We start from the raw sequence: 253,640 nt of genomic DNA, 5'->3' as shown, positions 1-253,640 counted from the left end.
AAGTGGGCGTATTTTTACTTTAGACCAAGTGGGCATTGTACAGGGGAGTGTATGACGCTGACCAATCAGAGTCATGCACTCCTCTCCATTCATTTACTCAGCGCATAGGGATCCTGCTAGATCCTTATGTGCTGTCTTATACTAACACATTAACAATACTGAAGTGTTTAGACAGTGAATAGATATTCCACGGGATGTCTATTCACAATCCCTGCACTTCGTTACTCTGTCTGTGGTAGTTACAGCAGAGGACGCGTAGTCTCGCGAGATTACGCGGTAGATGACAGGTTACAACGAGATCACGCTTCCTCTGCTGTAACTACCATAGAAACAGTAACGAAGTGCAGAGATTGTGAATAGATATCCTGTGGATTGTACCTATATACAATTAAAAGCTACTACATCTAAACCAAAAATTTGCTTTTTATTAGATTCTCAAGGTCATAAAACTTTACATCCTCAAAAGATTGTGGATCAGTTTGCATCCTATTATGACTCTCTTTATAATCTTCAGTAGGATCAGGGCACGTATATGCCGACAGTAGCTGACATTTCTGCGTTTTCAGACAGTCTCCCTCCCCCATTTGTTCATTGATCAGGTTGCCTCCCTTTCGCTCCCCATTTCTGTGGAGGAGGTTACTCGTGCCATTGTGTCCCTCAAGGCCTTTAAATTACCTGGTCCGGATTGGTTCTCTAATGGGAACTATAAAAAATATGCCTTGACTTTGACTCCTCACTTGGCGTCTGTGTTCAATTTGGCAATGGTTAAGGGTTCTTTCCCTTCGGAAATGTTGGAAGCGCTCATAATTACTCTGCCTAAATCCGGCAAGGAGCCGACTACCCCTGCAAATTTTCGGCCGATCTCCCTGCTGAATACAGACGTCAAGATATATATAGTATAATATATATGCATAATATATGCTAATTGCTATGTACATAGCAACCCCCACATCACTTAGCCCTTGTTGTTTTTATTAATGTACGTTTCCCCACTTCACTAGTCAAAGTTGCGGTCCTATCCACACTTTCCACATCCAATCCTCGCCAATACAAAAAGCGCCTTGTTAAAATAAAATATTATTTAATTACTGGTCATCATACATATGTCATAAAAATACACATAAAATAAAAAACAAAAAACAAAAAATTACAAAAAACAATGAAGAATAATAAATATCACAAACAAATGACAAATATAGAATAATATATGACAAATATGGGACAACAACGGTAATGTAACATTTCATTATCATTTTACTCAATTTTGACATAAGTACTGACCAGCAACAGAGAATGCCTGCGATTCGTCTTCGTTCAGGCGGAGTCGACATGGAAATATGTTCTGGGCTGGCTTCTGTCTCCCACTGCATACGTCAAATCGAGTCCTGGAACGCAAAAAGTCCAATTAATTAATTATACAAATACGTAAATTGATACGAATTAATTATACAAATACGTAAATTGATACGAAGTTTCATCACATAGAAGCTTTACCAATAAATTCAAAGCAGAATTTAGAATAAATCACACCAAACAATACTAAGTCACGGTTACCTGACACTCAATTCCGGTGTTTGCGTTCCAAAGGTAGTCATGACCATGACACGCAATCACCACCAAAAAATCAGCTGTCCCAGTAACAAAGTATAAATCTAACAGCGCGCTCATTTTGAAACCCACCACAGCCAAGTTTAAGGACGCGGCAGTCGTCCGAAACGCGTAGGCCTAGAGGATACCACCCTCCACTTCTTACACACCCAGGACCCCATACAACTGGACTTTCCTTTTTAATTCAATACAATTAAACTTGGAAAACATTTCCATTTTAACGCTACTAAGCGCTGGATCCTACCTCCCTTCCTTTCTCTTGTCAAGATATATACTAAGATTTTGTCTGCCCGTCTGTTTGCGATTTTGCCTGACTTGATTCATCCTGACCAGGTGGGTTTTGTTCCTCATAGACAGGCTCCCGATGGTACGAGAAGATTTCTAAATCTTATCAGAGCTGCAGAACTCGCTCGAGCCCCTTCTCTGCTTCTAGCCTTGGCGTTTGACCGTATTCATTGGGGTTTTTGGAAGCAACATTGACTAAAGTTGGCTTTACAGTGCCCATTAAATCTTCCGTAATGGCCTTATATTGATCTCCTTTAGCTAGGGTGTTTACATCTGGGTGTCTTTCGTGACCCTTTCGTATTACTAATGGGACCAGGCAGGGGTGTCCCCTGTCTCCTCTCATCTTTGCACTTATGATGGAACCTCTTTAAATGCCTTCAGTCGGGTCTCCTATTATAAAATTAACAGGTCAAAGTCCCTACTTCTTAATGTTGGCTTAGATCCCATTACCAAGTCCCCTATAGCAGCTTCCTTCCCTTTCCAATGGAGTGACTCTAGTATCCCATATTTGGGAATATCCCTGGCTAGTCCTAGCACCGCTATGTTTGCGCATAACTATACTCTTCTATTGTCTTCAAACCCCAAGATTTTTTCTGGTTTTCGTAAACCCTTTATTTCCTGGGCTGGACATATAGCAGTACTTAAAATGATGATCCTTCCGCGCATCTTATATTTGTTTAGGACTTTACCAATTCCAGTCCCGGTGTCATTTCTTAAAAAGTTGCAAACTATATTGAATAAATACATATGGAACGGTTTGCGGGCTAGAATAAATTTTTCTACGTTATCTAAACCAACTGATATGGGTGGCATAGGTGCTCCTGATGTTAAAAAATATTATTATGCTGCTGTGCTGGACCAACTTAAATTTTGGTGGCCCTCAACTACGCAGAAGCGTTGGGTTTCTATAGAAGCAGTGCTTCTAAGGGCTCCTTTAATTTCCCTTTTACACCCCCAAATGGCTTCTCCTATATATTCGTTGCCACAGGTAGCTGGCATACAAGCAGCAGTTCGTGCGTGGTCTTACCTCAATTCTGTTTGGTCATCTGATTCTTCAGGGGTGGTGCCGATCTCGTTCCTTCCATTACGGTATTTATACACATTTATCCCACAGTTAGATCTAGCTGGGTGGGAAACTTTGGGTGTTAGAAAAATTGTGGATTTGTATGTGGATGGGCCACTGGCTACATTTGAGGTGCTTCAGAATAAATTCAGCCTTCCAGCTGTAGATTCCTACAAGTTCCTTAGGATCAGACATGCTTTACGGCCTATAGATATCACTTCTCTTACTTTTCCTAAGGTTGCCTTTGTTTGTTTTTACGCTGTCACATAGGAGTTCTGGGGGAATATCCAGATTTTATAACTCCTTTTTTTAACCTGCCTCATTAGACAAATCTTCACATATGCTTATCTGGGAGAGAGACTTTGCAGTTCAATTATCTTTGCCTGATTGGAAGCATGCTCTTTCTTGGGGGAGGAGGGTATCACACGGTATTAATCATTGGGAGATGGCACAGAAACTGTTCCTTCGTTGGTATTTCACTCCAGTTAAATTTGCTCAAATGGATAAAACTGATCCGGAATCCTGTTGGAGGCAATGCGGGCTTAAGGGCACTTACCTTCATATGTGGTGGTCTTGTCCGGTGATTAAACCCTTATGGGATTCGATTTTTACGTTCATTCATACGGTCACTACCCACGTGATTCCTCTGGAGCCATCCTTGGCATTGTGTTTCTTGGGCATGAACCATCTCCCAAGAGACCTGGTAGTGGTTGTTAGCCATATTATTCTTGCCACGAGATTAATAATTGCCTGACATTGGAAATTGCCTATTACCCACTCAAAACGGGAGGTGATTAATGCAGTGACTCACTCTTGTAAGATGGAACAGTTGTACTGTGTCAGATTCCCTGGAGGTCGTTCACATACAGCTCTTTGGTTAATGTGGACCCTTTATCAGGCTATTACTTCCACATAGCCTCTTTTGATACCTTAGTTGTTAGTGTGTCATATGTTTAGTTTACTGGCTTTCTGAAAGACTCTAATTGTCCTTTACTTTCACCAATTGCTGTTTGGTCACAGATATTGATATTGACTGTTGAATTATATCTGCATTTATGTACTCATGTATTTTTGTACTTTTTCCTCCCCCTTCCTTTCCCTTCCTTTTATTCCTTGTTGATTGCTTATACTGATGTAATTGAACGTATAATCCTTATTCTATGTTTTTGAAAAATGAATAAAAATTCAAATTGAAAAAAAAACAAAAAAAAAAAAACATTACAGGTGATAAACATGACAAGTCCATACCAGCAATAAAAAGTGATATATATATTAAAATAAAGACACTTAATGGTAATCTGTCAGCAGTTTCCATGCTTCAAAGCTGTTGACAGAAATATAGGGGAGGTCACTGTAAATATACATTTTGCCTTGGTCACGCAAGCTGCATGAACAAGATTCCCCCGGCATAGCGGTCACAAGTGCCACTCTCTGCTCTGAGTGACCAATCAGAAGACTGCTATAGCCATCACTCAGAGAAGATGGGTGGGGCTGGCAGCGTGCAGTAAGGAGAAGCCTGGCGCAATCACACATCAAGTACACGTCTCATCTGGGGGAATTAAACATAGATTTCTCGGTTTTGCAATTTGCATGACTGAGACAAAAGGTACAATATGTTTACAATGCCCTCTTCCTCCCCTCTATTGCTCTGTTAGAAGTTTTGAGGCCTCAAAACTGCTGACCGTTATCCTTTAAGGAAGTTATACAGCCCTGTATTACATAGAAAGTGTCTAACTGGACCTAGCCGCACAGCATATATAAAAGTTCTAATAGCTCTTGAAAAAAAAAGTTACTGTGAAAGGTCTCATCAGGGTATTGGGTCTGGACAGCGCGTCTTAGCTGGCGATATAATCGATTAAAGTCATTGGTTAAATTAAGTTGTTGTTTTTTTAAATCAAATTACTCCATTGGCTTTCCACAGAGGATTACAAGAGGGCGTGCAAATATTCCGGGAGTGACAGCTTACCCATCAGCGGTGTAAATGGTCCAAAACCAGTAGAAAAGCACACTGATTTAGCTGCAGTCTTGCAGTTTAACGAGGGTCTGGATTGATACAGCTGTTTTTGTTGCCGTTACCTGCCCATGTTTATGGAGAGCTTTAGGGCCTTTTCACACTTGTGTTGAAGACACAGTTAAGGGTCTTAGTCACAGACCCGGCCGAAAATACTGCAGTATGTACCAGTTAGGAAAGTTTTAAATTTATGACTACTTTATTTAATGAAGACTAAAAATGTGTATGCAAGCTTATCTGTAAAAGCCTTGACAGACAAAATGTCTAATATGTTTTATTGTTAAGATAACTGATATTATATATGAGGAGGGGGAGCTGAATTCCTAAAAAGGGAGATTAGAATTTCCCGACAGAGATTAAACTTCCAATTAGTTTTGTTTTTAGGTGTGACATATGATATATGAAGCAAAATGTATCAGAACTAGTCCGGACTTTTTTTCCGCATAATATCTATAAAAACTCTGTCATTCAGTAGAGCTTCAGACATTTTGCCATACTGTCTTCTTATCGATAAAAATAAAACATTTTTCCATTTATTCAGATGACTCCTCAATACTATTTTGATAAGAATAGAAAGTTCTCCTAACATTCTGGTTCTTCGAGCCAGAATCCAACATCTCTGGATCCTTGTCTTCTCAAGGACTGTACACCGTGCACGGGGTGAGTTATTCAATAAACTCACTAAATCTAAAGACCTCCGGCTGAATTGCCGTCAGACAGAGAGATGAGGTGGAGTGACAGATTCTAAAGAACGTAGAAAGTAGAATTGAGGATTCGAGTTTTCATCTGAATAAAGGTAATATCATTTTGTTTATATTTTTTTTTATTATTTTTTGATATTTAGATGTTATAAGGTTATGTTATAAAAACCCAAGGTGGATCTTAGGTACTAAAACAAGATCTTAGTTACATTAAGCATAGGTCTTAATATAAAAACCTGAGAATAACGGTTCTCGAGGTTTAAAGCCAATAGCCTGTGTGAGAAGGCTACATGTAATAAATAACTCTGTGCAGCAGGTAAAAGATAAAGTACTTGGAGATTTGGAGGATCTCCTATAGATTAAGGATTATAGAGTATTAAGATTATTTGTTTAAAAAAGTTGAATAAGGAATTGTGTATGGCCAGGTGTTAACGCTGTTAACTGGGCGTACTTTAAATTATAAAGTAAGTGATTACAGTGTTGAAAGGGCTGGCAGCCATAAGATAGTCATTGCATGTGATGAATAGAATGGTTTGTGGAAAGTTGAAAGAAATTATTGTTATAGATTAAACATATATGAGAAGTATACTTATAGAGTAAAATAATAGGATAATAAGTATTGAAAACCGGTTGAATCTGTTTATTTGTATGTTTTGTCTTCAATGTTGCAAAAGTGAAAGTTGAGACAGTCTTTCACAAATCCTCATCGTGGTCACTTTGGTGAGCGACACTACTGTCTTAAGACTGTGTTTTGGTAGGCGGCTCTAGGCATCTAGAGTGCAGCGAGCACTACAGTCCAGGGAGAATAACGTTTTGGTAAGCGGCCTTATTTACAAGGTGCAGCGAGCACTGTTATTCGCAAACTACTAGTAGTTTATCCCAAACTATAACTATAATCCACATGAGACTCCTTGACTGTGAAGAATGAATGTATGAGGGTTAAATAAATAAAACCCTGTGTGTATAAGGGAGTCCAATTAGGAATGGTCCTAGGTAAAATTGTTACCAGGACAAATTCGTAGGAAAAATACGGTTAAAACACCCAGGAACATTAAGTATATGACTGATCAACGTAATACTTGTGAATGTTGTTGTAAGCATTGTGTGTGACTTTGGTGCCTTGTGGTCACATATACTCAGATAGTATACACTCAACAATATATCATAGACTTTAGATATACCACGAAGAGATAACCCACAATTTATCTACTATTATGATTAGTATTGTGATAATGGTAATTATCAGAGAAAGGAATGATAGGGAAAAATTAAGAAATTAAACTTTTTGCTGCTGTATCAATGTGGAGAATGAAGATGTGTCTTGTGGGAGAACAGAGCTGTGCTGATTCTGTTGTGTGAGTTACCAGACAGGGAGTCACAAGAATTCCATCTGTTCAACTAACCATTGTATATAATAAATTAACCTTTATCTTTACCGCATTATATTATATAGACATGTGCCAGTGGTATTGTACACTTAGTTTCTCTATCTCCTGGTGCACATACATCATATTGGCTATATAAACTGCTGTAATTAATGATTTGATGTCCAATCTCCATTGCAAGATTTTGGTTTATATTATAGATTGCAGAATATTTGTAAAATTGTTATGCTAACTGTTTGTTTGCTGTTTGAATGAATGGAAGTATATGGTATAGTCTCTCTGTGGTTTACAGATTTACACCAGCGAGTCCACACAGAAGACACCGTTCTTCATTGTCTACGGCCAACACCCACGAATTCCTCTCCCAGTGCCTGATACATCTGAGGTACCAGCTGCTTACATGGCTTTTAGGGACTTTCTGCAGATCTGGCAGCAGACTCGATCCTTCATCCTGCTGGCGGTCGACCGCATGAAACGGAAGGCTGACACAAGGAGAAGAGAACCTCCTCAGTTTCTTCCTGGCACGAAGGTCTGGCTGTCCTCCAGGAATATTCGACTGAGGGTGCCATCGTACAAATTTGCTCCCAGGTTCCTCGGACCCTTCGAGATCCTGCAGCAGGTCAACCCTGTCGCCTACAAGCTTCGCCTGCCTCCTATCCTCAGGATCCCCAACTCCTTCCATGCCTCTCTCCTGAAACCAGTGGTTCTGAACCTCTTTACCAAGACTCCTAGACCTGCGGTTGCCTCCAGCGGCCCTTCAGACACCTTCGAAGTTAAGGAGATCTTGGACACCAAGAGAGTGAGAGGAAAGACTTTTTATTTGGTGGATTGGAGGGGGTTTGGTCCTAAAGAGAGGCCCTGGGAGCCAGAGGAGAATCTCAATGCCCCTACTCTTCAGGAAAAAGTTTCTCTCTCGCTCTAGTCCCAAGAAGACGGGACGTAAGAGGGGGGATACTGTCATGTCCATGGCAGCGGGCTGTCAGCTCCAACCTCCTCCTGACAGCCGCGTCCACTCACCTCAGCCGGATCCCGTAGGGTGCGCGCGCACGCTCGTGCCCACTCTTAAAGGGGCAGCGCGCGCACCGGACTTCTGATGACTTGAACGCGTGAGTACCCTGGACTATAAGAGGGATCCAGCCCCCTGCTTCTATGCCTGAGCGTTGTTGATGTTTCCTAAGTTTGTCTATGTGATGGCCTCCTAGTGTGTTCCTGTTTCCTGTACCTGTTAATGTACCTGTACCTGTTCCTCGCATTCCATACCATCCTGGTCGAGCACTGTGCTGTGCCAAAGTCATGTCGTGCTGTTCCCACGTCTGACCTGCTTCACCTCGCCTGACGTCTACCTGCTGCCTAGTCCCAGCCGAGCCTGCCTTTCTGATGTCCGAGCTGCCACAGGTACCTATACGAACTATAGACATTGTCCTGCGCCCTGTTGGCCAGCTGCCATACCGCCAAGGCGGTACGGCCCAGTGGGTCCACAAACCCTTTGTGACAGTGAGACTGCAAACATATGAAATAGATTTTTGCACTGTGGTTAGAGACCAATGCACAGATAGAAACACAGCTCACAAACTAACATATTCAGATAAGTTCATTTGTACTATCTATGTAACTACCCTAGGGACAAGGAGATGTTCTTCATGGTCTTCATTATTATTATTATTATTATTATTAAGAAACCTACCTCTCCCTGTACAAGTTCCACCAGCTGTAACCAGTTATTTTTGAAAGAGGATAAGGGACTATAAGCTATAGGAGCTGATGTTTCAGGTACTGAACCTATAGGGCATTTCTTTATTGAAGTTAAAAAGGATGCAACTGAAAGTCCTTTAGCCCCGAAGATAGACCTACCCTCTATAGTCTATTTGGCCAACTTCCCTTATGAAGATAAATTGGCATTAGAAACAGGTTACAGTGATAAAAATGAATGGTTAGCCTGGATAGGATACCCTGCAATCCAAAATAAAAGAACAAACTGTATCGCTTGCACAAAAGCTAGGCCACATCTGGGTACTATACCTTTCAGGCTATCATATAAGGAGAACCTAGAAGATTGTAATGCGTGTTATCTTTATATAAAGGCATCATATAATCCAGACGATTGATTATGTAAGACACTCTCTTTATTGTACCCACCTGTGGGGAGAGATGAAAACCCTCCCTTAGAGGTTGCTTACCCAAGCAACTACACCTGCTTTCTGAGGAATGGGCAAGGTCCCTGGAGGTTCCTTTGACCATAGAATATACATAGATGGAATAGGAGTACCCAAAGGGATGCCAAATGAGTTGAAGGCCCGAAATCAGATTGCATCAGGCTTCGAGTCTATACTTTTCTGGTGGTCTATGATAAATAAGAATGTCGACTGGATTAATTATATTTATTACAATCAACAAATATTTGTTAATTATACCAGAGATGCAATAAAGGTCATTGCAAATCAGTTGGGACCTACATCTTTAATGACATGGCAAAATAGAATGGCCCTGGATATGTTACTAGCAGAAAAAGGGGGTGTTTGGAATTTTCTGTTATACTTTTATTCCCAATAATACAGCTCCTGATGGTAGTATTACCAAGGCATTGGAAGGACTCAATTCCCTGCGGAAAACTCTGGAATAAATGACATCGTCACTAATTGGCTTGAAGGATGGTTTGGAAAATAGAGTAACCACATATCCAGTCTATTGCATTCCTTGCATAAGGGGACTAATTGAGAGACTCATTGACACTCCAATAAACTAAAACAATGTACCAAGAGATTCAAAATGAGGACATATACGATGACTTGGAAACACCCCATGACGACTATCAAGATTCTAATTTATGACAAGACTTTTTGATGTAATCTTCAGAAAAAGCGTGGTGAACAGCAGCACACGTCTCCCAATTTTCAATCAATAAGTTCCTTTATTGGTCAAACATCCAGTAAAAAAATGGCAACGTTTCGACCCGTGACAAGTGGAGGGTCTTTCTCAAGCCTAACAATGTGTCTAACAGTGTGAGTTTAAATAAGGAAGTATACAACATCACATGGTGCAGGTGATCCAATCAAGACATCAGCATGTCAGAGAGACTCACACAGGTGTACAATTACATGCATAGCAGTGTTCTCATATAAAAGTGTTCAGAGTGCATCATATTAAACATTCCACTAAATGACAATCAGTTATACATATCATTAGAGAAAACAGGAGGAGACAAAAGGCATAAAGCAAAAAAATACAAAGAGTGGATGAGCTCCCCACACTGCAGCAGCAGCAGTTGTCAGCGTTCAGCTGGTGATACTGCACATGCCTGTGTAGTCTTTACTTCTGGATTAGTCACATCGTACAGAGATAGGGAAGGAGTTGACAGACAGAAATGATCACTCCATATCATGCAAGTCTCCTACTCACCCCAGGGACTGATCGTGCTGCAGAGTACATAGAATCACAAATGTTCTCTGCTCGTAACACATAAATCTACATGACGCCGTTGCTAGGCAACCTAAACCACCTGATCACACTTATCCAATGAGAGTTGGGAGGAGGTGTTAGGCTTCACATAGGGCCATTTCTTCTAAGTAGTGCGTGGGATTCACTTTCCTACTGATTTGCAGCAGAATGCCGGGTATATTGTATAGATATTTAGTCTCAATGATACTAAATCCCTTCCTCTAAGAGGACATCTCACTGATTTAAGGGAGCGCTCATCATAATGTTCGATTTAACTGATCGAACTTTAACCTAGCGCAGCATCATAAAAATAATTCATATCCCTGAATTTTCCCAAATCCCACAGATTAGCCAACCCCTCCGTACACAAAAATATTTGTAATACATAATCTTCATATTTTTATTTTTTCCCAAACATTTTTTACACATTTTTTTTGGGGGGCATAAGGGGGTAATGATCTCTGTCCATCCATTTCTAGAAGTGATATTCGACTCTATATCCTGACTCCTCCCATAATCCAAGTCGCCGATGCATGATGAGCAAACCCTCTCAATATATATATCATCTCCAACATCTCAAAATATAAAAAAATTGTGAATCACCAAGTGTATATGAATTCTATGTAATAAAACCATAGTTAAAAACATCTAGACAATATAACAATGAGGATTTAAAGACCTGGTACAACCTTGTATTCAAGATTTAATCCCCTTGGATGCAAAGTATCTAATTCATATATCCATCTAAGTTCCTTCTTTTTAAGCATTCTCTGCCTGTCACCCCCTCTCCTTAATACTGGTACAGAGTCAATGACCCTAAATCTCAGTTGATTAAGCTGATGTTTTTTTTCTATAAAGTGTTTCGCTACTAGCAGCTCCATCATTTTCTTTCTAATCGTGCTCTTGTGTTTATTAATCCTTAATTTGATAGGCATTGTGGTCTCCCCTATATATAGAGAGGAACAGGGACATGTTATCATATAGACAACATAGTCAGAGTTGCAGGTGTAGCGTTGTCTAACCTGAAATTCTTTACCAGTGTATGGATGACGAAAATGATCACCCTTCAAGATGTTATTACAGTTACAGCAGTTCAAGCAAGGAAAATTGCCTTTTTTAGGGGGGCAATGGACAGTCTGTGTATCGTTCTTTCGACTTCCTATATCTGAGTTTACTACTAGATCTTTTACATTCTTAGCCCTTCGGTACGACATAATGGGAGGAGCGTTCAATGCAGCAATCCCACTGTGCCCCTTGGATGTAATTGGCCAGTTCCTACGTAGAACATGTGAAATGCGACCACTTAAGACGTCCAAAAGTGGAAATAAAAAGGTATCCTTTCTTGTCTGACCTTACATTTAGCTTGTACTGTTTCAGTAAGGAGTCTATCCTTATGTTTTTGTGTAGGATGTTTGGGGTACCCCCTCTGTCTGAATTTCCCACACATTTCCGTCAATCTGATCTGTTTCTGTGTGTCGTCAGATACTATACGGTAAAACCCTCAGGAGTTGGCTCCATGGGAGAGAGTCAACCATGTGTCTTGGATGATTGCTATTAAATAAAAGCAAATTGTTACGGTCCGTTGGTTTAATAAACAAATCGGGTTGTTAATCTACCATCTTTCAATTGTACCAGCGTGTCCAGGAACTGCAGCTCACTCCTTGAATAAACCATGGTGAACTGAAGAGCCGGGACACAACTGTTGAGCTCAAGAAGAAAATTATCCAAGGAGTCATTGTCACCATCCCAGATGACAAAGATATCATCAATATATCTCCACCAGCAACGGATGCGACCCATAGAAGTAGAGGTGTAGACATATTCGTCCTCGAAGGAGGACATGAAGATGTTAGCATACGTGGGGGCCACATTGGACCCCATCGCTGTCCCCCTACATTGTTGGTACAACCGGTCACCGAAGAGGAAATAGTTCCTTCTCAGTACCAGCTCCAACAGTGCGAGGACGAATCGTTCACACCCTGGGTCGCACCCGGTGCTGGCGAGACAACCCTGTATAGCCTTTAAGCTTCTGTCATGTTCGATGCTAGTGTATAATTCCACTATGTCAAACGAGACTAGGAGCGGAGTACCACTAGAATCAACATCTTTTAACCTCTTCAAGAAGTCTGCAGTGTCTTTAATATACGAGGGAGCTTTCACTGCAAATTCTCTCAGTCAATTTGGATTATCCACTCTTAGAAATTCTCCCAACTTCCGATCTATAATATTTTGTTCCACCGCTTTCTCAACAATGTCATTGATCTCCTTTAAGAGATCAAATTTTGGATCTTTGACTAATAAACCATAGACCTCAGTATCTGCCAACTGTGTATATATCTCTGCCTCATAACTAGTAGTATCCATAATCACTGTGGCCCCGCCTTTGTCTGCTTGTTTTATTGTGATTAATTTATTGCTCATCAGTTCCTTCAGGGCTTTTCTCTCTCTTTTAGAAAGGTTTGGATTAATTCTAGTGTTCTCCCTGGTTTGTTCCCTCAAAGACTTAATCTCATTCAATACAATTTTAGAAAATGTGTCTATAACAGGACTGGATGGAGGGATATATGTACTAACCGGTCTAAGACCCAACTTGTTACCTTGAAAAGTACAAACAGACTCAACATCATTTTTTAACACATTTGGCCCATTAGAATACAGCACTTTTAAATTCAGACGTCTAAAGAAATTCCTCAGATCTAGATCTAACTGAAACCAGTCAATGTCAATATCAGGACAAAATTACAATCCCTTTGTAAAGGATCTGCCAGGCACAGCTTCGGGGTTAACTCCCATAATTAATCAGTCAGCACCTGAATCTACATCCCTGAGACTGACTCCAGCTTCCACCACTCAGGCTGGCAGGCTTAGGAGTGGGAGAGCCTATCGCAACCTGGCCAGACTCAGCTAGCTCCCGCCCTCTGTCTATTTAAGCCTGCCCTTCCTGTCCCTCGGTGCTTGTGATTCTTTTCGTGTGGTTTCCCGGCCCAGCTACAGCTCCTTCTATTTTGATCCTGCTCCATACAGACCCTGGCTTACTGACTACTCTTCTGCTCTTCGTTTGGTACCTCTCACACTCCTGGCTTGACTCGGCTCGTTCACCACTCTGGTTGCTCACGGTGTTGCCGTGGGCAACTGCCCCTTTCCCTTGCTTGTATTCCCTTGTATGTTTGTCGTGCACTTACTGAGCGCAGGGACCGCCGCCCAGTTGTACCCCGTCGCCTAGGGCGGGTTGTTGCAAGTAGGCAGGGACAGAGTGGCGGGTAGACTAGGGCTCACTTGTCCGTTTCCCTACCCCCCGTCATTACACCCTTCTGTAAAACCCGTACATGATCATCAGTAAGGGCTACAGAGGATATATTTACCACTAGGTTTTCGCCCGTGGGGGATTTCTCCTCATTGGAGGTCTCGACTTCATGTGGAGATGTCCTCTTGCGTTCCCGTTGATGGTTACGTCCACCTCTCCTGGCACATCTGTGTTTCCATGGGGTCCTTTGCCTAAAAAAGGTTTGTGAACAGAATCGTCCGTGGAATCGGAATCTCCGGTCGTATAGAGTAAATTACCAGATTTTGGTTTCCTCGGTTTCTTTCGGCGTTGAGCTGCAAAGGAATTCACATTATTACTCTGCCAATTATATACTTTGCCATTACAGTAATCTTCTAGGTCTCTATGCCATTTGTCCCTTTTCGTCCTTTCAATCTTCATTTTAACCCTTTCAAGAGTACCAGACAGTTTCTCCTTAAGAGAATTTACAGACTGCTCAGTAGAAGAATCAATCATTGAGGTTTCAATCTCCTTTAATTTTCTCTCCAACGATATAGTCTCTGACTGTAGATATTCAATGTTCAGGAGAATTAAATCGAATGCATACTTATTGGATATATGCTCAAATTTAGTACAAAAATATTCATTGTTTGGGAATAAATTCGGGCGTAGATGTGATCTTAGCCCGCTTGGTATCCGCTGTGCCTTGTAGTACTCCAATAGAGTGGATAAATGCAAATCCAATGAGATTTTTCGCTTTGACTCACTCTCATACTGCCTTTTCAAGGCTTCAATTGACGGAGTACTTAAAAAAGCAGAATCATAGGTTGCACATTGTACGATCCTTAAAGCATCTTCATTGCTATAAGCAAAGGTGTTTGACATACCTTGTAGTACTGGTACAGTATCAACACGGGGAATCAGACCCAAAGTATTGGGAGGATCCGGATTCAGAGTCCAAGTGTTCGCTTCCGTGGTTTAGAAATAATCCAAAAAATGCAGTATTTGAAGCAGCACAAATCCCGTTATCAGGAGCGGTGTCACGCGGTAAAATCAGACAAACCCAGTCTGACCTAGTGGTAAATATATCCTCTGTAGCCCTTACTGATGATCATGTACGGGTTTTACAGAAGGGATTGTCATTTTGTCCTGATATTGACATTGACTGGTTTCAGTTAGATCTGTATCTGAGGAATTTCTTTAGACGTCTGAATTTAAAAGTGCTGTATTCTAATGGGCCAAATGTGTTAAAAAATGATGTTGAGTCTGTTTGTACTTTTCAAGCTAACAAGTTGGGTCTTAGACCAGTTAGTACATATATCCCTCCATCCAGTCCTGTTATAGACACATTTTCTAAAATTGTATTGAATGAGATTAAGTCTTTGAGGGAACAAACCAGGGAGAATACTAGAATTAATCCAAACCTTTCTAAAAGAGAGAGAAAAGCCCTGAAGGAACTGATGAGCAATAAATGAATCACAATAAAACAAGCAGACAAAGGCGGGGCCACAGTGATTATGGATACTACTAGTTATGAGGCAGAGATATATACACAGTTGGCAGATACTGAGGTCTATGGTTTATTAGTCAAAGATCCTAAATTTGATCTCTTAAAGGAGATCAATGACATTGTTGAGAAAGCGGTGGAACAAAATATTATAGATCGGAAGTTGGGAGAATTTCTAAGAGTGGATAATCCAATTACACCACAACTATACACACTCCCTAAAATCCACAAGAATTTATTTACCCCCCCAGGGAGACCAATTGTATCGGGGAAGGGTTCAGTTTTCAATAATGTTGCGATTTTTTTAGACAAAGTCCTGAGAGAATTTGCAGTGAAAGCTCCCTCGTATATTAAAGATACTGCGGACTTCTTGAAGAGGTTAAAAGATGTTGATTCTAGTGGTACTCCGCTCCTAGTCTCATTTGACGTAGGTGGCATTATACACTAGCATCGAACATGACAGAAGCTTAAAGGCTATACAGGGTTGTCTCGCCAGCACCGGGTGCGACCCAGGGTGTGAACGATTCATCGTCGCATTGTTGGAGCTGGTACTGAGAAGGAACTATTTCCTCTTCGGTGACCGGTTGTACCAACAACGTAGGGGGACAGCGATGGGGTCCAATGTGGCCCCCACGTATGCTAACATCTTCATGTCCTCCTTCGAGGACGAATATGTCTACACCTCTACTTCTATGGGTCGCATCCGTTGCTGGTTGAGATATATTGATGATATCTTTGTCATCTGGGATGGTGACAATGACTCCTTGGATAATTTTCTTCTTGAGCACAACAGTTGTGTCCCGGCTCTGCAGTTCACCATGGTTTATTCAAGGAGTGAGCTGCAGTTCCTGGACACGCTGGTACAATTGAAAGATGGTAGATTAACAACTGATTTGTTTATTAAACCAACGGACCGTAACAATTTTCTTTTATTTAATAGCAATCATCCAAGACACATGGTTGACTCTCTCCCATGGAGCCAACTCCTGAGGGTTGACCGTATAGTATCTGACGACACACAGAAACAGATCAGATTGACGGAAATGTGTGGGAAATTCAGACAGAGGGGGTACCCCAAACATCCTATACAAAAACATAAGGATAGACTCCTTACTGAAACAGTACAAGCTAAATGTAAGGTCAGACAAGAAAGGATACCTTTTATTTCCACTTTTGGACATCTTAAGTGGTCGCATTTCACATGTTCTACGTAGGAACTGGCCAATTATATCCAAGGGGCACAGTGGGATTGCTGCATTGAACACTCCTCCCATTATGTCGTACCGAAGGGCTAAGAATGTAAAAGATCTAGTAGTAAACTCAGATATAGGAAGTCGAAAGAAGGATACACAGACTGTCCTTTGCCCCCCTAAAAAATGCAATTTTCCTTGCTTGAACTGCTGTAACTGTAATAACATCTTGAAGGGTGATCATTTTTGTCATCCATACACTGGTAAAGAATTTCAGGTTAGACAACGCTACACCTGCAACTCTGACTATGTTGTCTATATGATAACTTGTCCCTGTTCCTCTCTATATATAGGGGAGACCACAATGCCTATCAAATTAAGGATTAATAAACACAAGAGCACGATTAGAAAGACATCCTCTTCAAGAAAAGAGACAATTAAAAAAAATTACTTTTTACCATGAATAGAATAGTCTGCAGTTTATGTATTTATTATTACAATAAGTTCATGCATACATCTTTGCCAGCTGCAGTCTGTATACATTGGGGCTATAGATACAGTCGTGAGAAAAACAAAGTACACCCTCTTTGAATTCTATGGTTTTACGTATCAGGACATAATGAAAAAACATCTGGTCCTTAGAACGTCTTAGGGCCTGTTCACATCAACGTCGGGTTTCCGTTGATGGGTTCCACTAGACCTTTCCGTCAAGGGAACCCATAGACGGAAAGGAAAATGGAAACCATAGCCTCTGTTTGCATTACCATTGATTTCAATGGTAATGCTTCAGTTGCAAATGATTTCAGTTTGTTTCTGTTCCGTAAGATTTCCGTTTTTTTTTGCGGAAACAAAAGCACAGTCGACTACGCTATTGTATCAGTCAAAAAAATGGAAAACGTATGAAATGGAAACAAACGGAAACTAACTGCCACAAAAGCATTACCATTGAAATCAATGGTAATGCAAACAGAAGCTATGTTTTCCATTGATGGGCTCCTCCGACGGAAAGGTGTAGCGGAACCCATCAACTGAACCCTAGATGTAAACAGGCCTTACAATTGGGTAAATTCAACCTCAGATAAACAATAACACATGACAAATTACACATTTATTATTTATTTAACCCCTTAATGACCAGGCCTGAAAATGCCTTCATGATAATGGGTATGTTCACACGCTTAGCAAAAAACGTCTGAAAATATGGAGCTGTTTTCGAGGGAAAACAGCTTCTAATTTTCAGACGTTTTTTAAGCCAGTCACGATTTTCCCTGAGTTTTTCGCTGCGTCTTTACGGACGTTTTTGGAGCTGTTTTCTATAGAGTCAATGAAAAACAGCTCCAAAAACATCCCAAGAAGTGTCTTGGAACTTCTTTTGACGAGCCGTCATTTTACGCGCTGTATTTTGACAGCGACGCATAAAATAAAGGCTCGTGGGTACAGAACATCGTAATTCCCATTGAAAGCAATGGGCAGATGTTTGTAGGTGTATTAGGGGCGTTTTTTCAGGCGTAATTCGAGGCGTACAATGCCAGAATTACGTCTGAAAACACTGCGTGTGAACATACCCTTAATGTTTTCACCTCTGCCTTTGAGCAGCCATAATTTTTTTTATTTTTTCATTCATGTGGCTATAGAAGAGTTTTTTTTCTGCGCAGCTTGGGGGTATAAAAAATTTACTATGTGATTTATATCATTTATTTTTGTGCCGTTAATTTAAGAAAAAACAATTTTTAGCATTGGTTTATTTTTGTATTTTTTTTTTCATCCCGTTCTTGTTTCACGCTAAATAACCTGTTAAATGAATTCTTCAGGTTATCACGTTCGTGTAGATACCTAATATGTCCCGGTTTTTGTTTCTATATAATGTATGGGCAATAAAATATATTTTATGCAATATAATGACTTTTCTTTGGACTTTTTTTTCATTGATTTATTTTTGTTACTTTTTTCTAAATCCCTTGAAGGGATAACTTTATTTACAATTTAATTTTTTATACTTATAATGTATTAGCATACCCTTGTATGCTAATACATTATACTGTGTCACCATGACACAGGCTGCTGTTAGGGCAGCCCGCAAAAGACAACGGGCAGTCGTTAAGGGGTTGACAAAAACTAGGCCAAAATGGAAAAGCCATGAGTGAAAAACTAAGTACACCCTTACTGCTTCCATAGGAATTAGGTGGGCAAGTAGCAGTCAGATGTTAATGAAATGCCCTTGATTAATTGGTCATCAGCAAGTATGACCACCTCTATAAGGGTAAAGCCCACTTGTAGTGGCCCTGAAACAGTCACGACATGGCCAACAACCGCGCCGGCACCAAGTTTGGCACGGCTGTCAAATACCCTGTTAATGGCAGTACGTTATTGCAGGTAAAACGGCCCTTTACCTGTAAAATGGTGCGGCCATAAGGGGTGTATTAATTAATGGTCGCATGATTTTGCAGATAAAGGGACGTTTTACTGGGCATTAACGCATGGCCATTAACAGGGTATTTGGCAGCCACGCCGAACATGGTGACGGCGCGTTTGTTGGCCACGACGTGACCGTGTCAGGGCCGCTCCATGTGGCCTTACCTCAAAAGCAGAAGTTTTGGCAGTTTGCTGGTCTGGAGCATTCAGGCATGTGTTCATACAAAAGACATCAGCATTGATTTTAGAGAAGCAATTGTTGCTGCCCATCAACCTGGGAAGGGTTATAAGGCCATTACCAAACAATTTGAAGTCCATCATTCTACTGTGAAAAAGATTAAAGTTGTCCATTTTATATATTTTACTTATTTGTAGACTATGAAATCATACAGTATTCTAAGATACATATATTAGAAATTCTGCACATATACCTTTCTTATAGTGCATAAGGCCCCTGTCACAGTAGAATGGTGTAGCCCACAGATCAGTCCTATGTAATGCATCCACAGGCTAACTGAATATGACTAAACATGGGGTCAGTCCTGTGACCCACCACACCCACACGCAATGTGTAGAGGCAACATGGGCTATGTAAATAGGACTAATAGTGATAAATTGATAAACAGTTGATTCACTGTGCCTGTATTCACAGTCTCTAGAGGATTTATAAAATAACCGCCTGTCTCTAGGTGATGTTAATAAAGTTACATTTAAAAAAACACACAGAGGAGACCGGGAGAGTGTAAGAGCTGCTCCTCACAGACAATAACAGATATGATGATGAGGTGTTGCTAGAGGTAGAAATACTTTATAACTTCTACTCCTCAATAAACTACTATTTACCTGTTAGATACCTGGACAGTGTTACCTGAATGCCAGTGGTCAAATGATGTGGGTCACATGACTGTCCATTCAGTTATTCTATCTGTGCTTTTTTATGGACAAATCTGTAGGCTATTCCATTTTTTTATTTTTAGACAGACAACTGCAGTGACAATACACCGCGTTCCAAATTATTATGCAAATGTTATTTTTCGCTGATTTTCTTAAATAGTCGATGCAAATGACAGTTAGTATAATCTTCAAGCCATCAACCATTGGAGTATAATGCAAATTTTATTGAACAAATCTACTAATGATAACAGATTTTTTTTTAGACGTAAAAAACTCAAAATGCACTGTTTCAAATTATTAGGCACAACACAGATCAAAACATTTTAAAGGTTGCAAAGAGAACTAAAATGGTAATTTGTTGAATTTGCAGTATCAGGAGGTCATATTTACAGAAATCAAAAGCTCTTTCAATCAAAAAAAACTTAACAGGCCAAGTTACATGTTAACATAGGACCACTTCTTTGATATCACCTTCAAAATTCTTGCATCCATTGAATTTGTGAGTATTTGGACAGTTTCTGCTTGAATATCTTTGCAGGATGTCAGAATAACCTCCCAGAGCTTCTGTTTTGATGTGAACTGCCTCCCACCCTCATAGATATTTTGCTTGAGGATGCTCCAAAGGTTCTCAGTAGGGTTGAGGTCAGGGGAACATGGGGGCCACACCATGAGTTTCTCTCCTTTTATGCCCATAGCAGCCAATGACTCAGAGGTATTCTTTGCAGCATGAGATGGTGCATTGTCATGCATGAAAATAATTTTGCTATGGAAGGTACCATGGAAGAAAGTGGTCAGTCATACACTCTACGTGCACTACCGTTCAAAAGTTTGGGGTCACCCAGACAATTTTGTGTTTTCCATGAAAACTCACACTTATATTTATCAAATGAGTTGCAAAATGACTAGAAAATATAGTCAAGACATTGACAAGGTTAGAAATAATGATTTTTATTTGAAATAATAATTTTCTCCTTCAAACTTTACTTTAGTCAAAGAATGCTCCATTTGCAGCAATTACAGCATTGCAGACCTTTGGCATTCTAGCTGTTAATTTCCTGAGGTAATCGGGAGAAATTTCACCCCATGCTTCCAGAAAGCCCTCCCACAAGTTGGATTGGCTTGATGGGCACTTCTTGCGTACCATACCGGCAAGCTACTCCCACAACAGCTCTATGGGGTTGAGATCTGGTGACTGCGCTAGCCACTCCATTACAGATAGAATACCAGCTGCCTGCTTCCCTAAATAGTTCTTGCATAATTTGGAGGTGTGCTTTGGGTCATTGTCCTGTTGTTGGATGAAATTGGCTCCAATCAAGCGCTGTCCACAGGGTATGGCATGGCGTTGCAAAATGGAGTGATAGCCTTCCTTATTCAAAATCCCTTTTACCTTGTACAAATCTCCCACTTTACCAGCACCAAAGCAACCCCAGACTATCACATTACCTCCACCATGCTTGACAGATGGCGTCAGGCACTCTTCCAGCATCTTTTCAGTTGTTCTGCGTCTCACAAATGTTCTTCTGTGTGATCCAAACACCTCAAACTTCGATTCGTCTGTCCATAACACTTTTTTCCAATCTTCCTATGTCCAATGTCTGTGTTCTTTTGGCCATATTAATCTTTTCCTTTCATTAGCCAGTCTCAGATATGGCTTTTTCTTTGCCACTATGCCCTGAAGGCCAGCATCCCGGCGTCGCCTCTTCACTGTAGACGTTGACACTGGCGTTTTGCAGGTACTATTTAATGAAGCTGCCAGTTGAGGACTTGTGAGGCGTCTATTTCTCAAACTAGAGACTTATAATGTAATGTACTTGTCTTGTTGCTCAGTTGTGCATTGGGGCCTCCCACTTCTCTTTCTACTCTGGTTAGAGCCTGTGTGTGCTGTCCTCTGAATGGAGTAGTACACACCATTGCAGGAAATCTTCAGTTTCTTGGCAATTTCTCGCATGGAATAGCCTTCATTTCTAAGAACAAGAATAGACTGTCGAGTTTCACATGAAAGCTCTCTTTTTCTAGCCATTTTGAGAGTTTAATCGAACCCACAAATGTAATGCTCCAGATTCTCAACTAGCTCAAAGGAAGGTCAGTTTTAAAGCTCCTCTAAACAGCAAAACCGTTTACAGCCGTACTAACATAATTGCACAAGGGTTTTCAAGTGTTTTCTAATCATCCATTAGCCTTCTAACACAGTTAGCAAACACAATGTACCATTAGAACACTGGAGTGATGGTTGCTGGAAATGGGCCTCTATACACCTATGTAGATATTGCATTAAAAACCAGACGTTTGCAGCTAGAATAGTCATTTAGCACATTAACAATGTATAGAGTGTATTTCTGATTAATTTAATGTTATCTTCATTGAAAAAAACTGTGCTCTTCTTTCAAAAATAAGGAAATTTCTAAGTGACCCTAAACTTTTGAACGGTAGTGTACTTTGCAGAAGTCATTTTCACACCGTCAGGGACCCCAAAGGGGCCTACCAGCACTCTCCCCATGATTCCAGCCCAAAACATGACTCTGCCACCTCCTTGCTGACGTCGCAGCCTTGTTGGGACATGGTGGCCATTCACCAACCATCCACTACTCCATCCATCTGAACCATCCAGGGCTGCACGGCACTCATCAGTAAACAACACGGTTTGAAAATTAGTCTTCATGTACTTCTGAGCACACTGCAACCATTTCTGCTTGTGAGCATTGTTTAGGGGTGGCCGAATAATAGCTTTATGCACACTTGCAAACCTCTGGAGGATCCTACACATTGAGACACCAGCGGCTTCAAATACCTGTTTGCTGCTTTGCAATGGCATTTTAGCAGCTGCTCTCCTAATCCTATTAATTTGTCTGGCAGAAACCTTCCTCATGCCTTTATCTGAACGAACCCGTCTGTGCTCTGAATCAGGCACAAATCTTTTCACAGTACAATGATCACGCTTACGTTTTCTTGAAATATCCAATGTTTTCATACCTTGTCCAAGGTATTGCACTATTTCACGCTTTTCTGCAGCAGAAAGATCCTTTTTCTTTCCCATATTGCTTGAAACCTGTGGCTGCTTAATAATGTGGAATGTCCTTCTTAGGTAGTTTTCCTTTGATTGGGCACACCTGGCAAACTAATTATCACAGGTGTCTGAGATTGATTACAATGATTCAAAGAGCCCTAAGACACAATACCATCCATGAGTTTAATTGAAAAACTAATAATTTAATTTTTATGACACTTAATTCCAATGTGCATAATAATTTGGAACACGGTGTAAGAAGGGTATGTGAGCTGACACCCTGCTGTAATGGCCGGGACTGGAGCTAGTCTCCATCCGGCCGACTAACCCCTCAGATGTTGCGCTCAATAGAGATTGCAGCATCTGATGGGTTTTTAGCCACCCGCACCACAGCAACACAATCGCTGGGGTGCAGATGTTTGGTGGTAGGGATAGCAATGGTCTCAATGTCCGCCTCCGGCAGGTCCTCATAGGCTTGCTGTCAGTGTATGAGTGACAGCACTAATACAGAATTAGAGTAGAATAGTGATTAGAATAGCGATCAATGTTACAGGTCTTAGACTCCACTAGCAGGACTTAAAAAAAATTAATACGGCATACAGGTAGCAGTAGTTTCTAAAATGGGGTCACTTTTTTTAGGATACATCAGGGGTTTTGCAAATGCAACATGGCGTCCACAAACCATTCCAGCAAAATCTACCTTACAAAAGTCAAATACCACTCCTTTTCTTCTGAACCCTCCTATATGTCCAAACAGCGGTTATAAACACATATGGGGTATTACCATACACAGGAGACATTGCTTTACAAATGTTGGGGTGATTTTTCTTTATTCCTTGTGAAAATTAATAATGCGTTAAGGAATCACTGGTTGAGCAATTCCCAGGGTGGACGTCTATGGAATTGCTATGTGAGGGATTCCCCAAAGGCTGCTGGAGACTGTCAGGAATGAGCGCATAAGTAAATCCGCAACCCCAAATCCGTCACAGCTCTGATCAACAGAGTCTAAGGCTACTCTATGGTTTTTGCCACAGCCCACCGAAAGGCAGGTTGGATTTTGCAGCATAGAACCCAGGTTGCTTTAACAGAGTTCAGGGTTGGATAAGAGGTGCAATGCAGGCAATACAGGTAACAAGACAGCTCGAGGGTAAACAGAAAGTCGAAATCACAAAGCTAGGTGTCACGGTGCGGGGTGTGGACCTACTGGGCCATACCGCGTAGCGGATAGGTAGCTGGCCAACCAGGTACAATACAATGTATATAGTCCAGAAAGGGTACCTGTGGCAAAGTAGCGGTGATTTAGGTTTAAGATTAGGCTCCGGCAGCAGACAGACACCCGGTGGGTGTAACACAGCAGATGCAGAGGAAGACACAGCTCGATTTCAACTCTAAATGGCACGGTAGCACAGGATACAGGGTACAGGCAGCAGGAACGGATAACACTGGGAACTGGAAAACACTAGGAGACAATTTGCAAGACAAACTTTATGTATACAACAACGCTCAGGCAATGTTCAAGAGGGCAGAGTCCAGCAGCATTCTGGATTGATTGCAGATTACCTGCAATTGTGCGCGCACTGGCCCTTTAAGGCTGTGCACGCACGGGTGCGCGCCCTGTGGGAGACAGTCTCTGAAGCAGGAAGTGAGTGCCGGCGTGTCCCAGGAGTGAGATGCCACCGAGAACTCACATGCCTATGGCCGCGACTGTCAGAGGGTAAGTCAGAACTACGGGCTGCGGCCATAGACGTTACAGTATCCCCCCTCTTACGCCCCATCATCTTGGGGCCAGAGCGGGAGAGAAACTTCTTCATGAGGATAGGAGCATCGATGTTCTCCTCTGGTTCCCAAGACCTCTCTTCTGGACCAAATCCCCTCCAATCCACCAGATAAAACGTCCCTCCTCCAATTTTCTTGGTGGCAGGATCTCCCTTACTTCGAAAGTCCCTAAGAAGCCGCCAGGAGCCACTGCGGAACTAGGAGACCTGGAGTAGCGGTTCAGAACCACGGGCATCAGCAGGGAGACATGGAAGGAGTTAGGGATCTTGAGGGTAGGAAGCAGCCGAAGTTTGTAAGACACAGGGTTAATTTGTAGCAGTATCTCGAAGGGTCCGAGGAACCTGAGAGAAAATTTGCAAGACGGCACCCTCAGCTGGATATTCCTGGAAGACAGCCAGACCTTCGTACCTGGAAGAAACTGGGGAGGCTCTTGTCTTCTAGTGTCTGCCTTTCTCTTCATGCGGTCCACCGCCAGCAGAATAGAAGATCGGGTCTGTTGCCATATCTGCAGAAAATCCCTGAAGGTAGAGTCGGCTGCAGGCACCTGGGACATAGTAGAGACAGGAAGAGGTATTCGAGGATGTTGGCCGTAGACGATGAAGAACGGACTGGAGGTGGTGGATTCACTGGTATGTTTATTATAGGAGAACTCAGCCCACGGTAGCAGCTGCACTCAGTCATCATGCCGCCTGGAGACAAAGTGCCGCAGATAGTTCTCCATAATCTGGTTAACTCTCTCGACTTGACCATTGGACTGGGGATGGTAGGCCGAGGAAAAGTCCAACTTTACCCCGAGGAGTCCACAGAGTGCTCTCCAGAACTTCGAGGTGAACTGGACCCCTCGATCCGAGACAATATGCAGAGGCAAGCCGTGCAGACGGAAGATGTGTTGAACGAAGAGATCGGCCAGTCGAGCAGCAGAAGGCAGGCCAGTCAGGGGAACAAAATGAGCCATTTTGGAAAATCTATCCACCACCACCCAGATCACACTGCATCCAGCAGAGAGAGGCAGATCTGTGATGAAGTCCATTGCAATATGTTGCCAGGGGGCATCGGGCACAGGCAGTGGTTGGAGAAGACCAGCTGGTCTGGAGTGGGCAACTTTATTTGCTGTGGATATCGTACAGGAGGAGACAAAGTCCATGAGGTCTTTGGGCAGCGTGGGCCACCAGAACTGATGGGTAATAAGGTCTCGGGTCTTACGGGCACCTGCGTGACCTGCCAGCTTGGAACTGTGACCCCCAGTGAAGGATTCTTCCTCTGTCTGCCAGATGTACAAAAGTCCTTCCTGGAGGAATGTCTCTAACAGAGGATTGACAGAGAAGATGCAGGAAGGATCAATAATATTCTGTGGGGACTCCACAGTGTTCTCTATTTCAAACGACCTAGACAAGGCATTGGTCCTCACATTCTTGTCGGTAGTGGAGTTCAAACCGGAACCGAGCAAAGAACAATGACCACCTGGCTTGAGGAGGATTCAGGCGCTGAGCTGTCTGCAGATAGGTCAAGTTCTTGTGGTCCGTGTAGACCAGGATTGGATGAGCTGCGCCTTCTAGTAGGTGTAAAAGGCAAGAAGGTTCCAGCATCAATATCTTGAACAAAATGCGACAGTCTCTGCATTGCTATGACTAAGGGCCACTTGGGCCTGAAACCGGTCAGCTTCTGTTCTATGAATAAAAGCTGCATTTTGTTCAAGATATTGATGCTGGAACCTTCTTGCCTTTTCTGCAACAATTTGGTGCAGTCCTGCACCCTCCGCGCATCTACTTGGTTGGTGAGCTGGATAAAAATTAACTGGTCCTAGTAGGTGTCTCCACTCCTGCAGGGCCAGCTTGATGGCCAGTAACTCCCGATCCCCAATCGAGTAGTTGCGCTCTGCAGGAGAAAACAGCTTAGAATAATAGTCAAAACCAGCCGGGAACAGAAAGTTCAAATCAGTAAGCAAAAGGTAATCCAGAGACAAGCCAGGGTCCAGTTCTAAAAAGTCTAAATAGTCAAACGAACAGGGCATAGTCAGAAGCTTGATCAAACACATGCAGCAAGGAAATTCACAAGCAAAGAAAACAGAACCAACCCAACAATAAGCACTCCACCCTTCAATCAGATAGGAAGAAAGACAGAGAAGTGGGATAGGCTCAACAACTAAAACCAGAACCGCCTAGAAGCTAGACTAGTAGTCATGGTAATCTTAAACGGACGGGCATTTCCTAACATGTTGATCTAAAATGACATAATATTGGGAGAAAATAAAATTTTTAATTTTCACGACTTCATTCGAATTTATTCAGCAAAAAACGTTTGGGTCAAAATTCTCACTATAACCCTAGATGATTCCTCAGGGGGTGTAGTTTGCCAAATGGAGTCACTTTTGGGGTGTTTCCACTGTACTAGTACTATAGGGGCTCAGCAAATGTGCATTGGCGCTCAGAAACCATTCCAAAAGCCAAATGGCGCTCCTTCCCTTCTGAGACCTACCGTGTGTCCAAACAGCAGTTAATGACTGCATATGGAGTATTGCCGTACTCGGGACAAATTGCTTTAGACATGTTAGGGTGCTTTTTCACCTTTAGTTCTTGTGGAAATTTTTATAAAAAGTAGTTAAACCTACATTTTATTGGAAAAAATTTTGATTTTCTATTCCACGACATACTTCCAATAATTTCTGCAAAAACACTGTGTGATCAAAATGCTCACTATACCCATAGATAATTTTCTTGAGGTTTTTAGTTTCCCAAATGAGGTCACTTGTGGGGGGTTTCCACCATTTTAGCCCCTCAGGGGTTTTGCAAATTCGACATGGCCTCCACAAACCATTCCAGCTAAATTTGAGCTACAAAAGTCAACTGGCGATCCTTCCATTCTGAGCCCTGCCATGTGTCCGAACAACCATTTATGACCACATATGGTGTATTGCTGTACTAGGGAGAAATAGTTTTACAAATGTTGGGGGGCTTTTTCTCCTTTAGTCCTTGTGGAAATGAAAAAATGCTGTTTTATTGGAAAAAAAAAATATTTTTCATTTTCACAGCCCAATTCTAATAAAATCTATGAAACACCTGTGGGGTCAAAATGCTTACTACACACCTAGATAAATTCCTTGTGGGGTGTAGTTACCAAAATTGGGTATTTTTTGTGGTGCGTACTTTTTTTGGGTACCACAAGACCTCTTCAAACCTGACGTGGTGACTAAAATATAATCTAATAAAAATAAGGCCCCAAAATCCACTAGATGCTCCCTTGCTTCTGAAGCCTGTGCTTCAGTCTATTAGCAACCTAGGGCCACATGTGGTATATTTCTAAAAACTACAGAATCTGGGTAATACATTTTTAGCTGTATTTTTCTGGTAAAACCTTCTGTGTTACAGAAAAAAATTGAATAAAAATGAATTTCTGCCCAAAAAAATTAATTTGTAAATTTCACCTCAACATTGCTTTAATTGCTATAAAACACATAAAGGGTTAAGAAACTTTCTAAATGCTGTTTTGAATACTTTGAGGGGTGCAGTTTTTAAATTGGGGTGGTTTATAGGGGTTTTTAAAGTATGGGCCCCTCAAAGCCACTTCAGAACTGAACTGGTCCCTGAAAAAATAGTCTTTTGACATTTTTTTGAAAATGTGAGGAACTTCTGCTAAAGTTATAAGCCTTGTAACGTCCTAGAAAAATAAAAGGATGTTCAAAAAATGATGCGAATCTAAAGTAGACTTATGGAAAATGTTAATTAGCAACTATTTTGTGTGGTATAACCATCTGTCTTACAAGCAGATGCATTTAAATTTATAAAAATGCTAATTTTTGCAATTTTTTTGCTGCACTTTGGTGTTTTTCACAATTAAATACTGAATGCATCGACCAAATTTTACCACTAACATAAAGTCCAATGTGTCACAAGAAAACATTCTCAGCATCGCTTGTATAGGTAAAAACATTCCAAAGTTATTACCACATAAAGTGACACATGTTGGATTTGAAAAAATGAGGCTCTGTCAGGAAGGAGAAAACTGGCTGCAGTGGTAAGGGGTTAATCACACGTGGAAAACATTCAGAAGAGATTACAATTTTCCCATGGAGTGGACATCCCAGAAAATTCACCCCAAGTTCAGACCGTGCAATGCTCAGAGAAATTGAAAAAAACTCAAGAGCTACATCTTGGACTCTACAGGCTTCAGGTAGCATGTTAACTGTTCAAATTCATGACAGTACAATTAGAAAAAGACTGAACAAGTATGGCTTGTTTGGAAGGGTGTCACAGCTGTAGGGTATGTGGACCCACTGGGCCACTCCGCCGTAGCAGAGTAGCAGCTGATAAAACGAAATGTCAGTGACAATCACTAGGGAGAAAGTACCTGGGTTGCTGGCTTGAGATGGATAATCAGAAGTAGGCTGGTGCCGAACTATAAGAAGCTGGCTTGTGCCGTACTATCTGAACTTACTTCGGATAATCGACTTGAACACAGAAGTCGTCTCTGACAATGGATTTGAACACAGAAGTAGTCTCGGATAATGGACACAGATACTGGATATGGGATACAGAATACAGCTAAGGAACCATTTGAATGACAAACACTGGGAAAACGCAACATTGATCAGGCAAAGTGGAAGTGGGCATGGTTCCTTTTAGTCCCGGGTATTCTGGGATTGGCTTGGGATGAACCCTCCTACAGGCAACAGCAGGAGGAGAGAACAACGTGTGCCGGCATCTCAGTGGGAGGAGATGCTTGCCAGGTTCCAGAGGCATGCGGCTGCGGGTAGCTGGTATATGCCAGTAGTCAGCGACCGCGGGCATAACAAAGGATTTTAAGGAGAAAGCATCTTCTTTCTAAAAAGAACATGGTAGCACGGCTTAAGTTTGCAAAGTTGCATCTGAATAAACCATAAAACTTCTTAAACATTGTCCTTTGGACAGATGAGACGAAAGTAAAGATGTTTGACTCTATAGAAAACAGCTCCAAAAACGGACGTAAAAAAACACTGCGAAAAATGCGAGTTGCTAAAAAAAAGTCTGAAAATCAGGAGTTGTTTTCCCTTGAAAACAGCTCCGTATTTTCATATGTTTTTGGTTAACCCCTTCAGGACCCAGCCTGTTTTGGCCTTCAGGACACAGCCGATTTTTCAAATCTGACATGTGTTACTTTATGTAATAACTCCGGAATGCTTTTATCTATCGAAGTGATTCTGAGATTGTTTTCTCTTGACATGTTGTACTTTCTTAGTGAAAAAATTTGGTCGATAAATTAAGTATTTATTTTTGAAAAATACCAAAATTTAGAGAAAATTTGCAAAAATTAGCATTTTTCTAAATTTAAACGTATCTGCTTGGAAAACAGATAGTAATACCACAAAAAGGAGTTACTAATTAACATTTCCCATATGTCTACTTTGTTTGCATCGTTTTTTGAACGTACTTTTATTTTTCTAGGACGTTACAAGGCTTAGAACTTTAGCAGCAATTTCTCATATTTTAAAGAAAATTTCAAAAGGCCATTTTTTCAGGGACCAGTTTAGTTCTGAAGTGGCTTTGAGGGCCTTATATATTAGAAAATCCCCAGAAGCCACCCCATTTTGAAAACTGCACCCCTCAAGGTATTCGAATCAGCATTCACAAAGTATTTTAACCCTTTAGGCGTTTCACAGGAATTAAAGCAGAGGTGGTTTCTATTGACACCATTTAAAGTACCATAAAATGTACTGCGAAACTGAAATTTCTTTTACAGCTTTCGCCGTGCGGTAAAAATAAAAAATTTACTTTATTCTGCGGCTCAATACAATTACGGTGATACCAAATTTATATAGTTTTTTTTTATATTATAGTTTTTTTTTATATTTTACTACTTTTACAAAGAAAAATCTAATTGGTAAAATAAAAATTGTTTTGTTTCACCACATTCTGAGAGCCGTAACTTTTTTATTTTTTGGCTGATTGAGCGGTGGGAGGTCTTATTTTTTGCGGGACAAGCTGTAGTTTTTATTGGTACCATTTTTTGGTACATAAAAAGTGATCAAAAAGTTGTATTACATTTTGACAAAAAAAACAGCAATTTTGGCGGGTTAAATTATTTACGTTTATTACGGTGTTCACCGTGCGAGTTAAATAATGGTATATTGTAATAGCTCAGCCTTTTATGGACGTAGCGATACCAATTTTGTTTATTTTTTTACATTACTTTAGAAGAAAAATGGGAAAAGGTTTTTTCTTTTTAAAGAGGCTCTGTCACAAGATTCTCAAATCCCTATCTCCTATTGCATGAGATCGGCGCTGCAATGTAGTTAACAGTAACGTTTTTTTTTTAAAAAAAAACATTCATTTTTGGCCAAGTTATGAGCTATTTTATATATATGCAAATGAGCTTTGAAATGGACAACTGGGCGTGGTTTTTTTCGTAGGTCCAACTAGGCGTGTATTGGGTTTTTAACTGGGCGTGTTTACTTGTTTTACTAACTGGGCGTTGTGAATAGAAGTGTATGATGCTGACGAATCAGTGACCATCATGCACTCCTCTCCATTCATTTACACAGCAGCATCACGTTCTTATTAGAACGATGTGCAGCCTCATACACAAGTGTCCTGATAATGAATACACATTACACAATCTTTTCTGTGAGATTTCCAGCAAGGGAAACGAAATCTCGCGAGATTACGCGTGGCTTACTTGAATCTCACAGAAAAGATTCAGAAGTGTCAGGATTCTGAATACACATGACGTCCAGGCTGGAGGTCATGTGTATTCATTATCAGGACACTTGTGTATGTGGCTGCACATCGTTCTAGTAAGAACACTATGTGCGGTGTAAATGAATGGAGAATCGCTGGTACAATATACTGCAATACTAATGTATTGCAGTATATTGTTATTTTTACAGGCTTCTGTCCGTTAGTCCCGGGTGTCAGCTGTAATACACAGCTGACACCCGCAGCGTATGGAGCGGGCTCAGCACATGAGCCCGCTCCATACATCAACCCCTGCACCATAATGTGCAATTAAGTCATAGTGCGCAAAGGGGTTAATGCACAGCGGATGGTTCAAAGTGAATATTGTAATTTTCCACTGATATGCCATTTTAGTGCATAATATGGTGTGCCCAGTTTGTGCCACTGAAGACAAATACCTCATAAAACGTTAAGCGGGTTCTCCCGGGTATGGCGATGCCATATATTTGGGCGCAAACTGCTGTTTGGGTACGCTGCAGGGGTCAGAAGGGAGTGAGAGCCATTTTGCTTTTGAAGCGCAGAATTTGCTTGGTAGTAGTTGTTTGGGGTTTTACTGGTGTTTCAGTTTATAATGTGGGGGCATATGTAAGCTGTGCGGAGTACATCAGGGCATAATAAGAGGGTATAATAATGCAGTAAATAATAATTCATAGATATGTGGCCGGTGTCGCACTGATAAATGGCGCCCGATCTTATCCGCTACCATTTTGGGGTACTTTTTTAAAAACATTTTTATTACCTTTTTTTTTTACTTGTCCCACTAGGGGACATTTAGACTTGCAGCTTTGATCGCTGCTAGAGTACATTACACTACATACGTAGTGTAATGTATTCTAACTGTCATTGTGACATGACAGCCACACTGACAGGAAGCCTAGGAGGACCGGCCGGAGGCTGCTCCTCCGAGGCTTCCGTACATGGCAACCCTGAGGCCATTGTCTAGCCTCCGATTGCCACAACAAGCATCGGCAGCCCCCACAATCACTTTGTGGGGGCTGCCGATGTGATTCAAACCCCTTAAATGCGGCCTTTATGGGGTTAATTGCCTAAATCAGCGGCGATGGTCCACTGACCGGCAAGACTGGAGTGTCAGCTGTCGGGGACAGCTGACCTCCCGGTTACCGGACACTGTCCGTTAAGACAGTGTGCGCCAGGAACCGCTCCGCAACTGTACGTCCGGGTGCGGGAAGCAAACCCTCTCCAGGACGTACAGTTGCGGCGCAGCGCAGGAAGAGGTTAAGCGTGTGAACATACTCTAAAGGGTAACTAAACGTTCAGAAAACTTCTGACATGTCTTAGTGACATGTCAGAAGTTTTGATTGGTGGGGGTCCAAGCACTGAGACACCCACCAATCGCTAAAATGAAGCTGCGGAAATGCTCGTGTGAGCGCTAAGTCGCTTAGTTTCTGTTTGGCTCATAGACTTTTTATTGAGCTCGTACACCGCTACATTGATTTCTGGAAAAAGCCGAATGGAAACGAAGCGGCTCAGCACTCACACGAGCACTTCTGTTGCTTCGTTTTATCGATTGGTGGAGGTCTCAATGCTCGGACCCCCACCAATCAAAACTTCTGACATGTCAGAAGTTTGTTGAACATTTAGTTACCTTTTAAGAGAGCTGTACCTAAACGCTTGCCAACAAACCTCAATGAACTGAAGCAACGTTGTAAAGAAGAGTGGGACAAAATTCCTCCAGAACGATGTAAGAGACTGATAAAGTCATACAGAAAACCATTACTTGAAGTGATTGCTGATAAAGGTGGTTCTACAAGCTATTGATGCATGGGGTGTACTTAGTTTTTCATGCATTGCTTTTCCATTTTGGCCTAGTTTTTGTTAAATAAATAACGTCATGATTTATTTTGTCAAGTGTTGTTGTTCATCTGAGGTTTTATTTACCAAATTGTAAGAACTTCTAAGGACCAGATGTTGTTTTTTTTTTTATAATTCAAAGACGGTGTACTTTGTTTTTCTCATAACTGTTTATACAGGTCTTTTTCAATGAATTAGAATATCATCAAAAAGTTCATTTATTTCAGTAATTCAATTCAAAAAGTGAAACTCATATTTTTTTTTCCGTTATCAAAACATTTTTTATTAGAAAATAAACAAGGCAGATAAAACATTACACAAAATTGCAAAAGTTGGCACATAGTGCAATACAAGAAAGTCAAATTGTAAGAAATATTACAAAAACATATGAGTAATAGTAGGAGGTAGCCTCCCAAACATCAAAGTAAGAGGAACTAAATAATAAAATCTAATGTTAAGTAACAATACCATAACTACAGCAAAAGTAGTGCAATATTTAGGGAAACCAGTCCCAAAGACGATTAGTAATGACACGTTTAAAGAGGCTCTGTCACCAGATTTTGCAACCCCTATCTGCTATTGCAGCAGATAGGCGCTGCAATGTAGATTACAGTAACGTTTTTATTTTTAAAAAACGAGCATTTTTGGCCAAGTTATGACCATTTTTGTAGTTATGCAAATGAGGCTTGCAAAAGTCCAAGTGGGTGTGTTTAAAAGTAAAAGTCCAAGTGGGCGTGTATTAGGTGCGTACATCGGGGTGTTTTTAATACTTTTACTAGCTGGGCGCTCTGAAGAGAAGTATCATCCACTTCTCTTCAGAACGCCCAGCTTCTGACAGTGCAGATCTGTGACGTCACTCACAGGTCCTGCATCGTGTCGGCCACATCGGCACCAGAGGCTACAGTTGATTCTGCAGCAGCATCAGCGTTTGCAGGTAAGTCGATGGATGATACTTCTCTTCAGAGCGCCCAGCTAGTAAAAGTATTAAAAACGCCCCGATGTACGCACCTAATACACGCCCACTTGGACATTTACTTTTAAACACACCCACTTGGACTTTTGCAAGCCTCATTTGCATAACTACAAAAATGGTCATAACTTGGCCAAAAATGCTCGTTTTTTTAAAATAAAAACGTTACTGTAATCTACATTGCAGCGCCTATCTGCTGCAATAGCAGATAGGGGTTGCAAAATCTGGTGACAGAGACTCTTTAAGTGCAAATTCTAACACAAAGTTACATATACACAAGACAACGAAGGGAAACACAGGCGGACAAAAGCACACAGAATTTGGCGAAATGAGTGTTCAATAGAGGCCATCCAACCAAAGAGGCATATCAGGACCCCCCCGGAAATTCAGACCATACTGACCAAGTTCGAACAAAAACCTCGGACTTACCACGATCAGCAGACATTAACTCCTCCATCCTCATAATCCCATTCAGTTCCGTCACCCATTCCTTTAAAGGAAGGCACTTTACTAGACTTCCAATGACGTGGAATGACAGTTCTAGCTGCAGTCAGAAAATGTCTATGACCATGGAAAGCAATCCAACCGAAGGCGAGGCAGGAACGTCAGTATCAAAAAGCTTGTTGCCAAGATTTAAAAAAAATTCCCAGAAGGGGCGGAGCTTGGGGCAATCCCACCAAATGTGCAACATGGTTCCAGGAGCCTCCCCACACCTCCAACAAGCTGCAGACACATCAGGAAATATCCTATGCAAAAGGGAAGGACAACGGTACCATCTGGTAAGTATTTTTATCCTGAGCAAAACAGGAAGTTGGTAAAAAAGTTTGGGAGGATTCCTCCAGCTCACCTTATCGCATATATAGACTTGCACACGGATCCTCGTGTTGGCACACGCATGAAATCAGGAAAAAGAAAGAGATGGATCCAGCGCTGTGTCCTTGAATTTTGTTTTAAAATCGGAAACTATTTCCAAGTTTTAATGAAAAATAAATATAAAAACAGGTAGCATTATAAGTAGATATTCTCAGATAAATCGTAGGATTTGTGGCAGTGTGAGCGGTGCCTACGCGTTTCTGACGCATGCAGCGTCCTTAGTCATGGCCATTTTTATATTTATCGCTGTTTTTATATTTATTTTTCATTAAAACTTGGAAATAGTTTCCGATTTTAAAACAAAATTCAAGGACACAGCGCTGGATCCATCTCTTTCTTTTTCAGGAAGTTGGTAACTTATGGGCCAGGAAGAAAGAAGTTCCCCAATCTTCCTCAGAATGTCGAACCCCCATTTCCTCATCCCAAGCTGTGGTGAATGTTAATTGGGAGGAGGAGTAATCAGGGTGGGGGATCCCATGTAAATAGGTCAGCACATGAGAAGGAGCAGAAGTCAAAGACAGATAATGTTCCAGAGGAGTCTTACCCTGCAGCAACATAAGACAATCACCCATGGAAGAGAGATAGGAACGCAGCTGAAAATAGGACCACCATATTGACCGTGTCCCCGGGCAGGCCTCAGAAACAGTAGCAAGCGACCAAATTGTACCCTCAGGTGTAAGGGTCTGCGCCAAGTATCCACCTTCCTGTCTCCCCCAACAGAGGAATGTGTCCACACCCACCGCCGGAGGGAAGGAAGGATTATCAAACAGAGGAGTCAAAGGACCCGGACGGTGAGCAATATCCAGGGTACCAATGATCCACTCCCATACCACAAGAAACTGACGTGTGAGGAAAGGCAGGGAGGACGTTGGTCGCTGGAAACCAGACAATCAAGGTAAAGAGGACAATGCAAGAGAGCCGCACGGTTGCAATCCACCAACCTCATGAGAATCGCAGCATGATGGTAGCGCTTAAAGTCCGGCAAGCCCGCACCTCCCTCCACCTTGGACCTACTGAGAGCAGAAAATCTAAGCCGAGGCCGAGAAGAGCCCCATACAAATTTGGTTATGGCCCTATGCAAGGTCTTAAAGAAGGATGCAGGAACCACAATGGGGACAGTTTGAAATATGTACAAAAATTTAGGTAAAATCTCCATTTTGAACGAGTTGATACATCCGAACCACGATATGCGCCGACCCCCAAATGCAAGGTACGCTGTAAGAGAGGTGTGTAGTTCAGGACAAACAGGCCAGACAAATGTGTGGGGATATGTATGCCTAAATATTTTAAAGATGCAGTTTGCCACTTAAACGGGAAAACCCGAGCAAGATGGGCAGCTAGAGGGGCGTCCAGAGATACATTCAGCGCCTCCGATTTAGAATAATTGACCTTGAAGTTACTCAAGTGACCAAATCGCTCAAACTCCCCCGTCAAAGATGGCAAAGAAATTATTGGAGTCGTGAGGTACACTAGAAGATCATCAGTGTACAGTGCTAACTTGTGATGTTGAGCCCCGACGCAAACGCCCTGAATATTGGGGTTATTCCGCAGTGCCACGGCCAGATGTTCCATGACTAACACATATAACACATATAACACATCGGTATCTTGCGTGACTGACAATAAGATGCTAAAAGCAGTGTCTTGTTAGTATTATCCCGGGCTTCTCTACCACGCACAAACACTACCTGATCAACCGTGACCAAGCCCGGTAATAGTGGAGAAAGTCTGGCTGCTATTAATTTTGCAAAGATTTTAACATCTACATTAATCAATGGGCCGAAAATTCGCACACGTCGTGGGGTCCTTACCCGGTTTCGGTAGGAGAGTAATATGAGCCTCAAGAGACTGAGGCGCAAAGGGACAAGCGGAAGACACAGAGTTAAAGACTTTCGTCAAAAAGGGAGCAAGTTGATCCTTGAACGTCTTATAAAATCTATTGTTGAACCCATCAGGTCCTGGACTTTTGCCCAAAGGAGAATCTCCAATCGCCTGTAAGACTTCGGATTCCAAAAATTCTTCCTCAAGTCCCAAGGCCTCCAAAGACGGCAAGGCCGTGTCTTGCACATACTGGTCAATTTTCTCTCGTAACGCATCAGCCTGCATGTCCTGAAAATGACCTTTGAGATTATACAAAGTGGAGTAATATTGCCTAAAACATTCAATGATACCGACTGGGTCATGAATCTCGCCGCCAGTGGGAGACGCAATTTTAGGAATATACGATGCTTGCGTACAGGGATGTAAAATCCGGGCTAAAGTCTGACCATGGGGGCGTGGCTAGCAGTCAAGATGGTCGGACGCGTTTGAGCTGCTCTCCAGGGGACCGTTGCACATCCTGCCATTATCCTGAGCTGACAGCATGCTTTTGTGATCGGGAGTGACCGGTCTTGGACCATAATACCCTTGACTCTCTCCTTGCCGACTTTGAAACTCCTAGCTAGTTTAAGCACCGGACGATTGCCGAGTGCAGTGCGGGCCACGTGTCGCTGCGGCCTAGCTGTTTCAATTGTGCTGCGGCCGCCAACGGGGATATCCTGCAGCACCTAGCTCTTATCCTTACCCGTGTACACAAGCGGTGGCTGTCCTGGACCGGAACGTCTCGGTGGGAGTTGTCGCTGCTACAGGTACGGCATACTTACCTTACATGGGTCTCGCTCCTGGCTTAGACCACGTGGCGCATTGATGTACATCAGGACTCTGGGACCGGCGGTGTGGTGCAGATGTGTGAGGAACGTGCATCGGACCCTGAGGAGTGCTGCAATCTCACCCTGATATAGCCATCCTCGGTCCTATCTGCTTGGCGGTGTCCCTCCGTTGGTGCAGGGAAAGGTCTACAGAAGAAGGCAGAGCTGCCGCCATTATCATCTTGAGTCTCTATACTACGAAGAACTGTACACTGAGCTTACCCTGCTTGTCTCCTCCTCAGCTACATACTTCTCCTGCACTTTGGTGTTTCACCCTGATATTCTCACAGACCGACTTGGCTATTCATTACAGTGACTTGCCAGTTGCTTGCTTCCTCATCTAAACTACATGCACAGATCTAAACTTCAACCCACTATGGAGAAGCTGAAAGAATATGCTCATACAGATACCGACGACACTGTGTCCACTCCTCGTGCTACACATTCCGCGCAGGGCAGAGTGCGAGATGGTGATTCTCACTCACGAGATAATACTGAATCTGAGGCTGGGTTCACACAACCACATTAACGTCCGTAATGGACGGACGTATTTTGGCCGGAAGTCCCGGACCGAACTCAGTGCAGGGAGCCGGGCTCCTAGCATCATAGTTATGTACGACGCTAGGAGTCCCTGCCTCGCTGCAGGACAACTGTCTCGTACTGTAATCATGTTTTCAGTACGGGACAGTAGTTCCACGGAGACGCAGGGACTCCTAGCATCGTACATAACTATGATGCTAGGAGCCCGGCTCCCTGCACTGAGTTCGGTGCGGGACTTCCGGCCGAAATACGTCCGTCCATTACGGACGTTAATGTGGTCGTGTGAACCCAGCCTGACATGGATCCCAAACCTACCCTAGACCAAGTCTCTACTCAATTGTTGGCAGCCATAAACACCTGTAAGACCTCCTTGACAGGTAAAATTGACGAAATTAAGATCGACGTCACCTTACTACGTCAAGACATGCAAAATTTGCGTGGTCGTATTGGAGAAATGGAGGAAAGAATTTCCTGGACGGAAGATAAGATTCACTGATATCTACATTCTCCTCCACCTCTCGTAAAATGGAAGCTAATCAATCCAAAATGGACAATCTAGAAAACTGGATGTGTCGCAATAATTTGCTCATTATTGGACTTCCTGAGAAAACTGAAGGTCAGACCCCGGAGTCCTTTGTTGAAACGTGGCTTAAAACTACATTGGGGGACACTTCTTTTTCATCTTGCTTTATTGTGGAGCAGAGAGTCCCAGCCAAACCTCCTCCTCCAGGTGCTAATCCTCGACCATTTTTGGCTAGACTGCTGAATTATAGAGACCGGGATACCGCTCTCCGTCTTGCCCGTCTGAAGGGACCGCTAAAGCACAATAACTCTGTCATATCCATATTTCCTGACTTTTCCGCTGATTTGCAGAAACAATGTGCCACCTTTATTGAAGTAAAGAAGAAGTTTCGGGATCGTGGCATTCCTTATTCGATGTCTTATCCAGCTCGTCTTCGAATTGTGGCTGACGGCAAGGTGGTTTTCCTGCATAATCCGGGAGAGGCGACTGAATGGCTCCAGATGCATCCATTTCAACCTTGATTTGGACGCTGGGTGATGTTTTGCCTTTATGTGGGTAACACTGGGATATATCTCATTACCCATTCTATATTGGTTTAGTCTTCATTGATTTAGGGGTGAGACTATAGGGGAAGTGTTTATGTACGTATAGGTGTGAGTTTCCTACCTCAACTTATTTGTGACATGTCAGTTACTTTCCTATACAAAACCCGACATACTAGCTATGTAGATATTGAACCGGTGCTTAACCCTTCTGTGCTATGGTCTAATGGGTTGCCTTCACTAAGTATGCTTTGTCACATGTCTGACAATAATTTGGTCGGACATTCTCCATTTATATTATACTCAGCCCTGATGTTACATCTTCTTGGGGTTATTTTGTTTTTGTTCTTAAGTAATACCCTGATATGGTATCAAGTTCTTATGTTTTTAGCCTATGTCGCAAGTCCTTTCAATACCTATTGTAGTCCTTTTCATGCCTTCTATATATGCACTTACTGTATTTGTCGCTCTTCATGGCTCTAACTTTAAAATGTATATCGTGGAATGTACGTGGTTTGGGTACCCCTCATAAACGTGCATCAGTGTTTTCTCATTTGAGGCGATCCAGCCCCCATATCATTAGTTTACAAGAGACCCACCTTACTTCTGATAAGTCAGACTATTTACGGAAACCCTGGATTCAATGGTCCTGCCATTCATACCATACCTCTTATTCCAGGGGGGTGTCTATTCTTATACATAGATCTATACGATGGAACCCTATTCAAACCCATAGGGACCCTGAAGGACGATTTGTCTTTGTGTATGCGGAGATAGATACCAAGCCTTATGTACTTTTATGTCTTTATAATACCCCACAGGCTAATCTGTATGTAGTTCAGGCGGCTATTACCTTTGCACATCAATTTCCGACCTCCTAAATAGTGTGTATGGGTGATTTTAATCAGGTTATGCATTCATCTCTAGATAGATTTGGAGCTTCTTCATCCCTGCCCACCTCTAATCCTACTCCCTTATGTCGGCTGATGGATAGTGTGGGGTGGATCGACCTCTGGAGAACTCACCACCAGGGAGAGGTGGAATACACTTGTCACTCGACGGAGCGACACACATTATCTAGGATAGATTATTGTTTTGGGTCCCCTAATGTATCTATTTATGTCTCCTTGGTAACACATGATCGCAGGGGCATGTCTGATCATAGCCCAATATTGCACGAATTGACCTTCCCTGCTAGGTGTGTGTTGGCCAACTGGAAATTCCATCCCTTTTGGTTAAAATTAATCGGTTCGTCTGATCGCATACCGGATCAGATTGATCAATTTCTACAAGTCAATGACTCGTCACTATCGCATACCTTGCGCTGGGACTCGTTCAAGGCATACCTCCGAGGTTGTTTGAGGTCGACCATATCTTATGTTAAGAGAACATCTGCTCGGATGGAGGGAGAGTTGGAAGAACAGGTCTTAGCGGCAGAGACACAGTATGTTGCTGATCCCACTGATACTCATAAAACGGCCTGGTTAAGCCTGACTCAACTATACAAAAGACAGCTTCATGTTAAATCTAAACACAAAATTATTTTTCACTCGACAATATTATTTCGAAATGGGGAATCAATCCAGTCAGTTACTGGCCCATCTTATTAAACAGGCTAATGGTACCAACTCATTGTTGGGAATTCGGGACTCTGATGGGTCCGTTATTACAGAAGCTGGGCGCATTACATCTCGATTTAAGGAGTACTATACTGGGTTATACAGTTCCTCTAATTCTCACTCTGTGGCTGATAGCTTAGATTATTTACAGGACCTCACATTTCCAACTCTGTCACCTGAACAACTCTCCATGTTAGATGCCCCATTTAGGCTTGAGGAAGTGCAGGACGCCATCCATGATATGGCTCTCAATAAGTCCCCTGGCCCGGATGGCCTCCCGATCGAAATCTATAACAGATACATGGTTTACATAACCCCACTTCTTTTAGATACCCATAATCAGGCTTCCCAATTGCACGCTCTCCCCTCCACATTTTATGATGCTACCATTATAGTCCTGCTAAAGCCCGGTAAGGATCCTCTTGATTGTAGAACATATCGACCTATATCACTAGTCAACGTAGATTATAAAATATTGACAAAATTATTATCCAAACGATTGAATGGGGTTATCCTTTCCATTATACACTCAGATCAAACAGGCTTTATGGCAGGGAAATCTACTAGTATCAATATTAGAAAAGGTCAGGCCATTACGCAATTGGGCAGGGCGAATGATATGCAGTGGGCGATTGCTTCTTTAGACACCATGAAGGCTTTCGACTCTGTAGAGTGGCCGTTTTTGTGGGCCTGTCTGGAACGCTTTGGCTTCGGTCCTCAGTTTCGTCAATGGATCAGGTTAATATATAAATCCCCTAAACCCAATGTGGTGGTTAATAATGTCCCTTCTCTCCCTTTTTCTCTTTTTAGAGGTACTCGACAAGGCTGTCCCTTATCACCCGCCCTATTTGCTATTGCCATAGAAGCACTGGCAATCAGGCTTCGAGCCTCCCCGGACCTTACTGGTATACGCTGGAAGGGTAGAACATCTGTGGTAGGCCTATACGCAGATGAAATGGTCTTTTTTTTAGACAACCCAAACTCCTCGTTTCATGTGGCTGCAAGGTTACTTAATATCTTTTCGCAGTATTCCGGATTAAAAGTTAACTGGCAGAAGTCGGCCATTTTGTATACAGCTAGGCATCCGACTACTGATCCGTTAATGTTGCCATATGGTCTTGAAACCGTCTCTAGCTTTAAATATCTTGGCATTACTATAGTTCTGGATCATGGCCAGACTCGTGATACGTCCTTAGCTCCATTGTTAACAAAGTCATGGTCCAAGCTACCATTATCTGTGGCGGGTCGTATTAATTTGATTAAAATGGTGGTTCAGCCTCAATGTACCTATATTTTACAACATATGCCTGTTGTAGTTCCCATGTCGTTCTTTAGATCCCTTAATTCCTTATATGGGGCTCTTCTAGGTCTAAACTCAATTTAGCCACATTGCAACGGCCGAAACTTGAAGGGGGGATGGCCTTATCAGATTTTCATTTGTACTACCTGGCAGGTCAACTTCGTAATATCCGGGACTGGATACAGGATACACCTCTCTCTGACACAGATTATTACTTAGCCTCCCTGGTTGCAGGACGTAGTCTGCTTAGTTTCCTAGAATACCCTAAGTTTACTGCCCGTACTGACTTACTTCCTATGCATGTCCTGGCACTAGCGGTTTGGCGCACATCCAAAAAATTACTTGCATACACTGATACGGTTCCAGAGCTTCCTCTGTGGCATAACTCTACATTACCATGCATTCAATCGTTGACTGATGCACAGATGTGGCAAGATCTGGTTGTTACCCGACTGGGAGATATGTATGACAGTGGTTTGATTCTTACCTTCCTACAGGTTAAGGAGACACATCAGACTCCGGAATTACAATGGTTTAAATATCTGAAATTACGTCATGCTATACAGACTCAGTTCCCACCTCACTCATATCTGCATACCCTCTTATTGGCATACTAAAGTCTCAAGGCCCTAAGGTTTTGGCTAAAATCAATTCTGCTCCACTTCCGGTTTTGACTAAGTGGCAGTTGCAGATACCAGACCTTTCTTCTGAAGATCTGGTTAACATTTTAAGCTCACACTTGACAGTATCCCCGGCTATAAATAATAAGCTTATTCAGTTATACATTATACATCAAGCTTACCTCACCCCGGTGAGACTACACCGTATGGGCAGATTGCCCACATCAGCCTGCCATAGATGTTGTCAGCCAGGGGCGGATTTTTGGCATCTCATTTGGGAATGTTCATTCATTTCGATATTTTGGACAAAGGTATATGATCTTATTATTCCATTATTACCTAATCCTTTGTTGTTCTCCCCGAAAATAGCCTTGTTGGGACTCATAGATGAGGAACACTGGACATACCACACTGGTATTTTTATAAAGGAATCTTTACTTCTGGCTAGGAAAACTATAGCCATGCACTGGATGGCAGATACAGCTCCATCGATAGCCTCATGGAAATCGCTGGTCGATACGGTTCTTACTTATGAACAGCTGGTATATTTCCACAGAGGATTCTAGACAAATTTCAGGGAGTATGGGGTCAGTGGTTGGCTACCATGGCTGTTCCTGATGTTGGCCCTCTTCCCACTGTAATGTAATTCAGCTTCCTTGTTCCCTTGATAAGGTATGATGTACTAGTATTTGTAACTTTGTAATGCGACATAGGCAACTTTTTTGTTTTGTTTACTTGTTTCATTTTAACATCTGTGAAATAATTGGGAGTATTCCTGCACTTTATTGTATGATTGGCAACTGGATGCTCTGTCTTTGTTATACATTTGACTGTATATTACTGCTGATTTCCCACATTATTTATACACTGTCATTGTTGATACTGTCATGCATTATCCAATTGCCGTGATACTGTGTATGTAATATTTTTAATAAACGAATTTAAAAAAAAAAAAGTCCGACCACATTTATCCGCAAATTCGTAGGAGTGTTTGCGCATCCGATCCCGAAATCTAGCATGCGACTGGTCTAGCAAAGAACGCAGAGATTCTCGTGTCGTAGTGAGTTCAGAAAAAACCTGTGAGGAGGAAGGAGCACGCTTATGACTGGACTCTAACTCTTGTATCCGCTCCAAGAGCCGCGCAATAGCTACCCCTTTTTCCCTTTTCAAACGAGCCCCGTTCTGAATCAGGACACCCCTAACCACGCACTTCAATGCCTCCCACTGTAGAGGTAGTGGAGTAGAGTCATGGGCGTGCACCGCGAAAAAAGAGCTAAGCGTATCTTTAAGGGCAGACATACACACCGTATCACGTAAGAGATTATCATTAAGCTTCCAAGACTGGAACGTGGGCGCGGAGTCAGGGAAGGTAAGAGACAAAAAGACCGGGGAATGGTCCGACCAAAACATGGGGCCCACCTCAGAAGTAGGGCGCCAAGTAAGTAAGTGATGGCTAACGAGAAAGGCATCTAAACGACTGTACATATTGTGCAATGGAGAGAAATAAGTATATTCTCGTACCTGAGGATGGAGAACCCTCAACACGTCAATCAATTGCATAGAGTGCATCGTAGTCTTCAAGGCTGCCAATTGTGTCTTAGGAACAGCAGACCTGCCCGAGGAGGTATCAAGTCTGGAGTGAAAAGTTAAATTAAAGTCCCCTCCCACAAGTAAAACACCTTCCGAAAACTCCTCTAATTTCCTGAGAATTACACGACACACCCGAGCCGGGTCCTGATTAGGAAGATAAAAAAGTTAGCCAATGTGTAAATGTTATTCTTAATACACAGCTTAAGAAAGACAAACCGACCACCTGGGTCGATCAGATCATCAATGGTCTTATGAGCAAGGACCGTCCGGGTTGGCACTGTGAAACCAAACCGGATAATACCGTTAGTAAACTGAGGGGTATGGCCCACCTGAAAATGAGTTTCCTGTAGAAATAGGATCTGCACCCGCTCTTTGTGCATGTGATATAGAACCTGTGAGCGTTTTTCAGGGACGTGAAACCTTTATTTTATATAGATTCATTACACACAGAGTCATCTATTTCAAGCATTTTTTTCTTTAAATGTTGATGATTATGGCTAACAGTTAATTAAAACCCAAAATTTAGTCACTCATAAAATTAAAATATTAAAAATAAGATGATTTTTTAAAACCAAAATGTAGGCCTACTGAAAAGTATTGATTAGACAAGATGTCTCACAGGACAAATGCATAAAAGGTGGGAAAAACACTCAACCACCCATATGAAAAATTAGAGATAAAGACTCTAACAATATATGATAAACCGGAGAAAAAGAGTCCATATATATCAAGGTATGAAACAACTAAATATCTTTATTGAAAAACAGGAATAAAATACATTAAATAACATAGTCAGAGAATCCAAAAAATAGTCCTTACATGGATCACAAATGTATACATTGAGTCTATATGTATATATATATTAGAAAACACTTGATGGTATACACAGTTACTATGACTCAATGTAACTTCCACATGGGGTGCATTAACATAAGGATGGTATCAAAATATGAATAGTATAAAAAAGGTCAATGTGCCTAACTCTGAAGAAGTCTATGGTGGCTCAGAAGTAAGTAAATGATTGCCTAAAAAAAATGGCAAAAAAAGCCAGAGGTAGATCCAGAGTATGCACTTACCCATGTATAGGAGGTGAAGTGTGACCCAGCAGTGTAGGATAGCGCCCCGACGCGCGTTTCGCCCGTAGCTTTCTCAAGGGGTATATATATGGACTCTTTTTCTACTGAAAAGTATGTACAGTATATGCACTCAATACTTGGTCGGGGCTCCTTTTGCATGAATGACTGCATCAATGCAGCACGGCATGGACGCAACCAGCCTGTGGCACTGCTGAGGTGTTCTGGAAGCCCAGGTTGCTTTGATAGTGCCCTTCAGCTCGTCTGCATTGTTGGGTCTGGCAACTCTCTCTTCCTCCTGACAATTCCCCATAGATTCTCTATGGGGTTTAGGCAGTAGCGAATTAAGTGTACCATGGGCCCTGGGCTGTTGATACAACTTGGGCCCCCTCCTTCCCCCTCACATGCAATTCAACCCCCCCCCCCCCCCACCCGCTGACACTGTTTCCATCAGTGCCACTGACCTGACGTATAAAGGTTTTAGCACTAGATACTGCTGCTCTGCATTCAGGATATAAAGCAGCTGTATCTCAAAAAGTAAAAATAATTTTTAATAAGTATTTAGAAGGGTTGCACAAAACGCCATACATTATTTTATTATTTTTTTTAAACTTTTTGAAAGGTTTACATAGCCTTTAACACATCAAATAAAAACAAATTGTAACACCTCTTTTTAAAGGGTAAGTAAATGTTCAACAAACTTCTGACATGTCATAGTGACATATCAGAACTTTTGATGAGTGGTGCTCCGGGTGCTGAGACCCCCACTGATCGCTAAAACTAAGCGGCAGAAGTGCTCATATGAGCGCTGAGCCACTTTGTTTTTGTTCGGCTTTTTCCGGAAAGCCAAAGTAGCGGTGTACGGGCTTGTTGACTTTCTATGAGCCCGTACACAAACTGCTTGGCTTTCCGGAAACAGAAACCAAGCGGCTCAGCGCTCACACGAGTGCTTCTGCCACTTAATTTTAGTGATCGGTGGGAGTCTGCGAGCGACGCTGCTTCCGTAACTTTCATTCAGTTTTATGGGACTTACGGACACAGTGTAGCTCAGCAAGCAACGCTGTTTTTGTAACTCCCGACCATGTATTCAGGATGTGGCCAGGAGGCAGCGAGAGCAAAAACAGGTGGATATGTCATACATTTCCCTTATGGGAAAACTGAGGGCTGTATGGGGGGATTATATTGCAAGGGGAGGTGAGGTTGTCTCACTGACTGCTGGGTGCTCTATAGGGAGGTCTGAGTGTCTGATTCTGACATCTCTGTGGTGGGGGGGGTAGCCCCCCATAGAGCCCGCCGCTGACACCCCCCTATAGAGCCTCCAGCAGTTAGTTGCTCAGACCCCTATAGAGCCACCAGCAGTCAGACAATTTGACTTCCCCTTGCAATATATTAGTAACTAGTGAGTGCTCTATGGGAAGGGGGGATTATACTGGATGGGGGATTCTAACCATCTAAGTGACTCCAGAGGACTCTATGAAGGGGGGAATAATCCCCCCTATCCCCCATAGAGCACTCAGTATTTCAGTATTTATTATACAGCAGGGGGAGTTGAGCATGTAACTGACTGCTGAGTGTCTGTGGGGGGAAATTATTATCCCCCCACAGAGTCCTCTGCAGTGAGTTAGATAGAAATCTCCCCCTCTCTGCTGTATAACAAATACTGAAATACTAGAGGGCTCTATGGGGAATGGGGGGGGGGGGGGGAATTATTCCCACCTTTATAGAGTTCTCTGCAGTGAGTCAAATGGAAATCTCCCCCCCCCCCTTTGCTGTATAATTAAGCCCCCTTTGCGTCTGTCGATTGTTGCTTGGGGCAGGAGGCAAACAGCAGACTAACCTTCTTCCTCACCGCCCTTCTCCTTTGTTCCTCACTGGCGGTACGTGCAGTGTCAAAGAGGGGCGTGTTCTACCACCTAGCAGACGCACGTCTGCTAGTCCTATCCAGCCCCTGCTATTACTATCCCTCCTCCTCCTCCTCCCCATCAGCACTGCGCTCTATTCTATTCCATTCCAGTCTGCCCCTCCCTCCCTCTCAGCAGCGGCCATTAGCGGCTCCAGAACGCCGAGAGATCCTAGAGTCTCTTAAGTGATTTTTTAAATTACGTGCGGTTCAGGCAGCCATGGGCCCCCTGGGAGCCCTGGGCGGCTGCCCGAACCGCCCATATGATAATCCGCCACTGGGTTTAGGTCAGGCGAGTTTGCTGGCCAATTAAGCACAGTGATACTGTGGTTATTAAACCAGGTATTGGTACTTTTGGCAGTGTGGGCTGGTGCCAAGTCCTGCTGGAAAATGAAATCAGCATCTCCATAAAGCTTATATCATGTCCGTGGCTGCGGGCCGTCAGGTTCACTCTCCCCATGACGGCCGCAGCCATGGGTCGGCGAGCGCTGGCCCCAGTCTCCTCCTCAGGAGACGCCAGAGCTCACTTCCACTCACCTCGGCCGGATCTCGTAGGGTGCGCACGCACTCTCGTGCCTGCTCTTAAAGGGGCAGCGCGCACACCGGACTTGCTACTGTCCAAGCTGCCACAGGTACCCTATACGAACTATAGACTTTTACCTGCGCCCTGTTGGCCAGCTGCCATACTTCCATGGCGGTACAGCCCAGTGGGTCCACGAACCCAACGTGACAGTACGCTCAGGCCATGGACCCCGCTGGTCGATTCAAGACCATGACGACATCACAGGAGATGCGGGCGGATATGCTAGACCTCCAGTGTCGCCAGGACCAACTCCTCCAGGCATTGAACATTCTCGCACGTCAGCAGGAGGCACAAGATGCCGTTCCTCCTACTACACCTCCTGGCAGTATTGACTCGCATTTTTCTTTGCCACTTCCTGACCGCTATGATGGAGACGCAGGTACTTGTGAACCAGTGCAAGATCCACTTCAGACTGTATACTAGGACATTTTCGTCTGATGGCGCAAGGGTCGCTTTCATCATCTCTCTCCTCACTAGCAAGGCCCTTGCATGGGCCAACCCTATCGGGGAGAGACAAGGACCAGAGATCCGTGACTTCCAGGGCTTCTTCCGGACTTTTCGCATGGTGTTTGAGGAGCCTGGACGGGTCTCACCTGCAGCGGCTTCCTTGATTAACCTACGCCAAGGAGACACCTCACCTCCATGAGCGAGTACGCCATCCACTTCCGCACCCTGGCGGGAGAACTGTTATGGAACAATGAGGCCCTGGTAGCTGCATTCTGGCATGGACTCTCTCCTAAAATCAAGGACGAACTTGCAGCTCGAGATCTGCCGTCTACCCTGGATGACCTCATCCTTCTGCCCGCCCGGATTGATATGCGGATCGAAGAACGCCTCCAAGAGGTTCGTCGGGAGGGAGGCCTTCCTAGTCTGGCCCCTACTTTGCAACAACCCCTGCTGTCCTCAGATGTCGATCCTCCTAAGGAGTCTGTGAGGATGGACCAATGTAAGCTATATACCCAGGAGAGACAACGCAAAAGCCCCAAAGCCTAGGGTTGGTAGGAGAGACAACCTTGGGCAAAGAAGGACTCCTGTCTAAATTGTCCATACCCGTGACCATAGTGTCCGGTGAGAAAACGCATCAGGTCTCTGCGTATCTGGACTCTGGATCCGCTGCTAATTTAATTTGAAGAGACCTGGTGGACCTTCTTCAATTACCCACTACCCCTCTGGGAAGACCGTTGATGGTTGCATCAGTAAATGAACTACCTCTGCCAGACCCAGTTATAGCTGTGACCAAGAAGCTGAGGCTCCAAGTAGGGGCTCTCCACTCCGAACTCCTCTCATTCTTTGGGTATGTGCACACACACTAATTACGTCCGTAATTGACGGACGTATTTCGGCTGCAAGTCCCGGACCGAACACAGTGCAAGGAGCCGGGCTCCTAGCATCATAGTTATGTACGACGCTAGGAGTCTCTGCCTCGCTGCAGGACAACTGTCCCGTACTGTAAACATGATTACACTACGGGACAGTTGTCCTGCAGCAAGGTAGGGACTCCTAGCGTCGTACATAAGTATGATGCTAGGAGCCCGGCTCCTTGCACTGTGTTCGGTCCGGGACTTGCGGCCGAAATACGTCCGTCAATTACGGACGTAATTAGTGTGTGTGCACATACCCTTTGTCTTATCCAAGGCCAATAACCCCGTGCTGGGCCTGCCTTAGCTCCGACTGCATGCCCCAGTCTGGGACTGGAACTCTGGAGATGTTCTCTAGTGGGGCCCCGAGTGTCACAGTCGATGCCTGGTGCGTATTCGTTCGGCTCAGCCTCCTCTGCCTCGGTCATTGGCAGGATTGCCTGGTCATTATGCTGTATTTTCTGACTTCAGCAAAAAAGAGGCGGAGACACTGCCCCCCACCGGGCGTATGACTGTCCTATCGAGCTGATTTATGGTGCATCCCTTCCCCGTGGTAGAATATATCCTCTCTCCTTGCCAGAGACTCTGTCCATGTCCGTCTATGTTAAAGAGAACTAGAAGAGGGGCTTCATATGCAAGTCTCCTCCCCGGCAGCAGCCGGGTTCTTCTTCGTCAAAAAGAAGGATGGCTCCCTGCGTCCTTGTATTGACTACCGGGGTCTCAACCAAATCACGGTGAAAAATAAGTATCCGTTGCCACTGATGTCTGAATTGTTAGATCGTATAAGTGGTGCCAAGATTTTTTCCAAACTTGACCTGCGTGGGGCTTACAACCTAATCCGGATTCGCCAGGGTTATGAATGGAAGACTGCATTTAACACCTGTGATTGACACTATGAATAACTAGTAATGCCCTTTGGCCTGTGTAATGCTCCTGCGGTCTTACAGGAGTTCGTTAATGACATTTTCCATGACCTCCTGTCACGATGCGGGGTGTGGACCCACTGGGCCATACCGCGTGGCGGGATGGCAGCTGGCCAAACCAGTAAGTACACAGTTCAATAGTTCAGCGAGAGTACCTGAGGCAATCGTAGGCAGTTGCGAGGCAGACACGTCCAGGACCAGGCGGCGGGAAATAGTCAGGTGAGGCGTAGCAGGTCAGCGTAGGCTGTAGTAAAGCACGGCAAGTAGCACAGTACGGCAATAGCACTAGGTAGCAGGGATACGGGATACAGGAGCAAGGGAGGCTGGAAGAGCAAGGGGGCATAGCCCTTTTTAATAGCCCAGGGCATCCTGGGCCAGATTGCAGAGTTACTGAAAAAACGTGCGCACTGGCCCTTTAAGGCCGTGCGCACGCCCGCCGGAGACACAGAATCCGGAAGTGACTGCCGGCGCCTGACTGGGGGACGACGCTGCAGTGAGGTAAGCTGTCCATTGCCACGGCCGTCGAGGTTAAAGACCGAACGACGGACCGTGGCCATAGACGTTACAGCATCCCCCCTCTTACGCCCCCTCTTCTTGGGACCAGAGCGGGAGAGAAACTTCCTCACGAGGACAGGAGCATCGATGTTCTCCTCTGGCTCCCAAGACCTCTCTTCTGGCCCGAACCCCCTCCAGTCCACTAAATAAAATGTACTTCCTCCCACATTCTTGGTAGCCAGAATCTCCTTTACTTCGAAAGTCCCTGATGAGCCACCAGGGGCCATTGCAGAACTAAGAGTCCTGGAGTAGCAGTTCAGGACCACGGGTTTCATCAGGGAGACGTGAAAGGAGTTAGGAATCCTGAGGGTAGGGGGGAGCCGCAGCTTGTAGGATACCGGGTTGATCTGAAGCAGGATTTTGAATGGGCCAAGGAACCTAGGAGCAAATTTGCACGACGGCACCTTCAGCCGGATATTCCTAGAAGACAGCCAGACTTTAGTCCCTGGGAGGAACTGCGGAGGCACCCGTCTTCTTGTATCTGCCTTTCTCTTCATGTGGTCCACCGCCAACAGGATAGAAGATCGGGTCTGTTGCCATATCTGTAGAAAGTCCCTGAAGGTAGAATCGGCTGCAGGCACCTGGGACATTGTAGAAACAGGAAGAAGTATACGAGGGTGTTGGCCGTAGACGATGAAGAATGGACTGGAGGTGGTCGACTCACTGGTGTGGTTGTTATAGGAGAACTCTGCCCACGGGAGCAACTGCACCCAATCATCATGGCGCCTGGAAACAAAGTGACGTAGATAGTTCTCCATAATCTGGTTAACTCTCTCGACTTGCCCATTGGACTGGGGATGATAGGCCGAAGAGAAGTACAATTTCACACCGAGGAGACCGCAGAGTGCGCTCCAAAACTTCGAGGTGAACTGGACACCTCGGTCCGAGACAATATGCAGGGGCAAGCCGTGCAGACGGAACATGTGCTGTATGAAGAAGTCAGCCAATCGCGTAGTAGACGGCAGAGCGGTCAATGGAATGAAGTGAGCCATCTTGGAAAATCGATCCACCACCACCCAGATCACACTGCAACTCGCAGAAGAAAGATCCGTGACAAAGTCCAAAGCGACATGTTGCCACGGGGCAACGGGCACAGGCAGTGGTTGAAGCAGACCAGCAGGTCTGGAGTGAGCAACTTTATTTGCTGCACATACTGTGCAAGAGGAGACAAAGTCCATGACATGTTTGGGTAGCGTGGGCCACCAGAACTGACGGGTGATTAGATCTTGGGTCTTACGAGCACCCGCGTAACCTGCCAGCTTAGAGCTGTGACCCCAGCGAAGAATTCTTCCTCGGTCAGCCAGACGCACAAAAGTCCTACCCGGAGGAATGTCTCTAACTTGCAGGGGATTCACCGAGAAGATGCAGGACTGGTCAATAATGTTCTGTGGAGATTCCATGGCGTCTTCGGTTTCAAAAGATCTAGACAAGGCATTGGCCCTCATATTCTTGTCGGCGGGTCGGTAGTGGAGTTCGAACCGGAACCGAGCAAAGAACAACGACCACCTGGCTTGATGAGGATTCAACCGCTGAGCCGTCTGTAGGTAGGTCAAATTCTTGTGATCCGTGAAGATCAGGATAGGATGAACCGCGCCTTCCAGTAGATGTCTCCACTCCTGCAGAGCCAGCTTGATGGCCAGTAACTCCCGGTCCCCAATCGAGTAGTTGCGCTCTGCGGAAGAAAACAGCTTAGAATAGTAGCCACATACCACAGCCTTACCTTTCGGTCTTTTCTGGAACAACAGTGCACCAGCACCCACCGAGAAAGCGTCCACCTCTAACGAAAACTGTAGGGATACATCCGGATGGTGCAGAATGGAGGCTGATGTGAAGGCTTTCTTTAAGGATTCAAATGCGGGTTCAGCCTCCGGGGTCCACATCTTGGCATTCATACCCTTCTTAGTGAGGGTGGAGATAGGAGCAGTCAAAGATGAGAAGTTGGGGATGAAGAGTCGGTAGAAGTTGGCGAATCCTAGGAAGCGTTGTATGGCCCTTAAGCCTTGGGGGCGTGGCCACTCCAGGACAGCCTTTACCTTCTGGGGGTCCATTTTGAGGCCCTGATCTGAGATAATATAGCCCAGGAAGGATAGAGACTTCTTCTCAAAAACACACTTCTCCAACTTGGCATAAAGACGATTCTCAGACGGAGCAACACCTGGCGGACATGACTTTGATGAGTAACTGGATCTGGGGAAAAAAATCAGAATGTCATCGAGATACACCACAACAAAAACATAAAGGAGATCATGAAAAAGGTCATTGACAAATTCTTGAAATACTGCGGGGGCGTTACACAGGCCGAAGGGCATAACTAAGTATTCGTAATGCCCATCACGAGTATTAAAGGCAGTCTTCCATTCGTCACCTCGACGAATCCGAATCAGATTATAGACCCCCCGCGGATCCAATTTAGAAAAAAAATTCGCCCCCCGTATGCAAACAGTTCAGAAATCAAAGGCAGATGGTACCTGTTCTTCACCGTGATCTGGTTTAGGCCTCGGTAGTCAATGCAGGGTCATAACGATCCATCTTTCTTTTTAACAAAGAAAAACCCCGCTCCGGCCGGGGATGAAGATTTACGAATGAAACCCTTCTCCAGATTCTCCTTAATGTAGGCCGACATGGACTGGGACACTGGCAGGGAGAGAGGGTACACTCTACCACGAGAAGATACCTGAACCAGGTCGATCGGGCAGTCATATGCCCGGTGTGGCGGCAAGGTCTCGGCCTCCTTTTTATTGAAGACATCGCTGAACATGGAGAAACAGGGAGGCAAACCTGTCAAAGACTGAAGAGGAGCAGGCTGTGGCGACTGGATATGACTCAGACAGCGGTCAAGACACTTCGGGCCCCACTGGAGAACCTCTGCAGAGTTGCAATCCAGGACGGGGGCGTGCAGACGAAGCCAAGGCAAACCCAGCAGCACGGGGTTAACGGCCTTGGACAGAACAAACAGGGAGATGTGTTCAGCATGAAGGGCTCCCACTTGGAGTCTCAACGGCTTAGTTACAGACACAACTGGGTCTGGCAGTGGCAGTCCATCCACCGAGGCAACGATCAGCGGTCTTTCAAGCGGGATAGTAGGCAAATGTAGGAGATCCACAAGATCCTGGCAGACGAAGTTGGCTGCACAGCCGGAGTCCAGATATGCGGAGACCTGATGGGGCCTCTCGCCAGCTATGATGGTTACAGGGATGAATAGTTTGGAAGAGAGTTCTTGCTTCAATGTGTTGACTCCCAGGGTTGTCTCTCCAACCAAACCTAGGCGCTGGGGTTTTTTGGCTTGTGAGGGCACAGACGCACGACGTGGCCAGCGAGGCCGCAGTATAAGCAAAGTCCAGAGGTGCGCCTGCGCTGTTTCTCCTGGACCAATAATTTCAGTCAGTCTACTTGCATCGGGACCTCGGGCAAAGAAATAGGAGCAGGCAAGAGTGGTTGCTGAAAGTTGGGCGCCAGTCTAGGGCGCCGGAGCTCCTGACGAACCTCGTGAGATATCTCCCTCAGCCTTATGTCAACCCGAGTGGCAAGCAGAATCAAGTCGTCCAAGGCAGAAGGCAGGTCTCGAGCAGCCAGTTCATCCTTGATCTCGGGCGACAGGCCATGCCAATAGGATGCCACGAAGGCCTCATTGTTCCAGGATAGCTCTCCTGCCAGAGTCCGGAACTGTATCGTATACTCGCCCATGGAGGTGTCCTCTTGGCGAAGATTGAAAATGGCAGGGGCGGCTGATGAGACTCGCCCAGGCTCCTCAAAAACGGTACGGAATATTCGTGCGAACTCCTGGAAGTCTCGGGTCCCTGACATTCCCAGATAGGATTATCCCATGCCAGGGCCTTGCCAGTCAGGAGGGAGATGATAAATGTGATCTTGGCTCCATCTGACGGAAATGCTCGAGAGTGCAGAGTAAAATGAATGTGGCATTGGTTCAGAAACCCCCGACAAGCACTGGCGTCTCCATCGAACCGAGAGGGCAATGGCAGCGAGAACCGAGGATCCGTACAGGAACTGCCAGGAGGAGTAACAGGAGGGTCGGTTTGAGGAACTTGCATAGAAGCAGGAATAGAAGCAACTAGCGTCCCTAGCTGCTGCGCCATAGAGTCCACGGTCACGAGGAGCTGATCCTGCCTAGCTCGGAGATCCAGCAGATCCGCCTGCATGGCTTGGGAGGGTGTCAAGCCCTTGAATTGGCCAGCGGGGTCCATGGCCAGAGCGTACTGTCACGATGCAGGGTGTGGACCCACTGGGCCGTACCACGTGGCGGGATGGCAGCTGGCCAAACCGGTAAGTACACAGTTCAATAGTTCAGCGAGAGTACCTGAGGCAATCGTAGGCAGTTGCGAGGCAGACACGTCCAGGACCAGGCGGCGGGAAATCGTCAGGTGAGGCGTAGCAGGTCAGCGTAGGCTGTAGCACAGCACGGCAAGTAGCACAGTACGGCAATAACACTGGGTAGCACGGACACAGGATACGGGATACAGGAGCAAGGTACACTGGGAGGCTGGAAGACACTGGGAGACCATAAGCAAGACAAACAATGGGAACTAACAACGCTCTGGCAAAGAGCAAGGGGGCAGAGCCCTTTTTATAGCCCAGGGCATCCTGGGCCAGATTGCAGTTACTGCAAAAATGCGCGCACTGGCCCTTTAAGGCCGTGCGCGCCCCTACCGGAGACACACAGAATCCAGAAGTGAGTGCCGGCACCTGACTGGGGGATGACACTGCAGTGAGGTAAGCTGTCCATGGCCACGGCCGTCGAGGTTAACGACCGAACGACGGACCGTGGCCATAGACGTTACACCTCCTCTATGTTTGTGTTGTGGTCTATCTTGATGACATCTTGATTTTTTCTCCAGATCCTATGACGCATCAGAGACATGTCCGTCAAGTTTTGCTGCGCTTAAGGGAGAATCGTCTGTACGCCAAGTTGGAGAAGTGCGTGCTTGAAAAAGATACTCTACCCTTCCTGGGCTACATTGTTTCGAAAAGAGGTCTCAAGATGGATCATGAAAAGGTAAAGTCTGTCCTGGAATGGCCACGTCCTCAAGGCTTGAGGGACATACAGCGCTTTCTGAGATTCGCCAATTTTTATAGACAGCTTATTCCAAACTTCTCCTCACTGACATCTCCTATCTCTAACCTCACTAAGAAGGGCATGAATGCCAAGGTGTGGACTCCTGAGGCAGAGTCCGCATTCAATAGCCTGAAGAGCGCCTTCACGTCAGCCTCTATCCTCCATCATCTAGATGTTTCCCAACAGTTCTCGTTGGAGGTGGACGCCTCATCCGTCGGTGCTGGTGCACTCCTGTTCCCTAGAGGTTCCAAGGGCAAGTCAATGGTATGTGGATATTTCTCTAAGCTCTTCTCTTCCGCAGAACGCAACTACTCGATTGGGGATTGGGAGTTACTAGCCATCAAATTGGCGCTGGAAGAGTGGAGACATCTACTAGAGGGCGCAGCTCATCCCATCCTGATTTTACGGACCACAAGAACCTCACCTATCTTCAGACAGCCCAACAGCTGAACCCTCGTCAGGCCAGGTGGTCACTGTTCTTTACCAGGTTCCAGTTTGAGCTCCATTATCGCCCGGTCGACAAGAATGTGAGGGCCAATGCCTTGTCCAGGTCTTTCGAGACATAAGACACCATGGAGATTCCACAGAACATTATTGATCCGTCTTGCATTGTCTCTGTCAATCCCCTGCAAGTTGGGGACATTCCTTCAGGGAGGACTTTTGTGCACCTGGCTGACAGAGGGAGAATGCTCCGCTGGGAACACTCCTCTAGACTGGCAGGTCACGTGGGTACTCATAAGACCCGGCATCTGATTGCCAGTCATTTCCGGTGGCCCACGCTGCCCAAGGACATTATGGACTCTGTTTCCTCCTGCTCAGTGTGTGCAGCTAACAAGGTTGCTCACTCAGGACCTGCTGGCCTGCTCCAGCCATTGCCTGTGCCCGATACTCCCTGGCAGCATATAGCTATGAACTTTATTACTGACTTGCCTCTCTCTGCTGGGAAAGTACAATCTGGGTGGTGGTGGATCGATTTTCGAAGAAGGCCCACTTCGTTCCTCTGACCTGTCTTCTTTCTGCTCCTCAACTGGCCAAGCTTTTCATCCAACACATCTTCCGCCTGCACGGTTTGCTGCAGCATATTGTGTCTGATCGGGGGGGGGGGGTTCAGTTCACCCCTAAGTTCTGGAGAGCCCTCTGCGGACTCCTAGGTGTAAAGATTTCCTCGCCCTACCATCCTCAGTCCAATGGTCAGGTCGAGAGGATCAATCAGATCTTGGAGAACTACTTACGCCACTTCACCTCCAAGCAGCATGATGACTGGGTGCAGTTGCTCCAGTTGGCTGAATTCTCCTACAATAATCACACCAGTGAGTCCACACAGAAGACACTGTCCTTTATTGTCTATGGCCAACACCCACAAATTCCTCTCCCGGTGCCTGATACGTCCAAGGTACCAGCTGCTGACACTGCTTTTAGGGACTTTCTGCAGATCTGGCAGCAGACTCGATCCTCTATCCTTCTGGCAGTCAACCGCATGAAACGGAAGGCGGACACAAGGAGAAGAGAACCTCCTCAGTTTCCTCCTGGCACGAAGGTCTGGCTGTCGTCCAGGAATATTCGTTTGAGGGTGCCATCATACAAATTTGCTCCCAGGATCCTCTGACCCTTCGAGATCCTGCAGCAGATCAACCCTGTGCCTACAAGCTTCGGCTGCCTCCTACCCTCAAGTTCCCCAACTCCTTCCATGTCTCTCCCCTGAAACCGGTTGTTCTGAACCGCTTTACCAAGACTTCTAGCCCTGCAGTTACCTCCAGCGGCCCTTCAGACACCTTGGAGTTTAAGGAGATCTTGGACACCAAGAAAGTGAGAGGAAAGACTTTTTATTTGATGGATTGGAGGGGGTTTAGTCCTGTAGAGAGGTCCTGGGAGCCAGAGGAGAACCTCAATGCTCCTACCCTTCTGAAGAAATTCCTCTCTCACTCTGGCCCCAAGAAGAGGGGGCGTAAGAGGGGGATACTGAAGCGTCCATGGCTACGTGCCGTCCGGTTTACTTACCTCCCGATGCCCGTAGCCATGGATTTGTGAGCGCTGGTCCCCATCTCCTTCCTAGAAGACGCCAGCGCTCACTACCGCTCCAGTCCGTAGTGTCCTGTATGGCCAGCGCGCGCACATGAAAACAATCATCATCATCAACTCACATGATTTCCTGTCCTCTGCCCTTCTCATCCTTGCATGAGCGTTGTTTGTCATATCCTAGTTTGTCTAAGCAAATGGTCTCCTAGTGTTTTCCAGTTCCAGTGTTCCCTGTTCCTGTATCTTGTATCCTGTATCCCATGCTATCTTGGTCGTGCGCCGTGCTGTAGTTGTGCTGTGCTGTATCTATGCCTGTCCTGCTGCTCCACGCCTGACGTCTACACGCTGCCTAGTCCCAGCCGAGCCAGCCTTGCTACTGTCCGAACTGCCACAGGTACCTTATATGAACTCTGGACTGTGACCTGTGCCGTGTTGGCCAGCTGCCATACCGCCAAGGCGGTACAGCCCAGTGGGTCCACGAACCCAACGTGACAGACACCATGAGTCTACAATCTTCAACTTTTGCCCAATATTCTACTTTTATGAGAGACAAAATTTTGGGTTTTCATTAACTGTAAGCCATAATCTTCAACATTAAAAGAAATAAATGCTGGAAATATATCACTCTATAGATTACACTGTGTGTAATGAATCTATATAATATATGAGTTTCACTTTTTGAATTTAATTACTGAAATAAACTTTTTGATGATATTCTAATTCATTGAGAAGGACCTGTATTATACATATATACAGGGCCGCCATTAGAAATTTCTGGGCCCCATACAGCCAAAGACTCTGGAGCACCCTCACTATTGGGGCAGGCACAAAGTAAAGGGGTGGGAGGTAAGGCAGCAGTGAAAAGCAAACTAGTAGGGTCTCTTAGGAGGGGCAGGGCAGAGACAGCTGGTGGGTATCAGGGGGCAAGGTGGAGAGACTAAGTGCTAGGGCTCAGTGGGGGAAGGAGGAGAGGATTTCTGGGAGAACAGGAAGTGGCATTGGTGGCGGCACCGGACATGAGGGCACCCATGCCGCCCGTCGGAACGGGTCCCCCCATGGCCGGCGGCGTACTATAGCAGAGCAGGGAGGTATCTCCCTGCTCTGCAATCTACTAGCTCCACTGTAGCTTCCTGAAGGAGCGAAATCCCTGTGTGGCCGGCGGTTCCGCTCCTGGCGCTCTCCTCTTGATGTCTCTGTCCGTATATGGACAGTGATATCAGGGGCAACTCCTGAAAGGGAATTCCCGTCCATAGCGTTGCCGACTCTGTGATCGGGGATTCCACTCCAGGAGAAGCCCTTGACGTTACTGTCCATAAATGGATACAGACGACAGGGGCTTCTCCTGGAGTGGAATCCCCGGTCACAGTATCGGCAATGCTGTGGTCGGGGATTCTGCTTCAGGAGTTGCCCCTGATGTCACTGTCCATATATGGACAGAGACATCTATCGGAGTGATCCAGGAGCGGAATCCCCGGCCACAGGGGATTCCGCTCCTTCAGGGAGCTATAGTGCCACTATCTACAGGAACGGGGGTGCTAAGGGGGCTGTGTGGCGCTACCTACAAGGGGGCTGTGTGGCACTACCTGCAACGGGGCTGTGTGGCACTACCTACCAGGGGGCTGTGTGGCACTACCTACCAGGGGGCTGTGTGGCACTACGTACAGGGGGAATCTGTGGGTGACGGGCTGATGGTCATTTTACTGTGAGTGGCGGGCTGATGGTCATTTTACTGTGTGTGCTGGGCTGATGGTCATTTTACTGTGTGTGCTGGGCTGATGGTCATTTTACTGTGTGTGCTGGGCTGATGGTCATTTTACTGTGTGTGCTGGGCTGATGGTTATTTTACTGTGGGTGGGGGGCTGATGGTCATTTTACTGTGAGTGGCGGGCAGATGGTCATTTTACTGTGTGTGCTGGGCTGATGGTCATTTTACTGTGAGGGGGTGGTTGATGCTCATTTTACGGTCAGTGGGGGGCTGATGGTCATTTTACTGTGAGTGGGGGGGCTGATGGTCATTTTACTGTGAGTGGGGAGCTGATTCTTATTTTACCGTGAGTGGGGGGCTGATGGTCATTTTACTGTGAGTGGTGGGCTGAAGATGATTTTACTTAGTGGGGGGCCGATGATTATTTTACTGTGAGTTGGTGGCTGATGGTCCTTTTATTGTAAGTGACTATCTACAGGAACGGGGGTGCTATCTACAAGGGGGCTGTGTGGCACTACCTGCAAGGGGGCTGTGTGGCACTACCTGCAAGGGGGCTGTGTGGCACTACCTGCAAGGGGGCTGTGTGGCACTACCTGCAAGGGGGCTGTGTGGCACTACCTGCAAGGGGGCTGTGTGGCACTACCTGCAAGGGGGCTGTGTGGCACTACCTGCAAGGGGGCTGTGTGGCACTACCTGCAAGGGGGCTGTGTGGCACTACCTGCAAGGGGGCTGTGTGGCACTACCTGCAAGGGGGCTGTGTGGCACTACCTGCAAGGGGGCTGTGTGGCACTACCTGCAAGGGGGCTGTGTGGCACTACCTGCAAGGGGGCTGTGTGGCACTACCTGCAAGGGGGCTGTGTGGCACTACCTGCAAGGGGGCTGTGTGGCACTACCTGCAAGGGGGCTGTGTGGTACTACCTGCAAGGGGGCTGTGTGGTACTACCTGCAAGGGGGCTGTGTGGTACTACCTGCAAGGGGGCTGTGTGGTACTACCTGCCAGGGGGCTGTGTGGTACTACCTGCCAGGGGGCTGTGTGGTACTACCTGCCAGGGGGCTGTGTGGTACTATCTGCCAGGGGGCTGTGTGGCACTACCTACCAGGGGGCTGTGTGGCACTACCTACCAGGGGGCTGTGTGGCACTACCTACCAGGGGGCCGTGTGGCACTACCTACCAGGGGGCTGTGTGGCACTACCTACCAGGGGGCTGTGTGGCACTACCTACCAGGGGGCTGTGTGGCACTACCTACCAGGGGGCTGTGTGGAACTACCTACAAGGGGGCTGTGTGGAACTACCTACAAGGGGGCTGTGTGGCACTATCTACAGGGGGAATCTGTGGGTGACTGGCTGATAGTCATTTTACTGTGAGTGGGTGGCTGATGGTCATTTTACTGTGAGTGGCGGGCTGATGGTCATTTTACTGTGAGGGGGCGGCTGATGGTCATTTTACTATGGGTGCGGGGGGCTGATGGTCATTTTACCATGAGTGGGGGCTGATTCTTATTTTACCGTGAGTGGGGGGCTGATGGTCATTTTACTGTGAGTTGGAGGCTGATGGTCATTTTACTGTGAGTGGGGGGCTGAAGATGATTTTACTTAGTGGGGGGCCGATGATTATTTTACTGTGAGTTGGTGGCTGATGGTCCTTTTACTGTGAGTGGCGGGCTGAAGATGATTTTACTTAGTGGGGGGCCGATGATTATTTTACTGTGAGTTGGTGGCTGATGGTCCTTTTACTGTGAGTGGCGGGCTGATGGTCATTTTACTGTGAGTGGGGGGCTGATGGTCATTTTACTGTGAGTGGGGGGCTAATGGTCATTTTACTGTGAGTTGGAGGCTGATGGTCATTTTACGGTGAGTGGGGGGCTGAAGATGATTTTACTTAGTGGGGGCCGATGATTATTTTACTGAGAGTGGTGGGATGATGGTCTTCAAGTGGCTTCCACCTCTGACCTCCAATTGAAATTAAAAGGGGGCAGTAAATACCTACGTTGCGCGTTTGGAGCTTTTTTCCTGCGTCTTTTGCATTTGCTTCAACAGCTTAAAAACAACGCAAATAAATTAAAAAAAAAAGGTCAAACAACGCGTCAGTTCCTGAAGGAATTTTGAGGCAGATTTGCCTTGCAAAAAACGCTGTGTGAACATACCCTACGAGTGTAGTGCTTGTTTTTAGCCATTTTCTGTCTTTCTCTAAACAATTTTTGGTAGGGGTGCCCTGAGGAAATTTTATTTTTCCAGTAGTGCCTCGAGTCCGAAACTGTTGGGAAACTCTGTACTAGCCTACAGGATCACCCTGGCCGGCGAAAGGATCCCGTCGTGGAGCAACTCAGTTCATTGTGGGAACGGGGCCTAGGGGAGTACAAATTTTTGTTTGTTTGGGGGCACTGTCTACAAGGGGGAGGTGGGGGGCTGTATGGCACGATCTACAAGGGGGAGGTGGGGGCTGTATGGCACTGTCTACAGGGAGGAGGTGGGGGCTGCATGGCACTGTCTACAGGGAGGAGGTTGGGGCTGCATGGCACGATCTACAAGGGGGAGGTGGGGGGATAAATGGCACTGTCTACAAGGGGGAGGTGGGGGATGTATGGCACTGTCTACAAGGGGGAGGTGGGGGGATGTATGGTACTGTCTACAAGGGGGTGGTGGGGGCTCTATGGCACTATCTAAAGGAAGGTTGTATGGCACAATCTACAGAGGGGCACTATCTACAGGGGCGCTGTGTGTGGCAGCAAGGGGAGGGGGGCATTATACTGTGTGGGGGCCACTAAGTGGACATTATACTGTGTAGGGGTACTACATGGGGCAATATACTGTGTGTGGCAGCCAGGGGAGGGGGCATTATACTGTGTGGAGGCCACTAAGCAGACATTATACTGTAATATAACCGAAGAACACAGCATGGATCTAAAACAGCCCAAAAGAGGTACACTGCGGCTGTTAGCAAGCAAAAAATTAATGTGATATGAGCTAGATCCTGGGGCGTGTACCCACACAAGCATCCAAAGCATGAATATATAACCTAAAAAAGAAGATGCCAGAAGACTAGAAGTATAAGAAATTGAAAAAATACTTTATTGAGAACAACATGTAGACGTACCGAGATAAAAAACGAATCCATAAACCAACAGGTTAAAAGGACATACAAGCCATGCAGCTCATGAAGTAATGTATAAATATAAATACATGAAAAAATGCCTGGTTGTAGACACTATCACTGTAACAAGTTAAATCCTGCCCAACACAGTTTGAATCAACATAGAATGAAGAAATACCAAATGAAATAATTGAATTAACAGGTATATGTGAAGATGGCAGAAAATACACATTGCTAATGAATGAAACAGTATAAGAACAAATTGCGATAGTTGAACGTACCCATAATAAGTCCAGGACTAGATGCACAGCAGTATGTCCACCCCAACGTGCGTTTCGGCGCTAATGCCTTCGTCTGGGGCATTATACTGTGTAGGGCATAATAGTGTGTGAGCACAATTAGAGGACAAAATACTGTGTCCTTGGAGGGGTTATAACATATTATACTGTATGGGGGGGGAACTAAAGGGGCATTATACTTTTTTTATATGATGGGGTGGGACTCCGAAAGATAATTTTGCACGGGGCGCCATCTATCCTAAGGCCGGCCCTGACTATTAGCAACAGCTCGTTCTTAGGCTGGATTCCCAAGTAGCGTAAACGCTGCGGAATTTCTGCAACGGAATTCTTTGCAGAAATTCTGCAATATTTACAGTAGCAGCAAAGTCAATGAGATTTAGAAAATCTCAAGCCCACGCTGCGGAAAAAACATGCAGCATAAACGTTAATAAATTGACCTGCGGTGCGGAATTAAATTCCGCAGCATGTCAATTTATGCTGCGTTTTCATTGCTTTTCCCCATTAAATTCAACGGGAATGCAAAACCTGCAACAGAAAGCCAAGTGCGACTTTTGCAGCGTATTCGCAGTGTTTACATCGCAAAAACGGAAAAAAAAAACAAAAACATACTTACCCAGAAGTCTGTGTTTCTTCATCCAGTCCGGCCTCCTGGGATGACGTATCCCAGGTGACAGCTGCAGCCAATCACAGGGTGTAGCGGCGGTCACATGGGATGATAGGTCATCCCAGGAAGCCGGCCTGGATGACATCAGATGGCCGATCTTCTGGGATGACGTTACATCTCATGTGACCACCGTTGCAGCCAATCACAGGCTGCAGCATCAGTCAGGTAAGCCAGACCAGACTGCACAGGAGGGAAGCGTCACCATAACGGCCTACATAAGTATGAGCAGTTTTTACTGCTGCTTTCCGAATCGGAAATTCCATCTGAAAAAACACACCACAATGTTTTGGCCGAAACCTACTGCGGGTTGATTTTTACGCAGCGTATCCGTGTCTTGGGAACCCGGCCTTATAGCAGGAGCTGACAGCACTTCCAATGGATATCAGCATTAATCACCCGTGCGACGTCAGTCCAACAGGACCTTTCTCGCTTGAGAAACGTCCGGTTAGACTGAAACGTTGCACGGGTGCTTAAAGCTGATATCCATTGGAAGTGCTGTCTCCTTGTCTATTCTAGCTGGTATTGAGGACCGTGGACCAGGTCCTGTTGAGACATGCACCCATCTGTGGTCCAGTGCTGTGGTATTTCTTTTTTTCGGTTATAGCAGGAGCTGTTATTTAACCCCTTCCCGACATTTGCCGTATGGGTACGCCGTGGAAAGCCATGACTTCACGCAATTGTTCAGAAGCCGGTGCCATCATTGCCGGATCCCAGCGATATCTTACAGCTGACATCCGGCTGTAATGGCAGGGACCGATATTAGCTTCGATCCCCACCATTAACCCCTTAAGTGCAGCACTCAAACGCGATCGCTGCACTTAAGGTGTTTGCAGCTCATCAGAACCCCAGCAAAGGGGTTGCAGTGGCTGCAATGGCAACCGGAGGCCTAATACTGGCCTCCCGGTCTGCCTAGCACGGAAGCCGGTCAAGATCCGCCCGGCGGCGGAGCCTGATCGGCTTACGTAGCCGCCGGGTCAGGAGCTGATCCGGCGTCATCAGCGGTGGAAGTCAGCTGTATGTTACAGCTGACATCCACCTGTAAAAGCAGAAACCGGAGCTAGCTCCGACCTCTGCCATTAACCCCTTCGATGCAGCAATCGAAAGCGATCGCTGCATCTTAGCGGTTGCTAGCAGATCGCCAGCCCTGACAGGCAATCGGGACTGGCGACTGCTGCTATGGCAACAGGAGACACAATGGCCTCCTGCTCTGCCATTACAGAAGCTGATTAGGCCCAGTCAGGAGGTGAAGCCTTATCGGCTTTCTGTCAGTGAATAACTGACAGATCTAATACATTGTACTACGTAGGTACAATGCCCCTAGTGGGACTTGAAAAAAAGTGTAAAAAAATATATAAAAAAAAAAAAGTGAAAAAAATAAGTTTGGAAACAATAAAAGTTTCAAGTAATAAAATAAAAACAGTCACACTTTCTCTTATCAAGTCCTTTATTGAAAAAATAATAAACCATACGTATTTGCTATCGCCGCGACTGTAACAACCTGAGGTATCAAAATATTATATTATTTATTGCACGCGGTGAACCCCGTTAAAAAACAACAAAAATCTATACCAGAGTTTCTGATTTTTGGTCACTTTGCCCTACAAATATAGGAATAAAAAAAGTGATCTAAAATTTGCACGTAATTGGTCAGATCCGTCAGACGTTCTTTTGGGTTCTCTTGATCTGTTTACATATTTTATCCGCTCTCTGATGCAGGTTGTAGATATAAGTTCACTGAGATGCGTAATGGTTCTGATGCCGATCGCCGTGGTGCCCATTATACTGAATGTACTGTCAGTATTGACATGTATTCCTGATATCCATGTATCTTGTCTATCATATTACCTTCCCTTCTGCTGGACCAGAGGACGGCTGTGCATTGTGTTTTGGAACGTTATATGCATAATACCTTTTTTTTTTTCTTACTTTATATTGCTATATATTTATGATGTTTGCGTATATTTTATGTTTTGCTGTATAAAAATTCAGATGAAAATAAAAATAAAAGAATTTAAAAAAAAAGTCGCATGTATCCAAAAATGGTACCTATAAAAACTATAGCTCGTATCGAAAAAAACAAGCCCTCATACAGCTCCGTCAACAACAAAAAATTAAAAAGTTATGGTTCTCACAACTAGGCGACAGAAAAAATACATTATTTTTATAAAAGTAATTTTATTGTGCAAAAAGTTGTAAAACATAAAAAAGTTCTATAAATTCGGTATCGCCGGAATTGTACTGACCCGCAGAATAAAGTTAAAGAGGCTCTGTCACCAGATTTTGCAACCCCTATCTGCTATTGCAGCAGATAGGCGCTGCAATGTAGATTACAGTAACGTTTTTATTTTTAAAAAACTAGCATTTTTGGCCAAGTTATGACCATTTTTGTATTTATGCAAATGAGGCTTGCAAAAGTCCAAGTGGGCGTGTTTAAAGTAAAAGTCCAAGTGGGCGTGTATTATGTGCGTACATCGGGGCGTTTTTACTACTTTTACTAGCTGGGCGTTCTGACGAGAAGTATCAGCCACTTCTCTTCAGAACGCCCAGCTTCTGGCAGTGCACAGACACACAGCGTGTTCTCGAGAGATCACGCTGTGACGTCACTCACAGGTCCTGCATCGTTTTTGCAAGCCTCATTTGCATAAATACAAAAATGGTCATAACTTGGCCAAAATGTTTTTTACAAATAAAAACGTTACTGTAATCTACATTGCAGCGCCGATCTGCTGCAATAGCAGATAGGGGTTGCAAAATCTGGTGACAGAGCCTCTTTAACATTTAATTTATAACGCATGGTGAACGCTGTATAAAAAAAACAAACTAAAAAAAACTATGCCAGAATTGCATTTTTTTGTTTACCTGGCCTCCCAAAAAATAGGATAAAAGGTGATCAAAAAGTCGCATGTACCCCAAAATGGTACCAATAATAACTACAGCTCGTCCCGCAACAAAAAGCCCTCATACCACTAAGTCTATGAAAAAATAAAATTAGTTATGGCTCCAATAAGTCAGGAAATAAAAAATATGCAGTTGTGCCGGCCCGAGGGGAACATTTCTTCTGTTTCAAGAGGCGATTTATCAAGAACCTAAAATTAGGGAACCAGGAAGGGGAGGGCCCAAAGATATCTGCTAGAAGCGAGGGCGCCCGTATTATACCAGGACAACACTTTCCAAGCAGAATTCCAGAAACTGCAAAAGGTGCGGAGTGTGGACCAAAAGGGGCATAAGAAAGGACGCCATATATCAGTGCGACACCAGCCTGTGAAGAAAGGATTGCTTCACAGCGTAACACACATCTATGGATCATTTTATTGTTTTTTTACCCCATTATACCACCTGACTATGCCCGATGTACTCTGCCCAGCTTACATATGCCCCACATTATAAATGGAAACACCAGCAATACTCAAACAAATCTACTACCAAGCAAAATCCGCTCTCCAAAAACCAAATGGCGCTCCCTCCACTCTGAACCCTACAGTGTGCCCAAACAGCAGTTTACTTCCACATATATGGCATCGTCATACTCGGGAGAACCCTTTTAACAATTTTTGGGGTGTGTCTCCAGTGGCATAAGCTGGGCATGACATATTTGCCACTGAAATGGCATATCTTAGGGAAAAATATAAATTTTTAATTTGCACCATCTGCAGCGCATTCATTTATGAAAAAGACCTGTGGGGTGAAAATGCTCACTATACCCCTTAATAAATGCCTTGAGGGGTGTAGTTTTCAAATTGAGTCACTTCTCAGGGGTTTCTTTTTATTATTTCATATCTGAGCCTCTGCAATTGTGAACCAATACTTTGTAAATCACCAAATTAGGCCTCAATTTCGCATGGTACGCTTTCACTCCTGAGCCTGGTCGAATGTCCAAAACCGGGGAACACCGCATAGTAATTAGAGAGCTGTCTTGTTATGGTAGAACAAGCTGGGCACCATATATTGGCATATCTATGGAAAAAAAAATCCCATTTTCACTCTGCAACATCGAGTGCACACTAATTTCTACAAAACACCTGCAGGTTTAACATGCTTACTACACCACTAGGTAAATGCACTGAGAGGTGTAGTTTCCAAAATGGGGTCACTTCTGGGGGGTTTCCACTGTTTTGGTCCCACAGGCACCGAGAAACCAATCCAGCAAAATCTGCACTCCAAATGGCGCTCCTTCCCTTCTGAGCCCTGCCGTGTGCCCAAACAGCAGTTTATGATGTATTGCCGTACTCGGGAGAAATTGCTTTACAAATGTTGGGTTCTTTTTTTTCCTTTATTTGTTACAAAATTTTTCATTTTCTCGCTAAAGAAACGTCTTATTGAAGAAAAAGGATTGTTTTTATTTTCACTGCCCAATTCTAGTAAATTCTATGTAACATCTATGGGGTCAAAATACTTACTACACCCCTAGATGAATTCCTCAAGGGGTGTAGTTTCCTAAATGGAGTCACTTTTATGGCGTTTTCATTGTTTTGTCACCTCAGAGGCTCTGCAAATGCGACATGGCCTCCGCAAATCATTCCTGCTAAATGTCCAAACAGCCGTTTATTACCACATGTGCGGTATTGTTTTACTCGGGAGAAATTGCTTTACAACTTTTGCAGTGCTTTTTCTCCTTCTGTCCTTGTGGAAATGAGAAAAAAATTAGCTAAACCTAGATTTTCTTTGAATAAATGTAGATTTTTATTTTCAGGGCCTACTTCCAATAATTTCTGCAAAAAACCTGTCGGGTCAAAACGCTCAATATACCCCTAGATAATTTTCTCAATGGGTGTAGTTTCCAAAATGGGGTCACTTGTGGGGGGTTTCCACTGTTTTGTCCCCTCAGGGGCTTTGCAAATGTGACATGGCCTCCGCAAACCATTCCTGCTAAATGTGAACTCCAAAAGCCAAATGGTGTTCCATACCTTCTAAGCTCCGCCGTGTGTCCAAACAGCCGTTTATTACCACATGTGAGGTATTGCTTTACTCGGGAGAAATTGCTTTACAAATTTGGTGGTGCTTTTTCTCCTTTATAGTCCTTATGGAAATGAGAAAAAAAAAATAAATAAAAAAATCGCTAGACCTACATTTTCTTTGAAAAAAAATGTAGATTTTAATTTTCACGGCCTACTTCAAATAACTTAAACCTGTGCGGTCAAAATGCTCACTATAACCCTAGATAATTTCCTTGAGTTGTGTAGTTTCCCAAATGGGGTCACTTTTGGGGGGGATTTCCACTGTTTTGGCACCGCAAGAGCCCTTCAAACCTGACATGGCGCCTAAAATATATTGTAATAAAAATAAGGCCCCAAAATCCACTAGGTGCTCCTTTGCTTCTGAGGCCGATGCGTCAGTCCAGTAGCACGCTACTGTGGGATACTTCCTAAACCTGCAGAACCTGGGCAATAAATATTGAGTTTCATTTCTCTGGTAAAACTTTGTGTTATAAAGAAAATTGGATTAAAAATGAATTTCTGCAAAAAAATATGAAATTTGTAAATTTCACCCTACTTTGCTTTAATTTCTGTGAAAAGTCTAAAGTGTTAAGAAATGTTCTTAATGCTGTTATGAATACTTTGAGGGGTGTAGTTTTTAAAATGGGGTGACTTTTTGGGGGTTTCTAATATATAAAGCCCTCAAAGCCACTTCAGAACTGAACTGGCCCCTATAAAAATAGCCTTTTGAAATTTTCTTTGAGAAAAATGCAAAATTTTTGAAATTTTTCGCTAAGTTTTGGTGTCTTTCACAATTAAATACTGAGCAAATTTTGCCAGTAACATAAAGTACAATGTGTCACGAGAAAACAATCTCAGAATCGATTGGATAGGTAAAAGCATTCCGACGATATTACCACATAAAATGAAACGTCAGATTTGAAAAATGAGGCTCTGTCAGGAAGGTCAAAAGAGGGAAGGGGTTAAACACTCCCAACTGGCTCTGTATACAGCAAAAGCATGTGACCGCTGTGATTGACTGTCAAAGCGGTCACACGATGTTAGAATGAAATCGGTCGGTCCTGATAACTGGGAGGTCTGCCCTTTTTTCGGGAGCTGTCATGTCTACTGGATGCCCCGCATCCTGACTAAACCTCACCTTTCTTCGTTCCAGCAGTGCTATTTACTCATGGACACCGCCAGAGACAAGGTCTTCACGTCGGGATGTTGTGTGTGGGGGGGGGGGTCTAGTCTCAAATATATATATTTTTAGGTGGTCTGTTGTATTCATTTTGGGTTGTCAAAATTATGGCACATCTCAGAATCTCCCTGACGGCACTTCTCAAGAGTTGGCAAATATGGACTGAGGCCTCATACACAGGGTAGAACTGTGTGCCATTGTATGAGGGAGAATACCTCCATGTAATACGCCACGCAGCGGTACAATACGGGCCAACAAGTCTCATGTAAGTTTACCCTAAGGCCGGGTTCCCATGTAGCGTGAACACTGCGGAAATTCCGCATTTACAGTAGCAGCAAAGTGTATGACATTTAGAAAATCTCATGCCTACGCTGTGGAAAAAAACATAGCATAAATATTAATAAATTGACCTGCGGTGCGGAATTTAATTCCACAGTACGTCAAATTATGCTGCGTTTCTGTTGCGAGTTTACCCCATTGAATTCAATGGGAATGCAAAACCTGCAACAGAAAGCCAAGATTTGCAACTTTTGCGGCGTAATCGTAGCGCCGCAGAAATCGCACCTCCGGAAAAAAATAAAAATCATACTTACCCAGAACGCTCTCCTTCCCGCAGTCTGGCATCCTGGTATGACATTTCATCCCATGTGACCGCTGCAGCATCACATAGCCTGCAACATCATCCCAGGAGGCCGGACTACGTGCAGAGAAGAGGGAGGGGGTGAAGATTGGCGGTTTTCGCATTTTTTTTTCAAGTGCTGCTTTTGGCAGCGGAAATTCCATCCCAAAAACCGCACTACCTTGCTGGGGGTTGTAGGTCGGATACGCTGCACAATTTTTACGCAGTGCATCCAAACAACCCGGCCCAATGTAGAAAAAACAGAAGAAACTGGGTAAAATTGTCGTGGTTCGTGGGTAAACGTTGCTGTTTGTGGCACCTCCACCTCTTACCTGTGACACTATTAGCACAGGGCTTGGCCTCGGGAAGGAGCAGTACAGCCCAAATGTTTTGTAGACGGGATGACGCGCTGCTACGTGTTCTCGTTCATTTCCCGGGCTGGCAGCCATGCAGTGTGAGGAGGTGAGCGGCCTGAGTGACGCGCTGCCGCGGGATGTAGGCTCGCTATTCTCGGACACTTACACGGAGGAGAGCTGCTACAAGTTCTGCGGCCGGGAGCTGCGCATTACCCAGCATTTTGGCGCCAATCTCGGGGTAGCAGCACCAGTGTGGGACGCGGTAAGTACAGGACGGGGCGGCGGCGGTACGGACCAATTACCACCTGGCAGCACCGTGCAAACGCCTCATGTGATGATGGAGCTGTCCTCTGACTGGATGCGCAGCGACGTGGCTCCTGCCCTTTATCTCTCCCTAGTGGTCTGTAACCTGCGAAATGCTGCGACTTGTAGTTACTCAACAGCTGTCGCTGCATCATATTGACGTAAATGTGCGCATGTGTATACCAGGGTGTACACACCTTCTGCCACACTAGCAGGTGTGTGCATGAGATTGTTCACAAAAACATATGCAAACATTTCCAGCCAGACAGTGCCTAATAACATCTCCAAAGCCCGTAAAGTGGTTCTGCAGGTGGAAGTGTATATGGCCGAGTTAAGGGTATAATCCGCTATGAAAATCTGCAACTTGTGATCTCATTTTAGGAACACACAGCGTAAACACTGCAGATTTTCCTCAACGGATTAATTGCAGAAAATCTGCAGCGTGTTACAGTAGCAACAGTGTGGGGAGATTTGAACACATCTCCCCACACTGCGGTAAATATCCGCACATAAATTGACCTGCGGCGCGGTTACTTCAACCGCAGCATGACAATTGATACTGCGGATACGCAGGTTTACCCATTGAATTCAATGGGGTGCTTAAACTCGTAACAAAGCAGTGTGTGTTGCGATATTTGCAGCGGAATCACAGCGATGCGCTGCAAAAATCGCAAGTAAGAATAAAGTAAAAATAAAGTTATACTAACCCAGATTTCCCTGCTTCTCCAGTCCGGCCTCCCTGGATGACGTTGCAGGCCATGTGACCGCTGCAGCCAATTACAGGCTGCAGCGTCACATGGCCTGCAACGTCAACCCAGGATGCCAGCAGCGGAAATTCCTCCAAAAAAACGCATCACAATGTGGTGCCATTTTCCGGACGGCATTGCCATAACGCAGTGTATCCGCAGTGAATACGTTGTGTGTTCCTACACTAAAGGCCCTTTTACACAGACCAATTATCGGGCAAATGTGCGTTCACAACACTTCTTCTCGATAATTGCCCTGTGCAAACAGGGTAATGATCAGTCGATGAACGAGCAAATGCCCGTTTATCAGCTGATTGCATCGTTTTAGCCCCTTAGTGACCAGCCTATTTTAGGCCTTAACCCCTTCGCGCTCAGCGACGTAGTATTCCGTTGTGCTAAGTGCATCGTTCGCGCTCAGCGCCAGGAATAGTACGTCGCGGGAGGAACGGCCATTTCGGTCATCTTCCCGACATATACTGGAGCTGTGACCGCTGCTGTCTCGTACAGCAGTTGCCGCATCTCCTTCATCGGGGACCGATCGCTGTGTCCCGGCTGATTAACCCCTTGGAAGCCGCGTTCAATAGCGATCGCGGCTTCTTAGGGGTTAAGCTACGGTCGTCGGCCCGCTACACTATAGCGGCTGGCGATGGTGGCTATGGCAACCGGGAGCCTAATATTGGCATTCGGCTATGCCATCTACGGGAGCCTAGTGGGTTCTGACTAAGTCAGGACCCACTATGCTTGCTGTCAGTGAGTAGCTGACAGCTCTAATACACTGCACTACGCATGTAGTGCAGTGTATTAGAATAGCGATCAAGGCCTCCTGCCTTCAAGTCCCCTAGTGGGACAAAGTAATAAAGTTGTGTAAAAATAAGAAAATAAAAGTATCAAAAGTAAAAATTACCCTTTTTCCCTTATCAGTCCTTTTATTATTAATAAAAATAAATAAACAAACTATACATAATTGGTATCGCCGCGTCCGTAACGGCCTAAACTACAAAAGTATTTAGTTATTTATCCCGCGCGGTGAACGCCGTAAAGGAAAATAGTAAACCGTACCAGAATCACAATTGTTTGGTCACTTCACCTCACAAAAAATGGAACAAAAAGAGATTAAAAAGTCGCATGTACCTAAAAATGGTCCTGATCGAAACTACAGTTCGTTACGCAAAAAATAAGTCCTCGCACGGCTTTCTTGATGAGAAAAAAAACAACGTTATGGCTCCTAGAATAAGGTAACACAAAAAGTGAATGATTTTTAATAAAAAGTATTTTATTGTGCAAACGCCATAAGACATAAAAAAAACTATAAACATCTGGTATCGCCGTAATCGTATCGCCCCGCAGAATAAAGTTAATATATCATTTATAGCGCACGGTGAACGCTGTACAAAAAAATAGAATAAAAAACAATAGTAGAATTGCTGTTTTTTAGTCACACGCCTCTTAAAAATAGAACAAAAACTGATCAAAAAGTCGCATGCACCCCAAGAAAACTACAATGAATTCCTCAAGGTGTCTAGTTTCCAAAATGGGGTCACTTTTGGGGGGTTTCCACTGTTTTGGCACCACAAGACCTCTTCAAACCGGACATGGTGCCTAATAAAAAGGAGGCCCCATAATCCTCTAGGTGGCCCTTTGCTTCGGAGGCCGGCGCTTCAGTCCATTACCGCACTAGGGCCACACGTGGGATATTTCTCAAAACTGCAGAATCTGGGCAATAAGTATTGAGTTGGGTTTCTCGGGTAAAAGCTTCTGTTTTTCTGACAAAAAAATGCAATATGTAAATTTCACCTCTACTTTGCTTTAAATTCCTTTGAAACGCCTAAGGGTTAATAAACTTTCTAAATGCTGTTTTGAATACTTTGAGGGGCCTACTTTCTAAAATGGGGTGTTTGATAGGGGTTTCTAATATATAAGCCCCTCAAAGCCACTTCAGAAATTAACTGGAACCTAAAGAAAAAAAAAAGACGCTTTTTCTTATACCACACCCCGATGTACCGCATGGCCGTGTCCAGGATGCATTATGAGGCAATACTTTGCTTCTTACATTATACTGATAATAAGCAGTGCCCATCCCGAGATGACCCCAGTTTTGACTGTATAAACGGAGACACGTATTAGACCATTTCAGTTCCCGGTTTTCCCAAGCATACACCCCTGAGAATTGTATTTCTACTGATGAGTCCTTGGTACATTTTAAAGGGAGGCTTCAATTCCGCAAGTACCTTCCGAGTAAGAGGGCAAGGTATGGCGTGAAGATGTATAAGCTGTGCGAGAGTGCATCAGGGTATACTTACATTTAGGATATATGAAGAATGCCCCCCCCCCCCCTTACTGGGAATTAATACAAAAATTGTGCGGGATTTGGTGCAGCTACTGCTGGACCAGGGTCACCACCTCTACCTGGATAATTTTAATACCAGCGTCCCACTCTTCAACTGCCTCGCTTCCAGAAGTCCTGCGGCATGCGGCTCTGCTGGAAGAAATCTGAGAGGCCTCCCTAAGACTCTGCTTGGGCAAACACTCAGAAAGGGTGAGAGCAGGGCACAATCTAGCAGCAACATATTGTGTGTCAAGTACAAGACAAGAGAGATGTCCTTGTATTGACAACAATACATGGCCACACCAGTACCCATGTACCTGTACGAGGTACCAGTACATCCTGGACGACAATAGGTACATGGGGGGGGGGGGGTGGACTTGTCAGATCAAGTCCTGAAGCCCTACAACGCCATGCGGTGTGGTATAAGAAGCCGGCTGTGCACATCATACAGATGGCATTGTACAATGTGTACGTGCTACATCGATTTACAGGCCAGAGGGGAACTTTCCTGGAATTTCAAGAGGTGGTTATCAAGAACCTAATCTTTAGGGACCAAAAAGGGAGGCACCCAGTACTTCTGGAAGCGAGGCCACACGCGTCGTACCCAGGCGGCAACACTTTCCAGGAGAAGTTCCCCAAACTGGCAAGAAGGGAAAAAGTCAAAAGAGGTGCAGAGTCTGCTATATGAGGGGGATAAGGTAAGATACAATATATCGATTTGACACGTGTCCCGAAAAAACAGGGCCCTGTATGAAAGTGTTTTAAAATGTATCATACATCCCTTGATTTTCAATCTACCCCAGTTTTACTTACCCTGATGCACTCCGCACAGCTTATCCCCCTCATCTTTCCCCTCTGGGCCCTGCTGTGTGCCCAGGCAGCTGTTAACAGCCACATGTAGGATATTGCCGTACCCGGGAGAACTCACATTACAGTTTATCGGGTGTATTATAGTTACATAGTTAGTACGGCTGAAAAAAGACACATGTCCATCAAGTTCAACCAAGGGAAGGGAAAAGGGAAGGAAAAATTTCTACACATAGGAGCTAATATTTTTTTGTTCTAGGAAATTATCTAACCCTTTTTTAAAGCTATCTACTGTCCCTGCTGTGACCAGCTCCTGCGGTAGGCTATTCCATAAATTCACCGTTCTTACTGTAAAGAAGCCTTGTCGCCTCTGCAGCTTGAACCTTTTTTTCTCCAGACGGAGGGAGTGCCCCCTTGTTTTTTGAGCGGGTTTTACAAGGAACAGGATATCACCATATTTTTTGTATGTGCCATTAATATATTTATATAAGTTAATCATGTCCCCCCTTAGTCGTCTTTTTTCAAGGCTAAATAGGTTTAATTCTTTCAATCTTTCCTCATAACTTAAATTCTCCATGCCCCTTATTAGCTTCGTTGCTCTTCTTTGTATTTTTTCCAACTCCAGGGCATCCTTTCTATGAACTGGAGCCCAGAACTGAACTGCATATTCTAGATATGTCTCCAGTGGTGCATCCTGGGCACAATATATCGGACACTGAAATGGCATATATGTATAGAAAATTGCAAATCTCACTCTGCACCATCTGCTGCGCATTATCTTTTACACAATACCTGTGGGGTCAAAATGCTCACTACACCTCTAGATGAATGCCTTAAGGGGTGTAGTTTTTAAAACGGGGTCACTTCTCAGGGGTTTCAACTGTACTGGTACCTCAGGGGCTTCCGCATACATGACTTAGCACCAGAAAATCCCCAGTAGTCCAAATGGTGGTCCTTTCCTTCTGAGCCCTCCCATGGGCCCAGACGTCAGTTTAGCACCACAGATGGGGTATTGCCGCACTCAGGACAAATTGGGCAATAAAATGGGGTATTTTATTCCTTGTGAAAATAAGATATTTTGAGCCAAAACTACATCTTATTGGAAAAAATAAATTAAATTCACAGCCCAATTTAAATAAATTCTGTGAAAAAACTGTGGGGTCTAAATGGTCACAACACCCATAAATGAATTCCTTGAGGGGTGTAGTTTCCAAAATGGGGTCAATTCTGGTGGGTTTTCATTGCTTTGATACCTCTGGGGCTCTGCAAATGCGACATGGCACCCGAAAACCAATGCAGTAAAATCTGGACTCCAAAGAACACATAGCGCTCCTTTCCTTCTGATCCCTCCCATGAGCCCAAACGGCAGTTTATCATGACAAATGGGGTATTGTCCTACTCAGGACAAATTGGGCAACAAAATGGGATATTTTATTTCTTGTGAAAATAAGAAATTTTTATCAAAAATGACATCTTATTGGAAAACAATTCATTTTTTAAAATTTCACAGCCCAATTCAAATACGCGCTGTGAAAAAACTGTGGGGTCAAAATGGTAACAGCAACCATAAATGAATTCCTTGAGGTGTGCAGTTTCCAAAATGGGGTCACTTTTGGGGGATTCCTAATTTTTTTGGCATCTCAACACCTCTTCAAACCTGGCATGCTGACTAAAATATATTCTAATAAAAAAGAGGCCCCAAAATGCACTAGTCCTTCTTTGCTTCTGGGGCTTGTGTTTTAGTCCACGAGCGCAGTAGAGCCAAATGTGGGACATTTCTAAAAACTGCAGAATCTGGACAATACATATTTAGTAGTGTTTCTCTGGTAAAACCTTCTGTGTTACAGAAAAAAAATAGAATATAAGTGAAATTCAGCAAGAAAAATGAAATTTGCAAATTTCACCTCCACTTTGCTTTAATTCCTGTGAAATGCCAAAAGGGTTAAAAAAAACTTTCTAAATGCTGTTTTGAATACTTTGAGGGGTCTAGTTTTTAAAATGGGGTGTTTTATGGGGGTTTAAATAATGTAATGTATAGTTGGGGTCGTTACGGACGCAGCGATACCAAATATGTGTAACTTTTTAAACTTTTTTTTTTTTTGTGCTTTTAACCCCTTCGGGACCCAGCCTGTTTTGGCCTTCAGGACACAGCCGATTTTTTAAAATGTGACGTATTACTTTATGTGGTGATAACGTTGGAATGCTTTTACCTATCCAAGCGATTCTGAGATTGTTTTCCCGTGACATGTTGTACTTTATGTTAGTGAAAAAATTTTGTCGATAATTTGGGTATTTATTTTTGAAAAACACCACAATTTAGAAAAAATTTGCAAAAATTTGCATTTTTCTAAATTTAAACGCATCTGCTTGTAAAACAGATAGTAATACCACACAAAATAGTTACTAGTTAACATTTCCCATATGTTTACTTTATGTTTGCATTGTTTTTTTAACGTCCTTTTATTTTTCTAGGACGTTACAAGGCTTAGAACTTTAGCAACAATTTCTCATATTTAAAGAAAATTTCAAAAGGCCATTTTTTCAGGGACCAGTTCAGTTCTGAGGTTGCTTTGAGGTCCTTATATATTAGAAAATCCCCAGAAGTCACCCCATTTTGAAAACTGCACCCCTCAAGGTATTCGAATCAGCATTCACAAAGTGTTTTAACCCTTTAGGCGTTTCACAGGAATTAAAGTAAGGTAGAGGTGAAATTTACAAATTATTTTTTTTTTGCCGAAATTCATTTCTAATTTTTGTTACACATAAGGTTTTACCAGAGAAATGCAACTCAATATTTATTGCCCAGATTCTGCAGTTTTTAGAAATATCCCACATGTGGCTTTAGTGTGTTTATAGACTGAAACACCGGCCTCAGAAGCAAAGGATCACCCAGTGGATTTTGGGCCTCCTTTTTTGTTAGAATATATTTTGGGCACCTTGTCAGGTTTGAAGAGGTCTTGTGGTGCCAAAACAGTGGAAACACCCCAAAAGTTACCCCATTTTGAAAACTACACCCCTCAAGGAATTTATCTAGGTGTATAGTTAGCATTTTGACCACACAGATTTTTCTCTAAATTTATTAGAATTAGTCTGTAAAAATGAAAATCTACTTTTTTTCTGAAAAAACAAATTTTTTTAATATTTACAAGAAATAATCAAGAAAATGCACCCCAACATTTGTAAAGCATTGTCTCCCGATTACGGCAATATCCCATATGTGGTAATAAACTGCTGATTGGACCCACAGCAGGGCTCAGAAGGGAAGGAGCGCCATTTGGATTATGGAGCACGGATTTTGCTGGATTGGTTTTCGGTTCCATGTCGCGTTTTAAACACCCTGGAGGGACCAAAACAGGGGAAACCCTCCAAAAGTGACCCCATTTTGGAAACCACCTGTCAAGGAATTTATCTAGGGGTATAGTTAGCATTTTGACCACACAGGTTTTTTGCAGAATTTAGTGGAATTAGGCAGTGAAAATGAAAATCTACATTTTTTTCTGAAAAAGCATATTCATTTTAAATTTTTACAAGGAATAAAGGAAAAAAAGAACCACAACATTTGTAAAGCATTTTCTCCTGATTACGGCAATACCCCATATGTGGTAATAAACTGGTGATTGGACCCATGGAAGCACGGATTTTGCTGGATTGTTTTTCGGTGCCATGCCGCCTTTGCAACGCCCTGGAGGGACCAAAACAGTGGAAACCCCCTAAGTTACCCCATTTTGGAAACACCCCTCAAGGAATTTTTCTAGGGGTATATTGAGCATTTAGACTCCACGGGTCTTTTGCAGAATTTATTAGAATTAGGCGGAGAAAATTAATATCACAATTTTTTTCCACCAAAATGTTGCATTTTCTCATTTTCACAAGGGATAAAGGAGAAATAAACATCCAATTTTTGTAAAGCAAATTCTCCCGAGTACGGAAATATCCCACATGTGGTCATACGTTTTTTTTCATTAGAAATGAATTAACCCTTTCAGGACTGATCCATTTTTTGCTTTCTTATTTTCGTTTTTCACTCCCCACGTTCTTAGAGCCATAACTTTTTTATTTTTCCGTCAGTAGAGTGATGTGAGGGCTTATTTCTTGTGGGAGGAATTGTAGTTTCTATTGACACCATTTAAAGTACCATAAAAAGTACTGGGAAAATCGGATTCCATTTTTTGGAGTTTTAGTTTTTACAGCTTTCGCCGTGCGGTAAAACCGAAAACTACAGTGATTTTTGGCGGTTTAAATTATTTAAGTTTTTTTACGGTGTTCACCGTGTGAGTTAAATAATGGTATATTGTAATAGTTCGGCCTTTTACGGACGTAGCTATACCAATTCTGTTTATTTTTTTACATTACTTTGTGCGCCGGGAACTACTCTGCAACTGTGCGTCCTGATGCGGGAAGCAACCCCTTTGGGAAAAGGTTTTTTTTTAAACTTTTTTCTTTCTCACTATTAATAACTTTAATTCTTCTACACATTTTATTAGTCCCCTTAGGGGACTTGTACCAGCGATCATTGGATCTGCGGGTACAATATGCTGCAATACTAATGTATTGCAGTTTATTGTTATTTTTACAGGCTTCTGTAACCGCACGATCGCTGTTCCTGTCCGTTAGTCCTGGGTGTCAGCTGTAATACACAGCCGACACCCACAGCGTATGGAGCGGGCTCAGCAATGGAACCCGCTCCATACATCAACCCCTGTGACGTGACGTGCTATTAAGTCATAGTGCGCAAAGGGGTTAATGGACAGTGGATGGTGTGAATATTGCAATTTTCCACTGATATGCCATTTTAGTGCATAATATGTTGTGCCCAGTTTGTGCCACTAAAGACAAATACCTCATAAAACGTTAAACAGGTTCTCCTGGGTATGGCGATGCCATATATGTGGACGCAAACTGCTGTTTGGGCACGCTGCAGGGCTCAGAAGGGAGGGACGCCATTTTGCAGGTGGAGCGCAGATTTTGCTTGGTAGTTTTTCTGTTCTGGGTTTCGCTGGTATTTCAGTTTATAATGTGGGGGTATATGTAAGCTGTGCGGGGTACATCAGGGCATAATAAGAGGGTATAATAATGCGGTAAATAAATAATAATTCATAGATATGTGGCCGGTGTCGCACTGATAAATGGTGTCGGATGTTACCCGCTTTTAGAAAACACTGCACATTTTGCATCGCCATATTCTGAGAGCCAGAACTTCTTTATTTTTCACCACCGGAGCTGCGTGAGGGCTTATTTGTTGCGGGACAATCTATAGTTTTCATTGGTACCATTTTGGGGTACGTGCAATTTTTTTGATCACTTTTTATTACATTTTTTTGCAAGCCGGGTGACTAAAAACAAGCAATTCTGACAATGTTTTTTAGTTTATTTTTTGCGGCGTTCACCGTGCACTATAAATGACAATTTTACTTTATTCTGCGGGTCGATACGAGTACGGCGATACCATATGTATATAGGTTTTTTTATGTTTTGCAGCGTTTGCGCAATAAAATCACTTTTTTATAAAATAATTTATTTTCTGTGTCACCATATTCTGAGAGCCGTAACTTTTTTATTTTTCAGTCAAAAAAGCTGTGTAAGGGCTTGTTTTTTGCGGGACGGGTTGTAATTTTTATCGGTACTATTTTTGGGTACATGCGACTTTTTGATCACTTTTTATTCTCTATTTTGGGAGAGTGATGACCAAAATATAGCGATTCTGGTGTCGTTTTTTATTGTTTTTTTTTGGGGTGTTCATCGTGCGGGAAAAAATAACACTACAGTTTTATAGTTGGGGTCGTTACGAACGCGGTGATACCAGATATGTGTACTTTTTTTAACGTGTTAATTTTTTTCCTATAATGAAAATCTTATAGGAAAAAAAATGCAGTGTTTGTTTCTATAACTTATAACTTTTATTTTTACACTTTTTTTAAAACATTTTTATTACTTTTTTTTACTTTTTTCACTTGTCCCACTAGGGGACACTTAGACTTGCAGCTCTGATCGCTGCTGGAATACATTACACTACTTACGTAGTGTAATGCATTCCAACTGTCATTGTGACGTGACAGTCACACTGACAGGAAGCCTCGAAGGACCGGCTGGAGGCTGCTCCTCCGAGGCTTCCGTACATGGCAACCCGGAGGTCATTGTCTGACCTCCGATTGCCACGACAAGCATCGGCAGCCCCCACAATCACTTAGTGGGGGCTACCGATGTGCTTCAAACCCCTTAAATGTGGCGAACGCAATCGTCGCCGCATTTATGGGGTTAATTGCCAAAATCAGCGGCGATGGTCCGCTGACTGGCCAGGCTGGAGTATCAGTTGTCGGGGACAGCTGACTTCCCGGTTCCCGGACACTGTCCGTTAGGACAGTGTGCGCCGGGAACTACTCCGCAACTGTGCGTCCTGATGCGGGAAGCAACCCCTCTGCAGGACGTACTATTGCGGATCAGCGTGTGAAGAGGTTAATAAAGCATTTTGTAAAGGAAAAAAAGTGGGTTTTTCATTTTTTTTTTAACTTATTTTTTTAAATTAAACTTATTTTTTACTTTTTCTTTTTTTATTAGTCCCACTAGGGGACTTCACTATGCGATCGTCCAATCGCTTTTATATTACACTGCAATACTTTTGTTTTGCAGTGTATTAGTGCCTGTCCACACGTAACAGAATTTGTGTAGAACATTTCTGGAGACATTCCGCTGCAGAAAAAACGCACCGTTTCCTGCGGTTTTTACTGCAGAAAATGGTGCTTATTTTTCTGTGTTTTTCGCAATACTGGGACATGGTGACATCTCTGAAAAATGCAACAATTCTGTATACTTTCCGCAGCAGGAATTAACATGCAGCAGTACAAAAAATACGCACCGCAAATCAATGTCGGGTCGGAATTAATAAGCAGCGTGTAGATTTGTTAAATCTCACCCACTTTGCTACTACTGTATTCTGCTGCGTATTTTCCGTCCGCAATTCCGCTATGTATGGACAAGCTCTAAAACAGACTGGCATCTGCTAGGCCATGCCTCTGGCATGGCATAGCAGGCATAACTAGTGGCCTTTTAGGCCCCCCGGCTGCCATAGAAGACACAGACACCCTGCGACCTTACGCAGAATGCCGGTGGGTTGAGAGAGGGAGCTCCATCCCTTTCTCCAAAACCACTCCAATGCGGCGCTAGCTATCTGAGGGGTTAAACGAGCGAGATTGATATCGATCTCGCCTCTTAGAGCAGGGCTGCTCTCTGCTACCTCTGGTAGCGGAGAACAGGGAGATTTAACGGTTCCCTGCTCTATTTATTTATCCTTATGCAGCGCCGTAAAAAGGCTATTGCATCAGAATAAAGTCCGTTAGTGGCCGTCATAAAAACTATTATCGTTGTCGGCAACGCACCTCCCTGTGTAAAAAGCGAGATGGGCTGCCGACATGATAGAATTCTATGGGGGCGAGCAATAAGAGTAACGAGTGCTCGCCCCCATACTAGCGCCTTGTGAAACGAGCGCCGTATCAACAAGCTGTCTCATTGATCGGCGCTCGTTCACACGGCTCGTGTAGTCTGTGTAACAGTACCTTAAGACAAGAATACCACTTTAAATTCTCAGCCAGCTAAGTCTTGTTTACCTTGGCAGCGCATTGATGTGTCACTGGTGATGTATCATACATGCTGACGTTGGGCCAAACATACTGATTGATGAAATATGAAGCTGAACATCGATGAGGGTCTTTGCCCACAGACCTCTACCGATAACACCATCTGACATATCTCAGTGACGTTTAAATGGGCACATACCCTTTAAACCGGTGGTGCACAACCTTTTCTGGTCCGAGTGCTATATTGTCAGATTGTGCCGCTCCTTCCAATACACTTATGGCCTATATAGACAGTATATGCCGTAAAGGTCTCACGGGTGGGGGCTCCACTTCAAGAACTCTCACCAATCATAAAAACACAGGAATAGTCAAGCGTTTCGCAACTCCCATAAACTACAATGAAGAGAAAAGTCTGCATTTATGACCACCTCATTACGACTTCTCTGGAATGCAAAACGCGATCAAGGAATATGCCATAAATGTCTCTGATAGAAATACCCCTTTAAAAGATCACTCTGGGTAAAACTGATGCACTTGGTTATGCCATAACATAGCTTTGCCTGTATAGTTGGTTGAACATCTTCCATGTTCCAAGACCTGCACTGATATATATGATCAACTCGGAAGAAAGAGCGGAGCTGGTGTCTAATGACGGCACTATGTTCTCTGCAAGAACGCGTCTGTCTTTTTGAACAAGCATGTTTGTGCCCTGATGGTTGGGACTGAACAGAACTGTATCGCGGGCCGTTTCTTTAAATCATAAGGTAGAGCCTTATACTTTAATGTGTAAAGACCTATTGGATAGAGAACATCCAGCATTTCTCCTTCTCTTTTAGGCTCTATGTATGTGCACCTACTTTGAAGAACAGAAGCTGAATTTCAAAGGAAAGAAAGTAATTGAGCTGGGTGCCGGGACCGGTATAGTAGGCATTCTGGTATCTTTACTAGGTATGTTACTTATAAATTGATAAGAAATAAACACCTGGGTTGCTTTAATATTGTACAAGATTTAATATAAATATGCACGAAAATAATAAGCGCTATTGGAAAATTTGTATAATAACCTGGGTAAAGCCAAGTTAATACAGGTTTGTTTGTTGCAGATTTTGATGCATTGGGGGAATATATCGATAGGTTTCCGCCAGCCTTCTGGCTTAAAAAAGTGCAAATTTTGGTGCACCATATAGTTGCGCTAAAATGTGATCGTTTTTTAAAATATCAAGAAAAGGGGGTGGAGCTTAGCCGAAGGGGACAAGGCCTCCGCGGGAATGATAGTTTTAGCAAAATTTATCCCAGAAACTGGCGCGTAAGTCATGCCGCAAGTCTACACCTGCACATACTGGGCGTAGATTTGCTTTTCTTTAGAACCCCGGCAGCCAAATGTGCACCAAACGTAAATTAGTTTAAGACTAGCGTTTGACATGCCAGTTTTAATCTTTTTCTCCTAATTGTTGTTAGGCAATGTCAGGGTTGTATACAAAGAAAGAGGAGCAGTACTAGTTTTTCCTTTTATGGTTTTGCTCTTTTTTTTAAATCCACTCCTGGCTTTCGGTAAAAAAAAAAAAAAAAAGCATCAAAAACTGCACCTAAAAGCCCTGCGGTTCTGGGAGCCAGTACTTGGTTCCTAGCACCATACATTTAGTGCTGCCATCGCTGGAGCAAAGCGATTGTGGAATACATAGGTATTCCAATGTATTATAATTAAAAAAACAACCCTGAAAAGTAAAAAAAAAGCACACACAAAACAAAATATAAATATTCCACAGCGCTCACTTGATTAGATTCTTTCCACTTCAATTTTGAGAAGGTGATACAAATTCCATGTCTAGAAATCCCATCCAGACAAATGACTCGTATACGAAACTTGAGGACAGCATCAATATGGCAAAAAATAGTTGTTTATTAACACATCCCAAGTATAACAAAAAACGGCTACGGTTCGACTCAAACAGGAGCCTTTCTCAAGCAAGAGGAGAGCTCCTGTGGAGCCGAAACGTAGCCGTTTTTTTATATACTTGGGATGTGTTAATAAACACAAATATTTTTTGCCATATTGATGCTGTCCTCAAGTTTTCTATACAAAACAAAATATAAACACGATTATTTTTCATTAAAAAAACTCTGTTTTTATTAAAGGCGTTTTCTCATGATAATTCATCACCTATCCACAGTATAGGTAATAAATGTCAGAATGGTGGGGATCAGGCTGCTGGGACCTCCACTTATCCCGGAAATGGGGGTCACGGAGTGCCAAATATGAATGGAGCGGGACTGCCATGCTTGGCCACCACTCCATTCACTTGCTATATCTCCGGTGGCTCCATAGAAAGAGAATGGAGCGGTGGGCAAACAAGCGCAGTCCTGCTCCATTCACATAGGCTGCTCCGGGGCCACCGATATAGATATAGATATATATATATATATATATATATATATATATATATATATATATATATATATATATATATAAAAAAGAGAAAACAGCAGCACTCACAGAATAAGTATGAATCGGGTGCCACCAAAAAACGTCCCGATCCTCGGACGTGATGTCAGATATAGAAAAAAGAGAAACTTTGCGGCACTCCAAGTTGAAAAAATGGTGGTTTATTCAATCCAAATATAACAGCAACGTTTCAATCCTACAATAGGATCTTTCTCAAGCCTAGTGGCACATCTAATACTCAAAATATATATAGGGTAGAACCCATTTAACTTAATTGATCTCATTATCATGAGTTACAGTGATAAGTGTCTGAAAACATGTATAATAAATAGTTTAAGGTATCAAAAATAAACAGTAAAATGATACATAAAGTGTACTAGTGCATATACAATAACGTGCATCAAAATAAATAATATAACCCTAGTTAAAAACAACTGATTAGGCCATAATCATTTATGCAAACAGAAGTGTTGAAATATATCGTCATATATCCACTCACCAATCAAAACTTCAGGAGTATCATTGGTATATAGAACCTTAGAAATACAGCGTATTGTTCAGCTGTATCACTCATGGCAATCAGGATGTAGTGCCCAGAGGTGGAAGTAAGTAGTTGCTAAGCAGCAGGACGCATGCAGAGCGCAATGATGATGTATTGCGTTCCAGTGCGTTCCACTGCTATGGTCATGTGAACGGCAGTATCTTAGGTTGCCGAGCAACCAATGCACAAATCCTTGATCACAGAGACCAGTGACATTATCGTATTAATAACAAAGCTAGATACAGCCCAAAAAGGTCCTAGATACAACAAAAGCATATAAGTAATATGCAACTAAGTGCTCCTACTAGTGGTAATGGAGATATCATATGGTGGTAAAGCGTAGCGTTTAAAACATTTTTCATCTTTATGGTGGCAGTTTAAAGATCCACACGTGGGTACAAAGACCCCTGTCCACAACTACGTGTTCAGAGCGATCTTATTCCCAAGGATTTCAGAACCCACTGGCAACGTTTTCACGTGCACAGGATATCCCGATAACCACTCACGTGTAACGGACCAATAGTACCATATTAACGACATTAAATCTTCATAATATAAATAATGCAGTAATATCTCAACATCACCTAAAACTAGAAAGGAGACTAGAAATAATTCATTTGGGATAATATTAATATATAAGTACTTTATTAATATATCTCAGGACCAAAGAAGACGTAATATAGCGATGAAAAAAATTTCTTTGTTACATATTATTATTATTATTATTGGAAGCAGATATCCAAGATCCTGAAGTTCCGTTGGGAGTGGTGTTCTGATCTGAAGAAATACAAAAAAAGAGTGAGAATCATAATATTCATCAAACATTTCTTTACACAAAAAGAATATTTAAAAAATGAACATACATGTGTCATTAGTATTAGCAGAGAAGAGAATGTCAGAGAATCCAAAAATACAGAGCGGAGAATATGTATGTATCACGTTACAATTCTATCTATACCAAATTCTATATTGAGACCAAATGGTCTCAGTGTGTTCAATAAGAATATCCATCTCAACTCTTTTTTATGTAAAACCATATGTCGATCACCACCATATTGTAATGGCGGGATATGATCCAAGATCATGAATGTTAAATCCCTTTCATTATGGCCATGTTCTGAAAAATGTTTAGCGACAGGCAAATCAAGTTTCTTTTTACGAATTGAAAAGCGATGATTGTTTAAACGGGTTTTAAAGGCACAGGTAGTCTCCCCCACATATAAAAGGCCACAGGGACACCATAGGGCATAGATGACCCAATCCGAGTCACACGTGAGATTGTGTCTAATCTTAAACTGTTGTCCAGTTAATGGATGGGTGAAAGTGTTACCCCTACACATCAGGGAGCAATTGACGCACCTATGGCAAGGGACATTACCAGGTTTCAACGGTTTAAGCATGGATTGTGATCCTTTTCTTCCACCTGACACCCTAGTTTTTACCAATCTGTCATGTAGATTTTGTGAGCGTCTATAGGACATTAAAGGGTTGTTATTTAATACTTCAATGTGACCAAAACTATTCCAAATAATTGGCCAATGTTTGTTCATAATCCTTGAAAGATCTCCACTTACATCATTATATGTCGAGATAAAAGGAATACGTTTCTGTTTTTTATGTGACAGAGATTTAGTTGATTGAAACAAACTATCTCTTGCAGTATTTTGAATCTTGTTCTTGTGTGTCAACAATAGTGATTTGGGGTAACCCCTTTGTAAAAAATTCCTAGTCATGATATCTAAGGATATGTCCAAATCTTCTTGTTTGTCAGTATTTCGCTTAGCTCTGATCATTTGGCTATATGGTAAAGATTTGACCATATTTTTTGGATGACAACTATCAAACCTTAATAGAGTGTTACGATCAGTCTCCTTGGTATACATTTTAGATATTAGTGTATTATTGTCTATCAATACTGTGACATCCAAAAATTGGATATTATCCATTGAATACGTCATGGTAAATTGGATATCAGCGTCCAATGAATTAAGAAATTGGTGAAACTCCGTCAATGCAGTACTGGAACCAGTCCAAATGAGGAAAATGTCATCAATGTATCGCCACCACCTCAGCACATGTCAGAAGTGGTGGGATACATATATCGACATCTCCTCAATGGTGCCCATAAAAATATTGGCGTAGGTTGGAGCCATGTTGGACCCCATGGCTGTTCCTTTTAATTGGATATAATAACTATCATTGAATAAAAAATAATTGGAAGTCAAGATAAGTTCCACCAGAGACATTATGAATTCGCATGAAGTAGTATCATAATTTGAAGTAATTAATTTACGTCTTATAGCATCAAGCCCATTGTTATGACTGATTGATGTATAGAGAGAGGTAACATCGAAGGAGACCAAAATGGCTCCCTCTGGTAAGGTAATTGTTTTAATTTTTTGTAAAAAATCAGTGGTGTCTCTGATATAGGATTTAGCATTGATAGCAAAATTTCTCAAAACCTTGTCAACAAAGATGGAAATGTTGCTCATCAATGAACCTCTACCGGAAACGATAGGGCGACCCGGAGGGTTAGTAAGATTTTTATGTATCTTTGGCAATAAATACAAGCAAGGAGTGACAGGAAACTCTACAATAAGGAATTTATGTAGCATCTGATCAATAATGCCTTCATTCAATGCTGTATTAATAAGTGAAGTAATCCTGTTATTGATATCCTGTCTAGGGTCACATTTTAACATTCTATACACATTTTTGTCTGATATTTGTCTGTTACATTCTGTCATATATAAGTCTGTATCCATAACCACGATAGCTCCGCCTTTGTCAGCAGGTTTTATCGTGAGATCGTGGTTATGGATCAACTCATCTAATGCTGTAATGTCCGAAGTGGTCATATTAGGCTGCTTAAACGTATGTTCCCATGTCTGTGTCCTAAGTCTGTTGATATCTTTCTGTACCAATTCTCTAAAAGTTTCTATTGCATGAGAAGTTACAGGTGGTTGAAACAAACTTTTATTAAATAGACCCAATTTATTCAATGATAGCTCTGGACGAGTATCCTGATCTACCGTGTTAGTGGGTTGTATCTCAAACCAAACTTTCAATTTGATGGCTCTAATGAATCTAAATACATCCAATTCTATCTGGAACCAATCAACATGTTGATTAGGGCAGAAAGATAACCCTTTGGACAATAATTGTAATTGCATATCAGACAATGGATAACTGTTAATATTTACCACTATTTGGGTAGTGTCCTTTTGTTGCTGTCCTGTACCGGTTTCTGTCCCTTCTGGTATGTCAATTTCTGGAAGCGGGTTCTTCCTTCCTCTGTTTCTCCTGCGGCCTGCTCGTCCGGTTTTCTTCTTTTTGAAGTTTCCATCAGATTGCCACCTATATATATTTTGAGTATTAGATGTGTCACTAGGCTTGAGAAAGATCCTATTGTAGGATTGAAACGTTGCTGTTATATTTGGATTGAATATTTCTATATATATATATATATATATATATATATATATATTCAGTCATTAAAAAAAAACTCAAAGGCCATCAATATCAAATCGGTTGGGGTCAGACTACTGGCATTGAGCTGCAGAGAGCTTGCCATACTAGGCACGGCTGTATAAAATGCATTGCTCTGTTAGAAAAACAGGGCTGCTTTCTTCCAAAAACAGTGCCACACCTGTCCACAGATTGTGTGTGGTTAGGTCAGCTTCATTCACGTTAATGGAGCTGAGCTGCAATACCAGACACAACCCATGGACAGGTGTGTCACTGTTTCTGGAAGAACGCAGCCATGTTTAGAATAGGCCATCAGTATTGGAACGGTGAAGGTCTAACTCTCGGCAGCCCTGTCAATTAGCTGTATGAAGGGGCTGCGGCCCTCGTATGAATGTTACAGCCTCTTCATTGTCCACATTTATTCCATTTCTGCTCGTACTGGCACACGCCATTACTTTCGTAGCGTCTCCGTGTGGTGTTGCAGCGTTGTCTTTTCCAAGTAAATGAGACATTGCTTCAATATCACAAGCAGCTGCTACAAAAGTAACGGCATGTACAAGTACAAATAGAAATGAAATCAATGTAAACAATGAAAAGGCTGTAACATTCGTGTGAGCGCCACATCCCCTCCAAACAGCTGATCGATGGGGGTGCTGAGATTCAGACCCCCACCGATCTAATACTGATGGCTTTTCTAAGGATAACCCCTTTAACCCCTTAAGGACGCAGCCTAGTTTGGGCCTTAAGGCTCAGAGCCCATTTTTCAAATCTGACATATTTCACTTTATGTGGTAATAACGTCGGAATGCTTAAACCTATCCAAGCGATTCTGAGATTGTTTTCTCGTGACACTTTGGGCTTCATGTTCGTGGTAAAATTTGGTCGATATATTCAGTCTTTATTTGTGAAAAATTGCAAAATTTAGAGAAAATTTACAAAAAATAGCATTTTTCAGAATTTAAATGCATCTGCTTGAAAAACAGACGGTTATACCACCCAAAATAGTTACTAGTTCACATTTCCCATATGTCTACTTTAGATTGGCATCGTTTTTTGAACATTATTTTATTTTTCTTGGACGTTACAAGGTTTAGAACATAAACAGCAATTTCTCATATTCTTAAGAAAATTTCAAAAGCCTTTTTTTGAAGGTGCCAGTTCAGTTCTGAAGTGGATTTGAGGGGCCTATGTATTAGAAACCCCCATAAAACACCCCATTTTAAAAACTAGACCCCTCAAAGTATTCAAAACAGCATATAGAAAGTTTTTTAACCCTTCAGGCATTTCACAGGAATTAAAGCAAAGTGGAAATGAAATTTGCAAATTTCATTTTTTCTGCTGAATTTCAATTTTATTCAATTTTTTTTTAGTAACAGAGAAGGTTTTACCAGAGAAACACTACTAAATATGTATTGTCCAGATTCTGCAGTTTTTAGAAATGTCCCACATGTGGCCCTACTGCGCTCGTGGACTAAAACACAAGCCCTAGAAGCAAAGAAGCACCTAGTACATTTTGAGGCCTCTTTTTTATTAGAATATATTTTAGGCAGCATGCCAGGTTTGAAGAGGCGTTGAGGTATCAAAACAATGGAAACCCACCAGAAGTGACCCCATTTTGGAAATTACACCCCTCAAGGAATTCATTTATGGTTTTTGTTATCATTTTGACCGCACAGTTTTTTCACAGCACCTATTTGAATTGGGCTGTGAAATGAAAAAAATGATATTTTTTCCAATAAAATGTCATTTTTGATCAAATTTTCTTATTTTCACAGGGAACAACATACCCCATTTTGTTGCCCAATTTGTCCTTAGTGCGGCAATACCCCATTTGTGGTGATAAACTGCCGTTTGGGCCCATGGGAGGGCTCAGAAGGAAAGGAGCGCTATGTGTTTGTTGGAGTCCAGATTTTGCTGGATTGGTTTTCGGGTGCCATGTCGCATTTGCAGAGCCCCAGAGGTATCAAAGCAATGGAAACCCACCCGAAGTGACCCCATTTTGGAAACTACACCCCTCAAGGAATTCATTTATGGTTTTTGTTATCATTTTGACCGCACAGGTTTTTCACAGCACCTATTTGAATTGGGCTGTGAAATGAAAAAAATTATATATTTTCCAATAAGATGTCATTTTTGATCAAAATTTCTTATTTTCACAAGGAACAACATACCCCATTTTGTTGCCCAATTTGTCCTTAGTGCGGCAATACCCCATTTGTGGTGATAAACTGCCCTTTGGGCCCATGGGAGGGCTCAGAAGGAAAGGACCACCATTTGGCCTACTGGAGCTTTTCTGGTGCTAAGTCATGTGTGCAGAAGCCCCTGAGGTACCAGTACAGTTGAAACCCCCGAGAAGTGACCCCATTTTAAAAACTACACCCCTTAAGACATTCATCTAGAGGTGTAGTGAGCATTTTGACCCCACAGGTACTGTGTAAAAGATAATGCGCAGCAGATGGTGCAGTGTGAGATTTGCAATTTTATATATGTATATGCCATTTCAGTGTCCAATATAGTGTGCCCAGCATGCGCCACCGGAGATATACACCCCTTAAATTGTAATGTGGGTTCTCCTGGGTACGACAATACCCTACATGTGGCTGTTATCAGCTGCCTGGGCATACGGCAGGGCTCAGAAGGGAAAGATGAGGGGGGTAAGCTGTGCGGAGTGCATCAGGGTAAATTAAAAATCAAGGGATGTATGATACATTTTAAAACAATCTTTTATACAGAGCCCTGGTTTTTCGGGACACGTGTCACATTGGTATATTGTGTTCTTCCTTATCCCCCTCTTATAGCAGACTCTGCACCTCTTTTGACTCTTTCCCTTTCCACCGGTTTGGGGACCTTCTCCTGGAAAGTGTTGCCCTGGTACGATGCGTGTGGCCTCGCTTCCAGAAGTACTGGGTGCCCCCCCTTCCTGGTCCCTAAAGATTAGATCTTGAAATTCCAGGAAAGTTCCCCTCTGGCCTGCACATCGACGTAGCACGTACGCATTGTACAATGCCATCTGTATGATGTGCCCGGCCAGCTTCTTATACCACACCGCATGGCGCTGTAGGGCTTCAGGACTTGATTTGACAAGTCCATCCCTCCCATGTACCTATTGTAGTCCAGGATGCAGTCTGGTTTGGGGGTGGCCTTTCCTTCATATATCCTAAACCTGTAGGTATACCCTGATGCACTCTCGCACAGCTTATACATCTTCACGCCATACCTTGCCCTCTTACCTGGCAGGTACTGGCGGAATTGAACCCTCCCTTTAAAATGTACCAGGGACTCATCAATAGAAAAACACTTCTCGGGGTGTATGCTGGGGAAAACCGGGCACTGGAACGGTCTAATAGGGGTCTCCGTTTATACAAACGGTCAAAACTGGGGTAATCTCGGAGTGGGCACGGCTCATTATCAGTATAATGTAAGAAGCGAAGTATTGCCTCATTTATTTATTTTTTTAGGTTCCAGTTCATTTCTGAAGTTGCTTTGAGGGGCCCATATATTAGAAACCCCTATCAAACACCCCATTTTAGAAACTAGACCCCTCAAAGTATTCACAACAGCATTTAGAAAGTTTATGAACCCTTTAGGTGTTTCACAGAAATTTAGAGCAAAGTAGAGGCGAAATTTACTCTTTTTATACCATTTTTTTTATAACACAAAAGGATTTATCAGAGAAACGCAACTCAATACTTATTGCCCAGATTCTGCAGTTTAGAGAAATATCCCACATGCTGCCCTCGGGCGGTAATGGACTGAAGCACCGGCCTCCGAAGCAAAGGAGCACCTAGCGGATTTTGAGCCCTCTTTTTTATTAGGCACCATGTCCGGTTTGAAGAGGTCTTGTGGTGCCAAAACATTGGAAACCCCCCAAAAGTGACCCCAATTTGGAAACTAGACCCCTTGAGGAATCCATTGTAGTTTTCTTGGGGTGCATGCGGCTTTTTGATCAGTTTTTATTCCATTTTTAGGTGGCGTGGTGACTAATAAACAGCAATTCTACTATTGTTTTTGTATACTTTTTTTTTTACAGCGTTCACCGTGCGCTATAAATGACATATTCACTTTATTCTGCGTGGCGATACGATCACGTCGATACCAGATGTTTATAGTTTTTTTTTATGTCTTATGGCGTTTGCACAATAAAATACGTTTTGTAAACAATCATTCACTTTTTGTGTTACCTTATTCTAAGAGCCAGAACGTTTTTATTTTTCAATCAATAAAGGCGTGCGAGGACTTTTTTTTTGCGTAACGAACTGTATTTTCCATCAGTACCATTTTTAGGTACATGCGACTTTTTGATCTCTTTTTATTCCATTTTTTGGGAGGTGAAGTGACCAAACAATTGTGATTGTGGTACGGTTTATTAATATTTTTTTTACGGCGTTCACCGTGCGGGATAAATAACAAAATAATTTTGTAGCTCAGGCCGTTACGGACGCGGCGATACCAATTATGTATAGTTTATTTGTTTGTTTATATATTTTTATTAATAATAAAGGACTGATAAGGGAAAAAGTGGGACTTTTACTTTTATTACTTTTAAAACTTTTATTTTCTTATTTTTACACATCTTTTTTTAACTTTTTTTTTACTTTATTACTTTGTCCCACTAGGGGACATGAGGGCAGGAGGCCCTGATCGCTATTCTAATACACTGCACTACATGCGTAGTGCAGTGTATTAGAACTGTCAGCTACTCACTGACAGCAAGCATAGTGGGTCGTTACGTTGTCAGGACCCACTAGGCTTCCGTCTATGGCATAGCCGGACGCCATTGTTTGGTGTCCGGTTGCCATAGTCACCATCGCCGGCCGCTATCGCGTAGCAGGCCGGCGATGGCAGCTTAACCCCTAAAAAGCCGCGATCTCTATAGAACGCGGCTTTTAAGGGGTTAATCAGCGGGGACACAGCGATCGGTCCCCGCTGTAGGAGCTGTGACAGCTGCTGAACAAGACAGCAGTGTCACAGCTCCTGTATGTGTCGGGAGGACGGCCGAAACGGCCGTTACTCCCGAGACGTACTATTACGGCATGGAGCGCGAACGATACAGCTGCCATGATGTAATAGTACGTCAAGGAGCGGGAAGGGGTTAAAGGTGAATAGGAATTTAAGATGGGAGCTGTTAAACCTGATCTTTGGGTGGTTTTACACAGGCAGATTTTCTACCCCCTAACGAGCGCTGATCGACAATAACAGCATGTCGATCGGTACTGGATTACGAGCAATGATCGGGAGTATAGGGACGAACTATCATTGATACGACGACTGTTCCTACTCATACAGTTTGCATATTGTCAGCAGCATGTCCCCTGCTTATACAGGGAGATGGGCTGCCGACAAACTACCGTTTTTATGGCGGCATAAATTATGCTCGTTCGACAGCTTTTTGCTTCCATGTTTACACAGACCAATCTTTGGGAACGATCATCGGCCCGTGTAGAAAGGCCTTTAGTGTGTGAGTCCTCCAGTGTAAAGCTCGTCTCGAGGCATCAGACAACTAGAAGCCCCCATGACCCGTTAATATCACGGTGAACTGCTTTGTCAGTACTTGTTTTCTGCCTGTGGTCCAGACAAGCCCTTTGTTATTCTGGTGACTGATGGCATTGAGCGTTGAACAGATGTGCATGTAAATTGCCTTATTCGACAGAACATAATGTTTTCATTTCTAGCTAATTTGTGGACAAATGAAAATTGCTGCCATTTTTTGGACAACAGAACATGTAAATACAAATAGAGAAAAAAAAAAGCTTTCCAGAAAAACTAAACTGAATACTTTAATGACTCGTACAAGCGTTCTCAGAGTAATTATGAACCGAATCCAGGCTGCGTTAATACATTTTTTTGAAAAAGCTTGAGACTGGAGCACACCTCTTGGTAACGCTTTGCAGCATGCCAGTATCGCTGTGGTACAACTATTTCAGATATAACGAGCCTGAGTGCTGCCTCGCTTCCATAGAACCTGTCGGTGGGGGGATGAGAATTTTAAGTGGCACTTCGCTAAAGGTACAGCTGTCTTTGCAATTCTTGTTGCTTCAGTTCTACTCTTTAAAAGCTCAAGCAGACCTATTCTTGTTTAGTACAAGTAATGGACTTATTAACATCATCCACCTGGTTTATCGAAGATTCTCCCATGAATTATGTTACTCAAAGTACTGAACGTTGGAGAATTGAAGAGATACAAAGAAATGTTAAGAGAGCGTGCATTGTACCCCAGTAGCGTGCCTTTATATTATAGGGTATTGATGAATAGAATGTGAAGTTTTTGTCCTATTCGATGTTTGGTTGATTCACTCCACGTTGGTCATGGAGTGGTAGCAGGTGCGGTGTGCTGTCCCATACAGGAGTTTGACAGAAGCTGTTTTTTTTTGTGTTTTTTTTTTACATTTTTTTAAATTTGTTTTCTTTCTTGCATGTTGTTTAGACGTGTTTCATGTCCCAGTTTGGAATGATTTGTAAAGGTTGTGTTAGGTCAGGGATCTGGCAGACAGTAATTCTGGTTTTACTAGTTCCTGCAGTAATTGGTTTTAAGATTAGACTTTAGTAGTAGTAAACAAGGTTTGTATATGACATGATAACTAGGGAAGAGATTACTTTTTTTTTTTCCGAAAAGTTTTATTGTTAAAAAAAAATAAAAAAGCAAAATATAAATAAATAAATGGACCGCTAAAACTAAAGTAAAGTTGGGTATAGACCAGATAATTTTGCTTTTGCAACTGAGGATAAGCCATCAGAATAATTGTCTCTCGGTCTCTGGTGGAGATGCAATTGGTTCGGAATGATGGGAAACTTATGCAATAGTCAAAAATTTTACCAACCATGGTTACACAGCACAGACATTTATGGTATATTTACTGGATATCATGTGAATCTCTGAGCAGTGACAATGATTTCCCCTTTAACCCTTTGGGGACAAGGCCAATCTCAGTTTTTTCATTTTCGTTTTTTCCTTCCCGCCTTCCAAAAGCCATAACTTTGCCGTATGAGGGCTTGTTGTAGTTTGTCATGGCACCATTTATTGTACCGCATAATGTACTGGGAAGCTGAAAAAAAAATATTTGTGGGGGTGAAATGGAAAAAAAAACAGCAATTACACCATTTTTTTGTGGGTTTTGTTTTTACGGCGTCCATCAGGCGGTAAAAACTACATGTGTACCTTATTCTACAGGTTGATACGATTACGGCGATACCAAATTTATATGTTTTATTTTATGTTTTACCATTTAAAAAAAATAATAATATTTGATTAAAACAAATATGTTTTGTGTCGCCATGTTCTGAGAGCCATAACTTTTATATTTTTCTGTCAATTTAGCGATGTGAGGGCTTAATTTTGCGAGGCGAGCTGTAGTTTTCACCGATCCCATTTTGGGGTATATGCGACTTATTGATCACTTTTTATTTAATTTTTTTTTGAGCGTTAAGGTGACCAAAAAACAGCAATTTGTGTGCTTTTATAATTTTTTATTTTTACGGCGACCACCGAGCGGGTTAAACAACGATATATTGTGATAGGTCGGACTTTTACGGACACGGCGATACCAGTTATGTTAACTTTTTTTTTTAGATTAATACTTTTTTATTTTTATGTTTTTAAACATAAAAAAACATTATTTAACAGTTTTTTAATTTTTTTATTTGTCCCCCTAGGAGACTTGAACCAGTGATATTGTATTGTAGTATATCGTGATACGGACAGTCTCCTTTGAAGTCCTGCCAGAGGCAGAGCTTCAAAGAAGTACAAAGATGGCAGACCTGGGGGCCTTTATTAGGCCCCCAGGCTGCCATAACAACCATTGTAAACGGCCGATGGCGTGCTTGAGGGGGCGCCGCCCTGATCTTAACAATTTCAATTCCGCAATCGCGATTGACCGCGGCATTTAAAGTGTTAAACGGGCGGAATCAAAGTGAACTTTAATTCCGCCCGCTGGAGTGAGGTGTCGGCTATATAACGTAGTCGTCACCCGCCGAGTATGGAGCGCGCTCAGCCCGTGGGCGCGCTCCATACTGCCCCTTGGTGACATCTCAGTAATAGTACGTCGTATGTTGCCAAGGGGTTGAGGACCTATATTTACTGCAAATTTTTTTTTTTCATTTTAAGCAATGTAAATAATGGCAAAGTGACAGTTAAAGACAATCAGAGTCTATAGGTCACACCGTATTAATTCTCATACTACAATGTTATTGAATACCACATGGATATCCAGGCTTTATTCTCTATATGTGTTAAAATAGCAATAAATTGTTACTCCCCTTTCAAATCCCCCACGACGAAGTCCGTAAAGTTTAACACGTCACTGCTGCACACGTCATTGATTGACACATCATCGTTGCAGCGGTTTAAACAAAAACCGAGTTCACACGTTGTGTAAATACTGCGTTTTTCCCGGAAAATCCGCAGCATAATACAGTAGTAGCAGAGTTAATTTGATTTTAACAAATGTCATCCACGTGCTGCGTAAATGTTGAGGGGGAAAAAAAATCTCAGAAATTTACCAGCATGTCAATTATATTTGCATAATCGCTGCATTTTTGTTGTGTGTTTTCCCCATTGAATTTAATGGCCAGGTAAAACCCGCAACAAACAGCAGAGGTTGCGACTTTTGCGGCGGAAAAGCTGCGATTCCGCTGCAAAAATCTCAACTCAGAAAAAAAAAAATCTTATACCTACCCAGAGCTTTGTGCTTGTTCATCCAGGCCGGCCTCCTGGGATGACGCTTCATCCCAGGACTGCAGGACGTCGGAGGGACGTGTGACCATGTTAAGTATAGCCAGTTTTTTTTTCATTGCAGGATTTCCGCAGCAGACTTTTCCAGGCCTTAAAACTTCACCACAGTTTGGTGCGGTTTTTCGGCCATTATTTCCTGCGGGCAACAGAGTGGATACGCGGTGTACCTTAACGCAGTGTATCCACCCTGTGTGAACTTACCCTTAGGCTGGAATCAAATATGCAGTTTTATTTTAGTCAAAGCCAGGAATGGATCCAACAGGAAGGAAAGTATAAGTCCTTCCTTTATGCTTCCCATTTGTTTTGCTTCCAATCCTGGCTCCGCTCAAAAAAAAAAGCATTCAAAATTGGCACATGTGATTCTAGCCTTACACATACACAGCTTATGTAAAAATATTTTACAAGCTTGGGAGTACGAGCGTACGGCCGCATATAACATCTTCCACAAACCACGGTCGCATGTGGTGGGTGGGCTTTTCAAACCAATTGTTAAACGGGTTTTCTCATAATAATAATTTACCACGTATCTGCAGGATAGGTGATAAATGTCTGATCGGTGGGGGTCCGACCGATAGGACCCCCACCGATCCCAAAATAGAGCGTCGCTGGATGCCCTATATAAATGGAGCGGTACTGCGCATGCTCAGCCACTGCTCTGTTCACTTTCTTTGGGGCTGCTGAAGATACCCGAGCACTATATCCAGAACCCCTATAGAACGTAAATGGAGCGGCGGACGAACATGAGCAGTACCTTCACTTAGGGGACTCCTGTTCTTGGCATCGGTAGGAGTCCCAGCGGTCAGACCCCCACTGATGAGATATTTATAACCTATCCTGCATATAGGTCATAAATGATAATAATGGGAAAGTCTTGCCCGCAAAGCTGCATAGCCATTAACAATCCTAATCTCCGTTCGGTTTTGTAAGTAAAACTTCAACCAATAACAATTTCTTTGAACAACCCATCCATTGCATGCGACAGTGGTTTGCAGACGCCACTACGTGGGACCGTAGCCTAGTGAAACTGACAAAGGGGGACTGATTTAATAATCTTTGTATAGCGGCAACATATTTCGCAGAACTTTACAATTCAAAGGGAACATGTACAGACAATATCAGACATTACATTGTGACAAAATGAATTAATTTAAACAAGGGGGGCAAGGGCCCTTCACATAAGAGCTTACAATATATTAGGAAATAGGGGTGACACAAAATGTAAAGTTCTGGTGCATGGATATAATTTAACTCAAACTTGTTTTTTGTGTTTTCCGAAAGGTGGCCATGTAACCGTGACTGATCTTCCACATGCACTTCCACAGATCAGTAAAAATGTGTCAGTCAATGTTCCCTCGGATCATGCTCCTAATGTCTGTGCATTGTCATGGGGAATTGACCAGGAGCACTTTCCACGAGACTATGACTTTGTCTTGGGAGCGGACATTGTGTACCTGAAGGAAACCTATGACCTTCTAGTTCAGACATTGCTGCATCTCTGTGGTCCTCACACAACAATATTCCTGTCTTCTAAAATGAGAAAGGAGCACGGCACCATGGACTTTTTCAAGAATATTCTGCCTCAGTATTTTAATTTAGAGCTTGTTAAGAGAGATGTGAAAGAAGACCTTAATATCTACAGAGTGACTTGCTTCCAAAATTGATTTAAGACAAACATTCCCAATACTTACATGAACACTGAATATGAATCACATTCCCTGATGACAAAAGGTGTCGACAATGCAAAACACCCCCTCTTTTTATTCCACACATTTTTTTTTTATAAATTTTTTTAATTTAAAGAGGCTCTGTCACCGCATTATAAGTGCCCTATCTTGTACATAATGTGATCGGCGCTGTAATGTAGATTACAGCAGTTTTTTTATTTAGAAAAACGATCGTTTTTGATGGAGTTATGACCTATATTAGCTTTAGAATGAAGTCCAATAGATTATGTACTGGTCGGGTGATACATTTGCAGAGTAAAGCTTAGACGCCTATCACCATTTAACAAGCAGATTTTCCTGATCACTATAGCTGTGACGGTAAAGTTTCTTAAAGAGGCTCTGTCACCAGATTTTGCAACCCCTATCTGCTATTGCAGCAGATAGGCGCTGCAATGTAGATTACAGTAACGTTTTTATTTTTAAAAAACGAGCATTTTTGGCCAAGTTATGACCATTTTTGTATTTATGCAAATGAGGCTTGCAAAAGTACAACTGGGCGTGTTGAAAAGTAAAAGTACAACTGGGCGTGTATTATGTGCGTACATCGGGGCGTTTTTACTTCTTTTACTAGCTGGGCGTTCTGACGAGAAGTATCATCCACTTCTCTTCAGAACGCCCAGCTTCTGGCAGATCACGCTGTGACGTCACTTCCCCAGGTCCTGCATCGTGTCAGACGAGCGAGGACACATCGGCACCAGAGGCTACAGTTGATTCTGCAGCAGCATCGGCGTTTGCAGGTAAGTCGATGTAGCTACTTACCTGCAAACGCTGATGCTGCTGCAGAATCAACTGTAGCCTCTGGTGCCGATGTGTCCTCGCTCGTCTGACACGATGCAGGACCTGGGGAAGTGACGTCACAGCGTGATCTGCCAGAAGCTGGGCGTTCTGAAGAGAAGTGGATGATACTTCTCGTCAGAACGCCCAGCTAGTAAAAGAAGTAAACACGCCCCGATGTACGCACATAATACACGCCCAGTTGGACTTTTACTTTAAACACTCCAAGTTGTACTTTTGCAAGCCTCATTTGCATAAATACAAAAATGGTCATAACTTGGCCAAAAATTCTCGTTTTAAAAAAAATAAAAACGTTACTGTAATCTACATTGCAGCGCCGATCTGCTGCAATAGCAGATAGGGGTTGCAAAATCTGGTGACAGAGCCTCTTTAAGTAAAGGGCCTTTTACACTGGCCGACAATAGGCCGATCCGGCGACCGCCGATCAACGAGACATCGTTGAACGGCGCTCGCTTTCTCCTGTCATACAGAGCTATGGATGGGGACGAGCGGTCGTTACTCCGATCGCTCGTCCCCATCCATTATTATCATGTCGGCAGCGCGGGAGCTGTGCTGCCAACAACGATAATATTTTAGTTTTTTTAAAAGATACGACCAGCAGATGATCGAGCTGATCGAGTTTGCTCGTTCATCTGCTGATCACTGCCCTTTTTACACGGCAATTATTGAACTTATATGTTCAAGGTATATGAACGCCCGTCTGAACGATAATCGCCCAGTGTAAAAGGGCGTTTAGACTCTTGCAGTGGTCAAGATAAGCATAATGATCACTTTATTCCCCTTCTCCACCTTCTCAACTGATTGAAGTTCTCATAATACGCTCAAGATACTACCAACAGGTTAAGCATTGTGGTGTGACCGATAGGTCTAGCTATAGAAAAAATGCTCACTGCAATTGCCTTCCTGACCCAAATAACTACAATAGAGCCCTGACGACAGGCTATGGCTCCACAGCAACATGGCGCCTCTTGCAAGTCACGCTCAAATCACTGCAACTGCAAATCAGTGCAACTTCGCATAGGGAAGTCTAAAAGTTGCAGTAATGGCATGATTTAACGCGACTCGCTGGCAACACAGTGTTACCATGGAGTCCTAGTCTAAAAAGAAAAATATGATACTAGTATGAAAGTGCACCATCGTATAATACAGTAATGTGGAGATTCAGATATGTGGAATTTAGATAAAGCTTTACTAAGGCCAAGTTTAGTTAATTTATATACTAGTCCTCAATGAATTAGAATATCATCAAAAAGTTAATTTATTTCAGTAATTCAATTCAAAAAGTGAAACTCCTATATTATATAGATTCATTACACACAGAGTGATCTATTTCCAGCATTTTTTTCTTTTAATGTTGATGATTATGGTAAGTTAATGAAAACCTAAAATTTAGTATCTCAGAAAATTAGAATATTAAATAAGCCCAATTTCAAAAATGATTTTTAATACCGAAATGTTGGCCTACGGAAAAGTCTGTACAGTATATGACCTCAATACTTGGTCGGGGCTCCGACTCTGCATGAATTACTTCATCAATGCAGCGTGGCATAACTTTTTGATGATATTCATTGAGAAGCACTAGTATATATAATGTATTTTTATTTTTTCTACATTCTGTACAAATCATTTATATTGTGTATGTGAAAACCTTGCATTTACTACATCATGCCTCATCTCTCTCCTGGTTATGGGTTGTACAAACAAGTAAATCAAAATTAATTGTTGCCCAATAAAAACTAGAGTGCCGTCCAAAATAAGTCCTTTTAAATAGAAACTTTTACTATAACTTTAAATTATTATTTTTTATTAATTAGGAGTCTTTTACTTGGTTAGCAGTCTTCCCTGTCCCCGAGAGGATCGGATACATTTTTGTATACTTTACCTTTCTGTACTATAAGCCTATGTTCACACGCTTAACAAAAAACGGCTGAAAATACAGAGCTGTTTTCAAGGGAAAACAGCCTCTGATTTTCAGCCGTTTTTTAAGCAACTTGCGGTTTTTGCTGTGTTTTTTACGGCCGTTTTTGGAGCTGTTTTTCTATTGAGTCAATGAAAAACTGCTCCAAAAACGGCTCAAGAAGTGACATTTCAATGGGAACGGAACACCGTTTTTCCCATTGAAATCAATGACCAGATGTTTGAAGGCGTTCAGCCCCCAAATTTTTAGCCGTTTTTCAGGGCATTTACGGCCTGAAAAACGGCTGAAAATAGCCCGTGTGAACATGCCCTAAGAGGAGATACCAATATATCATGTTAAAAAGGCTTGAACTATGAAACGTGGATCTTGTGGGATAAATTAATTGTTTTCACAGCAACAGATCCGGTAGCTAACTATTGTATGTTCCTAACTGCTCCAGGTCATGTAAATTGCAATGTACAAGATGTGTGCCTTAGGCCAGTTTCCCACGCGCATATTACATCCGCAGGTCTGAGAACTCAAACTAACAGCGTCTTAGGGACCTCAAACATATCTTATAAAAAAAAAAGCGTGTCTGTTTGTTTCCAGATTTCTCTCCATCTTTTTTAGACCGAAATGCCATGCAACTCTGATGCCCATAACTAGAACATGTTTAGCTTGAAAGGGAATGTGTCGCTAGAATTTTATTTTTATCTTTTTTCAGTTAAACAGTAAGTGATTACACATTGTTTTAATTTTTTCACAAGTCAGGAAATATTATAAATTAGATTCTAATTTATAACATTTCCATGTGCTGGTCACTAGAGGGAGCAATTCCCAAAATTGCAGCATTGGCAATGTGGTAACGCAACCTCATTGCTTTATGCTGCAGATTTGGGGTAGACACACTCGCTCTAGTGTCCTCACACAATCCCCCCTCCCTTATTCTGGCTAGTGCCAGGAGAAGAAGGGGGTTGAATCTTCCTGTGTGCCGCCATTTCCTGAGCGAATGCATAGTGTAGGAGGATTAGATACAGTGGTAATCACACAGTATAACACAAACATACACGAACGTAAAACACACATCACATACACAAATCTAACTTACCTGCTCCTGCCGCCTCTGCTCTTATACCTTGCGTCTTCGCTGCCTTGAACATATGACCGGAAGTCGTCATCTTACTGTCCAGCCGCGGCTTCCGGTCCACATGAAAATGGCGCCGGATTTTGCTCTGCCGAAGACCTTCCCTTTGGTCTGTCGGAGCGGCGCATGTGCCGTTCCCACACAGATGGCGTACGCTATAGTGAATGGAACGGCTCCCATTCGCATTCTCTATGGGGATGTATGTGCCGTATTCCATCTCTGTATGTGTCGTTAATCGACACATACAGAGATGGAAATAAAAACGGCAGCCCCCATATAGAAGTAAAAGTAAGAAAAAAGTAAATATTACAGCACAAGAACACAAATAAATAAAATGTATTTTAATAACATACTAAAAGCAATGTTATATAAAAAAAAATGTTTTCGTGGCACCTTCCCTTTAAAGCTGTAGTTGTGTGCTATTGTAGGGTATTCTGAATGTATGAGGCAATTGTAACATGCTAGAATAATAGGTAAATTATCTTGTGAAACACAATCCTGTGGCTCAGTGTTTGCAACAGTATATAATAGGAAGAAAATAACCAGATTTATTTCCCATTATAAGAGCGTCAAGGTAATAAGCAAAAAAGTTTTTTTTTTTGTTAAATTGAATTATTTTTAATGTTTGTCTTTTTTGGGTTTTTACTTAATTGCATTAAAAATGTTTTGTAACTATATGTTCATCATTTGTGTACAAATGTTATCACTACAACATGCAGCAGATTTTCAGCATGTGTCTCAGCTGTAAAAACATAATAAGAGAAGGCGCAAACTTTGTGTTGTGGTAAGGCTCACCAAAACCGCAGTTTGAAAATGTAGTGGCAATGTCCTAAATGGTTAAAATGCCTCTCAGAGCAATGCTTGCGTGGTTAAAGAAAAGACAAACAATATATATGCTGGACGTCTTTTACCAGTCCTGTCGACTCTTGAAGGAAGAATTAAAGGGGTTTTCCCATTATCAATATTCGTCACCTATCCACAGAATAGGCGAGAAATATCTGATCGGTGGGGGACCGACTGCTGGGACCCCCACTGATCATGAGAATGGGCTTACCTTGCAGTTCCTGTGAGCCCATAGGAATGGAGCAGTAGTGCGCATGCTTGACCTCTGCTCTATTCATCCCTATGCGGTGGACGGGCGCTATTTTCAGCAGCCCCATACAAATGAATGGAGCGGTGGCCAAGCATGCACACTACCGTTCCATTCCTATTGGACTCTCAGGAACGGCAAGGTAAGCGGGTGCTTGTGATAAATAATGATTATTAGAAATCCACGTTCATATCCAAACTCTCAAAACTTTGTTGGAAGAGTTATTTTATTTAATTTCACAGTGATAACGCGTTTTGGGGAAAACCCCTTTATCAGATCAAGAGCGCAGTATCCTGCTGGAAGACGCCACTGCCATTAGAGAATACTATTGTAATGAAGGGTGTACCTGGTCTGCAACAATGTTTAAGTAGGTGGTGTACACTGTGTGCACAATTATGAGGCAAGTGAGTATTTTGACCCTATCATAATTTTTATGCATATTTTCCAACTCCAAGCTATATAAACTTGACTGCTTATTGGATTGAAGCATATCAGGTGATGTGTATTTGTGTAGTGAGGGAGGGTGTGGTCTAAGGCGATCAAGACCCTATATCAAGGGGTGCATAATTATTAGGCATCTTGTTTTCCTCTGGCAAAATGGGCTAAAATAGTGATTTACTGTACTCAAAATTTGTTAGAAGTCTTTCAGGGGGTTGCAGCACTCTTGAAATTGCTAAGATATTGGGTCGTGATCACAGAACCATCAAACATTTTGTTTGCTATAGTCAACAGGGTCACAAGAAACGTGTTGAGAAAAAAAACCCTGCAAATTAACTGCCAAAGATTTGAGAAGTATCAAACGTGATGCGACCAGGAACCTATTATCCTCCAGTGCTGTCATATTCCAGAACTGCAACCTTCCTGGAGTGCCCAGAAGTACAATGTGTTCAGAGCTCAGAGACATGGCTAAGGTAAGGAAGCCTGAAACCCGAACACCACTGATCAAGACACATAAGATGAAACGTCAAGACTGGGCCAAGAAATATCTGAAGACAAATTTTTCAAAGGTTTTATGGACTGATGAGATGAGAGTGACTCTTGACGGACCAGATGGATGGGCCCATGGCTGGATCAGTAACGGGCACAGAGCTCCACTTCGATTCAGGCGCCAGCAAGGTGGAGGTGGGGTACTGCTATGGGCTGGTATTATTAAAGATGATCTAGTTGGACCTTTTCGTGTTGAAGATGGATTAAAAATCAACTCTCAAACCTACTGCCAGTTTTTAGAAGACACTTTCATCAACAGTGGTACAGGAAAAAGTCTGTATCTTTCAAGAAAACCATGATTTTTATGCAGGACAACGCTCCATCGCATGCATTGAAGTACTTCACTGCAAGGCTAGCCAGTAAAGGCCTTAAAGATGAAAGAATAATGACATGGCCCCATTCCTCACCTGACCTAAACCTATTGTGGGCACTTAAACGGCAGATTTACGGTGAAAGAAAACAATACATCTCTCTGAATAGTGTCTGGGAGTCTTGGTTGCTGCTGCACAAAAAGTTGATCGTCAACAGATTAAGGCGAAATTAACACGAACGTTTGCGTTTTGCGCGTGCAAAAAACGCGGCGTTTTTTGCGCGTTGAAGTTCCGTGTGTCATCAGTGTTCGGTGCGTGGCTGCGTGATTTTCACGCATATGCCATCCTTATGACGCGGTTTTGATGTTTAGGAAATTAAATGAAGGAGGGTGATCTACTATTGCGCGAATCACGTGCAGCACATGGAATTGACTTCAATGGGTGCGTGTTGCGCAAAAAACGCTCAAGTATAGGACATGTCGTGAGTTTTACGCAGCGGGCACACGCTGCGTGAAAAACACGGACAGTCTGAATAGCCCCATTGACTTACATAGGTCTGTGCGACGCGCGTGATTTTGACGTGTGTATCACGGACGTGAACTACGCTTGTGTAACTAAGCCCTAAGAAACTGATAGACCATGTAAGGATGGAAGGCTTAAGACTGTTATTGAAAAGAAGGGGGGCTATATTATTCACTGATATAATTATATATATATATATATTTTTTTAAATGTCAGAAATGTTTATTTGTAAATATTGAGCCTAATAATTGTGCACACTGTGTATGACAAAGTAACATTCACATTGTAGCGTCCATGGCCACGGGCCGTCTGGTTTACTCACCTCCCGACGCACGCAGCCATGGATCCGTGAGCGCTGGTCCCCATCTCCTTCTTAGGAGACGCCAACGCTCACTTTCGCTCCGGTCTGCTGTGTCCTGTAGGGTGCACTCGCAGGCTCGTGCCCGGCCTTAAAGGGCCAGTGCACAAGAGGAAATCATCAACTGCCCATGATTTCCTGGTCTATAAAAAGGCCCCAGCCCTTCTGATCCTTGCCTGAGTGTTGTTAGTTATCCCAAGTCTGTCTTGCAAATGGTCCCTTAGTGTTTCCCGTTTCAGTTGTTACCCGTGCCCTGTTACCTGTTCCTGTATCCTGTGCTGTTCTTGTTCCTGTGCCTACTAGTGTCGGAGTCGTGTCATGTCCTGTGTCATCTGCCACGTTCAGAGGAATTGTCCACGTCTGGCGCAACCTGCGGCACCTGTGTCATCCGCCACGTTTTGAGTTACTTGCTGCACCCATCTCCATCAGTGCGAGAGCTGCGGCCACTGTCTGGACTATCCAGGTACCCTTGTGCGGGACATTGTATTGCTGGGGTTCCCTGTTGTTTAGCCAGCTGCCTCCCCGCTACGGCGGTACAGCCTAGTGGGTCCACAAGCCGGCAACGTGACACAAATTAATGCCAGTACCCAAGGTTTCCCAGCAGAACATTGCTCAGAGCATCACACTGCCTTCGAACGAGGCATGGTTATCGTGCTAGACTACCCGGGCCAGTATTTCCAAAAACTGCAAACCTTTTGGGGTTTTTTCAACATCCAGTGAAAGGAGATCCTGTGGATGTAAGCAGCTCGTCGACGAAAGGTGTAAGAGAAGAATATTGAGAGTCGTTCTGACGAACAGGTGGTGGACAGTCCAGCAAATTTCAGCTGACTGCAATATTGGTGCTTTAACCCTCGCCCGTCATAAGACTGGCTATTTACGTCGGAAAAAGGTTATTTAAAAATGGCGCCCACTCAGAAGCCGAGCGTGCGCCATAGCCGCCGGGTCTCTGTTGTGTTACACAGCAAGGACCCCGCAGCAATGTTTACAATCAGAGACATCTCTGATCGCAAGCATTTAACCCCTTGGATGCCATGGTGAGATGTGACCACCGGCATCTGAGTTGTTTTTTACTTCAGTTTGGTGCCGATGTGTTCCTATGGCAGCAGGAAGCCTTCTGAAAGCTCCCAGGCCTGCTATAAGAATATTGCAATCAGGGGGCGGAGTTTGGCTGCTGAAGGAAATGGCCGCTTGATCTCGGGGCTCCTGCCACATCATATGTATAAAGCGGCACAAAGCGTAGCTAAGTACTTTTAAGTACTTCACCACAGTGCATTAACTGCAGGATACTTCGGGGCACTTGTCGGGTGCGTGCGGTGAGCGGACCGGGACTTGCAGCGGGTGGAAACAGCCTCTTGGAGTGGCGGCCGGACTGAGGAAGCGTTGGGCCGGAGCTGCCAAGTGGTGAGGACGGCAGTGTGAGGACAGCGCGGAACACGGCTGACACACAGACCTGGACGCAAGATAACTCCGGTAAAGGGGCTGGTGTGCCTGAAACGTGAGGAGGATCGGGGAGCAGGAGGAAAGGGTGTGTGAGAGTTGGGACCGGAGTGAGAAAGTGCTGGATCTGGACTGACCACGAGGAGAGAAGTGTGAGGTATTTATCGCAGGTCATCGGTGGCTGGATAAGTACGCAGCTGAATATCTCTCTCTATAGTGGACTTAAATCATCCTGGGCCTCATAAAATTTGATATATTGACTGCTCTGGTGGAGGTTACATATTCAGGCCTGGGCAGGCCTGAGAAGCCGCGGCCTAAAGTTGTGCAGCGATCCAGGAGGGGTATGCCCTACTCCTCACAGTTGTAGTTGGCAATTAACTAGCTGCTGGGCTGGTGTTTGGAAGATATCCTCAAACAAGAGGCCTCTCTGGAATAGGGGGTCTGTCTGCTCTAGTGTATAGCACTGCTAAGTGGCCTGTATTCTTTTGCATACTTATTTGCTGGGGTCTGGTACCTGTAGCTCCTATCATCATGACAAAAAGGAAGGGCAAGGCAGCTCCTAGAAAACTCACAGAATATTTTGGAAACCCTGCTTTGGATCTTGCAGAAGAGGTGGCTTCACCGGCTCCCCTACTACAACTGCAGGTACGCACCCCCTCACCTCGGGGTTCTGCCCTGAGAGCAGAGGTCCTTACAGAGGACAGAGTCTCTTCTTGGGACTCGGAGCAGACTGGGAACGGGGGGTCTGAGAGGGTCCTCATCTTCTCCTACAGCTTCAAATACACAGGCCGGCCCAGATCAAAGGGAATGTTTACAAGCGGATATGATGCCTGTCTCTCCAGCTCTGATAACTGCTCATTGTGACCCTCAGCAATTCCCTTCCTCTACTGACCCGATTACAGTGGACACCTTGAAAAATATGCTTGTTATGCTCCAGAATGGCATTAATCAAAGCGTCTCCTCATTAGTCCGGAAGCTTCAATCTAATGTAAATACATTGGGGGATCGCACTGATCATCTTGAGCGCAAAATGGAAGATGTCACTACAGCGCACAATGAATTAGTGGATGCGCACACGGCACTAGAAGAAGAGGTTAAATGGCTCAAAACCAAGGCTACAGATGCTGAGGATAGGTCCAGACGGAATAATATTAAAATCAGAGGTATTCCAGAGGATGTGGCTCCATCAGATATCCAAGCATTCCTCAAGCGTCTCTTTCTCACTGTTGTACCCTCTCTTTCGGAACTGGATCTCACTATAGATCGGGCCCATAGTGTGCCCAAATCCAAAGCCGCTCCTGAAAAGGCGCCGAGAGATACGCTGGCCAGAATTCACTTCTACCATGTAAAGGAATGCATAATGTTCCAATCCAGGAAGCTTAAAGCGCTGCCGGCGCCATATTCTTCTGTCTCCCTGTTTCTGGATCTCTCCGCAGCTACTCTGCAGGCACGCAGAGAATTTTTCCCGGTGACAAAGCTGTTAAGGGATCACAACATCAGGTATAAATGGGGCTTTCCAATCAAGCTCCTGATTAACCGCAACGGTACATCGATTACAGTGTCTTCAGTGGAAGAAGGATTACGGTGGCTGCAGAAGTGAGATATCGGTTCGGCTGGTTCTGTGGGACTGGCAGATAAACGCAGATCTCCATCGCAAGTTACCAAGGAATGGGACACTGTGAGATCCAAAAATACCTGAACTGTTTTCTTCTCTGTACGCTTTTTTTTTATTTTCTATTTTTTTTTATATATATATGACCCGAGTATCCAATTCAATATGACATGCTAAAGTGGTTATACGCTAATATGGTATTACATTCTTACTGAGTATGATATGATGTGTTCTCTCCCCCAGGAATTTCGGTGCTCACAGAGCATTATGTCTTTGGGTTCATTTGTTTTCATTCTTTATATTTGTTCTTTTTTGTTCAAATGTTTATATTCCAGGAACACCAAGTACTACATAACAGATCAGAGATCTAGGATTGTGGATCGGATGGAGTTGGGGAATGGGGTACAGTACGATACAATTGGTCGACAATTCCGCAGGGCATCACAGCATTTGATTTTCTACCAGAAACATGGTACTGCATATTTCCTCCATTAATGCTAGAGGACTTAATAGTCCATTTAAACGCAGTCTCTTATGGCGAGAGGCTAGGGCCCTTAAGTGTGAGGTGCTTTTCGTGCAAGAAACGCACTTTCATTCGGACAAAACTCCCAAATTTGCTAATAAATTTTTCCCTCACGTGTTCACCTCCTCCTGCCCAGCTAAGCGTAAGGGGGTTATGATAGCCATTAAGTCCTCAGTTGCTTTTAATATGAAGTCCCTCGTCCAGGACCCACAGGGGCGATGTAAAGGATCTGCCAGGTACTACATCTGGGTATACTCCCAGGATTAATCAGTCGACACCTGAGGCCAGACCTCTGAGACTGACACCTGCTCCCACCAATCAGGGTGGCAGGCTCAGGAGTGGGAGAGCCTATCGCGGCCTGGTCAGTCAGAGTTAGCTCCGCCCCCTGTCCATTTATACCTGCCGTTTTCTCTTCCTCCTTGCTTGTTATTCTTTTTGGATTCCTGGCCCCACTGCTGCCTTGCTCCAGCCTGCTTCTGCCGTGCTTCTGCCTTGCTTCAGTTCCGTTTATCCTGCGTTGCTCTACCCCTGGCTTGCTTCTGCTCCGTGCTCCCGTTTGTATACTCCACTACTTCCTGATCCTGACTGGCTCATTCACCGCTCCGTTTCCTCGCGGCGTTCCGTGGGCTACTGTATTCCCTTGCGTGTTCCCTGTTTGTCTCCCTTGCACTTAGACAGCGTAGGGACCGCCGCCAAGTTGTACCCCGTCGCCTAGGGCGGGTCGTTGCAAGTAGGCAGGGACAGGGCGGTGGGTAGATTAGGGCTCACTTGTTCCCTTCACCTCCTTCCTGCCATTACAGGCGATATGTGGGATTTGTCTGTGAAATTAATAATGTGTTATATACCTTTGTTAATGTGTACTTCCCTAACAAGCGTCAACAACACTATTTTCGTTCGCTGTTAACCATAATTAGATCCTTTACCCAGGGTCTTTTGGTCTTAGGAGGGGATTTTAACGCCATAGGGGATCCTAATATGGATACCACTAATAAAAATAGACTCACGGTGCCATTGTCCCAGGTTATGGCGGAGGAAGGCTTATATGATGTATGGAGGTGTCAGCACGGGATGGAAAGGGATTATACATATTTTTCGCAATCTCATCTTTCATACTCTAGAATTGATTCATTTCTGGTAGATGGTAGAGCTCTTGTTCAAGCCCAATCCTCTAGTATAGGAGACATTACGTGGTCCGACCACGCCCCAGTGTCACTCTCGCTGGCGGAAAAATTTTCATCACCCCCCCTCCCAATGGAAACGAAATGATTTTATTCTGCATCACCCTGAGCATGCAGAGTATTTGAAATCAGAACTGTCTCACTATTTTTCCGTCAACACGAACTCGGTTTCTTGTCCTCATACTCTATGGAATGCTCACAAGGCCTTTATGAGAGGGTTAATTATTAAGGCCTGTTCTCGGGTTAAACGGAAGAGGGAGGCGGAGGTTGTTGCAACTACACTTAAAATTGCGGATCTAGAAAATAGAAATAAATCTAACCCTTCCCCTGGTGTGGCTTCTGAATTGCGAGCTTTACGATTGTCCTTACAGCCGTTATTAGCTTCACAACATGATATCTTTCTAAAAAGGATGCAGGTACAAACATATGTCCATAATAATAGAGCTGGGGCGTTATTGGCGAAAAAATTGAAGCAGACAGCACTGCGCTCACGCATAGCCTTTTTGATAGATGATAAGGGTAATAAAATCATTGACCCTAGAGGGATCGCTGAGCGATTTAGGCAATATTATAGCTCTCTCTACAACTTAAAAGACAATTCTGCGACATTTCAACCATTGGCTTCTGAAATTACTGAGTTTCTGGACTCGGTGTCCCTACCAAAGATCTCAGAGAATCAGTTGGAGGCCCTGTCTGAACCCTTTACCCTAGAAGAGATAACCCAAGCTATTTCTGCTCTAAAACCCTTTAAAGCACCGGGTCCGGACGGATTCACTAATAATTATTATAAGTGTTACACCTCTATTCTAGCTCCGCATTTACTAGCAGTGTTTAATAAAGCGGTTTCTGAGGGCGCATTTCCTGCTGAAATGTTGTCTGCCACTATTGTTACTCTCCCAAAACCGGGGAAGGAACCCACTGACCCAGCAAATTTTCGCCCAATATCATTATTAAATTCGGATATAAAAATTTATGCGAAAATCCTGTCCAATAGATTGTACAATATAATTCCAAACTTGGTTAAATCGGATCAGGTGGGATTTGTGTCCGGGCGGCAGGCTCCGGATGGGACAAGGCGGTTTATTGATCTTGTGCAATGGGTGGAGGCCTCTCGGACGCCTTCTCTGCTGTTAACCTTGGACGCGGAGAAGGCGTTCGACAGGGTAAATTGGAGATATTTGTCTCACATTTTGTCACGCTTTGGACTGACGGGTAATATTGGCTCCGCAATATCGGCATTGTACTCTAATCCTTCGGCTAGGGTTTTGACCTCTGGCTTTCTTTCTGACCCCCTCACAATTAGTAATGGTACACGGCAGGGGTGCCCTCTGTCCCCTCTCATTTTTGCTTTGGTAATGGAGCCGTTGGCGTAAGTAATTAGGACCAATTCTGACATAACAGGTATTAAGGTAGGATCTGCGGAACATAAGATAGGCCTTTATGCAGATGATGTTCTCATAGCTATAACTGACCCTTGTACGTCATTGCCTGCGTTACAAAACTCTTTAGCGGAGTTTGGAAGAGTTTCTTATTATTCGGTTAATGCTTCGAAGTCCCAGATATTGAACTTGGGGGTTGATTCTCAAACTAAAAATAGGCTGACATCTCAGTATCCATATAAGTGGCAGGAGGGCAGTATTATGTATTTGGGGGTGTATATCACTAGCCCCAGCTCCGCACTTTTCTCTAAAAATTATATGCCCTTGTTGTCTAAAATATCAAAAATGTTAGAGGGGTTTTCAAAGCCAATGATCTCATGGGCGGGGAGAGTGGCGGTGGTGAAGATGATGGTGTTACCAATTGTGTTGTATCTTTTTCGTACTGTTGCTATTCCTGTGCCTGTTAACTATCTCACGAATTTACAAAGAATTATCACTAATTTTATCTGGGCAGGACGGAAACCCAGAATTCGTGTTTCCACTATGACTAGGCATTGTTCTAGTGGAGGAATGGGAGTCCCGGATGTTAAGAAATATTATCACGCAACAGTTCTTTCTCATCTTAAGCACTGGTGGAGGGGGAATACAGATCTCAGATGGGTGGAGATAGAGAGGGCTGCTGCAGCTCAAGCCTTGATTTCCTTGTTGTCTATGGGTAGATCCTCCCGGTGGGTGCCATCGGTCCGCCTTTCCTCGATAACCGTATCTTTGTCTTCATGGCAATTTTTAGTGGCTTCCACACCTATAACGGAATACGTGGCTTTGAAACTATTACCGCTGGGAAATATCTACTCGTTAGTGCCGGACCTTCATGTTGAAAACTGGGTACTAGCTGGGGTGAACACTATAGGTTCTCTGTATGATTCCGCCATTTTATTTTCGTTCCAGCAACTGGTTCTCAAGTATGGACTCCCTCAGAGGGATTTTTATAAATATTTACAACTCCGTCATGCTCTACAATCTCTAGCAATAGACGCGCCCTACTATCCAGCTACTGCATATAGATTCTTTACTAATGAGAACCAGAAAATTAGGGGCATAACGTTATTTTACTCTGGGTTCAGTAGCACAATGTCCGCATCAAAACCCGGCTATTTCCTGAAATGGGAAGCAGATTTAGATCAAGAGGTCCCGCTCAATGATTGGTATACGGCTATTCATTGGGTTAGGAAAACTTCCAGGGGAGCTAGCCATTGGGTAACTGCACATAAAATTCTCTTACGTTGGTATAGAACTCCCTCCCAGATAGCAAAAATTAACCCCCTGTACTCTCCCCTGTGTTGGCGGCAATGTGGTTTCCCGGGGAACTATATGCATGTGTGGTGGCAGTGTCCCTTGGTGTTTATGTTTTGGAAGGTGGTGTTTGCCCTTATTAGCTCTATATCGGCCACTCCGATATCTCCCTCACCTGCCTTAGCCTTATGTTTCATAGGCTTGTCTGATATCCCTGCACAAATCAGACATGTAGTAGGGCACATTATCCTAGCCGCTAGGTTGCTAATTGCTAGGTCGTGGAAGTCCTCTGCCCCCTTAACGGTGGCAGAATTGGTAAACATGGTTAAATTTGATTACGTTATGGAAAGGATGGTGGCGGTACGACTCAACCAGGTTGAAAAGTTCACTGTAAATTGGTCTATATGGTGGGTCTACTTGAACTCCGGAACTCTCCCTCACTAGGATGTTTATGGAAACTCAACCCTAAATACTGAAGGTATTTGAATTTAAACGAATTTTGGAATCTCTGATACCTATGACTTTGTAAATATGGGATTGCTTCCTGGAATATGGTTTGGTTCATAAGTTGTAATTTTTCCTAAAATGGTATGATACTATGTTAATATGTCAACAGTGTAATGCATAATATTCTGTGACCTTTATGTAAGGCTATGTTGGCCTCACTGTTTGCAATGTACTTTATGTTTTAAAATTTTTTTGAATAAAGAGTGAAATTAAAAAAAAAAAAAAGAATGTCTGCCTGTTGCAGGTCTTAATACCAATGCCCTGATTATGCCATAGACTGCAATACTGTAATATTGCAGTCTACGCCTTTAAACAGCTCTATACACAGAAATATAAAAGGGTACGGAGTCTCTATATGGCAATGTAAATATTTGTTTGGTTTTTCCAAACTTTTAAAAAAATTTAACCACTTCCTGACCGGAAGCTTTAACCCCCTTCCTGACCAGGCCCGTTTTCAAGTTTTAGCCATGTGCCAATTTAAAAGCAAATTATTATTTTATTTCTCTTCCAACCTACGTGTATTTGGTCTTGTTTTTTTCAGAACATGTTGGGCATGGGACCTGTGTCGTCGTGTAGCCCCAGCCTAAAACTATACTATATATATCAATATATATGAGACAGACAGATATGAGATATTTTGAAAAAAAATAATAGATATATTTTACTTTTTAAAAAATGTAAAAGGAATTAAGGGAAATAATAAAAAAAAAAAAAGTGTATATGGAAATGTAGGTGTTTTTTTTACATCTGGTGCGCGCCACTGGGTAAACACACCTGAATACATATTTGGCAACTTCTGCCTACTTCAACGATACTAAATGTGTGCGCATTTCTTACATGCTGGGCGCAAGTCGGAGCTTACAATGAAGGGTGTGCAAACTGGCTTTTGGAGAGCAAATATTCCAAAGCCGGTTTGCTAACACCATACGATCATTACAGATGTTGTGAAGAGCCAAAACACTGTTAACACCCCCAAAATTACTCTTTTTGGGAAATTACACCCCAAGCTATTTGATTAGTGACATATAAAAGATTTCAGCCCTTTTTCCGACAATTCATTGACTTTGATGGAAAAAAATGAAACTGCCATTTTTTTTCCAAATATGTGAAGTCAGGTGATCTTTTCTGATATCTGGTGCATGCCACTGGGCAAACACCTGAATACATGTTTGTCAACTTCCGCCGACTTTAACGATAGCAAATATGTGTGTATTTCATACACGCTGGGCGCAAAGTGAAGCTTACAATAAATGGTGCACAAACTGGCGCTTGGAGAGCAAATTTTCCAAAGCTGGTTCCAAAGCAATCTTTGTGTATGTGACCAGTGTCGCCGTGTAGTCCAAGCTTAAAGGGGTTGCCCGAGATAACATCATATTTTAAATAACACCATTAAATCATTTAAGTTAAAAATATAAATACATTTGTAATATACTTACGTTTTCCAAAGTGGCCCCGTTTCCAGATCCTGCCGTCGGGAACTTGATTGTTGACGTCTCCCTCTGCTCCGGCTCTGCCGCTTTGTTGATCTTGAATTCTTGCCGGGTATACGACACGTCACTTGTGACGTGGTGTATATCGGCTTGTTCTGTTGTAACGCGCATGCGCGGCCCCTGCTGTTATCTCGAGAACAGCAGGGACCGCAAGAACAGCAGTGACAGCACATGTGCGTTACTGCATGTGAAGCAGAAGAAGCCGATCTACACCACGTGACAAGTGACGTGTCGTATACCATCCGAGGTCTCTCTGGTGCGAGACCATGTGATCGGGATACGACACGACAGTGGAGGCGGCAGAAAAAGTGACGTCAGCGCTCAAGTGACCAGAAGGAAGAAGCAGCCAGAGCGGAGAACAGAAGCAAGATTGCACAGGTAAGTATATTATGCAATTTTTAATATGTGTAATGTATTTCTAAATGTACTTTAAAAAAAAATCTCGGACAACCCCTTTAAGGCCCACTGCACACGACCGTGCCCATAATCACGGCCGGCCGTGGACAGACACTCGCATTTGCGGACCGTAAAATCAGGAGCATGGTCCGTAAAATCAACAAATAGGGCGTCCTTTTCTTTGCGGGTAATTTCTACGGCTGGAACACCTTCCCGTAAATATACGGGAAGGCGTCCATGGGCAATAGAAATGAATAGGTCCGTACTTTGATAAAAATTACAGTCGTGTTCATGGGTCCTAAAACTGTACATCTATATATGATCTACATCCATATAAATATGAAAGATATAGCTAGAGATAGGTAGCTAGAAATAACAATCTTTATTTGTATAACAAACAAAAAAACTATTTAGATATATATATATATCACCTATTTATCTATCTCATATCTGTCTGTCTCATATATATTGATATATATAGTATAGTTTTAGGCTGGGGCTACACGACGACACAGGTCCCATGGCCAAAAATCGCTTTGTCCGGTAAAATTACCGCGACCACATTCTCTTTCATTACTTGCCATGTAGGCTACGGAACATAGTGACTTTTGGACGTGCGACTGTGTCGTGTCCAAAGTCGCCGTGTAGCTCCAGCCTAAAACTACACGATATATCAATATAATTAGATAGATAGATAGATATTTATTGGAGGAAAAAAAGTGTGTGTGTTTTATTACTACTATTATTATTCTCCCTCCCTGACAGCCTGCCAGGAGAGGGAGAAGTTACATGGGGGGGGGGGGGGGGGTGTCGAGAAGGCTGGCGCTGTGAGGGGGGGTGTTGCGAGTATGTATGGGGAAGCGCCGCCGATGAGCATAGTATTGTGACAGGCTGTCACAATGATCACATGCCCAGAGACCGTGCTGATTGGTCTCTGAGTAGAGCTCCGTGATGTCAGCTATCTGAAGACAGCTGTATCACGGAGCTAAACACCGCCACAGAGCAGAAAAAAGTATAAATGGGAAGGATGTTCTAGAACGGCCCTGCAGAGTTAATTGCAGACCGCCCGGACGTTTATAGTCTATGGGCGGTCCGCAAGTGGTTAAAGGCACTAAAACATAACAAAAACGATATAAATTCGTACTGACACGCAGAATAAAGTTAATGTCATTTTCACCATAATGTGAACACCGTAAAAACGAAACCCATAAGAAAATGGTGGAACTGCTGTTTTTTTCCAATTCCATCCCATTCTGAATTTTTTTCCAGCTTCCCAGTACATCACGCATAATATTAAATAGTACCACCCGAAAGTACAATTTGTCCCGTAAAAATCAAGGCCTCATAGGACTGTGTCAACGAAAAAGTTATGAATTTTTGAAAGTGGGGAGGAAAAACAAAAGAATAAAAATGAAAATTAGTCTTGTCCTGAAAGGGTTAATTAACTTGTCTGAATTCACAACACGTTCCTTAGGAGGAATGGACTATAACAGCAGGCGACTAGTTCGAGTCCCATTGCTGTCTTGGGGAAACAGAAAGGCAAAATAACAGTAGGCAAAAGAGGGCAAAAATTGGATCACTGAGCAGTGAAAAATATCGCCTGGTCAGATGAATCCAGGTTTCTGTGGCACCATACTTATGCGGAATTAGCATGAATCGATGAAGCTTTCCGGTCAGGTGTCAACAGTTCAGGCTGGTGAAGGTGGAGTTATGGTGTGGGGAATGTTTTATTGGCACACCCTGGGTCCTCTGATACGAGTGGATGGATGTTTTGAACAGTAGAGCTTACCTAAGCATTGTGGCCGACCAAGTTCATCCTTGCATGGCAGCTACTTAGCCTATGGCAGAAGGACACTTCAGCGAGAAGCTATTATGTCCGCATGGGTCAATATTCCTGCAGAATAATTTTAACACCTAGTAGAATTTCTGTCACAACGAATTGCTGCGGTTCTGAAGGCCAAAGGAGGTCCAACGCGCTGCCAGATGGGTGTCCCTAATAAAGTGTCAATTCAGTGTATGTTTCAGCTGTACGAAAGTATTAGGGTATGTTCACACGGCTCATTTTCGGCCGTTTTTCGGCCGAAAAATCGGAAGAAGAACGGCTCCAAACATCTGCCCATTGATTTCAATGGGAAAAACTTTGTTCTGCTCCGACGGGGGTTTTTTTTACGTGGCCGTTTTGAAAAACGGCAGCGAAAAAGAAGTGCATGTCACTTCTTGAGACGTTTTTGGAGCCGTTTTTCATTGACTATGGAAAAACAGCTCCAAAAACGGCCGTAAAAAACGCGAGTGCCTAAAAAAACGGCAGAAAAACAGGAGCTGTTTTCCCTTGAAAACAGGTCCATATTTTCAGACGTTTTTGATTTTTTGTGTACGCATACCCTTAGACTTTATCCCACTATGATAAAAAGCGTAAATTAATAGATTGATAGGGCTGCACTTGGACTTTCTATTGCTCACAACAGAAATTGCTGTACATAGAGATGCATTGGGTAGCTTAAAAATCTTCAAAATTGATACAGTCAAGCGAGTCACTAGTGATTCATTTTCAATTGCTACATGATGGGGTTTCTGAGCACTTTTAAAAAGTAGTATCTACTTTTATCCTCAATAGAGTAATATTAAATGTTCTTGGATATCGCTTGTTAATTCCCAGATTTTTTTTTTGTTTTTGTTTTTTGCCCCCACTCTTTATTTGTATTTGTCATGACATGAACTATAGTGTGGTTGAAAAATGTACTCCGCGCATTAAGGAGGCCCTGTCACCACATTATCAGTGGCTTATCTCCTACACAAGGAGATGGGTGCTATAATGTAGGTGACAGCAGTGCTTTTTATTTAAAAAAAAACTATCTATTTTCACCACGTTATTAGCGATTTTAGTTTTATGCTAATGAGTTTCTCAATGGACAACTGGGCGTGTTTTACTATTGACCAAGTGGGCATTGTACAGAGGAGTGTATGACGCTGTCCAATCAGTGACCAATCAGCGTCATGCACTTCTCTCCATTCATTTAGTCAGCGTATTGGGATCCTTTTAGATCAGTATGTGCTGTTTTATACGAATACATTAGTAGTAGTTACAGCAGAGCAAGCGTAATCCCGCGAGATTACGCTGTAAATGACAGGTTACAACGAGATTATGCTTGCTCTGCTGTAACTACCACAGAAACATTAACGAAGTGCAGAGATTGTGAATAGACATCCCGTGGAATGTTTTTAATAAATAGCACTGCTGTCATCTACATTATAGCGCCGATCTCCTTATGTAGGAGATAGGACACTTATAATGTGGTGACAGAGCCTCTTTAAGGGTATGTGCACACACACTAATTACGTCCGTAATTGACGGACGTATTTCGGCCGCAAGTACCGGACCGAACCCACTGCAGGGAGCCGGGCTCCTAGCATCATAGTTATATACGATGCTAGGAGTCCCTGCCTCTCCGTGGAACTACTGTCCCGTACTGAAAACATGATTACAGTACGGGACAGTTGTCCTGCAGAGAGGCAGGGACTCCTAGCATCGTATATAACTATGATGCTAGGAGCCCGGCTCCCTGCAGTGGGTTCGGTCCGGTACTTGCGGCCGAAATACGTCCGTCAATTACGGACGTAATTAGTGTGTGTGCACATACCCTAACTCTGATCTCACCCGCTTAAAACTTTAGATGCTGAGGTTAATACTTACTGTAGCAGCTAAGTGGTTAAGCAGAACCTGAGAGGGAGAGAGCTCTTTCTGTAAATCCATCAGTTGATCCCGCAACAGCTTGCCAGGGCCTAAAAATGCCCCCAGTTCTGGCATGTCCCGGAGTACCCTAGGGTGCAGTAACACGTGGCAGATTTTGTTGCAGAAATTTCTCCGACTGAAAATCAGTTCTATTCATCTGAATAGGGTTGTTTCTGCAACAGGTGCATGAATTTTTGCAAATTCTTTTCAGGTGAATGGATCTGAAATTTCTCCTACAAAATATGCTTCCTGAGAATGCACCCTTAGGCCCTGCCAGAGGAAGACCTTATAGGCTGTCTCCATGTAGTACTAAAACCTCATGCACACGGAGGCAGGGCCGGCCCTAGGATAGATGGCGCCCTGAGCGAAATGATCTTTTGGCGCCCCAACCCATCATTAAAAAAAAATGCCCCATAAAAAAATTATAATGCCCCTTTAGTACCAACATACAGTATAATAATAATATATTACAACCACTTCAAGGACACAGTATTTTGTCCTCTAATTGTGCCCACAGTATTATGCCATCTGTAGTACACCTACACAGTATAATGTCCGCTTAGTGGCCCCCACACAGTATAGTGCCCCCTTGTAGATTTTGCCATACATCCTCCCTGTAGACAGCGCCATAATTCCCCACCTCCCCCTTGTAGACAGTGCCATACAGTCCCCCACCTCCCCCTTGTAGATCGTGCCATACAGTCCCCCACCTCCCCCTTGTAGATCGTGCCATACAGTCCCCGCACCTCCCCCTTGTACACAGTGCCCCCAAACAAAAACAAAAATTGTACTCACCGAGGCCCCGTTCTCATGACGAACTGAGCTGCTCCATGACGGGACCCTGTAGCCTAGTACAGAGTTTCCCAACCTTTTTGAACTCGAGGCAGCACTGGAAAAACAAAATTTCCTCAGGGCCCCCCTACCAAAAATTGTTTTGAGAAAGACAGAAAACGGCTAAGAACAAGCACTACACTCGTATGGTATGTTCACACACGTTTTTTGTAAGGCAAAAAAAATCTGCCTCAAAATTCCTTCAGCAACTGACAGCGTTGTGTGACCTTTTTTTGTGCTTTTTCTTAAGCTGTTTAAGCGAATGCAAAAGATGCAGGAAAAAAAGCTCCAAACGAGCGACGCAGGAATTTACTGCCTCCTATTAATTTCAATTGGAGGTCAGGCGGAAACCACTTGAAGACCATCAGCCCCCCACCCACAGTAAAATCACCATCAGCCCCACACTCACAGTAAAATGACCATCAGCCCCCCACTCACAGATTCCCCCTGTAGGTAGCGCCACACAGCCCCTTGTGGGTAGTGCCACACAGCCCCCTTGTGGGTAGCACCACATAGCCCCTTGTAGGTAGCACCACACAGCCCCCTTGTGGGTAGCGCCACACAGCCCCCTTGTAGATAGCGCCACACAGCCCCCTTGTAGATAGCGCCACACAGCCCCCTTGTAGATAGCGCCACACAGCCCCCTGTAGAGTGCGCCACACAGCCCCCTGTAGGGAGTGCCGCACAGCCCCCTGTAGGGCGTGCCACACAGCCCCCTGTAGGGAGTGCCGCACAGCCCCCTAGTAGGAAGTGTCGCAAAGACCCTGGTTGGTAGTGCCACACAACTCCCAGCCCCCTGGTAGGTAGTGCCACACTGCCCACAGCCCCCTTGTAGGTAGTGCAAGGACTACGAAATGACCCTGATAGCTGGAGGGCAATAGACATTCAAAAAAGGACAACTGTGCAGGAGCACACAAAATACCCAGCTTTCCCAGCTATCAAATAAATGTGTGGAAATAAACTAAGATTTAACTTTTATTTAGTCTGAGTAAAGGATTAATCCTTTTAGCTAGATTAGTTATATCTTAGTTTATTTCCACACTTTTTTTTGATACCCGGGAAAGCTGGGTATTTTGTGTGCTCCTGCACAGTTGTCCTTTGTAGGTAGTGCCAGACAGCCCCCCTGTAGATAGCAACCCCCCCCCTTCCAGTAAAGATAGCGCCACTGTAGCTCCCTGAAGGAGCGGAATCCCCGTGTGGCCGGGGATTCCACTCCTGGAGCACTGCTTGATGCCTCTGTCCATATATGGACAGTGACATCAGGGAAAACTCCTGAAGCGGAATCCCCGGTCACAGCGTTGCAGACGCTATGACCGTCGATTCCACTCCAGCAGAAGCTCCTGTCGTCTGTGTCCATGAAAAAAAAAATGACTTTTTTTAAAGGTAGTAAAACATAAAATAACTATATAAATTTGGTATCGTTGTAATTGTAACGACCAGCATAATAAAGTTATCTGTTATCTATACTGCACAATGAATGCCATAAAAATGATTAAAAAAAACAATTGCTGTTTTTTCCATCTCCCCTCCAAACAAAATGAATAAAAGTTATATACATTATATGTACCGGAAAATGGTGCCATTAAAAATGCAACTTATTTTGCAAAAAACAAGCACTCATACAGCTACATCGATCAAAAAATAAAAAAGTTAAGGCCCAAACGAAGCGGTGTCCTTAAGGGGTTAAACCTGTCAATAAAGATGCAGTCCAATCTGCAGTCAGTATGTTATAGAGCAGGAGGAGCTGAGCGGATTGGTATATACACTATATGGACAAAAGTATTAGGAAACCTACACATTATACTTTAAGGAGCTTTTATAACATCCCATTCTAAATCCATAGGAATTAATATTGAGTTGGTCCCCCCCCCCCCCCCTTTGCAGCTAAAACATCTACAAAATTTTGTGGATTGAGTGTCTCAGTGGGATTTTTTTGCCCATTAATCCAGGAAAAGCATTTGTGAGGTCAGATACTGATGTTGGATGAGAGGGCCTGGCTCGCAATCTCCGATATAGTTCATCCCAAAGGTGTTCAACGGGATTGAGGTCTGGGCTCTGTACGGGCCAGTCAAATTCTTCCACACCAAACTCCCCCATCCATGCCTTTGTGGACCTTGCTTTGTGAACTGGGGCAGAGTCATGCTGGAACAGAAAAGGGCCTTCTCCAAACTGTTCCCACAAAGTTGGAAGCATACAATTGTCCAAAATGTCTTGGTATGCTGAAGTATTAAGATTTCCCTTCACTAGGACAAAGGGGCCTTGGCCAACCCCTGAAAAACAGCCCCATAGCATTATCACCCTTCACCAAACTTTACAGTTGGCTCAATGCAGTCAGGCAGGTAACGTTCTCCTGGCATTGGCCAAACCCAGACTCGTCCCTCAGCCTGCCAGATAGAGAAGCAGCATTCGTCACTCCACAGAACACGTTTTCACTACTCAAGTCCAGTGACAGGATGCTTACACCACACCATCCGACGCTTGGCATTTTGTTGGTGATGTAAGGCTTGCATGCAGCGACTCGTCCATAAAAACCTATGCCATGAAGCTACTGGTTTTTTTCTGCTGTTAATGCCAGAGGAAGTTTGTAACTGCAGTTATTGAGTCAGCAGAGCACTGGTGACTTTTATGTACTATGCTGCTCAGCACTCGGCGACCCCGCCGTGCAACTTTACGTTGCTGCGGTTCCTTAAGGCTATGTTAGGTTGTACAAACAAGTAAATAAAAATTACTTGTTGCCCTATAAAAACTAGAGTGCCATCCAAAATAAGTCCTTTAAATAGAAACTTTTACTATAACTTTAATTTTTTTTTTATTAATTAGGAGTCTTTTACTTGGTTACCAGTCTTCCCTGTCCCCGAGAGGATGGGATACATTTTTGTATATTTTACCTTTCTGTACTACAAGGCTATGTTCACACGCTTAACAAAAAAACGGCTGAAAATACAGAGCTGTGTTCAAGGGAAAACAGCCCCTAAGTTTCAGCCATTTTTTAAGCAACCAACATTTTTTGCTGCGTTTTTTTACGGCTGGTTTTGGAGCTGCTTTTCTATTGAGTCAATGAAAAATGGCTCAAGAAGTGACATGCACTTCCTTTTACAAGGCGTTTTTTTGCACAGACGTTTTTAAAAATGGCCACGTAAAAAACGCCCCGTGGGGACGGAACGCGGTTTTTCTAATTTTAATCAATGAGCAGATGTTTGTAGTATTTCAGCCCCCGCTATTTTAGCAGTTTTTCGGGGCGTTTACAGCCCTAAAAACTGCTGAAAATAGGTCGTGTGAACATACCCTAATGCTTCACACAGAGTTGATCGTGAAATATCCAGGAGGGAAGAGGGAAGAAATTTCACTAACTGATTTGTTACAACAGTGGTGTCCTTTACAGTACCACACTCTAATTCAGTGAGCTCTTCAGCGACCCATTCTTTCATAAATGTTTGTAAATGTGATTGCATGGCGAGGTGCTGGATTTTAGACACCTGTGGCGATGGGACTGAATGAAACTACTGAATTCAATGATTAAGAGGTGTGTCCTAATACTTTTGTCCGTATAGTTTAGTTTTGCTGGAAAAGATTCAGTATAATTTGTATTTTAGTTATTTTAACTTCTGCTTATCCAGGGCATAAGAGTCCAGTCTTAGTATGACAATGCATACAGGGATGGCTGTCAATCACTGAACAGGACTGCCCACTGGACTCTCAAGCCCAGAGACGTGCGGACTGGAGATCGGACTGCATTTTCAACTTGATAGGTTCCCTGTAAGGTCGCTAATTGCAAGTTATGTCCATGTACACATACAGATAACGTGATATTGTCCTGTAGAATTTGCTGAAAAGAAAGTCCTTAGGCCTCATGCAAACGACTGTATTTTTGCGGCTCCAATTTATCCACATTTTTGCGGATAAATTGCAGACCCACTCTTTTCTATGTCCCCATTCACAAGACCGTGATTTACACGCATTGGGCGGTGGCCGCATTTGTGGACTGCAAGAACTCGGGACAAGTCGTTTTACAGTCCGCAGTTGCGGATTCACCAATACTGGTGAATCGTTGTGGATTTGTGAGTCCGGGTGACACACCAATGCAGAAGGTTTTTTTTGTGGTCTGGTGGACCGCTATGAACCTGAGGATCTGTGGACTGCAAAACCAATGTGGTAGTGTGCATGAGGTCTTACTGATAAATCTGTCAATGATTACAAACCAATCAGCTAGGCTCACATGTTGCGGTAGTGTGCCGAAAAATGATGCGGTTATTGGCCGTCTGGTTTTTACAGACAATACTACTAGGGGAGTCCGATGGATTATCCGAAATTGGAGGCATATAGAGGTAAACAAGAGGCCTCATCAGAAGCGTAATTTGAAGCTCCGGGGCAAAATCTATAACGGGGCCCCCATCTACCATATATCAATTATAATACTGACGTCTTCTTATGAGGCTGAAGGCTTTTGGACCTGCTCAGGCTCCAGTGCCTGGGTGCGACTGCTATCTCTGCACCCCCTATAGCTACACCTCTGAGCCTCATTCACCTCCATGGAAGCACTATTACAGCTCCGTACAAAATAGCTGTGTGTATATGCCCTACGGCCACTGTCAGACAGGCGTAAATCCGGTGCTTTTTTGCGCTCATATGACTGGTGCAGCACCCGGACCTGTCCAGGTTCATCAGAACTGATGTTAGACTACCATATTTATAAATAGGGAAAGGAATAGTAGATAGGAAATAGTGATGTAATATAAAACCTACACTTTTTATTTAGTACAATTAAAATGCTTATGTCGCTATAACTTTTTATCTTTTTTTCTATTATTTTAGAATTTTATTAAGACTGAATAACGTCATAGAAGCCTTTGGTGCTCTTACTCCAGTTCTGAGTAACTGTGGGAGGTTTGCATAGTTGCCAACATTTGAATTTTTTTTCCAGGGACACTTGGGGCTTCTTTGGTGGGTGTGTCATGTGTGGGTGTGGCTTACCTGGTGTGGATAATGAGACATGGCTTCCTAGAATTTCAGCATACAAATAAACAAATATTTCTGCACTAGTTTGGCTGACAACTACTATGGTGGCCAGTATCTCTCTGGTTATCCAGTTGTTTACAGGCAGGTGATGTCTCACTTAATTCATATTGCTAGGTAATATGTGCTGACCACTACTGGTAGTGTAAAAACCAGCATAGATAGTGCCACACTCAGTGATCCTTGTAGATGGTGCTCCACATTGCCCTCAGTAGATAGCGCCACACACTGCTCCTTGTAGATATTGCCACACACTGCTTCCTGTATATAATGCCACAGTGCCCACTGTAGATAGTGCCACATGGCACCCTGTAGATAGCGCCACAGTGCCTTCTGTAGATAGTAGCACACACACCCCCTATAGATAGTGTCACACAGCCCCCTGTAGATAGAGCCACACAGCCCCCCTATAGATCGTGCCACACAGACCCTTTTTAGATAGTGCCACAGTGCCCTCTGTAGATAGTGCCACAGTGCCCTCTGTGGATAATGCCACAGTGATCTCTGTGTAGATAGTCATTACAACCCTGAGATAATTGCACAGTGCCTTCTGTAGACCATGCCCTCTGATAATGCCACAGTGCAATCTGTAGATATTGCCACAGTGCTCTCAGTAGATAATGCCACAGTGCCCTCTGTAGATAGATCCACAGTGCCCTTTGTAGATAGTGCCATGCAGCCCCTTTTTAGATAGTGCCACAGTGCCCTCTAGATATTGCCACAGTGCCCTCTGTAGATAATGGCACAGTGTTCTGTAGATAGTTTCATACACCCCCATAGATAATGTGACAGTCCCCTCTGTAGATAATGCCACAATGCCCTCTATAGATAACGCCACTGTGCCCTCTGTAGATAGTGCCACACACCCCTAGATAATACCACAGTGCCCTCTGTAGACAATACCCTCTGTAGATAGTGCCACAGTGGCCTCTGTAGATGATGCCACAATGCCCTCTGTAGATGGTGCCAGTGTCCTCTAGATAATGCCACAGTGCCCTCTAGATAATGCCACAATGCCCCCTGTACATAATTCCACAGTGCCCCCTGTAGATAATGCCACAGTGCCCCCTGTAGATAGTGCCACAGTGCCCCCTGTAGATAGTGCCACAGTGCCCCCTGTAGATAGTGCCACAGTGCCCCCTGTAGATAGTGCCACAGTGGCCTTTGTAGATAGTCCCACAGTGCCCTCTGTAGATATTGCTATAGTGCTCTCTGTAGTTAATGCAACAGTGCCCCCTGTAGATAATGCAACAGTGTCCCCTGTAGATAATGCCACAATGTCCCCTGTAGATAATGCCACAGTGCCCCCTCTAGATAATGCCACAGTGCCCCCTGTAGATAATGCCACAGTGCCCCATGTAGATAATGCCGCGGTGCCCCCTGTAGATAATGCCACGGTGCCCCCTGTAGATAATGCCATGGTGCCCTCTGTAGATAATAACACGGTGCCCCCTGTAGATAATGTCACAGTGCCCCCTGTAGATAATGTCACAGTGCCCCCTGTAGATAATGCCACAGTGCCATTTGTAGATAGATCCACAGTGCCCTTTGTAGATAGTGCCACACAGCCCCTTTTTAGATAGTGCCACACAGTGCCTTCTGTAGATAATGCCACAGTGCCTTCTCTAGATATTGCCACAGTGCCCTCTGTAGATAATGGCATAGTGCCACAGTGCCCTCTGTAGATGGTGCCATAGTACCCTTTGTAGATAATGCCACACAGCCCCTCTGTAGATAATGCCACAGTGCCCTCTGTAGATAGTGCCACACTGCCCTTTGTAGACAATGCCCTCTGATAATGCCAGAGTGCCCTCTGTAGATGGTGCCACAGTGCCCTCTGTAGATGGTGCCACAGTGCCTGCTGTAGAGAATGCCACAGTGCCCTCTGTAGATAATGAGTTAGTACAGCAAAAACGTGAGGGGATGGCGGCGCTCCTCCGAGACTCTTATGAGGTGGTGAAGTGTAGATAGCCGGCTGCCACCCACTGCAGTCCCTTGGTGCTAAATCCTTAGTACCTGGGACAAGGTGAGAGTCAGGAGGTGAAGAGAAAAAAAATGCAGTGTAATTACGGGTATCGGCGCCAGGCTGAAGAGGATCAGGAACGGAGTCAAGTGCATAGGATCTAGGAGATCTTTTATTGAGAAGACGACGCGTTTCTGGACCGGACTGGTCCCTTCGTCAGGTCAGTATACAATAGTTGCACGTGTAGTGTGCACATATATATGCAGTAAAAAGACCGGGAACACACCGGTGCACAACACTTCAATTAACATACAAATTACCAAGAGCCATTACAGGATGACAGATCCTTCGTGGCTTCAAAGTTTAACTCCTTAACGCCGAAGGACGGATATATCCTAGACTAGGAGCGTCCCTGCTCTGCCGGGTGAGATCGATATTAGTATCGATCTCACCCGTTTAACCCCTCAGATGCGGTGCTCAATAGCGAGCACCGCATCTGAGTGGTTTTGGAGAGAGGGAGGGAGCTCCCTCTCTCCCCCACCGACACCCGGCGATACGATCGCCGAGTGTCTGTGTCTCCAATGGCAGCCGGGGGCCTAATAAAGGCCCCAAGGTCTGCCTGGAGCGAATGCCTGCTAGATCATGCCGCAGGCATGACCTAGCAGATGCCTGTCCGTTTTAAACGGACAGGCATAATACACTGCAATACAGAAGTATTGCAGTGTATTATAATAGCGATCGCAGAATCGCATATTATAGTCCCCTAGTGGTACTAGTAAAAAAGTAAAAAAAAAAGTTTAATAAAGTTAATTAAAAAAAAATGGGAAAAAAAATGAAAAACCCACTTTTTCCCCTTACAAACAGCTTTACTATTAAAAAACCCAAATAAAGCAAAAAAGTTACACATATTTGGTATCGCCGCATCCGTAACGACCCCGACTATAAATCTATTACATTACTTAACTCGCACGGTGAACGCTGTAAAAAATTTAATAAAAAACTACAGAAAAATTGCTGTTTTCTGTGAATCCTGACTTTAAAAAAATGTGATTAAAAAGGGATCAAAAAGTCGCATCTACTCCAAAATGGTACCAATAAAAACGACAAGTCTCCCCGCAAAAAAAAAGCCCTCATACAACCGCATCGGCGAAAAAATAAGAAGCGTTACGGCTCTTCAAATATGGAGACACAAACAAATCATTTAGAAAAAAAAGCGTTTTTACTGTGTAAAAGTAGTAAAACATACAAAAACTATACAAATTTGGTATCGTTGCAATCGTAACAACCCGCTGAATAACGTTATTGTGTTATTTATACCACACGGTAAACGGCGTAGATTTAGGACGCAAAAAAGAGTGGCGAAATTTCAGATTTTTTTCTATTCCCCCCCCAAAAAAAAGTTAATAAAAGTTAATCAATAAATAATATGTACCTCAAAATGGTGCTATTAAAAAATACAACTTGTCCTGCAAAAAACAAGACCTTACACAGCTATGTCGACGCAAAAATAAAAAGGTTATAGCTCTTGGAATGCGACGATTGAAAAATGTAAAAAATAGCTTGGTCATTAAGGTCCAAAATAGGCTGGTCATTAAGGGGTTAACAAATAAAGACATTTTGTTTATTTGTACGTGATCTGCAGTTTGCAACCTGCTGTTTAGTTGCGGTGCATCTGTGTCTTTCCATAGTGATCCTCTTTTCACCAAGTTATCCCTTGATAGGGGAACATTTTGGGATAGAGATTAAGATTTTCATTATTTGTGATTAGATGGCATAAAAAGATGTTTGTAAGGCTGGATTCGCACGCGGCGTTTTGCGCGCCCAAAAACCACTTGACAGCTCCGTGTGTCATCCGTGTATGATGCGCGGCTGCGTGATTTTCGCGCAGCCGCCATCATAGAGATGAGTCTAGTCGACGTCAGTCACTGTCCAGGGTGCTGAAAGAGTTAACTGATCGGCAGTTAACTCTTTCAGCACCCTCGACAGTGAATGCCGATCACAATATCGAGAAACCTGTTAAAAAAAAAAAGAAAAAGTTCGTACTTACCGAGAACTTCCCTCCCGGCCGTTGCCTTGGTGACGCGTCCTTGGTGACGCGCCTCTCTTGACATCTGGCCCCACCTCCCTGGATGACACCGCAGTCCATGTGACCGCTGCAGCCTGTGCTTGGCCTGTGATTGGCTGGAGCTGTCACTTGGACTGAATTGTCATCCCGGGAGGTCAGACTGGAGGAAGAAGCCGGGAGTTATCGGTAAGTCAGAACTTCTTTTTTTTTACACGTTCGTGTATATTGGGATCGGAAGTCACTGTCCAGGGCGCTGAAACAGTTTAACTCTTTTAGCACCCTGGACAGTGACTATCTCCTGACGTCGCGTACCGGAAATTTTTTTGCCGGGTTCAGCCAAAACGAGTTCGGCCGAACCCGGTGAAGTTCGGTTCGGTTGTCCGGGTTCGCTTATCTCAAAGACACTCCGTTTGGATGTTTGTAAACAGAAAAGCACGTGGTGCTTTTCTGTTTACATTCATCGTTTTGACAGCTCTTGCGCGAATCACGCAGTTCGCACGGAAGTGCTTCCATGCGGCATGCGTGGTTTTCACGCACCCATTGACTTCAATGGGTGCGTTATGCGTGCAAAATGCCGAAAGAACGTATACATGTCGTGACTTTTTTTCAGCGGACTCACGCTGAGGAAAAATCACGGACATGTCTGCACGGCCCCATACACATATAGGTCCGTGCAACGCGCGTGCAAATCACGCACGTTGCACGGACGTTTTTCCCGTTCGTCTGAATAAAGCCTAATACTTTTGAAAAAATGCCTATGTCAACAGCCGTTTTTTTGTATTACTTGAAGCACTGTTTTTTTGATCAAATCAGAAAAAATTTATAAAAACCTTTGAATTTCTCCATACAAAAAACTCATAAAAAATGGTTGCTATAAGATAAGTTTTAAAATGTCAATAAAAAACTATTAGTTTCATTATATTCGTTTTGTATAGAATTATGAGAATATAAGATTGCACACGGTCAGGTTTTTTTTATCATGTTTCTACTACATGCACTCCCTGAGTTAATTGTACTCAGATATTTGGGGCTAAAAAGTATAAAAATATGTATGTAAAGGGGATTTAAATGTAGGATAAATTGTTTAAAAGACCTATATGGGTGATGTGTAGATCAAAAACTTGTCAAGTGGAGAGTATACCATACGAACAGTTTACATTGAATATTAATATTAATCATAGTACTATATTCATACTTTCCCTACTTACCTATACAGTAAAACCTATGTGTTGTGTTTGAAGGACACATGTTTCAATGTAGATTTTTAAAAGTCATTAATATTCTCTATAGTTTCATTCAATCCTTCCGGATTTAAAGGGAACCTGTCACCAGCATTTTAGCTATAAAGCCAGCATATAGTCCCACGCCATATGCAAATGAGCAGAAAAGAGTCAAATCTTCATCTGAAAAGAGTCAGATTTTCATTCCTCCAGCGTCTCAGAGTGGACTCCACCTCCTTCTTTTCGATTGACAGCTCCTTAGCCAGTCAGGGCCGGACAGGTGCCTGTGGTGGGTGGGGTTAAGAAGCTGCGTCCCAGAGGGAAAACTAATTACCATAAAAGGCGGGAAGAGTTTAAAAGACTACATTTACCGACAGAGGAGGACTTCAGGAAAGAAGAGCGACAGGAACGAACTCGGGACAGCTGCGGCTATTGAGGGGTCAGGCTAGTTTGACAGGTAAGATGACAGGATCCCTTTAAACTGTGATATTTTTAGAACCAGTATGCCTCCCAGTTTTTTAGGGAGGAGAACCTATTATTGGAGGTATTGGGTATGTGTTCTAGTGGTGTTACTTTTACTGAAAAAACTCCCTCATGTTCAAAGTGGAGGTGTCTAGAAACACTGTGTTTCAGAAAATGATTGGTATTGGATCTATGTTTATTTATTCTCGTTCTTAGGGGCTGTATGGTTCTACCTATGTACTGAAGCCCACAGCTGCATTCCAAAAGGAATATTACATAACTAGTGGAACAGTTCATGAAATCTTTAATTGGAAAGATTTATTTTGTAATGTTGCAGGTGGATGTGGTTTTTCTGTGACATATGATGTCACAACATAGACACCTTACTGAGTTGCATTTATAGGAGCCCACTATTTTAGGCATAAAACTTATTACAGGTTTTGTACTGTTGTCTTTTAAGCGACTCGGTGCGACCATATTTTTTATGCTGCGCCCTTTTCTGTAAGTAAAGCCTGGTTTAGCAGGTAAGATAGATTTTAAGACAGGGTCGCTACGTAGGATGTTCCAATGTTTAGCTAAGGATGATCCTAGCTAAACATTGGAACATCCTACGTAGCGACCCTGTCTTAAAATCTATCTTACCTGCTAAACCAGGCTTTACTTACAGAAAAGGGCGCAGCATAAAAAATATGGTCGCACCGAGTCGCTTAACCGCTTCCCGACCGCCCACTGTATATTCACGTCGGCACTTGCTGGGCTCTGTGCAGTGCCGACGTGAATTCACAGTGGGTGTTAAAAGCGCGATTCGGGTGTCTCAGAGTAGCGCTGACACTCGGATCGCGCTGTTATCACCTGCCTCTGTTCCCGGAGATATGATCGGGACCTGATTAGTTCAGGTCCCGGTCATGTGATCGCAGGGAAAGTGTGTTGTAGCAACGAACTGGAAAGTTTGTTGCTATAACAAACTGGAAAGTTTGTTGCTACAACAAACTTTCCCGGGGACCGACTGCAGGTGCTGCAGTCGGTTATAAGGCAGAACCGGGGGCCATATAACAGCCCCCGGGTCTGCCATGCACAGCAGCCTATGAGAACCAGCCAGATGCTGATTCTCATAAGCTTCCAGTCAGTGTGACTCTCAGCGTCACACTGACAGTTTATAATACGTTACACTACCTAGGTAGTGTAATGTATTATAGCAGCGATCAGTGCTGCCAGGCTTCAAGTAAAACAAGTAAAAAGTAAAAAATAAAGTAATAAAAAAGTTTTATAAAAGTGTAAAAACAAGTTATAAAAGTTACAAAAAAAAATAATGCTTTTTTTCCTATAATAAGTCTTTTATTATAGGAAAAAAATGAAAATGTTAAAAAAAAGTACACATATTTGGTATCACCGCGTTCGTAACGACCCAAACTATAAGACTATAATATTATTTTTCCCGCACGGTGAACACCGCAAAAAAAATAATTAAAAAACAATGTCAGAATCACTTTTTTTTGGTCATCAACCCTCCCAAAATATAGAATAAAAAGTGATCAAAAAGTCTCATGTACCCCAAAATAGTACCAATAAAAACTACAACCCGTCCCGCAAAAAACAAGCCCTTACACCGCTTTTTTGACGGAAAAATATAAAATTATGGCTCTCAGAATATGGCGACACAAAAAATAAATAATTTTATCAAAGTGATTTTATTGCCACAAAACATAAAAAACCTATATACATATGGTATCGCCGTAATCGTACCGACCCGCAGAATAAAGTAAAATGTCATTCATACCGCACGGTGAATACTGTAAAAAAAAAATACAAAAAACTTTGTCAGAATTTATGTTTCTTTGTCACTTTGCTTCCAAAAAAATCTAATAAAAAGTGATAAAAAAAAATCACATGTACCCTAAAATGGTACTAATGAAAAGTACAGATTGTCCCGCAACAAATAAGCCCTCACACAGCTCCGTTGGAGAAAAAATAAAAAAGTTCTGGCTCTCAGAATATGGCGATGCAAAATGTGCAGAGTGTTCCAAAAGCGGATAGGATCGGGCGACCATTTATCAGTGCGACACCGGCCACATATCTGCAAATTATTATTTATGTACCCCATTATTATACCCTCTTATAATGCCTTGATGTACTCTGCCCAATTTACACATACCCCCACATCATAAACTGAAATACCAGCAAAAGCCCAAACAGAACAGTTACCAAGCAAAATCTGCGCTCCAAAAGCCAAATGGTGTTCCCTCCCTTCTGAGCCCCACAGCGTGCCCAAACACCAGCTTACGTCCACATATATGACATTTTATATCCGGGAGAACCCGCTCAACATTGTATGAGGTATTTGTCTTCAGTGGCACAAACTGGGCACAATATATTATGCATTAAAATGGCATATCAGTGGAAAATGTAAATTTTCACTTTGCACCATCCGCTACGCATTAACGCCTTGGCGCACCACGACTTAATAGCATGTCGTGGTGCGAGGGGTTATATATGGAGCGGGCTCATGCGCTGCGCACGCTCCATATTCTGCAGCTGTCCGCTGTGTATTACAGCTGACACCCGGGACTAACGGACAGGAACAGCGATCGCGCTGTTACAGGAGCCTGTAAAATGACATTATACTGCAATACATTAGTATTGCAGTGTATTGTACCAGCGACCTAATGATCGCTCGTTCCAGTCCCCTAAAGGGACTTTTGGGAGGTTTCCACTGTTTTAGTACCTCAGGGGCTTTGCATATGCGACATGACACCCGAAAACCATTCCAGCTAAATTTGAGCTCCAAAAGCCAAATATTGTTCCTTCCCTCCTGAGTCCAAAACAGCAGTTTATTACCACATATGGCGTATTGCTGTAATCAGGACAAATTGCTTTACAAATCTTGGGGTAATTTTTCTCCTTTATTCATTGTAAAAATTAAACATTTCTATGTTTTTTCAGAAAAAAGTAGATTTTCATTTTCACGGCCTAATTCCACTAAATTCAGAAAAAAAACTGTGGGGTCAAAATGCTAACTATACCCCTAGAACAATTCCTTGAGGGGTGTAGTCTTCAAAATGGGGTCAGTTTTGGGGGGATTCCACTGTTTTGCTTAATCCAGGGCGTTGCAAACGCGACATGGCACTGAAAACCAATCCAGCAAAATCTGCGCTTCAAAATCCAAATGGCGCTCCTTCCCTTCTGAGCTCTGCCGTGGGTCCAAACAGCAGTTTAGTACCACATATGGGGTATTGGCGTAATCGGGAGAAGTAGCTTTACAAGTTCTGGGGTGCTTTTTAATCTTTATTCCTTGCAAATATTATTTTATTTTAATATTTTTTCAGAAAAAAAGTAGATTTTCACTTTCACAGACAAACTCCAATAAATATAGCAAAATACCTGTGGGGTCAAGATGCTAACTGTACCCCTAGATAAATTCCTTGAGGTGTGTAGTTTCCAAAACCGTCTCACTTTTGGGGGATTTCCACTGTTTTGGCACCACAAGACCTCTTCAAACCTGACATGGTGCCTAAAATATATTCTAAAAAAAGGAAGGCCCCAAAATCCACTAGGTGCTACTTTGCTTCTGAGGCCTGTGTTTCAGTCCATTATCACATTAGAGCCACGTGTGGGATATTTCTAAAAACTGCAGAATCTGGGCAATAAATATTGATTTGCGTTTCTCGGGTAAAACCTTCTGTTTTACAGAAAAAAATGTATTACAAATGAATTTCAGCAAAAAAAATAAAATTTGTAAATTTCACCTCTACTTTGCTTTAATTCCTGTGAAGCGCCTAATGGGTTAAGAAACTTTCTGAATGCTATTTTGAATACTTTGAGGGGTGCAGTTTTTAATATGGGGTGATTTATGGGGTCTATCTAGTACATAAGGCCCTCAAAGCCACTTCAGAACTGAACTGGTCCCTGTAAAAATAGCCTTTTGAAATTTTCTTGAAAATGTGAGAAATTGCTGCTAAAGTTCTAAACGTTGTAACGTCCTAGAAAAATAAAATAATGTTCAAAAAACTATGCAAATATAAAGTAGACATATGGAATATATAAAATAGTAACTATTTTGTGTGGTATTACTATCTGTTTTACAAGCAGATACATTTAAAATGAGAAAAATCATAATTTTTGCAAATTTTCTCCAAATTTTGGTGTTTTTCACAAATAAGCAATGAATTTATTGACCACATTTTTCCACTAACATAAAGTACAATATGTCACGAGAAAACAATCTCAGAATCGCTTGGATAGGCAAAAGCATTCCAGAGTTATTAACACATAAATTGACACGTCAGATTTGAGAAAATGGGGCTGGTCATGAAGGTCAAAATGAGCTCGGTCTTGAAAGGGTTAAAAGATAACAGTACAAAACCTGTAATAAGTTTTATGCCTAAAATAGTGGGCTCCTATAAATGCAACTCAGTAAGGTGTCTATGTTGTGACACCATATGTCACAGAAAAACTACATCCACCTGCAACATTACAAAAGAAATCTTTCCAATTAAAGATTTCATGAACTGTTCCACTAGTTATGTAATATACCTTTTGGAATGCAGCTGTGGGCTTCAGTACATAGGTAGAACATGAGGGAGTTTTTTCAGTAAAAGTAACACCACTAGAACACATACCCAATACCTCCAATAATAGGTTCTCCTCCCTAAAAAACCGGGAGGCATACTGGATCTATAAATATCACAGTTTAAATCCGGAAGGATTGAATGAAACTATAGAGAATATTAATGACTTTTAAAAATCTACATTGAAACATGTGTCCTTCAAACACAACACATAGGTTTTACTGTATAGGTAAGTAGGGAAAGTATGAATATAGTACTATGATTAATATTAATATTCAATGTAAACTGTTCGTATGGTATACTCTCCACTTGACAAGTTTTTGATCTAGACATCACCCATATAAGTATTTGAAACAATTTATCCTACATTTAAATTCCCTTTACATACATATTTTTATACTTTTTAGCCCCAAATATCTGAGTACAATTAACTCAGGGAGTGCATGTAGTAGAAACATGATAATAAAAACCTGACCGTGTGCAATCTTATATTCTCATAATTCTATACAAAACGAATATAATGAAACTAATAGTTTTTTATTGAAATTTTAAAACTTATCTTATAGCAACCATTTTTTATGAGTTTTTTGTATGGAGAAATTCAAAGGTTTTTATACATTTTTTCTGATTTGATCAAAAAACCAGTGCTTCAAGTAATACAAAAAAACGGCTTTTGACATAGGCATTTTTTCAAAAGTATTACAAACATCTTTTTATGCCATCTAATCACAAATAATGAAAATCTTAATCTCTATCCCAAAATGTTCCCCTATCAAGGGATAACTTGGTGAAAAGAGGATCACTATGGAAAGACACAGATGCACCGCAACTAAACAGCTGTTTGCAAACTGCAGATCACGTACAAATAAACAAAATGTCTTTATTTGTTAAAATACTTTTTGCTCACATATGTGAATGAATACAAACATCATGATACTATGGCAACACTTTTAAGCATTAAAGTATAACAGCTCAAAAACGGCTTTGAGATAAAGGTACATGAGAATCTATGTGAAAAACATGATGCTAGAACAGAATGTACACAATCATGAATAAATGTATAAGAACACATGAATATGTGTGAATAACATATATTATCTGTATAAACCATGATGTTTTAACCCCTTAATGACCGGGCCATTTTGCACCAAGGATTATTTTTATTTTTTTCATGGTCGCATTCCAAGAGTCGTAACTTTTTTTTTATTACGTCGACATAGCCGTATAAGGGCTTGTTTTTTGCGGGACGAGTTGTATTTTGTAATTGTACCATTTTTGGATGCTTATAATATATTGATTAACTTTTATTAACTTTATTTTAGGAGAGAATTGAAAATAAGCAACTATTCCAGCATTAATTTTCACGTTATAAATTTACGCTGTTTACTATGCAGCATAAATAACATGTTAACTTTATTCTATGGGTCGGCATGATTACAGGGATACCAAATATGTAAAGGTTTTATATGTTTTCCTACGTTTGCACAATAAAAACCCTTTTAGAAAAAAATTACTTGTTTTTGCATCGCCGCGTTCCAAGAGCCATCATTTTTTTATTTTTCCGTCTATGTGGCCATATGTGGGCTTGATTTTTGCGGGCCAATGTGTAGTTTTCATTAGTACTATTTTGGGGTACATAGGACTTATAGATTAACTTTTATTTTATTTTTTATGGGGGGAATGGGAGAAAAGAGAGAATTTTGCCGTTGTTTTTTGCGGTTTTTTTGGACGCCGTTCATCCGGCGGTTTAATTAATGTGTTCATTTTATTGGTCAAGTTGTTACGATCGCGGGGATACCATATATGTGCATGTGTTATTTGTTTTGACACTTTTACTGAATAAAACCACTTTTTGGGCAAAAAAAGTAGTTTTATTTGATTTTGACTGTAATTATTATTATTTTTTTTCAACAAACTTTATTTAACTGATTGACATTTTTTTTTAAAGTCCCACCAGGGGACTTCACTATGCGATGTGCCGATCGCATATATAATGCTTTGGTATACTTAGTATACCAAAGCATTATTGCCTGTCAGTGTAAAACTGACAGGCAACCTGTTAGGTCATGCCTCCGGCATCGCCTAACAGGCAGTTGCGGAAGACAGACCTGGGGGTCTTTGTTAGACCCCCGGCTGTCATGGAAACCCGACGGCGACCCGCGATTTGTTTGCGGGGGCGGCGATCGGGTGACAGAGGGAGCTCCCTCCCTCTGTCAAACACATTAGATGCCGCTGTCACTATTGACAGCGGCATTTAATGGGTTAAACTGCCGGAATCGGAACACGCTTCGATTCCGGCAGTTGCAGCAGGAGCCAGGCTGTGTATAACAGCCGTGCTCCTGCCACTGATCGCGTGGGTACACTGGCAGTACCCGCGCCATCACAGGACGGATATATCTGTCCTCCTGCGCGAACTAGCAGCTGCTGAGGACGGATATATCCGTCCTTCGGCGTTAAGGAGTTAAACTTTGAAGCCACGAAGGATCTGTCATCCTGTAACGGCTCTTGGTAATTTGTATGTTAATTGAAGTGTTGTGCACCGTTGTGTTCCCGGTCTTTTTATTGCATATATATGTGCACACTACACGTGCAACTATTGTATACTGACCTGACGAAGGGACCAGTCCGGTCCAGAAACGCGTCGTCTTCTCAATAAAAGATCTCCTAGATCCTATGCACTTGACTCCGTTCCTGATCCTCTTCAGCCTGGCGCCGATACCCGTAATTACACTGCATTTTTTTTCTCTTCACCTTCTGACTCTCTGTAGATAATGCCACAGTACTTCCTACAGATAGTGCCACACACATCCCCCTGTAGATAGCGCCACACCCCAATCCCTGTAGATAACACCATTGGGGCTCCCTCTAGGAGTGGAATCCCCAGCCAGGACGTTGCGGATGCTCTGGCCGGGGATTCCTCTGCTGGAGGAGCCCCTGACGCCACTGTTCATATATGGACAGTGATGTCAGGGATTCGTCCTGGACCAGAATCCCCGGCCAGAGCGTTGTCGATGCTCTGGCCGGGGATTCCTCTCCTAGATAAGCCCCTGACATCACTGTCCATATAAGGACAGTGACGTCAGAGGCTTCCACAGGAGAGAAATCCCTGGGCCAGAGCATCGGCAACGCTCTGGCCGGGGATTCTGGTCCAGGAGTCCCTGACATCACTGTCCATATATGGAAATCTACAGTAGATAGTGCCACACACCCCTATAGATAGTGCCACACACATTGCCCTGTAGATAGTGCCACACACACCCCCTATAGATAGCGCCACACCCTGTATATAGCTCCATTGGGGCTTTCTCTAGGAGTGTAATCCCCGCTCAGAGTTCCCGAAGCTCTGGCCGGGGATTCCTCTCCTGGACAGTGACGTCAAGGGCTCCTCCAGGAGAGGAATCCCGAGCCAGAGCGTTGGCACCGCTCTGGCTGGGGATTCCACTCCAAAAGGGAGCCCCAATGGAGCTATCTACAGGGAGAGGGGGGGGGTGTAGCGCTGTCGACATGGTTGGGGGCGCTATCTACAGTGGGGTGGCAGTATCTACAGAGGACTGTGTGGGGCACTATCTACAGGGGACTGTGTGGGGTGCTATCTACAGGGGGTGGCACTTTCTACAGGGGGGTGTGTGTGGCACTTTCTACAGGGGATTCTGATCCAGGAGGAGCTACTTACCTAACTGTCCATATATGGATAATGACGTCAGGGGCTACCTCTAAGAGCGGAATCCCCGGCCAGAACGTCAGCAACTCTCTGGACGGGGATTGAATGGCAGAGCAGGGAGCAGATAGTTTCCTGCTCTGCCATAACATTTAATTGTATCTGCGTCCTGAGGACGCAGATACAATTCAATAAGGCAGTTGCCGGGATATGTCCAGGACAGGAATTTGCCGGGACAGTTCCGGCAAATTCGGGACTATTGGCAACTATGGGTTCGGATGCAGTGCCTGTAATACATGCGCAAAAAGCACCCATATTACTGCCGTCTGAGAAGCGCCCTAAGGCCGAGAAAACACACACACACACTTTTGATGTAGATTTTGGCTTTGTTTTTTTGCCAAACAGAGGTGGACACAAAAGAAACGAGATGAATCAGTGTTTTTTTTGTTTTTGTTTTTTTACATCTTTCCTTCCTTTTGGATCCACTTCTGGCTTTGGCTAAAAAAAAATCTGCGCGTGACCCTGGCCACTAAGAGCATGGAGAGGTCCTTCAACAGGATGGTAAATAGTTCTTACATATATGAGCTAGTTCCTATACCTGATCACTAGGGCTAGAAAGTCCCTTGAATAGGGAACCACTCACGTTAGTATTTGTCTACTATCTCTGAGGAGCTTGCAGTCTTTTATTTCACTGGTCTCTCATCAATAGATTATGTTTCTAGGCGCTGCGGACGGGTTTCTATGCGCTTGTAGCTTCATCAAAATGGCGGCTGAGATGACCGGGAATAGCATAGTACCTTCCTCTAGCGTCTGAACAGGATGCCCAGAAGATCGCATGACGTCATCTCTCCGCGCCCAGTCATTCATCGTAGAGAAGTATGGCTGCGCTGTCAGGATTCTTGCGCTCCAAGGTTAGACATGTGTATGTGAGGAGTGAGTGCGGAGGAAAATGTTATATTGCTGGTGTAAAGACGGCTCCGCATGTAATAAAAGTAGGATAATGCATGGTATACAACCCAAAATTACAAGCATATAGTAACAGGGTGCTTGATTTTATCAGCGTGGTATTGTTATTATAGATTTTTTTTTTTCCTTTCAGCACTAAAAAAGCATTGTAATATAAATGGAGTCCTTAGTGACCAGTCCAAACGTCAGCAGGAGGCAGAATGACATCACCCGGGTCCTCTGTGCTGCGTACACAGCCCCATGCACTACAGATTCAGAATATTCTCACCACAGAAAATAGTTTTTCCTTTGACCCCAGTGAGAAGAGGAAAGGAGGAATCATTCACTGTCAATGTAGATGAGGGATGTACAACGTACCACCCTCCGGTATCTGTTTTAGAACCCGCTCCATCTCCCTGGCAGGAGCATTCAGTCCTTCATACCTCCTGCCAGACAAATAGTTATTTCTGCTTATATTCAAGCCTTAGAAGTGGGGGAGTTTATTGCGCGTTTTTTTTTTTTTAGCCAAAGCCAGAAGACGATCAAATAGGAAAGAAAGATATAAAGAAAAGACTGATGCATCTGCTTTATTTGTGTCCACTTCTGTTTGGCTAAAAAAAAGCTGAGCCAAAAACTGCACCAAAACTGTGTGTGTGATCCTAGCCTAAGAGGTTTTTTATTTAGGTTTTTTTTTTTTGACAGGAGAGGCTATTTATAGTGTAATCCGGAGAAGCTCCATGAAAATCCTCTTATCAACATACACCAAATAAATCCTGTAAATATGAGTTTTCTTGATTGTTGTTGTGTTTTATGTATTCGGCAGCTGTTCTGGCCGCAGGCTGGATTATTCCACTCCGGTTTCCGGTTACTAGCAGGCGACAAGGAACTTTTAGTTAAACTCAGAAAGAAAACTGGCTACTCGTTTATGAATTGTAAGAAAGCACTAGAAAAGTTCAACAATGATGTAAAAGAGGTAAGACGTAACAACGGCTTCTCATCATACAGTCAAATATTCACTATGTCAGGCCTAAGGAGCCAGCTCCAAAAGTTAGGAGCAGTGTCAGGTCCACATGCAAATGTAAAAACAAAAATTGCAGCAACCCCAAGGTTCAAACCTGACCTTACACATTACCTGAGATTTTGCCCCCTCCTCCATAGTCAGAATAAAACAGTAGAGCCCATCCCTCACCTCTAGTAGTAAAAACGGTGACTCTCTCTCTCCTCCAGTAGGCACAACAAGGCCCCCCCCCCCAGCAAAAGTTATACAGTATATGAGTCTGAGGAACATAAATAGAACTGTACATGAGTCTAGTAAAGGTTTTTGTCCATGTGTTTTGGGGCTCCTTCACACTTGCCTAGGAAAATACGGATCAAATACAGATCCTTCTTTTTTTTACTATTTTTTGTTTGCGTATTGTATCCATTATTGTTCCATATTTTGTTATGAGTTGTCCGTTTTACATTCATATTTGTTCCGTTTATTGTAAAAATAATGAAAAAAAAAGTTGGTTGTTTTTGTAATGTTGCTGAAATACTAATGTAAAAAATGGAACAAATACGCACATGTGAACTATGCAAGAACGGAACATGCGTTTCTAAAATCAACCCATTGACCGAAATAAATGTATCCGTGTACGGGCTCATAGACTTTCTATTGACTCCGTACTCCGATACATTAATTTCCGGAAAAAGCCGAACAGAAACGAAGCGGCTGAGCACTCACACGAGCACTTCAGCTGCTTCGTTTTAGCGATTGGCGGGGGTCTCAGTGCTCGGACCCCCACCAAATAAAAACTTCTGACATGTCACTATGACATGTCAGAAGTTGTTAAACGTTTAGTTACCCTTTTAAAAATCGGAAATGTGACTAAAACCATATGAATGTATTGACACCGTTTTTTTTAATGGAAAAAAAAAGCGGAATTAATACGTATCCGATATACGGAAGTATAAATGAGCCCTTATGTTCCCTGGAATATGGGTTGTTCAGCTTATTTTTGCCACAGTCGTCTGAATACTGACTATTAATTCTTTATAAAGGCAGAGACGTGGCTCCATCAGCAAGCACAAAAGGAAGGATGGAATAAAGCTTCCAAGTTACAAGGAAGGAAGACTGCAGAGGGTCTTGTGGGTCTTCTGCAGGAAGGCAGCAGTGCGGTGATGGTGGAAGTGAGTAAATGATGCATCTGTACATGAGCCACGCTGGATTATATTGTACTCTGTTATATATTATAGTGAAATTCTAAACATGGTGAAATAGCATTGCCAGAATATTAAGATGCTATATACAACCCATATATATATGTTTAGCCTCAGTATTCCCATGACGTGTTCGTCTGGTGTACACTTGGATGAATTGCTTAGGACGGAAGGTGTTCGGTCAACTATTACCAACCTTCCGCTGCGTCATTAGCTACTTAGCTTAAGTATGGCGGCAGCCTGAGTGAGGTCGCTGCGTTCCAGCCCAAGAGTGGACCAATCCGGTCAACTGACCTGAGTCAGTGAGGAGGGTGATCGGACTGGTCCACTCCTGAGCCGACACAGTCCAGTCACCTGACTTCACGTCCGTGACGTGAGGTCAGGTGACTGGACTGGTCTACTTCTGACCGCCGCTGCCATTGTGTCATTCCCTCAGACAGAGCCATGTATGTTGGCGACGGCGGTCTGAGTGTGGTAGTTGCGTGCTGGCCCAGGAGTGGACCTGTCCGGTCACCTGACCTGAGTCAGTGAGGTCAAGTGACCGTACTGGTCCATTCCTGGGCCGCCACAGTCCAGTCACCTGACCTCATTCTGACAGCCACTGCCGCCGTATCATTCCCTCCTTAGCCCCGTCAGCCGTACTCGCTCACATTTAGGACCAGTAGGAGGGCGGCGGTCTGGGTGAGGCCAGTGTGTGCCTGCCCGGGAGTGGACCAGTCCAGTCACCTGACGTGAGGTCAGGTGACTTAACTGGTCCACTCCCGGGCAAGCACGCACTGACCTACTAACTCAGACCACAGCGTACTCCGTACTTGGCTCCATCTGCCCACCTCCAGCTCCTGACTTAAAATTTAGAAACTTAGCTGAGGCCTAAATGTAGAAATTTTGCTGTAGTGTAGACATAGGATAGGATCTGTCTTAAAAGCATGTAGTGAGGTCAGATGACTAAAGTTGTTTTTTTTCATCAAGGACATTTATGATATATCCACAGGATATCCAAAAAATAAAGTATTTGAAGCAGCACAAATCCTGAATTAACTCACCCCTAATGTGATGGTTGGAACTGCTTCTCTTTAGTGAGGCGTGTGATGTTAGCCGGTAGTGATGATGTTGCTACTGCGTCAGTCAGTCTGGAGCGCAGTAGACTCTTTACAATGGTAAGTTTTGAAAAGAAGTGCTCGCAGCTCTCTGGGACCCACACCTATCTCTAGAATGGGGCCCCGTAAACCCCGTTCTACCTCTCTGTGTTCCGACTGATTTCCGACCATGGAGAAGAAAACAGCGTAACTTGCTGAACTACTCTGTTTCCTAAGTCCCATAGAACTGAATAGTAGTTACGGAAACAGCGTAACTCGCATGCTTCGCTGCTTCCGTAACTGCCATTCACTACTATGGGAGTTACGTAAACTGCATAGATCAGAGAGCCACGCTGTTTTTTTCTTCATGGTCAGAAATCAGCCAGAACACTGAGAGGTAGAACGTGGTTTAGGGGGCCCCGTTCTAGAGATAGATGCGGGTCCCAGAGCTGGGACCCGCATCTGACATTTATGACACATCCTGTGGATATGTCATAAATGTCCCTGATCGGAAAACCCCTTTAAGTAAGTAAGTAAGTAAGTTGGAACAACTTACTGCTGCAAGCACTTCTTTTCAAAACTTACCATTGCAAAGAGTCTACTGCGCTCCAGACTGACTGACGCAGTAGCAACATCATCACTACCGGCTAAAATCACACGCCTCACTAAAGACAAGCAGTTCCAGCCATCACGTTAGGGGTGAGTTAATTTAATGTTTGACCAAATATAGCAGGCAAATTTTTTAAGTTGATAATTTTTTATGGCCCGCGAATGATTTTATAAATATCCAAATGGCCCTTGGCAGAAAAAAGGTTCTCCACCCCTGCTTTACTATTACTATTTATGGTAAATTTCCAGACTACAAGCCTAAAAAAATACCAAAAAGTTTTCCCTATATGCTATAATAAGACCACATCAAACGTATCTTAGAAAAATACAAAATGACTTTATTGAAGACAAACAGCACAGTTGATCAAGACACTTTAAAAATTAACACCCATAAAAACAATGTACAATAGTACACAGAAAATAGACAGTGTTGAATATAGGGCAGGGCAAACAATGGTAGTATAATGCATACTATATCATAGACTATAAAGTATGTATCCTGAGTATAAATATACTGATAATAAACACCACAGCAAAGGCCTATAATATGACCACAAAGATTGTAAGGTAACAGTCATAGAAGAGAAAAAGTCATAAAGACCTCAAGATACACATACCAAAAACCCACCATGCGCCATTCCACTGCCACAACACTGTCAGAACACCATAGGGGTGTTCTGACAGTGGAATGGCGCATGGTGGGTCTTTGGTATGCGTATCTTGAGGTCTTTATGACTTTTTCTCTTCTATGACTGTTACCTTACAATCTTTGTGGTCATATTATAGGCCTTTGCTGTGGTGTTTATTATCAGTATATTTATACTCAGGATACATACTTTATAGTCTATGATATAGTATGCATTATACTACCATTGTTTGCCCTGCCCTATATTCAACACTGTCTATTTTCTGTGTACTATTGTACATTGTTTTTATGGGTGTTAATTTTTAAAGTGTCTTGATCAACTGTGCTGTTTGTCTTCAATAAAGTCATTTTGTATTTTTCTAAGATACGTTTGATGTGGTCTTATTATAGCATATAGGGATAACTTTTTGGTGTTTCTATGCATGGGGTCCCATATATGCAACTATACTCATTGATATATGACCTTGAATTTATAGGTATTCTTTTTTGGCTTAAATACAAGCCTAAAAAATGTCTGCCTCTACTCACTAGGTGGCAGCTGTCCTTTAAACCAGGATCTTACATCCTGTCTTCACACCCTTCAATGTTTAAAGTGGCACCGTAATAACACTGTGGTGCTTTATAAGATGACCAGGTTCAGGGGTGCTAGGTCATGTTGGCTGCTCTTGAGGAAGGAAGCATTGTCCGTCATCGTGTCTTCTCCACTCAGTGGTGCCAAGCGATTTTGTGGCATCACTGACTGGAGACGAGTAGCCGATGGACAGAGCTGTCCACCTCAAACGCCACCTGCATGTTTATTCAGAAAGTCAGATGAAGCACACACGGCAGCAGGCAGTGGAGGACAATTTAGGAGGAAATACCCCTAGTAGCCAGGACTTTTGGATCTTTTTATTGGGATAAACAGCCATATATTTTTTTTTAACTAATAATGTGGTTCAATGGCTATCAAAAGAAAATAAGTTGTTTAAAGAGGCTCTGTCACCAGTTTATAAGTGCCCTATCTCCTACATAATCTGATTGGCGCTGTAATGTAGAGAACAACAGTGGTTTTTATTTTGAAAAAGGATCATTTTTTGAGCAAGTTATGAGCAATTTTAGATTTATGCTAATGAGTTTCTCAATGGACAACTGGGCGTGTTTTTACTTTTTACCAACTGGGCGTTGTACAGAGGAGTGTATGAGGCTGACCAATCAGTGTCATACACTTCTCATTGTTCCAGCCCAGCATGATCCACAGGACAGTGTGATTGTGCAGTGAAAGAAGCTGGGCTGGAACAATGAGAAGTGTATGACACTGATTGGTCACTGATCGGTCAGCGTCATACACTCCTCTGTACAACGCCCACTTGGTCTAAAGTAAGAACACGTCCACTTGGGCTTTAAGCAACTCATTAGCATAAATCTAAACTAGCTCATAACTTGCTCAAAAATGATCGTTTTTCAAAATAAAAACCACTTCTGTTATCTACATTACAGCGCCGATCACATTATGTAGGAGATAGGGCACTTATAATCTGGTGACAGAGCCTCTTTAAAATTGCAAATTGACCATTTAAAGCACCAGTGTCTTATAACCGTGACAATTTAAAGTGTATTGTTTGATCTGTTTGCAGCGTTTACAGGAAAGTGTTGGCTTTCCTAATGCACATAGGTTTTAATACGGAAAATAAAAAAAATAATATATAGCAGTTTTTTTTTTTGCAAAAATGACCTGTTCCATGAAGTTCTGACGTTGCAGCATTGGTCTGTTATGTGCTTGGTTTAGGGGGTTATTTGTAGTTTTGAAAAATCACAGCATTTTGCCGCGATTTTGTGGTAATAAACCACAATTTAAGTGCACTGTGTGAAGTAGCCTTATTGTTTGGTCATTAACAGTACTGATGATGGTTATAAATTGTACAACTAACGAAAACAATAAAAACTGTATTTGTCCAGGTGAATTGTGAGACCGACTTTGTTGCCAGAAATGTGAAGTTTCAGCAGCTGGTTCAGCAGGCAGCACTTTGTACTCTGAAACATTGCCGGACTGGGGAGCAGCACCAGGCTTCCTATTCAAAGGTAACCCATCGATATCACGCCTAAGATTAACAGCAGCCACAATTCAAAGGATATGTACACAAATGCAAGCTTTTTTTTCTTTTTAATTTATTACATTAATGTGATTCGAAACTTTTTTTTAATTCACTTATCTAAAAAATGTTTTTTCGTTTTTCCGATACAAATTCTATGTATACTCTCTCCTGTATCGTTCACTATCCGCTAAATCTGTCTGTGAAGTGAACTGATGGCTCGGCTGAGAGCGGGTCCTGTGAATCTCTTAACACACATGATCACCATAATATCAATGAACTCTAAGTTGATGAGATATTAGATGTGATCGATATTATTGGGATTCTGTGTGATCGGACCCACTCCCAGCCGAGCTATCAGTGATAGCGAACGATTCAGGATAGAGTAGACATAGAAGTTGTATCAGAAAAATGAACATTTGTTTTTTTTTATAAAAGTGTTTTGTTTTTTTTAATAATATATATATATATATATATATATATATATATATATATAAAAACAGAAAGCGAAGCAGCACTCAACATCAAATGGGTTTATTTATCCAATATCCACTACAATGTAACTTGGATTAATAAACCCATTTGATTTTGAGTGCTGCTTCGCTTTCTCTTTATTTGATGTCTATTGTACAAGGAGGGGGTCACTCCTTGGTTTGAAGCTTAGCACCGGCCTTGCTGGCATGAAACCACAGTGCTGCTCCAACTTCTGTTTTTTGTGTGTGTATATATATATATATAATTATTCTTTGGGAACTGAAACATCCATACAGCTAGTTCTCTTTTCTATTTAACTGTATGTATTTAGAGAATTGTTCAGTCTCCATATTACTCTACTTATCAAATACTAAGATAGAAATCATGCTGGAAATAGGTAGGTATAAGGAGTTCATTGTTTGTTTGTTTTTTTTAAAAAAAAAAGGCTTTTCTCAATACAGGCCGTTTCCAGTTAGATGTTATTTGGGTCTAGACAAAGATATCACTATAATAATATTGCAATTAAAACCGTTCAGCTGCACTTCAGATAAGTATATGAAAACGTTTAATTGATAAGAACAGTTCAATTGTATGACTAAAATGAAGAAATGTTCTTTTACAATATGTATTAACAATGGAACTTGCTATACTTGGGGTGTCTTTCACATACCCAGCATAAGATTGACTTGACAAGGGGTGCTAATATTTACTGTAGATTCTGACCCTCGCTTTCTGGTGGTCGCAACAGGAAAGGATGGAGTTGGAGCTCAAACAGGAACTGCTTCCTATAGTAGAAAGGCCTTACAGCGCTTAGTTTTAGATTTCTGTTTACTGGTGCAACTTTTCAGAAATGTTATGTATGGCATTCAATCTTAAAGGGTAACTAAATGTTTGACTAACTTCTGACATGTCATAAGTTTTGATTGGTAGGGGTGCGAGCACGGAGACCCCCACCAATCGCTAAAACAAAGCGATCTCTGAGCTCGGTCCCCCACCAGTCAAAATTTCTGACATGTCACTATGACATGTCAGAAGTTTGTTAAACGTTTAGTTACCCTTTAATTGTTGCTCAATTGTAGCTTTACTATGATTTATTTCCCTCTGCTTACATTGATGTGCAGTGTGGGGGAATTTATTAAGACTAGAGTTTTATACACCAGACTTAATCTAAACAGTGCTGGAGTAAGGCGCACGCCTCTTATTAAACTAGGTGCATTTCTGGCTGTGCTATAAAATCAAATCTTCGCCAGTTCATAACTGTCGCAGATTTGCTCCATAATGTACACCAATTTCTGGTGTACATTTTATTAAATCTGTCTGCCTGCAGAAGGCCCTGTCCCTTTCATGAAGCTCCACCTGCCTTTGGTAAAATGCTGTGAGCTGCACAAATGCCTCCAAAAAAATGGCTTTTTTTAAATTTATACTCAAATTGCGGCATTTGCCCCATTTCTACATCAGAAACAGATGATAAATTCCCCTTGTGTTTATATTTTTAAGGGCTTACTGCCTGGTGAGGAGATTTTGCATATGAAGACACATGAATCCTCTCTTAAAGATGTTCTTGCAATGACCATTGGTATGTATCATAGACTTCGTGTGCACGTTGGCAGTTTGTCTTAAAACGTAACAAAAACAAGTTTTTGTTATGTGACAAATATATTTATATATAATCCTGAAACATTCTAGTTTTGTACACTGGCCACTAGAGTACAAATAATAGGCTGACATTTCCTGTTTTCAGCAGCTCACTTGTCAGCTTTGCTGTGTAGACTGGGACAGGGTCACAGGGTGTGGGATTAAATGACTGCTCTATTGTACTGCTGGAGATTTACATAAGGCTGGATAGACATTATACACGCAGATAAGGCTATGTATGCATCTCCTCTGTCACACTCTGAGGATGGGGGCTGTACTCCATCACTTCCTGGAGATTGTAATAGTTTATTACATTAAACATTTATTTCTCTTCTACTAACTTAAATTTAAATAATGGAGCTAAAATTAAATAAATGAGATTCCCTTTTAAATGGTCATATTTCTATAGAGCTTAGATTAAAGCGACCCTCCAATTAAAATTGAAAATGTAACTATACATGGCAAATGTATGATCAACATACCTGGTGCCCTCCTCATGAACGATCCTGCCGCCATTTGTGTGTTCTGTTACCATCATGCATTTTCACAAAATTGCCGCCCCCATCTTTCCACTGACCTCCAATAGATCTGCGTCCATGTCATCTGAGTCATTAGCGCTGGTCCATGAGAGAGCAGTGGAGGAAGAAGCGGGTTTCAGACTTCCTAAGAATGCTTTACATAGAAAAGACTGAGGCTATGGCGGTCAGATCGTTCATGAGGAAGGTACCAGGTATGTTGATTATACATTTGAAATGTATAGTCATATTTTCTATACTGACTAGTAGAATCCTTTTTAAGGGGTATTCCAGTATGGTAAACTTAATATATATTGAAAGTATGCTGCACAAAATAAAAATCATCGATATACATTAATTAAATATTTTCATTAGTTTCCTACAAAATAACTCACCAAGCAGTAGCCAAAAAGGTGATGTTTATAGCTCGTTGCCTAGGGTTACGACCTGTAGTCCATACAGTAGTTATGGGATGAGCATTCGCAGGTCCTGCACTATCCATATCTAAACCGCGCGTCCTGGCTGCTCCACAGAAGCCCCGCGCTTGTGCTGTCACTATGAAGTCCTGCAATACTATTCTGCTTCCCGGTGTACCCGGCTTAAATCAATCTGGGCTTATTGTAGGCTCTATAGCCACAGAGCCTATTTACCAAGCCCGCAAAATAAAATATCTTCCCCCTGCGTATAGCCTCACTAATGTACAATACTGTATGCAGCGTCACTAAATTATTTAGGGACCCATTCTGCTTTGAAAGTACAGCAGAACGCTGCTCAGTGCCTTCCCACCTCCCCCCCCCCCAAGTAAAGTTGGGAACCGTAGTCTTCTAACCACATGGGCTGCTGCTGTAGCCCAGCCCACTCTGGCCGCACCAAGAAGGAGAACATGGGGAGCAACAGTGTGACAGAAAAAAGGTAATTATATATGTTCAGGATGTCATACTGATGTTCTATGTATAATAACCCTGCAGCCGTCCTTATACATTTTTGTCCGCCTGCTGGAATATCCCTTTATTCCCAGAAACCACTCTCTTTGATTTTAAACAATGCGTGTGACCAGATATAAGATGCAGGGAAACGTGTTTAGTAATAATATTCACCAGATACAGGAAATACTGATAGGACTCTCATAGAAGAGCTGATAAAATAGGGCACTTGATAACCTTAGCTGAATATTAACCAATCATTCTTCATGTGTGCAAATCACGTTATTACTACTAATATTGGGAAAGAAACACTAATCAATATTCCCACAGAAGTCCAAAATGCATGTATAAATACAAAGCCAACCTGAAGACAATTATGCATTACAATCACAAAGTGAGTCCCAATAAAAATGTACATATTTAATTAACCATTAGAAAATGACAAAAGTGGGAACACGCACAGGCTAATAAAACACGCAATGTTGTGGATCACCCTGATATAGTATAACAAGTGCATAAATTCAGAACAATATATACAGATAGTACATAAGAGCATACACTAAATGCCATAAATACAGTGTACAAAATGTCAAACAACCCGCAGTATGGGAACATAGGTAAAAATGAGAACCAAGGTATAAGGTCGTACCAAGGAAAACGTTCATTACCCAGGCTAAGGCAGAATTCAGGCGAACGTAGAGTACGTCCGTGTGACGGCCGTTAAAACAACGGCCGTCACACTGACGCATGTATTTCAATAGGGTCATTCACACTGATTCCGCCATAGTCTAGTCAAGTCTATGGGGATCCGTGAAAACGGAAGCTACACAGGTGTACCTCGGACGTAAAAAACGTCATGTTTCTCACGTCCGAGTTTCCCCACGTTCGTTTGAATCTGGCCTAAAAGTAAGAGCCGAAGAGCAGAGAAAAAATACTAGGGGGTCCACCACGCCCCATACATTGTAAATGTAGTAGTGCACCAGAAGACAGTCTGAGTTTTCACTATCACAATATTACTGGTTCTATTGAGTCTTCTCTGCTGTTGTAAGATCCATGTTCCACCTCATGCCAAAATGAGCAGCTCTGCTTCCTGCTTCTCTCCTCACATTAAGCCTTTGGCCGTAGACGGAACAATTATTAAGTGTAAAACAAAGAAAGCATTTACACTAGACTGGACTGACTCGCCACAGCTTTTATAGAAAACAGTGTTGTACGTTCTGGCTACCAGCAGCCACCACTAGAGGGAGTGTCTGAGATAACTGCACTGTTATACATTGAACTCCATAATAACCATTGCAGTAAGCTCTCATGCTCCCTCTAGTGGCAGCCAGAATGTTACGTTTTAACCCCTTCCTGTCCTGCGCTGTACATATACAGCGAGGGCAGGAGGTCCTCAACGCGAGCTGATATCATGCTTGCTCTTATCTTGGCCATTTTACCGCTTAATAGTGACCGTGGTATCTAAGGAGTTTGACAGACGGAGAAGGCTCCCTCTGTTGGTCCAGCGGCGCCCCCACAATGCCATCACAGGGTGCGATGGGTTGTAATGGTAGCAGGGGGCCTAACATAGGAACTAGTGTCTGCAATGGACATAAGCATATGCTGCCTGTCAGTCGAATATCAAGAGGCAGGCATAATACATAATTTTTGCCGTGTATTATGTAAGCAATCAAACGTCAAGTCCTCTTGTGGGACGAATACATGTTGTAAAAAATAATTTAAAAAAAGTTTTGAAGTATAAAATATAAAAATCCAAGTAAACAATTTTTTTTTCCACCATAAAAAGTGCTTTATGGTAAAAAAAAATAAAAAATACTATAATAAAAAAAGCCACATTTAGTATATAAAAACCCTTTAATATTTTGATGGCTATGACATTATACCGTTACTGCAGTATCTAGCTTAGTATTGTGGTGATAGAATTTCTGTATTTGTATAATTCTAGATACGTTTGTTTTGATGTCACTCGTCATTTCCTCTACATTTATGCATCTTTTTGTTTTTGAAGGTAAACTTGGAGAGAACATGTTGGTGAGAAGAGCTGCCTGGTTCATGATCTCTTCTGACATTTTTATTGGGTCATACATGCATGGCACTTTACAGGCAGACCTGCCGTCCTTGACAAACATGTCATTTGGCAAATATGGGTCATTGGTTGTGTGTAGAAAGACTGATGCAAGTTCGACAAGCAACATTACTGAACTTGGTCGTAGGCTGGGCCAGCATGTAGTAGGCATGAATCCTTTGTCGGTGGGGTCTATAGAAGATGAATGTACTGGAGATGCAGAAACCAGAATGTTGGCCCAACCTTTCCTGCTGGAGCCCAGCCTGACTGTAGGACAGTATCTTCAGCCACATGGAGTACAAGTGTTGGATTTTGTACGCTTTGAATGTGGGGAGGAAATACAGTCTTCAGAAACCAGTCCATTTTAATGAGTCACGCAAAAAAAACCATTCACACAGGCCTAGGGATTTCAGCTATGTACATTACAAGTTAAAAATAAACCAAACATTTACAATATTATTATTGCATGATTGATTTTACTATTTAAAAAAAAAAAGTGTATTGTAAGTATCCAAGTTTTTGTCTGTTCATTGTACACTCCTCAACATTGAAATTGCAACACCAAGAAGGGCAAGCCGTAAGGTTATGCAAATCGAGGAAATAGCAGGTATCTCTAAGATCTGCAAATTATCAAATTTTCAAGCACCTAGCTCCAATCTGTGGCATGTGGAAGGGGCATAAAAGCCAGATTGAAAGCAAAGGTTTTTAGCCACATGAAACCTCAAAAATCAAGTGTTGTGGGATGATTGTGCGATGGCTCCCGTTCGTCGACGTGCCAGTAATCACCACTTGTCGCCAACTGAGAGGGACAGAATTCTTGAACTGAGAGAGACCTTGGTTTATCACTACATGCTTAGCCCAAGATGTCAGCAATGTTCAACATTGTTTGTCTCAGAGGTTGGGAGAACAAGAACAAATAGGGATGACCGCAAGAGGTGCACAGAGGCAAAACTCTGCACAGACGAATCATCTGATTGGAAGAATGGTGTGCAGTGATGTATTCTGTACTGCAAGTGAAATTGGTCGTCACATCCCAAGCCTAGGGCGGCAACCAATGTATTGACACAAACCATCAAGAGGCATTTGCGCAACATTGGGCTACGAGCCATACGTCCAGCTACAGGTGTTCCGTTGACAACACGCCACCGCTCTCAAAGGCTATCATGGTGCACAGCAATACGACAATTGAGGCTGGAATGGAGGTCTATTCTCTTGAGCGAGTCCCGCTAATGTCTCGGACGCAATGGTAGCCATAGGTTGGTCTGGAAACCACGTGGGCAACGCCATTAAGAGGCCTTTACAAGGAAACGTCACACTAGTCCTACTCCCGGGATTATGGTGTGGGGTGGCATAATGTATGGTAGGTGGACCCCTCTAGTCTTAATTTCAGGTACACGCATAGTTACATTGATTTAGTCGTGGAACCAGTGCAATGTTCCCTCTAAGTCTTGGCAGCTCCTGAGCAGGGCAGTTAGGGAGTCTCCATCAATGGTGGGCGATCTGATGACCAAAAGTAATACCCCCAGTAACCACTAATATAGCGACTAAATAAGAGAATAAGAAAACTTATTTTAAATTCGTTTTAAATTACTTTTTTAAATACTATAATAAAAGTACAGCAGTAAAATAGATGACCGTTCTAAACACCAATTATAGGCATCAATGAAAGGATCCTTCATTACACCCTTGCCCCTATAGATGGCCCCACACAGACCGCCTGTAGATAGCGACGCACACACACACCCTGTAGATAGTGCCACAGACCCCCTGTAGAGAGCGCCACACAGCCCCTGTAGATAGCGTCACCCCCCTGTTGATACAAGGACTACGAAATGACCCTCATAGCTGGCAGGCAATAGACATTCAAAAAAGGATAGATAGCATCACACGCAGCCCCCTGTAGATAGCGCCACACAGACCCCCCTGTAGATAGCGCCACACAGACCCCCCTGTAGATAGCGCCACACAGACCCCCCTGTAGATAGCGCCACACAGACCCCCCTGTAGATAGCGCCACACAGACCCCCCTGTAGATAGCGCCACACAGACCCCCCTGTAGATAGCGCCACACAGACCCCCCTGTAGATAGCGCCACACAGACCCCCCTGTAGATAGCGCCACACAGACCCCCCTGTAGATAGCGCCACACAGACCCCCCTGTAGATAGCGCCACACAGACCCCCCTGTAGATAGCGCCACACAGACCCCCCTGTAGATAGCGCCACACAGACCCCCCTGTAGATAGCGCCACACAGACCCCCCTGTAGATAGCGCCACACAGACCCCCCTGTAGATAGCGCCACACAGACCCCCCTGTAGATAGCGCCACACAGACCCCCCTGTAGATAGCGCCACACAGACCCCCCTGTAGATAGCGCCACACAGACCCCCTGTAGATAGCGCCACAGAGACCCCCCTGTAGATAGCGCCAGAGACCCCCCTGTAGATAGCGCCACACAGACCCCCCCTGTAGATAGCGCCACACAGACCCCCCCTGTAGATAGCGCCACACAGACCCCCCCCCCCGTAGATAGCGCCACACAGACCCCCCCCTGTAGATAGCGCCACACAGACCCCCCCCCTGTAGATAGCGCCACACAGACCCCCCCCTGTAGATAGTGCCACACAGACCCCCCCCCCTGTAGATAGTGCCACACAGACCCCCCCTGTAGATAGCGCTATACAGCAATCCCCCCCTGTATATAGCGCTACAAAGCCCCCCTCCTCCCCTTGTATATAGCGCTACACAGCCCCCTCCTCCCCTTGTATATAGCGCTACACAGCCCTCCTCCTCCCCTTGTGTATAGCGCTACACAGCCCCCCTCCTCTCCTTGTGTATAGCGCTACACAGCCCCCCTCCTCCCCTTGTGTATAGCGCTACACAGCCCCTCCTCCCCTTGTATATAGCCCTACACAGTCCCCCTCCTCCCATTGTATATAGCGCTACACAGCCCCCCTCAGCAAGGTATATAGGGTGCAGCAGGTTATATAGGGGGCAGCAGGGTATATAAGGGGCAGTAGGGTATTTAAGGGGCAGCAGGGTATATAGAAGGCAGCAAAGATCTCTTTTTTGTTCTACTTTAATATTGAACACACTTTTACAAATAGACAAACACATGCAGAGACAAAGACACGCTGTATGCACACAGACACACACTGTATACACACAGACACACATAGATAGATACTCACGATCTCTCCTTGCTGACGGGAATCACAGGCTTCTTGCAGGACAGGCTGTGGGCGGAGCTTCCTCCTTTTGAATCTCGGCTCCGTGTGTGTAACTAAGAGCAGAGCACAGAGTAGAGACAGAGCCCAGTGGCGCCCCCTACATGCTGGGACGGTGCAGCGCCCAACCCCTAAGGCCGGCCGTGCCTGCAGCCTATAGTTTTCATTTGTATGTGTATCCTGAGGACGCACATACAAGTGAATGTGGCTGTCGCTAGCACCGGAGCCCCCTCCGGTGCTAGTGACGCCACTGCATCTGCCCGTGACAGTGCACAGGCTTTAATGTTTAGTGAGCGGGCGGATCGTGGAAGGTGCGCGGCCGCGCACCTTATAGGGAACACTGAACCAGTGGTACGGCCATTTCTCCAAAGTGTCCCAGAAGCCGTTTTTCAACAGAACAACACCAGGCCGCATGTTTCTCATGCTACTGTGAGCAGACTTGTCTCCCATCGAGCACATCTGGGACGTCATTGGTCGGCAATTGCAATGGGAGCTGCCAGCTAAGGGCGGATTTACACGAACGTGATTTACGTCTGTGCAACCCGCGTGATTTTCATGCGGGTCGCACGGACCTATGCAAGTCTATGGGGCAGTGCAGACTGTCCGTGATTTTTGCGCAGCGTGAGTCCGCTGCGTAAAACTCACGACAGGTTCTATATTTTGGCGTTTTTCGCGCATCACGCACCCATTTAAGTCAATGGGTGCGTGAAAATCAAGCGCACCACACGGAAGCACTTCTGTGGGACAAGCGTGATTCGCGCAACAGCTGTCAAACTATGAATGCAAACAGAAAAGCACCACGTGCTTTTCTGTTTACAAACATCCAAACGGAGTGTCATTAATGATGGCGGCTGCGTGAAAAGCACGCAGCCGCGCACCATATGAACATGATACACGGAGCTGTTAAGTGCCTTTTGCGCACGCAAAACGCCGCGTGTTTTGTGTGCGCAAAACGCACACACTCGTGTAAATCCGCCCTTAGAGGGCTAACCAAGGGTGGATCCCCTAACAAACATCAGCAGCCATTTTATTGAGATAAATATTTTAAATTTAGGACAGGTGCAGTGTAAGGTTCTGTTCACATTTGCATTAGACGTAATGTTCGTAGTTTGACGAAGATTTTGTCAGATTTGACAAGAAGAATAGCGCTACAGGCATGTTACTAAGTTACTGGGGAAAAATCACAGAGCAGAATATATTATCATATGTTTCTAGAATGATTGCTCCAAAGAAAAACTGCATTTTAATGACGGATGCTTTGTAATATCTTTTAGGTTATACTCTCATTTGAAATATGTCTTTGAAAAACCAAAATACTACATTTTCTTGCATACATTCAGAATTTTATTCCAAATATTGTTGCAAAGTTAACAAAAAAAAGCATACTTATATTTTTGCACCAAATGAAAGACATGGTAAATAGACTTTAATAAACATGGCACCTAACACAAGGAATCGCCACTGAGGGTACCATAATCCATGTACATTATGTATAATAAGGCAGAAGGGAATGCCTTTACTAGACTTTTGACACGCAAGTAATACTCCCAGAGCAAAGCATGCTGGGAATAGGAGAGGCGCTTTTTCTTTAAGCCCAGTCAATAGCATCTCAGGATTCGCACATTATGCTATAATGTAATTTACATGTCATGTCTAACACGGCTAAGGCTCGAGAAGTAAATAGTAGTGCAGCTTCATGATATGATCTTGCACTTTGTACTGGTCTGACGGCAGATTCTTCCACTTTATGTGTTGTGCTTAAAAACATACAGATGATCTTTGGTAATTTCAGGACGTCCGGCATGTGCAGTATGGATGGAATTTTAGAACAGACCAAGCTGCTTTTTTATGTTCAGTTGTTTCCATGAAGGTAATGCAGAAAATTCTCCCCTGGTCATCCCAAAAGCCACAATAAAGTCCCGGTCTGAGAGGTAGGACTGTAATAAAGGCAGAAATGAACAGTTACAAAAATATTAAAATATTGGTCCTAAAGGAAGAGTGCATAGCAAGTCAAGCAGTCTTTTTTTTCTTTTTACATTTGGGGGATGATAACTCTTAAAATGTAGGAGTGTGATCGTGGCTGTTCGCTTCCTATAGTCACTGGTATGTAATCCCACTTCTTCTGACTAGGGCTGCACGATGCATCGAAACTTCGATACTGTTTAGATACCGTGCACTCTCAAACGGTTCAATACTGTTATTTCATGTATTTCGATACTAAGCTGTGCGGCCGTGTAATACAACCATTACCCCGCTTCTGAGTCCTGACAAGTGCGCGCGCGGTCAGTCTGATGTGATGTGGCCGGCGCTGCATTAATGAGCTGCGGCATTGCAAAACACCCCCATATTCTGTCTTCTGTGCCTCTGTCGCCGCTCATTAATGCAGCGCCGGCCGCATCACCTCATGCGGATTGCGCGCACACACACTTATTGTCAGGAGTGGGGCAATGGCTGTATTACACAGCCGCAGCCCCGCTCTAACAGTGGAGATCAGAGAAACCTCTTATCTCCGCCACTATTCCCTTGAATGCTGCTATCAAAGCTGACCGCAGCATTCAAGGGGTAAATGAGAAGGGAATCCCTATGAGACGATCGAGGGACATACCATATATGGGCAGACAGCCCAGGGTCCGTTGAATTACCCCAGGGCTGTCTTACCATATTTCCTGTTGTTAGGGCATACTTAGGTATGTCCTAATAATTGCCTGTGTACTATCAGTATATAGATATATGCCAGTACATTAACTCCTTAACAACCGCCCACCGTCTTTTCGCGGCAAGCGGTGCAGGTGCTTAGTCTACAGCGACATCTGTAGAAGAGGCTGGTGAGTGCTCCTGTGAGTGCTCATCCTCTAGGCAGGAGCTGTAACTTACAGCTCCTGATCTTAGAGCAGCCTGCTGAATACAGCTGGGGTCGGAAAATATTCGGACCCCAGCTGTTTATCACTGTGAACCAAAGGGAACTCCCCACTTTGATTGCGTCACTGGAAACCCGGTGAGAGCAGGGAATCCCTCTGCAGTCAGACCTGGGGGCCTATAAAGGACCCCAGGACTGTCCTTTCAGTAAGCCTGCTGTTAGGGCAAACTATGTGCTGCCCTAACAGCACATTATATATGGATTTTATATATATTTGTTACACTTAATTATCAGCTCTTACGCATGGCTTGGTATTTGAGCGTCAGTATGCTTGATCCCATCAGGCCTTGGGAAAGCGCCTGGAGGATGTGAAACGGCCATAGGCCGACTGTCATGTGCATGTCTTGCTTTTTACCTGCCTCAACTTTGAATAAAGAGCTGAAGTTGATCTTCGAAGGGTGAATGCTGTGCTTTTCCTTTACACTTCTGTACGATTATCAGTCAGTGGAATTCATAACTTATTTCATGCATTAGTAAACCTTGTACAATATAAATCAGTAGAACGTTTCTGTCCTCTAGCATTCTATAGACTTCAATCTCAGATATGTTACAGTATAGGGGTTTGTGCTTGTTAGCAATGACTATAGAAAATTATAGATATAGCTATAAAAGTTAGGAAAAGTCTCAGTAGTCCAGAAAATGGTATGTCTGGCTATAGATGTAGCAGAACTATATTTGTCACCTAAATGACAGACTTGATCATCTCACCTCTTTCCTGGTGGGATCTACACCCTCTGGTAGCTCGTGCTTCTGCTTTCCTTTTATGTCCTCCAGGGGGAAGCATTGGAAGGTAGTGCTCGGGCTTGGTGTACTAGGAGATACGGCAATTCCACTGACATCCTGCAAGACACAAGCAAGACTTACTAGTAATTCCAGTTAACCTGGAGGTTCATGATGGTAATATGTGCACCTAGGATAACAAAGCATTCGTGATGGAAAGCTAGTTCATTGGTTAGAAATATAATGGAATAAACTTTATAGTACAGAATTAAAACATAAGAGTATGACTTATACACAGAACCCATACAGTAAAAGAATAAAGTCCTGTTGTTGGAAGCTTTTACTATACTGATTTTTGTTACAATCCAAATTTTTGTATGGCACAAATTATTTCTATTATAGCATAAAAGTGTTTATTTTTTTTCTTGAATGTTCCAAATAATTATCTATCTATCTATCTATCTATCTATCTATCTATCTATCTATCTATCTATCTATCTATCTATCTATCTATCTATCTATCTATCTATGGTTTTTTTTTTCCTTGAAAGAAGACATAGTTATTAAAAGTATAGCTTGAGGGACAAATATGTTGCGGTTATAGTCAGAAAATCAGTAGGCAAGAAAAAAAGAAATACTCGTGTGATTCTCTGTATGGCTGTGGAGTCACCCAGTTCCTTCTTCAACTCCTCATAAGATTTTCCATTCTAAAGGGAATTTGAGATAAAAGTAGATTAGTTCTTCCACTGTTAGGCATAGACACTACTGTATAATAGGTTTTCACAAAACAAAGTATTTTTTTCCTTGTTTTTAGCGTTGCCTACATCCACATCTGCTCTTTGGAAAACATGAACTACAATAGGGATCTATGTAACAATATTGCAATGATGATCCACCATGGTTTTACCTGGTGGATATACAAATCTCTACATCAAAAGCCACTGACCCTACAGCAGACGGTTATTCCCTTATGTCCAGGTGTCTGTCATATTACCCTCTGCATCCTGACAAATGGATCTAAAAATATCTTTTAGTGACTGATGTATGTCTGGGATGAATATTCTATTTACACATTTCTGTCAAACTGATGAAATCTTTTTGCTGGTCTGTTCACTTACAATTATTGTAACATATCCGTTTCTGCACCACACAATATGCGAGGAATAGACCTAAATCTGGAAAGCTAGCATCTGTAATCGACTCAGTACGCCACTGAAAAAGTATCATACAATTACAATTCTTGTCTCTGTGGATGACTAAGGCTATGTTCACACGCAAACTCAAAAACGTCTGAAAATACGAAGCTTTTTTCAAGGGAAAACAGCTCCTGATTTTCAGAAGTTTTTTGAGCCACTCGCGTTTTTCGAGCTGTTTTCTATAGTCAAAAAAAAAAACGGCTCCTAAAACGTCCCAAGAAGTGACCTGCACTTCTTTTTTGCAGCCGTTTTTTTACGTGGCCGTTTTTCAAAACGGCTGCGTAAAAAAACGGCCCGTTCTGCTTCTGATTTTTCGTCTGTTTTTCGGGCTTTTACGGCCCAAAATAGGCCGTGTGAACATACCCTAACAGTGCAACGCTTAACTATCAGCTATGTAGTCAATAAATGTAAGATCTAGCAACTAATATTTGTTAGTGTCACCTCAAAAGTCTTGTTCTCAACAGTTACAGTAATAGGCACTGAAATAGTACAGTGGCCATACTGATTCCCCCATAAGCTTTAAATCCGTATTAGTGTCAGTTCACACAACGTTTTTTGGCGCAGATTATGACATGGAAACTGCACGGAATCTGCGTCAAAAACGCCCCCCTTGGTTTCAATGGGAGGCAGAGGCGTTTTTTCACCCCAGGCAACTTTTGAACACCCCAAATAACGCAGCAAAAAAAGTGTAAAAAAAATGCTGACATTTTAAAATCTGCCTCAAAATTCCTGAAGGAATTTTGAGGCAGATTTTTTTTCTGCCTGGCAAAAAATGCTGTGTAAACTGACCCTTAGGCTACATGTACACGTTGCGTAATTTGGTGTAGAAAATTCGCATCAATAGCGCAGGTAATTCCATAGGTAAAATCTGCACCTAAAAGTGCGTGTCTTTATGGTTTTTTAGGTGCGGTTTTTATATTTTGGTGCGTTTTTTTTATAAACTTGTCAGTTACAATTTTGAGGCGCAAACGCAAGATAAATCGACGTGCTGCGGATTTTAAAATACGCACCGCTGTTCAATTTATGTGCATAAAAATTCTGTGTAGATGAGATTACTTGTATATGGTTTTAGGGTAAATTCACGCAGAGATTTTTGTCAGGCAGGAAAAAATCCGCCTCAATATTCCTTCAGGATTTTTGAGGCAGATTTTGAAATGCCAGCTTTTTTTATAGGTTTTTTAGGCTTCTTTTTATGCACTTTTTAAAAAAAATATTTTTTAAATGAATCAAATGCAAAAAATATTTTTTAAATGAATTAAATGCCTCCTATTGTTTTTAATGGGGGTTCAGATTAGGAAACCGCTCCAAGATTGTGTATGCTGCTTTTTTTTAATTTTTTTTTATTAAACAGTCAAAGAACCTGTGAAAAAATACACCTCTGCCTCCCATGGAAATCAAGATTTGGGCCATTTTTTGGTGCTGATTCTGACGCAGTTTAAGCACCAAAATCGGCGCCGAAAAACTCTCAAACACATTACCGTATTACGGTTTTGTTTTGTTTTGTATAGACTTGTAATAGAGCTTCCATGGAGGTGCATGGGACCTCTACTGTACCTCCCTATGCCTCCGATTTTATACCAATGTTTAAGTGCCAGATTCTGTTTTCTGTGTTCTGTTGTTTGCTATAAAATCACAACTTATGAGAGGGTAACGTTTAACTATATTATATCTCACACTCCATTTCTGTGGGTCCCAAGCCAAGAACCATCCTGTAAAGTTTGGTGGTTCAAATCCCTGTTTGATGATGAGTATTGGTGTTTCTGGGTCTCGGCCACTGGGGTGAGTTTTTAGGTAATCCACAGCAGTTACCACGGCTTCCTTCTTCTCAACATCATTGGCCTCTGCTCCAATCCAAAGGAATATCTTGATGAGGGAAAGCAATGCACATTTAGTTTTAATGACTAACATCATGGTTTTTCTGCTAATCTGAAGAAATGATGGATCTTAAAAAAAATACCCCAAAAATCTGTTGTGTTACTTTGTTAATTTATTAGTACATACAATAACTATCGAGTTCATGAAATGATGAGGTTGTCACAAATCTGCCCTCAATATTACCACCACCCATCCCTGCCCGCCCCATCATGGGACATATTTGGCAACTTGTTACTACGGTAATTTCAAGGTTATATGATATAATAATGTCATCAATGAATAGAAAGTTTCCTTTGCCATTCATCAGAATGTGATTGGCTGGGTGACTGGTTCATGCAGCATTATTTATATTTTCCCTTAGTGCCTACAAGTAGCTAATCCAATGGATGGATTTAATACTTGCATCTGTTTATGTGATTATTATTATTACTATTATTATTCAGAGATGATCAGTTGTGTTGTTTGTTCACCACCCCAGTCTCCCCCAGCCTCCAATCGTGACTGTCCTGTTGTAATTGCATATCTGTTTCCATCTGACCTGATCCCAAGTGTCCAAGAGCATGACATCAGTCTGGTCAAGATCATCTTGGTTGAAGTCTGTGACTTCGGTAACAACAAAGCGCCCAGTCTTGTTAGAGCATTCAAACAGCCGAGGAAGGACATCTGCTACAACTTGCTGAAGTCTGAAAGGAACATCAGACAGTTACAAAAGGCACTCGGGACAAATTACATGATATTTCAAGGCCAGTATCAATCCACAGATTCTTATTTTTCACAAAAAGAGTTTAACACAAGTAGAATTTAAAGTGTAGCTAAACGTTTGACAAACTTCTGACTTGTCATGTTGACATGTCAGAAGTTTGGATTGGTGATGGTCCAAGCACTGAGACCCCCACCAATCGCTAGAACAAAACAGCTGAAGTGCTTGTGTGAGCGCTCTGCCGTTTCGTCTCTGTTCGACTTTTTCTGGAAATAAATGTATTGGTGTACGGACTCAATAGAAAGTCTATGAGCCCGTACGCCGATACATCGGCTTTCCGTAAAAAGCCGAACAGACACGAAACGGCTGAGCACTCACACGAGCGCTTCAGCTGCTACGTTCTAGCGATTGGTGGGGACCCCCACCAATCCAAACTTCTGACATGTCACTATGACATGTCAGAAGTTTGTCAAATGTTTAGCTACAGTTTAAATAAAATGGACTGTTAAGGGCCTGTTCACATCTGCGTTGGAGACTCTGTTAGGGGCCTCCGTCTCAGATCAAAAATACCGAAAACAATAGCCCAGCATGCTGTGCTATTGTTTTTGGTAAAGCCACAGACATCATGACAGAAACCTGATAGAACCCATTAAAGTCACTGGGTTCCATTGGGCGCTAATGGTGTCCGTCAAGCAAAGTAACCGGCGATTCAGTTATAATGCTCCTCTGACAGAGCAGAGCAGCAGAAACACCTAACGCAGATGTGAACAGGCCTTTATTGGCACATTATTGCTTATGTTTTATCATTAGGGCTTAATAATCTGTTTTTGAAACTATTGTGCAGCAGAATACTGGCAACAAAGGAAACTTTTTCGAATATTTGGCCTTGCTTGATTAATTTAAACAGATGCCTCATTGATACAGTGTATTAAGTATGCATTATTACCCATTAATCAGGAATATGTATGTCAATGTCAAATAATGCACTAAACGATATACAGATGTAGCCATCTTTAGCTTGACTTTTTCAATGACTTTTCAATGGCTTTTGTTGTGTGATATGACGCTGCAGCAAGTAATCAGAGTCAAGATAAAGTTGGTTACATCCGTACCTGAAGATAACCTTTATAACTTTTTTAGTTGTGCAATGATAAAATACACTATATGGGTGAGATATATTAAAACTACACCAGCCTTAATTAAAAAACAATCTAGCATAAAGGGGGATTTACACTGAGCGCTCGTTGCCGATAATTGCCCTGTGTAAACAGGGGAACGATCAGCAGATAAACGAGTAAACGCTCGATCATCTGCTGGTCGTATCGTTTTAAAAAAATTAAAGCAAAATATCGTTGGTATCACATCTCCCTGTATACACTGCCGACATGATAATAATGTAAGGGGACGAGTGATCGGAGTAACGACCGTTCGTCCCCATCCATAACTCCGTGTGACAGGAGCAAACAACGTTGATCGGCGCTCGCTGCACCGGCCGGTGTAAAGGGGCCTTAAGAGGCACACGTCTGGTCACGCTCCTCTACTAAGCTCTGGCCGCTATTTGGAAAACTGACGAGAGCGGGGGAAACGGCACAAAAGTTTACTTTTTTTGTGACTTTTGGGTCGTTTTCAACATTTCTACCCCAGAAAACTGGCGTAGAAACGTTGTTAACGTTCCCCCTTAACCTTTAATTGGATATAAGGTCCTCTGCCTACATTTATTATTCGAAAAATCTAATAACAAATAATGAATTTACTGTCGTCAAGCTGCTTTTACCCTACTATGTGATACATTTAGGCAGAGAACTTTTTAAACCCAAGTATCCTTTTAAGTACCCTTCTGGTTGTTGAATGTGTCATATAAGTTCCTATTATCTTGGGCCATGTTCACACGCATGTGTCCTGATTAGTTGAGGAAATAAAGAAGAAATCATTTTGTAACAAGCACCGGACTGTTTCCTAGCACTACTATAAAGTAATTCGATACCTCTTGTCATTGGCATATGGTGCCTTTCCTCCTAGAATCTCCCAAAACTGCACAGTCTCCTGTCCTTCTGCCAATGTATCTTCACTGCCATCAGACAAAATGACTGACAGCAGCTTAGCCATTTCTCGTTCATCTCCACTTGATCCCTGTTTTATAAGGCAGAATGAATTTGAATGCGTAAATATTAAACAGATATGTGTGGGTATATATATATATATATATATATATATATATATATATATATAGTAACGAACATCATTCCAAATAATATAGGTACATTATTCAGCAGGTAGAGAAAAGGAGCATGGGAGAACAGAAAAAATTAACTTAACTTTCTGAGGCATGATTATAGATAAATTAAATTTATAAAAAAACTAGGATGTCAGCCAAACCAATAAATACCATTTGAAGAAGCCCTTATAACAATTAGTCACATAGCTCAGCCATTCAGATGCACAAATGAAGATATATAATGTTTGATGTGTGTGGTCATATCATTATATTCTAAGCAATATTGTCACTTATTATTGTAGATGTTTATTTGGATGTTATCTGAAATGGTCCAGTGGGTTACATTTAAAGCAATAATGGTGTCCATTATTAGTAGGAAGATCCCTCATATGCTTATATTCCAGCTATATGAGACTATCCGCAGAGATACCTATATGCATGTGTACTAAAGAGGATCTGACCATATGACCAGACAATAGTGAGTCCGTATCTTTGTGTCAGCTCCTGCTCATATAATCTGTGAAGAAGTAATAATAGTTGGTCTGGTTCATGCTCACCTTTCCATACCACAAGAAATACTCTGCCTGTGTCTTGAGCAGGAACACATCGTTGGAGTTCAGGGAAGCGGCGTATGCAGGAACCTCAACGGCTTTGGTGTTGGAAGGTTCTGTCCCATGAATCTGGAACAGTCTCACCGGTGGCTCAGGTTCCTCATTTCCCTTTCGGGATGTACCACCCTGTAAAACCAAGGAAATAGGAATGTCAGCTCTCCAGACATGTCTGATTTCCTCTTGAAAATATATGAATAAATTGACAACTGGGTGATACCATTCCTTTTGTTAATAGGGTGTGACCGAGCATAGTCCAATCAGCATTGTCCAATGAGTGCTGACGGTGTAGAGACACATCCTATTGACAAGGGCAATGGTAATGCCCAATTGTCAATTTATTTATACATTTCCAGGAAGAATAACAAAGGAAGAGCACAACACAGAGTTCTAAAAAAAAAAAAAAATGGCTTCTGAATGTTATTTCCCTTGGAATACAAGTATTTACTAAAACAGACCTGTTAGGAGATCGGTCTGGGCCTCTTTAAGTGCTATCAAAGTTCAGTACTTCTTCTAAAGGAATATATACTTACTTCATTGATTCAACAACATGAAAAAAAGCCTGAAATAGGCCTATGTCATGAAGCAGAGGAAGCTCGTATGTTACTCATTCCCACCCAATGTCTAGTTGAGTGAGGACACGCTATCAGGCTTACCTCAAATATGACAAGCTTTCCCTTGAATATGGCCATAAAATGTCGAGGTTCCTTTCCCATGCAAACTCGCACTTGCACAGGTTCATCATTAAAGTCCTGATCAAGCTGAACAGCCAAGAAAGCTGAAGCCGCCAGCTCGTCCTGTGATGCATGGCGACCCTGCAGGAAAGGTTTCAGCATAGAAAATTAGGGCAATGCAAAAGTAAGTTCATGTCAAATTGTGACTACTTAATATTTACAAGATGAAATACATAAAAGTAAGATATTGTGTCAGTGCCACTGAAGTGATGTATTTCAGGCAACCAGGGCATGTAAAGTAGAGAAAAGGCAATTCTCTAAAATTTAGTTTGAGTCTAAGACCTGAAATAGGGTCTTGTTTGCTGGAGTAGGGAGTTTGCTGGGTTGGCTCGCACTCCATTCAGGCAGACCATAAACCTGCTAAGGTTTCATCTGGAAGAGCTCAGTAAATAAGATGTGCGTGCTGCCCACAGTGCTCCCAGCCTGGGGGGGGGGGGGGGGCAGGCAATGCCAGGCCTGTAGGAGTCATAGCCAATATCTGATGAATTTTTGTGTTTTAGGGTACAGGGTAGTAGGTCAGGATTTCATAGTAAGGGACACTATTTGTGTTAATAAAAGAGTATCCGGCACACCAATTTTGAAACAAAGGTATTTTTATTTTGTTTTTGTTTTTAATGCCAGAGGCAGAGTGTGACGTTTCGGTCTAAGCGACCTTCATCAGGCACTGGAATAATTAAAGAACAGTAGTCAATATGAGAATGTATATCAAACAACACAAGATATAAGGGAAGGCGGGAGGGGGGGGGGAATGGGTATAAAAATTGGCGTACTGGATACTCTTTTATACTCATATTTGGGTTGGGCCCCCATCCGTGCAAAACCCCATCCTTCCACGTATGTGGTGCTGTCTGAACCAATACACTATTTGTGTTAAGTTAGAGGCTTGACGGCCCAGGGTTTATTTTGCACTGTGTTGTAAAACTGCTTTGCCGTGTATAAAGATAATAAAGCAAGTTGCGGTCAGTTTTCAACTTAATCCACTGTGTTGGAGTGAGAATTTTCTAGTGTGCCAACCATCTTACCCCAGAGACGGTGATCCAGTGAGCTAACTTGCTCCAAGTTATCTCAATATGCTTCTGCATTATCTAAATGGAAAACATTATTTGGGTCACACTTACTTGCCATATATAGAGAATATAATGTGGCTTCTTGTTCACGTGGTATGTATAGAGTACCAGGTAACAGTCACCACCATAGAAAAATCCATACCACTGGGGCTCCACTGGTACTAACTCCAGATTCTCAATCCTCCAAACCTGAGAAAACATCCATGTTATTGGTATACTCTATAGGTACTAGGTTTGTGTGAGGAAGCATGTGATTTACCCCCAATTAGGCATAAAGAGGACCTGTCAGATGCCCCAAAAACTGCAGTTGACATCTCAGTTAGATTGAAGGGGCCTCACAGATTCTGGTGTTTTTTATCCTTCTCTTCTAGCCCCCACCGTTGCTGAGATATATGGGCCATTTTCTGGTGTCCGATATGCAAATGAGGCCTTTGGACTGTCAAGTGGGCGGTTACCCCTTATCAAGTGACAGGTGTTACCCGCCCACTTGACAGTAAAAGGCCTTATTTGCATATCGGGCACCAAAACTAACAGCACCGATATCTCAGGAACGGTGGAGGCTAGAAGAAAACCACTAACCACTTCCGGAAAAAATAAAAACTGGCATAATCTATGAGGCGCCTGCAATTTAACTGAGATGTCAGTTGCAGTTTTTTGGGCAGGTGACAGGTTCTCCTAAAGGCATTTTCCAGTTTTATGTAAATAAAGCTTAACCACTATAATTGAAAAGTTTTACAACTTTATAATATATTTAGCTTCAATTGTTTATCATTTAAATATATTTGTTTGCCGTTAGTGGATTAAAACAGCCCTGTTTACATTCAGAGGCAGCAAACGGTACAAGCAAAATCCTCTCGCTATAGTAAGAAATGAATCACTGAAAAAGAGCGCCTCCCTCGTGAGTAGGTTTGGCCTGTTCAGTGATATAGTTCTTTTTCAGTGATTTGTTTGTAATAGGAGTGTAAGGACTCGCAAATACGATGGGGACCCTTGATGCGGGTTGCGAGCTTGCTTATTTTGGCCAAAATATTACCAATATCTCTTGTTTATCATTGATATTTATAGTGTATCATGGATATATTTTCAGGATGCAGCCAGGTTTAGTGCTGGGGGAGAATAGTGTGTCAGTATATTGGAAGGTGCTGGGCAGCCCGCCTTGTCTAATATTATGGGCGTGACTAATAGGCTGCAAGCTAGCATGCACCCATGAGACTGACATTCTTATATGAAGTCAATGGGTGCGTGAAAATCGCGCACGGCACACGGAAACACTTCTGTGTGTCGCGCGTGATTCGCGCAACAGTAGATAAAGAAATGAAGGAAAAAATAAAAGCACTTCCTTCATTTCTTTTACTAAACATCAAAACCGCGTGTCATAAGGATGGCATATGTGTGAAAATCACGCAGCCACGCACCATTCACTGATGACACATGGAAGTGCAATGCGCGCAAAACGCTGCATTTTTTTGCGCGCGCAAAACACACACGTTCAAGTGAATAAGGGCCTCATTCACACGAAAGGGTCCGAGTGTCGGCCGGGAAAATCGACCGTTTTTGGCCGATTTTCTCGGCCGGTTTGCATCCGGTTTGCATCCATTCCGATTCCGTTCCGGGCCGAGTTGCCGTTTTTACCGGCCGATTTGGACCCGATTTGCATCCGTTTTTTTCCCTGTCCGTTTTAAAATCGGATGAATTTCATTTAAATTTGTTGCTACACACAGCCCTTTGTAGATAATGCCACAGCCCCCCTGGTAGGTAATGCCACCCAGCCCCCTGTAGGTGATGCCACACAGCCCCCTGTAGGTGATGCCACACAGCCCCCTGCAGGCGATGCCACACAGCCCCCTGCAGGCGATGCCACCCAGCCCCCTGTAGGAATACCACCCAGTCCCCTGTAGGTGATACCACCCAGCCCCCTGTAGGTGATGCCACCCTGCCCCCTGTAGGTGATGCCACCCTGCCCCCTGTAGGCGATGCCACACAGCCACTTGTAGGCGATGCCACACAGCCCCCTGTAGGCGATGCCACACAGCCCCCTGTAGGCGATGCCACACAGCCCCCTGTAGGCGATGCCACCATGCCCCCTGTAGGTGATGCCACCCACCCTGCCCCCTGTAGGTGATGCCACCCTGCCCCCTGTAGGTGATGCCACCCTGCCCCATGTAGGTGATGCCACCCTGCCCCCTGTAGGCGATGCCACACAGCCCCCTGTAGGCGATGCCACACTGCCCCCTGTAGGCGATGCCACCCACCCTGCCCCCTGTAGGTGATGCCACCCTGCCCCCTGTAGGTGATGCCACCAAGTCCCCTGTAGGTTGCACCCATCCCCCCCCCCCCTTCCAGGAGAAGTCACTGACTTCAATGTCCATATATGGACAGTGTAGTCACTGACTTCTCCTGAAGAGGAATTCCCTGCCACAGGTTGGGAATTCCGCTTCAGAAGTGAGTGACGTCACTGTGTCCATATATGGACAGTGTAGTCACTCACTTCTCCTGTAGCGGAATCCCCGGCCATAGAGTCGGGGATTTCGCTGCAGAAGTGAGTCACTTCGCTGTGTCCATATATGGACAGTGTAGTCACTCACTTCTCCTGTAGCGGCATCCCCGGCCATAGAGTCGGGGATTCCGCTGCAGAAGTGCGTGACTTCGCTGTGTCCATATATGGACAGTGTAGTCACTCACTTCTCCTGTAGCGGCATCCCCGGCCATAGAGTCGGGGATTCCGCTGCAGAAGTGCGTGACTTCGCTGTGTCCATATATGGACAGTGTAGTCACTCACTTCTCCTGTAGCGGAATCCCCGGCCGGGGATTGGGGATTCCGACTCCTACAGCGAGCAATAAAAGACCCTCCTCCTCCTCCTCACATGCACTCTGCACTGTGAGGAGGAGGAGAGAGAGTGCGCGAGCGACGGTAGACCCGGCCATCACTCGGGACACATTCCGGTGATGGCCGTGTATTACCCGGCCCCATAGACTTCTATGGGAGCTGGGCGGCCGGGCACCCGGCCGAAAATAGAGCATGTCCTATTTTTTGACGGACGGTTTTCCCGGCCGTCAAAAAATCGGTCGTGTGAATAGCCCCATTAGGGGTCTATTATTCCTAATGCAGCCGGGTGCCGGCCGATTTATGAACGGCCGACACCCGGCCGGGAAACCCTGTCGTGTGAATCCCGCCTAAGAAGTGGATGCAATTATATCCAGCCTGTTTGTGCTGTTGCTGCTGATGTATTTTGCTCACAAAGCATTGCCTGGACTGGACACAATTGTATCCACTTCTCTGCCAGAGCAGGACAAGGTATTAACAGGTTTGCAGCCTCTGAATGTAAATCAGCATGTTCTCATTCACTAACAGCAAATAATATTTTGAAAACAGTATATTAGAAAGTTGTAGAACTCTTCATTTATACTATGATTTAGCTTTAGTTACATGAAAGCGGAAAACCTCTTTAACCCCTTAATGACCGGGCCATTTTGCACGTTAATGACCAAGGATTATTTTTTGTTTTTTCACGGTCGCATTCCAAGAGTCATAATTATTTTTTTATTCCGTCGACATAGCCTTATAAGGGCTTGTTTTTGCGGGACGAGTTGTATTTTGTAATTGTACCATTTTTAGATGCTTATAATATATTGATTAACTTTTATTAACTTTATTTTAGGAGAGTATTGAAAATAAGCAGCTATTCCAGCATTGATTTTCACGTTATAAATTTACGCCGTTTACTATGCAACGTAAATAACATGTTAACTTTATTCTATGGGTCGGCACGATTACGGGGATACCAAATATGTAAGGGTTTTATATGTTTTTTCTACGTTTGCGCAATAAAAAGCCTTTTAGAAAAAAATTACTTGTTTTTGCATCGCCGCATTCCAAGAGCCGTAACTTTTTTATTTTTACGTCAATATGGCCGTATGTGGGCTTGATTTTTGCGGGCCAATGTGTAGTTTTCATTAGTACTATTTTGGGGTACATAGGACTTATAGATTCATTTTTATTTAATTTTTTATGGGGGGAATGGGAGAAAAGAGCGAATTTTGCCGTTGCTTTTTGCGTTTTTTTGGACGCCGTTCATCCGGCGGTTTAATTAATGTGTTCATTTTATTGGTCAAGTTGTTACGATCGCGGGGATACTATATATGTGTATGTGTGATTTGTTTTGACACTTTTACTAAATAAAACCACTTTTTGGGCAAAAAAAGTAGTTTTATTTGATTTTCACTGTAATTTTTTTATTTTTTTTTCACAAACTTTATTTAACTGATTGACATATTTTTTTTTAATCCCACCAGGGGACTTTACTATGCGATGTGCAGATCGCATATATAATGCTTTGGTATACTTAGTATACCAAAGCATTATTGCCTGTCAGTGTAAAACTGACAGGCAACCTGTTAGGTCATGCCCACGGCATCGCCTAACAGGCAGTTGCGGAGGACAGACCTGGGGGTCTTTGTTAGACCCCCGGCTGTCATGGAAACCTGACGGCGACCCGCGATTTGTTTGCGGGGGCGCCGATAGGGTGACAGAGGGAGCTCCTTCCCTCTGTCAAACACATTAAATGCCGCTGTCACTATTGACAGCGGCATTTAATGGGTTAAACTGCTGGAATCGGAGCGCGCTTCGATTCCGGCAGTTGCAGCAGGAGCCAGGCTGTGTATAACAGCCGTGCTCCTGCTTCTGATCGCGTGGGTACAGTGACAGTACCCGCGCCATCACAGGACGGATATATCCGTCCTCCTGCGCGAACTAGCAGCTGCTGAGGACGGATATATGCGTCCTTCGGCGTTAAGAGGTTAACCACTTCCGGACCACCCATAGACTATAAACGTCCAGGCACTCCGCAATTATCTCTGCAGGGCCGTTCCAGAACGTCCTGCAGAGTTATTTTGTTTGCCGCTCCCCGGCGGCCTTTAGCTCCATGATACAGCTGTCTCTAGACAGCTGTATCATGAAACTTTAACCGGCGTTAACTCAGCGTGGTCTCCGGTCATGTGATCATTGTGACAACCTGTCACAATGATCACATTGCTCCTAACAGCAGCGCTTATGTGCCGACTGTGAGGAGCTCCGTGATACAGCTGTCTAGAGATAACTGATACACATTGCTCCTCCCAGGGCCGGCCTGTCTCTGTTTGTATGCGTATATGTTAATGTGTGTGTGTGTGTGTGTGTGTGTGTGTAGTGGGTATACAGTATGTGTTTGTATGTGTATATGTTACAGTGTGTGTGCGTGTGTGTGTGTGTGTGTGTGTATACAGTGTGTGTCTCTGTATACAGTGTGTGTGTCTCTATGTTTGTATGTGTGTATGTTACAGTGTGCGTGTAGTGGGTATACAGTATGTGTCTCTGTGTTTGTATGTGTGTATATTACAGTGTGTGTGTGTGTGTGTTTGTGTCTGTGTATATATGTGTGTGTATATGTTACAGTGTGTCGGTGTGTGTGTGTGTCTGTGTATACAGTATGTGTCTCTGTTTGTATGTGTATATGTTAGTGTGTGTGTGTGTGTGTGTGTGTGTGTGTGTGTGTGTGGTGGGTATACAGTATGTGTTTGTATGTGTATATGTTACAATGTGTGTGCATGTGTGTGTGTATACAGTGTGTGTCTCTGTGTATACAGTGTGTGTGTCTCTATGTTTGTATGTGTTTATGTATGTTACAGTGTATGTGTAGTGGGTATACAGTATGTGTCTCTGTGTTTGTATGTGTATATGTTACTGTGTATGTGTGTGTGTGTCTGCATGTGTTTATGTCTCTTTGTAAAAGTGTGTGTTCAATATTAAAGTAGAACAGATAAAATGCAGATATCTGTGCTGCCTCCTATATACCCTGCTGCCCGTACTGTATCCTGCTGCCTCTTATATAACCTGCTGTCCCTTATATATCCTGCTGCCCCCTATATATCCTGCTGCCCCTATATATCCTGCTGCCCCTTATATACTCTGCTGCCTCCTATATATCCAGCTGCCCCTATATATCCAGCTGCCCCCTATATATCCTGCTGCCCGCTATATATCCTACTGCCCGCTATATATCCTGCTGCCCGCTATATATCCTGCTGCCCGCTATATATCCTGCTGCCTGCTATATATCCTGCTGGCTCTTATATACCCTGCTGCCCCTTATATACCCTGCTGCCCCTTATATAACCTACTGCACCGTATATACCCTGCTGCCCCTTATATACCCTGCTGCCCCTTATATTCTCTGCTGCCCTTATATATATATGCCTCTGTGTGTGTGTTTATATGTGTCTGTGGGTATAGTTATCATCAACGGCATTATCTGTACTCAGTGAGTTATCACTGTGTTATCAGCTGTGTTACATAGGACTGCAGGTAACATTTACTGCATTATCTGTATTCAGAGAGTAATCACTGTGTGTTATATGTTGTGTTACATAGGACTGCAGGTAAGATTTACTGCATTATCTGTATTCAGAGAGTTATCACTGTTTTATCTGTGGTGTTACATAGGACTGCAGGTAACATCTACTACATTATCTGTACTCAGAGTTATCACTGTGTTATCTGTGGTGTTACATAGGACTGCAGGCAATATCTACTACATTATCTGTACTCAGTTATTACTGTGTGTTATCTGTGGTGTTACATAGGGCTGAACATGAAATCTACAACATCATCTGTACTGGGTATATATGGGTCTGTTTGTGAATATGTCTTTGTGCTTGTATATATGTGCCTTTTATGTATTTGTATATATCCCTGTCTATGTATTTATCTGCCGGTGTGTGTGTATATGTGTCTGTACGTCTATATATTTACCTGTATGTATATATTCCAGAATGTGTGTATGTATATTTGCCTGTATGTCTAAATATCTGTCTTTATAAATGTACAGTATATATGTTCCAGCGTGCCTATATATGTGGTTAATTTTTGGTTTGTGTAGAGGGTGGCAATAGAGAGTCCCGCACAGGGCGCCATTCAATCTAAGGCCGGCCCTGGGTCCTCCCAGCAGCACTTGTGCGCTGACGATAAGGTGCTCAGCTATGTGAACGCTGTGACAGCTTGTTACAGCGATCACATGCGTGCCGACGGTAAGGAGCTCCATGATACAGCTGTCTAGACAGCTGTATCACCGAGCTTCAGAGTGGTTTCTGGTCAGGTGATCGATCGCCTGTCACAGCGATCACCAGTTGAATCTTCTCTCTCTCTGGCAGACTGCCAGAGAGGGAGAAGAATAATGTAATGGTAAAAAAAACAAAAACACACACTTTTTTTCGCTATGTCCCGTAGCCTAAATTGCATGTAATAAAAGTCAATGTGGTTCTGTCACAATGCGCAAGTTGCCACGACATGACAGTTGCAAGAAATCCAAACTGTCGTGTCGCAGCTACCTGCAGGTCGCAACGCAACTACATTGACTCTCATTACTTGCGGTGTAGGCTATGGGACATAGCGATCTCTTGTCGGACAACCTGTACATGGAGTATTTTGCAGGCAGAAAAAAATCTGCCTCAAAATTCCTTCAGATATTGACCTGCCTGCACTTTTTTGCCGTGTTTTTCGCCTGAGGCCATTGAGGAATGCGGGCGTAAAACGCTTTTTCTGCCTCCCAGTCACCCAGGAATAAACAACAAGTTTGGCTGTTTATTGGTGCTCATTTCGACGCGGTTTCCACGTCAAAATCAGCGCCAGAAAACTCTGTGTGAATTGGGCCTTAGGGTGACGTTAGATGTGGCGGATTCACTGCAAATTTTACCTGCGGATTTGCGCAGGCAAAGTCTGCAGCGGATTACAGTACAAGGCAAGTCGATTTTACAAAACTCATCTGCATGCTGCTGACATTTTAGACGGCAGATTTTCAAATCTTTGATATGTCATTAAATTAATACCTTGGGGTCTGCTTTCCATAAAATAATCATTTTTGGGGTGTCAAAGGGGTTTTCCAGTCCACACAAATTGATGGCCTATCCTCAGGATAAGGCCCTATTCACACGACAGGGTTTCCCGGCCGTGTGATGGCCGTTCAAAAAACGTCCGTCACACGGCCACTGTAGGAACAATAGGCCCCAAATGGGGCTATTCACACGACCGATTTTTTTGATAGCCCGGGCCATCAAAAAATGGGACATGCCCTATTTTTGCCCATTCTCCCTGCCCCCATACAAGTCTATGGGGTCAGGTAATACACAGCCATCATTTGAATGAGTTCCAAGTGACGGCCGTGTATCCGTCGCTCTCCTCAGAGTGCGAAGTGCATGTGAGGAGGAGGTTATTTTGTTTCTCCCTATAGGAGTGGAATCCCCACTCCCCGGCCACAGCTTCGGCAACACTGTGGCCGGGGATTGGGGATTCTGCTCTAGGAGAAGTCCCTGACTTCACTGTCCATATATGGACACAGTGACGTCAAGGACTTCTGAAGCAGAATCCCCAGCGCTGTGGCCAGGGATTACGCTCCAGGAGAAGCCCCTGCCTTCACTGTCTATATATGGACACAGTGACGTCAGGGACTTCTGAAGCGGAATCCCCACCGCTGTGGCCGGGGATTCTGATCCAGGAGAAGTTCCTCACTTCACTGTCCATATATGGACAGCAAAGTGAGGGACTTCTCATGGAGCTGCCCCCTACAGGAAGGTAGGGGGGGGGGTGCCATCTATGAGGGGTGACTATGTACAAGGGGGCTGTGTAGCACTACCTACAGGGGGCTGTGTGGCATTACCTACAGGAAGCTGTGTGGCATTACCTACAGGGGGCTGTGTGTTACTACTACCTACAGGGGGCTGTGTGTTACTACCTACAGGGGGCTGTGTGGCACTACCTACACGGGGAGCTGTGTGGCACTACCTACAGCGGGGCTGGGGCAGTATCTACAGAGGGCAGTATTTGGCATTATCTACAGTGGGAAGTGTGTGGCAAAAAATTTACTAATGAAATTCATCCGATTTTAACGGACAGGGAAAAAAAGGGTCAAAATCAGCCATTGAAAATGGAAACACGGGCCGGAACGGATGCAAAACGGCCGGGAAAAATGGCCGTTTTTATCTGCCGACACACGGATCCTGTCGTTAGAATAGAGCTTTAGCAATCAATATCTGATTGGTGGTGGCCCATCTCCCCGCAGCCCCGCCAATCAGCTGTTTTGAAGGGGGCGCGATGCTCGTACTATCGTCGTTTCCCCTTCATTTCCTTTACTGCTCACACTGTGAATCACGGACACACTTGTAGCGGCGGTTCACAGTATTACAGTATACACTTGAATGGTAGAAGGCTATAAAACTGTAAACCGCCGCTACAAGTATATCTGCGATTCACAGTGTGAGCAGTAAAGGAAATGAAGTGGAAGCAGTCGACGGGGGTGCCGGGTGTCTGTCCCTGACCGATCAGATATTGATAGCCTATCCTGAGAATAGGCCATCAGTTTTTGTGGACTGGAAACGACATAACATCTGTAATGGTCGTATGGTGTCAGTAAACCAGCTTTGGAAATTTTTTCTCTAAAAGCCAGTTTGCGAACCATTCTTTGTAAGCGCCACCTTGCGCCCAGCGTGTAAGAAATACACACATATTTGGTATCGTTGAAGTCGGTAGAAGTTGCCAAATATGTATTCAGGTGTGTTTACCCAGTGGCATGCACCAGATGTAAAAAAAATCCCCTAAAATCACACATTCACATTTTTTTCAACTTTATTTTCCATTTTTCCTTCCATATTTTGAAAAAAAAAAAAAGTTAAATATATCTATTATTTTTTTACACAATATGTTCTAAAAAAAAAAAAAAGAAGACCAAATACATGTTGGTTGTAGGTTGGAAAAATAATAGAACAACAATTTACTTTTAAATTGGCACATAGCTAAAACTTGAAAATGGGCCTGTTCAGGAAGGGAGGGGGGGGGGGTAAAGCTCCTGGTCAGGAAGTGGTTAAAGAGATTCTGTCACCCCTCCTGACATGTCTGTTTTAGTAAATAATTTTATTCCCCATGAAATAACAATTCTGGTGCATCTTTTCTTAGAACTCTACATTGTGTCGTTCCTCGGTTATTCCTCCTTTAAATTCATTAATAAATTGACAGCTGGGTGTTACTGGTTGGGGGTGTATCCTTATACAGACAACAATGTCCAATCAGTGCTCACAGTCTCAGACTGTCTAGGGATACGCCCCTTTGACAAGAGAAATAGTTGTCAAATTATTCATAAAAATTCAAGGAGTCATAATAGGAGAATGGCACAACGCAGAGTTCTAAGAAAAGATGCTCCAGAATTGTTATTTCATGGGGAATACAAGTATTTACTAAAATAAACATGTCAGGAGAGGTGACCGATCCTCCTCAAGGGGATTTCAAAGGCCGAAACCTAAGGTGGTAGATTTGCTGCAATTGTGCCTGCTACTTCACGTATTAATTCCATGTTACATATTTTAAACTTATTTATGAATAATGTACCTCAGATATATAAATCTTTGCCCAGTTATAGTTACATGATTTCTTTACGCATTTGTAATGTACAAATTGGAATCAAGGAGGTCTATGACGGGTTCCATCCATTCAGGTCATAGTGTATGCTGTAAGTATAAGTGAGGCTAGATTAACACGGGCGTTGTGCATCTTGGACGTGAAAAATGGCAGTTTTTCACATCAGAAGTGCATCCGTGCGCTGCGGGATGCGATATCACGCATCCCCCATAGACTAGAGTCTATGGGAGATGCGTGAAGCGTGAAAAAATAGGACGTGTCCTATTTTCTCACGGACCCTTCACACGGTCCGTTGAAACAACGGCCACATTGAATTACGTATGTTTGTGTGACGGCCGTTGTTTAAACGGCCGTCACACGGACGTATTACACATTCGTCTGAATAAGGCCTTATCGTCAACAGGACTAGATTAGAAATACTCAAGATGTTTCATCACTCATCCAAATGACTTGGTAAGTGGTGGCAAAGTTTCCTCCCTTTAAGTGATGGCATTATGATGATTGAATTAACCACAATTCACAAGTCAATTCTTCCACCGCTCTGTAGAACTGAGGAAATCACTCTGGTGAAACACTTAAAAAATGCGTAATCAAGTCTAATTAATTTTAAGGTGTCAATACTCAATGTAGGAACAATGGGGGTTGGAACCAGGGGGAGTTGGAACTGTAGGGGGATAGCACAATATAAAGTCCCACGTTTATCAATGTAAATGCACCTTTTTTTCCCCCAAGGCATTTGCTACAAAATAGTGTCTTATTTGCTGTCTGACATTTATTAACCATTTGCACCAAAATTTAGTGCACTTCAGATTGTAAAAGTGGAGGCATCTCTACTCCACAAAGACCCTGGCATAGCAAAAGTGCTGTAATTTTAGCAAATGTACAATGGTTATCCACTTTGGGCTTTCCCTAATTGTTTGAAGAGTCCTTTGACAATAAACTTATCACAAAGTATCAACCTACAGAGACCAGTGATATTACAGCTGTAATCTGTGTAGAAATTTGGCAGCGAGTGCTCAATTTCCCTGCAGTGCCACCACAAGGGAAATTGAGCATTACCCATTGAATGGGTTGTCTGTGTAATGCAGGAGAGGTCCTCCAGAGCAGGGGAATCTCTTTGTCACCGCTCTCCACTCTAGCCAAGAGATGAGGATCCTGAACAGAGCACCCCCCTCTATTTATTACCTCAAAATTTTCTAATAGGGTAGACGACACCTTTTCCCATCTTGTATATTTATGGGATATCAACAGTATATGCCATAATTGTACGATAGATGACGGTTCCAGCTTTGCGACCTGCAACTATCTTTAGAGCTGAGCCCCCGTTCTACCTTGTCCAGCTCCCGCTGCTCCCTGGCGGCTGTCTGACAAGGTGGTCGGGACTCGGGAGTACGGAAACAGTGTAGAAGTCAATAAGGGTTATGGAAACCGCATAGCACTCGTCTGTTTCTGTAATCCTGACCACCTCGTCAGACAGTTGCCGGGGAGCAGCGGGAGCCGGACGGACATGGTAGGAGAGGTGTCAGGGGGCTCCGATCTAGAGATAGGTGCGGGCCACATCTTTTGAACATTTATGGCATATCCTGTGGATACCTAGTCTTTCGCTCAGCTGAGAAGTGAATATAAATTTATTCAGTCTAGGCAATGCTCGGAGCTAAATACAGCCCACAAATCCCACTGATAGATGCTACAATGTATCAGTCTGGAGTCAAAGCTGTTTAGCTCATCGAACATTGCATTGGATACATGTGGGCCAGAATGTTATATAGATTTTCTGGCTATACTATATGTGTTATTGTCATTCTGTGTCCTGTTCAGTAGATAGCAAGCTACAGACCACATAAATACAATGGTAGGTGTAGGCTGAGGCTAAAGAGAAAATACAATACAATATGGGGCTCTAAATCCAATAAAACAGTATTCTTTTACCTCAACACTGCCACTTCCATCATCCACCATCCGCTCCTGGGCAGCCAATGCTGGTTTAGCATGGAGTAAAGACGCATCAAATTTCTCTTGGCTGACTTTAGCTATAATGCACATTGAGATTACATTACATTCTGCATGCATTTACTTTCCAATCCTTACTAAATTACTTATTAACTGCTAACATCTATAACATACATAATTATGCCATAATAAACTTATTCTCAAATTCCTTTCCTATAAGCGCCTTGTGTCTCCGCCAAGCTCCCTGCATGGTACTACTTGAGCACCGTGGTGCACACTGCACATGCGCCGTCTCAATGAACAGAGTGAAGGTAATACCTGCTGTAGAAGAATAGCGGATCAATACTGCACATGCTCGTCCTGACTATGCTATAACTACTGGAGGACATATTGGATAGCAGGTATAAACAAAATCATAGCATGGGGTGTTTTTTGGGGGAATATGCTGGAAGCATGCTCATTTTTGATAATTGATTGTATATGACACTATTATTTATTTTAGTAGTTGGGAACAATGAGGCATGAATATGATTGTGGGAATACACTTTTTAATAAATTGTAAATTAGACAGAGGGAACCAATAAGGCTTGTGTAACTATATGTACCAGCATTATTCTAAGACTCTAACTGTCAAGGCATTAGATTCACAAAGTGGCTTAATTAGCCCTAACATATCTAAGTTCATAGAGCAAACAGACAGATTCAGTGCTAATAAAAAGAATACAATTATTTATTGTATTAAAAATGTTTGGGGTATCATATGGCATAATCCACTCAGAGGTTTTACAAACCTCCTTTCATGGAGATAATTTTAAAGGATATGTTCACCTTTGCAATTATTGTTTATTGCTCTAATACCTCTAAAATAATTTAAAAAAAAATACATATCAACTTTGCAAATAGTCTTGGTTAGAAAAAAATTCTACAATTTTGTGTATACAGCTCCTATGCAGAGCTATGTATCACCATGGTTACAGACTACAACCAAACCTGTGTGTAGTCTGATCCTGTAGCCATGCTATCCAGCATCATGCCCCCTCTTCTACTATCTGTAGGTTAGCAAGACAAGTGAGAGTGACGTAAAACATGACTACAGAATCAGACTACAAACAGGGTTTGTGTCTGGAGATGTGCTCCCGACAACGATAATAGTTTTGGCATTGAAAAAGATGCTATCCGCCTGATGAACGTTCATTGGCTGATCATTGCCCTATTTATACGGGGCAATTACCGGGAATGAGCGTTCTGTGAACACTCGTTTGCCTAACAATTGGCTGGTGTAAAAGGGCCTTTAGTTAGAGAAATACAAGATTGGTTGCAAAAGTGTGCATACCCTTTAAGAAGACCAAAAGACTTTCCCAATTTTAGGCCGGATTTACACGAGCGTGTTCGTTTTGCGCGCGCAAAAAATGCGGCGTTTTGCGCGCGCAAAAGGTGCAAAGCAGCTCCGTGTGTCATCACCATATGATGCGTTTCTGCGTGATTTTCGCACACCCATTGACTTCAATGGGTGCGTGAAGCGCGAACAACGCACAAATATAGGACATGTCGTGAGTTTTACGCAGCGGACACACACTGCGTGAAACTCACGGACAGTCTGCACGGCCCCATAGACTAACATAGGTCCGTGTGAGGCGCGTGAAAATCACGCGCGTTGCACGGACGTATTACACGTTCGTCTAAATAAGCCCTTAATGTTAAAATCACAAATATCTAATTTCTCACATACTCACCAATCTTACTGGCACTGTAGGCCTTTCCCATACCCACAGACTGGTCTTTCACGGACCATTTCTGGAAGAGTTGTTTGAACATTGCAGACTCTGCCCCGTCATTAACAGTCTCCACGTTGGTACTGTGCGGATAAGATTTCATCTTAATGAACTCCTGTTAAATAAAACACCAAAATACTGTTTGAGACATTTAGGCCATTGGTATAAAGCTATTCATTTTCTTCTGAGTACTTTGATAATAAGTTGTACTTGATTACTACAGAATAAACAAGAACTTCAAGACAACTTAAAGGGTTATTGCCTTTTATGAGATTTATGGCATATCCACAGGACAGGGGGTCAGATGACCCTCGTTTTTTATATCGGTGCAAATCCCAGAGGAGGGACCCGCATCTATCAGACATTTATGGCATATTCTGTGGATATGCCATACATTTCTGAAATGGGAATAATCCTTTTATCTGGTCAAAGATACAGAAGCTTTTTTCAGTGACATGGAATTGTTACTTACCAAAGCTCTAGACATTGCTATTTGCTTTTCAGCCTTTGTGGCCCCTTTTCCTTTCCAGACATATATTTTGGTCCCACCCTGATCCAAGATGTAACAGTCCTGAAAAAGGAGTTTGGAAATGCTTAAAATTCACTAATATTGTCTTAGTATCATAACGTGTTCATTAAAAAATTAATTTTCCATCCCAATCCATAGCTTCTGTAAGTTATGTACTATATATATATATATATATATATATATATATATATATATATTACTGTACTGAATGGGAAGGCTCTTTCTGGTGTGGGGCTGGAGAAGTGTGCTCTGACCAATCAGTCGACATCTGCCAAGCGCACCTCCCTCTCCCCTCTCACAGCATTCAGTCTCAAACGTAGGCTGAGTGGCTGCATCTGCACCCCCTTCTTCCGCTCCCCTCCATCTCCTTTCCACCTTGTCTTCAGTTACTGAATACATACTATTTAGTGACTGAATAGGTTTCTGAACATTTACACGGAAACTGCAAGCAGGGAAATGTTGAACAGATGCAACTTTCCCCTTATAAGATATATAACAAAGTTTTGTGCATTCATATGTACTACTGACTTATGCCCAAAATGTATAACATCACTCTAGGTACACCTTAAAGTGGTTGCCCAGGATTTAAAAGAAAAAAAAAACATGACTGCTTTCAAAACAGTTCAATGAACTTCAATGGATCTGAGCTGCAATTTCAGAAACAACCCGTGGGCAAGTGTGATGCTGTTTCTGGAAGAAAGGTTTTTCTAATCTTAGACAAGCCCTTTAAATAACTTTTACCATAAATTCATGCATGACGTGACATTTCTGGAGATGCAGTATGAAACATCCTTCTTGATTCTGTCATTACCTGGTGATTCAGCATTTCTTGAACTAATGGACGTGTTGCCACTTCTTTCACCTCCATTTGTCCACCAGCATCTGAAACACTAGCATGAAGACACAAGTGTAAATTGGACTTGTGTCTTTTCATTCTTGTCTGTATCACACACGAGTTAGCAATTACTTATATAGGCACATTAGTTTTTTCTATAGCAATTACTTATATAGACTCAAAACATGGATAAAATAGTTTGCTTTCATGTCACGAGTTGTACTACAGCCCATCCCGTAAATTATATTCAGTAGATATGATGACTTTCGATTTGAGTCAAGTAAAGCACAAAATTGTAACGGAGATTATAATACAATTGTAAATCTGAGTTTTGCAGGTTCTAGTATTGGGGGAACTACAATTTTTCAAGATTTTCACACAGAACAAAAATGAAAAAAACAAAAACGTCTAATAAGTAGCGGTGCCACAATTTCTTGACGTGAGGGGACACAGGAGACCGGAGTATGTCCACACCTAGGCATATTACTATTTTGTAAGGGTGTAGATACAGTTTTAGAATATTATTGTAGTTTATAACATAAAATTTGTTGTAAAGAAATGATGAAATAAATATTGTTTATGTTCTTATAAATGGTGTAACATACAGTATGACACTTACTGGTATAACATAATGTTAGCTTTTTGTGTTTGGTCAGCAACTTCATCAGTGCTCCCTGGACCAATTTTTTGAGTCCTCTCTCCCAGAGTGTTTAGAAGAAGTTTCATTAACTCTGGCGATGCTTGTTCATTATCTCCTTCAATGACGCCAATCTCCATCCTACCTCCTCTTTCCCGGTCACGTATGTCTTTGGCTAATAACATCCCCTTATGACAATACATATAAATAATTATTAGTATCCCTTTACTGAATGTTCTTTATATTATTACCAGATTCTCTCAGAATGTTTGATCGGATATGAGTATGTTATTCCGCAAAGCAATCATTTATTGGGTGTTAGCAGTACCTTTGAGATTCATATGTTAAATGCTGAAGGTGGTTTTGTCTTTCCTATATTGTTATCACAGATTTGGGTGTATGGGTTTGGAGCGGACTACTTTACTACAGTAGTGGAGTTAAATGTCATTTGCCTATTTTTTTTCATGTTTTCTGTGCTTTCAGTCCTCATAATGATAATATCCTATGCCCCCTCGATCATAAAGTTTGGTATGACATGATGTTAGCTTTTTGTGTTTGGTCAGCAACGTCTGGAGAGCTCCTTGTGCAATTTTTTTTAGATTCTCTCTCCACGTGCAGTCAAGAAGTTTCAATAACTAATGCTTTCTTGAGAAGCCTAAGCAGTTTTGGAGTATGGGGGGTAAACTAGTGTATGGTATTATTGGGTGTCCATAAAAACTCTATGCACAAGCCTACCATAGCCTACACTAAAGTAGAAGATTGAACTTGATGAAAACATGTCTTTCTTCCTTCTATATAACCATAATGTCAAATACCTTAATTCTCTCTGCTTTGTTGCTGTCGGATCCGTTCCATTGAATGATAACTTTGCCGAGGTCAAATAAGAATACATCTCCAAGGTTAAAACTGCTCCAGCTCAGCTCCACCTATGTATAAAGAAGATTTCATGATGTTATAGATGTAGAGAGCACATGTTGCAGGTCAAGCAGAAACATTGCAGTTTATTCATTACTTGCATTTGACAATATGTTGATATACTTTGATACAAACATCTAGGCAGAACACAATGAGGTACAATAAGTTCTATAATGGTCAACAGTGGCGTAACTTGAAACTCCAGGGCCCCAATGAAAAATCTGTAATAGGGACCCCAACTATCACACATAATTTATAGTACCTGTCTCTTCTTTTTGGGCCCCCCATATTTGCCGGCAACCTCTGCATCCCCTATAGTTACTCCCCTGTTGGTCAATTAAAAAGAATTGTGCACCCAAATATATGAGTTTGCTGATGATGATACTGGTAAGACTGGTAATCTTCGTGACAGTGCGGTGGAAGCCCAGCAGTATATGACCATTTTACTGTCCCTTATACCTTGGTAATATCCAAGCAATACTTTGGTGTTATTTTAGCTTTCTGTATCGCACTTCTATGTTCTGGATATTTACCTCCGAAGCAGTCACATTTTTTTTCCCTTTAACATGAAGCAGTCTCTTTACATCATATGTGTTGGTGTCCACATGTTTCATCCCCGACGCTACTCCTCCTTTCTTATAACTGAAGAAGATGCAAAGGAAAAGTACATGTAAAAGAAACTTCCATCTATGGTTAGTTCCATATTTGCAATAACCCGTTTACAATAAGAAACTTGGCTAAAATATTTTGGATGACTTTGGATGGTTTGCCTTTCAAGCTGAATTTTTGAAAACCGCAGCAGCCAGATGTTATATTTGTGTAAACTTCTGGCCCAGCTGATTTTAATTTAGGAATGACCTCATAAGTGTTCCTGCTCCTGCTTGTACTCTCAGTCGGCCACTGGGGGCGCATGGCAAGGTGAGCTCATTACATCTGTTCACATGTTGTGGTGCTGTGTGGTGGTGTCTGTTTCTGTAGAGCTGCACTTGTGGGGGGACGTGGCCCAGAGCCAAGGAGGCTTGGCACGGTCTGAAGGCATGGGTGCTTTTGGGCCCCTGGGTTGCTCCCTCTGCAGGAGCGGTGCTGCGGTGGCGGTAGCCGCCATGCGGTCCTGCAACCGCTAGAGTAGGGACCCACTTTTAGAGGTCGCCGTGAAGTGGCAAGTGGGCTTGCATACAATTTGATCAAAATGTTACAAAGAACCTCTCGTTCATATTTAAATATTTTGCCTAGCCGCATTGATCTTAGTATACAGTGGATGTGCGGTCCATGTCTTTTCTCTCCCCTGAGATGTTATATTTGAGTAAATGAGATTTACTAAAGTCTTATTCACACTGTGCACTTTAAAACCATATAGTTTAAGGGTTTTACAGTCCACAGCAAGATCTATTTGTTGTGATTTTTCTGCAATTTTTCCACATAGACTTTAATAGGACGAAACTGCAGCATTAAAAACAGCACGTATAAACCATGATCATGGTTTTTACATGTGATACCGCTGTTGTGTTCTCATATTAAAGAAATTCTAGAACTGTAAAACAACATGTACTATACACATCAACGAGAAAGAACTGCAGCACATAAAAACCTAAAAAAATAATATCCCAGTTTATATATCCGGTACAACGACCCTGGATTTCCATAAAGCCCAATGCAAGAACATTTCCTAACATTTTCTTTAACAAAATACACATATTCCACTGTGTCAAAACTCAAATATTCAGATCCTTTCAATGGGCAATAACAACAGATTAAGGACCTGTTCACACAGCGTTTTTTGACACGGAAACCGCATCGGAAAACGCGCCAAAATACGGCCAAATATGCCTCCCATTGATTTCAATTGGAGGCGAGGCGTTTTATTCCCGTGAGCGGTAAAACCAACTTGCGGGAAAAAGAAGTGACATGCCCTATCTTCAGGCGTTTACGTCTGTGATCTCCCATTGACATGAATGGCAAGTAGAGAAAGCGTTTTTCACCGCATTTTTGCCCGCCGCGCTCAATAGCCATGGCCAAAAACGCAGCGAAAAATTCCACGAACAACGCGGCAAACAGCGTGCAGGCAGATCAAAATCTGCCTCAAAATTCCAGATGGACTTTTGAGGCAGAATTTTCAGCCTGCAAAAAACTCAGTGTGAACAGGGCCCAAGGGAACAATAATAAATTAAAATATTTATGTACAAGATATTAAGTAACCAAAAGAATATTTGTTTTGTGAAGTGATGATGTATCGATATTGTCCATGGCTCTTGCAACAGACTGAGGCGCCATGTGGAGTTTTACCAGAAACAGCGCCATTCTTGTCTATGGGCTGTGTCTGATATTGCAGTTCAGCCCCATTCAAGTGAATAGGGTGGAACTGCAGCTGAGAGCAGAGCCAGACACGGCACATGTAGGAGAATGGCTCTGTGTCCAGTAAAAGTCAAAGGGGCTGTGGTTCTCGTAGCGGTGGGTCCTTCATTCTCGTGATCAGTGGAGGTCCTGGCAGTTGGACCCGCATTGATTACAAAATAATGGCATATCCTAGTGATATCGTTGTCTGAAAATACAGAAAACACTTTAATTGTTTTACAAAAGCAATAAAGTGAGACTGTTTACTAGAGAGCGCGTTTTAAAACAATATGATTTAATAAATAGTTAATTTTGAATCTAAAAAATACCAACAAAATGCTAACCCTGCCTATCATTTCCATAGGACTTTACTGAGATTAGGCCAGTACATCAGTGTTGGTTCTGCCAATACTCACATGATTCCCTGCTTAAAGTATCCCTTGAATGAATCTGACTCATGTCCTTGAACCTCTCGATGCTGGACTGGGCTTCCGCCCAAAAAGTCATCCAGCTGAATCGTATATATTGCTGCTGAGCCCTGCTCATCTTGACTTGAGTCCTGGCCGATCCAGTAGTGGATATCATACAACAAGGAACTGCCAGATTTTCTCGTCTGGGGATTTAAAGATGAACAATCAATGATAGTTTCCAATTGTGGCTTAGAAAGTCCCATTATTCTTTATTCATCAATAATTTTTAAAGTTAGTAGACAGGACGTCGGAGTATAAAAAAAGCTCAGAGTATTCTGTTTCAGCCTTGCATTTACTGGATTCTGTGCCCTGGGTAAAAGCTTTGCTGGCAACATCTTCTGTTTGCTTACCTTGAGGCTCGCCAGTTGTTCATACTGACATCCTATTCGTTTTCTGTTTACATATTGATTATATTGTTTTTACTTCCCTTAGCTGCTCAGCATATTGTGTAATGTTTTTCTGATGAAGACACAAGCTAAGTTTTATAGACCGAATGTCCTTTATTACTGAGACACTTACGGAGAGGAGGAGGTAACAGTCTCCTTCATAAAAGTTTCCTTGGGCTTTCTGTGGCACCAGCATGAGATCCATTTTCTAAAGAAATAGAGAAGGAAATCAACAATAAATGAAATAAAATCAAGGTCTCAGTATCGATTAGTCACATTCTGATGATCGGCGGGGGCCCAGGGGTTGGACTCTTTACATCATACAATGATTGCCTATTCTAAGGCTATACCATCAATGTGTTTTTACCAGAAAACCCCATGTAAGTGTTTCTTTTACATATTTGTAAATAAAGCTAAAATCAAGAACTAGATTGTGTTACATTTGATTCCTTATCGCTGATATCTGGGGGCACAGCAAGATCTTTCCGAATGCTTGTCCATACTGGCTACCCAAGATGTAGAATACCATCTGCCAGCTTATGGATTGAATGTATATAGGCAAACAAATGACAGCCCTATAGCCACTGTCACAGAGATCTGCGCTAAAGCATTAGTTCTAAAGTGGAGATGATGTCTGAAACTTATTTTTTAGCCACTATTTCATGGGTGATGCTTACCTGTGATGTATTTTCTTCAATGCTGGCTGCTTTTTATGTCAAATTTTTTAAGAGCACAGCTATATGTGGTGCTGCATAATAAGCTTTAGATAGTCTGGAACATACCATCTGTATCATCAGTGGCAGGGGTGTAACTAGGAAACACTGGACCCCATAGCAAATTTTGGACTAGCGGCTGCTACTGGCGCCATAGGGCATGGGGGACCCGTAGCAACTGCTGTGGCTGCTACAACGGTAGTTACGCCACTGATCAGTGGCTCAGTCTGATGTACTGTCCTGCCATTATGTTTCCACACTGCAGCTCTGTGTCCCGAGATTGGCTGCTCTACATAAGGTTCTGTACACACACTGCGTTTGTAGTGTATGATGGAGGTATACATAGGCATACAGTCACATGCATCACCTATAGGTTTCCATTATAAAATAAAATGTATACATTTATTTTGTAAATGCCTCTAAATAAAAAAAGCACAGTAGATTACACTTTCCTATACAGTTAAAAAAAGGTACAACGACTTAAACCTGACTGGTGGGTGCCAAAAGAATACTCTTTTGGCATCTGACAGGTGTTTGGATTCACTTGGTTAATGCATTGGTTGCTTTCCCGATGTTACGAGCAGCAGGTTTATTCCTGCACACTTGTCATTTCCCAGCTATTAAGCCACAGGTGGGGCAGTTGCTAAGACAATCGTTGTACAGCTGATTCATCAGTGCAGGTCAGGTGACCACACTGATGTGAGACACTGTGGCTGGTTTAAAAAGAGTGACCTGATTAGTTTGCCTCTTCTTAATAATCTGGCTTTTTCCAGCTCTGTCTTGTAGTTCCTTAGTCCTTGTTTGCTTCAGTGTTTGTTCTTGTTTAGTTGTTAATTATTGGATATGTTAGTGATGTTTTCATTGCTTCTGGTTCCTACTGTTATCCCGGAGCTGTGTTGGGGATAGTGTCTGCAGATTAAGGACTCCATTAGGGATAGTGTTTGGAATAATGAGGGTTAGTGGTGTGGTGTTGGGGTCAGTGCTTAGGGACAGATCCATTGATAGATATAGGGAGAGCTAGATAGGCTTAGCTTGTTATCATCACCCATCATCCATTTAGTTTTCATCATCTGACTGTTATCATCACCCATCATCCATGGTTACCATCACCCGACTATTATCACCCATTATTTGCCTGACATCATCTTGTTACTATTCCATGTATTCCTGTTGCCTGTAAGTATTGTGGTACGTTCTACAGAATTCCCTTCCCTTCGACTGTTCGGCCCCACTGTATTTCCGGGGATTGCTATAGGTGCAATAGGTGAGGACTTGCTCTGCCGTCTTGTGTTCAGTCGGCGTTGTTACACCCGGCACATACACCAAACATAGGGTGGAACGCAATGTAAACACAGGCCCAGCACAAGCTTGCCAGGATCTATGTTGATATGATTCCCCTTATAGCAAGGATAGAATAACTATAAACTATAAGAAAGTAAATCACCAGTGAGAAAAAGAAGATTATTAGGTAAAGTCTGTACATATACTGAGACATAGTAGGATGGGAGCCTGGAATTCTACTTAAAATAAAGTTTGCAAGTAGAGTGAGTGCACTGCTTTCTCCCTGCAAAATATCTTGCTTTTTCCACTCCTGATGAAGCAGGGATCACCTACGAAACGTTGAGCTCCTGTTTTTATTTATTTTATTTATTGTTTTATTCATGTATTTTACCAGTCCTTTGACTAAAACTTTTGAAATGGAAAAAAATAAAAAGTAACTTTTTGACTCAATACCGAGGCCTGGTCTGTTAAGTTTTCACGAACTTACTGATCTATACGATCACTTCACCAGCACGACCTGTGATACAACAGGGCTACTGGAGGACTATTTACAGACCACAGACGGGGAGGACGATCCCAGGTCCAACAACTGAGAATCACATCTTGCCCCATGTGAGTACAGCATTTCTATACTGCAACTTTAAAACCTATATACTACATGGCGCTGGCTCCTATTGCTTAATACTTTTTAGATATACTGAGGAAATACCGAATTTTCCTTGCACCGCCAGCCTGTGATATAGGGAGAGCCCTTTCTACAAAAAAGAACCACACTACCGCACCCAGTAAGAGAGCGCGGAAATACGTTGGCACACCTTTACCAAACGATGATTGCTTTTTCTATGTCCCCTGAAGAGGTTCATACTTATGATGGGACAGATCATAGGATCCTTTTGCAATTTCTCTTTGGAATGATAATTCATTAAATTAAATATATATGGGAATGAGAATGGTTCTACAGGCAATAGACCAGTGATTCTTCACCTTACTAACATGGGGAAACCTGAACAATTTTTTTTATTCCTGGGAAACCCCTTCTCCCATTCCTTCCAGAACAAAAAGCTTGTTGTAGGGGCAGGCAAGTAATGTGCTGACTGTTTTGTTAATCATCTTCGAGCAGGCTAAAATCTGTTTGCTATCGCTCCTGCAATGAAGACAGGTCGGGTTGGGAAAATATTGCCATAGACAAACTGTTGATTGGCCCAAATTGTGACATAATATAAGTAGTTAAGGTTAGAAATTATTAGGGCTTGGATTAGGACTTTAACAGTATCAATAGTGAGGTAAGGACATAAAATGCTAAACCTACTAACATAGTATGATAAATTAATGTCCATAATGTAACTATGTAACTTATATAAATATATTAATGGCACATACAAAAAATATGGTGAAATCCTGTTCCATGTAAAACCCCCTCAAAAAACAAGGGGGCACTCCCTCCGTCTGGAGAAAAAAAGGTTGAACCTGCAGAGGCGACAAGCCTTCTTTACTGTGAGAACTGTGAATCTATGGAATAGTCTACTGCAGGAGCTGGCCACAGCAGGGACAGTAGATAGCTTTAAAAAAGGGTTAGATAATTTCCTAGAACAAAAAAGTATTAGCTCCTATGTATAGAAATTTTTCCTTCCCTTTTCCCGTCCCTTGGTTGAACTTGATGGACATGTGTCTTTTTTCAGCCGTACTAACTATGTAACTATGTAACTATGTAACTATATAATACATGTTATCTAGCATAAATGCAATGCAATATAATTGTCAACATATTCAAAGCAGTTGAGCTGCTTTTAATGTATGAGGCTTGCAGAGTGTTCCATGACATACTGTTTCTTAGCATCTAGACAGTCAGTAGCTCTGGTCTACTGTTTAAAAATAATAATCATGGGGGCGAATCCTAGCCGTGAACTTGAGTGTCTGCTTGATCCCTGTGCTCCTGCGATTTCTAGTGCTCGAATGCTCCTCACAGCAAGTCTAACCAACTGATTTTTTTTATCAGACACCTGTATTACCTGTGGTGTGCCTTTAGGCACCTTATCTTCCCGGGAGACGTGGATACCATAAAGCCAGGAGGCTTGGGAAACGTCATAAAGATCCCACCACGTGGCCGAAGCCTCCTGGCTGTGTTCACCGCACTCTTCCCACCAACTTTTGTATCTCACCCTTATGAGCCAGAGGCCTGCAACTTATAGACTGTCATAGCCGGTGCCAGACCTGCGCCTCTCATAGGTCAGATCCTCACACCTTTAAGCACGGGTGGGATCCGGCTCGTTCGCCCCGGTTCTCCCGAACCGGTTGTTAAAATGACAGCCGGTTCGCAGAACCGGTTGAAGCGGGAAGCCGGAACCGGTCCGGTCCCCTGCACTCAATTGTATCCATGTAATTGGAGGAGGACTGACGTCGCTGGAAGATGGCGCGGCAATGGGACAGGTAAGAAAATGTGTTTTTTTTCCTTCTACTGCGGGCACTATAGGGCAGGGACATACTAAAAAGAATGAAGAAAAAGAATGAACATTATTACTAATGGAAAGAAAATACAAAAAAGGGCATAATGAATTTATGACATGGCATTAACAGATTTTCTTTGTGTTTATTTCCTCATTAACTACAAATTCCATATAAACAGATGCCTTTGGAAATTCCTGTGCTTGATAGACCTGGAAAGAACAGGATCTATGTGTAGTTTATAAGGGAATGAACACATATTCCATAAAGACAGATGCGTAATTATTTTCCTGTGCTGTGGAATATGTGTTCATTCCACTATAAACTACACATATATCCTGTTCATTCCAGGTCTATCAAGCACAGGAAACATTTTTACACATCTGTTTCTATGGAATTTGTTTTTATTTTCTCATTAACTACAATGAAAATATGTCCATTCCATGTTTTCGAAACATAAAAAACTCATTATATATTTTTCTATATTTTCGCCCATTACTAATATTGAATATTGTTCATTCTTTTTCTTCATTCTTTTTAGTATATCCCTATAGGGCACTACATAGGGGACTATACAGTGAACGAGAACTACAGAAGACTATGTAGGGAATTAACTACAGGGGACTATATAGGGCCCCTTATCTACAGGGAACGCCACAGGGGCCCTATCTACAGGGTAACGCCACATAGGCCCCCCTGTGGTGTTCCCTGTAGATAAGGCCCTCTGTGGCATTTCCTGTAGATAGATCCCCTTGTGGCGTTCCCTGTAGATAGAGACCCCTGTGGCGTTCCCTGTAGATAGAGCCCCCTGTGCCCCTGTGGCGGTGCCTGTAGATAGGGCCCCATGTGGCGTTCCCTGTAGATAGAGCCCCATATACAGGGAATGCCACATGGGGCCCTATCTACAGGGACCAACATAGGGGCACAGGGGGCTCTATCTACAGGGAACGCCATAGGGGGCTCTATCTACAGGGAACGCTACAGGGGGACCTATCTACAGGGGGCACTATACAGGGAACGCTACAGGGGGCAGTATACAGGGAAAACTACAGTGAATGCCACAGGGCGCCCTGTCTGCAGGGAACGCTACAGGGGGCACTATCTACAGGGAATGCTACTACCTACAGAGGGCTCTATGGGGAGAACTACCTATAGAGGGCTCTACTGGGAGCACTATCTACACAGGGCTCTACTGGGAGCACTATCTACAGAGGGCTCTATGAGGGGCACTCTCTACAGGGGGTTCTATGAGAGGCACTATCTACAGGGGGCACTGTGTGTGGTGCATTACTTTACAGTGTTTGACACAATTAAATTCAGGGGCACAGTGTATCTTACTATTATATTCAGGGGCACAGTGTGTAGCGCTATTATATTCGGGGACACAGTGTATGATACGATTATATTTGGGGGCATAGAGTGTGGTACCATAAGAATTTGCTCTTCGTTTATAGGTGCAGAAATTTTGAAAAAGTGGGCTTCCGAAGACATCTGATTTACCCATTTACGCAGAAATGGGTCATGGCCAGGAGGCATAATAGAGTTCTGGATAAGATGGAAAAGTAAGGAGAACGACTAGAATCTGAGAAGTCGTCACTGGTGAGTCACTAAATGTAAATGTTTATTCTCCCTGTGACTGCTCAGTACTGTAGTCACTGTATGATCTGCAGCGAGATGATGTGTGTATCGTTCTTTTTTGTGAAACAGCAACTCCCAGCTTATCCTTGCCATCGTTCTGGCTATACTGGGAGCTGTAGTTTTATGCCGCACAAACTTATATGGCAGGGGTTTAACTAAATTTGCAAATTATCTCTGTACTGAGCTGTATTTGTACTGGTGCTGTATATATGTACCGAGCTTGGTTCTGGTGCTGTGTATATATATATATATATATATATGTACTGAGCTTTGGTCTGGAGTTATATTCATCATAACAACCAAGCTCAATACATATATACAGCACCAAAGAGAAGCTCAGAACATATATACAACATCAGAACTGTAACGTCTATGGCCACGGCCCGTCGATCGGTCGTTAACCCAGACGGCCGTGGCCATGGACAGCTTACCTGCCTGCAGCGTCGTCCCACAGTCAGGCGCCGGCACTCTCTTCCGGATCCCGAGTGTCTCCGGCGGGTACGCGCGCCCGCGCGTGCACGGCCTTAAAGGGCCAGTGCGCGCGTTTTTGCAAAAACCTGCAATCTTGCCCAGGATGCCCTGGGCTATAAAAAGGGCTCTGCCCTCTTGCCCTTTGTCAGAGCGTTGTTAGTTTTCCCGTTGTTCGTCTTGCTTATGGTCTCCCAGTGCCTTCCAGCCTCCCAGTGTACCTTGCTCCTGTATCCCGTATCCCGTATCCTGTTTCCGTGCTACCTAGTGCTATAGCCATGCTGTGCTACCTACCGTGCTGTGCTACAGTCTACGCTGCCCTGCTACGCCTCACTGAACGACTTCCCACCGCCTGGTTCTGGACGTGTCCGCCTCGCCACTGCCTACGATTGCCTCAGGTACTCTCGCTGAACCATTGAACTGTGTACTTTCTGGTTTGGCCAGCTGCCATCCCCGCTACGCGGTACGGCCCAGTGGGTCCACACCCCGCATCGCGACAAGAACTAAGCTCAATGCATATATACAGCACCAAAGAGAAGCTCAGAACATATATACAGCACCAGAACAAAGCTTAGTACATATATACAACATCAGAGCCAAGCTCAGTACATATATATAGCATCAGAACCAATCTCATACATATATACAACACCAGAACCAAACTCAGTACATATATCCAGCAATAGAACCAAACTCATACACATATACAACACCAGAACCAAACTCAGTACATATATACAACTGCAGAACAAAACTCAGTACATAAATACAACACCAGAACAAAGCTCAGTACTTATATACAGCATCAGAACCAAGCTCAGTACATATATACCCTCCAGAACCAAGCTCAGTACATAAATACAGCACCAGAACCAAGCTCAGTACATACATATCAGAACAACCAAGCTCAAAACATAAATAATACAATTCAAAAAGTTTCTCTCATATATTGTATAGATTCATTACCCACAGAGGGATCTATTTCCAGCATTTTTTTTCTTTTAATGTTGATGATTATGGGAACAGTTAATGTAAACCCAGAAAATTGGAATACTATATAAGCCCAATTTAAAAAATTCTTTTTAATACTGAAATGTCATCCTACTGAAAAGTATGTGCAGTATCTGCCCTCAATACTTGGTCGGGGCTCCGACTCTGCATGAATTACTGCATCAATGGCGTGGCATGGAGGCGAACAGCCTGTGGCACTGCTGAGGTGTTATCAATGCGGCGTGGCATGGGGGCAATCAGCCTGTGGCACTGCTGAGCTGTTATGGAAGCCCAGGTTGCTTCTTCACTGACTGTGGAAACTTCACAAAGTAAATTTTGCATTTCATTTGGAAATCTCGGTCCCAGTGTTTGGGGGAAGAGTGGAGAGGCGTCAAACCAAGTGTCTTGCAGTCCAGTGTGACGTTTCCACAGTCAGTGATGGATTGAGGTCCGTGTCATCTGCCGGTGTTGGTCCACTGTGTTATATCGTGTCCAAAGTCAGCGTAGCGTCTATCAGGACATTTCCCAGCACTTCATTCTTCCCTCTGCTGACGAGCTTTATGGAGATGCAGATTTAATTTTCCAGCAGGACATGGCACCTGCCCACACTGCCAAAAGTACCAATACCTGGTGTAATAACCGCAGTATCACTGTTCTTGATTGGCTGGCAAACTCACCTGACCTAAACCCCACAGAGAATCTAAAGGGTATTGTCAAGAGGAAGATGAGAGACACCAGACCCAACAATGCAGATGAGCTGAAGATCGCTATCATACAACCTGGGCTTCCATAACACCTCAGCAGTGCCACAGACTGATCACCCCCATGCCACACCATTGATTCAGTAATTCATGCAAAAGGAGCACCGACCAAGTATTGAGGGCAAATACTGGACATACTTTTTAGTAGGACAATATTTCGGTATTAAAAATCATTTTTGTGAAATTGGGCTTGTATAATATTTTAATTTTCTGAGTGACTTAAATGTTGGGTTTTCAGTAACTGTTCCCATAATCATCAACATTACAAGAAAAACAATGCTGGAAATAGATCCCCCTGTGTGTAATGAATCTATATAATATATGAGAGACACTTTTTGAATTGAATTACTGAAATCAATTATCTTTTAATGATATTCTAATTCATTGAGAAAGACTAGTATATATACTGAGCTTTGTTCTGGTATTGTATATATGTACTGAGCTTGGTTCTAGTGCTGTATATATACAGCACCATAACAAAGCTCAGAACATATATACAGCACCAGAACAAAGCTCGGTACATAAATACTACACCAGAACCAAGCTCAGTACATAAATACAGCACCGGAACAAAGCTCAGTACATAAATACAGCACCAGAACAAAGCTCAGTACATATATACAGCACCAGAACAAAGCTCAGTACACATATACAACACCATAACCAAGCTCTGAAATAAATACAGCACCAGAACCAAGCTCAATACATATATACAGCATAACAACCAAACTCAGTACATAAATACAACACCAGAACCAAGCTCAGCAAATATATACATCATAACAACCAATCGGACTACATATTTAACACCAGAACCAAGCTCAGTACATATATATATATATATATATATATATATATACATACACACAACACCATAACCAAGCTCAGTATATAAATTGTTTTGAGCTTTGTTCTAGTGTTGTATATTTGTACTGAGCTTTGTTCTGGTGCAGTATTTATGTACTGATCTTGGTTCTGGTGCTGTATTTATATGCGGAGCTTGGTTCTGGAGTTGTATATATGTACTGAGCTTGGTTCTTATGATGTATATAACTCCAGAACGAAGCTCCGTACATATATACAGAACTAGAAGCAAGCTATGTACATAAATACAGCACCAGAACCAAGCTCAGTACATATATACAGCATAAGCACAAATACAGCTTAATACAGAGATCATTTGCAATTTCAGTTTAACCCCTGCCACATAAGTTTGTATGGCATAAAACGACAGCTCCCAGTTTAGCCTGAATAATGATAATGAAATGCTGGGAGTTGCTGTTTCACATAAAAAGAACGATACACCCATCATCTCTCTGCAGATCATACAGTGACCCCTGTAGATGTAGTGCCCCCTGTAGATGCCCCCTGTAGACTCCCTTGTAGATTTAGTGCCCCCTATAGATAGGGCCCCCTATAGAGTCCCCTGTATATGTAATGCCCCTGTAGATTTAGTGCCCCCTGTAGATATGGGCCCCTAAAGAGTCCCCTGTAGATTTAGTGACCCCATGTAGATTTAGTGCCCCCTGTATATTTAGTGCCCCTTGTAGATGAGGCCCCCTATAGAGTCCCCTGTTGATTTAATACCCCCTGTAGAATTAGTGCCCCCTGTAGATAGCACCCCTTGTAGATATGGCCTCCTGTAGAGTCCCCTGTAGATTTAGTATCCCCTGTAGATCTGGCCCCCTACAGAGTCCCCAGTAGATTTAGTACCCCCTGTAGATATGGCACCCTATGGAGTCCCCTGTAGATTTAGTGCCCCCTGAAGATTTGGTGCCCCTTGTAGATATGGCCCCCTATAGAGTCCCCTGTAGATTTAGTACCCACTGTAGATTTAGGGCCACCTTGTAGATATAGCCCCCTATAGAGTTCCTGTAGATTTAGCATCCCCAATACTGCCCACTGTAAAAGAAAAAAAAAATTACATGCCTACCTGTCCCCGTTCCCGCGCTGTCCACCAGCAATGCCAGGCTTCATCCTGCAGAACGATGCAGCGGTGTGATGAGGTCATCGCGCCGACTGCATCATTGCTAAAGCGCTGAATGGCGAGGTGTCCTGTGCCTCGCCATGGCAGCGCTAGGCAAATCAATTGTATTTGCGTCCTAAGAACGCGGATACAATTGAGTGCAGGGGACCGGTTCCGGGCTCCAGCTTCATGCCGGCTGTAATTTTAGCAAGCGGTGCAAGAGAACCAGCTGTATCCCACCCCTGCATAGTAATATCAAGTTTTATTTGTTTCTCTGTACTTTGGGAAAACTCTGTCTCAGCTCAAACAAATTCCTAGAAGTAAAACATTGTTGCAGGCATCCAATCTCCTGCCTTGAAGATGCATTGTAGGCCTAAAAATACAAAGCCAAAGGAAGCCGATAAGCAGAGCACCCCATAAAAACTACTGGAAATAATCATTCCCATTCACTCCTTTGTGAAGTGACAACTCCTTTTTTCACAGTCCTACAACCATTGCCCAATTGTAATGTGTATATAAAGACTTTAAGTTCAATAAAAAATTTTATCAATCGGCACAATACTGATTTTGGGTGGACTGTACCATGTGAACTGGGTAGTAGTGAGTTGTATTCTTTGTAAGATATCATGCATTTTGATAAGGGTATTCTGACAACTTTTTATGTCGCCAAATATTTTCTTTAACCCCTTAGTGACCAGCCTATTTTAGGACTTATTAACTAAGCAATTTTTTAAGTTTTTCCATAGTTGCATTCAAAGAGCTACAACTTTTTTATTTTTGCGTCGACATAGCTGTATAAGGACTTTTTTTTGCGGGACAAGTTCTATTTTTTAATACCACCATTTTGGGGTACATATAATTTATTGATTAACTTTTATTAAATTTTTAGCAATTTTGCCACTCTTTTCTGCATTCTAAATTTACGCCGCTTATCGTGTGGTATAAATAACATAATAACTTTATTCAGTCGGACGTTATGATTGCGACGATACCAAATTTATATAGTTTTCTTATGTTTTACTACTTTTACACAGTAAAACCACTTTTTTTTCAAAATTATTTGTTTTTGTGTCGCCATAATTTGAGAGCCATAACTTGTTTTATTTTTCTACCGATACAGCCGTATGAGGGCTTTTTTTTGGGGAGGACGTTACGGACGCGGCAATTTCCAAATATGTGTAAATTTTTTACATTTTTTTAAATATATAATAAAGCATTATGTAAGGGGAAAAAAGTGGGTTTTTAATTTCTTTTTACTTGGGATTTTTATTTATTTATTATAAACTTTATTAAACTTTTTTTAGTCCCACTACGGGACTTCGCTATGCGATCATTTGATCGCTTTTATAATACACTGCAATACTTCTGTATTGCAGTGTATTATGCCTGTCAGTGTAAAACTAACAGGCATCTGTTAGGCCATGCATTGCCTAAAAGCATTAACTAGAGGCTGCCACAGAAACCATCGGTATCCCACGATCGCATAGTAGGTGTGCCGATGGGGTGAGAGAGAGAGCCCCCTCCCTCTAAAACCACTCAGATGCCGTGGTCACTATTGACCGCCGTGAAAAGGTGTATTGGCGGTCACTAACAGATCAAGCAACCGGGCCTGAAGTCTGACTGACCTGTGGGAATGCCATGTTAGCTTAGGGCTGCGCTTACAAACATAAAACATGATAATTTGCCTAAGATGGCACCCTTTCCTGAATTCAGAGGGCATAATTTTGGCAGGTATGATGTCACTCCTTGAAAAAAATCTACGTAAACATTTGAAAGCAATATGTTTCTTTTGAATAAATCAATGTTTTATTTTTTTTTAGTTTGAACAACTTATGAACTGGGTTTTATTTTATTTTTTTATTTACTTGCTGGATACATAGAAGTTGTATCTTGCGGTCAAAGCCGAATCTGTCAGGTCAGCGGGACTGACGGCTTGGGTGAGATCTGTTCCTGTGTGTCTCTGAGACGCAAGATGCAGCTATTATCGATCACATCTAAGTTTATTAACATAGATGTGATCGATAATAGCTGGATCCTGTGTAGATGTGATCGATAATATCTGGATCCTGCATGTCAGAGACACGCAGGACCATTGCTCACCAAAGACACGCAGGAAATGAACTTAGATGTGATCGATAATAGCTTGATCCTGCATGTCAGGGACACGGAGAACCATCGCTCACTGAAGCCGCCAGTCCCGCTGACGGATTCAGCTTTGACCACAAGATACAGCTTCTATGTATTCAGAATACAGAGAAGCTGTAGCTCAAAAAGTTTTTTGATTTTTTTTAAGAAAACCAAATTCAAAAGTTGTTCAAAATAAAATAAAACTGATTTATTTAAAAAAATAAAAAAATAAAAGTTGCCTTCAAAAGGTCTACATAACCTTTTAGTCCCATACTGTTGCTGCTCACACGTAATCTCTTGACGGCTGACAATAGAGGAAGAAGGATGGGATTGTACTTTGTGTTGTGCATGACTATAAGTCACCATTATAGGCTCTTATATGAGTATTTAGGAGTGAGGCTTATGTCTAAAAGGATGTGTCTCATGCTACGTATGTCATATGCATCCTTCACTTTTTCCAATCTCAATTAAGGAAGAGGGAGTCATTTCACTTTGCATCTCAGGCAGCTTAAAATGTCCTGCGGATGGGGATTTAAATGTTGTAAGGTAAGGCATAAAGGCTAAAATTGCCCCTGATTTTAAGGAATTTAAAGGTGGTGCCCTCTGCGATCACCTGATATCCCCGGGAAAAGCAGCAATCCGCCACACAGCAGCAAATGTAATATTACATGCCAGTCATTCAAATGAAAGGATGTCTATGTAATGCATGGTCTCTATACCCCTCTATATGATGTCCATATATGCCCTAATACAGCAAATGGAAAGGGGCTGATTTTTTTGTAATAGTCATTTGATAGTAGCTAATATTTTACTAAAACATTTTTTCCTTAAAAATAAAACACATTTTCAAATATTAGACAATTTTATTTGATCAAAAGTCCAAACTTAAAATGAAAATAATAAAATAAAATGGTAGATCCACAAATCACATTTTTTTATTTTTTTTTTCATTTTGTAAATTATCCCTTTATACTAGAGAACTGGCTGTAACACATTATCACATGACAAGACGTGATAAACACCTTGTCAGTCTATTTGTAATGTCCACACCTACCTCAATTCTCCAAATTAAGAGTCCCGGGGTTTGGGTGACTGCCTTAAAAGCACCACTGAGTGCCATGATTCTTCTGTTGTGTTCTTCTGAGACCTGGAAAACATTATAGAGTATTTTTGTAGTATGACTAATACTTAAGGCATATGTATACTAGGTATCAGTCGTATATGTCTGTCTGCGTTCTCGGTTTTGCATAGTGGTTAGAACGGCTTCTCCTTTCATTCCAATGAACAGCTGATCATTTAAAGGAACACTCCATGTTACAGTGATACACTATGTTATGAATAGTTCAGGACCTGAGGGAACCTTGCGTGACTCAGGGATTCAAACACATAATAAAAAAAGTCTGCACTAGGCAAAACACAGTCTATCAGTTTTTCCAGGAGGGTTTCCTTAACATAAAAGATAAATCTGAAAGTTGTCCAAAAATTCGGATTTTTGACACATTATACCCTTCCTTGTTTGAGGATCCTACAGTGACCCAGATATTGACAGGACACTTGGGGATTACTTGATGCTGGAGTTTATCACTTATTTGGATTGTCTCTCAAACAACCTCTTAGTCCTTGTTGATGATATTTTTATTTTGGCTTGGACTTCAACCACTGATGAGACCCAGGTGTCACCATATTCTGGCTGAAGGGCTACAGTAGAAAGGTATAACAAGCCCTGCCATATGAAGGTCTTGTGTTTACAGATCTTTCTAATCAGTTAGGCTCGGTTCACATTTTTGTCCACCGGTAACGTATACATCAGGAAAAGCTCCCGAAATATGTTAAACAGAGGCTGTGACAGATGCTTTAAGTGGCAACCGTCATCCGTAGACTAATATGGGATCCGTTTAATATGGGATCTCTGTGTGCGCCCCAACGCGTGTTTCGCGACTGTCCGCTTCCTCAAGGGGGTGTAGTGTGTCTATCCAGTGGGCACACTATATATACCATCTATGTATAGCCCAGGTGTATTCTAAATGAAGTCTACCCCGTCCAAGAATACACCTGGGCTATACATAGATGGTATATATAGGGTGCCCACTGGATAGACACACTACACCCCCTTGAGGAAGCGGACAGTCGCAAAACGCGCGTCGGGGCGCACACAGATCATCAGGAAACATTTAAAGACACTCATGGGTAAGAATATCCTGTTTTTCCCTGAAGATTCAGGGTACGGTCTATATCTATCTCTCTAGTACAATATGTTTCTTCTTTGGACTATTTATGTCCTGTATTAGTACTAATATGTGTACTGAGTGTAATTTACCAAACCTTATACCAGTGATACTCTTACTGCAACCTATACAATAGGGTTCACTATTCATAACTCTGGTTTTCCTGATGTATTTCTATGTTGATTACTTATTGAGTTTCTCCGGTCATATATATCTTTTTAAATGTTTGTTGTTCTGTATATTTAAATAAAGCATTTTTGACATTTTTTGACATATATTGGCTTTAAGACTCTGTTTCTCTTGTATTAATTATCTATTATAGAGTTGCCTTAAATAATGGGAGGATGTTCTTTGGAACAATACCTAGCCCAGTAAAACTTTGTATCTGGAGGCTATTAACCATAATTGTACAGAGGAGTGTATGACGCTGACCAATCAGTGACCAATTAGCGTCATGCACTTCTCTCCATTCATTTAGTCAGCGCATAGGGATCTTGCTAGATCAGTATGTGCTGTCTTATACTGACACATTAACATTACTGAAGTGTTTAGGCAGTGAATAGACATTCCTTCCAGCCAGGACAGGATGTCTATTCACAATCCCGACACTTCGTTAACGTTTCTGTGGTACTTACAGCAGAGCAAGATCTCGCGAGATCACGCTGTAAATCACAGGGAGATAACGCTTTGCTTTGCTGTAAGTACCACAGAAACGTTACCGAAGTGTTAGAATTGTGAATAGACATCCCGTTCTGGCTGGAAGGAATGTCTAGTCACTGTCTAAACACTCAGTAACATTAATGTGTTAGTATAAGACAGCACAAGTAAAAACATGCCCAGTTGGGCATTAAGAAAGTAATTAGAATGAAGCTAAAATCGCTCTTAACGTGGTAAAAATAAATTGTTTTTCTAAATAAAAAGCACTGCTGTCACGTACATTATAGCGCCCATCTCGTTATGTAGAAGATAGGGCACTTATAATGTGGTGACAGAGCCTCTTTAACCCCTAAAGGACACAGCCTGTTTTGGCCTTCAGGACACAGCCAATTTTTTTAAATCTGACATGTTTCACTCTATGTGGTAATAACTTCGGAATGCTTTTACCTATCCAAGCGATTCTGAGATTGTTTTCTCGTGACACATTGGACTTTATGTTACTGGCAAAATTTGCTCGATACATTAAAGAGGCTCTGTCATCAGATTTTGCAACCCCTATCTGCTATTGCAGCAGATAGGCGCTGCAATGTAGATTACAGTAACGTTTTTCTTCTTAAAAAACGAGCATTTTTGGCCAAGTTATGACCATTTTTGTAGTTATGCAAATGAGGCTTGCAAAAGTCCAAGTGGGCGTGTTTAAAAGTAAAAGTCCAACTGGGCGTGTATTAGGTGCGTACATCGGGGCGTTTTTAATACTTTTACTAGCTGGGCGCTCTGATGAGAAGTATCATCCACTTCTCTTCAGAACGCCCAGCTTCTGGCAGTGCAGACACACAGCGTGTTCTCGAGAGATCACGCTGTGACGTCACTCACAGGTCCTGCATCGTGTCAGACGAGCGAGGACACCGGTACCAGAGGCTTCAGTTGATTCTGCAGCAGCATCGGCGTTAGCAGGTAAGTCGATGTAGCTACTTACCTGCAAACGCTGATGCGATGCTGCTGCAGAATTAACTGTAGCCTCTGGTGCCGGTGTCCTCGCTCGTCTGACACGATGCAGGACCTGTGAGTGACGACATAGTGTGATCTCTCGAGAACACGCTGTGTCTGCACTGCCAGAAGCTGGGCGTTCTGAAGAGAAGTGGATGATACTTCTCATCAGAGCGCCCAGCTAGTAAAAGTATTAAAAACGCCCCGATGTACGCACATAATACACGCCCACTTGGACTTTTACTTTTAAACACACCCACTTGGACTTTTGCAAGCCTCATTTGCATAACTACAAAAATGGTCATAACTTGGCCAAAAATGCTCGTTTTTTAAAAATAAAAACGTTACTGTAATCTACATTGCAGCGCCTATCTGCTGCAATAGCAGATAGGGGTTGCAAAATCTGGTGACAGAGCCTCTTTAAGTATTTAATTGTGAAAAACACCACATTTTTGTGAAAAATTGCAAAAATTAGCATTTTTCTAAATTTATATGTATCTGCTTGTAAGACAGATAAGTAATACCACACAAAATTGTTGATAATTAACATCACCCATGTCTACTTTAGATTGGCATTGTTTTTAGAACATCCTTTTATTTTTCTATGACATCACAAGGATTAGAACTTTAGCAGCAATTTCTCAAATTTTCAAGAAAATTTCAAAAGGCTATTTTTACAGGGACCAGTTCAGTTGTGAAGTGAATTTTAGGGCCTTATATATTAGAAACCCTCGATAAGTCACCCCATTTTAAAAACTTCACCCCTCAAAGTATTCAAAACAGCATTTAGAAAGTTTCTTAACCCTTTAGATGTTTCACAGGAATTAAGGCAAAGTAGATGTGACATTTTCAAATTTCTTTTTTTGTTGCAGAAATTCATATTTCATCTATTTTTTTTGTAACACAGAGAGTGTTACTAGAGAAACGCAACTCAATATCTATTGCCCAGATTCTGCAGTTTTTAGAAATACCCGACATGTGGCCCTAGTGCACTTATTGACTGAAGCACAGGCCTCAGAAACAAAGGAACACCTAGAGGATTTTGGGGCCTCCTTTTTATTAGAAAATATTTTAGGCACCATGTCAGGTCTGAAAGGCTCTTGCTGCGCCAAAACAGTAGAAATCCCCCAAAAGTGACCCCATTTTAGAAACTATACCCCTTGAGGAAATTATCTAGGGGTATAGTGAGCATTTTGACCCCGCAGATTTTTTGCATAAATTATTGGAAGTAGGCCGTGAAAATGAAAATCTACATTCTTTCAAAGAAAATGTAGGTTTACCTAATTTCCACAAGGACTAAAAGGAGAAAATACACCACTACTTTTGTAAAGCAATTTCTCCCGAGTAAAACAATACCCTGCATGTGGTCATAAAAGGCTGTTTGGACACACGGCAGGGCTTAGAAGGGAAAGAGTGCCATTTGGCTTTTGGAGCTCAAATTTAGCAGGAATGGTTTGCGGAGACCATGTCGCATTTGCAAAGCCCCTAAGGGACCAAAACAGTGAATTCACCCAAAAAGTTACTCCATTTAGGAAACTACACCCCTTGAAGAATTCATCCTGGGGTGTAGTGAGCATTTTGAACCCACAGGGGTTTCATAGATTTTATTAGAATTGGAAAGTGAAGATAAAAAAAATCATTTTTTTCCAATAAGACGTAGCTTTAGCTCAAAATTTTTCATTTTCTCAACAAATAAAGGAATAAAATAACCCCAACATTTGTTAAGCAACTTCTCTGGAGTACGGCAATACCCCATTTGTGGTCATAAACTGCTGTTTGGGCACACGGCAAGGATCAGAAGAGAAGGAGCAGCATTTGGCTTTTGGAGCACAGATTTCGCTGGATTGGTTTCTTGACACCATGTCACTTTTGCAAAGCTCCTAAGGTACCAGTACAGTGGAAACTCCCCAAAAGTTACTCCATTCACGAAAATACACCCCTTGAGTAATTCATCTAGGGGTGTAGTGAGCATTTTGACCCCACAGATGTTTCATAGATTTTATTAGAATTGGGCAGTGAAAATAAAAAAAATCCTTTTTCTTCAATAAGACGTAGTTTTAGCTGAAAATGTTTCATTTTCTCAACAAATAAATTAAAAAAAGCACCCCAACACTTGTAAAGCAACTTCTCCTGTGTACGGCAATACCACATATGTGGTCATAAACTGCTGTTTGGGCACAGAGTAGGGCTCAGAATGGAAGGAGCGCCATTTGGCTTTTGCAGTACAGATTTTGCTGGATTGGTTTCTGGGCACTATGTCGCATTTGCAAAATCCCTGTGGGACCAAAACAGTTGAAACCCCCCAGAAGTGACCCTATTTTGGAAACTACACCCCTCAAGGTATTCACCTAGGGTTGTACTGTGCACATTAACCCCACAGGTGATTGGCAGAAATTGGTGTGCACTCGATGTTGCAGAGTGAAAATGGGATTTTTTCCATAGATATGCCAATATGTGGCGCCCAGCTTGTGCCACTGGAAACACACACCCCAAATATTGTTAAAAGGGTTCTCCCGGGTATGCCGATGCCATATATGTGGAAGTAAACTGCTTTTTGGGCACACTGTAGGGTTCAGAAGGGAGGTAGCGCCATTTGGCTTTCAGAGCATGGATTTTGCTTGTAGTAGTTTTGTTTGGAGTCTTACTGGTGTTTCCGTTTATAATGTGGGGGTACATGTAAGCCGGGCGGAGTATATAAGGGGCATAGTCAGGTGGTATAATAATGGGGTAAAAAAAACAATAAAATAATCCATAGATGTGTGCTATGCTGTGACACAATCCTTTCTGCACAGGCCGGTGTCGCACTAATAAATGGTCTTTACTTATTCCCCTTTTGGTCCACACTCGGGATCTTGCAGTTTCAGGAATTTTGCTGGGAAGTGTTGTCCTGGTATAATACGGGCACCCTTCCAGCAGATATGTTTGAGCCCTCCCCTTCCTGGTTCCCTAATTTTAGGGGCCTTGATAATTCGCCACTTGAAACAGAAGAAACGTTCCCCTCGGGCCGGCACAACTGCATATTTTTATTTCCTGGCTTATTGGAGCCTTTACTAATTTTATTTTTTCATAGACGTAGTGGTATGACGGCTGTTTTTTTTGCGGGACGAGCTGGAGTTTTTATTGGTACCATTTTGGGGTACATGTGACTTTTTGATCACTTGTTATCCTTTTTTTTTTGGGAGGCAACGTGACCAAAAAACAGCAATTCTGGCATTAAAATTATTTTTATACAGCGTCCACCATGCGTTATAAATTACATGTTACCTTTATTCTGCGGGTCAGTCCGATTCTGGCGATACCTAATTTATAGCACTTTTTATGTTTTACAACTATTTGCACAATAAAATAACTTTTGTAAAGAGAATGGATTTTTTCTGTCGCCAAGTTGTGAGAGCCATAACGGTTTTAATTTTTTCGTCGACGGAGCTGTATGAGGGCTTGTTTTTAGCGAGACGAGTTATAGTTTTTATAGACACCATTTTTGGGTGCATGCGACTTTTTGATCACTTTTTTTATTTCAATTTTTGGAAGACAAAGTGACCAAAAAATAGCAATTATGTCAGTATTTTTTCGTTTTTTTTTTACGGCATTCACTGTGTGGAATAAATAACATAATATTTTTAAAGTTAAGGTCGTTACGGTCGCAGCGATACCAAATATGTATGGGTTTATTATTTTCTTCAATAATAAATGACTTGATAAGGGAAAAAGGGCGATTGTGTTTTGTGTTATTATTTGAAACTTTTATTGTATTTTTTACAACTTGCATGTCCAACTGTTTGTTTGATGTTCTAATACATTGCATTACCTATGTAGTGCAATGTATTGGAACTCTGGGCGGGGCCTAATCAGCTTACATAATGGCAGACAGGAGTCAATTGTTAGGGCTCCTGTGGCCATAGTAACAGTCGCCAGCCTTGCCATCGCATGGCAGGCTGCCGATTTGCTACAAACCTCTAGGATGCAGTGATCACAATGGATCGCTGCATCAAAGGGGTTAATGCCAGGAATTGGAGCTAGCTCCAGTTCCTGGCGATAGTTCGGGGTGTCCGCTGTAACATTCCCTTACTGGCAGACCGGGAGGTAAGTATTAGCCCTCCGATCGCCTTTGCAGCCACCGGCAACCCAGCGATCACGTTGCTGGGGTGCCGGTGGCTATAAACTCCTCACATGCTGCGATCTCTATTGAACGCAGCATGTGAGGGGTTAATCGGTCGGATCGGAGGCTAGCTCCGGTCCTGGCCGATACCTCAGGGTGCCAGCTGTAACATACAGCTGTCACCCGGCGGTGATGTCGCTGGCTCAGCTCCTGAGCCAGCTCCATCTGTTTCACGTACAGTTAAAAGACCATCTCCCATGACGTAACTGTACGTGAAATGGCGGGAAGGGGTTTGATCTATTCACACAATGCTCCCAGTCTGAGGAAGACAGAAGACAGGTATTGCCAGCCTGTGGGATTCAAAGGTTCTAGTTAGAACACATGTTTGTAGTGAGGTGCTGGGCAGAAGGTCTTTCACCCGGATAGCTAGGGAAGCTGTATGTTTATTAGAGGCTGGACAGCCAAGGGTTTATTTTGAACTGTTTTGTAAAACTGCTTGCTGTATTGAAGACAATAAAGCTGGTTACGGCCAGTTTCATACCGAATCCACTGTGTGGGAGTGAAAATTCTTGAGTGTGCCAACCATCTTACCCTGGAGATGGCGATCCTGTGAGCTAAGTGGTCCCCAGGTTGTCACAAAATATATATATATATATATATATATATATATATATATATATATATATATATATATATATATATATACACCTTTATAATGTTATATACTATTATATATTATAATATTCTACCTTTTTTTGTTTTTGGTATACGTGTGTGCAATACATCTGATATATGGAGAAAATGGAATCTGAAAAGCACTTAACATGTTTTGACCCTAGATTCTGAAAGAGAATGTATCACCTTAGTTTTTCTTTATACTAATTGCAAATCTATACTAAGGCCGGATTCACACGAGCGTTGCGTTTTTGCGCGCGCAAACAACGCAGCGTTTTGCGCGCGCAAACACTATTTGACAGCTGCGTGTGTCATCCGTGTCTGATGCGCGGCTGCGTGATTTTCGCGCAGCCGGCATCATAGAGATGAGGCTTGTCGACGCCCGTCACTGTCCAAGGTGCTGAAAGAGCTAAATCTTTCAGCACCCTCGACACTGAATGCCGAACACAACAGCGAAAAACCTGTAAAAAAAAAAGATAAAGTTCCTACTTACCGAGAACTTCCCGGCCGTTGCCTTGGTGACGCGTCCTTGGTGACGCGCCTCTCTTGACATCGAGCCCCACCTCCCTGGATGACGCGGCAGTCCAAGTGACCGCTGCAGCCTGTGATTGGCTGCAGCCAATGCTTGGCCTGTGATTGGCTGGAGCTGTCACTTGAACTGAAGTGTCATCCCGGGAGGTCGGACTGCAGGAAGGAGACAGGAGTAATCGGTAAGTTAGAACTTCGTTTTTTTTTTACAGGTTCATGTATTTTGGGATCGCAAGTCACTGTCCATGGTGCTGAACCAGTTTAACTCTTTCAGCACCATGCACAGTGAATGTCTCCCGACGTCGCGGACCGGAAATTTTTTTGCCGGGTTCGGCCAAAACGAGTTTGGCCGAACCCGGTGAAGTTAGCTTCGGTTGTCGGGGTTCGCTAATCGCAAAGACACTCCGTTTGGATGCTTGGAAACAGAAAAGCACGTGGTGCTTTTCTGTTTACATTCATCCTTTTGACAGCTGTTGCGCAAACACGCAGTTCGCACGGAAGTGCTTCCGTGCGACATGCGTGGTTTTCACGCACCCATTGACTTCAATGGGTGCGTGATGCGTTGAAAACGGTGAATCAACGGACATGTCGTGAGTTTTTTGCAACGGAGCAACGCTGCGCAAAAAACGCTGCCATGTCTGCACGGCCCCATTGTCTAATATAGCTACGGGCAACGCACGTGAAAATCACGCGCGTTGCACGCGCGTATTTTACGTTCGTCTGAATAAGCCCTAAAGCATATTCTTTTCTAACCTGTTTTTCTTTTCAGATTGTATTTATTTTCTGTACATGATTGGAGGGTAGCCCCTTGCCTGAGCTGCTGCTTTACAAGCAGGCACCTGGGCATAAGAAACCTAATTTAGAAAATGACCTATTGGCCTAAAAGGAAGTGTTGTGAGCATTGGAGATGTCACTGCGCAAAGAAGGGGGAGGAGGACCTGTCCATCTCTTATTGTCGATGATGTGGTCCTATGTTATCTGTCTCCAGCTTTATAATAGAGGTGTTACATTTCATTGTAACCCTGCTCTTTGATGATGATGATGATGATGATGAGATTAAAAGTGAACTCAACAAAACAGCAAGTTTAAAGGTGATATTACACAGCCTGATGTGGGCCGTGTAAACGAGCGCAATGAACGAGACAGCTCGTTGATCGGTGATCGTTTGCTCCTTTCACAAGGCGCTAGTATGGGGAGGAGCGTTCATTAGTCCAATCGCTCGTCCCCATACATTTTTCTGTTTCAATATGTCTTGTAAACAGTTGAGATATCAGAAAGAATATATTAACAGTTCTACTCGAGGGTAAAAGTAAATTGTTAAAGTCTCAAATAATAATTACAAAGTTAATTCTTATGAGTTTTAACATTTTGAGAAAATGTAATTAACATTTTTTGAGAAAATGTAATTCTAAATGTCCCCATACATTTTTATCATGTCGGAAGCACATCTCCCTATTTACACAGGTAGATGTACTACCGACAACGATAATGGTTTCGGCATTTAAAACGCTGCAATAAGCCGATGAACGAGTGTGTGCTCATTCATCAGCTGATCGTTGCCCTGTTTACACAGGGCAATTATCAGGAACAAGCGTTCTGTGAAAGGGCCTTAAAGTGTAAAAGGGCCGGTGTAAAAGGGCCTTAAAGAGGCTGTGTCACCTGTTTAATACTTCTCTATCTCCTATCTAATCTAATAAACACTTTGATGTAGATAAAAGTTTTTATAAAAAAATCATTTTACATTTATTCACATTTTTTGTAAAAGTCCAACTGGGCGTTTTTTTTTTTAGTTTCACCAAGAGGGCGTTGAAAAGATGACGCTGATTGGTCAGCTTCATACACTTTTCTTTACAACACCCACTTGGTGAAACTAAAAAAAAAAGCCCAGTTGGGCTTTTACAAAAAAAATTGCATAAATGTAAAAATAATCAGAACTTTGTCACTAATTAACATTTAAAAAAAAACCAAACAAAACAGTAGTTATCTACATCAAAGCATTTATTAGATTAGGTAGGAGATAGATAAGAATTAAACTGGTGACAGAGCCTCTTTAAAGAGGCTCTGTCACCAGATTATCAAATCCCTATCTCCTATTGCATGTGATCGGCGCTGCAATGTAGATTACAGTAAAAAAATAAATTTTTTAAAAAGGATCATTTTTGGCCAAGTTATGAGCACATTTTATTTATGCAAATGAGCCTTTCTTATGGACAACTGGGAGTGTGTTTTCTCTTATTTCCAAATGGGCGTGTATTGTGTTTGTAACATCTGGGCGTGTTTACTTGTTTTACTAGCTGGGCGTTGTGAATAGAAGTGTATGATGCTGACATATGATGCTGACAAACACTTCTATTCACAACGCCCAGCTAGTAAAACAAGTAAACGCGCCCAGATGTACACACACAATACACGCCCAGTTGGAAATAAGAGAAAACACACTCCCAGTTGTCCATAAGAAAGGCTCATTTGCATAAATATAAAATTGCTCATAACTTGGCCAAAAATGATCGTTTTAAAAAAAACAACAATGTTACTGTTATCTACATTGCAGCGCCGATCACATGCAATAGGAGATAGGGATTTGATAATCTGGTGACAGAGCCTCTTTAAGCCTGTTCATTAACTTAGAGGTGATCATTGTATCTGGATGCTGCGTGTCAGAGGCAAGCAGGATCAGCTTTCAGTCGGGCCGTCAATTCATCTGACCTGACGGAATCAGCTTTGACAGACCAATACAGCTTCTATGTATACAAGATACATAGAAGTGACATCCTAAAAAGGATTTTTTTTTTTAACAAAAGTCAATTTAAAAGTTGTTGCAATTAAAACATTGATTAATTTAAAAAAAAAATGCTTCAAAGATGTGCAAATCCTTTAACATAAAATTTAAGATACTAAGAATAGATTATAAAAGCAGCCAGACACACATATGGAAATAAAGGCCCTTCTACACAGGCCAATTATCAGGCAAATGCTGGGCCGGTGTTAGGGGGGGGGGCAAAATGGGCAATTGCCCAGGGCCCCCAGCTGCTTAGGGCCCTTCTGCCCGTGGCTGCTATGGGGCCCGCGCTGCCCTGCCCATAACATTTATGGGCCAGGCATCACGGGCCCCATCATGTCCGGTGGCGTTGCTAGCACTGGAGGGAGACACGGTGCTAGCGACAGCCACATTCACTTGTATCTGCATCCTCAGAACGCAGATACAAATGAATATTATAGGCTGCAGGCCATGTTGGGCCTGCAGCTTATAAGGTGCTGGGAAGAATCCCTTGCCAGACCGGCGTGATGACTTCACTGCATCTCGCTGGTCTACGCAAGTGTCCCTCCCGGAGGTAGTACATCACTCCGTCCGACGTGGGAACGGGGCAAGGTAAGTGCAACATTTTTTTTTGGGGGGGGGGGCTGATTGGCAATATACAGGGGGGGATTGCTGTGTAGCACTGTATACAAGGGGTGTGCTGTGTAGCACTATATACAAGGGGGGCGTTGTGTAGCACTATATACAAGGAAGGGGGGCTGTGTAGCACTATATACAAGGGGGGTGCTTTGTGGCACTATATACAAAGGGCGGTTCTGTGTGGTGCTATATACAAGGGAGGGGGGTTGTGTAGCACTATATACAAGGAAGGGGGCTTTGTAGCACTATATACAAGGGGGGGCACTGTGTGGCACTATATACAAGGGAGGGAGCTGTGTAGCACTATATACAAGGGGGGCACTGTGTGGCACTATTTACAAGGGAGGGGGCTGTGTAACACTATATACAAGGGAAAGGGGCTGTGTGGCACTATATACAAGGGGAGAGCATTGTGGCACTATATACAAGGGATGGGGGCTGTGTGCCACTACATACAAGGGAGGGGCTGTGTGGCACTATATATACAAGGGAGGGGGACTGTGTGGCACTATATACAAGAGGGGCTGTATGGCATTATCTACTAAGTGGGGTTGTGTGGCACTATATATAAGGGGGGACTGTGCCGCTATCTACAGGGGGTTGTGTGTGGCGCTATCTACAGGGGGGCTGTGTGTGGCGCTATCTACAGAGAGAAAAAAGGGGCATTACTGCTGTGGGCACACAAAGGGGGCATAGTTACTGATGGGGCACTTTTATTGTGTCGAGCACTGAGGGATTATTATTACCATCTGGGGCACTATAGATTACGAGTTTGTTTAGAGGATGGGGTATAGGTGGGGAGGATGCTTGAAAAGTGAGAAACCAACATGTCTGTGTGTCAAATTGTGCAGAGAAAAGTCGTGGCTGGAATAAGTGGTCACAGTGGTCTGGGCTGGATGGACAAAAAAAGGGAAAGTGAACGATTCAGAGAAAACATCATCTGTGAGTCACTTATATTGTCTGCAGAGCTCCTGTGTATAACTGGCATCTACCACTTTATGGTCACTACATGGTAGTAATATTGGTCTTTGTATAGTGGTTTTTATTCAGTAACAGTATGGGGGCATTATTCAGTCACTATGTGGTTATGGTGTGGTGGTATTATTCAGTAACTGTATGGGGGTATTATTCAGTAACAGTATGGGGGTATTATTCAGTCACTATGTGGTTATGGTGTGGCGGTATTATTCAGTAACAGTATGGGGGTATTATTCAGTCACTATGTGGTTATGGTGTGGTGGTATTATTCAGTAACAGTATGGGGGTATTATTCAGTCATTATGTGGTTATGGTGTGGCGGTATTATTCAGTAACAGTATGATGGTATTATTCAGTCACTGTGTGGTTATGGTGTGGAGATATTATTCAATAACAGTATGGTGTATTATTCAGTCACTATGTGGTCATGATGTGGTAGTATTATTTAGTAACAGTATGGGTGTATTATTCAGTCACTATGTGATTATGGTGTGGAGGTATTATTCAGTAACAGTATGGTGGTATTATTCAGTCACTATGTAGTTATGGTGTGGAGGTATTATTCAGTAACAGTATACAGGTAATATTTCATCTGGTATAGTTGTATGATTTAATAATATATGTATATAATTTTTTTGTGTGAGAGGAGGGACATATGCTGTGGGGCTTGCAACACTCCTGGACGTGTTAGAAATCAGTGATGCAGTTCTCTGCACACCCGACTTCTGAATTTACTGCATTATTGATACAGTAAGGGTGTGTTCACCTCTGCGTCGGGGTTCCATTGATGGCTTCTGTCAGACCTTTACGTCAAGGGAACCCATGAACGCAAACCAAACTGAAACCATATCTTCCGTTTGCATTACCATTGATTTCAATGGTAATGCCTCTGTTGCAAATGGTTTCCGTTTGTCTTCGATCTGTAAGGTTTGCATTTTTTGGATGGAATCAATAGCGCAGTCAATTGCACTATTGTTTCCGCCAAAGAAACAGAAACCTTATGGAACGGAGACAAACGGAAACCATTTGCAACGGAAACATTACCATTGAAATCAATGGTAATGCAAACGGAAGCTATGGCTTTTGTTTGGTTTGCGTTCATGGGTTCGCCTGATGGAAAGGTCTAGACAGAAGCCATCAATGGAACCCCAACGCAGATGTGAACAGGCCATAATTAAGCATTTGGGGCCCTACTTTTAACCTTGCCAAGGGCCACACTTTGTCTAAAACCAGCCCTGTTCATATGAACGCTCAATCCTGATCATTGCCCTGTGTAAACAGGGAAACGATCAGCCGATGAATGAGCAAACACACGTTCATCGGCTGATCTGCTTGTTTATGCAGCATTAAATATTATCGTTGTTGGCAGCATATCTCCCTGTGTAAATGGGGAGATCTGCTGCCGACCTGATGGAAAGGTATGGGGACAAACAATTGTAGTAACGATCCCTCGTCCTCATACATTGCTCCTTGTGAAAGGAGCAAACGAGCGCCGATCAACCAGCTGTCTCGTTAATCGGTGCTCGTTTTCATGGCCCATATCATGCACGTAATAGGACCTTTAGTCTGAAGGCTCTCAGAACTTGAGATATTATAATTGAGATAAAAAATTGATTATGGGGTGACGTTCTCTGGAGACTTTTCGTAAGAAGACTACAGTCAGCCTCTCAGTAGCCCAGAATAGCTGACAACAAGGAACAATTGATTGCATTCAACTGCACAGCAGATGGGGAATAGATAAACTTTTAGTTTAGTGTCCCTAAAAAAGGACATGTAGAATATAGGATACTGATCTCTAAAGTTTTGGATCCTGAATTGTAAAATTCTCCGGCATATATAACATTTATAAAGCGATCACATCAAAAAATATGTATTATTCGATTTACACATAAATGGAAGGGCTGGTTGTAGCCTTGCTTAATGACTGATCCTTCCATTTGGAGAATGACTGTACTTCAGCAGAACAATGCTCATAATAGACTCTGCTGCAGCAAAAACAATAATAGAATATCCCACAAGCGCCTGCTTTATAAGCTATTAACCTCTGTAATCTGACAGATGCATTTCCTCTGCTTGTCCGTGAAGATTGTCTTGCAGCGATAATGCTTTATAATGTAGGTTACAATCTTGTCTCTAGCCTCTCACTCTGACTTAAATAAGATTTTATCATTTGATCTATGGCCTTAAGCTTTGTACAGTAAACATTTATCCAATTTCTTATTGCATTTAAGGTTATTAAAATAATATTGTGGCTTAAAATGATAACCGAGTAAGCCTGACTCTTCACATACAGCAATGGCCTGCAACCTGTGGCTCTCCAGATGCACAGGGGAGAAGTGAAGGCGCATATGGAGGAGAAGCAAGGAAAATAAGTAAATCAGTGGAAGTTGCTTGAGGTTTAGGCCCACTTCACGCACACACTTTTTTTCCCCAACGTTTTAAACCGCATGTAAAGAAATGTATTTGTTTCAAGCGTTTTTTTAAATGCCATTTTCATATACATTTTTGGTGGCAGTTTTTATTTTGTGTCATTCTGTACATGCATTTATCCTGGTGTTTTTGAGGTCCCATTTCGAAGCCTATGGAAAAACTACCAGAATAAAACACCATACCTAAAGCATGCTGCGTTTTGGAAAAAAACTCCACTGGCCCCAAAACACTACAAAATGTCACAAACCAAAATGCTGTGCGTGTAGGCTTTCTCATATTTTACTATAGACTTTAACCCCTTCCTGACATCTGCTGAATATATAACATGTAACAGCCGTCACTTCAGTGTAACGAGCGAGATCCCGCTTATTTAACCCCTTAGATAAAATATTTTTAAAATGTAAACATTTAAAAAAAACCTCCCATTTTCCTCAAAACGCAATGTAAAAAAAAAAACAATGAACATAACTGGTATCGCCGTGTCCATAAAGGTTTGAGCTATTACAATATTACATTATTTACACGCACAGTGAATGCCATAAAAAATAAAACCGCCAGAATCGCAGGTTATTTAGTCATTGCATCTCCCACAAAAAATTTAATAAAAAGTGATCAAAAAGCCCCATGTACCCCAAAATGGTATCAAAACTAAAGCTCGCCCTGCAAAAATTAAGCCCTCATACTGCTCAATCGACGAAAAAATAAAAAAGTTATGGCTCTCAGAATATGGCAACACAAAACAAATTTTATTTTTAACAATCAGTTTTTTTTTGTAAAACAAAAAAACTATATAAATTTTGTATCGCTGTAATCGTATTGACCCACAGAATAAAGTTAATATGTCGTTTTACATCACGGTGAACGCCGTAAAAACAGGAAAAAAAATGGAGGAATGGCTGTATTTTCCCCAATCCACCACACAAATAATTTTTTTACAAATTCCCAGTATATTATATAGTAGAATAAATGGTGGCGTGAAAATCGACAATTTGTCCCACAAAAAACAAGCCCTCATACAGCTATATCGACGGAAAAATAAAAAACTTATGGCTTTTGGAAGGTGGGGAGGAAAAAATTAAAATCGGAAAAATGGCTGCAGCCGGAAGGGGTTAAAGTAACATCTGGCCGTTGCGTTTTTGGGCAAAAAAAAAAATGCCAAAAATAACACAGAAAACTAGAGAAACGCTGTGCACTATAAATATGTCATATAAATCAGCAATTGTCAGGGCATTCACAAAAGCTGGAGAGCCACAGATTGGAGACAACTGATCTACCCAAAAAGTTTCATTGCACTAATCCTGCATTATAGATTGCATTATATCCCAGAGCTGCATTCACAATGACAATTCTTACCAGACGTAACCCATCAGATTACTGTATAGTGCCTGGTGTAAAGACTGCATTACCCAGCATGTAAATCAATGTATTTGCAAAGTTAGCCACTATTTACCGTCTCTGATATATGTGCCAAACGTAAACCCCAGCCATATACCACTATATGCCATACAGTTGAAAACATCATCGATAGACTGCCAAAATGTATACCACGCATTATACGTTTTTTTTTGTGGTGGCCAACTATATAGGTAAGCGCAGCAGGCTGTGCTTTCCCATGCAGTACAAGAAAAAGCCGAAGTTATATCGTATGCCAGAAAGACACTCTCGTAGCTGTACAACAGAACGGGTACAACTATGCTTAACCTATGTTTAAGGAATTCTCTAGTATTCAAATTATTTGTGGTTTACCGAGATTAGGATTAGGGTTTTTGCTGACTTAGTATTAGTGTTATTTTAATAATAGAAACATGTTTTAGCGTTATTTTGAAGTATGTTTTTGTAATATAAATCAGAATAACATGCCTAACCAAACAAAAAATGGGTTATTAGCATTTTCTAAACAACTGCTGACATTGGCCTATGCTAATGGTGATTAGTAGCATATTTCTAGGATATGGCAACAATATGTGATTGGTACTTGTGCAGGATAACCATTGATCAGGTGAACAAAGTGCTTCCTTTTCGGATTTGTGGGGGTCCTAGATGTCTTATCTGAACCAGTTACATATTGATGGTGTACAGGGGTGGGATCTGGTCGGTTCGCCCCGGTTCTCCCAAACCAGTTGTTAAAATTACAGCCGATTTGCAGAAACGGGATAAACTCTGAACTGGTCCCCTGCACTTAATTGTATTATACAATTGATTTTCCTAGCGCTGCCCTGGCGAGGCACAGGACGCCTTGCCATTCGGCGCTTCAGCAATGATGCAGTCGGCGCGATGGCGTTATCGCGCCGCTGTGCCGTTCCACAGGATGAGGCCTGGCGTTGCTGGAGGACGGTGTGGGAACGGGGACCGCTAACCATATAATGTGTTTTTTTTATTTTACAGTGGGCATCATTGGGGGCACTAAATCTACAGGGGGCACTAAATCTACGGGGGAACCCTACAGGGGGCACTAAATCTACAGGGGACTCTATAGGGGCCCCTATCTACATGGGGCACTAAATCTACAGGGAACTCTATAGGGGACAATATATACAGGGGAAGTATCTACAGTGGACACTACATCTACAGGGGACTCTATAGGGTGCCCTATCTACAGGGGGCACTACATATACAGGGGACTCTATAGGGGGCCCTATATACAAGGGGCACCACATCTACAGGGGACTATATAGGGGGCCCTATCTACAGGGGGCACTACATATACAGGGGACTCTATAGGGGGCTCTAACAACAGGGAACTCTACAAGGGGCACTATTTACAGCTTGTAGACTACAGGGGGCACTATATGCTGGGGGGACTCTATGGGGGGCACTATCTACAGGGAACTCTATCTACAGGGGGCTTTATGAGGGGCACTCTCTACAGAGGGCTCTATGAGGTGCATTACTTTACAGTATTTGACAATTTTATTCATGGGCACAGTGTATGGTACGATTTTATTCATGGGCACAGTGTATGGTACTGTTATATTCAGGGGCACAGCGTATGGTGATATTATATTCAGGGGCACAGTGTGTAGCACTATTATATTCAAGGGTACAGTGTATGATACTGTTATATTTAGGGGCATAGTGTGTGGCACCATGAGAATTTTATCTTCGTTTATAGGTGCGGAAATGTTGGAAAGTTAGCTTCCGAAGACATCTGAGTGGCAAACTGCAGAAATGGGTCTTGGCCGGGACAAGTCATCATAGATTTCTGGACCAGATGGAATAGAAAAAGAGAAAAAGAACGACTCCAATCTGAGAAGACGTCACCTGTGAGAGTCACTAAATGTAAATGTTTATTCTTCATGTGACTGATGAGTACTGTAGTCACTGTATGATCAGTGGCGTAACTACCGCTGTATCAGCTGTAGCGGCTCCTACGGGGCCTACGGCATGAGGGGGCCCGTGCCGCCCGCCGATGCGCCACCCCATATGCCCGGTGGCGACACTAGCAGCTGTTATGGCTGGTACAGTGGTAACGACGCTACTATGGGGCCCGTGCCGCTGAGCCTCTAACATTTATGGGCTGGGCGGCACGGGCCCTCTCATGCCCGGTAGCGTCGCTAGTGACAGCCATCCCCTCTTGCAATAACAGTACCTGCATCTATAGCACGCAGGTACAAATACATGCATTAGTGCTGAATAGCCGGGCACTTTCCGTGCCCGACCATTCAGCACCTTACAATGACGATCATTGGCGGGGTAAAATGAGTTGCCCCGCCAATCAGTGCCTTTTAACGACGCTAGCGGGTGGTTGAAAGCCGCTGATTGGCAGGGCAGAATGATTTCAACGATGCGCCGCTTGCGTTGTTCAGCTCCAACAGACCTGCTCAGAAGAGAGCAGATCTGCTTTGCCACCGAACGGTGTGGGAATGGTATCAGGGTGAGTATGTAAAGTTGTTTTTTTTTCTACTAAAACTGTGAGTGGCATCATCTACAGTGGGGGCTCTATCTACAAGGGGTCTATATGTGGGAATGTGTAGCACTATATACAGGGGGAGCTAAATGTAGGGCACTATCTACAGGGGTTGGCTCTATGTGGGACAGCATAAACAGGGGTGGGCTATATGTGGAGCACTATTTATAGGAGGAGCTATTTATCGGGCACTATCTATAGGGATGGGCCATATGTGGGAGACTATATACAGGGGTGGGTTACCTGTGGGGCACTATCTACGTGGGGCTATATGTAGGGGAATGTCTACAGAGGTGGGCTATATGTGGGACACTATATACAGGGGGAGCTATATGTGAGGCACTATCTACAGAGGTGGGCTATATGTGGAGCACTATCTATAGGGGGAGCTATTTGTAGGGCACTATTTACAGGGGTAGGCTATATGTGGAGCACTATCTATTGGGAAGCTATTTGTAGGGCACTATATACAGGGGGGGTTACCTGTGGGGCACTATCTACAGGAGGGCTATAGAGGTCAGAAGAAGCGCGATCTCCAGCGCGAAACAGGCTGTAACCTACAACTAGCTGTCATCCCTGTAATGCTTTTACCCTCGCCAAGGTGACACAATAAAGTTAAAAAGATTTGCAAACGGGTGAGTGCCGCATTTTCATTTCTTTCATCTATATTGTATATATGTATGAGCTTGGTTCTGGTGCTGTAATTATATAGGATATATTTCTAATAACTAATTGTTTTCATTGTATATTTAATGGGAACCTGACTGGTAGTTTTAACCCCTTGAACCGCCACGATTCGGTAATACATGACCTGACAATATTTCCGAAGGTATGTTTTTCTCAGATGCAGCACAATCTATAAAATCAACTTTTAAAATGGCGCACGCTATATGCTAATTACTCATTAAAGGGTCATGGGTCAGTGCCGCTATCCTGAAGGGTCACATAGTCCTTTCCATGTTTGATTGACATCCCCCTGGCTGATACAACTTTCTTGGATGCGCCATTGCCTTGTACTACTTGGGGAGCTGTGTGGCACTATATACAAGGGAGGGCTTTGTGGCACTATACACAAGGGGGAACTGTGTGGCACTATACACATGGGGGGCTGTGTGGCACTATATTCAAGGGTCTGTGTGGCACTACTAAGGGGGGGGGCTGTGTGGCACTATCTACTATGGGGGCTGTATGGCACTATTTACAAGGAGAGGGCTGTGGCTATCTACAGGAGTCTGTGTGCGGCGCAATCTACAGGGGTCTGTGTGTGGCACTATCTACTAATGGGGGGGGGGGCTGTGGGGCACTATATACCAGGGTGGGGGGATGTGTAGCACTATATGCAGGGGGAGCTTTATGGGGCAATATGCAGGGGGGGCTTTATGGCGATATATACAGGGGGGGGGCTGTAGGGCACTATCTACATGGGGGAGATTGGGTCGCTATCTACAAGTGGGTTGTGACACTGTCTACAGGCGGGGCTGTATAGCACCATCTACAGGGGCACTATCTATAAGAGGGGCTGCATGTGGCACCTGGGGGGCCCCCGTCAAGAGTTTGCTATGGGGCCCAGTCTTTCCTAGTTACGCCCCTGAGCGAGATGATGGGTGTATTGTTCTTTTTTGTAAAACAGCAACTCCCAGCATATTCTTACCATTGTTCAGGCTATACAGGGAGCTGTAGTTTTATGCCGTACAAACTTATATGGCAGGGGTTAAACTCAATTTGCAAATGATCTCTGTATTGAGCTGTATTTGTGCTTGTGCTGAATATATGTACTGAGCTTTGTTCTGGTGCTGTATATGTGTACTGATCTTGGTTCTGTTGTTGTATTTATGTACTGAGCTTGTTCTGGTGCTGTATATATGTACTGAGCTTGGCTCTGGCACCGTATCTGTGCATTAGCGGGGAGATTTGTCGCGGCTTACTGTGCACGCTGCACTGTCCACCATCCTTCTCGCAGTGCACAGCCTAACTAAATGAGCTGAGCACGCTAAGGATATTGAATGTGCGCATATAGGTCTATACGTAATGGGTGAGTTTAATATAATGTGTTTGAAGGTACGTGTGTACGCTTATGTAATTATACACATAGTGTGGAAATCCAGTTAAACATTCTGGACTAGGAATTTCTTTATTTAGGGTCAACTTTAACCCCTTAATGACCAGCCTATTTTAGACCTTAATGACCAAGCTATTTTTTACGTTTTTCCATCGTCGCATTCCAAGAGCTATAACTTTTTTATTTTTGCGTCGACATAGCTGTATAAGGTCTTGTTTTTTGCGGGACAAGTTGTATTTTTTAATAGCACCATTTTGAGGTACATATTATTTATTGATTAACTTTTATTAACTTTTTTTGGAAAATTTCGCCACTCTTTTTTTGCGTCCTAAATCTACGCCGTTTACCGTGTGGTATAAATAACACAATAAGTTTATTCAGCGGGTTGTTACGATTGCAACGATACCAAATTTGTATAGTTTTTGTATGTTTTACTACTTTTACACAGTAAAAACGCTTTTTTTTTTTCAAAATTATTTGTTTTTGTGTCTCTATATTTGAAGAGCTGTAACATTTTTATTTTTTCGCCGATGCAGTTGTATGAGGGATTTTTTTTTGCGGGGAGACTTGTAGTTTTTATTGGTACCATTTTGGAGTAGATGCGACTTTTTGATCACTTTTTAATCACATTTTTTTAAAGTCAGGATTCACAGAAAACAGAAATTTTTCCGTCGTTTTTTATTAAATTTTTTACGGCGTTCACTGTGCGGGTTAAGTAATGTAATAGCTTAAAAGTCGGGGCCGTTACGGACGCGGCGATACCAAATATGTGTAACTTTTTAACTTTATTTTGTTTTTTTAATAGTAAAGCAGTTTGTAAGGGGAAAAAGTGGGTTTTTCATTTTTTTTTCACATTTTTTTAAATTAACTTTATTAAACTTTTTTTTTACTTTTTTACTAGTCCCACTACGGGACTTCCCTATGCGATCCTCCGATCGCTATTATAATACACTGCAATACTTTTGTATTGCAGTGTATTACTGCCTGTCCGTTTAAAATGGACAGGCATCTGCTAGGTCATGCCTGCAGCATGATCTAGCAGGCATTCATTACAGGCAGACCTGGGGGCCTTTATTAGGCCCCCGGCTATCATGGGAGACACAGACACTCGGCGATCTTATCGCCGGGTGTCAGTGAGATGAGAGGGAGCTCCCTCCCTCTCTCCAAAACCACTCAGATGCGGAGCTCGCTATTGAGCACCGCATCTGAGGGGTTAAAACGGGTGAGATCGATACTAATATCGATCTCACCTGGCAGAGCAGGGACGCTCCCAGCCCTCAGCTACATCTGGCAGCTGAGAGCAGGGAGATTTGACAGCTCCCTGCTCTGTTTACTTATTCCGATGCCGCGACGTAAAAAGTCTATGACATCGGAATAAGGCCCGTTAGTGACCGACGTAAAAAGGCTATGGGCCGGTCACTAACGGGTTAATATAGGGAGTATTTTGAATATTGTAATTGTTTTATTTGATTATTAGAATAATTTTGCATGGCGCGATACACTGCAAAACACTGCGATCCCCCGAGATGTCTTTGTCCACAAAACAGGCAGCCTGTTGTTAAAAAATGTAACCCCACCCCTGATGGTATATCTTAGTAATATACCACAATTTATTGTTAACCTGTTAAGGAAGTTTGCACATACCTTGAGCTATTGCCATCTCAGACATTTATGGCATATCCACAGCATATGCCATAAATATTCGATAGATGCGGGTCCCACCTTGAAATAAAAATGCATTCAAAACTGCACTGTGTAATTGTGGCATAAGCAAACTTGCTATGCCTATGCCAAGGGAACCTGAGGTACAGTACCAATGTTAACTGGAACGTACCTATCAAATCTAGTGTTACCTCTTTTGCCACTTTGTTCAGTTCTGCCAATTATTTCAGATCTTCAAGGGTCAGCATCTCGCGCAGCATGGGCGGCCTTGAAGAAATGCTCTTCCTGCTCTATTAAGGGAAGTCAGTTGCTACCACTTATGGGGGCACTGCAGCTGACAGTTATAGGATCACTGTTGCTCACACTTATAGGGTTGGTGTGGTAAGCACATATAGCACTATTACAGACATTTATAGGTATAAATTTGAATTTATGTCTTATTTATGTGGCACTGTGGATACAATTTCTGGGGACAGTGGCTCCAACCTAACAGGGTCCTGGCTGGTACGGTCGCTGGGAAAATGGGGGTAATCTCCATCTCTTAAGGGAGCAATGTGCCTGTCTTTAGTGTGGAAGCTCACTTCTCACTATTTTTTATTTCAGAATATTTGAGAGTACGACTTGCTAAGAATAACCGCACTATAGAGGCCTCTGATGAAGAAAAAAAAAAAGTATATCAAATAAAAGGTGGCCTGTTTACATAGTGTTCGACTAAAATCTGACAATCTTTTCTCTTTAAATAGTTAAATTCGAGTTGAAGCTCTGAAGACCACAAGGTCCACCTTTCCACTACAAGCCAATAAATATTGGAATCAAAATTTCCAGCATCACATTCTAAATCACTGTTACCAGAAACATCAACCCACAAACTATGGAAAGCTTTTAAACACTCCCTCACATTTCTAAGTGCAAATGAAAACAAGAGCTGTTGTTCTCTCCAAGGCTGCTGGAAGTCTGCGGTCTTTATTAACCATTTACATACATGTCTAGTCTACGAATCATGAACTAAACAAAATGTCACTAAATGAATGCCTACACTATCATATGAAGGATTGCAACACATGTAGATCTAGAGGCAGATGCAACATTTTAATAATCCATCACATAAGGCCTTATTCACACAAACGTATTTCACGTCTGTGTGCTGTCTGTTTAAATAACTGACCGCACACTGACCAATACAAATTAACGGGGCTGTTTACACATCTGTGTTTTTTCATGGAGCGTGTGTCTGCTTGCAGAGGAGAAACACGGACGAGAAAAACGGTTGACACACGGAAACCACACAGTCGTATGCATAAAAAATGGCCTTTTTTTGCTGATGCAAATCAGAAATGCTCGTGTGAATAAAGCCTTAATTACATTTAAAGGAGGATCTACGTTTCATGGGTGCAGTAAACCATACATCCAACTCTTTGCTGCTATACTCCTCCTGTCTGCACAGGACATATCTAAAGGTGCCTATGCACATTATATAAAAATTGGCCAAACCTGCCAATTTCGTCGGGACTGGCCAAACATCTAAGGTATATGGCCACTTTTATGGAGACCTCAAGGGTAGAGTCTTCTAAAAACATTTTAGTTGTAAAAATCCTTTTTATTGACTTGCTATCAATTATCCGGTTATGGCCTTTCTTGCTCTCTGTTTTTTTTTACATTTCCTGTTATTCCTTAAAAAAAAAATTTTCAACAAGAAAACTGGAAATATAATGGAGCATTTGCTTGCCTCAATGCAAGTTCCCTTTTTCAGCTGCCACTGTGCCTGAGTGTGTTTCTGTTGTATATTAGTGTAGGAAGGTAGTCCTAAAATATAAAGCCTAGAAAAGAAAACTTATACACAGAGCTGCTAATGTCCTCTACCACTATGTATATCAATGTCTATGGAGCTTCTTGGAACTGGAGATTCGTGATATAAAGTAGTGATCATGTGGGAAACATTTTTGTGGGCTTTCTGTTAGTTACCTAATTAGGGAACACTATAGTCTGCATCTCCTAAACCTGACGTGTTTCGTCACCACGTAACTTACTACGCTCTGACATGGTGGCGAAAAGTGTTTGCGTGCATCCTGACGTCTCATGGAGGGACCGGCACTCGCTGGCTTACTTGGCTACATTGTTGCTTTGTTAATGCACGCTGCTGAGACACTACCTGTGCTGCACGGAGGACGCAGTGCTATCTTCTCCATACTGTTGGACTTGGACATACAATGATCTAACGAAATCTCAAAGGGCTTGTTGACGTTACCGTCCGGTGCACATGGACTTATTTGGATAGACCTGGACCACATACCAGATGAGTATATTGCATATTTTTTTACTCTCCTCAGACTGACAAAAGGCGTCCATAACTGACAAACGGTGTAGTACCCCAAGTAAGGAAAGTCAGCCTAGATTTAATATTGTGTGTTCCTTTGGACAGTGGGTAGTTTGTCGCTGGTCGGTGAATATCCACTGCTTCTCTACCCTTTGGAATTGAGTCATTGGACTCCACCTAATTGGTTATGAACTGGCCATATGCTTTCTAACTGGGACTCCTGCACACATGCATACAGTTTTACAGCGGATACCACCCATGCACTATTTATTGCCTCTGCAGCATTTATCTTTGCTTCGCTTACTTCTCATCCCCATCCCCCCCCCATTTTTTCTTCCCCCCCCTCACCCTTTTAGTCTATTACCGTTTGACATGAACTTTTGTATGTATTACCTTTTGAGTGTTTTTGTTTTTCACTCAACCATTTTTTGCATTTTAACTTCACCTTTGCCCCTCCTGACCCTGTGTGATGTTAGAGGTGACCCCTGACCTGCTGTTTTTTTCTCCCTTCTTCCTCCATTTTCCCACTATTTAAAGTGGCCCCCTCACAATACAATGTATATGGCCTGATGAAGACGCTGGTCGAGCGTTGAAACGCGTAGCTTAACTTAACCTGTCTCAAACCTGATAAAATCACTTTATTACTAATTTACGTCTTAGTATGGATTTTCAAAATGATGTTAGCAGCGCTGCATTCTGGTTCCTTTTTTCCTCCTCTCATACATGCTTCCTCAGGATAGGCCATTAATGTTTGATTCAAGGGGGATCAAACATCTGGTACATTCGCAGATCACCAGGATGAAGGATCCTCAGCAAGTGCCGCAGTCATTTCATTGTTTATCGAAGGGACAGAGGCTCATTCAAGAGAAAATGGCTAAGCTGCAGTACCAGACACAGTCACACATAAGGATGAGCAGCTGTGCATGGATAAACAATTAAAATAACACGGCCCCATCAATCTAATAATTGGCTGGATGCCCAGGTATCAGAACCCGCCCATTAAACGCCTACTCCATGGGTAGGCAATCAATTTTTTACACGTGGAAAAGCCCTTTAAGGTCCCTTCACAGTGGAAAAAGAAGATGACTTGAAACAGACATTTATGAAATCTCCTGCCTATTCAGGCTCTCATGATAGTCTATGGAGCAAAAGGGACAACCGTGTTTAATATTGAGGGATCATGGGGGTGTCTCTTTGTTGGGAGCACCTGAGATTACTTCTGTAATTGATCATTTTCCTTGCAGTGCTGCTGCTACAAAAATGTAAACATTACAGAACACCCATTAAAACCAGTGGGTGTCTGTTATTTGCACTCGATGAAGCCAGTGGCGTAACTTGAAGCTCAAGGGCCCTTAATGCAAAATCTGTAACACAACCCCCCCCCCCACCTTCCTTGGGCTATTTATTATACTGGTGTCTTCTTAAGTAGCAGAGGTGCCTTTGGGCCCCCTCAGGCACCATGGACCTTATACGATTGCTACATCTGCATCCCCTATGGCTACACCCATGGATGAAACAGTCATAGAGGGAAGATCGCGAACATGTTTGCATTATTGCATTATGTCAGTTTAGTAGCGCCTTGATTTCAAAGCTTCTCAGGAATTAGTCTAAGAAAGAAGAGAAATGAGTAGTACCACCCAGATGTATAAAAACATATGACATGTATTAATTTCAACTCAATATTTCAACAAAAGTGTGCAAACCCTTTTAAGATAGAAGCCATATTGTAATATCATTTTACCTTTAAGATTATTAAAATGTTCTTCATAGAGTCCAGACACACTAAAATGGCCACACATAGGATAACGGTCATCAGAAAGATGGTTCAGCCTCAATTATCACCTCCAATCTTCCTATTAACACTCATGCTTGGCTCAGCAGAACGTCAGAGAGGAGTGGCTGACTATAGTGTTTCACAATGAATTTGTGACAAAGTCCACAAAAATGTTTTCCCCCATGACCACTATTTCATCTCATGTATTTCCAGTTCTAAGAACCTCCAGAAACATTTATACACATATGTGTAACAACTCTTTCAATAAGCTTTGTTAAATGTGTTAAAAACTTTCCTTTACAGGGGTTAATGGGGCATACGAAAAGGGGTAGTTTCATTAAAAAAAAACATGGATATCGAGTGGAGGACTTGCTCACAAAGAGCAGATCTCACTCTGGCAGACCTTGCCAGTCCATGTATAAAATGGTCGACCATTCATTTCCATGGCGAGCTGCAACTTCCTTCAGCTAACTGAATGCTGGGGGTTTCTGAAGCTGGAATTGCTGATCTTTGGGCTGGCTTCAGTGAAAGAATGGGTTAGCTTTATAAGAAATTCTATTCAAAGTAGAGTCCAGTAAAGATTGGGAATTAGGGATAAAAAAAACTTGAAAAAAGCGATAAATATGGAAAAATAATAAATATATAAAATAAAATGTATGTCAAATGTGCGCAGACCTTGCAGAACAGCAGTAGAGCTCACTTTAGAATTCCTTTCCCAAACTAGACCCTACCAATTTTACTAGAATACTGCATATGGTTGTATTTAACACTGGAGCTGAAACATCAAAGAAAGAGACTTAAATTCCCAAATGACATCACTGATCCAGCAAAGAACATCTGATGTCACCACAGCTTCCAATGACCATTAGGAATACATTCACAAATGGAGAAGTCATTACAGGGGCCTCAGATGACTCTGCTTTTCTTTATGTCATTAGTCTATTGCTGTCAGATTACTAGGATCTAGTCCAATCATGTAAAACTTTGTCATGTAAACGGATCATGAAAAATGCATCAGCATCTATAATGGTAGACGCTTGAAAATAAAAATTATTATAGATTTACATAGTATCACAAATTATGCACCAAAAAAAAAAATCGTACTTCTCTTTTCTCGGTGTTAGCAGCATTTATTAGAAATATTCTGATACAATACTATGGTAGCACTACAACTTAGTGATTGTAATAGAAAATATTATCTATCGGACAAGACAAAAGTGAGATGTGTACTTACTAGAGCCAAACTCAAGCCAGCCTTCCTTAGTAAGATGCAGTCCAGTCTGGTATCTCGTGTACAGTCCTAACAATGCCAGCAGAGGCAGGGAGCTACACTGCCCATTATATGTCACACCCAAAGCCACGTGGAAAGCACTGCATTTACAGCAGATTGCACAGAGAGAGCTCTATGTGGTGACTTCAGAGGATTCTGCGCCTGGCATATGAAATTATATAGTTAGGCTGCGTAAAGAGGAGCCATATGATTAATATCAATGACCAGGTCTCCTATGGCAGCATGTGAAGCTCAAGCTATTCTTACTGTTGTAACAGAGCTGAATCTGTTACTTAACTCTTTGGGACTGCATGATTTCTCTTCAAGTTCTCATTAGGTTTGGGGTATATTCACATGCAGCCGATTTGTTGCAGAAATTTCTATGACTGAAAATCTGTCCAATACATCTAAACGGCGTTGTTTCTGCAGCATGGGCATGAATTTCTGCAAGACCCTATATGGGACAGTCGCAAAAATTTCTGCAATCAATCTGAATTATGTGAATACACCCCAAAGTGGCTTACGTAAAAACACAGAGAGCACATTGTGATATGATGAGTTGTGCCAAATGACAAACTCAACCCTGTTACACATGAACATACTGCCAACATACTCCCCTACTGTACATATATACCCAGCCACAGAAATGTTCATTGCAATTTTCACTGAAAGATATTAAAACAATTCGTACAACATGGTTCAGGCGGTAGAGGCCACTAACAATTCATACTACACAGCCGAAGTAAAGAAGTTCTGTTGTTCATCATCTTTCCCATAGCTCAAGTTGATGGACATATGATTTTTTTGCAGCCAAAGTATGGAACTATGCTACCAGCAGGTCTTATTTACAATATACAAGGCATGGTATAAAATGTTGGGTATGCCAACAGTACTATAGATCCTCACAGCTCCAATGCTGTTTAAGCTTGGGGGCTGGTGACTAGCGAGTATGTCCCCTTAAAGGATTTACCCAGCAGCCTGGGTTCTCAGCTATGGGGTTGGTTTTAAGTTTAGAGAAGGTGGGCCCTCCCACCCATATATAATGTAATCCCCAGGGGAGTCTCTTCCTCTTTGACTCCCCTCCAGCCTTGGATAGGAACCCTCCCGCCCACCCTGCATTCATTTTATGTATTGCATCGTGTAATTTACTGTTTAAGTATGGCAAGTGTGCCTCGTGCTTGTGTTTTATATTTATTGGTGTGTTATTCATACTCCCCTTTTTCTGCATTTTCCTAGTCACAGCTGGCGGTGTGGAAGGACCTTGTCCGTTCCGTTTAGGGATTATGAGAGAACGGTCACCTGCCGTATCAACAAAGACGTGCCCACCGCGGCTGCGGTGGCGGGGCGCGTGAGGTGACGTTTATTTCAAGGATCAACAATCTCATCCAGAGATAGCTACGAGCAAGGTTTTTCCCTCCATGCCTTAAATAAAGCTGTGGCCTACCCCCACTTTATACCCACACTGAGTGTCTGTGTAGTTTATTTTAGGAATGCAGGCCATTGTTATTATATCTCGGTAGTCCCACGGAGAGACATCTTAGCATTTGCATAAAGTGGTGGGTAACTGGAATGGCTTGAGGAAGGCAGGTCCGATCACAGTTCAGAGTAGACGCATAGACAAAGCAATGTAGAGAACATATTTTAAGGTTGGTTCTGTTTGCTTCATCTCTAAACAAAAGGAACTCTCTTACCGGAGCGTAACTAAAGGGGTGCCTGAGGGGGCCCTATTTCCCCTCTGCCCCATAAGAGCACAACAGCACTGTTGTGTTTAAGCCATACGTTTGGCGAATGTTAAATGTATCCATATGGAAATATACCCCCAGAGATGTAAAAAGTCAGGTCAGTATACGTTGGTACATACCGCAAAAAAGCATATACTGCTCAATATAATTTTTTTTAACATGAGAGGGTATTGGCGATGTATGTCACTGTATGTCTATTTAATGGCATACCTTGCAGCCTTCCATTGGAAACCTCTCATGGAAAGCTCAAACGCACTGGGGAAAGTGCCTAACATGTCAAGGGTTGGAAGGCCCATTACAGATTTGGCATTGGGGTATGGAGCTTTTCTGCTTTCTTAGGCTGGGTTCACACGAGCACATTAACGTCCGTAATGGACGGACATATTTCAGCCGGAAGTCCCGGACCGAACTCCGTGCAGGGAGCCGGGCTCCTAGCATCATAGTTATGTACGATGCTAGGAGTCCCTGCCTGGAACTACTGTCCCGTACTGAAAACATGATTACAGTACGGGACAGTTGTCCTGCAGAGAGGCAGGGACTCCTAGCATCGTACATAACTATGATGCTAGGAGCCCGGCTCCCTGCACTGAGTTCGGTCTGGGACTTCCGGCCGAAATACGTCCGTCCATTACGGACGTTAATGTGCTCGTGTGAACCCAGCCTTAAGGTCGTTTTACATGGCCCGACGTGGGCCGTGTAAACGAGTGCTGATCAACAAGACAGCTCGTTGATCGGCGCTCGATTTCTCATTTCGCAAGGATCTAGTATGGGGATGAGCGTTCGTTACTACACTCGCTCGTCCCCATACATTTCCATCATGTCAGCAGCACATCTCCTATTTACATAGAGATGTGCTGCCGACAACGATAATATTTTAGGCTGCATAAACTATACAATCAGCCGATGAACGAGCTCATTCATCGGCTGATCGTTGCGCTGTTTACACAGGGCAATTATTGGGAACAAGCTTTCTTTGCAAGTTTGAGGGTGGAAAACTACACTACAAACAATGCAAATCTTCACACATAATGGCCCACATTTAGTAAGACTGGCATTTCTGACGCCATCCTAAATGAAGTAGGTAGTTGGAGTGATTTGCGCCAAATTTATTTAAAGGCGCACGTCTCTTGATAAATTTGCAGGCAGAGATTTGCGACTTTTTCACTGCTTTCATTCAATAAATCTGACTGGTTCTCTTTCACACGGCAGTATTTTGGTTAGTTTTTAGCTTCAGTATTTGGAAGTCAAAACCAGTAGATGGTCCAAAATTCAGAAAAGGTACAAATCTCTGTTTATGTTTCACTCCTGATTTGGGCCTCAAAATACTGACGCAAAATACTGACCAAAATACTGCCATGTGAAAGAGGTCTTAAAGGGAATGTGTCATGATTTTTTTTTTTATCATATTGCTTTTAGTATGATAAAAAAATAAAATTTATTTATTTGTGTTCGTGTGTTCTACTTTTTACTTTTTTTTTACATTTTTACTTCTCTATGGGGGCTGCCATTTTTTTTTCATCTCTGTATGTGTCGATTAACAAAATAACAGAGATGGAATACGGCACATACATCCCCATAGAGAATGGGAACGGGAGCCGTTCCATTCACTGCAGTGTACGCCGTCTGTATGGGAACGGCGCATGCGCCGCTCCAACACAGACCAAAACGAAGCTCGTTAGCAGAGCAAAATCCGGCGCCATTTTCCTGTGGACCAGAAGCCGCGGCCGGACAGTAAGATGACGACTTCCGGTCGCGGCTTCCGGCCATATGTTCAAGGAAGCGAAGGCGCAAGGCATTGGAGCGGAGGCGGCAGCAGCAGCAGGAGCAGGTAAGTTATGTTTGTGTGTGTGATGTGTGTGTTATGTTCGTGTATGTTAGTGTTATACTGTCTGCTGAGCACTGTATCTAATCCTCCTACACTGTGCATTCGCTCAGAAAATGGCGGCACACAGTGTACGAAGTTTGAACATTCAATCCCCCTCCTTTCTCCTGGCACTAGCCAGAATAAGGGAGGGGGGATTGTGTGAGGACACTAGAGCGAGTGTGTCTACCCCAAATTTGCAGCATAAAGCAATGAGGTTGCCTTACCATATTGTCCATGCTGCAATTTTAGGAACTGCTCCCTCTAGTGACCAGCACATGGAAATGTTATAAATTAGAATCTAATTTATAATATTTCCTGACTTGTGAAAAATGTAAAAAAATTAAAACAATGTGTAAATCACTCAAATAATGATTGTGTAACTAAAAAAATAAAAAATAAATTTCTAGCGACACATTCCTGCAGACCACACCCACTTTTATTGTCACTGTTGTGACATTCTTTGACTTTGTTTATGCCCATGCCTGGCGTAAACTGCTTATTAAATGTGAGCCAATATTTCTACAATCCTTTAGGTAACTTGAAAAAAGGAATGTGAATATAAGATTTCAGTGTGGACACAGCTCTCCATGTTCAAAACATATTCACTGACATCTAGTGAAAAAAACATTGGAGGTGAGTTTAGAAAACTAAAGTTCTACAACCCATTATCAGAAGAGAAATACGCATGGGAAAACATTTCAAGGTTTTTGATAGAAATTAGGGGTTATTGGCAGAAATTTTGGTGCACGCCTGTTTCTTTAATTTTACTCCGCTCTGGCCAATTTTTTAAAAAATTGGGTGGGGCTTAATGGGAGGTATGGGGCTTAGAGGGAGGTATGGGGCCACCCTGGCCTGACAGTTTTACTATAATTTATGCCAGAAATTAGCATAAATAATACGAAATCTACGCTCATAGATTGTAAATTCTTGCGAGCAGGGCTCTCGTTTTGCTTGTTTTAATTTTGAATTAGTTTTGTCACTGCGTAATGTTTAATATTATCTGTACATGTTTCCTCTAAATTGTAAAGTGCTGCAGAATATGTTGGCGCTATATAAATAAAGATTATCATTATTTTTATTGTTATTACGTAAGATCATTGCTGGCATAGATTTCAGTTTGTGGCACACGGACAGCCCAAAAAGCGCCAAAAGAAGTGTGTCCTCTTAATATATTTGTAGCATCTTATTCCAGCGGGCTTTTGTTTAAGACTGGCGTATGAAACGCCAATCTTAGTAAAATTCCCCTCCATCTAACCTGATGGACTCCATTGACTTAAAGTATATTTGGGTTTATCAGGTTTCCTTCAGGGTTCTGGTATTTTTGAGGGCAAGAATAACGTTGCAGACTACTCTTGCCATCAAAAAATGTCTGAACCCCTCATGGGAGGGCAAACACACAGATGTGAACAGTTTAGAAGCTCAAATTATCAAGACTAATATTACTGATATTATTACAACCAGGACAAAATCAAAGTCCTCTTATGATTGACATGTGAGATTTGTCCGGTACATATAGTTGATAGGAGCAGATTATATTCAATGTCTCAATCCTGCAAGAAGAAAAAAGCAGAGTATCCTGTCACAAATACACAAATACCATTCAATTGAGTCTAGTTTCCTAAAGCCAGGATCACACACGCAGTTATGATGCAGTTTTTTGCTCATTTTTTTTTTTTGGACAAAACACAAGATTGGACATAAAAGAAAGGAGATGCATCAGTCTTAGGCTCTGTTCACATCTGCGTCGGAGGCTCCGTTAGGGGCCTCTGTTGCAGATCCAGCAGGGTTTACAGAATTTACCAGAGACAATAGCGCAGCATTCTGCACTATTGTGTCCGGTAAAATCACGGACACCCTGACGGAAAGGGGAGGGAACCCATTAAAGTCAATGGGTTCCGTTGGCAACCGGCGGTGTCCGTTGTGCAATGGAACTGTTGATTCCGTTATTCCCTTGTTCTGCTCCTCTGAAGGAGCAGAACAACCGAATTGCACAACGCAGATGTGAACAAATCCTTATCTTTACACCTGTCCTGCCTTTTGGATCAATTTCTGGCTTTGGCTTAGGAACCTGCACCAAAAACTACATGTGTGATCCAGGCCATACACTGATGTGCAGAAAACAGCACAATTTATATACTACACACTGTAATGAGTTCAAGCATCCGTCAGTCATAGGCATTGACCAGAAAGAGTGAAGCTGTACTAATATTTACCTCACCTTATAATCAGAAGAGTTCCCCTGCAGACCAGGACACAGAGCTGGATTTCACTGTTACCATACGCCAATGAATCTGTTCACCAAAAACCGAAAAAGTAGAAAAAAAAATGGAAGGAGCTTTTCTCAAGAGTAAAGTGGTTCAGTTTGTGCGCACAGAGTGGCTATTCTCTTCCAGCACATTACATTTGCCTGTGTTTGCATTGTCGTATCTCTTCCCAGGTCTTGAGCCAATCACAGTTCTGACGACCTATTCATCCAGCATACACAAATGAGATGGAAATTATCTGTTTGTCAGTATTCAAACCACCAGTATACGGAGGTCCTGTGTCCACTCACATTTCTTTGCTGTCAGACTTCTTTCCCATTTCCTACTGTGATTGATTTTTTTTTAAGTGCACTTTTTAGCTGATCAATAATTAATTGTGAAGAATACATTGTGGAAGTGACCAGCAGTTTGTTTGGGGGAGGAACATATTAAATTTATTATAAGGACATTCTGGACATGAACAAAGTTGGTTCATATTCTTCTCACTTGAAAATATCAAATGATTGATTTTTTTTCAATATAATATATATATATATATATATATATATATGCATACATACATACATACACACACATACATGCACAGTCGAGTTACATTATTATGACCACCAGCTAATATCCAGAGTAACCGCCATGAGTGACTCAATGAGGTGCTGGTAGGTTGTCTCAGGTATCCGGAGCCTTGCTGACTGCAGCACATCCCACATCTGCTGGAGGGTGCGTGGGGGGGGATCCATAGAGTGAACGAGACAATCAATGTGCTCCCACAGATGCTGAATTGGGTTCAAGTCCATCGTATTAGGGGGTCAGGGAAGTACTTGGAAGTCTTGGTCGTGCTCTTCCAACCACTGTCGAACATTTCTAGCCATGTGACATGTCGCATTGTCTTGCTGCAACCCTCGGCCTGAAAGCCAATAATCATCCCTTATTGCAACTCTGATAAATCGCCTCTTTTACCCATTGCAATAACGAGTGATATATGTTCAGACCGCCTATCGCTCACCTTATATACCCACCAAGACAGCCCACGACACATCACTTCCTTCATGGGCTACACGCTGCCGACGGCAAAAGTAGGAGGTGGTCATAATAATGTGACTCAACTGTGTATATAGCTCAACAAGGAAATACCCATTCAGCCATTCAGGTGGATTTAGCAATATATCTGCTTATCTAGACTAAAGCTAAATCTACTTATAATAGGGAGGTTCTTAGTGCACATTTTGATCAAAAAGTGTTTACCCACCTGCCACGACAAGGCGACCTCTGTAAGGTGGGAACCTACGCTGCACATACACCCAGAACTGGGACTAAGCCTACATATATACCTGGGGATGGTAGGATCCAGCATTGAAGTAACTAAAATCACCCAGGGCAGAATGGGAGGAGTGCAAGAACAAAAATGGAGGCAGTCACTAACCCCACATATATGGATCACATATGCCTAAGGCGTTCACTCATCCATCCGTCTTTGATCTCCATCGCTCCTCACCATGTCCCAGGGTATGTGCTGGCCTCTAGTTTCTACATGATTGTTCCATTGTGTCCAGTTATTTTTAGCCCTTCTTTGTGGCCAATTTGAGCCTGCATGTTTACCTAGGACGCCTTCAGCTTTACTTTGCTGATTGTTATATATTCTGCAGGCAGCAGTAGACTTTCTAGTCTATTTCTGTACATTGCTATACTTAGTAGACCGCACTATATTGTATGTGGGTTTCATTACCCTATGCCCACGGTTTATATTTTCTGTCCTGTGGACTACTTGAGCGTGGTCTGGTCATCCTTGGATGGTTGACTCTGTTTGTCTATGGTCTATTTCATCTGACCTTGCTGTATATATCTCCGTGTATGATGTATCCCTTTTTTATTCTACTACATGTTATTGTTGAGTATATTTAATAAAGATTTTTTTTGTACTTTTGTATATTATTTAGTATACTATTTCTTTAAAGGCAATGTGTTGCCAGAAAAACATGTTTGTTTTTTTTAAATTAAACATTTAGTGTGTGGGTGATTAAACATTGTTCAATTATTTTTATTTTTTTTCACGAGTCAGGAAATATTATAAATTAATTCTAATTTATAATACTACCCATTTTTGGTCACTAGATGGAGCTATTCCCAAAATTGCAGCTTTGCAAAATTGGGTAAAAAGCCCTCGCTCTAGTGAGCTCTAAGCATCCCCCCCTCCTTTATCCTGGCTAGTGTCGGGATAAACGAGGGGTTTGAACGGTGTAACCTCCTACACTGTGTGTCGCCATTTTTTGAGCTAACACACAGTGTAGTAGGTTTACATACAGTAGTAAACACACACAAACACGAACATACATTGAAATCTCTTACCTGCTCCTGCCGCCGCGGCTCCCTCCGGCCCGTCCGCTCCGTTTGCTGCCGCTGGTCCAAGTGCACAAATCCGGAAGCCGCGACCGGAAGTAGTAATATTACTGTCCGGCCGCGACTTCCGGTCCACAGGAAAATGGCGCCGGACGGCGCCAATTTCGAATTGGACTGTGTGGGAGCGGCGCATGCGCAGTTCCCACACAGACGCCGTACACTGAAGTCAATGGGACGGGAGCCGTTCGCAGTCCCTATGGGACTGTGGCTGCCGTATTCCATGTCTGTATGTGTCGTTAATCGACACATACAGAAATGGAACAAAAAATGGCAGCCCCCATAGGGAAGAAAAAGTGTAAAAATAAGAAAAAGTAAAACACAAACACACAAATGAATATAAACGTTTTTAATAAAGCACTAACATCTTTAACATATAAAAAAATAATTTGTGATGACACTGTTCCTTTAAGGGCTATGTCCCGTTTTGGTTCGCTTTTAGGTTGTCTGCTGTTGTCTGATCACTAGTTTTTGGCACTAGATGTCCTACACCAAACTATTACAACGAGCAAAAATCAATCAGAGTAAGGGTTTATTCAGACGAACGTGATATACGGCCGTGCAACGCGCGTGATTTTCACGCACCTCGCACGGACCTATATTGGTCTATGGGGCCGTGCAGACAATTCCGTGATTTTTACGCAGCGGGTGTCCGCTGCGTAAAACTCACGACATGTCCTATATTTGTGCATTTTTTCGCGCATCATTGAAGTCAATGGGTGCGTGAAAATCACACGCACCACACGGAAGCACTTCCGTGGGACGCGCGTGATTCGCGCAACAGCAGTGAAAAGTATGAACAAAAACAGAAAAGTACCATGTGCTTTTCTGTTTACAAACATCCAAACAGAGTGTCATCATGATGGCAGCTGCGCGAAAAGCACGCAGTCGCGCATCATATGGTGATGACACACGGAGCTGTTAAGTGCCTTTTGCGCACGCAAAATGCAGCGTTTTTCACGTGTGCAAAATGCACACGCTCGTGTGAATCCGGCCTAAGACTGGGATCACTCACATCTAGAAGAACAAGGAGAGAGCACAAGGTAGTGGACAAAGTCTATTCTGCATATATAAATATTATATTTAAGTCTAACTATACACAGCTTTAGGAGCCGGATCACAGTTTGCAGTTGATGCAAAGTATGATGGTATAACTGTTCTGTGTAGTAAGGGTTACGGATTAGATGAGTGATGCTGGACTGGATATTGTTCCCACTTCACAGCTTCCCAAACCAGATTTCCAGACTTACTGCTGTTAAAAGTCTTTAGGCAGATGGGCTCTGAATGGTTATCCATGTACCATCAGATGCACTACTGAACCACTACAGTTAGTAGGTTGTATAGACCAATAAATCACTAGATCCTAAATACTAAAAATATGTTACCTCTCAGGTGATCAGCAGGGCTATGTAATATTTCAATAAATAATAAAACAAATCAAGCAGGGCCAAAGCTGGAAAAGGTCAGCCCTAGTGCTTGGAAAACCCATTTACACCCAGGGTAAAGCCAGGATCACACACAGTCTTGGTGCAGTTTTTGGATCAGATTTTTGAGCCAAAGCCAGAAGTGGATCCAAAAGGAAGGAAAGGTGTATAGAAATGACTGATGCATCTCCTTTTTTTAGCACCTCTGAGAAAGCCACATTGTGGTGATACATCGGGGGCACTTTGTCCCCTTTCCCCTCCTTGGCAACACCGCTACACACATATCTGATGGTTTGATGCAAAATTTTGATTTATCTATGCATTTTGCATTTTTGATGTATTAGCAACACATGTTGAGGGGATTGGTGGTTTTGTGGGGGTTCATATTTTGACCACTTATCAGGGTGGCAGCCCCCGCGGAGTATAGTTGTAGCATGTCTATGTTATTGTAAGTGTTTTCAATTTTTGTACATGTGGTATAATTTGATTCAAATAATAATTTTTGTGTCACAATTTGATTGTTTTTGCCTTATGCATACCCAATTGCTTTTCGTTCATTGCTCACTGTAGTTTTCAGGGTATGTGGCAATTTTTGTGCGGTCCCCGTTTGGGGTAGTTGTCTCCTTTTTTTGTGTTCATTCCAGTTTGGCTCAAAAAACTGAACCAAAACAACATTAAAAGTTTGTTTGTGATCCTGACCTAAAGGCACACCTCCCAACCATCCCGGATTCAACGGGATAGTCCGGGATTCCGCACGGTGTCCCGCTGTCCCAGGTGGCCGGTGGTATGTCCTGGTGTCAACTGTATCTGCATCCTCATGACGCAGATACGGTTGAAACCAATGCTGAAGCAAGGAACCGTCAGCTCCCTGCTTCAGCATTAGTACAGAGCAGAGGGAGCTCCTCCACTCTTGAGGACTCCCCGGGCACAGCGCTACTTTAAGTGCTGAGCACGGGGAAGCCCTTGACGTCACTGTCCATGTATGGACAGTGACTTCGGAGCTTCTCCTGCAGCGGATTCCCCTGCCGGAGCGTTGCCTGCGCTCTGGCCGTGGATTCAGCTCCTTGAAGGAACCCCTGACGTCAGTGTCCATACATGGACAGCGACGTCAGGGGCTCCTCTTGGAGTGGATTCCCTTCCAGAGCGTGGCCGAAGCTCTGGCTGGGGTATCGCTCATAGATAATGGTGCTATCCCACAGGTGGGGGGTGGTGATATCTTCAAGGGGGTGTGGCGCTATCTACATGGGCACTGTGGCACTATTTACATTGGAGACTGTGGCGCTATCTACATGGGCATGTGTGTGGCACTATCTACATGGGCACTGTGGCACTATCTACATGGGCACTGGGACTTTATATCTGGGCACTCACACGAGGGGCAGCTAAGGGGGCATTATACTGTATGGGACAGCTAAGGGGGTATTATACTGAATGGGCGCAGTTAAGGCAGCGTTATGCTATATGGGGGCAGCTAATGGGGCATTATATTGTATGGGGGTACCTATGGGGGCATTATATTGTATGGGAGCAGCTGTGGGGGCATTATACAGTATGGGGCAGCTATGAGACATTATACTGTATGGGGGCGGCTAAGGGGCATTATACTTTATGGGGCTGCTATGGGGGCATTAATACTGTATGGGGGCATCTCTGCGGGTGTTATACTGTATGGGGGCATCTGTGTGAGCATTATACTGTATAGATGCAACTATGGGGGCATTATACTGTATGGGGCCATCTGTGTGGGCCTTATACTATATAGGGACATCTGTGTGGGTATTAGACTGTTTGGGGGCATCTATGTGGGCATTATACTGTATGGGTATGCTATGGGTGCATTATCCTGTATGAGGCAGCTATGGTGGCATGCTCTATGGGGGCAGCTATGGGTCATTATGCTGTATGGGGGAATTTTTGATGGTATTACACTGTATGGGGCAGTTATGGGGAATTATATTATATGGGGGCATCTGTGTGGGCATTATACTGTATGGGGGCATATGTGTGGGCATTATACTGTATGGGGCAGCTATGGGGCATCAGGCTGTATGGGGCAGCTATGGGGGACATTGTGCTGTATGGGGGAGTTTGTGTGGACATTATACTGTATAAGGCATCTGTTTGGGCATTAAACTGTATGGGGCATCTGTGTTGGCTTTATACTGTATTGATGCATCTATGGGGGAATTATACTGTATGGGGGCATCATACTTTATGGGGGCAGCTATAGGGGCATTATACAGTGTGGGGGAACCTATTTGGCACTATACTGTGTGGGAGGCACTATGGGGCATTACACTATGTTGGGGGCAGCAATAATTGCATTATACTGTGTGTGGGGGTTCTATGGGGGCATTATACTGTGGGGAGGCACTAAGGAAGCATGATACTGTGTGGGCTGAATTGGGTGTATATGGGAGGGGATTGGGTTAAGGTTAGAGGTGTGGCTTAAAAAGGGAAAAAATTGTCCCTCTTGCGAAAAAGGTTGTCGAGGGGTAAGTCAGAACGACGGGCCGCGGCCATAGACGTTACACTCACCCACTTTGCTGCTACGGTAAATGCTGTGGAATTTCCGCACAGAATTCCGTTGCGGAAATTCTGCAGTATTTACGCTACGTGGGAACCCGGCCTAAAGCTGTTCTTCTATCCACCTGCTGATACTTACCACCAGGCCCAACTAAACAATTAGCAGAGAGGGCACAAGCTTACTCTATAGTTTTACTTTATAGCCTACTGATGGGAATTTGAATATTTCTGCTACTAAACAGAATTAGTTCAGTCACAACAATAGATTAGGGAATATTTATATATTTTTTTAATCTAAGTAACCTTCAAACAAGAAGTATTCTTAAACAAATAATATACTTCACTAGACAGGATAGATTATTTTTGCAGTCTATTCTGTGTTATTTACCCATAGGGTTTTTATAACCTTATGTTTGCGGTATCTAATATTTCTAACTGAAGGTAAATACATTAATATAGCAGGGAGTTGATTTTGCATGCAGTTTGCAAATATGTAAATTATGTCCCACAGCAGTCATGAGTCGTGCTGCAAAAGCAGAAGATGCAGGCATTGAAAATCATGGCGATATCATATCTGGTTGATACAGTCTTACAAGAAAAGGACATGGAAAAACATCTCAGAAACAGTTAATGCAATACAAAAAATTATGTTTTTGGCAAGTTTTAACTGTAGGCCTACAATTAACTGAGAAATAACCATATCTCCTTGTCACATTACATTTTCAAACATTGTGAATGAATTCTTAGGTCTTGTTCACACAGTGCAGATTTACTGCAGATTTTGCGTGCATTTTTTGAGCCAAAACTTGAATTGGATCCAGTAGAGCAGGCATTCTTTTATATATTTCTTCTGTTCGGGTTCTCTTCTAGGCATTGGCATAGCTCCCAACTTTCATCTATTAGGCCCAGAGGCGTAGCTAGCAGGGGGCAGAGGGGGTGGTGGCCCCGGGCCCACTGAGACAGCGGGGCCTAGTTGCAGGTTGGGCTGGTCCCCAGCGGTGGCATGTCCGGGTTTCAACTGTATCTGCTCCCTCAGGATTCATACACAGTTAAATCCAATGGTCGAGCAGGGATCAGTCCGCTCCCCGCTCCACCATTCACTATGTAACGCCTGCCGTAAGCGGCTTGGCGCAGACAGGCGCGATGCAGTGACATCATCACGCCTGTCTGCGCCGAGCTACACACAGCACAGACTGGAAGAACAGAGTGATCTCCTCCACAAATCGTGGGAACGGGGTTAGGTAAATATTTATTTTATTAGGCACAAAAGACTGCATTATACTGGGTGTGGAGGGCAGCTAGAGCGGCATTATACTGTGTGGGGTCAACTATAGGGTCATTATACTGCGTGTGGGGCAGCTATGGGGGCAATATATGGTGTGGGGCATTATAGGGGAATTATACTGTGTGTGGGGGAGCTATGGGGACATTATACTGTGTGTGGGGCATCTATGAGGGCATTATACTGTGTGGGGAGGCACTATAATGTTAATGGAAATTCGGAGTAGCAGTTACGGAAACAGCGTAGCTCGCTATGCCACGCTTTTTCCGTAGCACCCATTCACTACTATGGACTTTTTCAGAAATAGAGTAACACAGCAAACGACGTTGTTTACGTAAGCCTGACCCCGTCGGATTCGCCTCTGCAGTTATAAACATGCATACAGGGGGGCCCACTCAGATGTGTTTTGCCCCCCCTGTGCTAAACCCCTAGCTACGCCTCTGATTAGGCCGGATTCACACCAGCGTGTTCGGTCTGTCATCATAGTTATCTATGACGCTAGGAGTCCCTGCCTTTCTGAGGAAAACAGTAACGTACTGAAAACATGATTTCCCGCAGCGAGGCAGGGACTCCTAGAGTCATAGATAACAATGACGATAAGAGCCCAGCTCCCTGCAGTGTGTTTGGTCTGGGAAATACTGCCGGCAAACGGTCCGTATATCACAGACCGAACACGTTCGTGTGAATCCGGCTTTACAAAGATGTACAACAGATGCTGCGCGTTAAGCCATGCCTATAACCCTGCCCAATCCCCACCCATACAGACCCAGTTCAGCTCACACAGTATCATGCTCCCATAGAACCCCACACACAGTGTAATGCCCCTATAGCTGCCCCACACACAACATAATGCCCCATAGTGCCTTACACACAGTATAATACCCCATAGTGCCTCCCACACAGTATAATGCCAAATACCTTCCCCATCAGTATAATGTTCTCATAGTGCCTCCCACACAGTATAATACCAAATAGCTGCCCCCACCACAGTATACTGCCAAATAGCTTCCCCCACACAGTATAATGACCCCATAGATACCCCCTATACAGTATAATGGACCACACACAGTATAATACCCCATAGATGCCCCCATACACTATAATGCCCCCAATAGCTGCCCCACACAGTATAATGCCTCATAGTGCCACACACACACACACAGTATAAAACCAATAGTGCCTCACACACAGTACAATGCCCCCATAGTCCCTCCCACACAGTATAATGCCCCCATAGTTGCATCTACACAGTATAATGCCCACACAGATGCCCCCATACAGTATTAATGCCCCCATTGCTGCCCCCATACAATATAATGCCCCTTAGCCGCCCCCATACAGTATAATGCCTCATAGCTGCCGCATACTGTATAATGCCCCCACAACTGCTCCCATACAATATAACGCCCCCATAGGTACCCCCATACAATATAATTCCCTATTAGCTGCCACCATACAGTATAATGCCCCCACAGGAGCCCCCATACAGTATAATTCCCCCTTAGCTGCCATCATACATTATAATGTCCCCATAGGGCCATATATATATATATATATATATATATATATTTAAATAAATACATTAACCTAACCCCGTTACCACGACGAGTGAAGGAGGTCCCTCTGCTCCTATGCTCTGTGCTAGAAGTGACTTGGTGCATGTAGGCACGATGACGTCACCTCATTGCATCTGTCTGCGCTAAGCCCCTCACGGCTGGCTTTACACAGTGAATGCTGAAACAGGCAGCTGATGGTTCTCTGCTTCATCAATGGATTTAACTGTATCTGTGTCCTGCGTCCCGTTTTCCTGGCCGGCCGGTGGTATGTCCCGGCTTCAACTGTATCTGCGTCCGCAGGACGCAGATACAGCTGAATCCAATGCTGAAGCAGGGAACCATCAGCTCCCTTCTTCAGCATTCAACTATGGCATCCCGGGCCAGAGCAGCCCAAGCTCCCTGGCCAAGGACTCCTCTCTTGGAAAAGCCCTTGAAGTCACTGTCCATATATGGACAGTAACGTCAGTGTTTCCTCCAGGAGCGGAATCCCCGACCAGAGCGTTTCCGACATCTTAAAGCCCCTAATATCACTGTCCATATATGGACAGTGACTCCTTCTGGAGTGGAATCCCCAGCCAGAACATTGCCGACCCTCTAGCACGGGATTCCGCTCATAGAGGGTGCCCCTGACATCACAGTCAATATATGGATAGTAGCATCAGGGGCTTCTCCAGGAGGGGAATCCCTGGACAGAACTTTGCCGACGCTCTGGCCAGGGATACCGCTCAGAGGGAGTCCCTGACATCACTGTAGTGACGTCAGGGGCTGTTCCTGAAGCGGAATCCCCGGCCAGAGTGTTGTCGACGCTATGGCCGGGGATTCCACTCCTGGAGAAGCCCCTGGCGTCACTATTAATATATGGACAGTGACGTCAGGGGCTTCTCCTGGAAAGCATTCCCCGGCTAGAGCGTTGCCAACGTACAATCGCTTCAATGATTTGGAGTTAATTGTCCGATTAATGTCATAGACTAACACATTCTCCAGAAAGTGCTAGAGTACAGCCCCCTCCTCCAGAAACCATGAAGTGACAGAAGACATGCATACAGAGCGTTATATGTGTATAGTGTTGTTATCATGCCTTATCTAGGTTCCCATCAGTACAACAGACCTATAGTCTGTGATTTAATCCCACAACCCTGTAACAAGGAGATTACTCTGCTTGTAACATGGGGTTATTTGAGTGGTCCCCCGAAGCCCAAGTGGAGACCAATAAATGTTGAACAAGACTTTTACTAAACACACAACTGATTTTACAGTGGCATAAAAGCATACAGTTACTTTCGCTTTAATAGGCACAGCAGGTTTATTGGTTATTACTTTAAGTGATACAAAAACTTAAATGTTACCAACAGTTAAACAATAGCTCCTTTTCACAAACGAACTCATTAAGCAGGTTGCTATCTCTATATCCTAGTCCACACCCCAGCTGTATTACTCTCATACAGCCTTTTCCCAGTTAGCACAATTTTTTCCGGGCGTCTATCTGTGCTCTCTAGCTCCTCCTACTCCTTTTCAGCCCCTGTCATATAGGACTAAGCTACCTAAAAGCTTTTACCCACCCTACAGGGCTGTCTATCACATGACTTGACTGTCCACTACTCCACCATACACGCCCGACAGGCACTATTGGTTGCTCAATCCCCAGACCCTACTGCAGACCTCCCCCTGGTTTGAGCATTGTACCGCTCATGGTAGCCTAGGACCCCACTAATTCCCAATAAAACCAACAGTAATCACCAAATAAAATAATAATAATAAACACACAACACTTTTTATTGGATAAACTTCTGGCCACAACATTTATTAAAACCCCTAGGAGAACCAGGACGCAACTGTACATCCTGGCGGGAAGTTTCTTCGCACACCAGGACGTACAGTTACTGAATGGTTCCCGGTGCACACTCTCAGTGAAAAACTCAGGGCCTGCCTTAGCCATTGCACAGGGTGCATCAGTCCAGCCGGTGGAATGGGGCTCTGCGTGTGTTTCAGAAGCGCCCGGGCCTGGCGACTCAGCAGCTGCCTTTCCGCCCAGGCGCTTTATGGACGGTGACATCAGGGGCAACTCCTGAAGCGGAATCCCCGGTCCGCTCCTTCAGGGAGCTACAGTGGCGCTATCTACAGGAAAGGGGGTGTGGCACTACGTATAAGGGGGTGCGTGGCACTACCTACAAGGGGGCTGTGTGGCACTACCTACAAGGGGGCTGTGTGTCACTACCTACCAGGGTGGGTGTGACACTACCTACAAGGGGGCTGTGTGACACTACCTACAAGGGGGCTGTGTGGCACTACCTATAAGGGGGCGGAGAGTGGCGGACTGCTGGTCATTTTACTGTGAGTGGGGGGCTGATGGTCGTTTTACTGTGAGTGGGGGGTTGATTGTCATTTTACTGTGAGTGGCCGGTTGATGGTCATTTTACTGTGAGTGGTGGGCTGATGGTCTTCAAGTGGTTTCCACCTCTGACCTCCAATTTAAATTAATAGGAGGCAGAAAATACCTGCGGTGCTCGTTTGGAGTGCTTTTTTGCCTGCGTCTTTTTTATTAACTTCAACGGCTTTAAAAAACGCAAAAAAAACCTCAAATAACGCTGTCAATTCAAAATGTGCCTCAAAATTCCTGAAGGAATTTTCAGACAGATTCTGCCTTATAAAAAACGCTGTGAGAACAAACCCTAAGAGTGTAGTGCTTGTTTTTAGCAGTTTTCTGTCTTTCTCTAAACAAGTTTTGGTAGGGGTGCCCTGAGGATTTTTTTTTTTCCAGGGGTGCCTCGAGTCCGAAAAGGTTGGGAAACTCTGTACTAGGCTACAGGCCATTCGGCCTGCAGACTATCAGGTGCAAGGACAGGATCCCTGCGCAGGCTGGCGTTTTGACATCACTGGATCACGCCAGCCTACACAAGGATCCTGTCATTGGCGTTGTGGAGCAGCTCCATTAGTCGTGGGAATGGGGCCTAGGTGAGTAAAAAAAATTTGTTTGGGGGGGCACTGTCTACATGGGGGAGGTGGGGGGCTGTATGGCACTGTCTACAAGAGGGAGTTGGGGGCTGTATGACACTTTCTACAAGGAGGTGGGGGATGTATGGCACTGTCTGCAAGGGGGAGGTGGGGGCTTTATGGTGCTATCTACAAGGGGGAGGTGGGGGGGCTGCATGACACTGTCTACAAGGGGGAGGTGGGGGGGGTAGATGGCACAATCTACAAGGGGGAGGTGGGGGCTGTATGACACTGTCTACAAGGGGGAGGTGGGGGCTGTATGACACTGTCTACAAGGGGGAAGTGGGGGACACTGTCTACAAGGGTGAGGTGAGGATCTGTATGGCACTGTCTACAAGGGGGAGCTGGGGGCTTTATGGCACTGTCTACAAGGGGGAGGTGGGGGGCTGTATGGCACTCTCTAAAAGGGGGAGGTGGGGTCATTGTCTTTAAGGGTGAGGTGGGGAGCTGAATGGCACTATCTACAAGGGAGAGGTCGGGGCTTTATGGCACTGTCTACAAGGAGGAGGTGGGGGATTATGGCACTGTCTATAGGGAAGCTGTATGGAACAATCTACAGGGGGGCACGATCTACAAGGGGGGTTGTGTGTGGCAGCCAGGGGATGGGGGCATTATAATGTTTGGAGGCCACTTAACGGACATTATATTGTGTAGGGGCACTAGAGGGGGCAATATAATGTGTGTGGCACTTAGGGGGCATACTGTGGGGGAAGAATACTGTGTCGGCACAATTAGAGGACAAAATACTGTGTCGTTGAAGGGGTGTGGAGCATTATATAGGGCATTATACTGTGGGGGGGGGGCATTGTACTTTTTTATGGGGAATTTTTTTACAATGGGGGTGGGGCGCCGAAAGATAATTTCTTTTTTTTCATATTCAAATTATTTATTGATTTTAATACAAACAAGTACATACACAATCGGAAAAAATGTGTCCCCATAATATGAGAACATATAAGAACATGACAATAAGGGCACAGCCCAAACAGAAGAGTAAACATCACAAGCCATAACAAGCGCAAAATACAACTACAGCAGTCTGAGGAAGCTTAAAGGAAATGAGCATTGTAACAAAAATAAAATACACCAATCCAGCCACCCAGACATCCTAAAATGCAATGGCAATAGCATGTAAGCGCAATCACCGGAAGTAATGACCACTCGCAATAGACACAATAAGGGAAGGAAAAGATAGAATGGGAAACAAACAAGGCAGAGGAAAAAGAAAGTGAGGTCATGGCGAACCTGGACTCCAGCTCCGGAACATCAGAGATAAAATGAAAAGAAACAGCAATGCGCCTGTCAGAGATGTGGTTGGAGCAAACAAATCCTAATACACCGGCCCTGTAGTCCCTACGTTGATGAAGTCTCATGGGAAAGGATGAATATCTCGCGTCACTGCAGTGCGATAGGTGGAAGAAGAGAGAAACGTAAGCCAGTGAGACCAAGTGTCCTTGTACCCGTATAGAAGCAGCCGGGGAATGAGCCAGAAGGTGCTCTATTCGCTGTATCTAAGCGACCTCCTAAAACCACTCATCCAACAGTGGAGGGACTGCCATTTTCCACCTACGAGGGACAACCGATTTGGCGGCTTGGAGGAGATGTCTAATTAGGGAACATTTGTAAATAGGCAGCGGCATAGGGAACATGAATAAAAGGACCGCCTCAGGAGAATTAGGGACCGAGACCCCAGTAACTTCCAATATAATTTTAAGAACCATCTCCCAAAAACTCTGCAAATTGGGGCAACTCCACCAAATGTGAGACATGGAAGCCCCCGATGCCCCACACCGCCAACACGTGTCAGGTACAGACGGGTACCATTTATGCAAGGCAGCGGGAACTCGATACCACCTAGAAATAATTTTGTAGCTGGTTTCCTGAGCTCGGATAGCTGTTGAGGCCTTCTGGGAAAGGTAGAAACACTGTCTCCATTGTGCGTCAGAGAATGTCGCGCCCAATTCCGTCTCTCAGGCCCTGCAGAAGGATGGGAGATGAGGGGATTGCTGGGATAGGAGTACTTTATAGAGTGTAGAGATGGCGTGTGCAGGGGACCGAGTGGAAATACATAATCGCTCGAAAGCGGCCGGTGAAGATGAGCCCGACGCTTAGTGACACTATAAAAATGTGTTAACTGGGAGTATGCAAATATGTAACGTGGCAAAGGTGTATCAGCTGGGCAGATCGTGGCCAGTGGGAGCAAAAATACATCAGAGAGAACCAGAGTGAAGTACATGGGGTTGGTGGAAGACCTACCCAGGAAGGAGAGACGCGCCTCCCCAGCCGGAAAGGTAGGGTTTTCAGTGATGGGGGTCAAAGGACCCAATGGTTCAACGAGTGAGCCCATCATCCCAGAGGACCGCAGTGCCAAGAGTGTATGGAAAATGACAAAGGAGGCGGAAGTCTGTCTATTCCCAGGCAGGGTAGAAAGAGTACGAGTACCAAGCTGTTGGGCTAAACGGACCCAGAGATTAGAATCATGATTGTGAAAAAAGTCTAGGACACGAGCATGAGTTGACGCCAAATAGTAAAGGCAACAGTCCGGCAGACCAACCCCACCTGCACCCCCGGAACGAGTTAGAATCGTCCTACTCAAACGGGGACGACCCGCGGGCCATATGAAGGAACCCAAACATTGTTGGATATGTAGCCAATAAGAGGATGGGATGGAGATAGGGATTGTCTGCAGGAGGTAGAGCAGTCTGGGGAGAAATGACATCTTAATAATATTAATACGGCCAAACCAGGAGAATTCCTTTTTATTCCAAGAGGCGAGGTCTGTGCGAAATTTGGCTTGTAAAGGGACAAAGTTATTGGTGAACAGTTGGGAGAGGTCAGAGCTTATATGTGCACCAAAATATTTTATATCCCTAGCAGGCCAGGAGAAGGGGAAATTATTTTTGAGGAGCAATAGTGTCGAGGATGGAAGGGATACATTCAACGCCTCAGACTTGGAGAAGTTAATCTTAAAATTGGACCTTATTCCAAAGCGGGACAGCTCGGATATCAACGAGGGAAGTGATACATGCGGGTCCGTGAGATAAACCAATAGGTCATCAGCAAAAGCAGAGCACTTATATTCAGTCCCGCCTATGAGAATGCCCGTAAAATAGCCGCGCTGTTCCGAATGAAGGCCATAAGATGTTCCATAACGAGGACATACAAAAATGGGGATAGAGGGCAACCCTGTCTGGTACCATTATGAATAGCAAATGGAGCAGAAAGGGAGCCGTTTACTTTCAGTTGGGCGGATGGAGAATGATAGAGGGCCATTATTTTACTCATAAAGGAAGGTCCCAGTCCTATATGTTGAAGAGTTTGGTGAAGGGCAGGCCAGGATATCCTATCAAACGCCTTTTCGGCATCTAGGGACAGGATCATGAGGGGGATGTGGTGAGTCTGGGCATGGTGGATAACATCAAAGGTTTTAAGAGTATTATCGCGCGCCTCCCGACCCGGCACAAACCCCACCTGATCTGGGTGGACTAATTTAGAGAGATGTTTATTCAACCTGTTAGCTAACAACTTGGCATAAATTTTTAGGTCGACGTTGACCAAGGATAACTGGGGCAGAGCTGGGGATCTTTACCCGGTTTAGGGATAACCGTTACACGGGCCAAGGTGGAACCAGGGGGGAACAAGACGTCAGGTGAGATCGAATTAAAGGCCTGGAGCAGAAGTGGCGTTAAAGAGTCAGTCAATGATTTATAAAATTTGGCAGTATATCCATCCGGCCCGGGACTCTTTCCCCCTGGAAGGTCTTTTATAACAGCAAGGATCTCCGATGAGGTAAAGTCAGCCTCCATCTCCTCCGACATTTCCCTGGACAAAGGCGTGAAAGGAGAAGGGATAGAGGCCCGATCCAGAAGTGAAGAGTCAGTGGAGGGCCTAAGGTTATAGAGGTCAGAATAAAATGTATGAAAACAGTCCGCAATCTCAAGGGTTGTATGGACCACATTGCCAGAGGAAGATTTAATACTGGGTATATGGGATTGGGCCAATTGAGCTTTTAAAGCTCTGGCTAACATGCGTCCGCTTTTGTTACCAAATTCATAAAACTTGCTCCGGCACACCTGGAGGGCCTGCTTTTGAGCCGAGTCTAACAGACGACAGGCATCTTGTCGGGCACTCTGTAACTCCTGTAAGAGCGGAAGAGAAAGCGCACTCTGATGAGCCAGTTCCAGGGAACTAATTTTTTGGAGAGCAAGTTTCAAGGAATGGGCCCTTTCTCTTTTAAGGCGTGCTCCATGTTTTATAAGAACACCTCGGAGCACACATTTAAGGGCCTCCCACTGAATCATCGCAGATTTGGTATCATGAGCGTGATCGGATGTGAAGAGCTCCACCGTTTGCAAAAGTTCGGCACTGCAAACCCCATCAAGAAGCAGGGACTCATTATGCTTCCAGAACCAGGAACCTTTAGTGAGGAAAGGAAGGTGTGGTGTACAGTACATTGGGGCATGATCATAATATGTTACCAATGGACGTGGAATCGGCCCATGGGAGGGCATGGTGTTGAAGTAGGATGTAGTCCAAGAGACTGTAGGTGCCATGCGGATGAGAGTAAAAACTATAATCTCTATCAGAAGGGTGTTGTAGACGCCAAGCATCACAGAGTTGAAGCTGTGCAAGAGCGCGTTTCACCATTTGCAATACTGGAATGACCAGTAGAATTATCCAGTGTCAGATTTAAAGTGAGATTAAAGTCTCCGCATAACATCACAGTCCCCCGTGCAACCGGAAGGGCAATGTCTATGAGATGAAGGAGGAAAGGGACCTGACCGATATTAGGGGCATAGGCATTAATCACAGTGAACTCACACCCTCCGATATTTAGTACTAAGATTATATATCGAGCATCAGAGTCAGTGACAACATTGACAACCTGATGAGTGAGGGATTTATGAAGAGCTATGGCTACTCCACAGGATCTGGAAAGGGAATTATTACTAAAATGCCAGTGTGTGTAAAATTTATGTCTAATAGTAGGGGAGTGACCTTCCTTAAAGTGTGTTTCCTGGAAGCATGCCATATGTACTTTACGCTTATGCAGGTGGTGCAGGATTTGCGCTCTCTTTTCAGGCATGTTCAACCTCTTCGCATTGAAGGAGGCTACTGTGAGGTCAGCCATAGATGCAGGCAAAACCACTCTTTGAAACGTTCCGGAAGGAACAGGAAAAGCAGGAGTCTAGCTTCACCACAAGAAAGAGAAGAGGAATGGACAGTCTAGGGAGAGAAATCACAGCATTAAAGAAAAACAAAAGCATCAACAAAAAAGGCAGCAAAATGGAGACTTCCGCACATACTATGCAAAAAATTGTGAAGGAGCAGGAAGCAGGGGGAAGGTGACAGCTATGCATAAGAGCAATCAGTGCCCTCCAACGTATAATAACAGAAATATAACGATAAACGGCTATTATTATAGATATGTGGAAAATAGATGGAAAGGCATGTTAATACATCAGGAAAAACAAAATCCAAGGCAGAAAACAATTTAGACATCCTAAAATAATCGGAAACAAGAGAAGACTTCCAGAACCTAGCAAATTACTGGCAGGTAGCAAAATAAGTCCCAGAATATATAAACAGGACCGCACACATCCCAAACTATCAGGCTGAACGGGCCATTCGTGTATAGCAATGGGAGGAAGCAGGGGTATTAGGGGTACATCAGGGGGGTATTAGGGGTACTGGTGTGAGGGGCCCGGGCAAACCTAATTGAAAGGGGGGCCCGGCAACTGCGGCCACACTGCAGGTCCATTTTTTTTGCAGCGTGTGGATGACATTTGTTCAAATCTCATCCACTCTGCTGCGACTGTAATATGCTGCGGATTTTCCACAATAAA

At 43.1% G+C, this 253,640-nt stretch overlaps 3 protein-coding genes and 1 long non-coding RNA gene across 4 annotated transcripts; 2 read left to right on the top strand and 2 right to left on the bottom strand.

The window, feature by feature from the left end:
- Positions 1-70,367: 70,367 nt before the first annotated feature.
- EEF1AKMT3 (EEF1A lysine methyltransferase 3) lies at positions 70,368-99,633 on the top strand. The gene is made up of 3 exons (XM_075851955.1): positions 70,368-70,906; positions 83,234-83,345; positions 98,856-99,633. Exons 1-3 carry the CDS (start codon positions 70,736-70,738, stop codon positions 99,236-99,238), a joined length of 666 nt encoding a protein of 221 aa, XP_075708070.1. The 5' UTR covers positions 70,368-70,735; the 3' UTR covers positions 99,239-99,633.
- LOC142742340 (uncharacterized) lies at positions 86,044-140,695 on the bottom strand. The gene is made up of 3 exons (XR_012881358.1): positions 140,371-140,695; positions 88,585-88,738; positions 86,044-86,158 (listed from the first exon to the last, which is right to left on the bottom strand). It is a non-coding gene; the product is annotated as an uncharacterized LOC142742340 (long non-coding RNA).
- Positions 140,520-153,339, top strand: TSFM (Ts translation elongation factor, mitochondrial). Its single transcript, XM_075851954.1, has 6 exons — positions 140,520-140,638; positions 141,496-141,645; positions 142,713-142,841; positions 147,138-147,260; positions 149,243-149,321; positions 152,827-153,339. Exons 1-6 carry the CDS (start codon positions 140,606-140,608, stop codon positions 153,249-153,251), a joined length of 939 nt encoding a protein of 312 aa, XP_075708069.1. The 5' UTR covers positions 140,520-140,605; the 3' UTR covers positions 153,252-153,339.
- Positions 153,340-157,475: 4,136 nt separating this feature from the next.
- AVIL (advillin) lies at positions 157,476-229,800 on the bottom strand. Its single transcript, XM_075851953.1, has 20 exons — positions 229,719-229,800; positions 201,847-201,939; positions 188,540-188,614; positions 187,967-188,163; positions 185,753-185,861; positions 185,120-185,230; positions 184,287-184,492; positions 183,644-183,722; positions 182,776-182,874; positions 182,265-182,418; positions 180,511-180,611; positions 168,195-168,332; positions 166,999-167,157; positions 166,292-166,471; positions 165,504-165,649; positions 163,358-163,502; positions 162,619-162,807; positions 160,387-160,455; positions 159,737-159,868; positions 157,476-158,048 (listed from the first exon to the last, which is right to left on the bottom strand). Exons 2-20 carry the CDS (start codon positions 201,910-201,912, stop codon positions 157,935-157,937), a joined length of 2,469 nt encoding a protein of 822 aa, XP_075708068.1. The 5' UTR covers positions 201,913-201,939; positions 229,719-229,800; the 3' UTR covers positions 157,476-157,934.
- Positions 229,801-253,640: the final 23,840 nt, after the last annotated feature.

The sequence above is a fragment of the Rhinoderma darwinii genome, chromosome 2, assembly GCF_050947455.1.
Source record: "Rhinoderma darwinii isolate aRhiDar2 chromosome 2, aRhiDar2.hap1, whole genome shotgun sequence".
NCBI lineage: Eukaryota > Metazoa > Chordata > Amphibia > Anura > Rhinodermatidae > Rhinoderma > Rhinoderma darwinii.
This window is presented reverse-complemented; position numbering and strand designations above follow the sequence as displayed.

Bases quoted from the DNA above. Each gene is read 5' to 3' on its own strand.
- TSFM (XM_075851954.1), top strand. From the start codon at position 140,606: ATGGCTGCGCTGTCAGGATTCTTGCGCTCCAAG. The intron at 140,639-141,495 runs GTTAGACATGTG...TGTATTCGGCAG, and splicing joins CAGGATTCTTGCGCTCCAAG to CTGTTCTGGCCGCAGGCTGG. The intron at 141,646-142,712 runs GTAAGACGTAAC...TTCTTTATAAAG, and splicing joins TCAACAATGATGTAAAAGAG to GCAGAGACGTGGCTCCATCA.
- AVIL (XM_075851953.1), bottom strand. From the start codon at position 201,912: ATGGCACTCAGTGGTGCTTTTAAGGCAGTCACCCAAACCCCGGGACTC. The intron at 188,615-201,846 runs GTAGGTGTGGAC...CTATTTCTTTAG, and splicing joins TCTTAATTTGGAGAATTGAG to AAAATGGATCTCATGCTGGT. The intron at 180,612-182,264 runs GTGAGTATGTGA...TGTGCATTATAG, and splicing joins CTACAGTGCCAGTAAGATTG to CTAAAGTCAGCCAAGAGAAA.
- EEF1AKMT3 (XM_075851955.1), top strand. From the start codon at position 70,736: ATGCAGTGTGAGGAGGTGAGCGGCCTGAGTGACGCGCTGCCGCGGGAT. The intron at 70,907-83,233 runs GTAAGTACAGGA...CTTCTCTTTTAG, and splicing joins CAGCACCAGTGTGGGACGCG to GCTCTATGTATGTGCACCTA. The intron at 83,346-98,855 runs GTATGTTACTTA...GTTTTCCGAAAG, and splicing joins CATTCTGGTATCTTTACTAG to GTGGCCATGTAACCGTGACT.